The following is a 218,315-nucleotide window of genomic DNA, read 5'->3' on the forward strand; positions in this document are numbered from 1 at the left end:
ATTGTTGGCTCTGGTGCTTGTCTGATTACAAGATGATCCAATTCACTCACCCAAGCCAACAAAAGAGCAAGGACTCTTCCCCCATTAATTCTTCTGCTAGTTGAAGTTAACATCACTGTCTTATCAGGAGAGGTGGCTGACGGCATGCTTTCAGATGTGCCTCAGCAAGTGTGCAGGCATGTACTAACTCAGTAAATAGTTTGCTTGCTAAAAAAATCCCCCAGTCTTGAGGATCTTTACTTCGAAGTCAGTGCTTCCTCAGATACAGTATAGAATCATAGAATCATCAAGGTTCGAAGAGACCCTTAAGATCATCAAGTCCAACCATCCACCCAGCACTATCACTGTAACCCTAAACCACTAAACCTTATCATTCAGAACCAAATCCAGACAGCTTTGAACAACTCCATGGATGGTGATTCCACCACCCCAGGCAACCTATTCCAATGCCTGACAACACTAACAGTGAAAAAGAAATTCTGACATCTGACCCGAATCTCCCTGTCTCAGCTTTAGGCCATTTCCTCTGGTCCTCTCACTGCAGGCACAGCAGGAGAGACTGAACCCCTCCTCACTACAGCCTCCTTTCAGGGAGTTGAAGAGAGCAGTGAGGTCCTCCCTGAGCCTTCTCCAGGGTAAACAAACCCAGCTCCCTCAGCTGTTCCTCACAGGACACGTTTTCTAGACCCTTCATGAGCCTTGTTGCCCTCCACCGGACATGTGCCAGTATCTCCATGTCCTTTTTAAAAGCGAGGGGCCCAGAACTGGACACAGCCTTCAAGCTGCAGCCACACCAGTGCTTCCCCAGCCTTACTACTGCTTACACCATTGCTGATAGGCCAGGATGCCACTGGCCTTCTTGGCCACCTGGGCACAGCTGGCTCATGTCCAGCTGCTGTTGACCAGCACCCACAGGTCCTTTTCCACTGGCTAGCTTTCCAGCCATTCTGCCCCCAGCTTGTAGTGCTGCCTGAGGTTAGCATGGCCAAAATACAGGAGCCAGCACTTGGTCTTGCTGAACCTCATACCACTGGCCCTAGCCCATCAATCCAGCCTATCCAGATCCCTCTGCAGAGCCCTCCCTACCCTCCAGCAGATCAACATGCCAACCCAACTTGATGTTATTTGCAAATTTGCTGCTAGACTAAATGCCCTCATCCAGATCCTGCCACAAAGGAATTTCAGCTTCTTTGTTCTTCACTAATCCTCACAATTATTGATATTTCATTTAGAGATTCATTAGAAGCCCTAATTCTTAAGCCCTAGAGCTTAAGAGTTACAGTTCTTTTACTTTAGGGTAAGCTTTGACCAATTTTAAGCCCTTGCATCCAAGAGAACACTGCTTAGAGCTCTTCTATACAGATACACATAAGATGTGGTCAGTGCCTGTGAAGAAGGCCAGCAGCAGCATTTAATCCAGTTACACTACAAGGTAAGCCTGACCTACCACACCATCACAGAGGAGTACTTCAGGAACAAAGCAACACTCCTGAGACAATCAAGTAGCAGAGTATCTTTCAGAAGACTGTCACCTAATTTTCACCAGGTTTTAGTGCATAAGCTTATTACAAGATTATTACCTAATTTGAGGTCCTGAAGATACATACCACAGCTGTTAGCTACTTTTGAGTGTACTTAATAAATCTCCATGAAGCAGATTTGCATTCAATAGTTTATTTATAATTGTAAAAGCATAGGTGTTACATATTTTGAGTAATTGCATATTTGTTAGAATCTTACCTACTCAGGAGACTGGTGTGTGCAAAGACAAAGTCATGCTTAGATTTCCCCCCAGTGGTTTGTTGCTTTATTATTTGTTCCCCTGTTCAGTTCAGTAAAATTTCCACAGAAACAGAGTGAGGAAATACAGACATAGAATAGCTACAGTTATTGAAGTGTATGAAGACAGTCCAACATCACCACACAGGCCCTATAGGACTACTGAAGGTAGATCTGCCTAGTGTTTAAAAGGACAAAGCCTGGACTAGGCAAGAGTTAGAGCAAACAGGCAACAAGCCAAGTTACAGGCCACTCAAGCCATTTGTATTTATAGCTTGTTATGAACAAGCAAATTGGTGTCAATTTCATCACATCATTCCCAAAGATATCAATGGGGTAAATATACACACACATTTTTTAAAAAGATACGTGTATGTATATACATTTTTTAAAATAAGGCATGTATTTATTTCAGGCTCTTTAAACATTTTTCCACACTCTTTTCCTATTAATACAGCATATGTTGCCATTTTATTGCTAAAGAAAGCATGCCATCATTGCAAGCAGGAACAGCATCAACACTGGCTTTAGGCAGCAGTCCAGTTCAGTTAATAAGGTTCAAGACATACAATAATACTATGGGAGAATGTTACTGTTACAGAAATGCAGAAGACTAGTTGAATTCTATTTAGATCACACCAAATCATTCTCTTGACATAGTAGTTAACAGGATAGACTAAAAGCAGAACAGCACCATTCTGGAGCAACAGAAAGACATACCTAAAATACTACTTCCCCATCTCTATTTAGTTCTTATATTAAAAAAATACACAAGGGAAGGATGACTACACAACAGACTTCCTCTTCTGCTCTAACAATGCTTTCTTCTGCAAGAAATGATGCAGGACTTTTTGAGCTCATCCAAGGGTAAATCCTAATATGAATGAATACGCACACGCCATTATCACTGCGTAACTAATAATAGTTACTTGTTAGTGTGACTTACAAGGAGCATTCTCTAAGTTTTTTGTCAGCCTGCTTCAAGGAGATCCAGGTGTTCAACAGATTTGATCGCAGTTTGGCCCACACTAAATGGTTGTTTAACCCAAATATCTGGGCCGCAAACTGGGCAGCTGCTTCAGGTGACAGAGTAGTAGGACAGCTAAGACCTGCAGAGAAGAGAATGCCACTTACTAAAGCATAGTTTATAGTCAAACAAAACATTTTCTCTGAAGAATAATTTAAGACAAGGCTTGTTTTAACCTCCAGGAGCTACATGATCCAGTTTTAAAGCCACTAAAGCATCACATTTTCCATTACTTCTAATATGACTGCTCTGTGGCACTTTAAACCAAAAGCCATGGTTTATCATCATGCAAATGACTCCCTTATACAGAGGGAACAGACTTCTGGGCCTCTACTCAAGTTACTAACAAAATTAAAAATCATACAGGTAAAAATGTCCTGAATTAATAGTTAAGAGTTGAGGTCTTACCTACACTGATTGTTGAGAAAGATACTATTTGATCTTTGATCATAAGGAAAATGCATCAAAATTAAATCATCTAAATTCCCATTAATATTATTTTTAATTTCAAAATGAAACATTTAGCAAGGATAAGCCAAGGTTTACTTTTTTTAAAGATTGCTCCCACTTATTCTTTGCACTATTGGGCTTTCTGCCATTAAGAAATCAAAGACTGTATGTGACTTAATTCCACAGACTTTGCTTGGTACTGATCCAGCTGCTTTTCCAATGCTTTGCCCCGTGTGTGTACACTAGAACAACAACAACAAAACAGAACTAGATCAGAACAAGAGCATAAGGTGAAGATCATCTTACCACTGGGTAGTCTGAGGGAGGACCACACATCCTGAGTACCCCAGTCAGCTGAGAGTGGAGGGCAGTTGACAACTGGGTAAGCAGTGTTACCAGACATTACTGGCCCCAAACCATTGCTTCTGCCAGCTACTGCAACAAACACTGTTGGGATTCCATCTCCTGGTGGGAAGGAAGACATTCAGAGATAAGCAATCCACCTTGTTCTCTACAACTTGCTTTCATGGGAACTTTGAGTTCACAACTATGTTTGCAGTTACCTCTTCAAATTCATTACACTGCACTAAAATTTTGTATCCAACTTCCTCCTTTACAGAAATATCATCTAAGAAATCTTACATCCTTAAATCCCAGTTTAGCATAGCTGAAATTTGGATTTCTTACTCTGAAGGGAAGTCTCAACATCAGAGGAAGAGGTGCTGCTTAGCTTTGTAGAGAACATAGCCATTAAACCTCTGGCATCTTTAAGTGTTGCTCTCCTTAAATCTGAAGCAGTTCACCTCAAGGTGAATGTTTTAACTATGGTTACCACATTCGTAGTTTCACCAGGTAGAATGGTATGTGTAGAATGTGTATACTCCCACAAAAATAAATAATTCCTATATCTCCTCTGCTAGGCTATAAACAATTTTGAAGAGATGTTAAGCTTTCTTGGCAAAGAGTAATTTAAAGCAAGTATCTTCTTCTCGTGGCATCTAAAGTAATAAGCAAGAACATTTTCATCAAACAGAAGAACACAGTGGGAGCAACATCTGCCTAATATAACACATAAGAATATTGAGTCAGCTAGAGAAACTGTTGTTCTAGTTTCAGAAAGGCTGGCATCACCAGCAAGATGCTACAATAAATCTATTAACATGATCAAGGCTTGGGCAAAGCAGTTCTAGTACTGGGATAAAAGCAGAGGTTAGACTTCCAAGTAATGGAAGTTGTGGCTGGGCAGTAGGACAATACACTGCTCCAAAATTACTTAGAGCAGTCATGCTACTAGCAAGCATGAAACAAAATTTTAACAGCTTGGTGTTCTGTTTAACAAAGAATGGAAAAATCCCACATAAATCTTTTAAGTTGCCAAGTCATTCTGAAACATGATGCTGTGTCAATCCAAATCAGTATTTCTTGGCATTTACCTTCATATTCTGCTTTGATCCTCAGGGTTTCATCTGGCCCTTTGTGAGCAGAGGTCACTCTTAATTCACAAGGAATTCCAAAGGTTGCACATGCCTTTTTTATTTTTTCACAGTGACTGAGGTCAGAAGAAGATCCCATTAACACCACAACTCTACCTTGGCTCTTTGTTTTTAGAAGCAACTAGGGAAAAGAGTGGAGAGGGAGGAGGGAAATAAAAGCAGTCAACAGGACTGAAGGCATTCAGTTATCAAAGTCTAGATGTGTTGTTCATAAAAACAGGTACCTCCACTCTTTCTGAAACCCATTCAAAGTTTCTCTTAACCATTTGCAGTGCTTCAGGAGTCACTTCTTTCAGGTCCCGATAGGACTGAAAAGAGGAAAATAAAAGCAGTGAAGTGTTGTGGTTTAACCCCAGCCAGCAGCCAAGCCCCACACAGCCTCTCACTCACTCCCCCACCAGAGATCAGGGAGAGAATCTGAAAGGTGAAAGTGAGAAAACTCAGGGGTTGCAACAAAAGAGAGTTTACTAGGCAAAGCAAAAGCTGCACACACAAGCAGAACAAAACAAGGCATTCATTCACTGCCTCCCACAGGCAGGCAGGTGTTCAGCCATCTCCCGGACAGCAGGGCCCCATCACACGTAATGGTGACTTGGGAAGACAACCACCATCAGCTCTAAATGTCTCCCATCTCCCCACCACTGCTTCCTCCTCCCCCCCCACGTTATAAACTGAGCATGATATCACAAGGTCTGGAGTACACCTTTGGTCAGCTGGGGTCACCTGTCCCAGCTGTGTCTCCTCCCAGTCTCCCATGCATCCCCCCCCAACTTCCTCACCAGTGTAGCAGTACCAAAAGCAGAAAAGGCCTTAGCTCTATGTAAGCCCTGCTCAGCAATAACAGAAACATCTTTTTATTATCAACCTTGTGTTCAGCACAAATCCAAAACACAGCCCTACACTGGCCATTGTCAGGAAAAATAACCCTACCCCAGCCAAAACCAGCAGATGAAGTTAATGTGGTATGGGTACACAAAAGACTAATTTTGCTACCATAATTAATAAGAATTATTATTATACCCTAAATGAAATATTTACACAGTTTCTAGAAATTCCAGGAATAAACAACCTTCTACATTGCAATTTATGGCCATTTACAACACAAAAGACTTTCAGCCACAAGGGTATTAAGGTTTTGGAAGCTTTCCATAGGGAAAATTTAAGAAAAAACATACAACTTCTTTAAAATTGGATTTATAATGACATGATTGCCTGCAGTAGCACTGTACTAGCCAACCTAGGTTCTACATGATGTTACCATGTACCTTATTTTAGGGGACTGTCAAGAGGAATTCACTCAAGCATGCTACTGCATAATTCAGGTCAAGTAAACAACAGAGCAATTCTGCTTCCCAATTTAAAATTAATACTCTTCCTCCCACAAACACCTTGAAATCTTCCCCTGTGGCTTACAACGCTTTCTCTCACAGGGTCTCTGACTAGTCTTAACAACCATGACAAACTCCTGGCAGCAGCATTCCCAAAACCAGCTCTTTCATAACTACTCATCTGGTAATTCAGAGATATTTGAGAAATATAAATGCTGTAAGTTTAAATATCGGACAAGTTCTGTTTCAGCCTTGTTTGCAGGCCTCATATGTGAGCCCAGTCTATTAGTAACACTTTTGGAGGCAACATTATTGAATTCATGGTTAAATAAATAAATAAATAAATAACAAAGAACAGCATCCTCACTGCAGTTGCCTCCCAAGTATCACCAGATCTCTACTAGTAGAGGATACCCCTCTGAATAAACTGAGAAACTTGGAGGCAGACCTGGGAATCAAAGCTTCTATTCTTGTCACTGATCTGTTATCCAACTATTTTATTATTATCTGCACAAGTCAGAAATCCCAGCCATTCCTGGAAACCCCACACTTCATTATGATGGCTCCAGTCAATAGTGCTGTTGGGTATTCCAGCTGAAGATAGACACAGGATTTTTTTTCTACCATAAACCAGATAAACTATTTAATGAGAACAGGCTTGGACATGAGGTACCATACAAACTACTCTGTAACAAGATAAGACTATCTAGAAAAGCCACTCTGAAAGCAGATGTAAAACTGTAGGGTTTATTTTTTTCATTCTTCTCCCCTGCTCACTTAGAAGGTAAAGATTAAAGCACCACCTGTTTGTCCTTCTGCTGGCTTCTGTCTCCTCCTGGCCACAGTCTCCATGAATCATTGTCAATGACATCAGCAAGAACAATTTCTTTTGTCAGCACATTAACACCAAATTCAATCTAAAAAGACAGTAAGAATCCTATTTTAGTAATTACACAGTGGTATTTTTCCTGTCAAAACCAGATCATGAGAAATTAATGCTTATACCTTCAGGTCTACAAGAGTACAGTTTTGGGGCTGCCATGCTTTTTCCAGGATCTCAAAAATGGCTTGAGTAGAACGAGACATAATATCCACTTCAGTCTGGCCAATAGTAAGTCCAGCAAAACAGAATTTTGCTTCAATTATTTGCTCCTCAGACCACTGTGGATCATTATTAGCATCATCCTGTTAAGAAAACCAGAACAAATACATCATGTAATTTAAGCTTGCTATAAGAGGAAAATAACCATTAAATGATACAAGGTTTTGTGTGGGTTTTTTTTTTTTTCAAGTAACAAATACAGGCTTCAAACTAGTATTTTATGATTAGCATTAAAAAAATGACAGTAACATTGAAAACACTTGCTGTAACACCTGACCATCTTTAAGAGTGACAGGGTATACCACAAACAACACTTTTTTTTTTTTTAGATTACAATTCACCAGATATATCTTTCAGCACACATTCCCAAAGGAGTTCCGAATCCTAAATGACTAGCTAGCTACTTACCCTCACCATGCAAGTAGTTTATTTTAATTTCTTCAACTATATAAACACATCTGTTTCAATTGATGCATTAAGCTTATGCCAAAAAAGCCCTTATACCTACATTTTTCTATTTTCAAGTACAGCTGTGCTTATAATTCTTTGATTGTGCTGTAAGCCAGTATTGTATGCACTTTGGACAAAACAGCTGCTGGACAAGAATGCAAGAAAACATTAGGGTGGCCAACTAGTAATACTGAAAGGATTGCTCAGCCACTAGCATACTTGCTTTGTCTGTCAGCATTTTAAAGGAGATAATACAGAGTTCTAGCTCTGCTTAAGTTTGATTAACATCACAGGAAAGGAAACTTACCTTGTAAAACATCTCAATTTTGGGTGGGTAAAACTTATATCCTTCTTTGACACCAGGGTTTCTCTTGAGGAAGGAGCCAGTAGCAATTCTTCTGCACACCCATTCAATTGGGATCATTTCACAGTGAGCTGCTATGAATGCTGTGTCACTCTGTTTCCTGACAAAAGCAGTTTTGATTCCTAAATATAAAGATGGGCAACTTAGTTCCACTAGTAGGCACACTCTACAGTTAAAACAGTAGTCACAAACATCTTTTGTAAAGCACACCTAAATCTTGTTCTTCCCTGGACTTATGGGACACACTGAATCTCTTCAGGGTGTTTTAAGCCCACTCCAGCCTTGCAAAAGACAGTTATCTTCCACAAGTCATTAGTTTTGCCAGTTTTATCATACAACTCTCACTTGTAACTCAGAAATCCTAATTTTGTTCACAGGGCCGTAATCTATCCTTCACAACGTTTTTGTTTGTTTAAAAAAAATAAATAGCAGCAACCAAGTACCTAACCATACTCTCTGGTGAAAGATTCATTATAGATCAAACAGTAATTGGAGCCTTTCAAAGGAGTAACAGAGCACAGCAGTCTTCATTACTTTGCTTCATAAAAGCAGATGGGGCAGAGAGAATGGCTTTGCTGTCCCTTTCATCACAAAGTTATTTAGGACACTAGATCTTGGTGATTTTTTAGGCAAAAGACAATAAGATTCAGAAGCATGTGCACTCAAACCTGCTGCAACAAGTCAACGTTCCTACAAAATTGTAGATGACTGACCCCATATTAAACAGGGACAGCCAACATGCAGATCAGCACTCCAAGTGCAAAATGGCTCTTTCTTCAATTTCACTCTTGAGGAAAGTCCCACCTTTCTCCCCAGCCAGGGCAAAACAACTGCCAAGCCCAATTGGCATCTGCCAGGACAGGAAGGCAAAGGAGCTACACTCAGTCAAACCAAGCAGTTCTATTCCATTCCACTTCCAGAACCATAAAGGAAGAAACAAGAAGTCTTAAAATGTAGTATGAACACTGACTCTTCAAAAGTTTGGTGCATTTCCTTCAAAGGCAGAAGGATTTAAATAGTCAGCTGCACATTAAGGCCCCTGTCTGGTTCACTACGACATTTTTCATCAGTGCAGATGTGCGCTTTTGCTGGGCTGACATTAGCTCTATTATAACAGAGAGAGAAACTTTAACAGAACTTCGTAAATCATCACATCTGAAAGAGGAGGTAAAGAAGAGTTGCGCAAGGCAAACAAACTACCTCTACAATCAGGCATTCCCACTATCTGCATTTACACCACTCAAATAAGGAAACTGGAGAAGAACCCCGAAAGTTCTTTAGTTGCTTTAAAATGCAGCTGCAGTTTACTCTGCGTGTTTTTCCATGGCACCATTGGAAGTTATGAGTACAAGCCACTCATGGATTTTTGAGAGGTCAACAGAATGGCTTCTTCATGTTAAAAGTGCACGGTCTGTATGGTATGAAGTATTTTGATCGCTATCTTAAATACTGCCATTCAAGAATTAGGCAAAACATCTCACTAATTGTTCCTAAATGAAAACTAGAAGTTTTAATCAACTGCAAATATAGTCAAATACCTAGGAGGCTTCTTAGTACTGTATGCACAGCAGGCTTCCCAAGAAAGCCAGTGACTCAGGATTACACTGAATTACTTGATACATATTTCTGTGTAAGTAATTGTTAAAATACGGGCTGAGACAAATACATAACTCTAGAGAAACCATCTTTCTCTTCCCCACATATTAAACATGCTAGGACTCCACAGTTTGAGAGCTATCACCACACCTTATAACAGATAATACAAATTCTAGAATAACTCAGCTGGTACTTGAAGCAGTCTGTGTGAATGTTTCAAAGCATACTGAGCACACAGCTGTAAGTAGTCTTAACTAAGCTTACTAGTGCCTTGTATTCTAGTACTGTTAGCAGACTCACCACCAGCACAAATTCCTCTTTGCAACTTGCAAACTACTCAGTCAAAGACACTTCAAAATGCTTTCTCAAAGCAAAGCTACTGGCTCCATTTTTGGAAGTGGAGTGCAAAACTTACTTTAGTGACTCAAGTTAGTTATATGCCCCGTGAAAGATCACTTCTAGCATCAGAAATACTTTGAATCTTTTAAAGTAAGGATTAAGCTCCCGATACATTCAATACAGACTGATAAATGTATTTTGCAATGTGGTCCTTTGCAAGTGTTAGGGGCAAATCTTACAGGAAGTTTATGCTGCTACAACACACAACTGGGGCGGGGGGGGGGGGGGGGGGAACACTCTAATTTTATGTTTCAGCTTACGTACACAGATTTCACACAGCCTAGACAAAGTCTGGTAGTGCCACTAGCTAGCCGTGCGTTCTATGCATGCAGATGTAGTAAAGCAAGGCAGATGCATCCAGCCCGGAGTTACAGGCAAGGAGGTGTAGGATATGGAAGAACTAACAAAAGCAGAGGGGAGGGGATTAGGGGCATGCCCAAACAAGCAGGAGAAACATTGCAGTTATCTGCAACACTAGATTACTGCAGATACTCTCATGTTCCAAATGGACAAGTCACTCACGCAGCTCTAAAGTACCAGAGAGAAAAACATACTTAAAAACTAACAGAGAAGAGACTAAAAAACCACCAGAGCCTCAAGGCAGGATAAAGTCTTTTATAATAGTCTTACTGTTTTGTAATAGTGTCTGTAACATATAAACATATACACTCTACCTTTAAAATACTTACCAGCTTCCTGAAGCAGCTGAAACACACAGCTAGTTGTTGTGTTGGAAATGGCAGCCTTCCCTTCCATTCGGTCCTTCCTGGCTGCATTTCCCGCCGTTATTTGGTCTTTTGACTGCATGAGAACACATCCCGGGATATCTGGCAGCTCGTACACTTCTTTCGTTTTACCTTCATTAACTTTTTTGCCAAGTTTCAGGTCTAGAGGAATTAAAAAAAAAACCAAACAAACAAACAACAAAAAAGAAGGTCAGTTTTGCCTCGCAAAGGCTTGTTTACTTCCGCAGGCAAAGCCACCCCCGTCGAGTCCATGGGGATACAGCAGGAGCCCGCGCTGCGGTCCCTGACCGCGAGGAGCTCGCTGAGCCCCGACCCGCGGGCCGATCTGGCCACGTTCCCCCAAGCAGCGAGGCCGAAAGCCCCGCTCAAGGCTTCTGCCCGGCGCTCCGGTGCCCCGGCCCCCCACCGCCGGGAGCTGCCGCCTGAGAGCGGCGGCCAAGAGCCCTGCCACTTCTTTTTTTTTTCTTTTCTTCAAACTTCGGGGCAATCCCGGAGCTCTGCAATACGAGCGGCGGCTGCCGCCCCCAGCATCCTACTCCTGAAGCTGCCCCTCGCCGCCTCTCCTGCAGCCGTGCCCACCCTCGCGCATGAGCGACTACCCACGGGGTGGGGGGGGAATTAAAACTATACGGGGAAGAAGTTGGTTCCCAAGCACGTACACCCCAAGCCGCCGAGCGGGCACCGGACCCCCAAGAGCGGCGAGCGGCACCTCCGACCGACCGACCGACCCACCCACCCCCGACGGCCGCCCGGTTACCTGATGCTGCGGGGGCCATGGCTGCGGCGGGAGCGGGCGCGGGCACCTAGAGCACAGGAGAGAGCCTGAGCGCACGCGGCGGGCTCAGCCGCCGGGGTAAGAAGGGGCCGGCGGAAGGGGCGGGCAGCCCGGGCAGCGGGCAGCGACACCGCCCGCCAATCGCCGCCCTACGCCGCGGGGCGGCCCCGCCGAGCCCCCCGGGCGAACCCCGGACGGCAGCATCACCCCCCCCCCCCCCCCCGTCCCGTGCAAACACGGCCCCGGCCCTCTGCCCGGCCAATGCGGGCGCCACGCCGCGCCCGGCCCCCGGCCCTCCGCAACCTCACCCCGCGGGCAAACATCCCCCCGGCCTGGCGCGCCCCGCGGGGTCGCGGGGCAGAGTGGAAGCTGAGGAGGCGGGGCCGGGCGAGGCGGTAGAGCGGGCCGGGGGTGCGGTGTCGCCCCCCCGCATGTAAATGAGGGCGGGAGGCGCCCGGCGGGCCACCGGGAGCCCCGGGCGGAGCGGCGTTGTTGGCTGAGCGCGCCGCCGCCAGCAGCGCGCGGGAGCCGCTGGAGTGCGGCCGGGACTGGGACTGGGACTGGGAGCGGGGCCGCCGCGCCGCCACGTGCTGCCCGCGCCATGGAGCTGGAGGAGCTGGGCATCCGGGAGGAGTGCGGCGTGTTCGGCTGCATCGCCTCCGGCGCGTGGCCCACGGAGCTGGACGTGCCCCATGTGATCACGCTGGGGCTGGTGGGGCTGCAGCACAGGTAAGAGGGGCGCGGGGGCCGAGGTGCCCAGACGGGGCCGGCCGGACGCGGCTCGGTGTTGGGCCGGGCCGCGGCGGCTGCTCGGGGCCCTGCGGCGGCACGTGCAGCCTAGAGGGCCCCGGGTCTCCGGCGGCGGGAGCGCGCTGGGAGGGGAGGAGAGCGTCCCGAACAGTCCCTTCCGCTCCGCCTCGGCGGGGAGCCCTGGCAGCATCCCGGAGGTGAAGCACAAGGAACAGCCCTCCGCCTCCTGCCTCCCGAGCCAGTCCCGCCGAAGGAGCAGCTGTGGAACGCCTTTGGACCTCGGCTGCATCTCGCTTGAGTCGCATCCGCTCTCGCTGCCGGGGCTGTGCCACCGGCCCGGGCGTTCGCACGTCCCTGCGCGGAGCCCGCGGCGTGGCCGTATCCGGGGCGGCGGGGATGCGCCCCGGGCGGCGGGATGAGCCCCGGGCGGCAGAGGGTACGCCCCGCGCAGCGGGATGCGCCCGCCGCCCCGTCCCAGCCACGCCGAGCGGCGACCTCCTGCCGGAGTCGCGGCGAGGCCCGGCCGTCCTTCTCGAGATGCTCACCTTAAAGTGTAAATCACACAGTCCGACACTACCGAAACGGAGCAGTTCTTAAGCGTTTTTAGGCTCCTACTAGCGGTAGTGGTTTAGATTTATCACCATGGTACAATAAAACTTCTACCTGACATGTCTATGGCAATGTGCAACAGACCTGACTGACTGTCATCCATGTGGATGCAGAGCTACAGAATGAAGTTTGGGTTCAGCTTCCACTTGGTTAGTATTCAAAATAATAATGTTATGGACTGACATATATCAATCATTTTTTCAGTCGTGCCAGAAAGGGATATCCTCCTTGTGGGAACACACGCACAGTCAGACACGCACAACCTCGTTTAGTAGTACACACTGAGCCTTTTTACTGTGCTTGACTTCACAGCTGCAAAAAATGTGCTAAATAAACACATTCCTGACAGTCTAGGTAGGTGGGCTTCTCCAAGTGCACATGCTCTAAATAGATAAAATATATTCTTTGTATTTTTGAGCTCACAGACCTGTAAATGTTGCTCTGAAATTGGTTTTGGATCAACAATAGGAAATCGTTTACATGGAGATTTTCTGTTTATTACAGTAGAGTTTCATATACTTTTACTGGTAGAATGCTGCATCCCTACATGACTCTCATATGCTAATAATTCTCTTTGGGCTGCAAGTATATATATTTGCCAGTGTCCACCAAAAATGGTTTTATTAGGAGAGATACAGCGCAAAATACCAGGAACAAAGCCATGTAATCTATAATCTCATTTTAGGTTGCATCGTTTTTCTGTGAAGAGGCTGGAAAAGATCTTACCTTGTTTGTGCTTACAGTTACACTGGTGGACCTGAAGTTTCTTAGGTGGAAAAAAGATGATTGATGTATTTTCATTACTTTGCATCTTATTATCTCAATTTTCATTGCAACCTTACTTCGTAACTTTTCAATATGCTTTTCTTTTTTCTTTGATGGGCACTTGACAAGTATATTTAATTTGCTTGAGCTTTTTAGTATCAGATATCCCCTGTGGAGGACATAACTGTACATAGCAATATTTACACTATGATTGAAACTAAGCAATTCACAAATTCTACAGGAAGCTACAAGTAGAGGCATATATGCACTACCAGTGATTCTGATCTAATTCAGTAATGGTAAAAAAATTTTAAGGGATGCTTTCCTAAAGGCATAAACATTGCATCTGTAAAGTGAATCAGTCTGTTCCATTAGGTATACCTGTGCAAGCACTCAATAAAATTCTGTTAAATAGCTGAGATACTAATGTTCCACTTTTCTTCATTAATGTCCTACTGTGATGTGTAAAAGGGCTGGCATCCCGATCAGGAAGTAATAGGATTACAGCTGTTTTTCTTTCTACTTTTTGGAATGCCACTTGAAAACCAGAGTTAAAATTTAGGATTAACTGTATCAGTAAACTGTATTAGGCCCATGGTTTTAAAGTTAAAAACTAAGACATGTCTCTTAACCATAGGCCTTTAAAAATAAGTAAATATGAAAGAAAATTATAGTAAATATTAATGAGCCATCCAAGTCAGGCCTGAGTGACTAACAGAAATTTGACTGGCCACTGGAAAATACAGACCTTAGACATCACCTTCAAATTAGTAAGGATATTTATGTAATGATTACTGGCCTTTGATATAAGCATATTCTTCTATATGCAAATGAGTCCTGTGCAATAAATCAAATTACAGAATTTGGCCCCTAATTGGTCTTAGATTTTAAAATTCAGAATATTAAGGGATGGCATTGTATCAAGCTGCATTTTGGAGATGACTGGGCCACAAAGAGGAGAACAGGTTATAATTTCTAATCTTTGAAATCTTACCTGTATGTGTAAAAATCCAGAGTATTTGTTAGATGCCACAAAAACATGCAGCATAAATTCTTTATGCTTTATGTTCTGATATAGGTGGTTGCAGCAAGGTGAAGGACTTTGCTGTTTCTCATAAATGGCCAAGAATGAGTTGATAGTTTGTATTACTGTGGCACTGAAGGGATTTTCTTCAGTGGGGTAATGTTTGCAGCTGAAAACTTAAAACTCTGTAAGCTGGAACAAGCCACCAAAATATTTAAGCATATGTGCAGCAGTGTGTATGAGTGGTGCTTGCTGCTTCACTCACTGAAACTGTTCTGCATGAAAAATTGATGTGTATATGTAAGCAAACTTCTGGAGCCCACAAGTAGGCACATCATGAAAGACAAAAGATATACTTGAAATTTCACTATTGTGACATAAGCAGAAACAACTTTAAAAGTTGTTTGGGGTTGCATTTCTTTTAATAATTAAAAAGCAGCTGCTAGTTGTTGAGGCTTAAATTCCCACTCCTTTGTAGCAGAAGTAAAACACAGCTTTTTATTGGCTTTATAATGGTGAATTAAAATGAAAACCAGTATGTTCCTACTCACAATCTAATCAAGGCCTTCCACACACTAAGAACATTTTATCAATTTAACTTGACACCATGGTAACATTTTACAGCTATGTTAGCAGTGAATGCTCACTACGTTTGAACCTTTTAATTCTGCTAAAGCAAATCATGTTACTCTGGCATCAACATTAACAAGGCTTAAAAGTGGATGTTCTAAATCATCTCTGCATTTCGTAAGCCAGGGAACAAAGTCACTGCAAAATCCACTGACAGCATACCAAAATAAAATCAGAGGGTATTGGTAAGGAGAGGACTTTCTTGGGGGCGGTGAGGGAGGGAGGAGTTACTCTGAATTACAAATCTATTAAACGTCATCTGAGTCCTTGACCAGGACAAGTTTGCAAAGTTTATCTTTGAACAAGTGTGATTTCTGCTAACTTTTTGCAAAATTCTCTGGAAAATATTTTTTGGCAATAATACTGTGTACTGAAACCTAAGTGTACTAGCTTTATACTCATTTTTAGAAAAGGTCTTTCAAAGCCCTTTTTTATGAAGGTGAAGCCCCATAAAGTCAGGGAGTACTCCTTGTCTCAGCTGGGCCTGTGTATGGAACTTGTTAGGAGTGCAGGCTTGGCCAGTGTGCTTTTTGATACCTTTCCTGTAACTGTCCATTATTAAAACCCATATAACAGAACCCAGATATCAACAACATAAGTTAAGAAACTTAACTTGTCTTTCAATCTAGTAAAGTTGCTTCCCATTAGCCATCCTTCCAAACACCTGCATTCAATATAGCATAAAGCGTTTATCTACATTTCATATACAACATCTTGGCTACAAGGTAGGGTTTTTTTAAAGGCTATTTAGCAAGCCATTGGTATCATGACACCCTGTGAATCTTTCAATCAAAAAGCTTCAAATTGCAACAATATTTGGATGGGAATTTTCTGAGGAACTCAGATATACTACAGGTAATGATCCTGATAATTTGGTATATAAGGTATTATTTTTTTATTTCATCTCAAGAACACATGAGTTCTGCAGATCCCTCATTCCCAGGTGCAAGAACTGCAGAGTCAACTGTCTTAATTGTCTAAATACCAAATTTTGTAATTAATCATATTTCTATGTAAATTCCCTATGGAATATACAGGATAAGATGTTTGCCTAGCTAGTTATTGAGTCTGTATGCTATTTTACAAGAACATTCATGGTGTATGTGCTGGTAAAACATTCCTGAGTACTTTCAGACACTGAATGTGGACGTAAAAACACTTCTGTCTTTTAGTTCTATCTTGGTTTAAGTTTTAGGCCATTCTGTGCTGCAGGTGATGACAGCCTGGTTTAATTACATTCCACAGGGCTTGCTCCTGCAAGAAGAGAGGAGGAGCAAGGCCTTTTTGCTGTGGTGAGCTCTTATATCTGGTTGTTTTACATAACATCGTGCAGGGCTCAGGTTCCTGCACACTCATTTGGGAAAGTGAAGAGAAGCTAGATATCATTCTAACCAAGTTGAGGTCTCTTCGATGTACATGTCACAAAATGTAGTTCAGTCTAAGCTCTTATCTCTGGATGTGCAGCTGGAATGAGATCATGTAAGAAGGAGTGGAAAAATCAGGAGGAAAGTGGTGCCAAACAAGTGATACAAGAGGACATTTCAGAGGCAGCCGTTATGGCGTTTATTTTGGCCAACAGACTCCCATTACATTAACCTAGATAAAGAACTGGGGTGAGACTGTTCATTTTTCTTCACTTTAACTGGAGATACATCATCCATGTAGGCATTATACAGCTATCCAGTAATTTTCACAGGACTGCTCAGTTGGCTTGTCTGCCCATACCTTAAATTTGAGCCTCATGCATGGAGAGAGGGTTGTATGCAGCAAACTGTGTTCACACTGGGTAGTTCAGTTCAAATAAACTATTCTGGCTTAACTATCTGCCATGTCTTACATTCCCATTTAAAAAAAAAAAATAGCAGGGTTATTTGGAGGGGCTTTTTGTTAGGTTAGTTTTAATTTAAATCAGTTCTGTCAGCTGGGTAGCCACTCGGCCATATGGATGCTTGTGCCAACACAAAAGAGGCCTAGTTGCATAAGAAACAAAGGATGGCTGAAGGCAGAGTCATTAAAGCCTATGATGCAGACAGTGCTTGTGGATCCACCATCACTGCAAGCATTTCTGCTTCCTGAAGCTTACTCTCAAAGCCTTTGGCCCAAACAGTTTGTCGAGTAATCTAAAAGGGCATTCAGAGGACTTTCCAGAGTAACAGCCCTATCAAAGATGTGTAAAGTGACCCATTTATCTTAGTGAATAAGTGTGCTTCAGAGAAGAATGAAGCTTTTTGATGTAGGTCAGAATGGTAACAGTTCATTTATCTGCTGCAACTCAAAAATTTCACTATTGCCATTTGCAAACTGGGGAGGAGACAGATTTGCCCTCACGATGGCAATAATGCAGATATTTCAGGAGGGAGAAGAGCAAAAACCTATTATTTATAGGATTGATGCTCTTGCCATCATTACTTGGTTTTGATTATTAAGCTGGAACATTTTCATGATGTAATTTATATTAAGATTCCCAGGATCAGTTACATGGACATGACTTGGTCTGGCCTTTCTTTTGAGGATCTATGTCTAAGAAGGGATATCCTCCCAAACCACTGCAGTCCTGTGGTAGTTCCCTACACATAACCATTTAGCATGTGTCAGGTGGTGTCTCACGTTCCATTTCACTGGCCCATAAATGTGCCTGGACTAAATACTGTGTGACTGTAATATATGTAAAGCTGTGATCATAGACAGTAGAGCCACAACAAAAGCTCAAGTGGATATAAAAGCACACTGGAAGGATGAGCTGGATTAACTAATACTATTTCTGAAGTGACTGTTTTGAGAAATCCTTCGGCCTGGCAACATTCTATTTAGCCCACTGTCAGTACGCCAGGAGATGCTGTCCAAAGGAGACAGATCATAGTTCTAGACAACCAGAATTCTAAACGTGCAACATTCCTGGTAATTTTGTCTAAGGAAAAAGCTATGTGGAATCGTAACTACAGCGGCAGTGAAGAAAGGTTGTCTTGATGTCACTTTATCTGTCTCGAGTAAATTAATTGTTATCTGTATAAATGGGAGTAGCACATAAATACCAGATGATGCCAAATCCCCATCTTGATCCTGAATTCTGTTACCATCTTTGATCAACAACAAATGCACAGCAGGACAGAAGACAGCTTTCTGACCAAACATTTACAAAAAGCAAGCTATGCTTTGCAGTCACAAAGCAGAATAGAAGAGGAATCCCACGCAAAGGGAAGTCCACCTTCTTTGGACATTTGTTTGTCAGATAAATCCTGCTCTCTGGAAAGTTTTCTGAGGAAAAACCCTTTACTTGGAAAGTAAACCCACTTGTGATCTTTTTTTCTGTCAGTTCTTGCCTTATGTCTGCCACCTGGTGTTGATATGAACAATTTCCAAGTAAAGACTGCAAGTGTGCTCTGCAGTTCTCTGCTCTGACCTGCTAAGAAATCAGTGAGTCCTTTGCCTCAGTGCTTTTGTGTTGTTCTCAACTGAATATCAGCATTTAAAAACAGATACATATTCTTGAAAGGTCTGCTGATTTTAATGAACTTAAAATCTTTATTTTTTATTTTCTGGAAGGAGAGAAAGGGGTTTTTTTGGGCCGTTGTACTGGATGACAACAAGGTTTAGGAAGGTTTGGATCCTTGGGCATCATGCAGAATTTAAAGTGCAGTTTGTCACCTCTGCAGGGCTAACTGCTTCCCTCAGGTTAGTATTTCTTCTGGAAGGACAGGCACACTGCAACAAAAACAACCTTTCAGCTGTTTAGAGTTAGACCTGGCACATCTGGGAACTTGCTGAGCTACTTCAACTCACACAGAAAACCATTTAGAGTTTTTTCTTACTAGATGGGTTAGTCTTGTGTGAGGTTAGTGAGATGAACTGGTTTATAGGGCATCCAGCATGAACTGGATTACTCAAGGTAGCATGGAGAAAAGGGGAATCTTCATGTTGAAATGAGTTACCAAGTCAATTTCAGCCCTGCACTCATGAAACAGAGAAGGTAGAGCAAAACATGTAAGTTACCCATATTATTTTCAGTATTTTCAAGCAATAATTTAAATCTAAATTGAACTAAAGTGTTTAAATGTACTGGAGCAAATTAGGGTTGGAGCACACATTTTTCTGGTTCACATGTGGAAGGAGTAACCCGTGATCTTAATAGTGTTGGGAATGGTGGGGTCTTCAGCACACGTTCCATGGAGATACCTGACTGCTGTAGTGGCAGAGGCAGACTTTGTCCTCCTTCCAAAGACAACAGTTCTGTATGCAAGTAATACAATGCAAGTTCAAGGATGTATCTTTGAACCAGCTCATTGTAAAGAGAGAGAGAAGAAAGATTTTTAAACCAATGGTAATACTAGTATTGCTGGAAATGATAGTTTCAGTGACAGTATTACAAGCCAAAAAAGGTTTATACTGAGAAATCAGTATAAAATGTGAAAAGTGGTAGATCAGCATACACTGAAAAAACTGTATCCCTGTCACTGTATAAATTAATGTGATCAAAAAACTATTATTTTCTAGGGCTCTCTCTCAGAATTGTTTTAAGAAGGCTAGTCAAATGGCAGATTAAATCCACCTTGGTGGAAAGTACTTGCCTTCTTAATGTCTCATAAAAGAACAGACAAGGAAATAATTAAGCATAAAGCAGGAAATAACACATTACAGCCAGTAATATTTTTATGTGAAGTTTTATGAAAAGGGACTTGGATGGAATTTAGGCTTCTGTGTATAAATAAACCTGGTGGCTGTTGCTGCTGCAGTAAGGACTTGACTGACTAAAGTTGTGTGTTTGTATTTGCCTAGAACTGACCTGGCTTTGGCCAGGCTGTGTAGGTCTGTGCCCAAACATGACTGAGATCCAGAAAGTTGTTTTACTTGAATACACCGAAAAGAAAACCCTGCAGATGCAGAGGAAAACTCTGCAAATGTAATACAGACCATGGACTACTTACACAATCACAAAAGGAAGTAGTGGCTAGTAGGATTTTGCAGAATAACAGTTATGGCATGGCATTTGTCTCCTACCATGTCATTGTTCCCTGCACTGTTTCTGTGTTTTCTGTGGGTTACTGGACATAACAGACCCCTTGCCCAGTACAGAATAGGGAGCAGAACTCATGCCTGCCCCTTCTACATGGGCATCAATTCTGTGTACGTTCTCTCTGGCTCACTCATTTCTCCAGTGCAGTGCTGCACATTGCTGCAAGCCTTCAGCAGGCAGAGGGGGACATTCTCCCACGCCAGCATAAGCAGGGGGAGAGGCCAGGGGAAGGGTAAATGCTGGTTAAGGAGTTAAGAGTTGTGTTTTCCCCACCAGCCCTGCCTAAGCAAAAAGTTCTCCTACAGCTTCCACTGTTTGGTTAATTGCAGAGGACTAACTTGTTCGGAAGACCATGGAGACAGTAACTGGAAATTATGGGATGAAATTTTAACTGTACATGTTTTCTTTGATCAGTTAAAGTATTATTTTCTTTCAATTAAGGCTGTTACTTGTAGCATGTAGGTGAGCCAACCCATGTAGGCATAGGTTGTATGTTTTATTAGACTAACTGACATCACTGCTGAGAGCTCATAGTTAAGGATTATGATAGGAACTCATATCTTGTTTTAGTTTAAATGACTGATGGTGATTGTATTAAAGGGAAGCAAGCAGGTACTCATGTGGGTAACCCACACTCTTAAGTATTTCATTTCTTACTACCTGACAGAACCTATCTGCATGTTAATTTCATAGAAAGTTCATTAAACCAACCTGTTGTATAGCTGATGGATCAGCATACAGCTGTGTTCTGTTGAGGTCTTGCATTTCTTCCTGCTTACAAAGTCTTTCAAACAGAAACTTTTTGCCTTCTGTTACCGTGTGCACTCTCTCTGTTAGCAGTTTTTGGAAGTGGAGTATGGTGTTTTCAGAAGCACTTTTCTTAAGTGGAACAGGTGACACCTCTGTGGACAAAATCAAAGTACGTAGTTAGAGTGCACAAGTCAATGAACTGCTGACACTGAAGTTTAGCACATGCTGGATTTTCCTAAAGCTGTTCTTCTGTTCTGCTCTTTTGGCAGGCATTGCCTGATGTTGTGTAAGGGATCATTGTATAATGGAGAGTAGGAATGCAGCAGACCCTGTAAAAACCACTTATATCTCAAACGTTCAGTTTTGCCTAGCTTTAGCCCTCTCCAAGAGGTACTTATATAATAGGCAATAAATGAAAGTCTATTTAATCACAGAGAGTGATTAAATACAGTGTTAGTACAGTTTGTGATGGTGAACTAAAGGGGTTGAATTCAAAAATGTCATATTCAGATAATATCTCTTCATCTGTCTGTAGATATCATTTCAGTATTAAAAATAGGGGTGAGCACCTTAAAACTAAGTTTTTTTGTTCCTCATTGTTTGATTTTATTTAGGGCCTGACAATTCTGCAGGAAGAAAAATAAGCTGCTGACCTTCCCCATATCAGATCACATGCCACATATTTCTATCCTTCCCATCATTTTTCTCTCTCCATGATTCTCTATCCTATCCTGTCTTTGACACAACTGTCTTAACCTGCTTATGTGTTTACAGACACAGTAGTGCAATATGAGGAAATCACATCCATGACTGTGCCTGTCCCTACTTCCCCGTAAGCAACACAGGCAATTGAGACATCTTGGTTTTTAAATACTATCTTTTCTTTGCATATGATTCTTACAAATCAAGTAAGTTTTTCTTTATGTTTACCTCATTTATACCAGGGATGAGGATTGAAATAAATAAATTGCAATTTTCCTTAGCCCTACATTTTTATCACAACTCTTCTTTTGCCAACTGTTGTGGGTGAAAGAAGAATATTGGTTTGGAGCTCGGTGTTAAATTCCAGGATTATTTTTTGTAACTGTCTGAATACTGGGTGTAAGAATCTGGCATCCAATTCAACAGCAGTGTATAGGTGCTTTTAAAAGTCAGGGGCTCTTACCATCATTCCATGTTTTCCTCTTGATACTCAAAGATCCTGTGTTTGATGTAGCATCTCCCACTGAAACTTAGAAGAGGAAAACAAGGTGACTAAGTGTTTTGTTGAGATTCTCAAGGCACAGTCAGTCACGTACCAGAAAGTTTTATACTACAAAAGCAAATACCCTAGGACAAGACACATTTATTTGGCAGATGCCTCAAACAGATTAGTAACTGAAGCTTCTTTTCTGAGAGGTTATTGCTTTACTGGCTGCTGCATCAGCATTCACAGCCCAGATTACATACTCCTTTTCTAGCATGCTAAAATGTAAAACAGCCAAGTTGGTTGTTGGTGTTGACAGCATACTTGGTGCTGACAAATCCTATTCATGGAGAGTAGAAACGAGCAGTAATATATTCAGTTCTTGTATTTGGAAGAAAATACATGTCTCGAGAATGTGATCGAGCACAAGACTGAGGCAGGGGAGAAGAACAGTCACCCCACAGCTCTATGGATGTCATTCCAGCCACTACTAATGCACTACTGTATGGTGCCCTTGGGCACCACATTAGGGCTCTGATTTATGACGGAGGACCAGCTGGCTTAAGGATGGTTCCAGTAGTTTCTGCTCAAGCTGTCCATCTGGCCTTTGCTGCAGAAATGGTGCAGGTCCTCAACTAAGATTTGTGATGTTGCAAACTATTAACTAACACATTGAGAACAATCACAGTTAGTTCTGCTTTACCTTAAGTCACTGAACCCTAAGTGGCAGAGGTTCAGTTATTTCTACAAGAGCACCTGATCTGCCTGGAGTGGGGGCAGGTGTCCCTGAGGTCTGGAGCAGTTGGGCAGTCACGAGAACCTTTACAGCAGACACAAGATTAGCTGTGTGGTTCCTAGATCAGTGGGTTTTTGATACTAAAATAGAAGCAAACTCTATTTCAAAAACTGAATCTGCTTTAGCAAAATTAATACAATTATTAGAAGTGCTCAAATAAACATCACTGCCCTGGATTTTTCTCTGTCTTGACTGCAGTGTGTATTGAATTAATATAGTTGAGGTTTTTTGGAGCCCTTGCACTTGGCTTGATTGCTACTGATTTGTGTAATTCTAAATGGTATGAGCTTGCAGCTCTCTATCCATCAGACTTTACATGCCTGCTGTATGACCTCTAAAACCTGCCATGTGTTCTAGCACCATTTCACTGTCTGTCACTTAGGCTTTCAAAAGCAAAGATCCTCCAATCGCATTGAATGCTTCAGTGCTTTCACTTTTTGCTAATATTCTCACTTCTACATGTCTCCATAGGCCACTTGTGTTCCCTGAGTATTCGCTATGTGGCCATGCAGATATAGCTTCCCCAGTTATTTTCCCTCCCCATTTCTGGCCACACATTTCACACCTACAGCATGGCTCAAACAGGCAACTTTCTAAAGTTCCACTTCAAGCACTTTCTCTCATCACTGAAGTTTTTAGTACCTGATAGGAGACTTGAGCTTTCACATCCCCAGCCTGAGGTTCCCAAAGTCTGTCTTCTTAAGATACAGTCAACTTCATCATAAAATCTCATTTTTCTCCTGGGATTTCCAAGATGCTCATTTTCTTTCTGCAGTGCACGGTATTCATATTTTAAGTTCTTGTACTTTGTGCGACATTGTTTCCAGTCTCTGTCTATACCACGTTTCATTAACCTTCTGGCAATTTCCTCAAATATTTCTTTATTTCTTGTGGCCCCTTCAAGCATTTGTTGTATCTTTTCATCTGACCATATGTTTATCAGAGCCCTAACTTCATTATCACTCCAATGTTTTCCTGCTCCAGTATCATTAACTGTAATAACTTTAAAGTGATTTTGTGCTTCTTCCAAGGGAATGGGATTGTCTGAAAATATAAATAAAAAACCAACTAACTGTAAATGCTATAAATACATGCTAAATATACATATATGAAAGCATAATTGCAACTAATGACTAATCTTGTAACTTTATAATATTAGTATATATACACAATTGTTTTCTCTTAAGTATGCAAAATACGTAGCAAGTGGAATCTCTGACTTCTCCAAGGAATCTAAAATTCAACATTTTGTCACTATAATTTTGCCACTGTTGTGAAATTAAAGACAGATGTATCCAAGTGTTACATGTAGGAAAGCAATAATCCTTAAGCTTTAAAGATGACAGCATTGGTGAGAAGTGTGATTTCAAATTAAAATGGCAACATGCAAATGAAAAGGCTACTGGGGATTCAACAGAAGAAAAAAAATCTTCAGACTCAAAAATAGTCAGAAGTACGCAGATGCTGGTCATTGGATATGTATAGAAGGCAAAGTTGAACTACATATTAATACAAGTTTTGCTCATGACAAGGAGAAGAGCTATGAAACTAATTTTTGAGTTTACTGACAAAGCTAGACTGGAGTCAGGAGTAGAAAAGTAGAGCTGTGTTTACAGTAGAGATCTTATTGCTCCAGCTTTGGTACTGAAATTACAATGTGACTTATCTCATAATAAATGCATGGAAATTAATACTCACCTGTCCCCACCATCTGTTTTGCTACTGGCGTACAAGATCTGTCTTCTGAGGTAGTGCTTATAGAATCATCATCTACAGAAACACACAGTTTTAAATAGACTTGGATTTAGACAAATAGATTGCTAATATTATTGTCATCCTCTGTAGGAAACACCTATTTCCACCTAAAAGTGTCCTAAGCCCTTAGTCTAACCCATTAGTTATAGACTTGAAGAATCACAGTCACAGAATCATTTAGGATGGAAGCAGTAATCATTTAGGATGGACTTAGCATTGCCAAGTCCTCTTGTAAGCCACGTCCCTAAGTGCCACATCTACGTGTCATTTAAATCCCTCCAAGGACAGTGACTCCACCACTGGCCAAGTCCAAGGTGACAGTTCTGCATACCTCCCTCCTTACTTCACCAAGAACTGGAAAAGCTGCCATTTTGTGACTGCTGTGGCCAAGAGGCTCCAACCACCAGCAGTCCTCTATTCACAAACACCAGGTCCAGTGGGTACCTCCCCTAGCTGGCTCCTTCACAGCTGTGTCCGGCAGTTGTCTGCCAAACACTGCAAGAACCTCCAAGGCTGTGGAGGTTCCTTTGCTGTGCTGTATTTCCAGCAGACATCTGGTAAGAGACCTCTGCTGGAGTCTCCCCCAAGGCCCAGCAACTTTGAGACTTCTCCCAGCTTATAAAATATTTCAGCTGCCTCTTCGCCCTGGCTGGGTGGTTGGTAACAGACTCCTACCAGGATACCTGCCTTGTTGCCTTCTCCTGATTCTTACCCATACATCCTCAACCCTACTGCCACCATCATGAGCTCTAGACAATCAAAACACCATCTAACATGCAGAGTACCCCACAGTCTCTCCTTCCTTGCCTGTCCCCTCTGAAGTTTATAGCCATGCATTGCAGCACTCCAGTTGTGCAAGTCATCCCTCTGTCTTCAGGATGGAAACTATGATATAGTTTTCCTGTTATGGAATGGCTTCCAGCTCGTCCTGTTTGTTGCTGTTGTGCACTGGTATAGATGCACCACAGCTGGGCTTTTGATCCCACCATCTTTTGGAGGTGAGAAGTTCTAATTTTTACATCGTTATTCTTAAGTGCTTCTGTGGTTTCTAACACATCAATAACCCCCGTGTCTTTGCTGAAGTCCATCTCCTGACTCTACTGAAACAGCAGATTGAAGAACCTCTCTAGAACACATCCCTCAAACGTTGGCATATTGCCCCCAGGCTCTCTAGTAAGTCTGGTTTTATCTCTTTCCACCTGCAAATTTAGCTTAAAGATCTTTCAATGAGCCCTGCTAACTCCTGAGCTAAGATCCTTATCCCCCCTTTGAGACAGGTATTAGCAAGTCTGGTGTCATGGAACCATGACTAAAAAGCCCCGCATCTTCCCAGTGTCACCAAGCTTGGAGCCAGATAGTGACCTACTGGCTCTTCCTGTTTCTTGCAACTGGAAGAAGAGAACACTACTTGTGCTATTGATCCCTTAACCAGTTCCAAGGCCCTGAAGTCTCTCTTGATTGCCCTCAGGCTTTTATTTGCAACTTCATCACTGCCTACTGAGAAATTCTTGACATCATGTATGAACATCAAAACCCAGCTTTGCTGGTTCTGGGTTCATTTGCTCATGCTCGGACTACTCTGAGGCTGAAAGTTCACTTTTGTGTGGACTTACTTTTTGGGTTGGGAGGAAGAGAAAGATGAGTTCTCATTGTTTGCTAGGGGATGTTATAGACTAATTATGTTCAATACTGGTTTTAGTAACAGGCAGAAGTAAATATTCCTTTTATGTTTGGAAAAACTGAGTGCTTACTGTCAGAAATAGAGATTCTTTGTAAATAAGCAGGTTCGTTTGATGTGCTTTCTATAATGGTACTTGCCAATATGTGCACAAACTAGTACTTGGAATTTGTACTTGCTCTATAACTTGTTTTCCCTTAAATCATTTGGCAAATACTTGTTTTTCATAAGCCATGTGCAGGAATATATTTTGTACCTGTGGAAAATCTGGAAATCATACAGTCATCAGCATGTGTGTGTGCTTTACATGGGGTACTAGAAAAAAAGTGTTTTATCTCATAAATAGGCACCCTATAACTCTTGAGAAAATTCTTGCATCTTCCTTAACACTTGCAGCTATTGGAAATGGGCCAAAACGGAGCTATAGGTCTACTCCTAGGCTTCTAATAGATGCCTTTTTTTTTAACTATTACCAACCTCCCCATGGTGTTTTCATTTCTGTGCTCCTTCTCTCAACCATACTGGCTCTCTGATCTCTTCCTGTCTTTGGCAGTGGCACTTGTGTAGTGCTGACCTTCATGATTACTGTGCTCAATTGGATATGGCATGACAGGGAGTTTGTGTGTATGAGGCAGTCAGTTGAGCTGCATGACATTTTATCCTCCACTTTGCATTCATGTGACCTCACTATGTCTCAACTTCCAGGGTCACAGATGTACTTTATCCTCAGCGTCACTTGTGTTTCTGTGTGTCATTGTTGTGATGGCACTGCTCTGATGTTGTCCTCAGTGTCACAGTCACCACAGTTGTCTTGATCAAGAGGAGCCAATGCAAACAGTTGTAAAGGGTGTGTTGCATAGGGTGTCTCAACATCCAAACTACAGATAACATAATTGCTGAAAAGGAAGCTCTTGGCTGGCATATTCCTGATGCATACAATAGAAATATTCTTATGGTAGAAACTTTCAGTGTCAAAGGCCAAAGAATTGCTGTTCACAGATTCACTATAATTGATTTTTTTTTTCTATTAACTTCTGTGTACAAACAGCAGTACTGTAAAGAATATTTTGATCCAGGGTGTCAGATCACTATATTTCAATGTCATCATTATTTCCTCTGATGTCTTTTTTTCCATGGTCTTCTATAGTTTTTATGCTCATTTATTCCAGAATAAATATTAATATCCCTACTGCGCTCTAACGTTAAATTTTAATATTTTAAATAAAACAGATCTTCTCCTGATCACTTGTCATTGAATATATGACTTCTTCATATTGCTGAGGTGCTGATTTCAGTTTTATATTTCAAATAGTTCAGAATATATGTGGAAATTGCTTGATAGTAAATAATCTGATATTAAATGCAGCCATTAAGTAGTCTGAAAATACAGACTAGATATAAAATGTTCTGAGTTTTTGAGACAGCTATTTACCTTTCCATTTTATTCTCTCTAGCAACTGTAAGAAAACTGTAAGAAAAACAGTCGTTGTGTCACAATCAAATGCAGACTAATCATATTCATCAAAAAAAGGAGCATGTTGTCTGGGAAGATAAGATTTTTTTTGTAATTATGGGAAGGAGAAATCAGTGTTCATACATTTCTGCACTATGAAATCAAGCAAAACCCATAATTTTTCATAACCTAGAAGTAGAACAAGTATAATTTGCTGGAATAACAAATGAACCTTTAGAATCTGCAATGCCCAGTAAAGTAGAATGTCCTGTTAGAACTATCACGACAAAGTCATGACCTACCTATATCAATCGTCTCCTTCTTTATTTGTGTAGCTTCCAGAGCTGCTGGGGTGGAGTTGGCAAAGTCCCCCTCATCTTCAAGGATTTCTGTAAAAAAATAATCATTTACGGAGCTCTTAAACTAAACAGGTCTTCAGTGATGTCTTAAGAATCACCCACTTCAGAATGCCACTGATGATAACTATTGTTAAAGATTTCCTCTCTTAACACATTAAAGCTGCCATTTCTCTGCAGTAATAGGCATAAGAGCAGAGTGTACTCATTTACATATTAAAGTAAATCCAGAACACCACATAACAGCTACAGCATACAAGTTTATGGGTTAAATGTGCAAACTCTTAAGTTATTTTAACCTGGATCAGAATTTGTAGCATGGTTCACTGATGGTGGGTGTAAGATATCTAGGTACTGGCAAATGTTTGTGCAGCAGAACAGGCAAGACAGTGACTTGCATAAAGGGTGCAGTACATACTGAAATTATTGAAAGACTCCAAAGTGACTGATGCCAAGAGTGTCTGAATAAGCCCCAAAAGGAGCAAGGGTCCTGACATTGCATCAGGGTGCTGTGCCTAGACATTTCATCTGCCTGATGGAAACAATGTACTAAATACTAAAGCCTGTCCTCAGAGCATCTCCTCTGCTGCAGCTTGCAGGGGTTTACATCACACAGCTGGGTTACAGAGGTGTCCCTGGGCTCCCCTCCATGGGGAGGAGATCTCCACTCCTCTGCCATTGGCCTACTGTTGTTTAAGGGAGAATTCCACCCCTCTGCCCTGGGACAGAGGGGTGGGCAGGTGGATGATGCAAGTGGTCTTGCTGATCCTCACTTCCCAGTGAGGACACTGCTCTGCAGAGATTAAATGGTGAAGGCCACATCATGGATCAGTGACAGCAGTTTTCTGGCTCCCTGCCTGTTCTCAGTCCATTTAAGAATATTGCCCCTAAACATTGAGCAATAAAGTTTAATCTAGGGCCATTTTATTAAAAATTACCCCCAGATCAATCCAGCTTTGTTTGTGTCAGATGTTCTTTATGATGTGACCAGCATCATGTGCCTTTTTCTTTTTTTTTTTTTTTTTTTTTTTGGTGAGCCAAGTATGTGGGTAGGGAGCCTGGCTTTTTTTCTAAGGCACCTTTCAGAGTTTGGGAGGGAGGGCACAAGAAGAGGAGGACTGAGCCAAACAGAACAAGCCATCAACAGTTTCTGGCATGGATAAAACACAGTGGCTCCATCTGCATTGTTCAGTGAAGCTATAGACAGTTGCCAGCAAATATGCTTAATCTCTACTTTGAAGCACTGTTCACAAGGCCACCCGAGCAATGCTGTCACAGTCTTTCCTTTCACCCGCTCAGACTGATACAAGCTCTGTTCTCTTTTGGCACACTGTCACTATCACTAATTATCTTGTTTTCTGGCTCATGAGGCAAGATTAGTAATTTGTCTCCTAATCCTTACTCTCATGTGTGTCTTGTATAGTATAAAAGGGAAGTGTGATATATTAAAGCTAGGGAAAATTTTCAGTGTGTGGCTTATGTTTACTCTCCAACAACTTGCAAAGTTGCTGCCATCTCTGTCATGCAGACCTGTGAGAGTGCATACAGAAAACTGTGGATGCACAGTTAAGAGTTTGTGTCTGCAGCCCAAAGATGCCTAGGCTAAGGCAGTGAATAATCAACAACTTTGGGTTTGCACTTCTCTGAAACACTGCTTAAAACTAGCCTGGGGCATATGTATGAAAACATTATCTTTTGACTTTATATCTGTACATTTTAAAATTCTGGGCACACAGCAGCAAGTGTTCAAGCCAATGTTAAATGCCTGAGTATGTACCGACTTAAGATCTTAACTTTAAACAACAGATTTTAAAAAAGCCCTTGCTTAGGAGTGTATCTTGGAAGTGTCATGACTTACTCCAAATTTGTTTTGAGAGGGACATAGAGTAAAGTGTACGGGGTACCAAAAATCCTAAGAAAACAATGACAAGGAAAGGAATTTGTTTGAAGTAAAATACTTGCTGTAGGTATTTTTAAGAACATCAGGGTACTGGTATTTGTTAGAAACCTGTTTTCATCTCCACCGTTGTTCCTGGCACTTCAGATTTAATCAGACACTGTGGTCGTACTGCTGAGTCTGACACATGTGGAATGTACATGGAGTTCAGATTGACAGATTGTATAGACTGAAGTAGTCGGCTCTTCTGAAAAGATTTCTGTAACTAACTAAAAGTGATCCCACGAAATTGAAGACATCAGTAAAAATGACCAAGTAAGGTTTTATTTGCAGATCGATTCAATGTGGGTTATGTTTCGCCAGAAGAGAAAGCAACCCGCAGTGTCCGCAGCCTATCGCAGGACGCTTTAGCTGAAAACCCCCGGGCTGGGGACTCTTGTGGTCCTTCTGCTCCCCCAGCTGGGCAGTGCTGACAGCGACGTGTGAGCAGCTAGGACAGGCTGTGCAGCGAACTGTGAGGATTTATTTACCTCTGTCTTCTTCTCAGGTGGACATTTGCTGCTCTTAGAGTAGCAAATTCATGTGGGCAGAGGAGAAAAACAGTATCATGGCACATCAAATAACTAGGTGTTTTCCTGAAGCTAGTGTGCCTGTCTTTTGACTAACACCATCTTTGTATTTTCCTTACTAGAATATGGCAAACCCAAATGGGCTGTTTATAAAGACTGGCAGTGGTGGCAGCGTTCCTATGGCTCGTAACTCAGATTCACATGTAAGATCATGAGAAGCACGTGTACTCTGTGGCAGCTCGTGCATCTTCTGTGCATTTATGCAGCTGCAGTTGTCAGAAGGCAATGTCTGCCCAGGCTAACTCGTGTGTGTGTGTGTGTGTGTGTGTGTGTGTGTGTGTGTGTGTGTGTGTATATATATATGTATATTCAGTGCATATACAGCTCTGGCTGCAGAGTACATTAACTGCATATAATGATAAGGAAGATAGCTAGATATGAGTTTAACAGAGTTTCTAAATTCTCATTTATTAGGGTTAGGTTATCAAATTAGTGTTTTCTACAAATTTTTTTTCAAGGCACACAAATACCTATAAATTTAATAATTCCATGCCTGTTGAGAAACACTTTTCTACAAAATTTCTGTTGAATATGCAGGAGCTTTATAAAAAGTCACATCCTAAATGCTAGTGATCATGAGACATTACTGATATCAAACAACCAATATAATATATCACTGCTTGTTTGCCTTTTTCACTGTTTATCAGTGAGCATATTTATGAGTACAGAGGTACATACAATCTCTTTACTTACCAGTTTCTCACTTCAAAATTAATTGGACTGTCTAGGAAAACATGTACCACAACTAGAGAACAAAGGGTCTCCATGATATTGTAATGTAAAAAGTGTGCATCTTTTCTCTGGTTTATGCAATACCTAATCATGTTCCCATTAGTAAAATTAAAGACTAGGTGTCTTTTACCACCTGCAATAAAATTATTTGAGTGTGTATTGTTTGTTTGGGAATGAGGGAAAGAATTTTGCAAACTGAAGTTGTTCATGATGGAGTGTGGTTTTGCCTTTTTCCCCCACAGAAGTTTAAAAAATAGTCTTATGAGTGGATAGGCTGAGCCACAGACACTTTTGAAGCACTTGCTATTTTAATTTTTCCCCACAAAATCATATTGCATTTACAATTACCCAGAAATAAACAAAGTATGCAGTTAAAATACATATATTTGAAAAGGGAGATGGTAAACTACAGATATTTTTACACCTACACTTATCTTAAAGGACAGAAATGTGTATTCAGAACTTTACTAGAAATATTCATTTAACTTCATCTTAAATAGCTTGTTTGGAAGAGTGCAGCCCAAGAAGTTACAATAGTATGTAGCACCAGGCGGTTGAAAACTGTCAGATGACACTTAAGGGGCACTGCTGAATCTTTGTATTATTACAGTGTCTTACTACTGTCCATGTGTAAGTAGTAATTTTACTTATTGATGGGGAGAAAAGGAATTTAATACATTCTTTAAGCAGTCTTAACTAGATCCCACAAGGTGCTGTTTATGACTCCTTTCATATTTGTCTCTCTCAAAATGAGGTCCCATAGGCAATGCACTTGTCGTGACAACCTGTTTTTCTCCACTGCATGCTTCAAGTGCCCATGGTGAGCTGGTAAAAGGTTGCTATGTTGGTTTGGGGTTTTTTTGTTTGTTTTTTTGTTGTTAGTAAATTTAAATTTATGAATGTAATTGCTATTGAATGAAAAAACAAAAATGCTACTGTCTGGTATACCTCAGATTACCTCTCATGATCAACCATCTCTTTACTTGCCATAGCTATTTCTTTCATTATATGCAGAGCTGCCCCATTCCTGGAGTAGTATTTACAATAACATCATCTGTCAGAAGATTTTTAATTTGATACTAAAATCTTTCAAGTTCACATTAGACCATTTTAAATTCTGTAAGACTACTCCTTAATGCTTAATTTAGACCATATTCTGCCTCACACTACTGAAACAGAACATGAGGTGCTCTGTTGTAGGCAATAAAACTTGTCAGCCTGAGAGACTTTCATGTGTCTCTAATTGAATGTTAAACTTCTGCTTCCCCTGAAATTTATGTTTTCAGATGTAAACCATAATCTTTCTTTGTAAAGAGCAGAGCATATGACCTTCATATTCAGTGAGACTACTAAATGAAGTCTTCATCCCCTGACATGAGCATTTACACAATTATATCCTGATCACGTATTGTGAAAAAGAGATGCTGTATTCGTTCATGCACAGGAGACTGAACAATACTAATCTTTGGGAACAGATAGTTTAGGTAAATGTAAGTGCAGTAGTACATTGCACTCAACTTGCTTAAACCAGTAGTTTCTTCTCTACATTCTGCATCACAAGTCTTTGAAATGAGTGCTTACTAGACTGATTTTATCAAATTTAGCAGGACATTGTAAATGTCATACATAAGTACATGACACTTATCTCTGTGACATTATCTCTTGTTTTAAAATTTTCTAGGTCTCTGCATTTTCTACCCATACTTACAGTTTGGACTTATTTTAGAAATTAAATTTACTAAATTTAGGTATTTACATAAAATAGAAGAGTTTTCAGATTACCTGAAGCAGAAACTTTCTTTACATCTGCAACCTGTAGGTCTTCTGACATATTACTTACAGAGTCCTCTTCACCTGTGTCTCCAGGCATCTCTGTGTAAATAATGCTAAATTAATTAGGGCACCAAATTTTTATACTTCATAAAAACAGCTGTCGTGTATCAAATCAAAAAATCCATCCAGCCTCAGATTCTCTTTATGCCAGCAGGCAAAGTAGATGCATAAGAAAAATGTCTGCAAAATGTCTACAAAATGCAGCTGAAGAGTGAATCTTCCCCCAAAATGTTCTCACAGTTTTTCAGCTGGTCTTTGTGTAACATTTTTCTTGACTTCTTCCATTACTTTAGTAACTTCTAAAGTAATTAGATTCTAAAGACTTCTAAAGTCTTACATTTGGCCAACATAATATCATCCCCTCATCTAAAAGTTTAATGTTTAATTCTGTTCTTAAACAACAAGCATGTTTCTGGTTGTACATACCAATAAAAGTATTTTAACTCTTGGGTCATGTAGGTTCATCGGTCTACTCTAATTCTGCATTGATCATCCATTACCATTCATTGTCAATAACCACCCAAAACCAAAGGCAAGCTCTGCCAGCATTCTTGGTGCTGTTCCTTTTGCTATTTTCACAGTTGTCTCACCAGTTTGGGAGTCTTGCTCCAAAGGCCAGTAAAACTGAGCTATTTCGGACCATAAGAGAAAGACAGTTTGTATGTCAATTTTTTTAACTTGTGTCTATAACTACAGATTTCTTTTGCTCAATGTCTTAATTTTTCCAGTAACATAGTCTGACTATCTCTCTGATCCATTTATTTTATCTAAACTGGAAACAGTCTCCTCTGACATGATTTTGACTGGAATTGCCTCTCTGTATCATTTTATCCTATGTCTTTGTCTTTTTTTCCTCCTTTCGTTTCTCAATTCTATTCAAAAAAGTACAGGGCAATCACCCAATCCAAAATATTACCTTATAACATAATACAAAACTACTAGACAAATAGTAAATTTCCATTCAGCGTTTTTCCCCCAGAGCCAATCAGTTAATCTCTCTGTTTGCACTTTTTGAGTTTTTTAAGGTCTCTCTGGTGCTGGAAAACTTAAAATTTTAAGTGATATGTGGGTAGTTGAAGTACTTACCTATGGAATCCTTTTCTGATTTTGCTTCTGTCCATTCTGGAGGCCTCTCACTTTCATCATTATCTGATTTACTTGCTTGTTCCATGGTGCAGTGCCCCAGAATAGCATCCAGTTCATTAAAAAATTTCATACTTTTACTTGTACTCCCTGAGTCTTGGGCACTTTTTACACTCTTGTATTCATGTTTCAGATTTTTGTATTTTGTCCTGCACTGCTTCCAGTCCCTGTCAATTCCAAACTTCTGAAGTCTAGCAGCAACTTGTTCAAATATTCTTTTATTTCTCACTGTCCCTTCCAGTTGTTGCTGGATATTTTTGTCTGACCATATGCGTATCAAAGCTCTGACTTCATTAACAGTCCAGTGTTTTCCTCCTTCATTTGCTACTGTAGGAATAAAAGCCGGTGGTTTGGAAGCCTCTACTGCTGATGCTGGATTACCTGCATTGTGTGGGGTAGGGGAGAGACACAGATATGGGTTACCTGCACTGGGTGGCTGGGGTGGGGAAGGGACAGAGGGAGTGGGAATGAAGGATGCTGTTTCTCCAGAGAAAGACAGAGCAGAGGTGACATTAAAATCAAGCTCTTGGTTATTAATTTGTCAGCATTTTTGTTAATTCTGATACAATTTTTGCCTTCACTTGAAGATAGATATTAAGATAACACATGTACATTTAATTAATCTAAGAGGAGCATTTCTTTCTTCTGTTCCCTAATACACTAAATTTTTACCTGTGACACCTTTGGGAATAACTGATGAGCTGCTTTGTCCTTCAGACATCAGAGAGGAGAAGAGTACTGTTGGGAAGACGGGACGTGCTGCATGAGCACAATAATAAATCGGCCCCGAGTCACCAGCACTAGCATTAAGACGTAACTTTCTGCATTCATGCCATACTTTAGTTTTTACACACATGGAGAGATTTAACCTGGGTAAGGATCTGAAGAATCTGATCCTCCTTTCTTAACAAAGCACCCCAGCTGTGGGGAGCAGAGGAATGGAGACTTTTGCTTAAGTGAAACTTTTGTGTGATAGAACCCATTTCTCATGGCACAGAACCTCCATCTTTTTCAGGACAGATCAATCAAAAATATTTGGGTTTTTTTAGTAAAAATTAGAGTTTGAGTTGTCTTACTCTGCAAAACTAAGATATCTTTTCATTTTCTCCAATCTACAACTTTATTTTTTAACATTATGAGGTAAAGGTTGCCACCCATGCAATAACTTAAAACAGTGAAATATGACAGATTTAAATTTTTTAATGTTTCCCTGTTTCTATTTATGAAATTGCTTTAAGACTTGTTTTGATTATCAAATTAGTTTGGAAAGTGATCTTTCATGCATTTTCTAAATCTTTGCAAAAATAACTAAAAAGCACAAAGAAACCCAAAACCAATTCCAGGACATCATCAAATAAAGCAGCATGAAAATGCACAGTAACTGACAGGTTTTTGCAGTCATACTGAAGTGATAAATGCCTTTGTCTGTATCTTTTTCTGGAAGGGCAAACCAGATTATGGGGATTCGATACTTTATAGCCACTGAGATGTATGTGATGGCAATAATATCTAACCCTTGATTGTGCACAGTGCTTCAGTGAGCATACTTAAAATAACCTGTCTGGGGACAAACTTGTCCTAGATAAAGCCACTCTTTGCTAGTCTCCATAATTCATTCTAGTTGTCAGTAAGTTGTTCTAACAGATACCATTTTTTTTCCCCTTACAGTCCTGGGTTAATCAGGACTCTGCAGCAGCCAGCTCATAGGCAATGTAGTTGAGAAGGGTAATTTTCAGGTGGCACATCAAAATTTCTCCATTTCTTCCTGAGGGAGTGAAAGAAAATGCTGATTTACAGGTGAATCAAACCATAGGAACTGCCACAGTTGACAACTGCCAACATCAGACAGGCCAGAAAGGAAAGGCCTAGGGAGGATGAGAAGAAGAAGAGAGGACGAAGAATGCAAGAAGGTGCTCCCTACACTTCCCAGTCAAAGCCATAGAGCATGGGGGCATCTGGGAGGAATAAAGTTTCTTTACTCTTTGTATAGACCAGTATTTCTCACTAGTCAGTTCATTTCCAACGGAGCTCACTTTTGGTTGTGGATATTACTTCAGATGAGTTCTGGTGACTTGGTATATTGCTCATTTATTCTGCTGTGTGCAGAGTGGAAAATGGTGGGTGGGTTTGTTCCTCATTCCCTTTAAAAAACATGCTGATTCATGCTGATTTAAAAAACATGCTGATTCAAGTACGGCTTTGAAACAGTTATGGTCCAAGTTATGGTCAGTGCAAAAATTTTCCTTGTGTCTTAAAAGCATTTTAGTTCTAATGTGTTTTAAAAAAATGTTTAAGCGGGATATAAATTACTTTTTTATGCTGTATTTAATTTTTTTCTAAGCTTCCTCAAACCGGAGAAATCTGCTGAAATAAAACCAAAATATTAGGCATTATAGATACAAAAGGCCCCACATTTTTCTTTCAGTGGTTTCTGAAATAGTGCTTGAAACTTACAGACTAGAAGAGGTACTAGGGGAGAGCATTTTAGTACTAATACATAATTGAAAGCCTGTGCAACTGAAGTTTTTGCTGACTTTGTGGAAAGCTTCCTCAGAATTGAAGACTTTTCTGCTTGGCAGTACGTTGAGCACTGAGAAATACAGACATATTCCTGTAAAATTTGATTTAGATATTTTCTGCATGTTTTGTTTATGTGCATAAAGTATTTTATATGTGCATAAATTCCATGTGACATTCTGGTCTCTTCCTTAATTTCTCTCTATGCCAGGCAAGAGGGATGTAATGTGTAACATAAAAGCCATAGGCTTAGCCTGTGCCTTGTTTTCTTCCTGAATATGGCACTTTGCAGATTCTCTAATGAAAGTTGTTGTAACTGGACTGGAATGTATACTAAGGCATAGAGGGAATATAAAAAATAGAAAGAGCATGTAGGAAATTCAGGACAGGGCTGCTGTTCATCCAGACAAGGAATCAGTACATCAGTTGCTTAAATATGCCCTAAAATGCGTTCAGGTTTCTCCATTTCCTTTAGCAGTCCCTTGAAGGGGCTCACACCTACGATCCTCTTCCTCTTTCTGGCTTGCCAGATTTATGCCTTTGCTTTTTAACTTTCCTGAGCAAAACTACTAGAGTAGGACGTTTTCCAAATGAGTTGTTCTGTGGTTGGTTGGACTAAAGCATTGCTGACCACTCCTTGCTTGGAGAGGTGACTTTGAAGTTGTGCTGGAGACCACTGCAAGTCTGGATTGCTCTGCATCTCTCTCCTGGCTCAGGCCATTCACTCATGCTGCTTTAAGCATCCATGATTTAAGGAAATGAGCTAGGGAAAAGCCACAAGCTGACATGGGTATCTACGCTAGCATTTGGCGTACTTTCCAGTAGCATTTAACAAAATGACCATGGTTAATGCAGTTAACATGATTAAGCTAACATAATTAAGATAACATGGGATGTGTTTTGCATGTGAACGGTGGTCATGCAGGTGTTACATCATATAAAGTGGTCGGTGTCTAGTGAGGCACGACACCGCTGAGGGCTAGTGCTGGGAAGGAGGCGGTGCAAGAGTGCGGCTGTATTAAAGCTATGCTGGTCAGAAACAGAATGACAGTGTACTCAAGCTGTCAGGAAGCTCTGACACCCATGCTGCTTTTTAGTTTTTGATTTCTCTGTACCATCATACTATACCTAGTTGCACTGGTCTGGCATGAGATATAAAAAGTAGTGGATCTCCTGGAGCCTCCTCATCATCTTCTAAAGAAACTGATACTTCACCTGGGAAGGAAAGAGTTTTTAGATGAAAAATAGGTGTGGACTAAATAAGCTTAAATTAGTTTAAATTAAAGTGTCCATACACCATGAGAAGATCTTTAACTTGGTAATTTCAACACTTAATTTGTAGTGAAATTAAATTTTAAATTAATTTAGCCTGTCCCCATAAGGGGGACATGAGTTATAAGAGGCAAATTATTTTATGTCTTGCGTATGAACTCTGTTTGAAATGCTTTTTAGAATTCTGGTTGAAACTGACTTGATTCTAGTGACTTGTTTGCTCTTCTGACTCAGTATTACACATTGCAAGTATAGTTTGAAAGTAGATAATGTAGAGACATACAAGTAAAGGCAGACTTTGCACAGAGATTCATAAAATCACAAATCTATTGATGTAACAAAAATAAATTCCTAGAAGAATATGAAGAAAACAAGAATGTTCTACAGAGAGCTCTGGAAATCGGTGGAATTCATTAATGGTATGGAACCAAATTCATTAATGGAGGGAACCAAAATACTCACTGTGACTTGACAACAGACGTATTTGTAGCTGACGGGATTAAGTCTAGCTTTTTCCAGCATAGCTTTTCTACATTTGTTTAAAAAGGAACATTACAGCAATTGCTATGTAAGTTTAGAAAGCAGCATATGTAAGTCAGGTTCAGAACCAGATTGATTTTCACAGAGGACAGACTTGTAAGTTGTCCTATGGTAGTGTGCTGTATTCAATATACCATGTTGACAGGAGGCCTGAAATGTTGATTGCCTGTACAGGGAGCTGAGCTTCTGTGAGCTCCAGGCAGGCAGGGCAGACAGATGAAAGCTCCCAGCTCCGCGGTGGTTCATCAGGGGAGCAGTAATGAGGCACAGTTAGGATGCAACCTGCTATCCCTGATGTCGGTGAAACTGAAAACTGCGTTTGAACACATTACCCTCAATCCTCCGGACTTTCAGCAAGGCTCACAATGACTCATGGATGCAGTGGCCTGATCTCTGACTGCTCCCAGCTGTCCACCTGGCTTCCCTGGCAGGAGCTGCTGCTCCTGCCTCCAGTGACAGGACTGGCGTTTTAGCTGCTTAAGAGCAGCAAAGCACACCAGGGAGAGGGGAATACCAGGGAAGAAAGGCTTCTGAGTGTGCCATCAGCATTAGTATGAGCAAGATTAATTACATTGTTATATTAAAAGAGAAACATCTTTTATTTTTAGTAAGAATGGTTACCACAAAAGGATATTATTACTATCTTTGATGGGGAAAAATTTTTTAAAAAGCATTTGAAAAGCAGAAAAAACGATATAAAAACATTTGTCAATGACATGTTGAAAGTCCCGACATGGAAAACCATATGTAAGTGGAACTTCTAAGTCAGCATTTCTGAAGGATCTTTCTGCATTTTAGTAGCTGAGTTTTCTGCCAGTCATTGCTGATGCATTTCTGCTAAGCTATAATCTTTCTGCATTTGCTGAGGTAAAGTGAAGGTCAAGCAAGGTGACCAATGCCTTAATATTTAAACATGAAGAAATATAAAAAGTGTAAATAACTTGAATTACTAAGCAAATATTTTGTAAATAATGTATTTAATTTATTAATACTTTTTTTAACTTGAAACAATCCAAACTGGTTAACAAAATGGGAAGGTCATTCATTTGAACTCTAATGAAAAATACCATTTTCCACAGCACACCATCGCTTTACATAGATTTTCTTGGTTGTTGATTAGTGGGATAATACACAAACTGTACTTGAAGAGAAGCGAACATGTTGACTTGTATCTTTTTTTGATGATTATTTAAACTGCAACTCTGCCCCTTAAACATGTTTTGAGAGGACAGCATGAGCATCTCTGCTTACATTTCTGCGTCTGCTTATGCATAGTGTTACCTTTTCATGAACAAGCTGGGAACTGGTAGGTGTTGCTACCCGGTTTGTCCTGAGACACCCCTCTCAGATTTGATTGAGATTTTCAGTAATAATTTCTTCAAACGCACTTTCAAAAGAAAACTGGTTCTACCAGGTATGAAAAATCCTCAGGGAAACACTACTGAAATACCATTCAGTCCTATAAAAAAAAATAGTCTATTTTCCTCCCTTCCTCTTGCTCCCCCTCCGCAGCAATCTCCCAGTAGCTGAGATAACGTAAAGACATGCTTTGTATCTTTACATTAAGGATGTGTATGAATATTGACACTGAGGCTAAGCAGAATGGTAAATATACGGTGAATTATTTGGGAACATGCCCTGTCCCATGTCATGCTTTTTAAGAAGACAAACTAGTATAGCTACCAATTTCTTCAAATAAAGTAAGATGTTCATGGTGGGCACATATTATTTGTCACAGGTCTTAGTTTGTTCTTGCTACCCAAGCCACAAGCCTAGACATCCTTGATTCCTCCAGCCCCCTCAAAATGAGACATCTCTGCCTCTTTTAAAAGAGGCGAGGGACCATTCTTCTCTCCTGTAACACTCTGTGGTTGAAAGGGAGAAGCCCAGGAGGGGGCCTGCAGTCACTGCTGGAGCCAGGGGTAGGGGGCTGTCTTTGCCTGTGCAAGGAATCACCTTTCCCTCAGTGGGAGTGACACCAGCAGCTCTGTCCTCACAAAAGAGAGCATCAGCTGCAGAGCCACTGATGCCAGTTTTGCCTTACAAGTGCTTATCAAAGTACTGGGCTGGGCAGGCAGCATACTCTGACTGCAGGTGGAATAGGACTGGGCCTCTAGTACAGTGTTAGTTGCTTGACTTGCATTCTTAAGTGAGAAAGTTGATGATCTCACAGCTGTTCCCTGAGCCCCTTGTTATGGATGTATGCATGCATTTTGCATAGCTGCAGGACACATTTCTGTCTTAGTGTGCTTTCATTGCAGCTCAATTGTGGTTGTTGTGAAAATCTTTGCATTTCAGTTTTTGCATTAGTGTTGCATTATTACGGTTAGATGCATTTAGTTTTTGTTATAAAACTTGTTTGCTTTTATTTTTTTGGGGGGAGTAACAGAAATGCTTGTACAATTAAAAGAGATATATTTAATTATACCACATTTAAAACCAGACTGTCCTAGTGCTTCAAAACAAGGCATGTTTCACCCAGGGGCAATTATTTTTATAGATACTATAGTTTGGGATTCACAACTGAAATTAACTTTTGCTGATTTAAATTTGCTAGAGGTCTAAAGCAGATGAGAATTAGGATTACCAGGTGCAAACTACATCAAAACACAGAGAATAATCTAATGGCAGATCCCCAGATGTAGGACACTATCTTAATTTCATGTAGTCCTCAAAGTGTATCAGCCTGTATTAGCCTCAGTTCTGCAAGTTTAAAATTAAAAATGGATTGCAATTCACAGTGCAGAGAGCACATTACAGCATTATAAAATGGCCATTTTAATTTGAAGTGACTTTGACAGATTAGAGGCTTTCTGTTAGTGATGACAAATAAAGGTCAAGCTTTATGTTAAGGTAAACAATGACAATGAAAAATGGCAATTTCTTTTCCTCAGACCTGTAAAACATCATTGTAGAGGGAGATGTGCACAAGGACAAGCTCGATGTCCAGCTCCTTTCTATACCTTTGACAATATCCCCTAACAATAATGTTGAGTTTTTTGTTTTCTTAAAAAAGCTTCGCAGTCTTAATAATGTAAATTGCTACATACCATAGGAACAAATTAAGTTTTTAATTTCTCTTTTTAGTCATCTTATTTTGGTACTTATAACTATCATTGGGGCTTATGTTTCAGTGACATTTAGAATGTGACAAGGAGATTTGAGTGATGTCAAACAGAAGATTGACCCTAATGAAATGCTAAGCAGAGCTTAAATGCATATGTAGAGCAGGTTGAATAAAACAAGAGATGCAAATAATTTAGTAAAACCCACTTCAGAATAAAGGCAGCTGTATTCATTTGGTCTGCCACAAAATAGTCTGATAAAAACAATAATTTTTACTTTCACTGCTAAATTAAGAGTTTTTAAAGAGAGGTTATTAAGTATGTTTCTTGATTATTTAAGTAAAACTGCTTATAAAATAATTTACCTTAAGTCATCACACCTAATTATCAAGTTGATGTATATATATATGCAAAATAAGAACAAAAATCCTAAATTTCACTTGTATCACAAATAACGATCTTTACAACACCCTGACAATTCCAACATTTTCTTTTCTTTTTCTGTACGTTTGCATCTGAATCGGAGCTCTACAAAACCTGCTTCCAAAGTACTGCAAATGAATGGCAAAGAAAGCAGCTTATTTTAATTTAGTATTTCCACCCAATGCAGGAGCCTGGACACTAGCAAGTACTCACCGAGGCTGCTATACAGGCAGTTAGCATAATTTTGCTGGAATTACGCTGTATTTACAGACTTCGACACTGGTGGGTGCTAACATTTTATTCCCTGCGCGAGGCTTGCATCCAGTCACTTCTAACAGCGCTGCCGGAGCTGAGCAGCCTCCGCTCCAGCGGCAGCCAAGTCGGGCTTCGGGTTTGTTCCCTTTGGGTTTTAAGCAAAGAGAGAAAAATAGAAGCAAAAACATATTTTTTACCTTGCATGCTGTCTGTTGTGGGGCTTGTGTTCAGCTGCGTCTCAGTCGCAGAACACCTGCCGTTTTCTTCTGCTGCTAATTGTGTGACAGGCTCATATCGCAATATGGCATCCAGGTCATGGAAAAACTTCATGCTTTTAGTGACATCCCCAGAGTTGTGGGCATATTTAACCGTTCTGTATTCGTACTTCAGGTTTTTGTACTTTGCACGGCACTGTTTCCAGTCCCTGCACACTCCCAACTCCTGCAACCTTTTAGCAATGTAGATAAATATTCCTTTATTCCTCAGGGTGCCGTGCAGTTGCTTTCTGATATTTTTTTCTGACCAGACGCTTAACAAGGCTTTAACCTCCTCCTCAGTCCAATGCTTCCCTGCTCCACTCTCCATGTTGAAAGTGACCTGGAAATGATTCACTATTTCTAGCCAAGATTTTGTTTCCTAGGAAACCAGACGGCTGGTTGTCAGTAAGCTGCGCCGAGATGAAAGGATCTAGTTTTACTGGCTCAAGCTGCCTGAGGGGAGTAACTTGAGACACTGCCAAACAAGCAGGCTCGGCACTGGAGCACGGCGAGGGAAGCGGCTCCGCCAGCGGGGAGGGGAGACCTGGGCCAAGCCGGGCTGGGCCGGGCTCGGCCGGGCTGGGCCGGGCTGGGCCGGGCTGCTCTGACTCTTTCTGGGGAGTAAGTGCGGGCACCAAGGTGTGAGAAGAGAGGCAAAAAGAGTCTGTTTTGTTCCTTTTAAAAAAACCCAAACCCCATGTGAGAAACGAAGCTCACTCCTCTTTTTTTGGGTTTTATAAATTTAATAAGGGACAATAGGGGACAAAGGTCACTTAAAGCAAAATCACAGCGCTAGGTGCGTGGCTCATAGCCAGAGGCACACACACTTACACAAACTTCCCGTTTATATGCGTTAACTTTATGCATATTAATAAACCACAATGCATATGCATATTTTTTCTGAGAATAATTTGCTTTTTTTTTAGAAGGGATTAACATAGTTTGTCCCCTGATCCGCCTGTTTAGCGCATGCATATTATGATCGTGAAGGTCTTTAGGGGTCTTCTTCGGTGAGGACTCGGGTCTTCCTCACATCCTGAACTTTTCAACTTTGTCTTCAGAGCATGCGCAGTTATGGTGTTCCTAGGTCTTTCTGGATCCAACTAGTTTAAATTCTTTACTTTGTGGCTAATTGGCTTCACTTTTGCCAGCTTCTCATTAGTACATCCTGCTGCATATATAGCTATACTTGTCTATTTTTGAGATTAGTCACCTGGCGAGTTTCTATTTATTTAAGCGTTAAGCGATTAGTTAACCATACACTAGCAATTACATTGTATAGAAAGTTATGATTCAGATTATATAGGTACAGAAAGTTATGATTCAGGTTATATTGGTATCTTATAACTCAAGCTATATAAGCATCTTGTAACTTTGACCCCAGTTCCAATGTTAACTAGTTAATATCTGCATAGCAAAGTTATTCTTAACATATTTGCACATAATATTTCCCAACATATTATGATACATAATATTTCTTACATTTCCCTACCTGCGAAAGCCAATGCTATAATAGCTGTTTGTCACACCCAGCAAAACAAAGCAACACGACACCCACACACACCCCCTCACCCCTTGTGGCCGGGCCTCTGTCGGGAGGCTGCCAGGCAGCCCCTGCTCTGGAAGGGGCACGGCTGCGGGACCTGCTCCACAAGGAGCACATTTAGGATCATCCTGCCCTACATCTTCACATCTCTGTGCACTGCTTGCCTTTGAACTGCGGGCCATATAGATACGTTTTATATATTAGTGATATTTTAATAAAAAGCTGGCATACTTAAAGTCTGGCTCAGCTGGTAAAGTGGTGTAAGCATTGCGGTAATGACACTGAGCTCCCATGTCTTTTGTCAGTGCTAAGTGAAAGATGTAACCCAATGCCTTGACCAGGGCCTTCCTTGGGGTATCTGCTTCCCTCTTCCTACTGATTTAGTTAATATTTAAAGGGACCATGACAGTATTAAAATGGAAATTGCCTGTAATATTAACATTTCAATTACAAGTTGCTGAATGCAGTGTATCAACCTTTAAGTTTTACTACCCATCTTCATCTTTATAGATGGAACATCTTCCCGAGTTAAAGTAAATGGCTTTAAGAATGTCCTCATCTCTGATTATTTTCTTTGAAGAACTGTGTCAATAACAGGCTAAATTTGTTCAGATATGTGGGAAGTTCGGTTTGTTTTGCTTTCTGTAAGCAAGTGTTTTGCTTTACATCCAACTGGGACTAGTAACAAATAAAGGGATTTTAGGAACTGGAGAAAATTGGTAATGAGCATGGTCAATTGTAGATTAGCATCCATTCTGTAGATTTTTGTGCCCAATTTTATTGTTGCTTATACTAATTCATTCCAGTGACTTCATTGAATTGAGTTAAACCAGTCCAATGCACAAATAGGACATTAGTTGCAAGTCTTTCTAGAAAAGCATCTTTCCTATTCAGACATTACTATATATGAGAGTGGACAGGAGCTCACTAGTCTACCAAAGTCCTGATGAGTATTACAGGCACAGCAGGCACATAGCAGCAGTTTTGTTATAGGCAACACTGCCTTATTTCAGAGAGCATTTTGAAGTGAGATGGAGCAGCCTGCACTGTTACTCATAAAAAAAAAATCCAGTCTGCAAAGCAAACCTTTTCAGTGGATAAGGACTGAATTACAAACCATGGGCAGGTGCACAGTGTTCCGCCTGCCTTGGGCAGAGCAGCATCAGGGGATCTGGGGTACACCCAGGGGACCCAGCGAGGAGAAGGGCTGGGGAGGACAGGCAGCAGGACAGGGAAAACTCCCGTATTTCAGCTGAATCAGCTCTTATGCTCAACAAAGCACAACTGCTAGCCTGAGGTTGATCTGCTGTAAGAGAAGTATTTCCATTTGCAGTGACACTTGTACATCATACTTGCTTTGCCTGAGTTGAGAAGCTGAGATGCCCAACATGAGGTTTATGCACTCAGATGCTTTTATCAGAGAGTCTGTGTAGCTTTTAGAGGTGTAAATGCTAGTTTGTCTGCCTAAGTGCAAAAATGCAAAAGCTTCAGTGTAGGTAATCATTGGAAAAGATGATGCATTCCCCTAAGCAAAACCATCAGTTTTATTAACATCTCCCAATCCAAAGCAGAACTGGAATAGCACTATAGAGCCTACTACTATCACCTAGACCATTATGCCTCTAAAAATGGCTTTTCCAATTGAGCACCTGTTTTTATGTTATGCCCATACTGAAATTGGATTCCAGTAAGAGCCTGAGCCAGTGCTTATTAGTGGAAAGATTGCCACTGAGTTCAGTGAACTTAGGCACAAACCTTATTGTGACTGTTTTGAAATAAAGCATAACACAGGCAAGAAACCTGCAATTAACATAGCAATTTTAAGTCTGTAAAGTAAAACAACAAATAAGCCTACATTAAAATTCATTTAGAAAACACCTATCCATTGTATGTAAAAGTGTTTCATATTCATTTCAGTGCTTTATGTTGATTTTATTTTGTCCGTAGGGGCCAGGAGAGCGCTGGAATTGTGACGAGTGATGGCGAATCATCCCAGGCATTCAAAGTGCACAAGGTAAAATGCAAATGAATGTTTTGTATTCTTAAGTGAGTTGTATGTAAGTTTGTTTCTGCTAAGAAACCATGTAATTAGAGAAAAAGTAACATGTTTTGATGGGCTCTTTTGATTTTGTCAGTGAGAGTATCTCATTTTGTTACCTGTCTTGGGTGTGTGCTTAAAACAAACATGCCAGCACTGTAGTGCTAGGTCTATCTGTGCATACAGTGACAGACACACAGAAGTTACCCAGAGCATGCTAATGATGCCACAAAAAACTTCTTACCAAAGTCACCCTGCACCTCGGGTGTTAACTCTGCAGATTTGGAAGAGCATTGATGCAAATCGATCTCAAGAGAAAAATACAGTTAGAGACTATGCACAAGGAAATGGATGACTAAATCTTACGTTAATGAGACTCAAGGAAGTGGCAACTACTTTACCCATAGGTAGCAATAAACAGAATCTAAGACTGAATGGAGGCCTGAGAAGGTCAAACAGACTTTCTCAAGGTGATAGAATCACAGAGGATGTTACAAGACACATAATGACCACAGCCTTAAAAGTATTATGCCAAGAGAATACCTGCCTGCTTTGAGGATATTTCTGTTCAATCTGAATAGTGATCAGGAAAAAAAATAATCACCAGCCTATTCCATCCTGACAAAGGAGAGGATTGGAAATAAAAAATACACCAGCAAAAAAACCATGGGGCAATTCTCTGTGTATGTTCTCTGACCACAGTCAGAAAGCAGTTTGTCTTCCCATTCAGGGGTCTCAGAGGAAGATAATTAAGCTGTACAAATCAGTCCAAGAGTAAGAAGTGCTCTGCTGCAGCAGCATGTGTATCTGTGCATGACTGCTCAATACCTCATGCAAACTGTTATCCCTCAAGCATCGTTTGTTGCCTCTTCAGGCACTTTCCCCCTCTTACCTGTTACAGCCCAATTCACAGACACATACACATACACATGCTTTTAAATGCACCTTCTCTCAGCTTTAGCACGGTGTTATCTGTTCTTCATTCCTGCACCTGCTTGGGTTTCAGCTTTCCTTAATGTTTATAGGAATTCCAGCTTCCTTTAAAGTGGGCTGCTCTATAAATCCCATAGTAAGAACTGCTTCTCAGAATGAACTTCCAGTAGGTGATATAATAATTTGCAGTATCTCTATGTTAATGAGCTACAATACTTAGCTGTCATGCTAAGAATTTAATTGACTATCTCATCAATTTGGATATTTGAAGAGTTGGAGAGCATGTGATGGTTTCTTTTATCCTTGAAGTATGTTTCTCAACTACAGCACTTTTAAAAATTGTAATAACCACAGTGTAAAAGAGAGCTTGTGGAGTAAATTTATCTGACCTGATTGATCCCAGAAGTGGTGCTAATATAACAACATTTGGGTCTGTTACACTGGTGAAAGCATATTTAGGACTCTGAGTTGTAACCTAGTCCATAAAAATGTCAGCAGCTATGATGCTACTGTACCTGTTTGTTGTCCTTCCTGTCCCATCTCACTCTCTTGTTGTTGTATCTGCAGCACAGGTTATGAGCCATTGAGACCTGTCCTGTATATCTTTGAAAGTCCTAGAGGAGCGTTACCCATCATGTATACCACAGTTACCACAGTGTGATAGGCAGACCAGGCATAGAAGGATGTAACTATTTTCCACAGGCAGTGGCAGAACCAGGAGTTCATAGGACAACCTGGTCTTAATTTCTACTCTCTGTGCAGTTTTTTTGGACTATTGTTGCTGCTAAATTGTCTCTGCATAGTGCTTGTTGCCAAAAGAAGCTCCTGTCCTGGTGGCTGACTAAAAAGTTTTGATGCATTTCTGCTTTAAATAGAAGATAACTTGGCTATATGAAAAGTTTAAGTAAACATGCCTCTTCAAAAAAATCTTTACTTCAGACACTGGCAAGAATGACAGTGGAATATAATAAACATTATCATGGATCCACTTTAAAAGTGAATCCAATATACCTACCACTAACTTGTAAAAGGTATTCTCTACCTAGAACTTCCTTCTTGCAACTGTTTTTCTTCTTTGCCTGTCTTCTGGCAGCCTTTTTTTTACGTGTTTTTAAACGACACAACACTTTGTTAGTGCTTTTCAGAAGATGTATTTTTAGCCAGGGAATAGATTGTTCCATGAAAATCCTCAGCACAAAAATGTATATTGCTTTATTTAAAAACAGGACTACTGGGATCTGATATACCACTGTGACACCTACTCAGCTTTTTTCTTTCCCATGTATTTCAGGTTACTTGCCTTTCTCTTAAAGTTCCATTAATACTGTATCACCACTAAGCAGAAGAAGAACTTAGAAAGTTACCAGGAAAGTAAAACACCAAACAGAACCCTTTTTTCTTTTTCTCCCAAAGGGAATGGGTCTTATAAATCACGTCTTCAATGCAGACAGCCTGAAGAAGCTGTACCCTTCAAATCTTGGTATTGGGCACACAAGGTACTCCACCTCAGGAATTTCTGAGCTGCAGAACTGCCAGCCTTTTGTTGTAGAGACTCTTCATGGAAAGATTGCTGTGGCACACAATGGGGAGCTAACAAATGCTGCACAACTCAGGCGGAAGGTTAGTACCTCCTTGGGGGGCTCAGGCATTGTTTCTTTCTGAGTGCGAGGCAGAAATGAGCAATACGGTTGCTGTGACTTTTCCTTAATACCAAACTGTTGGGGTAATGAAAGAGCACCCTAATCAAAATAGATCAGTTTTGGGGGGAGAAAAGTCCTGTGAAGGGGATTCTGCCTTGATATCTCTTTCTAGATCTGTTATAGGCAATTTCATATTTTTCTCTTGTTTATTTTACCTCTCTTCCCAGAGCATGCACAAAGATAATTAAATGGCCCAAACATGAATTTATGCCCTGAATATTGGTGGCATTAATTTTGGTTGCATGCAGAGCAAAAGAATGAGATGAAAAAGGAAAAATGTAGTACTAGTGTAGAAGATTGTACCACCTCATTTTACATAGTTGGTTTGTCGGAAGAAACTTGGCATTATTATGCTGTGATCACCTGAAGCACTGATAAGTTTTAAAACATTTAAATGTTTTCATTGCACCAAGGTGTTGTTAGATTCAAATCTAAGCAGTGAGATGTGAGATTGTTTTTTTAATGCTGGTAACACTTTTGGTTTGTGTCTTAAAAGCTTATGAGGCATGGTGTGGGACTGTCGACCAGTTCTGACAGTGAACTGATCACCCAGCTGCTGGCTTTCACACCTCCACTGGAAAACGATGATACGGCCGACTGGGTGGCAAGGTGAGGAGCATGGGCTTCACAATCAACAGCAGCCATTTAATCCCAGCAGGATATGCAGCTGCAAATGCACACAGCTGTTCATGTGACACACAGTTATGTTCACCTATGTCTCGTTCCAGAATAAAAAACTTAATGAAGGAAACTCCAACTTCATATTCATTGCTAATTATGCATAAAGACATAATCTATGCAGTACGTGATCCATATGGGAATCGCCCGCTCTGCATTGGTCGCCTTATTCCAGTAGGGGACATGAATGGAAAAGGTAAACTATATATATATATATATATATGTATGCATAGTTTGTGCATGAAATCACTGATACAAGTAATTAAAGCTACACTTACTGAGGTGTAAGTAGGAATGTGATGCAAAAATCAGTTTTGAAAAATCAAAACACAAACCAAAGAGTTGGGAAGGAAAAAATAATCTATAGGGAGTGTGCAAAATTCCAGTCCCAAGTAAAGGGAATCTTAGTGGCCTAATGATAGCCACAATTAGGCAGCCCAACTGTAATACAATTTAAATAATTCTCATTGCTTAAACAGGAAAGCAGGGATGAACAGAATCACAGAAGGGTTGAGGTTGGAAGGGAGCTCTGAAGGTCATTGGTCCAAATCCCCTGCTCAAGAAGGGCCACCTAAAAGCAGTTGCTCAGGACAATGTCTAGAAACAAGTCTGGTTTCTTCCTTTCTTTCTCCTATAATAAGGTGGGCAAAAAGTGCTGGATTATCCACAATGTATTTCTTAATTCCAACCAACCCAGTCACAAGTAGTGACTGGACCATTACACAGTCAGTTTATGGAAAAAATTCTTTGTGTTCCTGTTCAGCCTGCAAATCCACATTTTCCATTAAGTAAGATTAAAATATCTTCACTTGTTTAAAATAATTCAAAGGCAAAGCACTAAATGCTTCCATATCTTCAGAAAACTGAGTAATTTTAACCACAAAAATTTTTAAAGCATACAGACATTCCTACCCTATGTGACACAATTCAATCTTTCCTGTGCTTGACTTTCAAAACTCTCATTGGAATTCAATCCAGCATCCATTGTAATCAAAAGCATCTTATCAACCTATTTAGCATAGGAAAAGTAAGGAGTTTCCTGTGTGAACAAAAGTAATTATGTCTATCTAAAATCACTGAACTAGAATTTGAAAAGTTTGAAATAGTGCAGGGATAGCAAAGGTAGTTACCTGAACTGTGTCTCTTCATGAGCTGTGAATACAATGCTGTTACTTCCACTTCTGCCTAGAACAGGTTTATGATGTTTATTTTGTGGATTTGTTTGGGATTTTTTTTAATAATAGAAAAATGGAAACAGTGGAATGCTATACCTTTTAATTAGAAATTACAATAGTCTTTAATTGCACACTTGGCAGCCATAGCAAGACAGATACTGCAGCAAAAATGCAATTGTGGGGGGTCATGGTAGCAGAAATTGGGGACTCTAACTCAAATCTTTTATTTCAGGAAAAGATAACACTGAAACAGAAGGATGGGTTGTCTCTTCTGAATCCTGTAGCTTTTTGTCTATTGGTGCAGAGTAAGTGCCCTGCTTCCCACTTTATCTGAAAGCTCTTTCTTAGGCAGTGATTAAACATTAAATCCCAAGTTGCCAAATATCATACAGTGTGAAAGACACCAAGGATTAGTTTTCTGTGAAGGATATTTTTGCTAGTCCCGGTTTTTACCAGTTTATTTTCTTGAACAGATGATTGTAAAAAAAGAATTATGTGTGCAGAAAGTAACAGTAAAGACAACTACTATCACAAAGTAAATGCCTCTTATTTGTTACATCATACCTGACTACCCATATAACTTATTCATTTTGCCCTCATTTGCAGCAGCATAGTTGTATTACAAAATAATTCTTCAACTACAGGAAAGTGACATTGGTAGCTCACAGGCTGAAATAACCTGAGTTGTAGCATATGCTGTCTGGTAAGCTTGCCTCCTCATTAGAAAGAAATTAACTGTTTTCTGAAACTTCTTTGAAACCTCTGTTAAGAGAAGCTCACTATGTAGGACCATCAGCTGAATCCTGTGTGTTTTTAAAAAAGCAATTTTGTCTTAACTTTTGCTGTAGCTAGTGCTGCTGCCTGCTACTGCTACTATCTGACCAGTGAATAAACACAGATTTGCTCACCTCTGATTTGTATCTCCAGAATATTTCAGTATTTTAGGATAGATTTAGATTGACTTTGTTAGAATAGCCGCCTGAGGACTCACTAAAGGATCTAGAAAAATGGTTAATAAGGTTAAACACTTTAACATAATAAACCTAAACTGTTCCATATTTAAACCTAACTATTCCGTATTTCTACAGATTTGAGAAATAAAATGTACATTTCTAGTCAGCTTTATGTCTTTTGGGGGTAGCTATCTGTCCTCTCTAGACAGATATTTCTCTAGATTTGTCTTGTGAGGCAGGATTATTTTGGCTACCACCTCTATTCTTGATTATATTTCTTACATTGCACTGTAAGGTTTATTAGCTTTCATTGAAAAGTTCTCTAGCATTGATACAGGACTATATTATTAAAATATATTCAATCTCAATTAAGCCTATACAGTATGTCTCACACATAGGACAAATACCATCATTCTCTGGTACTAAGTATTAGTTTATTGCTTTTGGATATTAATTCAGACTGTTTGAGTAAGGGTCACTTGCCTTAGCATGTTGGTCTTAAAATGCTTCAGGTCAAATCCTAAGATGGAAGCAAGTTGTCATGTTACGATGTTCAAAAACATTTTTTCCTGTCAGTTGACTCTTGTTTGTACTTAAAAATTATCATCCAGCTTCAAGACATTTCTAGCTTCTCTGTATTTCTTTTCCAAGGTACTATCGGGAGGTCCTTCCTGGAGAGATTGTGAAAATATCCAGACATGATGTCCAGACACTGGATGTTGTACGAAGACCTGAAGGAGATCCATCAGCATTCTGCATCTTTGAATATGTTTATTTTGCAAGACCAGACAGTATTTTTGAAGGTACAAAAATGTAACTTACAGAGCACTTCCCTAAATAGTGAAAGATGTTATCCTGGAGCACAATGGCTCTGGGATCATAGTAGAGTACCACTGAACATAAGCTTGCAGCACACAGCAGGGACAGAATAGGCTGGCAAAGCTTTTGAGATAACACTCATCAGGAGGAGCATGTAACATCACCTTCCTGTTTCTGGATGTGGATACAGCCTGAGACAGGCTGCCTGCATACTCCTATGGGAGGGATGAAAAGGGCCATGAACATGATTAAGGTAGATGAAATATCTTTTAAAAGTGAGAGACTGAAGAAAGGAACTTTATTGGTTCTTGGGAAACATTTTAAAAATTAGACTTATGAAATAGGATTTACAAAATTATTTTGATATTTTCTTTGCAGTAAGTGTCATTTCAGGAAGATGCTTTTAATCTAACTTGCAAATCTATGCACTATCTAAGTACTTGGCATTGTCAGTGTAATGCCTTCATTATTATTTCAGTAGAAGCCCTCAAAAATTGTCTCAGTGACAAGATACTAGCCAGGACTCTCATGTCTGGCAAACAACCTCTTCATTGCTTTCTAGGGACATGCTATCCATTGATCCAATACAGTTCCCCACCCTTACAAAGCCAGTTTCATTCCCACATTCCTTTGCTTTCATGATCACTTACCCTTCAGTATCCTCACTTCTTACATTCCTTAGTACTGCTGCTGTAGCCTTTGCTGTGCCTCATCTCATCACAATACTTCCAGTTCTTTCCCGTGTTGCAAATTTTTTAGGACCTTAAAAGCTTCTGAGTCCTCTTACCCCTTACTAAATTCCAGGTGAATTTTGCCATCTGATTCAAAGTCAATAAGCAGACAGAAGCAGACAGCAGGATTGCATAAATTTTCTCTGTTGGAAAAAGCAGTCTAAAAATAGAATATGCATGTTATGAACAGGCAGGCATAATTTCTATTTCTTTCCTCTTGCAAATAGATTTTGTAACATCCACAGGACCTTTAGTTAGTTACCCAGTTAGGGCAAACTGGATTTTCATTCTCTGTGTAGTCATAAGAATGTGCATGTTAGAATGTGACATTATAGGAGGAAATAAAAAATGACCTTATGCAAGTGACTGCTTATTAGTTCTGGAACTTTTCCCACTGACTTCTGTGTCTACAACTTGACACAGAAATTTGTACAGAAAACTGAGACGAAATCTGAGCCAAGAAAAACACTGCTTTCTGTTCTTAGGTCAGATGGTGTATTCAGTCCGCAGAAGATGTGGGCAGCAGCTTGCTATTGAAGCACCTGTGGAAGCAGACCTGGTCAGCACTGTTCCAGAGTCTGCAACCCCAGCAGCTCTTGGTTATGCTCAAAAGGTATTATGTTACCTTGCTCTTTTTTTTTTCCCCAAGCATATTTACACATATCTCTTTTTGTAATGGACTGTAATGATGTGGGCTGTTAGAGTTGCATATTGATTAGGCTTTATATCTTCAGTACGCAGGCTACTGCTATTGAGTACTCTGCCTTGTTTTTTCTGCCATTATTCCTCTATATTAAGGTATTTAAACATTTTTTTGTTACTGTGAAGCCATACTAAGTCCTAAGCTCACTTTAAAAAACAGTAACTGAGAATAACAAATCCTCTATATTAATTCTGTTTAACTGTCTCCTGTTTGCAGTGTGGACTACCATATGTTGAAGTACTTTGTAAAAATCGATATGTAGGGAGAACATTTATCCAGCCAAATATGAGGTTACGGCAGCTTGGTGTTGCAAAGAAGTTTGGTGTTTTGTCCGATAATTTTAAAGGCAAACGAGTTGTTATCATTGATGACTCAATTGTGAGAGGCAATACCATTTCACCCATAATAAAACTACTGAGAGAATCAGGAGCCAAAGAGGTAAGTTAAATTTAAGTCAGTACAATAAAGATGTGAATAGAAGTTGATGGGAGGTTAAAGCACAGGGGCTTGTCTTCATTTGTACTATACATTGTTTCCTTATTTAAAAGGGCAAATGTGGAAAAAAAAGATGGCTAGTGTGTGTTTATTGTGAAGATAGGTTAAGAAGGTTCTTTTGTATGAGTGTGACTTTTGGGTGATTGAGATAAGAGGAACGTCTCCACTTAAAAAGCACTGTCTGGCAAATAAAAAGAGAATGGAATACAAATTAGTTAAGATCAAAAAACCAAGTATTCCTGATGGGTGACTTGTGGAAGTGCATAAAGTATAACCATAGACTGCTGTAAATACCACATGCCTTAAGTCACCAGAGCACCATTTTTTTAACTGATAAAGATTTTTAAGCAAAACAGTGCTCAAGTCAGTCACTGGAGCAAAAATGTGCTGTATAATGTTTGGTTTTGTAAGCTGAAACTTGTTTATCAAGAACTGAACACCACAGAAGATAAGTAAAATCAGGATGGAACCTTCTAAGAACATTAGGAAATACATAAAAAATAAATTCTAAAACTGTCTTACCTTCTCCTGCTGTGTTGACATCTGAAAAAAACCTTATCTTACTTTTAACCCTGCAATGATTTCTGTGCAGTGCTGTGTTCTGTTCATTATCACTGTGCAGAATTGAGACTTTGCTATTATATTATGATCTGCTGACCATCAACTTAAAACTGTTTTTATGCAGGTGCACATTCGTGTAGCTTCCCCTCCCATAAGATTTCCCTGTTACATGGGAATAAACATTCCAACGAAAGAAGAACTCATTGCCAACAGACCTGAATTTCATGATCTTGCAAACTATATAGGTAAATGCTACTTTCTTTTTTTTTTTTTCTTGAGAGAGTTTTCAACTGTCTTTTATGGTCTACTTCAAAAGAAAGCAGAACATATCAAGGCACCAGTGGCAAAACTGACTAAAGAATTGTAAGGTTGGTAAACTAGGTGTCTGCATTGTGAGTACTCCATGGATCAAACCACTTTAGCTACACACTTTTTTTTTAACACAGTTAGGGAACTGTATTTGCAAAACAATAGAAAGTATTAGAATAATTGCATAAGTTGCAAATAAAGTATGACAACAAAGCTTTCCAATACTTAAAGCTCCTTCTGAGAAACTTGACAAAAAGGAGCTGCAGTCAAAATACCAGGAAGAAAGTAAGTGGTGAAAATCTGTCCTATAATGAAAAGCGGATGTAGTTTCACTTTCATGAGACACTCATAAAAATGTATTCAGAATTTGTAAACACCCACTGAATTTTCTACAAATTGGCATTTATGTAAGTAATTTTAATTATTATATATTATATATAATACATATATATATTATATATATATATGTATTATATATTTCACTTTGAAAGAAATAAATTTGAAATCAATCAAAGAATGTTAAAAACCTGAAATTTCAAGTCATGTTCGCAGCAAAACAAAAGAAGGATCGACAGTTTGTGTTCCACTGTAAGCTCCGATATCCTGTGTTAAATACTGACTTTCACCATCTAATACTGCAATGAATTCTTTTTCCCAAAATTATTGTGAAGGTGGTGGAAATATTTCAAGTTTGTAGGATCTCATTTTTAAGTATTATTCACCATATGAGTGCAAAGGATAGAAAACTAATGATACGAAAATGCTGTCAAACATTCCTACTGCTAGAAAATTTGTATGAACCCATAATGATTTTTTTTTAACATTATGGTCTTCCACTCCTCCAAGTCCCAGAGAAGCTTGGTAGTCCTTGGTGCTCAGATTTGGGAAGCACTAATCACACACACATCTACTTCCATACCTGAACTAAGGTTAACTCTGGGAGACTACAGGGAGCTTAGGGAGTCTTAGTACACAGTCTGGACTTTGCTTCTGTTTTTGCAGTTATGTGTCACATATTTTTTCCCAACAGACCATTCTGTCTAGATTTCAGTGAGTCTGCTCCCTGCACAAAGCATTTGAGAAGGGCAAGACATACTATGATCTTAAAAATTTTTCAGTCATTCTCTTTTGTTAAGGTGATCCACCTGGCATCATAATCCAGATGATATTGCGACCGCATTTCCAAAGAGCACTGCATTTGGTACAATGTTGCAGCTTTAACTGATGAGTCTTTTATTTCCTCTAGGAGCAGACAGTGTTGTCTATCTTTCTGTGGAAGGGTTGGTATCGTCTGTGCAAGAAAGCATCAAAGCAAGACAGGACAACAATCCTAAAACCCAAAAGTCATTTATTGGAAAGCTTGGTCATTGCACAGCGTGTCTCACTGGAGACTATCCTGTTGAGCTAGAATGGTGAACTTTTAATGAATGGACATCAGTTCATATGTTGTTCAATGTACCTTTTTCAGTGATGCCTTCTTGCTAAATAGCCTTCTTGCATGTAGGTAAAACAGAAGCCTTATGACAGCTAACTTAATTACTGTTACTAAAACACATTTGTAAGTAAAGACTTACAGAAAGTCTGATGTGATGAAAACAATGTAAGCAGATTAAAATACAAAATCATATAGTTTTGATGCACAGTTGTGCCTTCTATTTTCTCACAAAAAGCTATAAAAACCAAAGTTTTTTTTAATTATGTAGAAGTCCCGGAGTTTGTTGTTTCAGTCTTTCCCCGAAAGCTCCCCATTACACTTGTTCACAAAGCACAAATTGTGTGATGATGTAATTTCAAATTATCCAATGCAAAAATATTTGAAGTTTGCTTTTCTTCTTAGGAAAAAAACAGATTTTGAAGAGTGAAATTGCTTCCTCAGCAGTTCTTGCTTAGGTTTTTAAAGAATAGAAGTATCTAACGTTTGCATACAAACAGCCTTTATTAATTGAGGCCTCTGTAACAGATTCTATGCACATGATGTCTAACATGATTTTTAAAAATGAAGACTCAGGGAAATGCTCAGCCAAAAGCTCTCTAGTTTTGTAACTTTAAAATTATGTTTTAGAAGTCGTGTAATTACATTATCTCTGTGTGCTTCTATCAGTTGCCAGTACAAGGTGGAAGGAGAAAAATATACTTGGCACTGCCATTCTTTTTTCTGTTTTACACCTTGTTTTCTCTGGAATAAGTCTGACAATTTCTGAAGTGTACTTTTCATGCGTCAACATCCAAAGTAAACTAAAAAAAACCAACTTTCCATTCTTAACAGTAAAAATGATATATCAAATGAAGATCATGAGTTGTTCTGGATATAGTGTTATTTTACTACATTACTGCTGTCAGAATAAATGTAATGTTTAAAAAAACTCAAGTGTTCTGAAGAACGATTAGCTGTTAAATGCATTGTGTTCAGTTGGTCACAATTACACAGTTACTGGTATACAGGAAGATCACTTGGTCAATGAACCACTAGCTGAAAATGGAAAAGCACCTTTTCAAAACTACTGCAAATTTACGCACAATTTAAAAAATATTTTGTATACCTCAGTCTTTCTCACTGAATACCAGCAACTTAATTTTAGATTTTCTATTTAATATTGTGTATTTTGGCCTTATAATTGTTTGTGACGCTGTTAAAAAAATAAATAGAAAAGTTTAAGAGCTTCTTCCTTCCCCTTCATCTTCCATATAGTTGAGAATTACAGGACTGCTAATTAAATTCAAAAGGGAGTTTTCTTATGTGGGATTTGTAGCAATTGTGCCTGATTGACAATCACAACACAAGGTCTAGTTCAAGAAAGCATGTAAATACACGTGCTTTAATGAAGTCAAGACTGTGACTTGTGCAGTGGAATCAGAACCTACTTGCAGCCAAACCTATGGGAGAACCAAGATTTGGTGAGCACTGGGCTCTTACTGTGCTTCTTCACCATTGCCCAGATCTGCATATTGGGGATGTATGTGGATCTCTTCTAATTAGCAAGTTGGGTTTTTTAACAGAACCATAACCGTTTGTCTGGACAGTAAATTGAACAAAACCAGAACAGGGTGGACACTGACCACCCCCTCTTCCAGGTTAACCAGGAAGGAGTATGAAGAAACAGAAAAACTGCTGTGAACATTTTTCACTGTTCTTCTTTCCCACCCTCAAAAGAAAATCATTTTTAGAAGGGCTAAGTTGAGCTCTTATATTACAAATACGTGTAAGGAGCCCTTTATATGTGAGATAAACATTTAGATGCACAGTGTAACAAGTCTATCTGTCTATAGTCATCCACAAGACAGACTGGAAATGAAACTTGTGGAAATTCTATTTTAATATGCTTTTAACAAAATGTGCTTTTAACAAAATTTTTGAAGTCCAGTAATAATTACTTTAATGTGATTTGAGCATTTTGTGGCATAATTCTAATTTCAAAAAAAAATAGTCCCATTGCCTTTTCCCCTCTCCACATTATGCAAATGAATTGTCTGCTACTGTGAGCACTGTAATTTTTGGATGCACTGCAATACTGAATCTTTATTATGTACTTTTCAAAATCTTAAGTTAAGGAGGAGATACTTTTCAAGTGTCATTTTATTGAGACAGCTGGATTTATGCTCCAGGTTACTAGACCCCTTTTTATCACATACCGCCAACACACACATCACTAAGTGTGCTGAAGGAGAAAACTGGCTTTAGGTGTCGCTGTTTGCATTAATGTTCTACTGTGGAACCGTTTCTGCTGTATTACCCATGTGCAACTGTGCCAAACTATCACTTAGAGAATGTGATGAACAGTAAAGAGCTAATGTCTGACTTCTCCCATGCAAACATTAAAAATGGTTGTGAACTGGTCTTCTCTTTCTCTCCCTCTGCGGCATCACCGGCACCGTGCGCAGAGGCTTATTTAATAAGGACACCATGAATGTGCCACAGAGCCAAAGCAAATCATTTACTGTGAGGGTGGTGAGGCACTGACACAGGCTGCCCCGAGAAGCTGCGGATGCCCCATCCCTGGGAAGTGTTCAAAGTCAGACTGGATAGGCCATTGAGCAATTTGGTCTAGTGAAAGGTGTCCCTGCTCACAGCAGGGCGTTGGAACTAGAGGATTTTTAAGGTCCCTTCCAACCCTTAGCATTCCGTGATTCTATGACTTTGTGTCATTGAATCACGGACGCGGCCCCCAGGGCAGCACCGGTACCCCCCGCCCAGAACGGCTCCCGCTACCGTCACCCTCAATCCCCGCTGGCGGCCCTAAATTGTATCCGGGGGTGGAAGCCCACCCCGGCCGCTGCCGTTCGCCCCGCAGGGAGCCGGGCATGGGCTGGCTACAGAGGCCACTCCAGAGCACAGTTCAGGGGCTGCTGCAGGAGCCGCTCCGGGGGATGGTCCGACGATCTCCCAGCCCGAGCACAGTGGAAGGGCGGAGCGCCCGCTCCACAGCCCGGACGTGACATCCCCGCCCGCCCACGGCGGTACCCACCGGCAGGAGGGCCCGTACCACCTCCTGGGGCGGGGGGGGACGCGGACACGGGGACGGAGAGGAGTGAACTGTGAGCGTGGCGGGGGACCGTGCCCTTCGCCGCAGCCATCTCCATTTGTTTTCGCACCTTTCCCGTGCCTGCCGGGGACAGCGGGGAAGGCTCTGGCGCACTCGCTGTTCCTCTCTTCTCCCTCCTTCCCTCAGGCAGCAATGGTGGAGGGCTCTGGCGGAGCAGGCGCTGCTTGTTGATGCCCAAACGGCGCGACGGCCCCTGGCCAATGAGAGCGCGGTATTATCGCGCCCCGCCAATCGGAGGCGCCGCTGCTGCCGGACTGGGGCGGGGCCAGGAGGGCGCCGGGAAGTGCCGCGAGCGGGGATCCCGATGAGCGCCGGGAAGTGCCGCGGGCGGGGATCCCGAGGAGCGCCGGGAAGTGCCGCGGGCGGGGATCCCGAGGAGCGCCGGGAAGTGCCGCGGGCGGGGATCCCGAGGAGCGCCGGGAAGTGCCGGGCCGTGCCCGCCCCGTGCGGAAACGGGGGTTACCCCGTTTATCTACCTAAAAGAGGCGAGCGGGGGCTATAGCCTGGATCCGTCTGGGCACCGGTCCGGGCTTGGCGGGAGGGCTCGTGGGGCAGAAGCGGGCACCAGCACGAGCAGTGCCCTAAAAGTTCACGTGTTGCGAGTTTCTGCTTGTGAAGGAAGGATTCGTATTTCACATTTCCATTGAAAGAGTTATTAATTAATTAAGTTGTGTTAATGAAGTTATTAATTCAGTGATGCCCAGCTTTAAAAATAAGCGTGTACCGGTGAGGAGCAAACTACCTCTGTACAAGTCAAGAATACAGCTTTGCACCTTGTGCAGTCTAAGGTGTGGTAGAGCTGTGTGTTCTCTGCCATGGATCTCTTTTTTTTCCTTCCTGGTAGTGTTTTGTGTGCCTTTATAGTCCGACTGAAGTGTTGAAAGCGAGGAGGTGACAATGCAGTCTGCTCTGTGGTTCTTCCAGGGGGACTGAAGCGATGCAGCCGCGATGACGCTTCAGGAGCTGGTGGCTCGGGCAGCCAGCCTGCACTCGGACAGAGCAGCAGTTTGGTTTGATGAATGCACTGGGAAACCTCCAGCCTTCTACACCTACGCCACGGTGGTCGAGCTTGCCGTGGAACTGACAGCTTTCCTTCAGAAGCACTGTGACCACCAAGACAAATGTGAAATAGGCCTTTACTGCTATCCAGGAATAAACCTGCCATCTTGGATCTTAGGGTAATGGTTTGAATGCTTGCACTCTGTTGGTTTTCTAAGGGTCATCTCTGTTAAAGCAAAATTTACAGTTTGTTTAGATTTTTAATAACAACAAAAAATATAGTAATGGCATAGTAGTGCAGTCAAAGTGCTGGAGTCTTGCTGGAGTCATTTAGGGAAAAAGATGGCAATATTACAATTTTTTGAAAAGACATTGCTAAAATATTTCTGAATCTTAAGTTCTAAAGTTGTAAACTGTAACTGCATGCTTTCATTAAAAGTGACTTAGCATGTTTATAGAAATACAGAAAAATTAATGACTAGTATCTTTGTTCTGCTTGTTTAAAACTGGAAGTGATCTGACAGAAACATCTATTGAGAAAAGAACTGTGCAGGTTTTTTAATGTGTTGTCTTGCTGGCAAAAAAAAAAAGATGCTCTGAATGCCAATTCCATGTTTTAAGCTAAATAAATATACATTTAATGTTCCATTACAAATATTGCAGAAAGAAGTAATGACCAGTGTAACACTAAAGTGATATTGATTAACTAATGGCTAGGAAGTTGAAATGCTTGTTATCAACAACACTCATGTTAATCCAGCAATATTTAAAATCCTGCTCCTGTTGATGAGTTCTAATGTTTGGATCTTTTATATAGGTATCTTTTGTATTCCTGACATTTATGATGTATTAGACAACGATCACAAGCATATTTTTTTCAGGTGATGAATACAGCAGTAGTTGTGCTTCCTGGGGCATGGACTGTGTCGGGATTTTCCTATTGTCATGCCACATGTAAAATACACAGTGGCACAAGAAGAGGTGCCACAGTGGAGTGTGAGGATTTCAGTGGAGTGAGCAAGCACTGTAATCATAAACCTCCCACAAGCACTGAGGAACTTTCTCACTGGTCAGGAAATGCTTTTGCCCCCGTGCAGCAGTGGAGCAGGTTGCTCTGAGATGTTGTGCAGGCACCATCCCTGGAGGTGTTCAAAACCTGACTGGACAAAGACCTGGACAACCTGGTCTGGTGTCATAGCTGGCTCTGCCTGAGCAGGAGGTCGAACTCAGCATACTGAGGTCCCTTGCAGCCTGATTTGTCCTGTATCCCATTACATGCTTACTGACACAAGTGGCTCTAGGAGCACGCAGGATGCTGCTGTTCTCATGTCTCCATTCAGGACCTTGGCGCTACTGCAGTGGCAAACCACTTGCACAGAGAGGAAGTAAAGTAAATTGTACGTACAGTACAGGACACACGAACAGTACAGAACCCAAGAGCAGAGCAAATGTGAGGTTTTCTGGGGATCCTTCATACTTTAGTCGCCACTTACTCGCTTTGATTTTCGGGGCGGTAGCCAATTCCAGCGCCTGTGGTTATCCGGGAGCGCCGCTAGAGGGGGCAGGGAGCGGGAACGCGGGGCAGGGAGCCCCTCCGCCTGCCTTGTAGGAAAGATATCCCAGTGAGTGCTTAGATTTTCTTACCTGCATTCTTTAGACTCGTGGGAAAGTGTTTTCAGCGTGCAGGCCTTTGGTACTTTTTAGAATACGTTTGTACATGTTGTATGTGGGTAAATGGAAAGCTTATATGTTTCTGTTCTAGTCAATAGCAGGTTTTAAAATGTGACAGTGTTGATGTCAGTGATACCTTTTGCCATCACCGACTTGCTTGGCCAGAAATATTGAATGTTTTCATCTAGCTTTAATCTTTTCCCGTGTAGTAAAAAACCAAAAGGCAACACTGATTTTCATCCTACTTGGTTACCAATGAGATCTTTAAAAGTCATGATTACATTTTCTAGCTCAGGCCACTATAAAAGTCTAAAAGAAATTTTAGAAAAATCTAGGAGGATTTTCTTTTTTCTTTTTTCTAATTGTTTAAAACATTTGTGTTTTATTAGAATCCTTCAAGTCCCAGCTGCCTATTCACCTATTGATCCAGATGCACCACCAGCCATATCCACTTACTTCATGAAGAAAAGCAATCTTCAATATATTCTTGTTGAGAATGACAAAACAAATGTAAGTGTTCATGCTTCTACAGGAAGCATTAAAGAGCAATTTAAACATGTAGATATGCAGATTGAATTCTGTTTTAATAAGCTTGGATGGAGTGCTTTTGTTTTTTCATGGCAAAGGGTTGTCTTTCTTATTCAGAAAAGAACATCTTTAAAATCAGAAGTACAAAATGCTTGTTCCCTCTTCAAAAAGAAAGTGCCTTCTTTCCTGTTACACTGTTGTTCAGGCAGCCTTGTTGGTCACTGACATCGGAAAACTTTTCCAGACTTGTTTCTTTACATGTCAAGGTTGAGAGCTGGAAATCTGCAATAATTAAAATAAGCTCCTTCATTTAATACTTTGGTGTCCCTTTGTCTAACTCCTCCCAAATCTTATACCCTCACTCATTGCAAAGGGAGTAGACAAGTTATAATTCAGATTTCTTGGTCTTCTGCAGTGTTCTTTTGTATATTTCTTTCTTTTTTAATTTGCTCAGATAACTGTTTATTTCACATTCATGAAGTCTGTGTTCACTCAATTTATAGAAATACATGAGCTTATAACTGTCTGATGTGTGTCCTCCAAAAGTGGAGGTGTAAAAAATCACAGCTTGTTTGTATGAAATGCTGTTTCCTATTTCATTGCACACAGTAGAACAACAACAGTGCCTCCTGACTTCCACTGTCTGAATTGTCCATTTTCTCTTGCAGAAATTCCGGATGTCCCATCCTGGCTGTTTTTACTACAATTCCTCCACCATAGAACATATTGGTTTAACTCTCTTCCAAATGAGCTCAAGCAACACTGATTTAAGTTCACAAGCAGACAATATGAAAAGTAAATGTGAACCTTTCAAAGCTGTGGATAACTCACAGCCAGGATATACCATTTGCCCAGATCAAACCAAAGTAAAAACATCAGAAGGAGGATACATGGATGCTGGCCAGAAACACACTTTAGCGTATGTCCTGCATACATCAGGAACTACAGGGATCCCCAAAATAGTCAGAGTGCCTCATAAATGTATAGTGCCAAATATTCAGCATCTTAAGTAAGTGTGGTTTTCAGTTTTCCTTTCAAATGCTTTTACAAATTTGATGTTTTAAGGATTTTTTTTAATATTTCAGAGGAGTGTAGGTAGGGTTTTTGCTGACACAGCTAGGCTTCTTCCTCCTTACCTGCTTTTGTGTTTTTTTTCTTTTATTTCCAAGCAGAATCATGTAACTTTATTTTTCTCTATCAGTATTATATGGTGCTTTGCCTTCATTTTTGAGGGCTGTGCTTCAAATAGTACACTGTTGCTCTAAGTTTTGTATCGTCGTCTGGCTTGTGGCTTAAAAGAAATACACAACAAAATTATTCATTTGTTCACAGTTATATTTACTGTGTTCTGTAGTTTTTAAGTCCTAATTCCTTTTTAGGCTATGCAGGTTTCTTTCTGTTTCATTTCATATTAAAAAAAATCTATTATGGAAAATACAATCTTTTTTTTCCTTTTTTTTTTCTTTCCTTTTCCTTTGCTTTTCTTTTTCTTTATCTTTTTTTTTTAATGAGCATCTGTTAGTTGAAATATGCCTTTCAGTGAACTCTGTTGGTGTGTAGTATGGTGGGTATCTTCATAAAACACATCATTAGTGAAATCAACAATTACAGTCCAGGAGCTCTTGCTCAAATTATCTGTCTACATACTCAGAGCCCTTAAGATCTGAGCTTTGCTAATGCACATTTCCTTCATGCTTTCATTCTTCTAGTTTGGAAGGCTTTTTTGACCGCATGCATCAGATTTGTAATTCCTAGCTTTCTTATTTTAGATCCATATTTGAGATCACACAGGATGATGTGCTATTCCTGGCTTCTCCTCTCACATTTGACCCATCTGTGGTTGAACTGTTCATTGCTCTGACAAGTGGAGCCTCTATTCTTGTCGTACCAAACACTGTGAAAATGATGCCCATGGAGCTCTCTGCTGCTCTGTTTCACCACCACCATGTGACAGTGTTGCAGGTAGGCAAAACCTAAGTGTCTCCAGTGTCTTGCTTCTCACTTTTGCTAATGTGTACTGCTTTTTCATCAACCTAGATGTTAATGTTAATAGGACCAGGAGTGTTCTTGCTCAAAGGCAATAGCTCTCCTTTTTGTTGTAGAGTGTTAGCTGTCTAGAAAATTACCATTTGATCAAAACCTCAAACATTTTGTGATAGAAAACATTGAGCTAAATATTATTTTAAGAAACCTTTACTTATAAAGAATTAAATTAAGTATTTTATTAATTAAACTTTTTGTTGTGAAGAATCTGGTAATAGAGTAAACTGTTACAGACATTTAAAGCACTTTTTAATGGGCTTGATCTTGGAGTCTTTCCTCATAAATGACTTTTAATGGTAGTTTTTATGCTAAAAGTACAACTAAACCAGTGCTATATATATGGTGGTTAACTGTCATTTTTACAATAACAAGAACAAGGTAACAATTGATTTCAGGGCAATACTTACTGTTTTCATGTCACCTGGTGAAGCTTCATGCATCTCTTATGTCTTAAGTAGGTCATCTTCTGTATGATGTCAATTTTAATAGTTTTAAAGTTTGGAAAATTTACTTGACTTACTTATTCAGTGTGGCTGAATAAGCCTAGCCTGTGCCTGTAGTCCTGTCCTGTTCCTCTTGTCCTGTCAGTTGTTACCTGGGAGAAGAGACCGACCCCCACCTGGCTACACCCTCCTTTCAGGCAGTTGTAGAGACCAGTAAGATCACTCCTGAGCCCCTCCTTTTCTCCAGGCTAAACACCCCCAGCTCCCTCAGCTGCTCCTTGTAGGATTTGTTCCAGACCCTGTTCCATTTCCTTTTTTTTTTTGGTAAGAATGGTGGTAGTTGAGATTGTAGGGTATAAATTTAAGATTAGTGAGTAGCTGGCTGAAGATTCCACAGCAGAAAAAAATTCATTAGTTACAAATCTTTTGTAGCTATTCTCTGTTCTTATTTTGATTTTTAAAGATTGCTATAAATGGCATACATTATCCTATGACATACAAGTTTCATGATCAGTTTAGCTCAGTTGTTTTTAGAAAAAAAAGTCTCAGATATTTCTCTCTATTAGCAAGATTTTTTAAGTATGTGTTTTAAGACTTTTAGAGATACATTTGTTAAGCATGTTAAGCAGTAATAGAGAAGGGCAAAATTTTGTGAATGAAGGTTTTTAAGATGTCTTTCTAAGAAAAGTTTGATTTGGTTTGTTGGGTTTTTTTTTTGATCACTGCCCTAATCAGTGAAGGAAGGCTTCTTAGCCAAATAATTGACAAAAATGTTCTCCTTACAGCTTAACTGATGGATGAGTAATTTTATGATGTTTCTTAAATAATAGAAAGGCATTACCTCCCACCTTAACTTTTTGAGAAGACTTGAAAAATCTAAAAAGTAATTATGAGGGAGGGAAGAGTGTAAATGTTTCCCGTCTTTGTTGGTTGGTTGGTTTGTTTTTGTTGTTGTTGTTGCTGCTGTAACTCATTAAAATTATTAGTTGAAAGAAGATGGTCTTCATCTATTACTAGAGAAAAAGAGTCTGGTAAGAAATCATCCCATTAATTTTCCAGTCCTCTTACTAGAAAAGTAGGCAAGAATGAGAGTGAAATGTGTCTGGTAAAACTATTTATAGTTTTTTCCTTTCAGCGAAAGGACTCTACATCACCAATAGTTTTATATAAATAGTTGTTTAAGGAAGCTGATTTGGGTTTGGGGGATTTGAGTTTCATATCTTTTCCCCATGCTTATTTTAGTGTGATGTGAACGCTTTGAGAAATTCTAATTCTTGTAAACTGTTCTCTTTACACAAATCAAGGACAACCCAGAATCTGACATCCTAGGAATTTTTAGTGTTACGTAAGGTCTTTAAATGTTCTATATTCAGGTTAATCAGATGCGTAGGTTATATTTTTGCTGTAACATTTTGGAATTAAGGGAAAAAAGGCTCAAACAATAACATGAAGAGAATACTGTGTTGCTTTCTGTTTCCAAGTAATTAACATAAGAACTAATGTGCATACACTTGAGGTAATAGCTGAGACAAAAGGGAATCCATAACACATCTGAGTAAAGGAGCCGTACAGAAGAACATAGATTGGTGCTGATAGTACTCATTAAAGGCCTTACATAAGAAAAAAAATCTCACAAAACACCAGTGTGATGGTTGATGTCATCTATTATACATAGATTTTTATGAACCTAAAACTTTAGGTTTTAAAGTACATCCATAAGGCAGCTATGCAGAAGATATGATAAAGCAGGAAGAGAGGTACACATATAATGACAAAATGTAATGGGTCTTTCTCTTTTTTTTAAAAAATGTGTATCATTCAGGCAACACCAACACTTCTCAGAAGGTTTGGAGCTCACATTATTAAATCAAGAGTGTTGTCTGCAAATACGTCACTTCGTGTCTTAGCCCTTGGTGGTGAAGCATTTCCCGTACTGAGTCTTTTGAAAAGTTGGAAGCACGAGGAGAACAAAACAAGTATTTTTAATCTCTATGGTATTACTGAAGTGTCAAGCTGGGCCACTTGCTACAAGATTCCTGAGGAGGTTTTTAGTGCTGATTTTAGGTAGGAAAATTCACTGTTCTCAATGGCTTGGCGTGTGAATGATGAAAATCACCAGAAATAGAACCTCAGTCTCCTGTTACCAGGACTACTGAGTCCTCATGAGTGTTTACACTGGTAGAAGTTACCTTTGGGTTTTATGTAGAAATAGACTAATCCATTATCTCATGAACCAGTACAGCCACTCCTCCCCCCTATTTTAGTAGTGTGGATGACAGAAATGTGTCCAAGGTGGTTCACCCAAGGTTTCACAGTAATTTTACTTAAGCTTCAAGAAGGACTTCCTTTTCATCATTTATCACTCTGTCATTTTTCACTCAGTTTCTGACTTGTTCCTCTGTTTGGCCTTTTTTTTCCCATATTATTTTATAGAGTCATGAAAGGTACTTCCAGTTATCTCAATGTTTCGTTTGCTCTCTGAAATATGTAATTATTCCATGGCATAATAATTATACATGAAATTTGAGTTAAATGCGTCCTACAAAATGGGATGGTTTGCGCAAATGATGTGATATATTAACCTAATGCTTAAACCCTTGAAGACTAAAAATGGTGGATTGTCATGAAGTATTACTAAATTCTCATGTAAAACTAATTTTCTCTGAGTTCAAACATAAAGTGTAATACTTTAAAATAGAAATTGAACTGGAATCCATGCAAACATTATTTTAAATTGCTTTAAGTTTTAGGTTTTGCTTTACTGAGGAAAATACATTATTCTATACTCCCACTCAGAAGTAGCTTCTATATTCAATAAATGAGGTCCTGCAACTGCTTGAAGACGCTGGAGAATGAAGGGAAAGGAAGGAGTTGGTCAGTAGTTCAAGAGAAGTCTAATAAATAGATACATGACTTTGAAATGATAGTTTCTTGTATTTCAGTCTTTTCTGAACTGAACGTTTTCTAAATCTTTTTCTGAACTTTTCTTAACTGTACTTATTAAAATAGAGTAAAAGCTCAAATTAGGGAAAAACAAGTTAGAAAGCAGTTGCACATGTTTAAATTGGTTGACTTGATGGATATTTTAATTGGGGAGACTTAAAAGTTAACTGAAATGCTTGGGGTTCTCTCAGGGTGTTTCAGGGTCCATTCAAGCCTGATTTTCTATCATTCTGTGGGTTTTTGTGGTATATATTAATGACACCCATGCACACTGATAAGGTTTTTAATTTTTAAGAAATTGATACGTTTTTAAAGAAGAAGCATTTGTAGAAAGAAGTCCCAGGCATCTACTTTTGGTCTAACACCAGTCCTTTAAAAACTACAGGCTACCTGGTTTCTGGGACAGTTGTTTTGTGTTCAGAAGGGAAAGACTTCCAATTTTTCTCTCTAATATATTTAGAATGGATTTTCCTATACCTTTGGGATCACTGCTCCTTGGAACAAAACTTGAGGTCAGAGATGCCAACGGATCTGCAGTTCTTGAAGGCGAGGGACAAATATTTATAGGTTGTTTTATATTTCTAATTCTTCTAAGATACTGTTCTTAATTGTCTGAGTTTTAATAATATACTGATTATTTTACTTGGTATTTGCCTGTGATATACAGATTAATATAGCATTTTAAGTTCTGATTGGGCCAGGAACCTTCTGATGGTATTTTAGGTTGTTGGAATGATGAACAGGAAGTTACCATCATTTTATCTGTAGACTGTGCCTTCGTTATATTGACTTCTTTCTCCCTTCCTGCATTTTGACATCCTCAGCTGAAGTAATTTCTGTGTATTAACTGAATTAACTGCATAGCCAGAATTGTACATTGCAGAAGTTTGGGCATTGATGATAATAATCTTTCTATATTTCTTATAATGCTTGATAAAGTTTAAGAAAAGTTGATAAAACACTCTTTATAATTTTCATTTACGGATAGCCATTAAATATATATGACCACAATCTTTTTTTGTGTAGGTGGCGAAGAACGAATCTGCTTTCTTGATGATGAAATAATTGTGCCACTGGGTACCATGAGAGAAACAGGGGATTATGTTAGAGTGAAGAATGCACAGTTGTTCTTCTTGGGTCGAAAAGACAATCAGATTAAACGTCACGGCAAACGTTTTAATATTGAATGTCTGCAGCAGGTAAGTGCTCACATCACCAGAGTAGGCTATGCCACTACAAAAAGGCAGGTATAAGGAACACATTGTTATCATCAGAAATGGGTATTTGCTTGTTTTCAGATGACTTTTAGGTGTCTAAAGGAATTTGGGGGTGTATTATAAAGAATCTAGTCACGTAATTTAGGGAGGAGTTTTTTCTGAGTTCTTGGGAAACTGTTTTATTGTATGGTTTCTTCCAGGACAATTGAGAACTGTATAAACATCTGAAAAGTACTGAGTGTAGTGATTGTTCTACAAGATTGAGTGTGAGACTCCTGGATTGTATCTCATTCATGGCATTTTGGCAAATAATACATATATCTCTGAGTTCATTTTTATGTGAATCACAAGCTTCAGCTACAAGAGAGGATATTTCATAGGATGTTATGTAGGAATGTGAGAAACATACAATTTTTAAAAGCATGCACTTTAATCATTGTTTTTTGCTTCTTTTACTCTATTGATGAAGATTTGCATTTCAAAGCAAGACTAATTTTTTAATTACAGGCTGCTGAAGCTCTTTGCCAGGTAGAAGCTTGCGCAGTTACCTGGTATCAACAGGAAAAACTTATCCTGTTTGTTTTACCCAAAGATGATTTTGAAGAAAGAGAAGCACTTAAAGAACTCCAGAAACATCTACCAGCTTATGCAGTCCCTGATGAGATTGTAGTGATTAAAGCTTTGCCTTTAACATCACATGGTAAATGAAGCCATTAAGTACCCTTGCCACTTGTTTTAATGGTATCTCTTGCTTTTTAAAATTATTTTTTCTTACTGACCAAAATGCAGTATCTGAGTCATGCTTTTAGAACATGTACATTAGATAACTAATGCCTAGTAGGAAATAATGGCCATGTATTATGTTTTCTTCGTGATGTTTCATTTGAGAGTCAGAGTAGTGGAAAAATCAATTTAGTTTTAACACTGCAGATTTCTTTCCTCAGTTGTTCCTGTTGCAATCTGCAACAGAACCCTCACTTCAGCTGAGGAAAAAACAGGCCTTGAAGGTGGTATTATGTGGGAGGGTAAATTTTCAAAACCCTTACTGGGTTTCATGTAGTTGATCAACTGTGTAAAAAAATGCAGATGCAGTAGAGCATGAATAAGAAAGTACATACAAGAATATAGTGACTAGTTTTGAAACTGCAAGTTTTGAAAGTGTTACTACTAAAAGAGCAATGAAAAAAAATTGTCCTTTATTTTCTACAAAGGCAAAGTTGATACATCTGAACTGAACAAGATTTACCAGAACCATCTAAACTCCAGAAGGCGTGACAGTAAGCTGAGTGACGCAGAGGAATTGTGGGAAAGATTGCAGTATTTATGGAAGGTAGTATTTTGAGCTGCCTTTTTATCTTTGCAAGTGGATCATTATCCATGTCTCAGGAATTAAACAGTTTTAAGAAGTATGACTAATGCAACGAGAACATTCTAGCTGCCTATAGATCTAAGCAGCACAGCTCTTTTCTGTTCAGTTAATACTTAAATATAGTTGCTCTGCAGTGGCCGAGAGGGAGTCATTTATATTTCTCTATCAGATAAAACCAAAGGCTATGAGGTATAAGCAATTTGCATAGAAAGAACATAATCTGTCAGTAGCTTTTTGAATGCTGCTTCTCATGCCAAAAGAAGGTATCACTAAAGAAAACAAGGAACTAGGACATGGAAACTTTCTAAAAAAATAGCTGCTGTGTTAGTAGAGTTTCCTATTTCTCAAGGTAATTATAAACTGAAGATTCCTTTTTTTAAATAGATGGCACAGTTGCACAACTGTCTCTTGGACTGCCTGTTTATATTGTTTCTAAATTTCTGTGCTAGAGACTTGTTTTCCAAGGTATTGAAATATGATGCCAAACAGTATTACTTTGTTTTTCCAAGGTGGACTTAAAAGTTTCACCTGAAAGTGGGATTAGCTGTGGCTTAGGACTTGAGCAAGTAAATGTAGTAAATTTATTTGTCTGTGCCAACCGTTTTTGCATTGATGACTATGAAATGATAACCCAAGGGATTGGATATGACCTAGACCCTTTATGGACAACAGAAGGTGGCTTCCAAAACCAAAGGATTTGGACTTCGCACCCAGGCTTAATAAGCAGGGAGTGCAGTGAGAGGTGACACAGTTATTGCTGTTTGTTTAGTAACAATGCCAAATGCAAAATCTTTCATGAACTGAAGGGCTTATAACTTCAAAAGTAGGTCAGTAAGTAGATTGCTTAAATAATTTAGAAGTAAAAAAGAACAGTTTATATAAGTTTTATTAATAAAATAAAACACCTAAACTGATTTTATTAAAAGGCATCTATGTTTTATCTGCAAAGTTGTCCTTGATAAATGGTATTGAAAATGGCCAATCAATATATATCACAATTCCCGTTATTTCCTTAGGCTGCAGGATTGGAATTGAGCAAGACATTTTGTAGGACAGAACTAGTATCTCCCTGTTTCCTTGTTCCTCCTAATTCTTGATATATCAGTCCCTCTGTTGGCACTAACATGTTTCAGTGATTTTTTGTAGAGCAGTGAATTTTCTCAGTTGTTGATTTTTAGCAGGACTTCTCGTTGTTCAGGTGGATTCTACCCCGCTTGAGGTTTTATATGTGTGACATGGTATAACACCTGTGGTATCTCTCTCCTTTTTTTCTCTAGTCTGTCCTCGGTCTTCCAGGTGATTCCACTGGAATTTCTAAAGATGCAGTATTTCTGTACAGTGGTGGAGACTCCCTAAAGGCACTACGATTTTATGATGAAATTGAGATGTTAGTAGGCAAAGCTTTGCCTGGACTCCTTGAAGTTATTCTCAGCCACTCAATTGAAGAGGTTTACAGACATATTCTTAAAATGTTGTTTCCAGATGAAGAACAGTTAATGAATCCTGGCAATGTTGTGAAAAGAAAATTAAGAGGGAGCAGTGGAGAGGAATTCCATGGAAAATATATTAAACTGACATCTGCAAGAGGTCTTGAGATTGCTTCAGGATTAATGCCATTTATTGCACTGAACAGAGGAAATCATTTTTTCCCTATGAATTTCACCAAGTGTTCTGTGCAACCCAAAAATACAGTACAGGTAGGAGTGGAACCACTACAGCAGCCATGCTTTCTGCATTCCAAGACTCCAAGTATAATGAAAAGCCATGTGCAAGGGTCTGAACTGGAGAATGGAATTTTAACAGTTGAAAACAAGGCAAATAAAAATGATTGTTCCTCTGTTCAGCAAATCCATGCCGAATGTAGTCATTTGCCAGTGACAGAGTTGGCATTGTGCGTGAGGTGGAAGTCAAACACAAGAAAATGTGTTGATGCATCACCACTGGTTATAATACCAGCTAAAGAAAAAGTATCTGCATGTGTATATGTTGGCTCTCACTCCCATGCAATGCAGGCAATTGATCTGGATTTGGGAGAAATAAAATGGGAGAAGACCCTTGGAGATCGTATTGAATCTTCTGCCTGTGTATCCAAGTGTGGAAATTTCATTGTTGTTGGTATGTCTTTTGTTTCACCCTTCATTTTAAATTCTTTTTTCTGCTAAATACAAGATGAATGACAGAGAATCATATTTCTTATCTCTGGTTGTCCCCCATCCATCAACTTCCATATCTGCCTCAGAACTAATTTATTGTAAAATAGAAACAGAAGAAGAAGTAATTTAAGTTTCATGATAACGAGTGATGGAGCTTATCTAACATATACTCTTGCAGTTTATTATATCCCAACTTATTAATAAGGAATAATCAATGGCTACAGTTTCTTTTTTAGTGGTAGATTAAGGTGTGGCATTTAAACTGTTGTTTTTTGGTTTTTTTTAAAGTATGGAAAGGTGATACAATCTTAAAATGTCTTTGAAAATGGATAGTTAGAAATCAGTACATGGTACCTCATACTGTTTTTCAGAGTTTAATTATCTCATTTGACTCTTCTTTTTGGAAATGTGAAGAATATGTTGGGATAATTTTTTGGTTTTGTCGTATCCATTGTCAGTGGAGTTGCCATTGTTCGTCTTAGTGTCATCTTTTTAGCTAATACATCTAAATCACTGATTAGCACAGATGTCCAAGTTGTGAGGATTTTTAATGCAAGTCTAATGTTGCCATCTTTTTGTTTGTATTTTAATTGCTATTTACTCTTGATAATAAAGTTGAATATTTCATTAACATGAAGGAGTTTCTATGATGTCAGTTTGGTTTTCATTAGAAAACTTACAAACTTTATTCTTCTAACACCTTTGTTCTCAGAAACAAAAACTAGACAAAGAGGTAATTTAAAAAATTTGTATTCTCCCTTTTCAGCAACTTGCTATGTCTTCTAATATTGTTACTGAAAAATTTGATAGAAAGACAGTGAAATAAGTCTATTCTAAATGTAACCTAGAAAAAACACACAGAACAATCATTTTTGAATGTATCAGCAAAACCTTTGAGCTAAAAACACCAGAGGAGCTTTGGAAAATATTTTGAAACTCTACCTTATGAATAATCTTATTTCTTTCCAGCAGTGATGCAACTAACAGCATAAATCACACCATAAATGCAAATAATCATTATTCTTTTTTCCCCTGTTGTGTTTTATTCCACATAGGTTGTTATGATGGCTTAGTGTATGTGCTTCAAAGCAGTGATGGAGAAATACACTGGACTTTTGTCACAGGAGACACTGTGAAAAGCTCTGCAGTTGTAGACCCTGCCAGTGGACTGGTCTACGTTGGATCACATGACCAACATGTGTATGCTTTGGATATTTATGTAAGAAGACTGACTTTTACATATAGAACAATAAATATCCAGTTTAGACTCTGTTTGTAGTACACCAGAGGAAGTTCCACTGGTGTTAGTATTTTTAGGAGTCCACAATCACACTTCTGAAAGTTAGGCCTGCTGTAAGTAAGGTTAGGATTATGTGGCAGTAAATCGTTTCAGTGGTGTTCTCAGTTGTGGTTCTTGTCTTATTAGTCCTGGTTGAAACCAAATTTTAAGTTTCTTAGTTACTTAATTCTCCATGGGTGTTTCAGAATAGGGTGCCTAGCTAGAAATAGAACTGTGGTTTTCTGGTGGGGAAAGAATCTTACATTATAAATGAGAAGATGGAGGGAGATGAAAAATAAAAGGGGCAGATATTGCCTTTTGATTAGCTGAATTTAGTTTTTTTGTTGGAAGAGAAGGCCAATGGCACATGTTGCTGTCATAGCATGTAGATTGTCTTCACTTCTTAACTAGTATTTGCTGAGTAAACACAGTATTTGATAATGTTTGACATTCAAAGGGCTTTGTAAACATGATGAGCTCTAACTCCAATTGAAATATTGTTTATTATTTACAGAAAAGGGTGTGTATATGGAAGTTACATTGCGAAGGTGGAGCTGTGTTTTCATCTCCTTGTCTAAGTTATTTTCCTCATCACCTCTATGTTGCTACACTAGGAGGACTGTTCTTGGCTGTTAACCCAGTATGTACCTTTGCTTACGTGCCTTTCATCCTGATCTCAAGTTTAAATGAAACCAAATGTATTTCTGAAGTTAAGATCACTATTCTGATGAAAGGGAAGATGATCATATGTTACCATTAAATATTTTCTATGTGGGGGCATTATAATTATACACAAGGTTACCATAATAGTGCTCGTACTTCAGAAATCTATCTGTGATAGGGAGAACTGAAGTGACTTGCTTAAATTCACATGGCTGACTGTAGGCAAAGTTGCAATCAGTTTCTTGTCAGTCCCATATCAGTAAAACCAGTGAGCGAGAGCAAGTCTGTAGATTTATTTCCTGCCCGCTCCTCCTTTGACAGTAGGATTGGAAAAAAACATACAGAAATCAGAACAGAATGGAGAAAGAAGCCCCTTCATTCTTTCTACTGTTTCCCTCCCCATATTTAAGAGCTGTCCTTTTAATCTCTGAGTGCAGTTCTGTTCTTTGCACTGGGGAAATGGCATTCTTGATAGATGTGGAGCAATTTCATTGTTTTCTGAGGCATTGTTGGCTTACAGCTGGTCCTGCTTGATAAAAGGAACGGGGACTTGAAGAAGGTATTAATGTTTTTGTACTCACACAACACAGAGCATCCATCCTAATCACCTTTACCTTCCACCCACTACAAAGTCCTCAGTAACAGCCAATCTACCATTAGAAAACCAGGGTGTGTGGTTTTGCAGCTAGAGTGGGCTGTGCTTAAGAAAAGATATTTTTTTATTCTGTCATCCAGAGTAACAGGTAGTTGAGAAACCCACCTACAAGTGAGTCTGCACATTCCTATTTTTATTATTAATCCTAATTCCTGGGGAACGTGCAGGACGCACTAGGAATGCATTGAGACAGTCATAGTCCATGGACACATGTCCTAGAGTATCAATATAACTTGATTCCAAGGTATCTCTACTTGATTGGTCTTTGTCACATACTGAGGTGCTGGGAATGAAATAAAAAACTGAATCTGGCATTTATTAGAACTACTGCTACACTATTAATACACTATTAATTATCATTATTACTTTGCCTAGGGGGAGGAAGAAAGGGTGAAAAATGGGTATTGACTGTCCTGTGTAAAACACTATACAGCTGTTGGAATAAGATTTGAAGAGTACTTTTGCTTCTGGTATGCATTCTGGGTGGGAGAAAGCTACTTTTTGATTACATTTTTGTTTTGTGTGGGTTTTGTTGTTGTTGTTTTGGTTTGGGGGTTTGGGGTTTTTTTCCACACTACATAATGGCTGGGTCAGGCAGTGATGGAAGGGTTGTTTTGTGCTATTTCTTATAGTTGTGTTAAGCATCAGATATTCCATGCTGCCACTTACAGGTGACGGGGAGTAAGATTTGGAAAAGCAGCCTTGGAAAACCTCTCTTCTCCTCTCCTCACTGCAATGAGAACTACGTCTGTGTTGGGTGTGTGGATGGAAACTTATATTGTTACACTCACTCTGGAGAAAAGGTAAAAGTGTTGTTGGGTTTTTTATGTCCGTCACAAAACCCTGAATAAGACACTTTATTATGACTGTTTTCTGAGGCTTAATGATTGACATATACCTTTTTGTGAACCAAATAGAAATGTCTGTTGTTAGAGAGAGGAGAAAGTAGAAAAACTGTTTGCCTAGGTGTTGGGGTTTCAGTTTAGTCCTAGTTTTTTTTCTGTTAAAGGAATTTTTTCCCATAGCATGTTGCTAGGAGATAAATAGCCATACTTAAGAAAGACAAAAGGGCCCGGCCAGGCTTTTGTTCTCACCTGGCGGGCAGTTCAGTTCGCTCTCAGCGTCTGGAGAGAGAAGGTGCAGAGAAAGGAGCTGCTGGTTCCCGTTTTCGGCGTCTTTCCTTCTGCTGGGAACAACACCGGGGATCCCAAAGCTGCTTTTCCCTGCCCTGCTGGAGGCTGGGCTGTGGCCGCCCGCCCCGCTGCTGTTTTGAGCCTTCGCTACGCTGTAGCCGTGCTTACCCTGCCTGCCTGGAGCCCCGGGGGGTTCCCCTTTTGGATACATCTCGTCTGCCACCCGGGATTTGTGTTTGTGCCTACCGCTCCAGCCTACCAGTCCAGCCTGCTGTTTCCGAGACTCCGGGACCAGCTGCCCACCGGTTTGTGAAGCTCCTTTGTTCCATCCTTCCCCGGGATCCCAGGGCATCAGAGCAGCCGCGTGCTTCCCGAGCTCGCTCCGGAGCGCCCCCTGCAGCCGCGGGGGAACCATCGCACCTGCCCTGCTCACCAGGAGCCGCCAGCGATCCCTGCCGGCTGCGAGCGGAACTGCACCCGAGGGGAAATAGCCTGACAGCCAAGAAGGCTGGGACTGGGTTTGTGTTTGCTGTTACTGTCATAGTTGTTGTTGTTTTGTTTGACTAGTTATATATATATATATATATATATAGTAAAGAACTGTTATTCCTATTTTCCCACATCTCTGCCTAAAGACCCTTGATTTCAAAATTATAATAACTCAGAGGGAAAGGGGTTACATCTGCCACTCCAAGGGAGGCTTCTGCCTTCCTTAGCAGACACCTGTCTTTCAAACCGAGACAGATCTTGGCGCCCAACCGTGGGGCCTGAGGGCATTAAGAGAGAGAGGTGAAAAAGGAATAACAGTTCCTGGATAACTTAATTTGGTGTGTTGGATATAGGAACCTTGGTAGGCAGCACTATGTGGTCTACTTTGCCCTGGTTCGGGTGGCATGTGGCCGTGGCTATATTCTTCCCCTTTGCAGCTCCCTACTTGAATATGGGTCCTCTCACTAAGGCTACCATTGCTGTTATCCAGCTCGTGCTGTGGGTCGAGAAGGTGAGGAATTCATGGGTTTTTAACTTCCTCCGGAATGTGGGCACGTGGATAAATGGCTATCACACACTGAGCGCATGTTTTTGGGGTTATGTTAACAATGGTACCTTCTGTGAGGAAATGACACCAGGGGAAGTTTTCCCCCAACCCCTCAACCAGTTCTTTGGACCCACCCCATCAATTTTTGAAGGGTTTAGATTCCTTCTGAATACTAACCACCTGCTGCTGGTAGGCCTACTCTATTTAGCATTCAAGGATAAGTTGAGACTGGCTTGGATAACTACCCAGACACCAGCCCCAGAGACTAGAGATCCTGCCCCAGAGCCTGACCCTGCCCCAGAACCTGACATGGCCCCAGAGAGTAGAGTTCCTACCCCAGAGCCTGATCCTGCCCCGGAACCTGACACGGCCCCAGACACTAGAGATCCTACCCCAGAGCCTGATTCAGCCCCAGAGCCTGACACAGCCCCAGACACTAGAGACCCTGCCCCACAGCCTGATACCACCCAACAGCCCACCTCAGAAATGGACTACCCGAAATGGGTGGGGGTACTGGCGAAAGGGATGCAGGAGATGTGCCAGGAGATGGGCCAGGTGCGCAAGGAGATATGCCAGGAGATGGGCCAGGTGCGCAAGGAGATGTGCCAGGAGATGGGCCAGGTGCGCAAGGAGATGTGCCAGGAGATGGGTCAGGTGCGCCAGGAGATATGCCAATTGCTAAGGGAATACACCTCCTCAGCTAGTGAAAAAACCTCTCCCTGCCCCAAAGAGGGTGAGTCCGACGGTGCAGCAGCGGAACCCACGGATGTTACAACCGCCCAGGTTTCAGCTGAACCCCAAGGACAAGTACAGCCAGCAGCAGTCGCCCCTGTGCAAAGGAGGAAGTGTAAGACCAAATCAGTACGACCAGTTAATGATGATGGGGAACCAGGGCCCTCACAACCAGCAGGGGAGCCAGAGCCAGAAATCATCATTGAGTCCCTGTCGTACGACAGTCTCCGTGGTATGCGAGACGACATTGTGCGAAGGGGGCGTGAGCCTTATACCACCTGGCTGCTTCGGGTTTGGGACCTCATGGGCACAAGTGTGCAACTGGATAGTGGTGAGGCAAGGTATCTGGGATCGTTGACCCAGGACCCAGGTGTGAACCAGATATTTGTGAGGGAGCCAGGACCCCTTTCTCTCTGGGACCGGCTCTTAATGAGTGTGAGAGAAAGGTTCATTCACAAAGAGAGAATGCAGGAGTACCATCATAGAATGCAGTGGAAGACACTTGAGGAAGGGATCCAACAGCTAAGAGAGGTGGCAGTATTAGAGGTACTCTTTGGGAGGGATGGACAGCACGGTAATGACCCCGATAAGGTCAGGTGCACAGGACAGATGATGTGGAACCTGGCAAGACTAGGGCCATCGCAATACACCACCTTCATTGCAACCATTGATGCTGACAATAACCGAGAAACAGTGGGCTCTGTTGCCAACAAGCTCAGGAATTATGACAGCATGGTCAATGGTCCACTGAAAGCTCATGTCTCTGCTGTGGTCCAGGACCTCAAAGAGGAGATGAAGGAGATGAGGAAGGAAATGAGGGAGGAGATGGAGGAGATGAGGAAGGTCAGTGTGGCACCAGTGCGAGTCACAGGCCCCCAGGTCAGAGCCCGTCGTCCCCCTGCGAGAGAGAGAGGGTACACCCCACGAGCTGAGCTCTGGTTTTTCCTGTGTGAGCATGGGGAAGACATGAGAAGGTGGGATGGGAAACCCACTTCTGTCCTGGCAGCGCGGGTGCGTGAACTCAAGGAGGGAGGCACTAACCGAGGGGGTTCCGCTAAGGTGAAAGTAGCCTCAGCCTCCCGTGACCGAGCTGCCAGGTATTACAGACAGGAGGATGATATGTCAGATCCCCTCGAAGGTACCTCTAGTATGTATGCCCAGGGAAAGAATGATAACCAGGGCTAGAGGGGCCCTGCCTCTAGCCAGGAAGAGGCACGGGAGAACCGGGTTTTCTGGACAGTGTGGATCCGATGGCCTGGCACATCAGAGCCACAAAAATATGATGCATTGGTTGATACTGGGGCACAGTGTACTTTAATGCCATCGGGACATGTGGGGGCAGAACCTGTATCCATTGCTGGGGTGACTGGGGGATCACAGCAGTTGACCCTTTTGGAAGCTGAGGTGAGCCTGACTGGGAAGGAGTGGCAAAAGCATCCGATTGTGACCGGCCCAGAGGCCCCGTGTATTCTGGGCATAGACTTCCTCCGGAATGGCTATTACAAAGACCCAAAGGGACTCAGGTGGGCGTTTGGGATTGCTGCTGTGGAGGCAGAGGGCATTAGGCAGTTGAACACCCTGTCCGGACTGTCTGAGAATCCTTCTGCAGTTGGGCTCCTGAAAGTGGAAGAGCAACGAGTGCCAATTGCCACCTCGACAGTGCACCGCCGGCAGTATCGGACAAATCGAGATGCTGTGATTCCCATCCACAAGATGATTCGTGAGCTGGAGAGCCAAGGGGTGGTCAGCAAGACCCACTCACCCTTCAACAGCCCCATTTGGCCTGTGCGCAAGTCTGATGGGGAATGGAGATTGACTGTGGACTATCGTGGCTTGAATGAAGTGACTCCACCGCTGAGCGCTGCTGTGCCCGACATGTTGGAGCTCCAGTATGAGCTGGAGTCCAAAGCAGCAAAGTGGTATGCCACCATTGACATTGCCAATGCATTTTTCTCCATTCCTCTGGCAGCAGAGTGCAGGCCCCAGTTTGCTTTCACCTGGAGGGGTGTGCAGTACACCTGGAACCGACTGCCCCAGGGGTGGAAGCACAGTCCCACCATCTGCCATGGACTGATCCAGGCTGCACTGGAAAAGGGTGAGGCCCCAGAACATCTGCAGTACATTGATGACATCATTGTGTGGGGGAACACCGCAACAGAAGTGTTTGAGAAAGGAGAGAGAATAATCCAAATTCTCCTAAAAGCTGGTTTCGCCATCAAGAAGAGCAAAGTCAAGGGGCCTGCCCGAGAGATCCAGTTCCTGGGAGTGAAGTGGCAAGATGGACGGCGTCAGATTCCCACTGAGGTCATCAATAAGATCACTGCGATGTCTCCACCAACCAACAAGAAGGAAACACAAGCTTTCCTAGGCGCCATAGGTTTCTGGAGGATGCACATTCCTGAGTACAGCCAGATTGTGAGCCCTCTCTACCTGGTTACCCGAAAGAAGAACGATTTCCACTGGGGCCCTGAACAGCAGCAAGCCTTTGCCCAGATCAAGCAGGAAATCGCTCACGCCGTAGCCCTTGGCCCAGTCAGGACAGGACCAGAGGTGAAGAACGTGCTCTACTCTGCAGCCGGGAACAATGGTCTGTCCTGGAGCCTCTGGCAGAAGGTGCCTGGTGAGACTCGGGGCCGACCGCTGGGATTCTGGAGCCGAAGCTACAGAGGGTCCGAAGCCAACTACACTCCCACAGAGAAAGAAATCTTGGCAGCTTATGAAGGAGTCCAAGCTGCCTCAGAGGTAATTGGAACTGAGGCACAACTCCTCCTGGCACCCCGACTACCGGTGCTGGGGTGGATGTTCAAAGGAAAGGTTCCCTCCACGCATCACGCCACCGATGCTACTTGGAGCAAATGGATCGCCCTCATCACGCAGCGCGCCCGAATTGGAAACCCAAGTCGCCCTGGGATCTTGGAAATAATTACGAACTGGCCAGAAGGTGAGACTTTTGGGTTATCTTCTGAAGAAGAAGAGGAGCAGGTGACGCGTGCCGAAGAAGCCCCACCGTATAACGAGCTACCAGAGAGTGAAAAACAATATGCCCTCTTCACTGATGGTTCCTGCCGAATTGTAGGCGCTAGCCGGAAATGGAAAGCCGCTGTATGGAGCCCCACACGACAAGTTGCACAGGCTACGGAAGGAGAAGGTGGATCGAGCCAATTTGCTGAACTCAAAGCCGTTCAATTAGCTCTGGACATTGCTGAAAGAGAGAAGTGGCCAAAGCTCTACCTTTACACTGATTCATGGATGGTAGCCAATGCTCTGTGGGGTTGGCTGGAAAGGTGGAATAAGGCAAAATGGCAGCGCAGAGGAAAACCAATCTGGGCTGCTGAGGAGTGGAAAGACATTGCCGCTCGAGTAGAGAAGCTATCTGTGAAGGTCCGTCATGTAGATGCTCACATTCCCAAGAGCCGGGCTAATGAAGAACATCGTAATAACAAGCAGGTAGATCAGGCTGCGAAAATAGAGGTGTCCCAGATAGACCTGGATTGGCAACATAAAGGAGAGTTGTTCCTAGCTCGATGGGCCCATGATGCCTCAGGCCATCAGGGCAGAGATGCCACCTATAAGTGGGCACGAGACCGAGGGGTGGATCTGACCATGGACAGTATCTCCCAGGTCATCCATGACTGTGAGACATGCGCTGCGATCAAGCAGGCCAAGCGGGTGAAGCCCCTGTGGTATGGTGGGCGGTGGTCCAAATACAAGTATGGGGAGGCCTGGCAGGTTGATTACATCACACTGCCTCAAACCCGCCAAGGCAAGCGCCATGTGCTCACAATGGTAGAAGCCACCACAGGGTGGCTGGAGACCTACCCTGTGCCTCACGCTACTGCCCGGAACACCATCTTGGGCCTTGAAAAGCAAGTCCTTTGGAGGCATGGTACCCCTGAGAGGATTGAATCTGACAATGGGACTCACTTCAAGAACAGCCTTATAAACACCTGGGCTAGAGAACATGGCATTGAGTGGGTGTACCACATCCCTTACCATGCACCAGCAGCTGGGAAGGTTGAGCGGTGTAATGGACTGCTTAAAACCACCTTGAAGGCACTGGGTGGGGGGAGTTTCAAAAACTGGGAGGTGCATTTAGCAAAAGCCACCTGGTTAGTTAACACCCGAGGCTCCACCAGCCGAGCCGGCCCTGCCCAATCCGAACCCCTACAAACAACAGATGGGGATAAGGTTCCAGTGGTGCACATGAGAGGTATGCTTGGAAAAACTGTTTGGGTAAAGTCTGCCTTGAGCAAAGACAAACCCATCCGTGGGGTTGTTTTTGCTCAGGGACCAGGTTGTACCTGGTGGGTGATGCAAAGGGATGGAGAGACCCGATGCATACCGCAAGGGGACCTTGTTTTAGGGTGAACTACCCATGGCTCTGTACTTGTATCAGTATCAGCATGTACATATGTATATAATTTAGGTGATGCTTGTATTTATATGGTTAAAAAGTTAAGTTTCATGTAACATGTTAGTATGGAAAAAAATTCGGGGTGGATAATGTTGGGGTTTCAGTTTAGTCCTAGTTTTTTTTCTGTTAAAGGAATTTTTTCCCATAGCATGTTGCTAGGAGATAAATAGCCATACTTAAGAAAGACAAAAGGGCCCGGCCAGGCTTTTGTTCTCACCTGGCGGGCAGTTCAGTTCGCTCTCAGCGTCTGGAGAGAGAAGGTGCAGAGAAAGGAGCTGCTGGTTCCCGTTTTCGGCGTCTTTCCTTCTGCTGGGAACAACACCGGGGATCCCAAAGCTGCTTTTCCCTGCCCTGCTGGAGGCTGGGCTGTGGCCGCCCGCCCCGCTGCTGTTTTGAGCCTTCGCTACGCTGTAGCCGTGCTTACCCTGCCTGCCTGGAGCCCCGGGGGGTTCCCCTTTTGGATACATCTCGTCTGCCACCCGGGATTTGTGTTTGTGCCTACCGCTCCAGCCTACCAGTCCAGCCTGCTGTTTCCGAGACTCCGGGACCAGCTGCCCACCGGTTTGTGAAGCTCCTTTGTTCCATCCTTCCCCGGGATCCCAGGGCATCAGAGCAGCCGCGTGCTTCCCGAGCTCGCTCCGGAGCGCCCCCTGCAGCCGCGGGGGAACCATCGCACCTGCCCTGCTCACCAGGAGCCGCCAGCGATCCCTGCCGGCTGCGAGCGGAACTGCACCCGAGGGGAAATAGCCTGACAGCCAAGAAGGCTGGGACTGGGTTTGTGTTTGCTGTTACTGTCATAGTTGTTGTTGTTTTGTTTGACTAGTTATATATATATATATATATATAGTAAAGAACTGTTATTCCTATTTTCCCACATCTCTGCCTAAAGACCCTTGATTTCAAAATTATAATAACTCAGAGGGAAAGGGGTTACATCTGCCACTCCAAGGGAGGCTTCTGCCTTCCTTAGCAGACACCTGTCTTTCAAACCGAGACACTAGGGTAGTCCATGCAGTTCATGGCAAAATCACAGACTCGAGTTGCCTGATGCAGTAAGAGGATTTCTAGTTCAGACCTTATACCCAAAGTGAATTATCAAGTGTAGTGCCAGCAAATGACATGGTTTCATTTGGAGTTTTTCAAACAGGTTTAAGCTATCTCTTCTGTAAGATGGTTGTTATTCAAAATTAAAGGATTCTTAGAATGTTTATGCATTTATCAAAAAAACTGCCAAATCATAATTCTGGTAAAATATGTGTCAGCCTTCACATTGAATTAAATGAGAGTATTTTTTCAGTTCCTTGGAGATAAATGTAGTTTGTATCTGGTGTTAAAACAACTGACACTGTTTGTTGGCCTGAGATGCAGTATACATGGCAATTCCTAAGCCTTTTCTGATTATAAAATACATGTTAGCCCATGCCCTGCTCGCTGCTTGCAGCAGTGTTGCAGAACTGATACTCTCTTGAGGAGGGATCTGTGCATTGTTAGCATAAGCAGAGGAAATCTATATTACAAAAAGAATATCTGCCTTTCTGGCAAAGAATGGCATATTAACGGGATTATTGATGTTCATTGATAATTGTACAACAGCCCAAGAATATTCTTTTCCCAAATTGGCCATCTTTATATGGGCTTCACAGAAGGTAGTAACTCTTCCCTCTTCCACATCTATTTTATGAGACTTTTATTGCTTACTCTCTGTGTAAACCCTAACTTAGAATTTGACGAGGATTTACCAGCCCTCACTAGTACACAAAATTGAGTACATTTGAAATGAAATGCTCTCCTATCAACAACGAGTCTATTAAAAAATTATAGTTGTTGTAAAACTGATAATGTGAAAAACCTTTCATAATGAGTGATTATGTTCTTTCTGTAGGTTTGGCAGTTTTCCACTAATGGGCCAGTGTTTTCATCCCCGTGCCTCTCAAGTTTAACTAAGCAAGAAATATTTTTTGGCTCTCATGACTGCTTTATCTACTGCTGTAACATGGAGGGTAATTTACTGTGGAAATTTGAAGCCACTTCAAGTGTATATGGAACACCATTCATTTTCCAAAGTGATGACTTAAATAACAAAATTCTCTTGGCTGCAGTATCTACAGATGGCAAAGTGTGGATCCTGAATGCCAACAGCGGAACAGCAGAAGGAGTAGATAAGCTTCCAGGAGAGGTTTTCTCTTCACCTGTAGTATGGGGAACAAAGCTTGTTGTTGGCTGTAGAAATGATTATGTTTATTGTCTAGATCTGTATATAACAGGAAAAAATAACAGCTAAGATGTTAGGCTGCTTTATGTTTATTGTTTACGTTTGTAAACTAGGAGCTCACAGGTGCTCTCTACCCCTCTGCCTATTTTGCTGCAGGCATGAGATACTCCTTGCAGGCTTATCAGGCAGGATTTTGCATGAGGCAGTGTCCACAGTAGGCTGTAGTGATGGAGGGAGGATGGCTGCTCAGCACCTTGCCAGAGAGGGGACAAAGTGTGTAAGGTGCCATATTCCACAGCTTGGATTGCGGGCTTGCCTCCAAGGAAGGAGTGTTCTGCTTCCTCTGAGTCCATCTTCGCCTGTGCCTGGCTCTTCCTTGCATCACACTCGTGTTTGTGTGTCTGTCAAGATTTCTGTACCAAGGCAAGCTAACCCAAGTCCTTTTTTAAATCTAACTTTTTAACTTGATTTCAGGAGACATAGCCTGAATTTCATATACCTGGAAGAAGCAACCTGTTTACTATAGTTTGTACAAACAAAATATTCATCTTTCATGGACCTAGGCCCTCCAAGGCTTAATTCAATCTAGCATATACTTAGACTCCATTGAAGTCAGTAGGAGTTGCCTCTTGTATTCTAAAGTGGAAATAACACTATAAATATTTATTAAATTTCAATGACAGGTATGGTATGAGTTCCAAGATGAAGTGTGCACAGCTCAAATCAACCACTGTCAAATAATTTTTTAAGATACTTGAAGGAATGCTGTTTACATTGTCTTCACAAGAACTATTAATAAAAGGTTGTGTAAATTGGGTTTTGTGTTCTTTAGCACCTTAGAAGTAAGTACCAGGGGTCTTAGTAATGCAAATCAAGTACTTGCAGTGGCAAAAGTACACTTCACTGAGAGCATTCCCTGACTAAGAGTCTTGTAAAACAAATATAGTAGAAACTCTTATCTTACTTTCTCTCATGAACCATCTCCTTTGAATCCTATGGAGTACATAGTACATTTGTAGCACTGTGAAAATTCTGTTTGTAAGGCAAACCTGAACTACATGTTTAGCAAAATGAGACACAGAGAACATATATCAATGATTAGATAATTTTGACCAGGTTATAGTTTAATAAGAATTAAAATGACAGTATAATAAACAATTGCACTTTAAAACATTTGAAAAAATTAAAAAAGTACACAACAAATACCCCACAATTATACATCTTGTAGTTTTTATACATTACTATATGAACATAGAGGTTAATCATATATAACCTTGTCAAAAGAAATTGTATTTTGTGTTTGTATAAGTTACAAAAAATTGAGACAATATACTACATAGTGGTTTATTCAGTTCTTAAAACATTTTTGCTGTTTTAAACTGGGTAGTAATGTTTTAGATTTATTTTTACAGATTTCCAGTACTTTATCAGAAATGGTTGCAACAAAGCTAAAGCAAAGTAACACTTCACTTCATTGGTATTTAGTGCAAATCTTTGTTAATTTAACATGAAATGTCACTGTTGAACATGTACACTTTAGAAATGTTTCCATCAAGTACTGTACATAATACAGTTTCCATTGTTACACTAGATACCTTTATGGTTGAAAAAAAACTCTGCTTTGAAGCTTTAGCTTAGGACCATCCTTAATGAAAGCTCTATTCTATGTGCTATAAATGGATTGAATTGGAAAATTGCATCCTTATGTCATGCACAATAGCACCTAATTTTGCTATGCTTTTCAAAATACCAGTATCTTTCATCCTGATTTACTTCACCTTCTCTGTTTTTCTACCTGGCTCCCCCTCCCAAGAAATAATTGTAAAGATGGATTTCAGGCAGTTTAGTTATTACAAATCCATACTTCAGGCAAACAAACTTGGAAAAAATGTAAATTTGACTTTTAAGATGCACTAATTCCTGCTGCTAGCAGATTGAAAGTAATTACAGGGCCAATTCTATCTTCAGATATTGAAGGCATTAACTTGGGGGTTTTTCCCAAGCAGCATTGTCTTATTTCTGCTTAAAACATATTAACTAGTTATATTCATGGTAAAAAAAGTTACTTTAGAGATTCTGATCTTAAATACGAAACTGAGCAAAACTAATGGCTTAAGACACCCAAGAAAGTCCATCTTGCTGCTGCACATGTACTCCATCTAACATCCATTTTGTTTGTGCTATTGTAACCATGATACTGAGCCCGTTTTCTGTTTGATAGGAAAGGCTGTACTTGACAATGACTTTTGCTGAAACTCCTTTTGGTTCTGGGAACAGGGTATGCAACAGCTTTCATTCTGTTTCCTGTGTAGTTTAAAATGCTGTTTCTCGTGCTGCTTACAGCAGTTTGGCTAAAACACTTCCATGAAGCATATGTTGTATCATTCTAGAATGATGTAATTTCTTTTCATGAAAATGTCTCCCTTTATGATGTTGTAGGCTTAAAGGTCCCTTTGAGCCTTATGGTTGTAAGAAGTAGACTTTGAATTTTTTTTTAAAGTCTTCCTTGTAAAACAAACTCAGTTGATTAATAGGGTGACATTTTAAAATGCAGACCTAGTGATTTCTGTGGGATGTGGAGGATAGTGACGTTTTTATTACATTTATGGACTTTATCCTTTTTTTGTAAGAGGGAGGGGTTGGACATTTCTGTTTTAGTTATGCGAAGTACTAAAGTGTTCAATTGCCACAGCAGATACCTGAGATGGGTAAGTAAACTTCTTTATGAAGTGTTCTGGCTATACTGGTCAAAGTACAGGAAGTTATCTGAACTACCTGAAGTTGCATGTGGAGTAAAATCGGGAAGAATGCAGAGTTAAAACTCCTAAAACTCTCACTGACTTAGCTTTCAGTTCTCAGTTAACTTCAGTTCTGCCTGTCCTACTCCTGTGGGAACTTACTGAGACAAATTCTACAGCTGCATTCACACAGGTTTAATTCCAGTTTAATTCCAGTCAACTGATTTAAAGTTGCAATTCACAGTCACTGTCTCTATGCAGCATAAATATGGCCAAGCACAAACAGTGATGCACTTAGATGGCTAGAAGAAACAGTGAATCCCTGACTTCTTTCTGAGAACTTAATGATATTTGTTTAAAAAATTGTGGCTTTTTAAGTAGGATTAATTGTTTTCTTCCTAGAAGTGAGGGTATATAGATGTAGTGTATTAATCCTATGATGAAAGAAATTACCTCAGCATTTGGATGGTACCATCTATCTACTTATCATCTGCATGTGGAACGGTGTATCCTGAAGCTCTTCCTTAGGGAAGAAGCTTTCAAATAGCAGGCAGAACTGGCAGTTCATACAGTTTAACATGTTTAAATAAATTATGACTTAAGAGAAGGAAACATGCATCTTGCCTCAATTTCAACAATGAAGTTCTGAAAAAATTTCTGAGATCTCAGACACAGAGATCTAGAATTCCAGAACCGAATACCAACAGAATTTAAGAAGCTTCTGAACCCTTATTCTCTTCTGGCCCTTATTATGATACCTGCTAAAATTTACATCCAGTATCTGAGCACTCTTAAGTTTTTGAGAGAGTCTGGCTGTGGGATTCTTGCCATGACCTCCTTTAGCTATTTGTCAAAGCAATGGAATATATGACTTGAGTAGACTTTACAGTGAGCTAGAGCAAAATGGTAATCAGTTCCATTTTCAGTCCTTCCTATACATGCATTTTCAGTTTTGTCATGTGTAAAAAGCAGAATAAATAAAGCAATTTATAGTCAGCAATGGAGATGTAACTTTACAGTTTACTTTATGATCTGTGGACAGTCACTCCAGGCTTTTGCTTTCCTCTTGGCTAACGCAAGCCAGGCTGGTTCTGTTGACACTGGGTTAGCATCAGGCGTAGAGAATCTCTTGGCCACCTCCTTTGTCACTGGGGTTGATGGAACAGAATCTGAAATTTCCACTTTTTTTATGGGATAGGGAGAGGGAAAAAAAACCCCCAACATTAGTTGAATCCAGTGCTTTGTTGCAGGACTCTAGAGATTTCACTTTTATATGAAGATATTCTGATCTAACACTAGATATTTATTGCCAACACTTTCAGTTAAATCTTACTGTATTTGCAAAATAATCAAGTTAGGAGGAGCTGAGTTTCCTTTTTCAGAGGTGACTCCACGTGATCTAACTCACAAAAATAGGGATGAAATTTTCCGTCTCCGTGAGATCCAGAGAAAACATTTCCAGTTTGCCAGTCTTTCTCTTTAAATAAACTCTTTTAATTACATCTGCCCCATAGCAAACAATGGGAAATAAAGCTAGGGTTTTTTTTTCTCTTTGCTAATGCAGCTGCTGCACACATATAAACCAAATGTATTCAGTAGAATTTAGATTCCCTCTTCAGAGAAGAAGGTGGTCCTATAGCTTCCTGCCTCAGTTAACCCTGCCCAAGAGACTGTCCTTGAAAAGAAAGAAACCTGCTTTCACCACTAGCTGTTTGCCACATTTTCTTCAAAGTAGTATCTTGAAGACAAACAGCAATCTCCATAAGAAAATGTGTTTAATAAACAAATGATTTCTAAGAAGCAACTTCACAAAGCAGAACTATGGAAGTATTGTAGAAGTCAAATGGGAAAATAAATTCTGAGACAGTGAATGCCCTTGAAGGCAACCTGAGTAGAAATGAGTCCTGTCTGAAACATATGGAGTAACTCTAAAAATCTTAGTTACAAAACAACTCCTCACTCATCCCCCCCCCACTGGTATGTTTTCTTTTTTAGGAGCCAAAATTCTTTTCTTGTTAAATGTTCAGATTCCCAATTACTTTTAGTTGCATTTCATTTTCAGGTTTTGAATGTGTATAAAAGCTTTAAAATTACATGGATGCCAAGAACTGTTCTATTTTTCTTTTTAGTGCATCTTTAATCATTTATTTTTATCTGTAAGTAAATGAACAGTAGCAGCAGCAATTTCTGTAGATGGACACTTTGAAAAGCTAATTATTTCAAATGCTGTGGTAATTTATGCTATTTTAAAGGTCACACACTCTTATCAGTTCCTGTTGCACAAGACGCAAGTGCAAGTTTGAAATATGCCGCCTTCAAGTTGTGGGTGTTTTTTTAATGTCCTTAGAGGAGGACTCAGCAGACTTCCATTTTAAACATGTCCTAGGCTGGTCTTGTCTTAAACACTCTTCTAACTGTGGGAAGCCGAAATCAGTCTTATTACCCACAAATACTTGTGTATATGTGTAGTTCCTAATGGCTGCCTGGCTCCAAATGTAGTCAGTAATCACAGGGAAATACAGTCACTATTTTGTAAGGGCCAATAGAGTTCTATGCTTTAGGTAATTTGAATTTGGCAATTCTTCCTCAATTTCCTCCTGAACTGTCACTCTAGTGCAGACAGAATGACTTTGGATAATTGGGTTTTGGCCCTTTGATCTAATTTGGCATCATCTATTGTGATGAGGTTTGATTTCTGCTAGAATTTACTATGTACAGCATAACAACACTGTGCTGAGTCTTTGAGGGTAAGGCTGCCATAGAGTCCCTTTAGAGTTTGACAGGCATGCTGTAAAGCATGAAAGTTTTGGGCAATTTATGTAAGATCTTAGAATGGTTTGGGTTGGAAAGGATCTTTAAAGGTCATCTAGTCCAACCCAGGGTGTTCCAAGTGAAGTTCTCAGGGATGTCTGCTCTGGTGTGCAGCTGCAATGTGAAGATCCAGCTGTTGAAGCAACTGAATATAGGCATGGTTGGGGGTGGGGAGTTCAGCTTTAGACAGTCTGTAATGCAGGATTAGCACTGGTCTAGCCTTTAACAAATCAGTTGAGTCACCTCATTGCTTTCAACAGTTGCGTTTCATAGTCCTTGGCGTAGAGTGGTACTGAACAGATGCAGCTGATACTTGTATTTACTTTCAGAAATGCTATTTACTTGTGCAACTTTTTAAAAGGTTTCTTCAACATCTATCCACTCAAAAACCTTTTCCCAATGACTACTGTTAGCTAGAGAAATACAGGCAAGTCTGTATATCAAAAACCACCTTATACCACCCCAAATGTTATGCCCTTTGGGGAAGTATTTATTTTAATTTGCCTGCCTTTTGAATATGGAATAGTTTCGGCTTAACTGAAGTGACAGATAAAGCAGTAGGTTCTGGTTCCAACCTTCCATACCAAATATTTGACTGGGAGAGAGAAGTCCTACATTCAAAGTAACAGACTACCGTCAGCTGAATCGATTATTTTTTAAACATTTTTCAAATGAGAATGCTTATTTCCAATATTGGGGGGTGACTATTTCTCCTTGACAAACTGGGAGGTGTGAGAACACATTTCATTTCCTGCACAAATGCACTTTGTAGAAGTTAAATATCATTCCCCCTCTGTGCTAACCCCCAACCTAAAGGCAAAACAGTCCTGCAATTGCAATTTACAGTAAATCAGATCCCTCTAATGTGCATTAGTCATGTTCCAAAAATACTGTGGATATGGCTTGGGTAGACAGCCCAATTTTGCTAACTTGAACTGGGGCAATTCTAAGGAATTGCAGCAGTGCAACCTTAATAACCTAGGGAGCCTGGTAAAAATCTGTTAAAATTAGGTATTTCCATCATAAGGGGCAGCACATGAGATGGGAATAAGTTGTGTTATTCTGTGCAATGCATTTGTAATTCTAGCAGTAGTATATGAGGGGGGAAAAAAACTCTCATTCACTTTCTCAAAAACATGCAATACCATTTCTGAAGTGCATTATTCCTAGAGTGAATCTGAATCTCTCAACCGTACCTGTCACAGATGTTGGAAGGGTGTTCGACTTTTTTAGATGCTCCCTTCTTTCTAGTCTTGACACAGCTGTCTCAATTTTCTTCTCTCCTTCTTGAGCTGTAGATTTCTGCAGTGTGCTTGTTTTGCTGCTGTTACTTTTATTATCTGACTGATTACTTACAGCAGCCTAGAACAGAGAAGGGAAACTGCTAAATGAGAAACAGTCTGTCATGTAATGGCTACAGATTAGAGATGACACACTTGATGCTTTCATTCATCACCTGTCCTTTCCTTAACCTTCATTTTTGGCAAGGGATCACAACACTGATACTTCTAAACCCAACACTTATTAAAGACTGTAAAAAACCCACCACAAAGTTAAATTTGTCATATTGTCATTTCAGTCAAAATACTGACGAGTTTGAGCCAGCCCTCCCTGTTAAATACAGCACTGACACATAGTGTGCATCTGTGGGCAACTTCACACCCACTGCTGTTTTCTTCCATCAGTTGTCTATGGCTCCGGTTAGGCATATATCCATCAGAAATTTGGGTCTCATAACAAACACCAAAATATATTTAGTTATCCACATAATATCCCTTTTTACCATCTGTGATATCTATGTACAACATCCCTGTCTGTGCAGCATCGCTTTGGTGCTGGAAGTACAAGTCCTTTCCTTACTAATAGAAAGCCATGGAGAATAAATAGCTATTTGGAGAACAGGAAAGAAGTGGCTGAATTCGGTGCCTGCTTTAGGCATTTGGACATGATCATGACAATCATGATTGTTCATTTCTTCTGTTCATATGTGTTTTACCCAAATAGTATATGCTACAATAAAAATAAATTCAGACTTACTAATATTCACCTATAACTGCATATTTCAGCTGTTATTCCCCAAGCATTAAAGGTTAACATCTCACTTACTTAAGCTCTGAAAGAACCACATTGCACACAATTTTTCTGTTCCATCATCTGCACAGTAGTTGTGCTTATGACTGTCATTAACTACTACCTGATATCATCAGAGTTTACACTAAAATTGCCAAACTGTTGCACAGTATTTTCTCCCGGAGGTCTGAGTTTTGCAAGAGGGAACTCCAGACTTTCAGAATACTTTTTACTTGCTGTCATTTTAGCTTTTATGAAGTCTTACAAACCAAACATTAAAAAAATACATACTCCCACATAATGAAATTAGCTAACAGTTATAATTATGGTGTCAGTTTTTCTAATGGGCAGGTTTCTAAAGATTGCTTACATTTTCTTTAGCCAGTTTTTCAGCCTGCTTTGCCTCTCTGGCTTGTCTTCTCTCTTCCCTCGTAGCTTGCTGCTCACGAAATCCCTTTTGCTTTTGCAGTGCTAATGTAATCCAAAGTGGTTGTGAAGTTTCCACTTTTTCCATCAATTTAGAGCCATCTAAAGAGTGTCTGCTCTGAAGAACAGGCTTTTCTGAAAGAAAACATGACAAGAATTGATTGAATAATGCACATCTCTTGTCTTGAGAAAACCCCTACAACTTCTCTACCTTGTGAAAATGCTGGAGCTAAGCCCATTGAATGCCATGTCAGTCACAGACCTTTGTGGACTGCACAACAAATCCTGAAACAGATTTTATGCCTCAGGAATAAGACCTAATTCAACACACTCACTCAGATGTCCAAACGTATCTCTTTTTTTTGCTCTGTTTTTTGGTTTGGTTTGGTTTTGGGTTTTTGTTTTGGTGAAGGAAAAAAAAAAGGCAGCAGTTCCACTGAGATACTGTTTTACAAGTGTCCTGATGTTTGCAAAATTCAAGAATGAAAAAAAATTGGGATTTCCCAATGAAATGCTGAATTCCTGCCTCAGTCTTTTGAGTGTCCTTACTCTGAAAGGGTAATTTTCCCTCTTGTACAGAATACCACTTCAGGACACAGGGGCTTTCAACCCTCCTCTGAAGAGACATTATGGCTACTCTAAATGTTTTCATCACTGAAGACTGCCTCTGAAGCACAGACTGCTGGGCCTAGCTGTATTGCTTAAATAAAGAATTTGCCCAGGATAAGGGGATCTAGATCTTAGTATTTTTAAGCTAGATAACATTCCTTTAAAAAGAGAAGCAACGGAATGTAGATTTTTAAAATTACACCCTCTGCTCTGATGACACCATTATACATGGACCACAGAGTCCATCACCTGACTAACTAGAGACAGAGGTAACATCTCTGCCAAGGAAAACACACACACAAACACACACACTCCTGTTACCTCCTTGAAATTAACTTTCTTAAGTAGGTTGCACTGGTCACACTGAATTTGTGGGCTTCTGAATTAAATTGTGGGCATGGGAATTCACACTCATTCAGACAACCCTAAGTAAAGTAGCAGTCCTCCACAAATAACATGCCAGGTAAAAATCATAGCTTAAGACCAAATGTCTTCCTCTGGATCTCCAGTATCTCATTTTGGAAATGCAGATAATAGCTAAATTTGCTTTGAAAGATACATACCTTTCTTCAATGGCTCAGGCTTTTTGTCACTTTTTTCTCTCCATGGAATACTTAGAGATGGGAAAAATGACTTCTTTTCTTTGACTTCTTCCTCTTCATTTTTGTAGTCATTGGATGGTATGGGTTGGGCTGCATTTGCTCTGTCTTCTTTTCTCCAGCCACCATCTGATTCAGCTTTAACCACCCTTTGCCCCAGCACTTCAGATAGGTTTGATCTGTTCATTTTAGAGAGAGGAGACGATGGTGGGGTCTGGCTGGTGGGCTTTGGAGCTAAGGCAGGTTTCTGTGGGACCAGTGACTTGCATGCTGGTTTCTCATGAGCAGGTAGAGCACTCTGGCCGGTGGCTGGTGGGACCACTGGTGGTGAAAACTCCACCACAGTAACTGAAGAGTCTTTTAAATTACCAGAAATGTTTGCTCTCCCCGTGCCAGGAGAGGTATTTTCCTGTGAAGTGAAAACAGAAGATTCTTTCTCACCTTCTGTTGAGGTGAGTGGGTCAGGCACACCATCAAAACTGTCTCCTGCACTGTATCTTTTCTTTTTCTTTTGCTCTGCCTGTTGATCATAATGAAAACGTAAAGAGTAGTTTGTCCTTCGTAACTTTATTCCAAAAGGAGAAACATTTTCTTCTCCATTTAATGGTGGTTTATCTGCTTTTTTTGTGCTGTTATTTTGCTGATTTTCCAGGGCATTGGGAAGTTCTGGCTGGGGTAATTCCTTACCCATAGAATGTGGAAAACTTGGAACAAGGAAAGATGGAAGATCTTTTGCAAATTTACAGCCTTCAGTGTTGTCTGTCACTTCACTATGGGTTTCCATTTTCTCCTTGGGCTTTTCAGATAAGTTATCCTTAAAAGTGGAGACCACGTCCTCCTGTGAATCAGCAGATGACCCAGTGGTTCTCCCCACAGCCACTGTTTCATTGCCTTTTGCCACATTTACATTCTCAGCATCTGAACTGGTTTTTGAAACGTCTGAAAATTTCTGCCATGCTGGTGTAATCGAGAACTTTGCATTTGCGGAGAGGGTTTTCCTCAAGTTACCATGGGGAGCACCGCGTCCTCGGGCTGTCCAGTCATCACTGTGCCTGCAGACGCTTACCCGGTCTCTCTCATTGTATTTGTTGTTTTCTGCGTTCTTTAGGATTCTGGAGCGGATAGAGGCCCACTCAGCCAGTACAGCCTGGTTGTTCAGTGCCTCTTGTGCGTGTTTCATTTTACTGCTGCTGGGTTTGGGATCCTGTTTTTTTCTCTCGGACTTCTCTGGAGAGGGAACGTCCACATTTTTCCTCTCTTCTGTTAAGCCAAGTAATGATTTGCAAGCCGTGTCCTTAATCTGGTTCAGGTTCACTGCTGTGCCACACAGCTGTGCTCCAGTAACCAAAATAGCTGTGTGGGGTACACACACAGATGATGGGAGGGAATGAGAGCCCTTACTGGTAGTGTGCACCCTGCAGTCTTTGACAGATGGAGAAGAGAGTCCTGCTCCTTTGATGGGCATGACAGGACTCAGATTTACTTTCTGAAATATGATCTGTTTATCTCCAGAAGACACTTGAAATGTGAAGGGTCTGGATGCTGTCTGTCTTTCATCTACTTCCTGCCACCGAAGTTCTTCCCCTATGCGTTTTTGCTCCTGAGCCTCAACTTCTCTCTTCAGTTTCTGGGCTTGCAGTTCTTCTGATGTTTTATTCCCTTTTTCTGGCTGTTTGACTTTTTGGGAACTTAATCCTTCTTGGAGCTTCTCCTCTGCTGGATGCCTATCAGCCCCTCCAGCAGAACACAACTGATCTTTTTCCTGTGGCTGTTCCAAGGAGTTTTCTTGTTTTGGCGGAAGATTTTGTCCTTCTGTGTCTACCTTCTGCTCTTTCAGCCTGTTCCATTCATGTCCATTTTGTTCCTTTTGCTGCTTCATTTCATCTAGTAGTACATACTCTGAACTTTCCATGTGCATTTGTTTCGTGAGCTTGTGTTTCCGCTGCTCTTCCCGTTTCTTTTTCTTATCTGTCACTTGCTGGGGTTGTTCCTTCTCTGTCCTTTCTTTCTCCTTCAAATGCTGTCTTTGTTCCTCCTGTTTCTTCTCTTGTTTGACGCTCTCAGGTTCTTTCTCCTGTTTCAGTTTTATTTCAACTTCTTGAAGCTCATTCTCTTCTAGCTCTTGTTGCTGTATTTCTTCCTTATTTTGTTTCTTGAGTTCTTTTTGCTCCTCCAGCCAGTTTCTTTCTTCTTCCTTTTGACTGTCCTTTTCAGTCCTATCTTGCCTTAATTCTTCCAGTGCTAGCCTCTGCTGCTTCTCCAGCTCTTGTCTCTGTTTCTCCTCCAAATCCTTGTGCTTCTGCTCTTCCCATTCCTGATGCTTCTCCTCCTCCAATTCCTGACATCTCTGCTCTTCCTGTTCCTGGTGCTTCTCTTCCTGCTTTAGTCTCTGCTGTTCCTCCCATTCCTGGTGCTTCTCTTCCTCCTGCTTTAGTCTCTGCTGTTCCTCCCATTGCTGGCGCCGCTGCTCATCCAGCTCTCGTCTCTTTTGCTCTTCTTGTTCCTTGAGCTTTTGTACCTCCAGCTCTCGTCTCTGTTGCTCCTCCTGTTCCTTGAGCTTCTGCACCTCCTGCTCTCGTCTCTGTTGCTCCTCCTGTTCCTTGAGCTTCTGCTCCTCCAACTCCCATCTCTGTTGTTCCTCCTGTTCCTTGAGCTTCTGCACCTCCTGCTCTTGTCTCTGTTGCTCCTCCTGTTCCTTGAGCTTCTGTCCCTCCAGCTCTTGTCTCTGTTGTTCCTCCTGTTCCTTGAGCTTCTGTCCCTCCCGCTCTTGTCTCTGTTGCTCCTCCTGTTTCTTGAGCTTCTGCCCCTCCTGCTCTCGCCTCTGTTGCTCCTCCCCTTCCCACTGCCTCTTCTCCAGGTCTTGTCTTTGTTGTTCCTCCAACTCCTTCTGCTTCTCCAGCTCCTGGCACCTCTGCTCCTCCAGCTCTTGCCTTTTTTCAGCCTTCATGAGTCTTCTTTTCTCTTTATGGCATGTTTGCTCTTCTATTTTCAAAGATGTCTCTCCTTCAAGGAGGTACTGCCTCCTCTCTTCTTCACAACGTCTTTTTTCCTGTTCTTTCCGCATCTCCTCAAGTTCTTGGCACCTTTTTTCTTCCATTTCTCTTTGTTCTTCCATTTCTACAATCTGTCTTATCCTTTCGGCTTCAAGGATACCCCAGTGATCTTCAATTCTTCTTTCCTCTGCCAGCTGAAGCTGCTTCTGCTCATCTCTCTCCCGGATCAGCTTGTCTGCTGTGAAGCGTCCAATATAACCTGGGTATATGTCCTCATACAGCTGAGTTTCTAGGTCCTCTGGATCAAATTCTGTTATTGTTAAACTTTGTGATCCCTAAAATTGGAGACAAGTTTGCAGTTACTGAATATTGCCTCTTGGCTTCTTATCCTTTACAGTGAACAAAGAGTTGCAAATGCAAAAAAAAAAAATTTAAACAGTGATTTAGATGAGCTAGCACACCCACCCCAGTTTATGGATTACATCATCATAGATCCCATGTCTCTCATCTATTCGGATGATAGCCTTTAAAAGAAATCAAGCATCCCAAGAGTGATAGCATTATAATGCCAAATATTGAATCACCCTTTGGTGTACATTGAGACCTGACATTTCAAATTTGCAGAAGCCCAAGGAACAGAGCATAAGTTTCATATGCCCATTCTTCTTCTACTACTTACAGCTCCATCCTTTAAGCCTGAAATAATTAACACCTGCTTAGGGGCATTGTTTTGCCAGCTCTTTCATGGCAAATCTAACTGTTACTTGCAGAGACAGAGCTGTTGCCTGCAGAAAAAAGCTCTGCAATGCTAGCCAGGAAAGAAGACTGCTCAGGGAAACACACTGTTTTCTTTTCACAAATCCTGAGCCAGGATATATTCCTCATTATCTGTGCTGAGACTCCAGTGCTATTGTAGGAACCGTGGGAACATGCGTGGACAGCAAACCCAGAGCTTCCCAGGAGTACTACTCTGTTCTGTACCTGAAGAGTGCTTCCCTTGGGGAAAACAGCTCAGCTAATGTCCTGTCTAGCTATCATTTGTTGAGCCATCATTTGGCTCCAGTCAACCATTCTGTGTAAACAAGAGATTTAAATTAAATTTCTTCATTGCAAGAGTGATAAATGCAAGTACAGTGGTGCAGAAGAAAGGGCAGTGGCCTCTCCTGAGCCCTACGTAGTTGAATAGTCTTGTCCCATTTACAAGAACTAATAAGATGTCAGGATAAAAACCAAAAGAGATGTGCAGTAAGTGTACAAAGACAGAACTTTATGTTTCTCTCTATAGCTGCAAGAGCTACATTATTTAAGTCTTATTCCTTCTTATAAGGCAAAGATATTATCCCTGCCCAATTTAGAGAATCTGATTTTTTCCCAACCAAATTTTGCACCGATTGCCTATATCAGAGCAGCAGCACATATCTTCAGGCCTTTATGACCTAAAGTTTTTACTAGAAAAACTAGAATCAGAAAGCTCTCCCAATAGTAAAATCCCAGTGGAAGTACTTCAGTTTTAAGTAGTATTTGTCTCAACTGGCAATATTAATACTTATTTGCATCTTCTCTCCAGCTTGGGTTTCAGATAAATAACAGTGTTAATCACATCTTAAGTCCTCTGTCTACAGATCCTGGTACACCCAGTTATGGTTATTTTGTACCCCGTTTCAAAAGTAATCGTCCTCCTCTTGCTGTTTGGCCAGTGATTTAATACCTTTGTCAATCTCTTGTGCTGTCTTGACATCCTCTGCTTTTTTGGCTTCACTGACAGTTTGTGCTTAGCTGCACTGTTGTCTAGACGAGCAACAGCCTGGGGAACTGAATCCAAATTGATTGTTTCAATTGTGCCAGAACAGGAAAATTGTCTTTTTGGCCGAGATGATTTGACTGGAGTGACCTGTTTGTATCATAAACACAAGAAACCATTCTTAAGCTATTTGTTCCATTAAATAAATAAATAAATTACGCGCGCGCGCACACACACACACACACACACACACAATCTTTGCAGTTTTGAATTCAAAGGATTATTAGCAGAAAAGATTTGAAACCCTGGCTTTCCAGTATACAAAATCACAAATTTTGGACATGAAAGTTACAGCACTAGTATTTTCCCATTTTCTGCACTACACATTTTTATAGTTTTCACGTAAAAATTACTTAGACCATTCTATTGAAGATTTTTCACGTTTTAGCTTGTTGGGAATGGGAAAGACACAGGCAAGGTTTTAAGCAACTGAGACATTTTAAAGTTTGCTTAATGTGAAAAAGGATCTACATCTTTAAATAATTTAGATTATACACTTTAGGCAGAAGCAAATCAGATTGACTTATCTAAGCATCGTAAAAGAACAGCTACAGAGCTGTACTATCTGCATGGGAGATGACTGCAGCATTGGATCTCAGACTGGCACAGTGCCTGTGGACAACCTTCCCTCCAGAGTCATGTGGAGTTGTCCAAGACAGCGCCAAACAGCAAAACACTAAAGTAAGACAACACTGGCTTTGATGGGCGCTTTATTTCTCGTTCCCTTCAAATGCTTGGGTTCAGAAAGTGCAAATATAAGCAAAGTCATTCAGTGAGACTCCTTTTGTGAATCAATAGTGGAACTGTATGTCTAGGCATGTAAGAATGAGGCTATCCTCCCAAGACTTGCATTTGGCATAATACAAATGAAAAAAGAAGACAGGAAAAATAAAAAGGAGAAAACATCTTCTGTAAGGAAAGAAAATCACATACATTGTTTTCAAGACAGCTCTGTAATCTTCTAAGGTTAAACATATGCTAATCAGGGAACCAATTACTTAAAAGCTGAAGGAACACTTTGCATATGCTTATTGAATTACATGCAGACATAACAAAGTAGTAGAAGTGCTTATGAAAATTATGACTCTGTGATTAATACATCAAATAGAGGAATGCTGCAAGACTGGCAGAGACTGAGTCCTGCTGTTTCCTGCAATCAGCTCTTAAGATTTCTCAATCTTAGTTATTGCTTATTTACTATTTCCAAAACTGCACAGCATTCACAAAATATTGGATGATCAATCAAGCAATGTGTGAAAACAAAAACCGTCAGGCTTCTAAAATCTAAAATTAGAGTGTAACTCAGTACAAACCAAGTGTAAAAGTTTTTTTACCTTTTCTTCCATTTCATGTCCTGCTCCAAGAAAATTCATTTTTCTCAAGAAATCTGGAGTGTCAGTGGACTAGAAAAGATTACCACAGACAAGTGTTAAAATGTAAAGGATCTAATAAATATGATACAAAGGACTTGAGAAGTCATGTATGTCAGAGTAGGATTTTTCCCTCTTTCCTATCACTTCAGGACTGATGGATAAGCCATTCTTGTTTCTACATGCTCTGAGTTTCTCTTCACTGCTTCTTGAATCACTGCTGTCTGTACAGCACTACAAAAGGCAAAATATTCAGGCTTCCTTAACAAGATAATCAGGTTCCAAAACAAAAGAAAGAGCACAGCTTTGTAGGATTTTGATCAGGTCTTAATGATTTTATTTTCTCCTGACTTACACAGTAAGGAAAAAATATACTAACCGGTTCAGGCATTACTTCCACTGCAAGGAGTTTCAATTCCATGCTCTAGATGACTCTTTTTGCAGCACTAACAGTCCCCCTACAGCCATGGAAGCCTGGAGACCTAGGACTCTTTAGCTATGATCCCTCTCCAAGCCATCACAATGAGGAATTTTCAAGGCACAGAGGTTGAAGCAATATTCATCACACTCAGAAACACTGGTTTTAATCATTCTATCACAGTATTACTTCGTAACCTAATGTGTGTCGTGACCCCATTACACCACATGATTGTTACTATCAAGGCTAAAAACTCAGCTTCACAAACACAGGTTAAATGAAACCCAGAACTCTTGCCATTGATCCGAGTTACTCAGTCGGGAAAATCAGAAGTCACAAAGCAGCACAAGAAACCTGTTCTAAGTAGAGCAGCTCTATGTGGTCCTGGCCACCAATTTTTGACAGAAGCCACCCTCTCCCCCAAGACCTGTGCAGATAGACATGCCAAGGAGTTAAAAGGCCAGCAGATGAGACAAGCAGAAAACAAGCTGCACACTCTAATTTTGAAATTATTTTCATTTTTGGTACTTGATACTGTGAACAACTTTCCTTGCTGGGAAGTCCATATTTTAAAATATTTTCTGTATCAGAAAAATTTCATATCTTCCAGCAACGCTGGAATTGATGTGTGCATTGATGGAAGTTCAGAGCAAACACTTGGACTGGTAATTCTGTTGCGACCTGGCTCAGGATGCCAAGAGCATGCTTCCCACCAGGCCAAGAAGTACAAGCTGAGAGATCCCTCCCACATAAAACAGCCCACTGAGCTCTGCTACGCCTCACTGGAAACATCTGCTACACCTCAGTGAACTTTACTGCTTTAGTACTGCTCTAGTGCCACGGACATGTCAGTTTAAAGTGCTTACTTTATTACCACACTCTAAGATCACTGTGTCCTGCTGGGTCTCGATCTCCGTGGGGCTGCTGAGCAATGCATCATCTTCTGTACTGGTGTTTGCTTCCCCCATTGTCCTCGCAGAAATTGTCATTTGTGGAGGCTGCCCAAATTTTATGTTTTTGGCCAACTGTTGCTGAAAAACAAGAAAAATCAAACAAACAAAATAGGTATTTATATTATAAGCAAAACAAGCCAAGTCTAGCAAGTGCCCCTTCTCTGCCTGAAAGCTGCACAGAAATATTCTGGGAAACTTCTGACTCTGGACCAAAAAAAAAAAAAAAAAATACCACCCTGAGGCTCACATTGTTGCAACATGGTGGGCACCCTTTCTTCTTTCTCCCCAAAAGGTGACTAAAGTGAGGGATTTGCTACATGATTTCTGATTTTGGATGATCAATTCAAATTCTTGACAGTGTTGCCAACTTCTGAAAATTTACTGGGAGTTTCGAAACACTCAATCTTTTTTAATCTATGTTCTAGGTTAAGACTTTGTTTAGAAAAGCTAATTAAGAAGCCTTCTTGTTGTGAAGAAATAAGCTTATGAGCCAAGTGTACACTGAGAAACTAAAACTACCCCAAAAGGCAATCTTCTTCTTTTCTAGCCCCTAAAGCCTGCATGTCATGCATTTGCATTTCTAAAAGGTATCCTTATTGTAATGTATACTCATAAGTTTTAAATGTTGAGGGTTTGGCACAACCCTGCCTTAGAGAGGCAAATTCTCAAAGCAGGGGAAACCCAGCTCTTTTAGATGCTTGATCTCATAGGAAGAATACACAAACTCATGCTCACAAGCACTGCCACTCACTGCTGTTGCACAGAGAAGTTTAGGCAGGGGACATGCAGCAGGTGAATGGATAAAAAAGCTTTCCCACCATTTATTTTGCATGTTGAAGCAATCTTCTCTCAAAGGTTACAAGGAAGTACTCTTGAATTACATCTAGCATAAGATGATTAAAATTAGAAGCATGCACTGTGTGTCCTCAAGCAGGGTAAGTTAGAGAAACTGCAGCCCTGGCTACTGCAGAGACAGATACCATACAGACTTCAAACGTGAATTTTTTGAAAAGAGAGAGAAGAAATTCTCTAGAAGGAGCAAATGGAGCAAGGAACATTTATTAACATATTCTTTTACTGAAATATTTCAGGGAATCATTCTCAATTCAAAAGGAAGGGACTGTGGAGTTATTTTCCTGCTTTGCTGTTTTTCAAGGACAGAAAATTCTCCAAAGGAGATCTCCCATCTTTGTCTTGTGGTACTATGAACAAGTAATTCAACTGTGCAGCTTCTATTCAGTGAAGATGTGAGGTACTTTACACAGTCCCCTGACATGAGTTTGCTGCTGAGAACTGTAAAAGATTGGAGTAAATAGTAGGTAAAAAAAAGATTTTTTTTTTTTTCCTATAGCATAGAATCAGTAACATGGCACAGGTGAGGAGTTGTTAAGGAAAGATATCTTCTAAAAAAATTCAGGTCAGATTAGTCCTTCTTGCCATCTTTCCCAGTGGCCTAGACTCCGATATCAAGTTTATCCATACTATCCCAAAAACATTAACAGATTTCTGTATTGGACCATTAAAACAAAAATTACATGCAGAAACTCCTCATAATCAGGTTATCAAACTAGAATAGCTTTTCTCAGTCTCCTCATTGAGTCAGAACTAATTATTTATGCCCATTCGAATTTTGGCAGAAAGTAGTGAAATCCATATCATAAAGCGTTTTGGCATAGCGGGCAGTTCTGAATGGCAGACTTTTATCCCCACCTGGATTGCTGGCATAATCTAAAGGCAAGGGTTTCATCAAGTCCTTGCAGGCTTTTATGTTGGCAGTGCAACTCCCTGAATTGAAATCTCACGTGCTTCCATTGTGTACACTGAAGCTGGAGTGAGCAAAATGGTCTGGATGAGATAGTGTGAGGCCTTTAATTCTTCTCTATTCCTGCAGGCCTTCTGATGCCAGAAGAAAATTACTTCAGAAAAAATTCTTAATTTGATAATGTGTTTTCTAAGTTGAGATTACTCCTTTCTTCTTCCTGAAGTCTTATTCCTAGACAAATAATTCTCCTGGGCAGAAAACTGGAACTATCCACATTACTGAGCAACCACCCAGGAAGCTAAGGAGCTGTGCATCTGTTCCATGGTGAGAACATGCACACACTGACATATTGCTTGCAGTGTGTTTTGGAGGAAGGGATGGTGTGTTACCCTTTTGATCTTCTGACAAGTTCTTGATGTAAGTGTGTGTGCAATGAGAGGTGGGAGTTCGGTGACGGAGCTGTCGTGGAGAAAGTCTGTGCTTGAAAAAGAATGGCCTTTTTAATTATCATCAAGCGTGCTTGAGGGCTCCGCTGTAAAAATGTAGCTTTCTGTATTTAAAAGTTTAAAATGTTATTTTCCTGGTATTTCCAAGAAATATACTATCTCCAATATTTATGGACTGCACACAGTTCTGACTGTTTTTTGGTTTTGGGTTTTTTTTAATTGTTTCCAAACTTTAAAGTTTGCTTGCTCAGACTTGCATAAATTAGTTTGAAGATTGAGGAATAAACTCTAGTAACCCTCACCCTTCCAGGACAGAAGGCACTTCTCTGTATTATTTATTTATTGGCCTTTTTTGGAACAAATTTAGCTTAAAAACCAAAAAGCTCCACTAGCAGTTCTCCACTGGCCATTTTCTTTCAGTGCATTCTAATCTCTAAAACTGACACTAAATACCAAATGACCAAATGTCAAAATCTCAAATAGCTCATTGTAACTACTGAGCAAATTTATTCTTATTGCTTTTAAAGAGTGCTAAATCTGCTCCTTGGTCTTTTTTAGAATGTGCTTATAATGTAACTACAATGCAATTACTCTTTCAGAAAAATTTCACACTGACACATTTTCTGCCTGGTCAATCATAAAAATTCTAAAAATGCATCATCCATGAAAGAAAATAAAGCCTCTCAAATTTACTTGAGAACACTCAGATAGTCCAGCCCAGAGATGGAGTGATACATCAATTTAAGATGCAAGACCTCTGAGAAGAGACCATAATCCCTGAAAAGGAGAATTTGCTTTAAATTTCTCAAAAGTTTCACTGAGACATATATTTCTGAACACATAACTATAAATCCTCTGGAGTTAAGAATTCCCTGTGCTGACAGCATGTGGATGATAGTCGCCTAAGGAGAATGGTTTTTCAATGCCAGTCACTAGAAGTTGCAGGCATGGCATTTTGTTCTTCTGCCATTGCACAGTCATGTCTAAATACTCTTTTGAAAAATCTCTGCAGATGCATATTGGGCTCAGTCAAAGGACCTTGGTCTCTTTTGGTTTGTGCAAGACTTGTAATTTAGCAGCCAGAAACCACCATCTTGTTCTGAAATCTGTTGACTAGAAGCAGAAGGAAAGAAACGAACTTTTCATGCCTGCACCTCCCACTTCCAGCCTTATCAATTCCAGTGGGCATTCCCGGTCCCTCAGTTTGCAGCCAGTGGACAAACATTTCCACAGGACTTGCAAACCATTCTCAGCACCAAAACAGCACAGCTACCACACAATACCTATACCATGAAGCAGGGGCCCAAGACACCGCTCACAGGGGAGCTTTAGGACGAGATCCAGGCCAGGTTCACCTCATCCACTTCTTTTTTTTTTAAAGATCCATAAAGTTTCTGTAAGATTCCTGATATTTTTTCTATTTACACACAACCCGTATGGCTATCAGTGCTATAGTGAGGTAAGGGGCAGGGCTGCACATCTAATACAAGCAAATAAATAGTAGGAATTTAGGAAAAAAAATTAGAAGTTTGCACTCATCCAATGTTTAAAATCTTCCTTGGTAACTGGACCATGACACAGATCCACTTCTATTTCATGAAAAATAATTTGCTAAAATGTGATACTATTTAACTGACACCAGTCTCCCATTAATAACTTAAAGAATAAAGCTTCTAAGTAAAATTGTTCCATGTTGTCTAGCACCTGCAGCAAATAAAAAAAGTACTGACTTTCAAAGCACTCTTTGAATTTGCATAGGAAATGCCACAGAACAAGTTTTCCATATTAATTGGCAAAGAGCCCAGATCAGGCTGTACATCTCCTGTCTCACTCCCATTTGGCTCCTCCTCTGTGTACATGCCTACTTGCATGTGTGTTGGATTCAGGCCCCTGAAACCACACCATTCTTAGGGCTTCACGCCTGGAGTGAATCCAAAACTAGATCTGCTGAGCTGCTTACTCTGTTCAGTTAAAAATCATTAAAGCAGAGTGTACTATTTCAGCTGATTCCATTCACACAAGGCTTACAAGAAATGCTGGTCATGTTTTCCTTCAACTCAAACATCTACTCTTCATGTCTGTTTGCAATGCCTAAATATAATGAAACTTAAATGAAATTAAGTCTTTTAGTTATATATGAATGAAAAATAATGACTTAATTAATACTTGTCCTAAAAAGAGTCGCACTGTTGGAGTTCCACTTGGTCCTGTACAGTCTCTCAGAATGACCCAAAAATCAAATGCCTTCGGAATACATAAGAATAGGGTGAGCCCATACTGAGATGTTACTTGTAAATGCTCCAATGACTTGTGGCATCTGAGGAACGTTTATACCGTCCAACTTTGCTTAAAGAAACATTTGTTTTGGTTTGGAAGTGTTACTAGTTTCAACTGTGGCTCATATGCTCTCGTTGTGAAAGACTGAATAATTATCCCCTATTCATTTTATCAATTCCACTCATGATTTCAGACATCTATCATATTCTCTCTTATAATTTCTTTTCTAGGCTCAAAAGAGAGTTCACCTAATTAATGGTGAACTATGGAAGTGAGTCCACTTCTTAACCCAAACAGGAAAATCTGCAGCAAACTAAACAAATTAAATAACTCCACATAAGCTTTTTTTTTTTTTAATCAAAGCAAGAATAAACTGGAAAGCATCATGTGAAAAGTTGTACTGGTATAGCTGGAGGCTTTAGAAAATAATCCAGGTGTAAAATTAACATAGAAACATATAGAAACTTAGGAAAAGAACAAGTATTAGCACAGATGTTTTGGATCTAAGATGCAGGGAGGAAACTATTCCACTTTCCATTGCTGGAGCAGCATGTGGTTAGTGGCATTACACTTGAAGAAATTTTGATTAAGAAAAAAATTATAAACTCAGTTTATAAAGCAAAAAGAATTTTCCAATATGAGGAAAACAATTAGGCCGTAGTGGCACTAGGAAATATTGGCAACAAAGAAATTAATTGTAAGAAATAAAAAGCTAGGCAAAGATGCAGTGAAAATTCACTCCCAATTCTGAAAAAGTCAGAGCATCAGGGTAAAAGAATATAGTTTTGATGTTTGAAAAATGGCTTTGTAGCCTTGTTGAGATCTGGGCAATAACAAACAGAAGATACATTAGGAGTGGCTGGTAGAATACAGACATGCAATGCACAGTGAGGGAAGCACTGGCTTGGTCATTAGCTAAGGTATGTTAATGACTAAAAGAAATGCAATCCAAAACTGAACAGTCATAAGGTCTGACAAGAAGAAAATGATCAGGGTCATTCATCATTACAAAATCAGGGAAATGTGAATTTTAAAAGTGGTCCTTTTGTATCTGACAGAGAAGTTGGGATTTACAAAGAATGTTTTATCATAATTAATATCTCTATAATAAATAGGTGTTTTATACCTTTACAGAACAGAGGGTTTGTTTTAAACTGCATGGCCACATGAAATAAAAAGGATGTAACCCAGTAGTTCCTAAAGGCCATAAGCTATATGTCATAGTCAATCTTTAATATTTCTTGCAGCTGACTGCTGCAAGTGCATGGATGCCAGATGACCCAAGATAATTTCAGTGAAGGCAAGAAGTGGAGAACAAAGGCAGTAGCAGTTCCACACCATGGTATCATCACAGCAAATGGGAGAGAATAGTGTAGACACTTCAGGAAACTAATGTTTTAAACAAGCTTTCATTTTACTTGCTGCAGTTTTTATAAGTCTGAAATAAAAACTGCCTTCTGTTCATTTGATGACCATTCCTGGCAAATATCAGAGGTAGGAAGAAGAGTCACAGCTACAAAATGTCAGGAAATAGTTCTAAGATACTTTGATGGGAGGAGTAAAACCAACCCACTAACCTCTGAAGGGGAAGGATGTAAAAAGAAGCTCCAAGAGTTGGGTTGTGAGTTTTTTTCTGACACACTGTTAGCTTTACATTTTAAAGATTCCTTGTGTCTCATTCACAGCCCTATATGACAAGCAAAGCAACAGATCCCCAGAAACCAAAAGAATTCAATATTAAGAGTACCAGTGCCTGGGTACCACCTCTTGGTGGGAACAGGTTCAGGCTGGCTTTCTACACTGTATCTTAAAAACTAGGTAATGATAAATCTCAGCAGTTCCAAAGGACAAAGGACAAGGAAAAGACTGCTTTACAACACCAGATGGCTTGAGTGAACACAAAATAACTTCCAGTTACAAAAAGGCTATTGGAGGTTTATGAGAGGTAAATTTCTCAGCCTGACTTCTAGCACATAGTAAAACCTTTGAACACAACCAAATCCATTTTCAGAAAGCATATTGCCAATCTGAAAATCAATAAAACCAAATGAGAGCAATTCCAGGAAGAACTAATTAACCTTTCAGGCATAATTAGAAGGAGAGAATTCCCACAATAAGCAGCTGAACCAGTGCACACGCTGGCCAGCTGCCCAGACTACTATAGTAGTTTGCACCATTACGCAACATTTTTTGTGGGTTCATCAACAAAGTCGGCAAAAATGCAAGGCAAGAAGGAAGAAACACTGGTGGTCCCCAGAATGAGATCCAGCACCATCAGTATTAAATGTCTTGCATTGCTCTTCTGACTTCAAAACCCTTTTCACCATGCTGTCTCTTAGGTTTGTAAGCATGGGGACTTTTCCAAAAACAGATTTAAGTTTTCCAGGAACATTTACTGTACCACCTCAAAAAAAAAAAAATCCTGAAAAGGGTTAAAATCTGCAGAGCTTTTGATCTCCATTTGGAATGCAGCAAGTTTAGAATCAGCACAGGGCACAGAATCCTGGCAACAACTCTTTACTGAAGAGTACCTTGCCAGGTAAAAGGAAACAGGAAGTGATGTGCTACCACCCTGACATTCAAGCTTGGCAAAACCACAGTAATGCTGGTAGGATAGCAAAGACTTGGGACTGGGAGCTGGCCATGGAATTGCCTTTAAGGAGTAGAGTACTCTTCAGAAGAGAGGACTGTCTCCTCTTATTCCACCACTTTAAAAAATACAGATGTTCCCAGTTGGAGTTAGCTTGCAGAAGGATTTCAAAGTAGATACAAGCTTCTGGTATAAGGAGACGGAGTATCAACATTTTCTGTGACTGCACAATCACACAGAAAACACTGGCTCATAGAATACTACAGCAGGAAAAAAAGGATGGGGTATGGACTGCATAAAACTTTCAAACAGGAATGATAGTCTAAATAACTCATCAGACCTGGAACTCAACTCTAAGGTCAATCTAAAAATGTGCAATGGGATTTTGGCAAGATTTTGTCCTAAAACTCAGGGAACAGGTGCAGAAATCATGGGTAGGGAAATTGGAAAAGTTATATGGTGGGCAGCAATTTTTGAAGATACAAGAAGTGGCCCCTAGGCTTATTATAGGGAGGCTTTCCACGGGTTTACAAAAAAAAATCCGTGAACATTTAGATGAACATATAACTTCTGTGTAAACATGTAAATAATTAAAAGTGTCATTTGCAATCTATTATGCATTTCTTTTCTGAATGAATGAGTTGCTCTCACCATCATTAGCAGAGTTGGAAAAGGAATCTGGTATGTTACAGGCTGGGTTCCAGCTACACTAAAATGACAAAAATGAACTACCATCCTTCAATTTTAAATAAAAAGGCAAGCATATTTTTTACATCAAGCAGCTGAAACAATATTGTCTCTTAAAATACATGCAAGGAACCACACTAAAAAAAGGCTTATGCAAAGTTCATATGAGCAAGAGAGTATCACTGGCTATTTATTTTGTGACTTTCAAGGGTGATATTTTGCTCTAATTTTCTTGATTTAGCATTTGCTTAGTGAACATGGTTGTTACCATATGGCATTAACTATACTTTTTATCAGGTTTCTTAGTTTAGCAAAGGCAATAATTTCCTTTGGGAATTTCAAGCTGAGTTTTGAAATGAGAGAAGCCACACCTCAGGAAGTAAAAAGTTATTCAGAGAAAAGCGAGTATACGGAAGCCAAGAACACAAATCCAACAGATAGGGAGGGCACAGCTCCCTGAAGGAGTCGGTGGGCTTTGTAGGACACTGCAGGACAGGCCCACATACCTCATGTCTTTACCCAGAGTCAGCAGTCATTTTAAATGTAATAGTTTCCTGGGAAATAGCATGCACTGAATCTACCTGACCCAAGGAAATTTAAGCTGAAAAACAAGCACAGAGGAATTGGAGATGTCCTAGTGTGGTTCCTGCTTCGGAGTTCATCCACAGTCAGCACGGCCAGCACTGTGCAGGTGCTCTGTCTGCTGACAGCACCAGGCAGGAAGCAGGAACAATTCCATTCTGAAGGTCAGAGCTGTCTACTGTGCATGATCTGTCACTCACCAGAAAAGATGGATCGTGGGTAGACTTCAGAGGTAAAAGAAATCAATGATATTTTACTGGTCATCTTCAGGGTAACAGCACTTGCACAGCATTAAAAATTTATGAGCATTCTGACGGGACATGAAAGCATCCTGAACACTAAAGTGCAGCGTGTTTCTGAAGGACAGCTCTCTCAAGGTCTAGAAAGGTGTAAAGATGGGAATCTTACAGATATACAGGGTGATGCCTTTTCCTGGTCTTAAAATCAAGAGTCAAACACAGTTAGAAGGGAAAAAGGGGTTTTTCCTTGGTATTTATTTTAAGGATGCTTAGGTGCACTACATCCAGGTCAAATGCACCTAAATGCACACCACAGTGCACACTCCCAAAAGATCTGGTCTAACATTATAGGTCTTACTAATTAGCTGATCTATCAAAGATTCCCCAATGAGAGGCTCAAATGAGCCTCCCTTCCCCAAGGAGCCTTCCCCTGGATGGTTCTATCTTGGTTTACAGAATGTGTTCTGGAGAGGACCTTGGGGTCTGGGGCACACTAACCCCTACCTACAAAGCTTCTAAAATATTTAGTCTCTTAGCTGAACAAACAAGTCCAAGGATGTAGACAAAAAGCACTAAGAATACAGAAGTTGTAAAAAGGTATAACAGGGGTATAAAAGAAAAGGCAAAAAATTATCATGTCACCAAAGGAGTAGAGCAAAAAATTAGTTCGAGCACTAATGGGAGAGTGTTCTGGAAAAGAAGGGAAAGCAGATCATGTAAAGCTCTTTAGAAGCAAATACCCAAATGTGTTGTTTATGCTTTGGAGAGATAAAAAAGTCCACCTTCCATGAAAACCATTGAAAGTGCAGTGAGAAAAAGGAGAAAAAAAAATACTACTTATAAATGTATAATTAAATTGGCTTTGCCAAGAAGTCTCACTCTGCATGCCATTCCCTGCCCTCAACACAGCCTTCATTTTTTCTCTCATTACCACATTTGTAGGACTTAGGCATACACATCAGGACACGCCAAAACCATGAGTCCAATTCACATGAGTTCCACAGGTGCAGACGTTTCTGCAGATATGTTTACAGCATCAGTGCTGTACATTCCAAGACCAAAACCTGGAACTTCTGCAGATTATCTGAATGACTTACAATGGCTTTTGGCCAGAGAATTTAACATGGCTGAGAAACTGCCCCAAGGATATTGGAAAAGCAACCCACCTTTATGCACATTTAACATGTTCTGGAGATCATTTTCCAGCACATTTTAAATATTTTTCCCGCTTACAATTTCTTACCTGAAGAATTTTGACTTTTCCTAAAACGTTCTCCTGTGACATTGCTTGAATGGCCTGTTCACTCTCTGTTCTCCCATCAGGTATGAAAATACTGTCATGGGAAAAAGCTCGACTGCCCATAGAATAATGGGAGGATCTGTTAAAAAAAAACAGTTAACAAGTAAATAAGCACTGCAATTAATTTGTGAGAGTGACTCTTCATATCATAGTTGTCCTGCTGTGTGGATTTTCCCTCCCTCTTGTCTTCTACATAAAAGCTTCGTACATTCTCAGAATAGAGGTATCCAAACACGTCTGGTTTTCAAAAGTTTAATGGAGGTTCATGATTCCTTTATACACAGTCTTCCTCCTTGGAAGGACTTAGAGTTGTGTGTTTTTAATAGGCGTGTTGAGAGGCTCAATTGATTTTGCTTGTTAAATCTCAAATCTAAATGTTACTTTCAGGATACAGAGTAGATGATAATGATGTACACACTGCCAGACTGCATATCTAAGGAAGTGCATTCGTGCTTAGTCCCACTGCTTGGGACACAGTGTCACTCCTGGTCAAAGAAAACAGCAGGTGCCAAGCAAACGGAGCTCTGTAACACAGAAAGAGGTGTTGCAGTGCAGTAACCCCCTTCTAAAGAACTACCTTCTTTAGCAGATTGCTCAGCTCTTCCTATAGCCATGAGCATGATCACACTGACAATAAAAGGTTATCATCAAACCCCAGACTGCTAAGAAGCTTATTGCACCAAGCTGTGTGTCCTTGATTAGCCACAAAGAGCGAGAAATGCCCGTGTGTTGCTGCTAACCTGAACACTGAGGCCGAGGAGGAGGGTGTGTCACAAATGAACCAGTTATATGGCTCTGATTGAAGTCCACAGGTAAAGGGATGAAACAAAAAGAGGTTTAATTTACCAGGAATCATTCTAATGAATTTAGTTCCAAGAAAACTTAGAATTAAATAAAAAAAAAAAAAAAAAAAAAAAGGCTTGTGGTTGTTACTTTGGAGTTTTGGGGGCATGCTGAGGGAAAAATGTATGAGTTTGAAAGTCATGTTTTGTCTCACCTAGAATATTCCGTGGTAAGTGAAAAGCCGGTAATCTAAAGTCATGATAAAAGCCACAATAAAAAAATCTGAACAACTGAGAGGTCCTAAATCTCTCCTTTTAGTAACCTGTTGGCAATTCCATAGAACCCATTTATAGTTTCAGAAAACTATCTGGAGGGGGAAAAAAAATAGTTTTGATAGAGATCTATCCAACATAACCTTCTACATATGATAAAAGCATTATAAACAAATATATCAGCAAAAGCAAGGAAGATGATTCTTCCAGAGAGAGGTGTAAGTAAAACAACAAGAAAAGTTGAAGTTTCACATATTTAAGAAGATCAGTATATTACCTTTTCTGCCTTTTAAAATGTGCTAATTGTTCACTAAGTGTTCAAGATATTTCTATTCATACTTTGGAGACAAATAAGTTGGGAATGTATTTATTACATTTCCATCACCTTTTTCCCTGGGGTATTTTAAGTAAAAACAACAATCTTTTCTTACCGAGGGAGAGTGTTACATAGGGTTACATAACCCTGTTGTAAATGATTCGATGATAGACTATTCTTGACTTTTATAGCAGAATTTCTTAGAGGTAACCTGAAAATAACAGGATAGAAAGTCCCCCAAACCCTCTCTCTTTCTCTCATTTATATATAAAATACTTTTGCACTTACAAAATAATCCATCCAATTTTTTGGGGAGAACACACACAGTTCTCTGAATCATTTCATCTTCCATACAATCACAGACTGAAAAACTACTTTTCATCCAGATTAATATTTGAGCAACTTGCTCCATTTGAAACAAACCAACAAACAATCAGGCAAAGAGCTGGTCAATATTCTACAACATTTTTAGCCATGGCAGAAGAGGAACATTTAACTGGTGCTATATTCTATGTTAGACATTTTTTTATAAAACCCACAACTTGATTGCCTCTGGTTAAAGGTAATACACCTTCTTCTAGAAACCTTTCATTAGAAAAACCATAAAAGTAGGTATATTTTTAAACCCTCTTCTAAAAAAGGTTTCTATACTGAAGCACCGTGACTCAGCCTGTACACAGAGCTGTGGGAAAATTGCATGGCATTGAAATACCTCTACCTTGCTTGGCCAGCCAGGAATCAGCCAGTGAACCACAACTTGTCCCTTATGCAGAGACAAATTCCTAGCAGGTCTGGAAATGAATGGTTTGACATGAAACTGAGTGAAAGCTGGCTTTTCTCATATAATTGTGTAGATCTGTTTGAATGGAAAGCTCCATCATTGCATTCAACAAGGTGGGAAGGAAACATGCAAAATGTGACAAACTAGCCCATGGCAACTGCATTTGCACTGTTCAGTGTGTGAGCCTGCAGCAGGTGCAGAAGGCAAGGTCAGTGGGAACTGGTTCTTCACTATTTACCTTTGAGCTGAGACATCTGCTGAGGATCCATAGTCCAGGTCATATTGCTCTCCAGAGAGGATCCCTTCTCAAATACTTTCCCAGCAGTGCTGTGGCTCAGATACTTGTGGTTTTGTCTCACAGCTACTCACTGTGCATACAACACTATTCACCCCTTTTGCTGTCCAGTGGGTTGGACTTCTCATACTTTAAATCAGATACCTCATGTATATTTGTGTTGTTTGTTACAACTAATTAGTAGGCAAGGATTGCAATTCAGGCACCAAAGAGTTCAGTGACTTGTTTGGAAGTTGTTCTTGATCTTACTAATGAATTCTTTAAAACTGAAGTTGGGAGCAGCCAATATACAGCACTGAAACTGAACAGAATTTGCCAGCAGTTCAAACTCCAAAACTGCAGTTGACAATAGCAGGAATGCTCTGACTGTAGGAATTGCCTGGTAAAATCTAAATCTCTGAAATGGAAGAAAAGAGCAACTGCTGAGGTCAGTTCTGGTGGATTGCATAGGACATGGCTGTGAGTGAAAATCTTCCCCACTCTGCTGCAGAGTTGAGGACACTTTTAGGGATCTAGTCTCTCCTCCCGCCTGCAAACTTGCTAAAATTTCATTTAAAGCTTCCCTTGGGAACACCAGGTCACATGAAGCAGCTTGGGAGCTCTATGTGACCTGCAGCCATAAGTACATCATCAGTGAAAATCCAACCCTGTCTTTGACAAGTGCCCACAATGGTACCAGCAGCAGGTCAGGACCATGCTAAGCATTTACAGCATGCCCAGCATTCTCCCAGCTGCTCTATCTGTCTCTCTCTCTCTCCCCTCATGACAAGGCACCACACATTTTTGTTTCATAGAGCTGAGGACAAGCATATCTGAAAGGCTTTGTCCATTTTTGTTTTCTTATTGACTTGATAATGAAACAAACATACTCCAAATTGTCAGAACACATGAAACAGTCACAAGAAACCCCACAGTGAATTAATGGCAGACTACTCTCTACCCCTTCAAAATGCTCTGCAGATACACTGAATATTTCAGAAGTGGGTGAATGAGCAATTCTGCTAGCCACATGTCCAACAACTTGTAAAAATAGTTTAAGAATTTTGTTTAAATGTCTATGTAGGCTAAAGAACATCGGAAAAAAGATATTCACACATGGTAGTAACCTAGTTTCTTTTACAGGCAAGTTTAAATAGCAGTTAAGGTGATTTCCAAGCTACTTGTACTTTCTGAAAGGTCTCTTATTTTACTCCCTTGGAGCCCACAATCCTTTCATATTTTCCCAGTTGTGAATTTGACAGATTATATCACAAAGGTCCTTTTTCCACCTCTTTTTTTCACTTTGCTCATGTTCTACTTTTGGAAAGACTGAATTTCTTTTAAGTCATAATACAGTATGAATAATTGAGTTTCCTTTGCTGCTACCCATCCCTGAAGTTTTTCTCAGAAGTCTTTATACAATAACATCCTCACAATCCACATTTACAGACTGTTCTCCCTTTGATTAAAAGGCATGTCAATATCAGGAGTGGATTTCAATAAATTCACAGTATGACAGAGATATGGGCTACAGTCATAGCCATGGCTAAAGGTATTACAGTTTCAAGTTGCCATATCACTTCCAAGAGATGTGGGAAAACAGGGGCATCAGTTTATGAGCACTTCTGTTGATAATTCCAGTGATGACACTTCAGAGGCTGTTTGTGCTGAAAATAATTGAATCATCATCTGACTCACTTTCAGAAACCTGACTAAATTACATTAATTATGGATGTGCTATATCAAAATACAAAGCACTTTAAAATACAAAATCCTTAACGATGTTCTCTCTGAAGATTTGTTGCAACCCAAGTATCATGTTCCAGTTTCAATTACAATACACAAATTTTCAAAACTAATTTTTTCATACTGAGAGCAAAGTTAAATTTCATTTGCTCTTAGAGTTTTCTTTGCCCCACTTGCGTCCCTCTCCAGATTCCTGAGATAGATTGGAATACTTGGTTTCTCAGTGAAACTAAGAACATACTTTTCACCTTCTTTTATTAGGATGAAATTTTCAAGAACTACTACATTTTTGAGAGGGTATGAGGGGCTCTGTGGTGCATGCAGAATTTGCACAAAAAGAGTGCACCAGGATTTGTCTTTCTCTTGAGGGTACCCCAGGAGCATAAATGTATAGCAGAGCCAATCATTCCACAGGATTTTTACAAATAATGAAACCAGCAGTGTCAAGTGGGTGGGAAGTAGAGTGAGAGAGAGTATGAGGACCACACCACATCTTGACCATGGAGATAACTGGATTCCTAGCCCACGTATAACTGTATTTAGCTGTAAAAAGAGTTGCTTCAAATACACCTCATCCATACCTAGGTTTTTTTTGCGCAAAATTAATATGCTTCACAGATTCCTTGTTTAACTCAACGCTGATAAATTTCCCTGAAACAGGAGAACGCCTTCTGTTGTATTTCAGAGTTCTGGAAGAACCCCAAAAAACTGCAGGTAAACCACATTACATAGATACTGGAAATATCATAGCCTTAACACATATATATATGAATTTGGCTTGCAAAGCCCCTCTTTCCATCACTCATTCTTGCTGAGGTGTCTGAGTGTGCTGAGAAACTAGGAAATGTGAAACAAATCTCTCACAGTAGAATGGGACAATCCTGAGCTTACAGGAAAAGTCTTACTCCTCTCCCATGAAAAGCAGCAAAAAGAGACCCTCTTTGGACCCTCCCTCAACCATCCACTGCTATGGATCTATTTAGGATGCAATTTTCCATCAGTTCTAGGTACCTCAAGTCAGGACTGGGTGAGGTATCACACTTTCTCTCTGTATCTTCCTCTCCATGTGTTCCCATCACCTCTTTAGTGCCATTGGTCATTGCTCACATGAAACAATTCAGAGAGATGTTCTGGTAACTAGAATAACCAAGCACAAAAAAAAAAATACCCCCAAAAGATCAGAACTCAAAAATCCACACGAATTCCTTGTTCAGCTGAGCAAATCCTGACACAAGTTGCCATGCTAGCTGCATAACTAGAGAGCTGTTGGAAAGAGTCAGACATCAGTCAACATTTATTGCTGTGGGACTGCACCCTCTGCACCCTTAACTATATCAGAGCATGTGCAGGAACCATTTTGCACAGAATACAAGGTTATTGTATTGACACTGGTGGCTACAATGTTTTTAGACCCCATTTTTCTCCAGAGCAATTTCTCCTCTTAAAAGACAAATGTGTGATCCTTAAAAGAAGGGAAGCTTTTCCAGCAAGGAGCACTGAGATCTTGGCTCTTATATAATCCCATGCTGGTGCATTACTGAAGTACAGAAATCTCACACCACCAGTTGCCTCTTCGGTGTGTCATAAATGTTCCTCCCACTCTGATATTAAAGAGTTAGAAATAGAAACTGGAAAATAAAGGGAAAGAATGAGTTGTTCTGTTCTTTTATATTTGTAGAGACCGACTCCAAAAAACCCAGAGTCCCATGACTTTCACTCTTTTAGATTTCCATTAGAAACCAATTCTGTAATTGTTAAAGATCAAAGTCAACTTTTCAACAGAAAGCCATTTTTAAACAATAAAAAAATTTAAAAGCATGCAAAGCAAGAATGAATTTGGTTTAGCCAGGTATTGACCCTTCATATAATCTCTTCAAAGGAAACTGAGAGCCACTTCCCAGAATAGTGCCTGAGGGAAATGACAAGTGCAGTGATAGGTTGCCTCTACTTAATGTTTCATTTTAAAAAAGAAATCTGATTCAATGTTTTGCATCTCCCATGAATGTCTCCAGGGCAGCTAGAGATGAAAAACATAAATTGCATTTTCTAGTCATTCCAGGGATGCATTAATACTGTAATAGAGAAAAAATGGATTGTTGTTCTGAGCTATATTTTCAGTGTCCTCTTTTTATCTGCTGGAAGAGAGTTTTGGTTCTAACTCATGCCTGGATGAGGAATATTGTATGCTGCAACATAATTCTGAGTTACAGCTGTGCTTAGACAGCACATGGCTTCATTGAATTAACAAACCCATAAACATGGGCCTCACAATCTGAACAGACAAAAGAGAGATTATTAACAGGGAATTTATTTTGTAAAGTAAATTTAGAGATTATTTCTGCATTCATTCTTAATATATATTCACATCACCTTCAGGAACAGTTGAATTTCAGGGCACTAACTCTGGGAAAACTGCACAGTCCCCCTGTTATGACCCACCTGAGTCCCACTGATGCCAGTGATCAGTTGTGCAGCCTCACTGACAGCAGCCCTGCTCTTTTCAAAGATATCACACAATATTATCTTATACAAAGCTCCAGTCTGGTGTCATCAGGGGACCTGGAACCTACAAGCTTACCATAATTTTATTTTTCTTAGAAGTAGAGATCAAGGCTAACTTTAAGTAGCTGATGCATCATACTAATAATCTAACGAAAATTAGTATCATTAGGGGCATAAAAATTAAGCATGGGAAGTATCAAGGCCCTGAGCGTACTAATAAGCTGTAATGTCCCCAACCAGCCTCATCTGGAGCCTCCACCCACACACATGGGTTCAGGAGCTCTATTTAAGGTCACACTAGAGGCTTTGGTCCCTGCCTGAGCCATGCTGGAGAAGTGCTGGTCTCCAGCTCAGACACATCTGTGCCTGGCCATGAAGACCTTTGATCCAGACCTCAGTTTGCAGACCATTTTCCTGGCTTGCTCTTGGCCCTGCCTTCTCAGCTATGGACCTGCAGCATGATCATGGATCCCCTCCTGCTGTGGGGTCCCCTTGGTGTCCTGCTTGTCTTCCCTAAGGGAGTGGCCTTGCCCTTGCTGCTGTCTGACAAGAAGGTAATCAGGTGAGACTACATAGTTCTCAACACATGAATTTTATGTAATCATTCACTAAAGTGCCTAATCTCAGAAAGTCTCAGCATTCACAGTAAAGAAAAGCATCACCCTGGTTTCCAGTAATTCTGCAAGTGAATCCTAATGCAGCTTGAGGATGTGGATAATTCACCAGTTAGCACAAAAATATGCCGACTAGTGAAAGGAACAGGGCTCTAAATGGTCCAACTTCCACATTTGACCTGACAATCCACCACATGTGACACTAATCTGCCAAACAGCAGCATATGTTTACGCAAAATTTCCTCTGAAATTTGGCAATATGTACAGAAAAGGAAGTGAAAATTCTACATTAGCTTTGGCAGCAAAAAGTGTTACACAGAAACTGCATTTAGTTGATAAGGAAGGAAAGGAAGAGGAAATAAGAGAGTACATTATACTACAGGTGACAACTCTGTTTTGTTCAGGAGCCCAGCCCTCGACCTCACCAGCTGCTGAAAATTACAGCTGTCATACAGAATATGGAAATGAAGAAAATTAAGTACATGATGATTAGGAGAGGGAGCGCAACAAAAACATCCAAAAGGGAGGAAAAGGAGAGGACAAGTGGGCAGTAAAACAGCCAAACCTTCCAGGGAGAATACAGCAAGACAGCCTATGTGGTAGAAGTGAAGACCAGAGTGAAAACTCTTCTGGGATTACTGAGCTGAAAATGAAGCTGGTCATAGTCAGGGCTGAGGACAAAAGACAAGTTAAAAAGTAGAAACAGAGTGGCACCTGATATAAAATGTCAGTTCTGGCAGAGACACACTCTACTGAAGAACTCTCAGGATCATATATGAATTACAGGCATCTTTGCACTCAAGTAGCAGCTGGAAAAACAAAAGGCAAGCTAATGGCATTTACTGCAAATTTCTACTAAGTGATAAAATTGGAGCAAGTAGTAAAAAGTCCTAGACCACACACCTGAGAAGAAAGCTTCTGGAGCACAAAGACTTCAGCAAGCTCATAATAGAAGGGAGGAAGGCAAGAGCTGAGGTGTCAAGAAAAGCTAAGGTCAACAGAAATACTGAGTGTGATGTTAACCTTATGTTCAAGACACCAGGATCCACTTCAGGAAGGCTTTCCCCACTTTTGTGCTCTGGCCATGTGCTACTGAGTACACATCAGAAATGGTCACTCATAGGGTGGTTTTGGCTCCTATTTCTGTGCTACTCAGCTGCAATATAAATTACAAAAATGGGGAAACAACTTTAATTTTGCCAAAACCTGTAGTAAAATTTATTAAAGAAACCCATGCAAACATAAAACTGCAGCCATAACCTTTTCTGTCCTGGCCACAACACACCTCATAACCCAGAAATAAGAAACTTTTTCCAGGTGTATCCATGTCAGCTGACACAAGTAAGGAAAATCCAAGCTTGCTTTTTTTCTAAAATGAAATTTCTTACAATGTCCACATGTTGCTTTGCTCTGGATGGGCTTGAAGAGATACTTGGTTAAGTCAGAGTTCTGATAAGATGAAGTCTTCAGGAGAAGGTGGACACCAAGAACCACAGCAACAAGGCACTTGCACTGGAGTCACAAAGGCACTCAAAGTGAGGCACTTAGAAAGGAAATTAGGAGACTGACAAATGCCAATTGCAGAAATACAGCTAATAAGCAGAAAGAAAAATACCCAGTGTATGAAAACTGGATGTGACAGAGAGAAAGTCTCTTGGGAGCTCTTTGAAACTCCAAGGGGGCAGACAGGTCACTTTTTACCATTTGTCTAGATTGCTTCACACAGAACTGCCCAATGCGGCAAGTAAAGGGATCCCATTTTGTGGAGAGGCACTGTCAAGACACTGATGTTTGCTCAGAGACCCTTTCCTGGAAGATCAATGCTGTCACACTGGAATCCTAAACACCTGACAGGTCTAATTCCAGGTCCTTTGAAATACTGCATTCAGCCTAAGGAAAGGGACTCTACTGTACCCCCAATAAGGGAAAATTAATTCCCCACTGTGTCTGCACATCAAGCCAGAATGATGAACTTTTGTAGGGCACTGCACAGGTACCCTTTCAGGTATGTCCTCACAATGCTTGCTCAGAAGTTGAGTATTTGTCAACTGTGACAAAATACACAAATATAAAATCTTCTAAAGTGCCAAATCATAGCCTCAGAAAAGAAGCTTCTGGAGACTTCAGTGAAGTTCCACAAACTTGTGGAGCTTTCTTGTAGCTGGTACTTCTATCTCCTGGCCCTTATGGTTACCACAGAAAGTTAATGAACACAGTTTTAACTTTGTAAACTCAGGAAGGGCAATATAAAAATGGGAAAAGGAATTCCAGTCTTTCACAAGGCAGAGCAAGAGAAACTGCAGCAAGAAACCTCCCACCTCGGTATTGCAAAACAACATAGATGAATAAAGAGGTTGAAGTGTGCATACATCAGGATACCAAGCAAGTTATTTGCATCTGATGAATCCAGGATGTAAGAAAGGATGGATAGGCAGATCTCTCAGGCTGCTTCCAACTCAGCTAGTCAATCTACACCATATGCAGATCGCCTAAATTGCTCTGGGCACGTCTGCATCACCCAGTCAGCACAGTCTCCATTAGAGATTCAGGTGTTAGCTATGAGCAGGCTTGTAAGCCAATACAGCACTCAGTGAAATATTAGCTTAGGTCTTGGAAGAAATACAGATGTCTTCTTTAGCCTACACTCATTCATTTGCTTGTCTCTACCTTCCTGAAGCAGCTTCCTCCCTTAATATCTTTTCAAAACAACCACCTCCTCTCCCCAAAACAAAGCAAAACGTCCACAGGACACATCTGCAGATTACAAATTCATGTACATTGCAGGCTGAGGAAGAAATATAGCTTATTAAAGGAATGGGAACATCCCTGAGCTTTTATTGCAAAATTGGAACTTCCATTAGGTTTTTGTTAATATACAGTTGTTGTACATTCTTAAAGAATTTGAAGCAAATGGTTTTACAGAACTCCTCAGGATTTTGCTTATGTAAATGTACTACTTGTAATTTGTATTTGCGCTAGTCTATTTTTGTATGAATAGTGGAAAGTATGGCAATGCATTTACTGTTAGACATCTTGTAAACAGCTATGTGTATTATTTTAGTTAGACAGCCTATCTCTGCCTTCAATTCATAAAAGTTTGAAATTACAGTAAAGGCAAAAAAATGCAATGGATGGAAGACATGTTGAAAACAGACTGGGGTGGCAAAACTAAGCTCCCAAAACAATCTAATCCACTGCACTGAACATTTGTGATTGTTGTAAAATGAGTAACTTGGCAAACACTACCTGTAAACTGAAAATTATCATCAAATCCCACCTACATTTGCACCATGAAGCCTGACAGGAAAAACAGAGGTTTGACTGAGTATTTCTAGCAGGCTAAGAGCTTTCAGGAATCACATAAAGAAATGTTCCACTTGAGATGAGACTTGGAACCCTTCACATTTACTAATCCCCGCTGATTTAAATTGTACAGTCTGATTTTCCCACCGGAGGCTAACGTTTAATGCTTTCGTTACTTAGAAAAATGAAGAGGTTTAAAAATGCAAACACTTAACAGTCCCAAACAAGGTCTGTCACACCTTCATGTCACTGTTGAGGAGCAGGACAAGTTCCCATACCACTGTTTGTTTCTGGGTGCAGCACTGCACTTTCAGTTATGCCAAATGGGAAATCCCTGATAGTGGGATGACGCCCTTTAGTTTGCTCACGAGGGAAAAGGCGCTAAAATCTCCTACAGCTGCTTGGCAGGGTGCACTCAGGTAACGCATCGCAGCAGTAGTCAGTCACACCTCCAGCTACAGGGTGCCTATGCTAAGTACTAATTTTCTGAAAAAGGTGAGATGACCAAAAGAGGTGTGCAATATTACACTACAGAAACCAAAAGGAAACCTAATACTTAAGGAATTTCACAGAATGGAATAAAAAACCAGAAGCTAAAAAAATCTCCCAAATAAATAATTTTTTAAATCACATTTTCATAGGCACCATTAGAAATACTGTTCAGGGTGATGTTTCTGGTACATATTTCATTCTTGAGCAGAGGAATTTGGAATTTTTTTTTACCCTTTCAGATTTTTTATTACACTTTCAGATACACTCCCCAGTGCAAACAGTTCCTTTTCTTCCAAAACAGCAGGCTTTGATGAGGAGTCAGCTAACCCCTCTGAGATGAGCAGTTGGGAAGTGAAATAAGTATTACTGACTCTGGTAGTTTGTGTATCTGGTCTTGGGGCTTTGTTGCTGTTGGGGCAAGTGGTTGTTTGTTCTGATTTTGTTTGTTTGTTTGGGCTTGTTTGGTTTGGGGATTTTTTCTGCTGACTTGTTTACTCTTTACAGTTTCTTACTTCCACCATCCCCATAGAAAATTCTCACACTGTCTTTCTGTCATCCTCTGTTGTCACTGGAACATGGTCTGATTTTCAGGTGTCTCTCTCCCCTCTCTTCCTTCCTCTGCTCTACATTCAAATTGGTTGAAAATAAAAGCAGCCTGTTTGTTGACCCCAATTAAAATGCAAAAATTATTTGGGATAGAGTGAAAAAGGAAATGTCTGTCCCAACCCAAAGATACCACCTTGCAGGGAAATGCATGCAATAAACTATCTATAACAGCCAGTTCAAGTTTCTCTTTACCCAGTTTTAAAAACAGGGATGCCATTAATACCTCTGCTCAGGTGTTCACCTGTTAAATCACAGAGCTGGATTCGAATTCATTTCTGCTTCCCCCCGGGATTTCTTATTTGCAGAGCAGCACACGTGTCCCTTAAGTAGTGAGATTTTGAGGTCTAAAGCAGCAGGTGTCACATTCAGAGGAAAGAGAAAGGCACACGCTTCATAACAAGCAATGCACAAATTGCTGCCACTCAGCAGAGGGAGAATTTAAATTTACTGCCATTAGAGGCAGGGGGAACAAGGGCTGTGTGTGCGGGGGCTGGCAGCAGCCGCGGGTGCTCTTACCTCAGCGCGCTGCTCGGCTCGTCATCCGAGCAGAAGGTGCCATTGCAGATGTTGCCGAAGGAGTGGCTGGGCTTCAGTTTGGGTTCCTCGCAGTCTGAGGCGGGCTCTCTTTTCTTCCTCTTGCCGAAGAGCTTCTTGAAAGGCTGGAATTTGCCTGCCTTTTTCTTGTCTGCGGATGACAAGACAGAGCGGCGCGGGCTGAGGGACGCGGCGGGCGAGCGCACGCCGCCGCAGCAGGTTCAAAGGAGGAATGAGGTCAAAGAGCAAGGCTGCAGCCCCGAGCAGCTCCCGGTGGAAATGCCGGGCTGCAACTTGCTCTGGAAGCGTCACATTGACACAGCAAAGGCAGGAGCATTCAAACCTCTGCCCTTGGGCTTAAGGATCTGCATGGAGGTGCCAGTGCAGCCAAACATTTGGATGAACAGAAAAGATTCTTTTGCAAAGCCAGAGCGTAACACTGCAGTGTTTTTAGGTTTTATACCACAGTTTTGACCATTTTACCAAAACACAAACACTGCTTTGGTCACCCCACTTTGGAAGGTGCTGGGTCCTCTGCTTTTAATTGAAAGCAGCTGAATACAGACAGCTGTGTTTTAGTTACATGGCCTTATAACTAGACAAGTCAATTTACAAGTGAACAAAGAGAACAGGATCAATTTTTGTTGGTTTGCTACTGGGTTACTTCAATAAACATCCAGCTTTATATCAGCAAAGTCGATACATTTCCCTGACTTTTTTCCCCCCAGGTAACTGAGGACAGAATCTGACCAAGCATTTCCTCCTTGAGACACTGAAATTTTCAAAGCTATACCAAAAAACGCACAGCAAAACCACAAAACATACATGAAGACAGGAACACGAAATAAAAAAAGTTAACCAGGAAAAAAAGTAACCTTTTTTTCCACCAAAGACTGGAGAAAATAAAGGCAGCTTCAAACTACTATCTCCCCATCTATTAAAAAGAAGTACCATGACCTTCATGTTGACCACTGTCAAGAACAGGTTAATTTCTCAGGGCTGGGATGAATCAGAGTATACATAAAACATAATAACTGTTAAAGCACTTTATTCCTCTTAGGCTTTACTTTAATTTTGCATTAAATCTACTTAAACAAGCTAGTTGGGTTTTTCTTTGTTTGCTTTTTATAAAACCCCAGCATTTAGCCTCCTATCATAATCTATTTTGAGAAGCATCATGTTGTACTGGTGACAAATATTTTCATGAGCTAACTACATTCCTCTACATGCTTTTCTCACAGGCTGTGTGCATACACACTGCTTCAGCATGCTCTACTCTTCCTGTGGACTGGGACTCAGCAGAAAGAGCCAGTTTGGTTGCAAAGTACATTCAGGCCCCTGTAGGAACATTTGACCAGGAAACCTGGAAAATCTTCTTTAGTGCAATAGCATTCTTTAATTCCACCTTAGGTTTTACACCCTACTCTGCTATACCTCAGCAGGGTAAAGCCACATCTGGGTAACACGCCTTTGTAGTCACTGGAGGAATAGCTGCAGGGTTTTCAGAGGGAGAAAATGTGCCCAACCATATTTTGATCTGTCTGCTTCTGGTGGTAAGTGGCTTCCAAACTAGCATAGTGCCAGAGAGCCTGAGTTGAACCCAGCACTCAAACTTACACACAGTTAATCTGTCTGTTTCTGATGATGGATGAAGTAGAAAATCTACATTGAATTTACAAAGTCAAAGACACAAGAGACAGTAAATCTGCACTTCCTTTATAGATCCATAAGAACCTCACACAAATGTAATTCTTCTCCTTGGTCAGTCAAGATACACAGCATTTGTGCGACATCATTAAAACAACAGGGCATCCGTGCAGCAGCACAAAGATAAATAGCTGAATTATGCACCTCAAATTCAGGCCCAGCATCAGAATTTTCCAGTCCAGAATCACTGACTCACAGTAAGCAGATGAGAAAAACAACAACTGGAACAGCAGTTTTACCAGTGCGGAAGAAAACGGGATATGGAAGATTACCTGTCTCCCAGCTCTGCTTTCCATAAGCTGACCAACTCGCATCTCCAGCCAGACCAATTGCTTGCTGCTCAATTCTGACTTTAGATATATATATAGAACGTATTTATAAATAATAGAATATATCCTTATATGAAACCACTAACAGACAGGCAGGCGATCATGCAGAGAAAGAGAGAAATTATTGCTCTTGGACACAGCGCTCTGATGCTTTACGCACTTCAGAAACTGACTGCAAAACCCCATAGATCATATGATAGAGCATACAGGACAGAAAGCATCGGTATCAGACACAAGACTGGGTGAAAGAGCTATTTGTCCACAGTTCCCACCTTGCCTGCTTCCTCAGCTTTCTTCGAAAGGAAAAGCTGCATGATACCAATTTTGCTGGTTAATGTAATTTACTGCATAAATCAAAAATACTACAACCTTTTTTTAAAAAAGGTTCTCACTGTGTCATTCATCCACATTACTCTTGTCCTCTCCTCTTTTGGAGCTCTTCAGATATAACCGTGAATTGCCTCATTGACTCTAAATCTACTGTACTGATTCACCAACTATGAATCTAGTGCTGAACAAATGTAACAGGTCAACACAGCTTTCATTTCATCAAAATGGGTGAAAACCAACACACTTATCTGCAGCCAAGATCTGCTTTTCTCCACATGATTTAACATGTCCCTTAGCTGTTTCTTTGCTCCACACCCATCATCACAGTTGTCACATTACTAAGCATGAATTCTTTAAATCAGGCTTTGTGACTCATTCCCAAGCGAAAGAACACCATGCCCTGCACAGGCAGCACATGCGTTCCCCATCCTGCCAGGTTCCTAAGGAGGGAATGCCTGACCACTAAAACAAAGTCTGTTTATGTAAATTTTTCACAAGATGTTATGGAAGAAGATGTGGGATGATATTACAGGGTAAAATGCTTCCTGTAACAGTAAAACAAGTACAAAAAGTATTCCAAACATCAGCAATGCCGCAGACAATTCTCTGCACAAAAGCCTTTTGAGTCTATAATTCTCAAACACAACTCATCCCTTCTGTCCATCTCTACTGCTGAGAGAAAAAAAAAGGGATAGGAAAGGAGGAGAGTTGGGACATTCAATGGTGTCAACTTGCAACAAGGACAATTGCTGGGAGAACCAGGAAACAAGTCAGCTTACGTGTGCCATTTTCTTCTCTCCTTAATCACTTTAATGGAATCCTACTGATCCAGCCCCAGCAGACCAGGGGAAATAAGCAATTAAACCTTTTTTTTTTTTTTCCTGTCTGTGTGACAAGTGTATCTTGTTCAAATCACTGTAAACAGTTAACAGTAAATCAGTTTTGAATCACAGAATAACATAAGGTGTGAAGGCGACAGATAAACAAGGTTGGATACACTAGCTAGGATAACACAGCACATATGGTTGGCGCTCCCTTCTCAGCTACCAGAAGAGTAGCAGAGCAGATGAGAATAATCTTTAACCTGTCATATAATTTGTCATCTGCACAAAGACATGCAGTGCCTAACATAGAACCAGTTAAAGCAGAGAGCATTGGCATCGTGTAGGCAGCACATGGTGCCTCTGCTCCCGATGACAGAGGGGAGCAGCTTCTCCTCTCGCAGTCTCTCTTTTGTGCTCTCCAAGAAAGAAGAAGGCGGGTGCAATGGGATTTATTGCCAGTAAATCAGGCGCAGCCTTTGGACTCCAGCTGGCAAAGTCTTATCGACACGCCAGCTGAAAATTCCCTGTAAGATAGCTTGCAGTTAAACTGCTCAAATATTACCCAATTCCATTGGGATTCCTAGGCTGTGACACCTTTCAAAAATGGCACAGAATCCTCAACACAAGCACAGGCCAAACAAAGACTTAACTACCATGTTATGGAAGGAAGAGATTTAAATAGTGGAAAGAGAGTGAGCAGTGTATCCCAGTCAACAGGCAGGGGTGAAGTTATGCCACTGGATGGGACAGAGGAGATGTCAATGCCTCTAGAAATATCTGAAAAACAATTTTCAAGCAAAGCAAACTTAACATGAGAAACAGAAAGACGCACATAATCATAGAAGAGACACCTAAATATTTAACAAGGTGTTGGTTCCTTGCAGCTTTTCCTATTTGCTGCAGTGCTGGGGGCACTCACAGCAGTGTGGGTGAGGAAACCTGAAGGGCAAGTCCTCTCTGAGCAGAGCTGACCAAGCATATGCATCAGCTGGTGAGTAGAAAGATGATCATTGAGGGGAAAAATAAATAGAAACAGGATTCATAGTGTTGATTCGAATTTTAAGTTATTGTGACCAAGATTTTTCAAGCACCAGTTTTGAAATGGGATTTCCAAAGATTTCACAGAAATTTTTTGCTCATTATTTGAAATCACTACCTGTCTATAACACTTCTCATAATATGAGATATTGCACAGGAGCTGTCTTCCAAATAATATGTTCTTTGTTAGTGAATTTAATGGCTATAAAATATTGTGTAATAAGCTAGATTAATGAGAATATGAATTATTAAATTGAATAGACATTTCGCTAATGAATTTAGGGGCTGAAAATCCATATGGATGTAGCATTAGGAACTGTGTGGCAGAGAGAGGACAAGTGGGTTACGGGGCTGCAGGCACAGTACAGCAGCCGAGGTGAAAAAGGGGACTAAAAGATGTTGTTAAGAGGGTAAGTTGACTGACATAATTGTATCTCTACAACAGAAAAAGGCTGTTATGATATGCATTGCCAATATCACTGTTTTAAAATCCACCTTGATTTCAGGCTAATGGTATGCTTATTGATGCTCTTTTTAAAATAACTCAGGATGTATCCACTACAATAAGCACTGCCCTGTTGAGCCCTGGGTTGGCTGTGCACCTGCACAAATTTCTTTGCGTTGCAGGTCCCCACCAAAAAAGCTGCCCTCCTTCCCCCTTGCCCAGTCTGTTCTAACAGGGCATAGAGCTTCTCTGGGCAAACTGGGATTGGCAGTTTCTTCCAGCTTTCCCACCCACTCCACATCTCAGTACATCCATTTCTGTGTCTCCCCAGAGATGCTCATTTTTGCTGATAAATTTTCAGCACTCCCTGGAGAGGTGTTTCCACTCCTCCAGGAAAGGGAAATAAATTGTTTGGGATCAAGGAGAAAAGAACAGATTTAGCTCTGCTTAACCATATTCCCATGTTTTAAAATGGGTGTGAGTTCCCATACCTGTAGTGGCTCATCTGATTTCACAGGGAAAATTGGTTTTTGGACATTATCTGCCTTCATGACCTGCCCTCAATCCATTGCCTTCTCTTCCATAGGTAGCTGATAGATGGACACTGTCCAGATATACAAAGAGGCACAAACACCAAAGACTCCAAGGAAACATATAAGAGAATACACAGGGAATAAAGATTGGCATGGAAAAAAAGACTGATGCTCAGATTCAATAATGTAACTTCCCAGAAATTACATTTCCAGGGTTCAACTCTGTGAGGCATTTAGTGATAGCATATAACAGCCATAAAGCTGACAGTATGCAATAGTCTCATGCTGACAGAGATAGTATCAGTTGACATAACATCAATACCTGAGAAACATTAAATGAAAACAAGATTGAGAGGTATCGAAGGTATCAAATTGGTGTAGCCATAATGGTCTAATGAACCACCCAGGCACAGCAAAGGAAATATAGTGGGCCATTGCTTGCCTGTTTTTCCAAGAGTATCAAGTAATCCTACAAGAGATACTATTTCTTGCAAACCTTGTCCCAGAGAGGATGAGGTATTCTTGGATTACCTGATATAAACTAGTAATACTACCTAAAGTATCTATAACACAGCAAGAAGGAATCTTACTTTCCAGAAACATCTATTTTCCCTTGCCACCTGCAGAAGCAGAAACATTTCCACAAATGACAGCCCATTTTGTGATTTTCTTCCTCCCAAAGACTGTATCTTCCACAGAAACCATATGTAGCTGAGACAGTCAGCTGTTAGGAGACATGAATTAATCATCATAATAGAGTCTATTAATGTTCAAACACCATCTAATATGCTTTATCATCCAGAGCAAGGAAAGAGCTATTTCAACACTTCTCTTGATACGACAAGGAAATACTCTCTTGAAGGCAAAAGGACTTAACCTCCACTGCATGAGGTTTGGCACAGTGGTCTTTACAAGCAACAAAGAAATATGAATGGAGAGGAGGAGTAAGGAAAATTTTAAAAATGTTTAGATGACATTAAGCAGAAGAACTAGAACTATGTAAAGATCCACTTCTTCAGTCTTATTTACTATGGCAAAAGTCTCACTTTCCTTCATTTCTGAGCTCCTGTTTCCTTCTTTTCCCCATCTTTTATAGTCTTCCCAGCCAGTCTTTGTATTTCTGTGCCATCTATTTTCATCAAGCATCACAATGAGTGGTCCTAGAGGTCAGAAAGCCTCATTCACCCAATCTTTTGTTTTAATACCAACGTTCTGGCTTCTTAATCCATCCCACTGCTATCGTCGGGCAGCACCTCTGGGACAGAGAAGACACTGCCCTCCAAAAAAACACAACCAAACTTGGAGCAGTTTGGTCACTTCAGGAATGTGTGAGGTCATCTGGGGATAGCAGAGACTCCCAGCAGGAAGTATGAGAAACTTCAGGAGCAAACCCTACTGGAGTGAAGGAGTTTCCTTCTTCCATGGGAAAGCCCCAGTTACAGGCTACACAGGGAGTAGCCAGGAGGTGTAAAAAGAAGTGGGATGCACATCCTGGGGACAGTAAGAATGAGTGATGGAGTTCATACATGTGAGCACATTTGAGAAAGGGTTAAGTAAATGCAATATATGGTATCGAGGTGCTGGGCTGCATTGCAGAACACACCCGGTAAGATAAAACCTGCTTATTATAGCTCTGGGTGCAGTGATGCATGTGAGACTTTTAGAAAGAAAGAGACCGCAATAGCTTCTGATTCACCAACAAAATATTATGTAACAGAAGGGAGAAAGCTTTGTTTTGCTAGGGCAAGACTTACTAACTCAAATTATTAATGATGGGAGACCCTTTTGGCATGCTGGGTTTTATCTGAGGTTTCCAGAGCTGCATTAAACACTTGATATCAATGCAATAAGGAGATGTTCAAACCATTATTTCCTTCTCAGAGAAAAAAATTGTAAAACATGGGAGTCCCTCAGCAGGTTAATTTCTTCCATGGGAAAATTCCTGATTGAAAGCATTTAAAACCTGAAGTCTTGGCCACAGTGCATGTGAAAAGATAAACCTCCCCAAGGCAAAACTATTTCCCTGAGGCCCCATGGCAGAGTAGTCCAAAGTCCAAGGACCACGTGCTCTGGACAAACAGCTCCCACTGCCCCTCCCCAGCTGCCAGAGGTCATTTAGACCTCCTCAAGTCTGGCACAGGCTGCTGACAGACCAGGATCCTACACTCAAATCACAGTTTCTAAGATAATTCTTGCAAGGGGTTGTGTTACAAGAACAGTTCTTCACACCCCTCCAGCTCTAGAATAAGTCCTATATTGCACTGGTGTACGTTTTTAGATCCATACCACTTCCAGTTTTTTCACTGGTGAGAGAAGGAGCATTTCATCCTCACAGAAACTACTGCCTTACCATAAAAAGTGTTAATTTTAATGAAGAGAGCATGAAACTCATAGACCAAACCTCTTCAGTGACAAGGCAGAAGTGCTGCCAGCATGCTGCTGAGTTCTATTGATACAAAACAGTCAAGAAGTATCCCAGCCTCAAAGGACAGCCAGAGTGCTATGCCAGAAAGTCTGGATGGCTGGAGGACTGGGATAATAGAAATGAGCTGAAGATTATGTACCTACTCATTCCTTTAGAGCCTGTTGCTGTGATGTCTCAGATCAGCTAGAAATGGATGAGAAGACAGGTGTGACCACTCCAGCTGATCATAAGATAATTATAAGGCAGCACAGTGGTACTGCTGCAAAAGTTAGATGTCCTCCTATGGAAAGGGCTTTGGGGAGTGGCAGGGGTTACTACCCGAGCAAGGGGCTGGAGAGCCAACTGACTAATAAACCAAGGCTGTAAAAAAGCAGGTACAATTTTTTTCTTTTTTTTTTTTTAAGGGAAACAACAATCTTATACATTACTGAGTCTCTTCAGTGTCACAAAAAGGCAGTATTATTGGATAAAAATTTCATGTCATGGTGCAAAACCAAATGCATTAATTCTGCTTTTAATGTTTAACAAAAACTGAAACCAGTACAGACACAGATATTATGAGTGATTTTTTTCATTTTTGCACAGTTTTAGTTTAACATATTTTGTAATGACAAACACATATTAATTTTAAATTTGCAATTCAGATGAACTTCTAGAATATTTTAGATAGGTCAGATTAAATGAAGAGAGTCAAATTTTCATTTTATGAATTTACCTAGTGCCGAGTCATAAGAGATGTTAGCAGGTTTTCTTGAAATTATCAATATACCTTTAGAATTAGAGCAGTTCCATAATGAAGAAAAAATACATTTAAAAAAGTCCCATCATAGTTCTACATATAACTCTCAGTGGAGGGGGAGGGAGGTTAGGAGAAGGGGAAACCCCAACAATTACTTTATGCCTGTGTGTTGTCTTCCAAAGTTCTGAGAATTATAAAGTGATACAGAACACACAAGAGTAAAAGGGGTTTTATTCTAAGCAAATTATTAACTACTCCAGCAGACATATTAATTTAATAAGTTCTTCAATAAATTTTATAAGGGTAAAGCTGAACAGAAGGCAGTAAATCCACCTCCCCTCCCCAGATGTAGGGAATTAAATTGTCAGGACCATCTCTAATTTTTGCAATGAATCACAAGACCCTCTTATTTGAGCAACCTGAAAGCCAAACTAAATCTGACCTCAGGCTGAATGTGTCTAAAAGAACTAAAACACTTGTGCTGATCTCTGATTTCACAGAATTAAATCATGCTGTTGTGGTTTACAGCTGGGTAGCAAAATACAGAAAATAAACTATATCTTAAGAAAAGAGGTGCACAAACCATAGCAATCACAAATTCTCCAGCAAGCTTTGGTAAAAAGCAAAGATCAAAATCAGTGCTTGCATGGCAAAAACAACAGTGAAGAGGAGCAGGGAGCTGGGAATAATTCTTTTTTGTTAAGTGTTTGGGGTCTCTTTACTTCTGGAGAGAGCCAAACCTCAACTTCCTTCTTCTGTTGGGCAAGGTAGCCAGAAGGAATCATGGCACTCATTCCTCATGCTGGCATATCCCCAAAATATTATAGGGAATAGCTTCAGTCAGCAGCACAGGGGCTGGAGAACCTGCTCTGTGTTCCTCTCCAAAGCCTGGAAGTGCTGTGCTCCCACATGGAGCCACCACTGCTCCTGGAGCTGTGCAAAGCTGTGGCAGAAGGACACCTTTACCTCCTCACTACTCCCCCCGTGCCTTCCTGCTGCATGCTTCCCTTTCCCAAGCACCCTGACAAGCTCACTTGCTCCTTCTGACAAACAAATCCTCTGATAGTGACATCAATTGTGGGCAGATTAAGATTTGGGGCATTCGTCTTGAGGCTGGGAAATTGACTATTTAGCAAACATCTGGATTTTCATTGTCTGAGCAGCTTTCATTGCATGCACAGGCACAGATTATCATGCTCCTCAGGAAGAGCAGGCACTACACTGAGATGTTCTCCATGTTGTTCAGGGACAAGATTTGCCCCCTGGGCATGTTAGCAGGAGGGGATAGTCAGCTACTCACATGGAGCCTGCAACTCCTCGTGTCCCTCTTGCATCTCCAGCATCACAGCCACCCGTGGCGCTGCACAGAGAACAGCACTGTGCTGCACTTCCATCTCTCCTGCTGGCACTCTGTTATTCCAGTCTGCACTGGATCACCCTTTTGAGCACCAGGGTTAGATGGCCATTTCCAATTTTTTCCAAAATTGCCAGCTTTTGTAATGTAGACCGCTATCGGCTGAAGGAAGAAATTGGTGCCTTAGTATTGCCTGGAATGCTATCAAAATGAAAGCTCCACCTGAGCCAGCACTTAACCAACACTTAACCACAGCAATTTCAGATACAAGATTTTGCACAGTTAAACAGACCAGGAGATAAAACTGATCACCAGTATGAATCACTAATTATACTAGCACTGTACACACCTAACCTAGTTGCTCCTTATCCATCACCTGTTCCCATACAGTGAGCAGGCAACAGGCTGAGGCAAAAAGGCAAATCTCAAACAACTTTTCCACGGAAAGAGCAGATTAAAAACAGGACCAGGAACATGTAGCTGCTTTCCCACATCCACACCAGAGCCCTCAGCCTGGGTTGTCTTTCCCACACAGGCCAAGCACAAACAAAAGATGTGCGTGAGACATTTTTGTGATAGGAAGAGGACTGTAAATCTTCATGTTGAAGTTCTGGCAATTTTCTCAAGCACTAGATCTGCTTTAGAAAAGGAGCTTAGAATTGACTCAATTCCTCATCTTGTCATCAATGTAACAAAATATACAGAATAATAAGGTCTTTCCCCATTGTTATTTATTAAGCAAAAAAAAAGAAGTCAGAACACACTCCCCTAAACAATACATATATTCATATGTTCATATATTTTCAGTTTCATATTTACTCTTTGGAGGCAACTGAAAACTGAAGTGATTGGTCTGCCTTTGTTTTCCAGAATTAAAACTAAAGGAATGAGACATCACTTGAAGCACTTACTGACTGGAAAACTCAGAGAAATCTGATGACAGTTTAGACCTACCTATAAATGTCTGAAAGATAAAAAGTCTTGAATAGTTTTCTTCTGATATTTGCAAAACTTACAATATCCATTTCATAGAATACTCAGATGTATTTTGCCATCACAGTTATTTGGCTAACACTGAGTATATTAACATATAACACTAATAAGTAAAAGCAGTGTTATTTTAAATGCCAGCCAAGATTTCTACTCCAAATAGAAATATCAAGAAAGGGTTCTTTATAAATTCTGTAATGTCAAAATAGAAAAAAATCCAATCTACTACTGTGATGTTAAATGAAATCTTCCCCTATATGTTCTATTTTATGAGGCTAGAATAAAATCAATTAGTCATGAAGAAGCAAAATTAAAGAGGAGAAGTAGCCCTAAAGAGATGATATTCAAGCATTTATAAACCTAAATATTTAAAAAACATCTAAAATAATTCAAATCCAAAATGGCCTTTGCACAAAAGCACAAATCTCTCTATTCCTGAACTAAGGCAACCAGATATTTCCTAACAAAACATCTTGCCTTTAGGTAGCGAGAGCAAAGAGAAAAAAACTATTTCCTATTTTCACGCTGTTTCAGTTCCAGGCGAGGATGTGCCAGGCCAGGAGGTGACTGATCACACTAATCACACATCTTCTCACTGTGCTGAGAATACAAAGCATTATCATCAGTGTACTGGTGAAATACATCAAATTTAGCCACACAAGGTGGACATGATTAAACTTCACTGAGAAAGGAGACAGTGCTTTCTCTCCAACATCACTTACCCACATTGGAATTTATTTACCATTTACTGTGTGCCAGAACAAAGAATGGAGGGGACTCAGGTGGCCAGGCAAATCACAATATCCCATGTGCTAGAGAGAATGGTTGAATATAACTACAGCCAAGAGAATTTAATGCATTGTAGATTGCAGGATATGACATCAAGATGGGCCCTTGAGTGAAAACTATTCAAGTATGCAGTTTGTAAGCCTTGGAAAGAGACTGGGAGTGGAGGTCGTGTCTGTCATACTCTGAGGGGCTGCAGCAGCTGTGACAGCCCCAGGGACCAGACAAGTGCTATGTCTCATGATGCAACATCATTCCAGAAAATGTCACTTGCACAGGGTGTCTTGTGGCAGATCAGGTACCCTCCAGCTGCTCCAGTCCAATGGCAAGACCAAGGAACAGAAATCCTGTCCTGGGTCTGACTAGTGCCAGGGTCTGTCTGTCTAGCATGGATGGAAACTGGGGTCCATTTCAGCAGCTCTGAATTCTTGTTTCCTAGCTGCTGAAGCAAATTTTGGATCCCTGCAAGCAGTTTGGCACAGGACTGGGTGCCCTGACTGTCTAGTTAAGGGAAGTTCACAATGAGAGACAGAGGAAGCCCATGTTGACCAAACTGCATTTATCTCCCTTCCTTAACTGCTTCTCTGACATCACACACTTCTTAACCCCCTGCATAAACACCCTTCCACATGATACCCCTGCTCTGCTTGTAAAACCCAACGTCCAAGAGCACTCACTGTAAAAAATATCAGAGAGCAGATCTGGGAAAGGGGTCAGAGGAGAGTGGTGAGCACTTACTGAGTTTTCACCCTTTTTACTTGCTTTGTATCTATTCTTAACTTAATAGGCTACAAGCACTCAGTAGTTGAATCAGTGTTTTTCCATCTCTCTAAGGAATTACCTAGGGTTACAGTAGCACTTGCAAGTTTGGAAAGAATTCTAACAGTACAAATATAATAAACAAGATGAAAGAAAAGTATATATATATAATCAGTTTCCATTATGTGACCAACTATCCTCAAGAGATGCTCACATCTCTCTCTGTGACATGTTTTGACACTGAGATAATGCAAAGCATCTCAAAGTAAATCCAAGTTCTACTTCTTGAAACCTCGCTCACATGAACGTTTCTGAAAGATTTGTCGAATATGAGTATGGAAACAACCATAGCTGTTGCTTTGTCCTGTGGGCGTAGAGAAGAGGAAAAGTAACACTTATATCTAAAAGTCCTAGGTGAAGAGAACAATCAACACAGTGCTCTGTGCTGGCCCCCTGTTAGATCCCCACATCCTCATACCACGTTTTCTAATGCATTTTTAGAAAAACCCTGATGCACTAAATGACTGTGCTAATCTTGATCATTCTTTTAAAGAGCAGAGCTAAAGCCCAAAAGCCATATGTGCAGTAACACCCACCCAGGACAGTCAGAGGAAAGAACCATTTAATTTAGATGTATGAAATGACAGCACTGTCAATGACACAAGGGTTACTTTACACAGTGTACAAGTTAAGCTCAGGCTTCTCCCACCCCTTCACCCCTCTTCTTGACTTTTTAAGACTAAGTCTTACATATTATATGGAAGAAATAAAAACACAAGTTGTGGGGCAGGAATACATTGCAATGCCAATGCAGAATATCATCTCCTCCAGGATTTTTCCACCAGAGGATATGTCTCAACTGCAAGAAAAAACACATTCCGTCCTTTTATTTTTCCTACTCTTACACTGTAGATTGTTTGAAGACAAACCATAAAATGAACAACCACACCACATCAGAACAAAATAGGACACTCTCCAAATATTCTGGGTTTTAGCTGGGCTTTATTTATCAGGTATGTCTCTACCTGATGGTAGAAAGATGACACATATCACAGGATATGGGTTGTTCATAATGTGTTTGCAGAAGACATTACTCTGAACAAATGCAATTTGTTCTGGTTTAGTCACAGTTAATACTACACATATCTGCTCTCTGGCTGATGAACTCGCACAGACAGGTTTAAGTGTTTCAGACTGTAAACTGAAAATTAGCTAATGACAACTAATCTGCTGCATCACCTGAGAAATCACTGGTTTATTGATGTTCCAACGAATGCTGAATTAAAATGGGTGCAGACATTCACATGTACATGAAACTTACCATGTACTTGCATACTGCAGATCACTGATGAATCTGGAAAAAAAACTTCTGGAAGAATGCATACCTGGTGTTATATATATATATCAATATTCATTAACAGGAGGGCAGCTGCTACGTACTTGTAAGATGCCACTTTGGAAATCACAGTCAAACATGTGCCAAAAAATGTTAAAGTATCTGTACTTGGGTTTGGTAAACAGATTCCTGTAAGGGCATCACCCACATTGTGTCCTAAAGCTTCACTAATGGTAAGGCAATCCGGATGGTATCTGGACAGCCACTTAATCAAACAAGAAAAAATAAGAGAGCAGCAAGAACCATTTAGGTTGGAAAGGAGCTTTGAGACCATCAAGTCCAGCTTATGACCTAACACCACCTTGTCAACTAGACCATGGCACTAAGTGACAAATTCAGTCTTTTCCTTAACACCTACAGGGATGGTGATTCCACCATCTCCCTGGGCAGCCCATTCCAGTGCCCAATCAACCCTTCTGTGAAGAACTTCTTCCTAATGTCCAGCTTAAGCCTCCCCTGGTGCAGCTTAAGACTGTGTCCTCTTGTCCTGTCACTGGTTGCCCAGGAGAAGAGACCCACCCCCACCCAGCTACAGCCCCCACTACTTTGTAGTAAACAGCTACCTGAATGGCTTTTACAAACACTCTAATATTTTTACTGAGTTCTTCTAAAAGCAGAGGGAAGTGTTTTCACCAGTTTTCTTCAAATAAAACATTCAGAACAAAGTGGAAGGGATAGAAGCTTAAACAGGCTACCTACCTGTATCTGCTCCTCTTCAAGGTGCCCTGGGGATGTGTACATCCATGCAACTGATAGCCAGCTGCAAGCCAACTGATAGCAAGCTGGCCAGTGTTTCAGCCTGGCAGCACTTAAGGCAGTCCACCGCTGCATGGACACCACATGCACTGCACATCATTGTAAAGGAGGCCAAAAGCCCCTTAACCAAAGGATTTGAAATTAGTCAGGACCAAGAAAGAAAGAAGAAAGGAGGACTGTTAAAATATCTGCAAGGTCCCAGGAAGGATCAGAAGGTTTAGCATCCTGTGTTGCTTCCTTGTAATAGCAAATTTTTACTTAAGCTCTCTGCCACAAAACTGCCCTTGGAAAAGTCCTCAGAGCCCCCAGGAAACAAACTCTGAAAGACATCACCCTTTGCAGCCATGTTGGAAACACAGTGCTTATGGCACAGCAGGATCCCAACTAGCAGCTCTGAAGACCTCTGTCCTGGGGAATACATGCAGAGACATCACCAACATTACTTGGCCTCTACCCAAATCAGCCCAAACTGAAGGAGGAAGGGGGCTTACTTTGCTTTGTTTTCCTTTTAATGAAAATAGGTTTTGTTCCAAGATCCACAGCAGGGAAAAACAAGATGGCTGTAAGTCCCTCAAGGTGTTGATGGGCAAGGGCACAGCCTCCAAGGCAGCCTTGCCAAACCAGGACTTTGGTCTCCTCTGCTGGAGTGGGCTCTGTGCCACAGCCTGTAAGTGTTGAGGACCTGACCTCACTGTGAACAGCTGTGTCTCCCTGCCCTGCCCTCCTGGACCATGCCATCAGACTGGTAAGGTTTGTTTGTACCTGTTCTTCAGGATACCCCAAGCACCCTCTGCAGTGTCAGCCTCTTATTATGCTCCAGCACCTGAGTCATCAGCTGGGAGAAGTGTAGCCCCAGAGCAGCTGGTCATCCCTGCTTTAGGCTGTGTTGTGAAATGGGACAGGCACTCTGCTCTACAGGCTAAAGAGGACACCACATTTAGGGAAAAAGCATTCCAGAATAAGAATTAAATGTAGTCTGTCATGGGAGAAGAACATGAAGAGATTGCATCTTTGGAGTAAGTCAACAAGATTTTAACCTCACTATCTAGTAAGAAACCAGTAAACAGGAGTACAAAAGTCATCTGGGTTGAGATGTCTAATTAGTTGATGAAGCATTTTACTGGGAGTATAATTTTATAGGTATAGCAAAGCAAGAGGCACTAATTAGTTGCAACTCATTAAGTGTAAGTTGTTTAGTAATTTAGGAAAAATGAATGCAGACATGGCAAGGTTGGTACAGACAAGAATTCCACGTAGCTGAGTGTCACATTTCCAACAGCAGCCAGTCTGCTCAAGCAGCAGAGGAGTAATTTGCAATTCAGTCCTGACCCATGGGGACAGGCAGGCAGGCCATGCATTCCAACTCTTCTAAAAGAAATCTTAAAAATAATGAATGCCTTCACTGCAAATGACCAGGCAAGACAATTAGCATCTGTCTCCACCCATGAGCTATTAAACTTCATGTTCCATGTATAGAAAGCATTAATATTCTAAGTAGAGAGCTTGTGGATATATAAATCAGCTGTGTGCACCTTCTCATCTTTTAGATTTCTGCTAATACCTATGCAGAAGCAAGGTAAGTCATACTTACCTCTTTGTAAAATGTATCCTTCTTAGGGAAACAGAAACAAAAAAACATCCCAAGTAAGATATTATCAACAAGATTTGAATTGCATAATATTTTCAGAATTTTCTCTTTACCCAGGGTAAGTTTGTTGAGGGGGATTGAGTTCAGAAACTATTGCACATACTAGGATAGAAAAGGTACTTAGAGCAAAGACAAAATAAAGCCCTAGCATGGAAGCAAGTTCTGTGAACAAGACCACCAAAGCATGCAGAATTGTCATCACTCACTTCAGCTGGAAGACTGGAAAACCGTAGATATTCTTTACCTTTCTGCTTTTAATCTCATCCATGAAACACAAGTACCCCCAGAGAAACCATACGTAATTTAGCTAATTCTTTTTCAATTACGCAAGGCAGTGGTTATAGGCAAAGGTTTCCCAGAACAGCAACTTTCAGAGAAATGTCACAGTGACACTGAATCAGACTCATCCCCTACAACTGCCTGCCAGGGCTTTTGAAGCCTTCATGGCAGTACTATACAGAGATCCACCACAAACCCAATATAAGGCAAGACAGCAATGAACCATTTTAAATGGTGGCAATTGTAGAGCAAATGGTTCCCAAAGAAAGCAGGCACCAAATTCTGGGAAAGTCTGGGCCTGGAATTTGCAGCTCAGTTACAGCTTAATTAATAATAACTAACACAAGTGTAAAAGCCTCATGAAAAACAGAACTTCCTTCCCACAGTCCACTGGTGAAGCTGCCTACAAAAAGAAAACTAAAAAAGTCTGAAAACTTCACAAAAGTAAGTTCTTTTCTTTGCACTGAATGGACATGCTGTACTCCCACTCCTTTACAAAGGAAGTTAAGAGCTTCTTTGTGTCAAGCCTACTCTCCTTTTCTCAACAAAATACAAATGAAAGAGCCATGTGAATTATTAACAGATGACAACAGAAAGCTAGCCAGGTATTTCAAACACTTGTGTCTCTTCTTCCTACATGAATTCCTCAATAGTACATGCAAAGTAAGTCTTCTTACTAATTCCATCGTTTAAATCCATAATTAGAGCTGATTAAATAACTTGTTGAGAAATAAAGGCTTTTTTTCCATTCCTTTCTTTCTCCTTTCTTTCCCTGGGAAAGCATTTGACCTGACTGTCAGTGACAGGAGGGCTTCATGCCTTGCTCTGTAGGGCACTTGGTGAATCAAGTGAGAATTTTTCCCCTCTTAATATCTTTTCAGTACCGCAAGCTCATGCAGAACATCATGCAATCCAGTGGAAACAGAGACACCATTTGCTTCTGAACTGGAATAGACATGTAATGGGGAAATCTGAAAACAGACTAAAGCTTTAGTCACATTACAATGTTAACCATCATCTCCTGGTGAAAGCAAGTCTTGTTTGTTATAAACACTTTGGCTGGCCCTCGTCCCCAAACTCCCCCTCCCCAGCTCTCCCCCCGCCCAACAAAGAGGTGAACAGGACACCACCACATGAATCCAACACCATTGCTTGACAGCATGCTTGCTATTTACACATAAGTACAAACTTAACACTGCTTCAGTCCATTCACATTTAACTGAAATAAATTCTGAATTTGTCAAAGAATCCCTGTAGATCCAATGCAAGAAATAAAAATGAAATTATGTTAAGTTAGTATCAGTGCAACTGAAAGATATTTGAGAACTGACATAGGAAAACCGATCAAAATTAAAACTACAATAGTAAGATTTAAAATAACAAACTTTTTGACAACTTTGAAAAATAATCCTGATGACCCTAAAAAAGCATGTATTTTTCTATTTACTTCAAAATTTAAATCATAAATTCTAAACTTTCATCAGTTAAAAGGAGCATTTCAAAAGGTATGGCAAAGCACAGCATCAGATATAGCACAAATGGAGGCATAAAGTTTCCCACAGTGGAGAAGAAACCCCCAAGTGATGCCTCAGGGAATTACCTGCAAAACCATTAACCAGAATAACCTCTTTGGTTTGAATTTGACTGTGCTTCACACATACGCTGTTTGTTCTAACTGCCATAAAAATGGACAAAAGCAGCACATACATTAGCAGCAGCTCCTACGTAAAAACAAGAAGCACAGCACATTCCCCCCTCAGCCAGCTCCCCGCTGAAAGTGTTCCAGACTAAGCCACAAAAACTTAACAGTGAGCTTTTGAATGACAGGACATCATGTGCTCCATCAGTCAAGTACTTACAAGGTTTCTTAAACAAATTGATCATGCCTACAATTTCAGACGAAGTCAGAGAAACTTCAGACTTGATCTTCTCTGAGGAAGAAACAGAAGCCATGAAATCACCAAAGAGAAGGACTTTTTTGGCTTTTTTTGTTGTGATTTTAGAGAACTCTGAAGGACATATTGTAATGTGATAGGAAGCTTGTAGGAACAGCCTTACAAATTAAGCTGGGAATGTATTTCAGCACTTTGTTCTTATTTAGCACTTTCCCTGTGGAAAATGCTAAGGGAGGTTTTAACTAGGAACAGCCAAGCTGATTTCAGATTGATAGATAAGACCTCCCAGCTGATCTTTCATTTGTTACATTAGTTTATACAACTGCTTTTTTCTCAGTCTTCCCCAACCACAAAGCCAAAAATAGCCTTACCTTTCCCACAAGGACAATAAGGGATACCGGGAATACTAGGCAACCCTTTATAGGTGCTATGAATAACAGCAGTGGTTTTTTAAAAAGTAAGAAAAATCCTGGCATCATATTGTCCATGGTTTTATCTTTACAAGAACAGTTTAATGGCAATAACTACCATGATACATGGAGGCTGCATTTTCCAAGAAAATTTATGCTAGACACTAGTATTTCCTGAAGCATCCTATAGTATCATGAAAGGGAGACAAGTATTAAACAGTCTACATTATTCATCATGAAAGAAGCAACAATGATGCAAATTCCTCTTAGAAAGCAATAAAGTTTTGAATATAAATATATTAAATATTTGAATATAAAAGGGCTTCATTATGCAGTTCTCAGTCAACACTGGCTGAGCCAAATCCTACTACAGTACTTCTCTGTGCTCTGGATAAAATTTCCCATGGCCGCAGTAGCTCCTATCGCAGACGTGCCAGTCTTCCACAAAGAGATCTTAGCAACCAGGATTTAAGGGAAAATATACCCAGTAAAGCTAGGCTCCCAGGTCTGCAGTTCAGCAGAGAAATGGGAGATCTAATTTTCAAATCTCCTGGGAACCAGGCAGCTTATCAGGCAGTAAAATCCTCTACAGGAAATGGATGTTTTAGTGATGCCTTTTCAGTTCTTCCCTGGTGTTTCTTCAAAATCACGTCTTACAAGTTTTACCCAAAGACCAGCAACAAGTTGCTAAGCTTAGGCCTTCACGTTCCAAAGGTGTTTAGGCCAAAAAAACTAAAGGTGTTTCACACAAAATGTAAGATCTAGACAAAGATTGTGCTTTCTTAATGTGAAACCAAAGGTTATGGTTATCTTCTAATTTCAACAGAGGTCCTTGGCATTTTCATATAAATTGCAGAGACTCTTGAAGTAAGATAAAGCCTTTAACAGAGAAGAATTTTAATTAATCTATTGCACACAGTGCATTTAATAGTATCCAATTTCCCAAATCTCCCTCTGTGTCAATTAAAAACAGTGTATGTGGAGAAACATTGAAGAATCCCAGGCTTCTTAGCAGTCCCGTTTTTTCTAAGCACTGGAAATACAGACATACAGAATAATTCCCATAAATACAGACAAATGGGATCAAACTGGAAATGAGAGAAGATAAAATAAAGAGCTTGAGAGTAATATCCCTCCATTGCTTTCTCCTCTGAGGTATCTAATACAGATTTGTTTTGGTAGCTATATCAAGATTTATGTGTAATAATGACTTTAGCAACTTCTTTCTTTAAGGACACATTTTATTTCACTAAAGAAACATTCTTGGGAACCAAGAGAGTGACTTTCACCCAATTTAATTTTTAATTAAAAGAGCTTTACAAAAGAAAAAAAGAAAAATCGAAAGATGAAATAGCTCTGGTCTGACAAAATGCATGGCTTTTTGACCCATCCATAAGGGCTACTTTCTTCACTCCAACAGCTGACAGGCCAATATTCTCTGCAGCAAATAAATCACTTCACCCAGCCCCCTCAAGACTTCTTCCCACAGCACAACACTGGATCTAGCATCTCTACAAATACTCAGCAAGCCAGGATTAATTAAGACCATGAGAACTTACAACAGGGCTCGGGACCATCAGAAAGGCTACACAGGTACCTGAGCAAACACTCACTGGACTCAGGTGTGGTCACCACCCTGAGCACATTCTGTAGCTATTCAAGTCCTCTGCACTTCAAACCCCATGACTAAGGTTTACCTTGGAGACCAACAGATGAATATTACAATACTGAAAAGCATAAGTGTTGAGAGGTACCTCTCTTAGAGGAACTACTTAATCTAGCATCAAAATTGGAGGTGCATGGGCAAAACAGCCTCCTGGTTGAGGACAATTAGTAGCGTTTAATCGTCACACCAGGTTATCAAAGGACTTTTTGTAACAGCAGCAGAGGAGCAGCATCACTCAGACAACAGGCATGAAGATAAGTGGTGGACAATCCGGTACAGAAGAGGCAGAAACCACTCTCCCTATAACTTCCTAGTATCAGCTTTATCTCAGTCACACCCAAACTGCCTGCTACCAGTGTCACAGCCTTTCCCTGTTTAAGCAGGGATGAAAATTGAAACATAAGCTTTTGTTACACATCAAAACATTAAATGAAAGAGGATCAAAAGGTGAAGTGACAAAAACTTAATGCAAAGTTTAAAGAGAAAAAGTGTTTTCCTTCAATTTTCCTACATGAATATATGTTTTAATAGCTTAAAAGTGTAATGCAATAGACATTTAAAAGGTCTTCATTTTTCCCCTAACAATTGCTTCCAGTTCATGTAAATCCCCCCCAAATTTTAGGTACACAGTCTGTTTTGCTTTTACATCATCTTATGCAGACTGCAATTAAATAATTTACATCACTGAATTGGTAGCAATGCCATGCACAATGCCAAACTGAAATTTTTGCCTCCTCTTGCCAGCTTAGTTTACTTCAAATCTCATTTTGACTTATTTTTGATGCAACAGGAAATGGAGGCAGTGGGACTTCTAAAAGCTTGTTATATATAATTGTGGATAAGGAGGTTATTAATGCAAGTGTAGACTCAGCATAGGCACTTAACCTTTAACTCAGGAAGCACACTTGGTCAGAAAACTTACCTGCTTATTAAAAACCCCACAGATCATCAACTCACTCAAGTGCTCCAAAGCTACATGCAGCCAGCAGAGAATATTGAAGCTAGTAAAAGAAACCAAGAGAGAGTGGCAGAGAATGAAACCAGGCAAAAACCACTGCAGCCAGGATGAGTGGTTAATGATACAAATGATGGAATGCATTATTTAGAGAAACACGTCCCACAGGAACTACTCAGGAGGTGACAGAGAGTTCTCAAACAACGTAGTTGGAATCTGGTTTCTCATGTGTCCCTTAAATGCTGGAGGTCCAAATGGCAAAACTTTCAAGTTAGCATAAAAAAACCTGTCAATATATGGCATTTGCAATGTAGTCATCTAATCTGCTTCTTCAAACAAGCTCTACTAAGTATGACCAGCAACGCTGCCTAAAGCCCAGTTAGTGAGCTTTGAGAAATACTTTTTTTGTTTCCTTAAAAGTGGACAGGTGCCCCACTTCCAGATGAACAGTCCCAACAGCACAGGTCTCAGCAAAAGTGAAAACATAAAGGGTTGAAGGGAGCAGCATCTCCCTGGAGACGTGCATCTCTGCCCTGGAGCAAGCACAGATTGCAGAGTGCATACTACTGCTCCCCATGACACGCTCTTCTGAAGGCAGACAAGGAATACCATTTGCCAGGGTTTTCAACACAACTCTTCTCTGAAGTGCTGACTTTGTGCAAGCAAAGGCAAAATGATAATTTTTTAAATGTCTTTACCAGAAGTCTCAGTTGGAATGAAGCATGTCTTGCATTAATCAACATCCTTCCATCAAAGTAAAACCAGGTAAGTATTGCTTCTTATCTTATTAAGCCACAAACGCTGTTTAATATTGCTCTATTATTGTCTTATCCATGAGCAGCTAGATTTCCGCCAGGTTGGTTCAACTAACTGACTCATGTTGCCATGATTCTGACATTTCAAAAAAAATCTGTTACACAACCAGAGCAGAAATAAAAACACTTGAGCAGCTGAAAGACCAGAGCTGAATAAGGAGTGCTACAAAACATTGAGGAACAGATTTAGGAATAATGAGGTCACCTCACACCTCAACACACATGAAGTTATTTCGTTCACTCAAATAACTTCACGTTTGGTAGTAGTCACAGCACAAAACACCACACCATTTTAAAGAGACAGAAGCATTTTCAGTGCTTTGGCTGATTACAAAATAATTAAAACAATACCATCATGCGTTCCCCTTCCAGGTTTCTCCTGGCTTGACAGATGAAGAGAGAATTAAGAAGGATGAAAAATGTTCCCTCCCTCCCCACCTCCTCCAAGTGAGACACTCCTAATCTGGGCACATGTGGTTGCAGCTCCAGAGCATCAAGCAATCATGGCATTTAGGGTGCTTCAGAAGCATCTTGTGCCTTCTCAAGCACCCAGGTGTTGCTGTGGTGGCAGCACGACAGATCTCCTCATCAGGTGTTTTGGCTTTTCAGCCTTTCTTATTCCAGATATCTGCAGTTTGTTCTTTATTTAGCAAGGGAGAGACATACTATTAGCTTCCCTCTGAACTGTCAAGTCACACAAGGTAAAATTCAGAGCCACAAGGTCTGGCAGTGCTGGTGTTAAGGGTTTCCTGGCTGTGCAGAGGAGGTGAGGACCAGTGGAAGGTAGGAAGGCATGGAGCCCCATGTTAAAGTGACCAAAGATGAATGAACAACCAAGAAAGTGAGGGATCCACTCGAGATTAAAGCAGTTTGACTATTCATTGGATTGGTGATATTTGTGCAGCCAAGAGCTGGGTTGTTTGTGTTTTGGAATTTTTTAAAAAGCAAACCCAGAGACTATGGAGTTTTTTAATATAGAGAGGACTGCAGCAGTCTACATCTAATAAAAGAAAGTTCTAGATGTCAAAATTTTTCAACAAGCATGACTACCTACTGAGATGAAGCATGATAGTGATATCCCTAAAAGGGAGTTGGTATCTGAGCAGATACAGATTGGAATCACTGACTCATCCATCCTGGGCCTTTAAGGCAAATGGATGAAGGGCTGACAGAAGGAAGAGAGGGGGGAGGAAAATAAGGAGGCATCAGGAATTTAAACAGTATTAGCTGCATGTGAATCCTAAATAAAGATTAAAATCACTGCCTAGTGGGTTTTGGGATTTCTGAAGTCACGGTCATGAAATTAGCAGAAAACTGGCAGTTTAAGATGTATGATGACTTTTATGAGGACAACTTTCTGCAGTATTTTAACTTTTAAGAGCTACCATTGCTTAGTTCTTCCAAGCTTCTTAAAACATAAGGAGAAATTGGCATAGTTCTTCCAAGCTTCCTAAAAACATAAGGAGAAACTGGCATTTAGTGGAAGCATCTAAAAATCACCAGCCCTATTTCATAATTAACTATCTATTTTAGTAGAAACAAAAAGTCTTTACCAAATTTCTACTGTTTATACATCCTGCTGACTCCAACACAGTCAAGCACTCCTAAGGAAGGCGAGTAGCCCAGGTCTTTTCTGTTGCACTCATGTGATAAGCATCTTTGGTAGAATGACCTGGGATGATCGTGTTCATCTAGCTTTTAGTTAGTTGATACAGATTACAAATCTTTAAAGCCAAAGAAAGCACTGTTAACTTCTGCTTCTGTAACTAGTTCTCAACACAGGTCAGATTTCTTTACAGATTAAGAGGCATTTCAGTCTTAGGAAATGTTTCATGCTTTTTAGAATTACGGTTTCTGTAAGAAAGTTCAGTATCTCTTCAGTCATACATATTCTTACAGTCCCTCAGCAGACTGAACTGTAGGCTTTTCCCTTTACAACTTCATATAGACATCACAAAGGCTATATAAATTTCCCTTATGCACTTAATATGAATTACAAGTAATTAAGCTATGGAGGATGAGGATTACCTGTCATTTTCATGTAAAAATTCTTTCAAAATCGTATTATCAGGCCTGTTAACTCTTAAGTTGCTGGGCCAGTTCCAATGGAAAAGTCCAAGTATCCATGAGGGCAGCCTATTTAATCATTCCAGCAGAAGTAAAATATATAGTTGGCATTATTTTCACTAATAATGTCTGAAACTAAGACACCAACTGAAGGATTCATGCAATTTCCTGAACTGAAATCCAAAAGAGTTGTTTTGTTCATGATCTAGTTTTCCATAATTCCTTCCTTTCTTTCTATCAGTGGGGATCTCCTTATTGCAGCTTTCTTTTTTATACTTTAGCAGAGGAATTCCAGTAAGTTTGGGAATAGAAAAGATTACATATTAAATCCTTAAAGATAGTTTTGTCTTTCAGTACTAAACTTTAATTCTTGAAGTGAGGCTACAGAAGAAAGAAATGAGTAGGGTTTGGGAATAGAAAACATTGCATATTAAATCCTTAAAGGTAGTTTTGTCTTTCAGTACTGAACATTAATTTTTGAAGAGAGGCTGCAGAAGAACGAAATGAGTAGGGTTGTCTAGGAGTCTCTGAGTGTTTTCTACGACAAAATGTGTCCAGACAAAGTTTAGATTCAGTATCAGGAAAAGTTTCTAAACAGAGTATATTGAACAACTGGACACATACATGAAGTGCAGATACATTCACCCTAACAAGGTACTCAGGAATATAATGAAATTAACAGTTCTACACTTAAAAGAGGAAGACAAGATAAACTCAATACCATATTGCTTCTTGGAAACAGTTTCTAGGACTCTCTCGTTCAAATACCAGAATTAAGCTGATCGTTGGTACAGCTTGAAATAATGGGAAAGAAAAGAAAAGAAGAAAGGGAAGTAAGGAAGAAAACACTAAATCAATCCCTGCTGTAAATGCCCATAACTTACAATTCCTGCAAAAACACTTGGGTCTTGCTATCCCAAGTGTTCAGATATGCTCCAGATTGTATAAGACACTGGCTGACCCACTTGCAGTGAGAAGGAACTGCACGACCAGTCTGTCAGATCTACATTTTTCAGATGTAAGCAGATTCATACATAAGCAGATCCCTTGCAGTAATTTATGAGGAAGGAAGAGGTTTCCTCTGTAAATAAACTAAAAATGTGCTCTGTCTCTTTATTTTACAAGTAAAAACCCAGTTTATTTTAACAGTACCTGAATCATCAGTACCCAGTAGCTCAGGCTGAACAATTTGGTTAGCATCGCTTTCAGCTGCAGCCATGTTTTTTTGTGGGTGTTATTGGTTTGGGTTTGTTTTTTGGGTTTTTCAAACGTTACTGGAACAAGAAATATAGCACAACACATTTATATAACCATTGAGATTTTGAAATCAAACACAAGGTAAATTCTCCCTCATCTTTAAATCATGCACTAAAGTGTCTTACATTTTAGGCTATTTTGGAACCATGCAGTAGAAACATTGTAAGGATACAATAGTCATTACATTTCTTTAGAGGTCTAAATACTTAATATGTGAAATATTACTTTTACTTAATATGTGAAAATTATAGCTGTGCTTCATAAAAAGTACCAGTAAATCAAACCTCCAAGGAATCACAGAATTCTGTAATAAGAAAGTCACATTGCACAGGACATGTTTTTCTTCTTACTGTCTGCATTCCTTCCTCTGATCACTAATGGCAACTAATAACATTATATATTTATTTAACAAATATTTTAAATTATAAATAGTATTCCTATTTAACACAATAGACAAATAGTACCATACATGAAGACTATATTAGATAGCTTAATAGTATTAAACAGTATTATAGTATAAGCACTGTATTAGCTACCTGAATGCTGCAGAAGCACAAGGATTTACAAGAGATTTTTTTTTCAGATTACATTACCATGTTTTTCATACTCTAAATTTCACTGAAGAATAAACAACTACACTAGTAGGCTCAATAAAATATACTTTTACTACCTGTGTTACGTAGGAGCATTATAATGTCACATTGTATCATTTGGATCTGAAAATACTGCAGCCATTAATAATTACAGCATTTGTCCTTCTGTACAATATAGTCAGATTAAAATAACAGTTTAAAAGTCCTTGGAAAGCTTTTCTAGGGAAATTTGCCTATGAGTTATAGATCTTTTATACTCTTGCTTCATCTGCAGAACCATTCTTTGCTTTTGGGAAGAAATCTCACTATTAGACAACAATATATGCAATACAGAAACTAAGTAAGACACAAACTAGCACTACATGACATTGTTTTAGCTTGAGTTTTATCAACAAAAATTAGTCACCTCAGCAGGATCCTGCGGTGGGATAAATTATCCAGTAGTGACAGGAGAGTTTGGCTGCCCTTCTGACCTAATGATAAAGATGATGGAGCTGAAGAAGAACTTTGAAGACACCTCTGTCTGCTCTCAGTTCACAACATTACAGATCTCCAAGAAGCTTTTTAAAAGCTGCCTAAGTCTCTGAGCTGCATTGCAGCTGAGAGATTCATTTGGATGTAGTGGAGGAAGGTCACAGGGAATTTTAAGTCTTTGAATACAGACCAGATAGTCAGACCACTGCCATAACAGCATTTAATGTGACATTTCATAATTAGCTCTCATAAATACTTGGGTTTCTTTTCTGTTTAGAATTTCCTGAAGAACTTTACTTCTCTCCATCCTAGTCAGCTGCTAAAGTCCAGGGTTATAGTGAGTTTTCAGCTCAAGAAAGCACTAAATCATATTAAAATTAAGCATGTGAGTGTCTTTTCCTGACTTTTCTAAGATTATTTAGCCACTGTCAGATGCCTAAGGCAGGACATCATAAACACATATATCACATTAGCAAAGTCAAATCAGGATTTGTGTCAATTTTTCCTGTCCTAATCCTACAAACCTGAATTCCTAAGTACTCTTAAGATGCAAATTTGAACTTTGAAACTATAATGTGGGAGCAGCAATGAAAAAAATATAACCACAGGGAATCCTTTAATTGACCCAGTTCTAAAAGTAGTAGAGGAAGCATAAATCACCTTTTGCCCTCAGATAATATCTCATTGATATTCTCTCAGTATTCAGCACAGAAGAAATTAAAACAATGTAGTCTACAGAATTACTAAACCTGAATCAATTCTTGTCAGCAAGATTACAGAAATAACAACCAAAACAGAAACTAATCCTAATTTTGCAAAGATGGTTCCTGGCCTTGTGAACATATTGGCTTGTCCAAAGAAATTCAGAACACGTTGAAAAAACTCAAGAATCATCAAGTTTCACAGTTTGGACCCCATTTTAAGATATAAGCTGCTCCAAAATACTTCTGGTGAGCATGGAAATCTTGTATAAAATTGGTCAATCTAATTAGGATAAAGTAATTTCAATTCCAATTATAACTTGGTGACTAAAAGAAAGAAACAGATTTAATTAGAATCAAGCTATACTATTGCAATCAAACTACTTCACAAGAATTAGCTCTGCCTTAGAACATATTATACTCATTTTCCTAAAGCTCTTATTCTGTATTAAGCACAAAATGTTCAAAAACATACAGGCATTTAGAGGCTGAATATAAATACTGCTCTGATTTTAACATAAATATGCCATCCATCTTTATCCAAAGGAAGTAAAAGCAGAAAAACCTATTGCAAAATTATCAAGACAAGTTCTTGCATACTGGGCAGCTTCCTTGAGGAGCAGGATCAGTTGTATTATATTTTGGGAGGATAAAGCAACATGAAAAATGTGACATGACAGCTTTTTTTGTTCATTATTGTTTTATTTAGAGTTGTCATACCATTATTTCAAAAGGAGTTGATCAGCTATAACCCTGCTCTTCAGCATGACAGTATTACCTTTCAGAGGAAATTTCTGTAGAAGGAGCTTGAGCCTTTTCCTTCACTCTCTCCAGGCTCTCTGGAAGATCCCAAAATTGTCAGGTGTAGCTTCCATATTATAACAGATCTACTTACTGCCCTTCCACTTTCCTACCAGTAATAGTTTAAAAAAGCCAAATCTCAGAACCTCCAAAACTTTACTGGTTGCCAGCTGGGTAAATATTAGGCATGGATCTCACAACTTATCAAGAGAAGGACTAGGTGCCTAGACTCAGAAGCTGGTAACCTCCAATTCCCCATGTGATGGCCACAGAGAGAAATACCCCAAACAGAAGATTTCCCAAGTGGTATATGAAACAAGTACTGGATATTTACAGTATAGGTTTCAAATCATCAAAATCTTGAATATTTTCACTGTAATTATTCCCCATGAAAATCAGCAGATGGATGTAACCACCCCAGTTTTCAACTCCTGCTGCAACGTTCTGCAGACAGTGTGATATGCTGAACTTACTAATTAATTGCATATGAGAAAATACTTCCCATGGTGTTCACTTTCCATGTGAACATCATTTCAGACTGCTGTGACTCACAGGCCATCTTCTTGGTTGTTCTTCTCAGGTCATGGAGGCAACAAAGGCATTGATTCTTTCAAAGTACAACACTGGGGAGGGCCACAAGGCAGACAGGTGTGGCTATGGTAAGCACAGGTGAGTTTTTTAGAGGAGTTTTCCATGTAGTGTAAGGATGCGGCTATCTAGCTGATCCCCAATACCCCAGGCCCCAGTCCTGCACGGCCAGAGGCACCAGATGAACAAACCATGGACTGAATAAGCAACTTTCTCTGGTGTGTGGGGTCACTCTCTTACTGGGCTAGAATGAAGATGTGACATTGTTCTTCACAAAAACAAGTGAAGGCTGAATTGCAGAAGAGCATGAAGTCAGAGTCCATTTACAGTGAAAGACTTCCTGGCTGGTTTTGTGATTTTAAATTTGAGGAGACAACCAATTTGTTCACATTAATATGTAGAGGGTTCACAAATCAAGGGACTTTTCATGTCAAGGCTTATCACTAAAATTCATTGCAAGAATAACACAAGAGAAGTATAAAAATCTAGAAAATTAGTGATGAACAAATGCTACAACCTAATATTGACTAAACCAAGGTCTCTGTCTTCTTGGCAGGACCTCTTCTTCATTAAAATAGGAAATAGATTATTTGCATAGCTAGTTACTGAGCAGCGACTCATTTCAGAGAATCTTTGTTGTTTGTACTTCATCTGAAGTGACTGAAAGGACACAATCAATTGTATCAATAGTCATCAGGTGTTGTAAGAAAGAATTCCGAATGGGGCAAATATAAAGACCAGGAGGAGCAAAATCAGGAGAACAAGAAATTGCAGAATAAAGGGGGGAGAACTTTGGATGATACAAATGAAATAAAAAAACTTTAATAGAATATAGAAGAACATGGATTACCTGTTCTCCCACTTTTTTGAAGAATGAAAAAGAAAAAAAGCTTTAAAGGAAAATGACTTGAAAACTGAAGTCTCTGGAGAAGCTGGGTAGGATCACCAGTAAATGTGAGTCTGAAGCTATAAGCATTTTAGCTTAGAAAATATGAAATGATAGAATGAACTAGAAAAAAAAATTGTCTGCACTAGAAAAAAATCAAAATATTAGACTTCAATAAACTTGTTCAAAAATTGACTAACACTACATTCACAAATGATTTAAAGAGAACATGGATTAAGCAAAATCTGTACTAACAGTGCAAATTATTCCTAAAAAGGTTTGGATTTTTTCTGCAGTAAAAAGCATAATACTCTAACAACAGGATATGTGGGTGGGTTATGAAAGAACAGTGGGTACACTGTCAGAAAAACAACCTAGCTTTAATTCCCTTGGAAGAAATATTATATGCAAATTCTATACAGAAATATAGATCTTGCATATTTTATTTAAGAAATTTGTATTAGTCAATCTGGAGATGATATTGTACCTGACCACCCTCACAAACTGTTCTTTGAACATCTGTATTTTAAGCCAATGGGTACTGTATCTTTCTTGGCAAAATATAAAATGTGCTATTTGAAAAATAGCTTGCAAAAATTAAGTCTATTCAAAGGAAACAGAAGATATTTCAGAATCTGTTATCTTTACATACAAATGGCACGGACATCTGAGGTTAGAGAGAGCGGGCAGGAAGCATCCTGCACTCACAGAGCATTTTCCATCGGTGGCGGCACACTTCTTACTTTTCTGATTTGAAGAAATAAGAACATGTCCTGCCCATAATACATTAACAGACACCATCTCACAAAGAGGCATTTCACAAACATGTTTGTACCTTCAGGTGAGGTGTAGTAGGTTTTTATGGTAGAAAAATGTCAAAATTACTATGACTATCTCAAGAAAACAGAACCTTTGTTTCTTAGCAGCAAGCCAGTGTATTTCAGATGATCATTTCAGAAGAGTTGTCAAAGATATCTGCTTGTCATTTATTCTCTTGCCCCGTAACACACCAGCCAAACATACATTTTGGCAAGACAGTCACAAGTCAGGACTTTTAGGCAACCAATAGTCTTTTCAATTTACCAGGTGATTGGTAAATGGGTTAGACAGTACAGATTCTCTAAAACCACAAAAATAACTTCAAACAGCAGAATCACATTGCTTTGTGCAAAAGCAAAGACAGCATTTCTACATTAGATAGACTCCAAACCAAAATTTATAGATATGTGGTGTAGAGTAGAGTGTTCACAAATGTGATGAACACATCTGTCCTGAAAACACATGACAGAATGGTTGCTATAGAAAAGAATTATTAGCTATCATTCAGAATTTCAACATTCTCCCCAGAACAAAGGAAGAAAAAGGGGGGGGGAAAGAAAATCTGAATGGAAAAAATCCTCCGCTGCTGTCACTCCACTTTCAGAGGAAACATGCAGAGAACAGTATGTTTTAACTGTTTTCAGCTTCTTCCAATACTTTTTAGAACTGAAGAATCTAAGGAAGTAGAGCTGTAAATATTTTACAAATAACCCGTCAATCCAAAACCCAGCAGATAGGGGAAATAGTGCAGATCTGTTCTGATAAAAGCAAAAGTGGCAGAACTACTCCTTAGCACTAATTCCCAGCAGCAGCATTCTACAAACACTCTGTGTATGTCTTGGCAAAATGAGAATTGCATGGTAGACTGGAGACTACATAAAACTTTGCATGGCTAAGAATAACTTCAGTGTGTGGCATGAAAGATAATATTTTCTGGGTTTTGCACTATTTTTTTTCCAAAATACACAAAAAAGCTACAAAACAAATAGTTTTAAGCTCAGGAACACATGCATTACATTCTTTCTTTTATAAAAAAAGAATCCTTTTTTCTAAATTAGAATATGTAGGTTAAATAAATATTTTAGTGTTCAATTATTAACTAAATTTTCACTCTTCCCTTCATCAGAATGAACTGTTAAATGAAGACACCACTTCCAGTGTTAAAGGATCAGCAAAAAAACCCTTTCTTACCTTTTGTTTAGGGTGGGGTGTGGTATTTTCTACTTTCACGCAGTCTTTGTACTCTCTCTGAAATGGGTGGTTTTCTTCAGTGTAAGTGATCAGAAGTCAGGATACACTGCTAGGGACCAGTGGTTAACATTCTCCTCCCAGACTGCCTAGGTATAAGTGGAAAAGAAAGAACTTTAGTTCAACTTTTCTAGGCTAATCTAAGAGTGTAGGTTTTTTGTTTTCACTCTTTTGAAGGGTGCTTATAAGCTGAGTAACTCCTGCCTGCCACATCTCTTGTAGATGGTTTGGGATGCTTATTGTGTAAAGAAATAAAAAAAAAAAAAAAGAAAGAAAGAAAAGGTATTGCAACCTGAGAAACTTTTCATTTGCTTTGGATTTCCCTCTGAGACTTTCATACAAAATGGTCTTTCTTTCCTCTTTCTAACTAGTGAAATGGCAACAATTTTTTATTTTTCCTTCCAGTCACATCCTGCAGTTCTAAATCAATTATATTTCAAGAAAAATATGTGACTGGTTTTACTGTAGTTTGGCTGAAATAAAAATGCTGTATACAACTCTAGTTTCTCAAAATGAAAAACTGGTAAGTTCTAAAAGCTAAAATGTGAGCTTATCATTTCTTTGGTTTTCCTTCTACTAGAGTATGGAGAAATAAGTTTTAACTATTTTTATGGCAAAAATAACTAAATACCTTTTTAAAATTAAAAATAGATCTACTGCAAAAAACTTAAATTAAAGTAATATATTTGAATACACTGCAAAAACAGAAAAAATTTAAACAGGTGAAAGCAACCTGCAAAATTGAACAAAGCAGCTACTTTTTTAACAGAGTTTTTTTCTTCTGGTTTCACTAGTTTCAAGTTTTACTTTGAAAGATTTAACTGTAATTTTGTGATTTTGACCTTGTATGATTCAAAATTTTCCTCAAAAGTTTTTGCCTCTTTTCAGGGGATTGTCACGCTTCTTTTATATACAACTAGCAGGATCAGACAGGAATTTTGTAGCAACTATCCTTTTCCTAGATTCTATCGGTTATTAAATAGTATTTGCTGTATTAATTCATCCTTATATCCTTAGGCAGCCACAAATAAGAGTATTTTGTTTTACCAGTGTAATTAGTGTATAGGCTAAATCATGACCTATTTGACAAGACAAGGATAAGTGTATATTTGGTTCTTGGTAATCAAATTTCACTGTCTGCAAGCATTAAATTATTACTTCTGCTGAAGTTCAAGGACTAAATGTTGGTGGGTGGTCTCAGGCTGCCAGGGCAGATGATCTAGAAGCATACTTTTGCTAGCAAAAGCACCAGAACAAAGCAGTCTGTTTAAGCTGAGAAATGGGAAATTAGCCCTCAGTTGACTCTGCACGACTCATAATATTCAGAATGCCTTGAAGGTGTGAATGAGAGATGAAAAGGCAATACGAAAACATCCTGAGTTTGTCAGGCCAATTCTGAAATAAAAAGGTACTCCTAATGCATATGAGAAAATCAGGTCTCAAACTGGTGCTTATGTGTAATTGGGAACTCCAGATGTTAGAAATCTCATATACGCACACCAACCTCTAATCTAATTTTCACATGCAGACTCAGTACTACTCTCTTGTTTCTAGGCACAAGATGCAGCACTGACAGTGGCATGTGCAATGGTCTGAGCATGGAAAGTTTGTGGCCTGCATCAGGTAAATGCATCTGGCAAAACAGGTAGGAGTGTATTTCCTTTGTCAGCAGAAAGCTCCCCCCAGTAATCAATTGCCAGTAGATCTCTGTTAGTTCGTAGCTTTAAATCCTGCATAAATCCAAAAATCCTGTCACAGCCTCTCTGACAGCCCTGCCCTGCAGACATCATGCTGTTAACTGGCAGAGCAGAGAACATCTCTCAGTGTTTCACGTTACCCTGCCCTTTCTGCACCTGAGTGACTTATGGCAATGGCTATGGCATTGCAGAAACCAGGAGCTCAGTACGCCTGCAATAAGGAGGCTGCTGTAACTGAGAGACTTCAGGCCTGTCACCTTGCCTGTGCCCCAAGGGAACCAGCAAATCTACCAGCCCACTATGGAGAGTCAGTTTTCATTCTTCTGGGTAAGGTAAGCATGGGAGCAATGAGACAACTTCTGAACTAGTTTACTGTTCTCAAAAACTGGAATTCAAAGCACTTTGAACTCCTGGGTGTAAAACAGACCTTCATTGTTCAAGGTGCAAGAAAAAGAAATTTAAAGCACAGTCAGTGTAAACTGCTAAGCTCAAGATGTGTACAAGGAGATGCCCTGGCAGTAATAAACAAAGAGAAAAGGTCTTCCTTCTATTTACTAACACTATTTTTATTGTCAGGGGAGGACGTGAAGACAGATGGATAGGGAAACATTTCAATGAAGAGGAAATTCCTGCAGACAGGCCAGCATGGAATATTTGGATCCTGAAAGATTATTTCAGGAAACTATTCTATACTGTCCTTTTCCAATGCAACCATAAAATTCAATGCAGAATTAGAAATATGTATTTCCAGCATAGGAAGCTAAGCAGATGCACTTTCTGCGTACACTTAGGGAAAATTACTATATCCCACAGTAATAAATAGCTGACAGAAGCAATGATGGCAGACCCATGCAATTCTGACCAGAATAGAAATCAGGAAAAAAAAAGTAGCCTCAGATTCTGTTTGAGAACACAGACCTCTCCATTGTGCATTTTATCTTCACAATCTATCCTTTACCTCAACACGTAATAATAGTACAAAACTTTAGAACAGAGAAAGGCCGTTATGAAGCAGGTCCCTGAAAATACCTACTGTAATGCTAGAGTTACAAGTGGTAAATTGATCAAGTGGTCTATTTTCAGCATCTCAGACAATACTTGTTCTTGTACATGGTCCACATGGTTCTTATTTTGCCACAGAACACAAGACTAGTAGGCAATTAAGCATGGCAAACCATCAAGTATTTGTACACTAAAGGACCCCACTGTATCTTTCCCCCCTGTTTGTTAGGTCCCCATTCTTCTAAAAACGTTTCAACTTCTCAGGATAACTGAGTAACACTCCAAAAGGAAATATAATCAGCATATCACAGGTAAATATAACCAACATTACTCACAGAATATTTTTTTTTAATGCAAAGAAAACTTTTGATTTAAAGAAAAAATTATTATCAGACAGAGAAAACCAACACTGACACTCCTGAAAAAAGCAGAAGAGTGTAGAGATGCCTGCCTGTTAAAATACTGAAAACTGTGACTCAGTGTTTCATATCATGAGTAAGAAGAAGAGCCCTCTATGATTTAAATGGTTTCTTTAGAACCTGGTGGATCCCTCTGCACTAGAAACAGGATTAGTACATTTTAAAATTTGATCCTCAAATTAATTTTAATAACAGCTATAATTTAATGCATTCAGTACCCATATAAAAATATGTGGAATATCAGTTAAAATCTACATCTTTTCAGACTACTTGCTGGTAAAAACTTACAGTGAGTAGTTAGCTATGAATCCTAAAACCATATGGTTTATGGTTTGGATCGGAAGGGAACTAAAGATCATCTAGTTCCAACCCCCTGCCATGGACTGGGACACCTTCCACTAGACCAGGTTGCTCCAAGCCGCATCCAACCTGGATGTGAACACTCCCAGGGATGGGGCATCCACAACTTCTCTGGGCAACCTGTTCCTGTACCTCACCACCTTCACAGTGAAGACTTTCTTTCTGATATCCAATCTAAACTTACCCTCCCCATTCCCCCTTGTCCTGTCACTACATATCCTTGAAAAAAGTGCCTCTCTGTCTCTCCTGTAGGCCCCTTAAGTACTGGAAGGTGCTCTGAAGTCTCCCTGGAGCCTTCCCTTTTCCAGGCTTAACAGCCCCAACTCCCTCAGCCTGTCCTCATAGAAGAGGTGCTCCTATTAAGCAGGAAAAGTAGTACAATTCAGTAAAACACTTTCAGCATTGTCAGGCTTAGGAAACAAGTTAGTGCTACAAGCTGTTTTACAGCAAATTGTAATATCCTATGATATCAAGATTTAGTTTTAAATTAAACCCAAAACCAGAAGAACATTCATGCACTTCTTTGGTGGCCACTAAAACCCTAATTTCCCTGTACCAGATAGCGAGCTTTTTCTGTGTTACACATGGTAAAAATTCATTACTTTGGATTGTTGTCTTCGATAATGCATCATTAGTATCCACAGCTGCCCAAAGCTGAGAAAATAAACAAACTCCAGAGTTCATATTAGATTGGATTTTATCATGGTGCCAAACTCGGGTTTGACTCTCCAGTCCCTTCAGTAGCACAGTTCCCAAACACACATGTGTACACACACACACACACACAGAGAGAACTTTAAAATGGCAGAGTATGTTTACCTAACATTATTACTTCCTTCCCAAAATCAGAGTTTTGGACTGTTCAAGGGGAATGAATCCCCTCACTGCAAACACCAAGACTCATTAAGAGTAAAAAATATGCCAGCAGTTATGATCTGGTCTGCCCTTTCCTAGGTTTCTGCAAGTTACACATTTCTTAACCAAAACATATATAGGAGTCAAAAGAGGCTACCAGGACGCCATCAGGTGTACCTCTCCTATCCATCCCTCCAAATACAGCGAACAAATTTTATTTTTACTCTACATGCAGAAAAAAGTTCCCAAACATGGTGGGCAAAATGTGTGCTCACTTCTCAGCCAAAATAAACCCTTATATGCTTTCATGAGAGATAAGTAAGAAGCTAAACATTCAGAACTAGTAATTAAAAGAACTGCAAATAACAGAAGGTATAAAAATCATGTTTAATAAAAAATATCTCAAAAAGGAGCACAGGAATTTTGGGATAAAAGAATATTTGGTAACTTAGCTTACCTATTAACAGTGACATGTATTGTGTCCTGGAACTCCAGCGTATCAAAAAATGTCATTTAATTCATACAGCTGCATGATGGAAAAACAAGCAATAAAAATGTTCTGCTCCAAATTTTCAATAGAGGTGGGAGTGGTAGAGGTGGGAGTGGAGAATTCTCCCAGATCTCCTTACACTCTTATTTTCAGCCATGCACTGCAAGGAATCCTCTTCTGAGGTGCAAACCCAAGAAAGAAAATTAAGAAGAAAAAAAAATGACCAAAAACCTCTTATGCCTTTTTGCTTGCTTGCTTTTAGCCATGCAGATTTACCAGTTAACCAACCTAAAGCTAATGTTTGGGTGACTTTAGCTAATGCATCAGCTTTAGATACCATATGTCTGGCCAACACAACCCCTGAGAAACCATTTTCCACCTGCTTGGTTGGTGTGCCAGTGGAGGCTTGGCCAATTCCGATAGAAATTGATGAAGCTGCTCTTGAAGCTATCTGAGCTGACTATCAGCATTATTCTGCAAGCCTGTGTGTCTGAACAATACATGCAAGGGCAACAAGGTAGAGAGCTGTAAAGGATGCAAAGAAGACCTCACTCTTCCCAGTAATATCCAGTGACAGCACAAAGGGCAATGGGCAGAAAATGAGACATGGGAGGTCCCTCTGAACATCAGGAAACACTTTTCAACTGTCAGAGTGACCAAGCACTGACACAGGGTGCCCAGAGAAGTTGTGCAATCTCCATCCTTTGGAGATATTCAAAAGCCAAAGGGACAGAGTCCTGGACAACAAGCTCTAGGTGACCCTGCTTGAGCACATGGGTTGGACCAGGTGGCCTCCAGAGGTGTCTCCCAAACTCAGACAAATCTGTGATTTTGTGAAAATGGAAGGGAAGAAACCAGGAAGGTAATTCCCACGATTAGGAAACAAATAATTGAAAATGTTCCTATTTTTTTTTCAAAGTACAACCCTATTTATCACAAGCCAAAAAACAACATGAGTAAATGGGATAAAACAGGATTAACAGACCTGCAGAACAATTGCTGTTGACATCGTAATTTCCCTGGATCATGATGACACCATTAAAAAGTCATCCTCCAGTCAAGGTTAGAGAGATAAAATCCAAATTCTAGCAAAAAACTGAATAAAAAAGAAGTTTTGATCTCCCAAACTACAGGGTAGGAATAGTCTTATGAGAAAAACCTGTCAGATCTTAATATGAAAAATGTAGATTTTGTGGGGCTGAACATCCCCTGTGTGCCCTGTTCACCTCTGCTCTCCCTCTCTTCTCTCCAGCACAGCCAGGGGCAGGGAAGGTTAATTACATTTGCACAGGTCAGCCTCCAAGCTGCATCAAAAGACACTGGGAGACATCCAGGTGGGTAAATGAGACTGTTTGACCTGCATGATATTACTGCTGATAAGGCATGGAAAAGGAAAACTGTCTTGGGCTTAGGGGAGCTTCACAGCACTGCAGCAGGAAGACGGGTGCATCTTTGCAATGACTAATGCACCGCAGTCCTGCAGCATGGCCAGGGCACACTGTAGTTTTACCTTCACTGATGCTGAAAAACAGCTAAATCAAATTAAAACTGGAGCTTTCCCTGTGTTGTAGGGTGTTAGAGAGAACTTCTCTATCAGACCATCCCATGCTTGGCTAACCTCAACTTGTCCCTAGCCATGGGGAGCTTGCACAAGTGTGAATCGAAGTACGCTTTATTGCAGTGTTAGTCATACTTACACTGGCAGAATTTAAGTGTAAACTGACAAGGAATAAATGGAAACCCAGCCTCTCCCTGTGCCTTGGTTTCTTTTCCACACGCGTTATATGCAACACTGCTTTAAGAAGATGTAGGTTTTCATATTTAAAAACAATAAACACAATATATCATGTTCTTTTTTAAGTATCACAAACATCTTCAATTAGAAAGGCTCCTAAGACACTCTGAAAGACAAAAACATCAAATATTACCATGTCTTTATTTCACTGACAATATCTATGATTTCCCTCTCTGTTTATTTTGCCAAGTATAATATGTAATGCTTATGAAAAAAAACTTGCCTCTTTCCTTTCAGTACCTTAAATGATAATACAGGTCACCAACCATGGCAAGGTTAATTTATGATGGCAAAATCCTCCAGTTATTTTCTGTCCACTAAATGTGCAATTCAAGACACTGTTCTATGGTTATGTGTTGTTCCTGACTATAAAACCACACTATTTCCAAACATGGCTAGAAAAATTATTTGCAATATTATGTGACCAGTTTCCACTCCCTTTACTTGATCTAAATTGAATTCTGTGCTACAGACTGACTTAAATGAGGCTCTAAACTTGTTTGTGGAATAGGATCCTGCTCTACCATAGTAAAAGTTTAAAAAAACCCCAAAAAAACTCCAAAAAACCTCAGTCAAATGAACTTGAAAGAAAAAGAAAAAGGGAAAGAAAAAGCCTAAGAAACTCCTGTTTGAGGAATGTCATATCACAAAGCGCACAGGCAGCACACACCTCGTGGTGTAATGATGCCTAACCCTAGTGTGTATCCAAGAACAGAGAGAAAAGGTCCTAGTACCAGGTCCTCAGTCTATGGAGAAATCACTAACAGCTTGTTTCAGCCACTCGCTTATGCAGATATAAATTTGCCAGCTGCCTTAGAAGCTCTCTGAAGAAAGGCACTATATAATCATAAATCATTAATGAACTGAGTGACCTCATCTTTGGGTAACTAGAGAAGTTTAAACCCAGCATGCTGTATAGGTAGAAAGTCTTCTAGTCAGCAGTGCCACGCACCAGTGGGCAGTAAACACAAGAGCATCCATCCCGATGTCATTGCAGATTCCTTTTGACAGGCTTTGTGTTTTTATCTCAACCACTACAGGTCATGGGTGGCAAAAGCAGAAGCTCCTGAAGACAAATGAGGTCACAGTTCAATAATTAAGAGCGGAAACCCTGCCTGATCTCTTTGTTTCATCCAAGGCTTGCCTGAAGTGAAGCATTTAACAGATGTAAAATCCATCTTGCTAACTTTAAGAACACAAAAACAGTCACTGTGTACAAGCTCATAAATGCTGCAAAGCTGTTAATACAGACCACCAAGGTCCAACCTGTGCCATGCAGCACCATCCTGGGGAAGATGGGGACCAAACATACAAACAGGAACTCTGCTTAAGTAACACCCAGCTCTCCCAGCCTCACCAGGTGACGGACACTACCCCCCACACGATGCTGTAGGAGGAGTCCAGATTGTTGGGGTTCTGTCTTTTCAGCCCAGCTCCTTCACCTTTCAACACCTATGACTGCAGCAGCTCCAGCCAAACGCTCCCTGGCCCATTCACATGGTAGTAGCATGGAAGACATTCACAGGAGGCAAAAGGCTGCCAGCAAAAGCCAAGATAAAGGACATCTGCTGGCATGAAGTCAGACAAGGAAAATGCCTCTTGCACAGGGGTAAAGCTGCTGCTACACGAAATATGGATCACAGATCCAAAGCACCAGATCCAAGTCCTGTGAGATCAAGGTTACGGCATTTGACAGAGACTTTTGCAATGCCTAGAAAAAAAATTCAGTTATTCTAAATCTTGCCAATAACTACAGGTATCTTAATGGCATCATGAGGACAGCAGTTCTTTAAAGAGAATTTAAGTGAGACAGGATGGTGACGGCAAGATCTCCCAATGAGGTTGTTCAACATATAAACATCACCACTGAGGGGAAAAAAACCAAAGGCAAAGATTTCTGGGGGGGAAAAAAGTGAGGTTTGTCCTCTGGCAGAGCAGCAGAGATGTGTCTGTTACAGATAGCCAAATGAACCCATGCTGGACAATTCTTTGGGGCCAGCAGCTCTGTGATTGATATGCTACACTTTTTCCTCTCTGTAGAGAGAAGTTACAGAGGGAGCATTTCACTGGTGCCTTCATCATGCTAACAAGGCAAGAGAACTCAACTGTCATTCCAGCTGCATGCAAAGATTTCACCTGACAAAAAGCTGCCTTTACTGTACACGTAATAACTTGTTTTCCAGCTAGCTATACAAGCAACTGAAGTATCATATTTTTCCAGCTTGTTCCAGCTAGTTTTTCAGTCTGTCCTAATATGACAATTTGCCTCTGAAATTGTGGTTGATGGCTACTGGCAGCCCAGTATCTCATCCCAACAGATGTTTCAGTTGTTGTCATGTAAAGTTCACATCTACCTCTCACATACTGATGTATCATTGGTCAGGTTGCAGCAAATGGCAGAGAAAGGTCTGTGCTTCTCTCCTCTCTTGTACTCCTGTTATCTGGAAATCAAGAAGTGAGATTGCACAGACACTTGGCACTCTTTCTATGCAAGAAATCTATATGCAAAAAGCTATGTTGTCTCGATGAGATTAATATCACTAAGTGGTAAATCAATAGTTCCATTCCTGAAGAGCTTGTAACCTTCTATATTTTCTCCCTCATGCATAAAAGAGAGAAGGTAGAAAATGAAGTGCTGAGGACCAATAGTTTCCCTAATTGTTTCTGGTTATCCTAAGGATATAAAATATGAGGTGTACTACTTTCAAAAGATGGGAAAGGATAAGGAAAGGAAATAATTTGCTGTAATGAAGCTTGACCGTCTTCTATGAAATATAAGGATATATCATTTTTTGCTTAGGACTTTCAGTGTTTGTTGTGTTCATTTAATAAAGCACTGCATGTAGTGAAAGACAGAAATTGCATGGGTGTTTGTAAAAAAACAGTTCTGTAAAACTATAATAAAATCAAAAGGCTCAAAGGAAGTAAAAAAAAATCACTTAAATCATGACTCTCTAGTTTACCCTCTTCTTGAAATGGCCCACACCAAATACCATAGAAAAATACTTCTTTCAATTCCATGACACTTACATTAATAAAATATATAACTTTTCCAGAAAGCACATTAATATCTCTCCACTTGACAATGAGAACTGCCCCTTATCAGCAGCAAAGTTCCTAAACCTTTTACTAGTGGTGATAAGTAATACCCACCATAAAATATATATGCATGAAAAATACATATATTCACCCACTCAGGCATATACACACAAGCAGTCTAAAACAACAGGTTTTTACAAAACATTAAAGAAAGCTTCAAACATCAAAGAATTTTTTACTTGCATTTCACAATGTGATCGTACCAGAAAATAAATAAGAAGTCTCCAGCTTTAGTCAGCAGAAATAAATAAAACAGTTAATAGTGCAAGAGACCTTTTACACAGCTTGAAACTAATTAATATCTATTTAAATATTAAATATTGACTTGAAAAAAATGACATCTCTGCTAGAAATTCTGTCTTTTTTCCCACATCATCTATTCAGGGGCTTATCTTGGAACACATTTGAAAAATGCCAGTTTGACATTTGTGGTTTTGTTGAATTAAACAACAGAATAAATAAGAAGTAATTTCAAAAGCTTCTTCCTTGTCCCCAGACTGTAAGGCCTTCCTGCTACATTTTTTTAATCTCAAAAAAATGCTTGTAGAATTTTATATAGTTATTCAAAAAGTCATCTTTTGGTAATTGTAGTGGGCTACACCTTCAGTTCCTAGAAAAGATGAATGTGTGCTGCTTATTATTCAGCGTCGTGCTGTTCCTTCACTTAAACAGTTCTGTCTCCCAGCAAAGTGAAGCAAGAGATTAATATCTTTACTCTGTTTATTTTCAAATTGGAAAATGCATTTTTTGCAGAAGCTATTCTTACAAAAAGAAACCGGTATTAGATGTAAAAGCCCTTTTAAAAAGCAACCAATTGTAAAATGAGTTCTTTATTTTAATAGGAATTTATTAATAGGGTCTTTATCACAGCATTTAAAGGATTCTTACTGGATGCTTTTTCTAATCATAAATTATCACAAAAATCTCCTGGATTAAGTTTGCTGTGAACACCACACATTGTATCGAATCAGTGACATTTTAAAGCAGTTCAGATTTCCCTTTCCAGGGATGACTGGTTGTGCCATCAGCACCTCCAGTGTGGCAGATAGAAAATGTATGAAGTGAAAGAAAGGTAGCTGTGAAAGTACAGCATAACAACAGCAGTGTGCCTTTGTCTTTCGCATTTTTGGGACACTGAATAAGTGTTCGCTCCTGCAGATGTTTTCCCTCACCTTGAAACCTTCTCTCTCCATGTGAAAAGATGCATGGATTAAGTAGCTTTTCTATGCTTTTAATTTCCTAGGCTATTGTTACTCTAATGATATGGTTTGCATACTCTTCTGGATAAGCATTAAGTCTTCTTCTAAGTTTGAGAAGCATCCAGTGTGTTTCTGGAACCGCTGCTATCCGAGCAGTAAGAAGTTGTGACAAGCCTGTGGATCAGTGCTATGTTTCTCACAATTTCATGAATATCCTTGAAGGGGCACCTCTACCAATGAGATGGTAGAAGGTAAATATGTCACCTGCCAGTAGCAGAGACACTTGAATCTGCTCACTTTCTCTCCGTGAGAAAGTGTTGAGAGTAGGAAAATGGGCAGAAATTTGAAAGAAAACCCATTCAAGTAGCATGCCCTGAAGGGAGAGGAAAGGAGATGGGAACAAAGACTGCTGTGGTATTTCCATGGGCACATGTGCTCTACCTGGCATTTCCAACAACACAACAAACCAAGACCACAGCTTCTGGAGGAGGCTGGAGGGGCAGGTTCTCCTGGTAGAGCTCAGAGAACCTGGAAACACCCAGCATCAGCTCAGTTGCAGGCTCCACTGTTACATAGTTGGGCCACATTCTGCAGAGCACGCTGTGCAACAAATGCTTATCTAGTTGTTACATCAGGATGATTTTTGTGTAATTAGGTACCAAGACAAAAAAACTCGAGTTTTGAAATGTATATTTGATGTCTGTGTATGAGATAAGCCTGGGAAGAAGGGGTTGGGTTGGGAAAGTGATATTTTCTCCCTCTGTCCAGTTGAGAGAGAGGGAGAGAGCAGCTGGGTGGGCAGCTGGCCAAGCTCAACCCAGCACAGATTGTTATTGATAGGCAAAAGGCTCCTCACCACCAAGAAATTATTCCAAGTGTAGATTCACTTTTAGTTGTGTCCTTTTAAACCCAGAGATCCCAACTCTCGTAAGACTTTGAGTGCACTGACCTTGTGGTTTTTTTCCTCTTCATTTCTCCCCTTTTCTGAGAGCTAGGTAAATATGGCCAAATGAAAGTGATATTGAGTACTAAAAAAGACCCGATTACAAACCATTTTTCCAGATGTTTGGTATTTGTGATAGTGGTATATTGTGACATAAGAAAATAAAAACTGTGTCAATTACTTCCTGCATTCTTTCACTTCAGATATTTCCCAGTAATAAATGAACAATTCCTCAGTGGTGCTGGAATGACCATGACACTCACTCGGAATTAAGAAATCCAGCTGATGTGAGTATTTAGATTGGAGAGAACTCTAGAGGAAGTACAAACAAATGATCAGGGAGGCAAAACTAAAGTGACCTGAGTGCCAGCTACAGAAGCTCCATGTATATACCAAGAACAGGGAACATGGGGATCTGCTGTGGCAACAAAAGCAGGTTAACAGATAGAATACCAGTGCTGATACCCCAGTGCCAGCAGATGAATCATTTGGCTATAACTGGGAATGCTCTTTTCAACATCTATTTTTAAATAAAATGTCTAAGAAGCTTTCACAAGATTTTGCATGCTCTATTTTAGTTTCCAAGAAGTACCAAAATACTACCAGAAATTTTGGTCCCAGAATACTGCTGCCAGGATCTCAGAATAGAATGAAAATTTACATAAAAGCATGGAGTGAGTGTTTCCAGCTTGTTCCATCTTTGGTTTAAGTTCAATGTGCCAAAATAACCAGCCTAGCATGCATGCCTAAGGCAAATACAACTTCAAGTCTTTGATAAGTCCATCTGCCCTTGATATTAAAAAAATTACTCCCTGTGCTAGAAGGAGTGAATGTTGGAAAATACTCAAAATATTACCAAAATATAGCTTGAGAGGGACAAAAGTTCATTTGTTCAAAACAAACAAACAAAAAATCTGAAAAATTCTAAGTTTCAATAGCAACAGAAGTAGTTTAAACAAAAGATTTGATCACAATTAACAAAAATATCTTTTTCCCCATCTGTCAGTCTGTCTATTTTCCACTTAGAAGTAAAAGCCTAAGAATTGGTCCACAGCTTACACTAAACCAGATAGCGCTGTTTGAAAAAGGAAAAGCTGGGAAAAAAGAAAGGAAATAAAGCAGGAAAAAAGGTCAAATTCTTAGGTTTTTATAAAGAGCTTTATACATTCCTATTGAAAAATGCTGCAGCCTGTGTCACATCAAAACTAAAGATTGCAGAATTGTATTCACCCAACATATTGTACTGCATTAATTTTCTTTGGAGTCAAAACACTTCACATTAAATTAAATACTGAATTGAATTAAATTGAATGTGAATACTTCACATTCTTCAAAATTGTAATAATATTTCCCTGGCTTGGTTTGAGTGGAACCAGTGGGTTTGCTTTAGTGTGCTAGTCATGGGCAGGAAAGGCACACCTGGCTTGATCAATCGAAGCAAAATCATCACAATTCCCTCCACCCAACTTGATGGTACTAACCTTCCCCATATTATAAAAAAAGACACATCTAGAAGGCTTGAAAGTTCTTTTTTTTTCACAAAATGAACATGACATAGATAATGGCAGCAGGATCTGCCCTATGCTGAAGACATCTGGCACTTCTCCATTTATTACATCAACTCGTTTCACAAGTCTTATGTGACCTTCCTTCTGGACACCCTTGTGAGTACTCCAAAAGCTATGATATGTCAACACTTGTCTTCCAAGACCTGAACATAACCAACAAATTGTGTCACAGTGACTGAATACATTATTTTATTAAAAATGCTGGGATGGAACTCATCCAGGTCAGTGCCAGTGTATTCCCTGTAGACCTTTTAGGCTTTTCTCCTGCACTTTAATAGGTAAATATCTAGAACATAAGGAGCTGGAAGAGGGTGCCAGACTTAAATTTAACAGCTCTTAGAATAACTGGTACAGAAGCTTAACACATTTCGATAGAGATCAGGTTTAAATTAATAGATTTTTTCCTAGAAAAGGAAGACACTCCACTGAATTACATTTGGATCAGGAAAACAACAGATTTTTCAATTGTATTAAAAAGACAAAACTTTTTTGCCAGGTAATCAGTTGCACGTGGTCTAGTTTAAGGCCTGTCATGAGTGGTGTCCCCCAAGTTATCCATCAATGACTTGGATGAAGGGGCAGATGCCTCCTCAGCAAGTTTGCTGATGACACAAAGCTGGGAGGAGCAGTCCATACCCCAGAGTGCTGTGCAGCCCTTCAGAAGGGCCTCGACAGGCTGGAGAGATGGGCAGAAAGGAAATTCAGTGAAGGCAAGTGCAGGGTCCTGCACCCGGGGAGGAGTAACCCTGTGCACCAGCACAGGCTGGGGATTGACCTGCTGGGAAGCAACTCTGTGGAAAGGGACCTAGGGGTCCTGGTGGACAACAAGCTGTCCATGAGCCAGCAATGTGCCCATGGGGATGAGAAGGCCGATGGTATCCTAGGCTGCGTTAGGAAGGGCACTGCCAGCAGGTCAAGGGAGATGATCCTGCCCCTCTACTCAGCCCTGGTGAGGCACATCAGGAGTGCTGTGTCCAGCTCTGGGCTCCTCAGGACAAGAGAGACATGGAGCTCCTGGAGCAGGTCCAGTGGAGGGCAACAAAGATGATTAAGGGATTGAAGCATCTCTCTTATGAGGAAAGGCTGAGGGAGCTGGGGCTGTTCAGCCTCAAGAAGAGACAGCTGAGAAGGGACCTCATCAATGTCTATAAGTGTCTGAACGGAAGGTGTCAGAGGATGGATCCAGGTTCTCATCAGTGGTGCCCAGCAACAGCACAAGAGGCAATGAGCAGAAACTGATGCACAGGAAGTTCCACCTGAAGAGGAAGAACTTCTCTACTGTGTGGGTGACTGAGCACATTTCCCAGAGAAGCTGTGGACTCTCCCTCACTGGAGATACTCGGGAACTGTCCAGACTTAATCCTGTGCCCTGTGCTTTAGGATGACCCTGCTTGAGCAGGGGGGTTGGACCACATGACCCACTGTGGTGGTCCCTTCCAACCTGACCCATTCTGTGATTTTATGAATTGTCTTCCTACAGAGGTGAAGTGTTTCATTTCTGTCAATCATCACTGAATGACCACATTGCTCTAAATTCATCTTCAGTACTTGATAAAGGTTTTTAATTCCTCACAGGGAGAGAGCTTGCCATGGTTTAAGTATACCTGTGAAAAGAGGGATTTATTGATAGCATACAAAGGTAAAACGTCACAAACATATGGTGAACCTGGAGCATATTAAGATTTCTGATTTGGAGAAAAATGGTGAAATACTTCTAGGGACAGACACATCCTAAGGTGACAAACCCTACCCTCCAGCCTGCAGCCCTGAGAGCTAGACCTTGTTAATTATAACAGCACAAAAAAAATCCCTCTCTGATATGCTCAGGGTCTGTACACGAATTACAAGATTTTTCCACTAGTAACTCAACCTGTATCAAAACAGAAGAGGAAGAAATGCAAAGAAGAAATGCAAAGATGCATGCACAGGTGTTGATGAACTCACAGAATCCAGGTAGGGGCTGGGTTGAGCAAGTCCGTTGCAGTAGTTAATATGTGAGATCTATATTTATGCCTTAATAGCATGAGTGATTACTTTTAGCCTTTTGTTGGTTAAAAAAGCTAAAAAAAATCCCTCATGTGCTTCCAGAAATTGTTACAAAAGAGAAATCAATCAAAATGTTCACATAAGCAAGGTTCATGGCTGTAGCTTTTAACTGAATGAGAAACTATTCCCTTAGGTGTCTTTAATTTATAAATTGCACCCTCCTGGTTGTATGGAATATCTTCTTTAGGCATGAAGTTATTAATGGAGACAGAACTTTGAAGAAGTGCCTCCTGGAGGCTTGTCCCAAGGGATTACACCAAACAAATGCATTAAGGAAGCAGTCAAGTACTCTCTAAATGCAACCTGCATATTTTCAAAGAATTCAGCTGCAGCCAGATTACTTTAGCTCAAGTTTCTTGTGCCAGAAAAGCTTTGTCTCCTTGCCAGAATTAGCCACCTAATTTTGTAAAGTTCACCACAAAAACAAAGGGAATTTATGAAACTGCAAAGGAGGTGTTATCACCTCTATTCAACAATAACAGGCTGTGAAAGATCCTCTCTCACCAAATTACAGTAGCTTTGCAGAGAATTTTAATTTGGAAGCAGCTACTTGGATCCTATGGGCAAGCAGGATATAGAACTGTAAATTAATGAAACCCTGAACAAATCTCAGATGTCGGCAAGCAACTAGGAAATGGTTTCTCTTGTCTAAGACTGGTCTCGATAGACATTTTTTATTGTTTTACCTTGCTAAAATGCAAATTATAGATGTCTTCTGAAGTGCAATGAAATGACTCTGACCAAGGGTAGTAACACACAAGCAAATAGTTGCGACTCCTAAACGTAAGTCATTGTAATGTAAGCCAATTATTGCCTATTTTGACAAATGGTGATTTTTCAATCTTCTTTCCCTCACTGACTGAGTCCATTCTCTTCTTCCTCACCAGCTGCTCACTTCAAACCTGGCAGACTCGATGCCGCCCATTCACTGGAGTATGATCCAAAGGGTAGGCAACCTTCAGCACAGAGAGGGCAACAAGCTGTGGGACAAGAAGGGTGGAGCCCAGAGAGGAAACCAAGAACATTCTACTTTTTTAAATGTTTACCTTCTTTGCCTCTGAACCAGAAACCACAGAGCACACAAGGCAAATAAAAACACCCTTATTTAATTATACTTGTGCTGCTGTTTCTTAGCAGAAATGAGCTGTTTTATGGTGTGGTGGGTTTGGTTTGTTCCCGGGCGGAAACACCAATTTAGTGTAGTGGTTTAGTCCAAAATACTCATTACTGTTTATCTTCTGTGAGACAAGAATTAGGAGAAATGCAAAGCAGGCACCAAACTTGAAAGAATATAAAGAAGTTTATTAAGAGACCTAAAAGAGGAGGAAAAAAATTATACCACCTTCAGAACTCTTCTCCGCCCCCCACCTTTCTCCCTTCTCCCACTGACAGTGTAGAAAGACAACCCTTGAAATGTTCAGTCTGTTTACCACTTCCTTAATAACCTTGTTCAATGCATTTAGGAAGAGGAGTCTCTCTTGCCCCTGCTATTATCACGAGCCAGCCGCCCGGGTTGGTTCTCTGCTTGCATGCAAGTCCCTTCCCCCGACTTGCAGCTTTTCCCGCAACTGCTTTCGAGGGTCCGCTCTTGAAGTTTCTTGGGATACAATTTTAAGGTTGAGCCGTTCAGAAAGAAAAGTTCTCTTTACCCATCTCTGGGAACATTTCATCTCTAAGAACAGAGGCCCTTTTCCTTCCCTGGGAGCAAAGGGTCTTCTTCATCTTCATCTTTAGGACTATCTCTGGGAGCATCTCTAGGAACAGAGGTTTCTCCTTTCCCATTTGGACCCCAAGTCCTCATCACTTCCATCTCTCCTTGTCCAAACTTCTCATGAAATTACAGCTGCATCAGCATCTGCCTATCTCAGCTCAGGGGCTTTTGCTCACAAGTACAAGTTGAACGCTCCACCCCCCATGCCTTCATGAAATTACAGTGGGTACTCTCATATATCATAGCTTCTCAACAGAATTTTAGCTTTAAGCATCTCCTCTTTCTCTTCCCTCAGGTTTTCAGCTCTTCACAGCACTAAAAGGGTTAATCTCACCTAGGTCTTGCAGCTGGAATGTCACTTGTCGCTGTCGGTCACATGATCTCTGCTGGACAGCGGTGCAGCTTCAGCTGAATCTTGGCCACAGTGGAGAGGGGGGGGAGCCAAGCTGCTCCAGCTGCCCACAGCAGGGCTGTGGGGGGGGTTCCACGGGTGGAACAGGGCCCATCGGCTCCAGGATGGCCGTGGCCCAGCCCGAGCAGGGCCTGGGCCGGGCCCGCTGGCCCCTGCACGGACCCCGCAGCCACCTGTGCCAGCACCGGAAACAAGACAGAGCTGGGGGGGGGTCTATTAAGTGTGGATCACAGAGGCGGTCACAACTTTAAGTGGCTTAAAGAATTGTCCAGAATTGTCCATATTCAAACTGGCCATCTGATAGGTTCTGTCAGGTCAGGTCACAGAGGAAGCTGTAAGCACCCCTTAGCAAGGACATCCCTTCCAGGACTATGCTTGCTAACCTATGACATATGGACTCAGTGAAAGGAACACAACAGGGATGTGCAGGTCAGGAGTTGGGTTTGATGAATGAAAAGAACAGAACGGAGCCTTACATTTAGGCAGTGAAAATATCTGTGGAGGAACAGGACTGTCCAGAGCTACATCACACAAATCCCTAGTGACCGGAGTAAAGTAGGGCTCTAAAATCAAGAGTACTTGTTTTAAAAGTGTTCATTTTTCCCTCATTATTCAGCATGCTACTCGTGTATCACTCACTACACAGAATCCACTCTGGAAAGAATTATTACATTTTCCAGATGTGTTTGTTCTGAATGTGTGCTTGCCTGCAGAGCTGTCCTCACAAAAATCATTATTCTTGAACAGTTAAATGAGAACCACATTTTAACTATGGCCTTGGTAGCAAAACACCGTTAAAATATTTTGTATATTAACTACAGTCTGAAAAAGGTCTAGAAGGTTGTAGGAAGCACATCTGAATGCCAGAACATAAAGCAATATTGGGAGAAAGCTCTGCTGAGGTCTCGCTGTTCCAGTGTAGCCCGTGCACAGATCCACTTACATATTATGAGAGGTTTGAGGAGGCAACTGTTGATGTTCTCTTTGGAGAATAGCACAAGCACTGTCTAGTAAATCCTAAATGAATGTTCACAAACTGTGATCTCCAGATACGGAAAGGGAATGAGGCTTTAGCTATTTTTTTAATAAAGGCAGTAGAAAGAGCCATGGTATCATGTCACGCCTCTTACAACATTTGAAATCTGAACTCTAGAGTAAGTAGACTTTCCATTTTACCAGCATTTATAAAAAGGAGAAAGATCCCTTCTGTTGCCCAGATTTAATTCCCCACGAGTGAGAACTCAGTTTCTTCTGAAACAGCTCAAAATAATCCTCAGGACAGAACAGGCTGAATGAAAAGGTCAACCAGGACAAGCAAAGTTGCACAAAACTGTCTTGTCAAGACAGTTTGTGCAAAATTAACACAGACCTATCAGGACAGAAACAGCCAGACTTCCAGGAGGAAACAAAACCTGTTTGAGATTTGCACCCAGTTTTCAGACACAGTTCAGTTACAATAATGACATTCTGCACTGGCCTTTCTTTATTCTGAGATTAAGAAGAGCTAATGTTAGGATAGGTTTTTATTTTGTATGTGGGGGTTTTTGTTGTTTGTTTGTTTGTTTGCTTGTTTTTAAACACTCCAACTTAGATCTCTATTTCATTCTGTCAGACTCCTGAAAACTGGTGGGAAGGGAATGTCAAGGGCAAGAAACAAGATATTAGAGGTAAAAGTTTCTGTATCTGCCCACAGTAGATGAACCCTTCTCTGCTTTCTGAGCCAAATCTTTCCCAAAGCACTGTTGCTAAAATATCTACCATTCAACTTTTTTCACAAGTGTTTTGACTTATTTTCAGTTTTAAGAAAGAGTAATTAAATTTTTCATACAAAACCTTTCCCAAGAGTTTTTTTTTGCCTTCATCTCCAGAGGTTACAAGCTCATCTTGGCAGGCAGGAGATATTATCAATGTTCCTTATTTAGGCCAGTAGCAAGATACTTCTGTCACCTCATCTTGTATTAATTTTAGCTGTCATTACAGGGGTACCTGGAAACATCTCTTCAGGCAGAAATCCCCAAATGTATTCACAATGGGAAGGATTTAGCACAAGCACGTTCATCTCCTTTACTGGAAACAAAACAGGAATAGCAGCACTTAAAGACAATATGTAAGGGTATTTAAACAAGAATAGCTCCTGAGTGCAATAAATACTTCATGCTCACATGAGCTACAAATCAGCTGCAGCCCACTGAACCATCTGCTCTCACAACAAGTTCCAGCCTGCCTTTCTCACTGCAGTGCAGTGTGGGTTGCGCTGCTCTCAGAAAGGGTTTGGATTGAGCTAGATCAGACAGGGAGAGTCCTTAGTGGCTGGTACATTTAAAACTGTTTTAAATTGCATGTCATATACTTGTCAAATTACTGTGTCCTGTAATTGGAATTATCAAAGTGGAAAAGATAGCAGGTAAACAGCTGGGAGAATATTTGTACATTCCTCTAAACCTTACTTATGATAAAGCCAATTCTGCCTGCAACTGAAATAAACTGTCCTACTGTCTTAATTCCTGACGTGATCTTGCACAGCTTGGACAATAACAGGGTTTTTGCTCCTTCACATCTGAGATAACACTGCAGGAAGTGTAACACAAAAACATCTTTGTGCCAAGCTGACTTGTGTGCTGTGCCAGATGTAGGGAGGATCCAGCTGTTTTCAGCTTCCACGGAGCCTAGAAGAGGGCTAACCAAACTTTTTGACACTACAAGGCACTGGCATGCTTTTCCTTGCATGTTTTTCCTAAGAAGGTAGTGGCCAAGAATTCTCCCCAGATCCTGAGATGTGACATTGGCAACTGCTGCAAAACACTGTTTGATAGGTGAAAAGATCACCAGGAAAGCTGCCTGTGAGATCAGGGACTAACCTTATGCACCTCTGTATGGCTCCTGTGGATGAGATGTTCAGCCCTGTGGCATAACACTGCTCGTGTGAGACACTGAATGGTAAGGGCAGGACATGGCAGGAACTGGGGGGATCAGGACATGTAATGTGACAGAAGCAGGAAGGCAGGACAGCAGTCAAGGCAGCACAAAAAGCAAAGCATGTGGATAAAATTCTTGTAGTTCTCAATAACCAGCTAAGTATTTATTACAGGAACTTAGGTACTGTCCCAAAACTTCCCTGAGGTCAGAAAAGTTCAGGAAATTTGTTTCAGGTGAGCTTGTCTAAACAACCAAAACATCTAAACAATATCTAAAACATCACAAATAATTGTTCAAATGTAATTACAACTTAGATATAATTACAAGATAGATATTGGCCTCCACTAGATGCTGAGCTGCCTCATAGTGAAGTTGCTAGACTTCTGATGGGCATAGACTTCAGCCTGTTATTTCTTCTCTATACTTCAGATACCCTCTGACCCTCTGGTGTCTGAAGGATCATTGTCAAGAGAGAATTAGACCAACAAACTTGACCCTTTAACATTAAATATTAAAAGGGTATTAGAATGCCACCTTAGATGCCTGCGAGGCTATAAATAGATTATTTTGCACAAGAAAGCCTGGACATTTCAACAATAAACCATTCCTAGGGGCATCTATATTTTCTTCTGCCATATTAACTATCACTGAAGACTCAGGACTTCCTCCTAGGTTAAATCAAATATTTCATATGCATCAGCAAGCTGCAATTCTACCAGAGCATCATGCAAACAAAACCAGAACAGGTATCATTAATGGCTCCATTTCAGTGCATTAGAGAGAAAATAGTATTTTTCATCAAGATGCTGAATTTTTGATTATCTCTATGCTATAAAGTGTTCCAGTTCTAAGAAAAAAGAATAACATCTATTCTCTAGGCTGTAAAACCATACTGATAAAGCCTTGTCTCATGACAGTATTAATTTTGGAGGGAGAATGGGACAAAAACTGTATTTCCCAAGAGTTCCACCCAATATTTTCAACCATCTACACATAGTTTGATATTAGGAAAATAAATGCATCTATCTGTTTCTAAAAGAGGACTTTTAAGTATGCTGATGACTAACACCAGAAAACCAACAATTTGAAGATCAAGAAAATAAGATTTCAAAACAGCAAGGTCTTTTAGGAATATTGAACAGGTTCTTAACTGCTTGACCAGAAGATACCAAAGAAACTTTACACACAGACCTTCACACCTTAGAATGATAAGGACTTTTGCTTTTTGGTAAACTACTAATTTGGCTGACTCATTAAAATCAAAAACTAGTACACCACTTTCTGACGACAGTAAGGAGAACAATATGTTTTAGGTGTCATTTTTTTTAATATACATTATTCTGTTTCTAAACCAACATCTAGCAAATGTCAATACACACAAATCTATCTTCATCTTGAGTCACTTACTTAATATCTCCCTTTTTAAGATAGAACAGTGTTCCCAAATAGTGGTCCCTGAGCAATAGCCTTCTGATGGCCAAAGAACATTGATGACAGCAAGTAAAGGAATGTAAAGCATGTTTAGCAGTACTGAGCTGCTTTGCTCACGAGCCAGTGAACCACAGCATTTTTTTATGTCTGTGTCAGCACTTCAGACTTTTCAATGAAACAGTTGTTGTTTCACAATATTACCAATTTTCCCCTGCACAATTTGAAAAATGAATGCCCATTACTGTCCTGATTACATGCCTCATCATAACCTGCTGGACACAAGGACATATTATTTAGCATTCAATAACAGGACCTTAAAATACTCTATTGCAGCTCTGTCACTTTCTAAAATTATTTAAAAAATATTTCCATAGTAAGTCCTCACATGACAGCATGTAACTCTGATGTGACAGGTTTGTGTTTTTCTACGTGAAGCAATCTACTGTGCTGCAGAGAAAAAACAAGTCAGACTTTTTGGGGCTACTCAAGCCTCTTGAGGTCTGGGAGGTTGCTATACCACAGCTGGGAAAATAGCAGTAAGGGAACTCTACATTAAAATTCAGATAAAAACCTGTGCAATTTTTCAAGCAGTGAGATGGTTATGCAGGTCTATTTGTTTTTCATGCATCCAATTCCATTCTCATTTGCACTCTCGAGCAAGTACACTTTTCACATTACCTGTGGTTTGTCTAGCCTCTGAGCAAACCAAGCTGAGCCCATGTCTGGTACAATGAATAACCCTTTAAAAGAATAATACATTTTCATTTAATCTCAGGATTTTAAATACAGTGAGCTTAGCATTTTGATGTATTTCTGCTGTCCCTATGAATGAACTACAGGAAATTTTCAGCTATTCAGCTATGTTTTCTATGGACAGAGGCTGAACACCCCAAGGAGAGGGGGGGAAATTGAAAAACTGGGATCCAGAAATTGGGGATGAACCAAAACCATGGATCAAACTTCAACTCTCCTTTAAGCAGGTCCTTTCAGTTGAGAGAGTTTTCTTTGTTAATCTGTGTTGAAACAGCCATTGGAAGGACACCTTCCCAAGTGACAGACACTATATTTTAAAAGAGAAAGAAATAAAAACCAAATGCCAGAGGAACAGATTCCTTGTTGAGTGGGTGGCAGCACACAAGCGGCACAAGCCACTGCTTTGGAAGGGAACAGAGTGATCTTGTGACAGCTAAAGATGTTCTGCTTACATATGTTGTCATGAGCAGCGAGAACATACAGGATTTATGTTCAGATTCTGGTGGCACTTCAGCTGCCATGTTCTCCTAGCTCTAAACACATCTGCTTAGCACATCATCCAGGTTAGTGGCAGTCCAGAGTCAGTTATGAAACTCCAACCTGGGCACACCACTAATCCTTAAATTGCAGGAAAGGATTACTAGCCATGATGTGCCTAAGCATTCAAAAGGTGAGGCAGCAAGAAAGGAAGCAAATCACATTAGCAGCCTAATTATTTTTAGGAGAACAGATCCTTACACCGCTGCTGTGGCTCCTACATGGAGACACCCTCTCCCATCCTACAAGGACATACATTAGTATGACCATATGTTTTGAGGAAGGCTTGTCAGCTGAGGCACAGAGCTGCTGCTTTGGTTTCTGGAACAGGATACCTCCGTGCCAGCCAAAATCTTTGTGTATGTGTCTGTTCTGCACCACACAGTGGGACAACAGCACAGAAACCCCAGATTCTGTAAAGTGGTAAAACTAAAGCAAACAGGGAGTGGCAGGGAGGTTCCAGAAACACATCAGAGAGGTAGAAGCTGTAACGGAAGAGTTAATTTAAGATAATGGGTAGCTGAATGAGAACTAGTATGCATCCACTGGTCGTGGGGGAAAAGTCAAATCCACAAAATATCCTTCCCTCCACCCACACCCCCCCCCAAAGACACAAAACCATAAGAATATGGGGTAAAAAAGCACAATATATGGAAGCAAAATATTTGTGACCAGTTTCAAAGCTGGAGCGAGATGTGTTCGTGAAAGAAATGCATGTCATAATTGCCCATCACAGGAGTGGTATGCAACTCAAAGGCTAAGGAAGGAAAAATGCCAAATTGCTTCTACATAGCCCCCCCAAAGTTGTGTATTGAAAACATATGAAAATTGAAAAAAATCCCCAATGAAATCAGAAGATACAAGTATAAACATTCTTTAGCAAAGCTGGAATTTGAGCAGTACTCTAAATCAACTACTGGTAGCCACAACTACATTGAATAAACACGTGTTATTTTCTTGGCAAACACTCCAAGAGGGGCAAAGCAGTGGCTCATGATGACAGTATTGTCATAAGGCAAAAGGCCCAAACCTCTCTGTATGTGGCAGCCAAACACCTTTCTGAGCAGAAAGAGAAACTATTCTACAGTTGACCTCTCTGTCTTTATTCTTTTACCATTTACTGCTCAACACTAAAACAATTCATATTCTGCACGTACTTACTGCACTGTAGAACATTTAAGGCTTAGTCTTGCTCTGACACTTACTTTGTGCCTTGAAGTAATTTATTCAGACAGTTTTTCTGGTCTTCCATTACCATCTAGGCTAAGCAACAGGATTTGTAACTCCTCCTGCAGAACTGGCTCAGGCAAAAGCAGGCTCTTCCCATCTCCTGGACCTCTATATCAAGCCAGTATATAATTCCCTGTAACACTCTGTTATTTGCTGTAATAACATGAAAGAGAGCAAATGCAGGCAGGGGAAAGAATTTCACAGGGTACAGTCATCACATGCAAATTCTATATTCTTCTCTATTTGTTTGAAGCCTAGAAAGGCAAGCTATTTTAAAGTGATAATTGACTTCTATTTCAGCCCTGTAAAGAAAAGAAATGTCATCCACTCTGGGTAATTAATTGTGTTACATATTCCCATACACCCACATATGTTTGGAGCAGGAAAATATGACTCTCTGACAGCTACACTAGCCTAAAAAATAAAAACCAGACAGAAAAATTTAGACATTTCAGATCATCCAAATGAGACCAGACCCTAATTTTGCTGACTAGTACTGGGGGCAATAACCTTTAACCAATAGTTTTCTTTCTAGAAATTTGTTGATGAGCACAAACCAGTTTTTGCATCCTCACTTCACTGAGCTCAGTCCTTTGACGTCATTGAAGTCCCTACACTTCAGACAAGAAGAGTATCGGCTGTTCTCTGTTTTGGGAGATTGCTGTCTCCAGTTAACTTGAAAGTACTTCTCAGGAGCAAATAAAACAGAGCTTTTCACATCCACAGTGAAGTAGCTCTGAACATTTCTTGTGGTTAGAAAACACGGATTGGAAATAGAAATATCTGTTTAAACATAAGCAAATAAACTACTATGTCAGCTGCTGTTACACAGCTAAACTGTCATCCCATGTCCTTTTCATCTTCCTTAATTTTTTGGTTTGTTTGATATGCAAATTTCAAGAGAGCAGAAGTGTTGATATATCTACAGCTTAGATTTCTCACAAGACTTTCTGTATTACTGTATCAGACTCTCAGACTCCTGGCATTAACACTAATATTAATCATGTTTTTCCCCTTTCCCCACAGCAGCTACCACAACAGAGAATTAACTACAGCTGCAGATGAAGAGCAAAGGCCCTGCCTGGTGGGTCTCATGAGGTGCCATCTCTGCAGACGTGGGTAACTTTCCACAGGGTCCCCAACACGCTGACCTGCCATCCTGCACTGCGGATACCTGTGTCTGTGCAGGCAACACGCTGAACAGAGCCTCACCAGAGCAGGGGCAAGGAGTTTGAATACTAGTAATTTATCATTAAAAATAAGGCAAAACAAAATGACACCAAGTCCCACCTTTAAATGACATGGGCAATTGCTTATTTTTAAAATTCTCGGCCTTGGTCAGTTCTCTGCTGTTTGCAGACACTACTGCATAAAGGCCAACCCTTGCTCCTGCTTAGGAGTAGATGTTGACACCATTTTCATTTTCTCTGGGTGAAGGGTCAGAGCATCTTTTCTCAGATCCTAGTTTACTAAGTCCAACTACTTCCTTTTGAACCATGACACATTTAGAAGCTCTGGCTAAATATAATTTTAAAAGACAGTTAATCTATCACATTGAAATATAAGTAAAAAATGTGGTTCTCGAAACAGTCCATGGAAAATACATGATCCTGCACAGCTCTTTCTATCTGCCTTCACACAGTCATTATATCCAGTGGAGACAGATCCAAAGGAGAGGACTTAGAAAGGCCACAGCCCTAGAAACACTCATACATGGCAGTATCTGTCGTTCTACTCATTGCTTCCCACTCCCTCCAAGAGCCTTAGGTTCCTGCAAGTGCAAGAAGCAGCTCATCTGGCTGCTGAATAGCAGAAGAGCAAAAGGGCATTAGATCTTCCAGCCTGTTTCTTTCCACTTTAGGCACAGACCCAGTCCATGTGTTCTTTTCTTTCTATAGGGTCAGTGGCAAACAGCTGCAGGTTCTCCCTGGCCACAGTTGCAAGCACTCAAAACCTGCTGTAAGATTTATATGGACAAGTAGTAGCATCTAAACTTAGTTCTAACACTACTTCTTCATAATTCTTTCCCTCTATAAATCAAGAAGCTCTGGAGTTTGTTACTTGAATGAAAATATTAAAGCCAAAAAGCATAGTAAAATTTCATACAACAAATCAATCTTTCCTTCAAGGAAAGACATCTAGTCTCTAATCTCATCACTTTTGCAGCCAGATCTAAGAGGATATCATGGATACAGGTAGAATTCTTCAGTGTAGCAGAGCTGGACCACATTCTAGGCAGTACCAACTCACACATCAGCGCTTGCTGCCCAGCCTCTCTTTCACTGAACCTCTGTGCCATGTTTCCCAAGTCAGCTGTGGCACAGACCACAGCCTGCCTAAAGAAATCTCTCATGCCAGCTGACATATAGAGACAGCCCCTCCTCTAATTCTGGAAGTCCATAGTACATTTCACAAGAATGAAATCAAACATTAAGAATAAGAAAGACATCAAAATCCTGTCTCCCCATATGAGGATGAGGCCCACAGAATTACATTCCTAAATAAGAGATGCAGATAGATGTTGCTGCTCAGAGACATCAGTGCTTTGGGGAGAATCGTAACACACAAAAGAGGCTCAGTGTTCAACACAGAGGATACAACACTGTTTAAAACAAGTACCCCAAGAAGCAGGAAAGGAACCTGTCACCAAGACAGATGCATTTATAAGATGCATTTAGAAAATACCTCTAAGGAGACAGATTTATGTAGATTGGAAGTATCCAGTTTGAATCAAAAGTGTCAGATCTGAACAAAAGCCCAACACAAGACTTGAAGTGACACTTTTTCACTGATCTATGCATTGTTTTATATTTTTTGCAACTGAAGCAAATTGCTAAGCCTCCACCAGAGCAGAACTGGATGAAACTCTAAGGCATTCTAAGACATAATAACAAGGATCAAAGCATCACATTTAGAGATGAAATGATTGTCACTTGTCTAAAATCATCTATGGATGTAGCCTTGTGAGCAAGTGAATGCAGGCCAGGAAAGCAAAACAGAAAGAGGGAATGTTTAGGATTCATTTAGTTGCTGGCCATGATTGGTTTATGATGCCTTTTATATAATCCCACAAATTGTAAGGGCAGACCTACAGGAAAGCATAATCTTTATTTGTCTATTTCTGTTTAAGAAAAAGACACCTATATTTCATATCTATTTAAGTACCCAGTTAATTACTGCTATATAATATTCCTAGCCAAATACACCCTCATTTAGATGAGATTTTTGTTGTTGTTCATAATGTTCCTTTTAAGCAGCAGTCATTTCCATTAGGTCTCAGCCTGAACAGCTTCTCTGGAAGATAGCCCAATTAAGCAGATTTTCTTATTAAGCATGCCCCAGTTAAGTGATGTACATCACTATCAGCTCAGTTCCTTTATGATTTTTACATACTGAGCAGAACACAGGGCACATTTTACATTGTTTTCAACCTAGTCTGTCCTTGCACAAAGAAAGTACACTTAGGTTCATTTTAACAAAACAACATCAAAGGTATGAAATCTAACATAAATAGGAAGACTTCTACATATTCCTGTGTTTTTTGATGAAACTACCCAATTTTGCTTTTAAGAATTTTACTGAAGCAACTCTCTGAAGAGAAACTGACTTCTGGCACCCCAGCACTCTCAGCAGCCCATCTCTATCGAGGTGGGAAGGGGCTCTCTTTCCCTGGGCATCTGGAAATCACCTTTATAACTCACTCTGTGCTCCAGCACTACATAAAACTTTTTAATGTTTAAATTTAATTAAGTTTAATTGCATTAAATTAATTACTTTTCTTTTTTTTCCTGTGGGAAAGAGCAATTCAATGACGGCCTCACAGTCATTTCCTAAGGTTATATTTGTGGGTCTTGGCAAGGAATCTAAAACAAGTGTTGGACATGTATCTTGTTTTCACAAGAAAATTATAGTTAAAATCAACAACCTTTGTACATTTTATTAGATTAGAATACCAGTCCTTCTGCAGCAATGAAATTAAAAATAAATGCTGAAAAGGTAATCTAATTAAAAGCTGTCACATGCTTTGAAGAGTGTTCAGGTGTGTGCTGAGCATTCCTCAATACTGACCTGAAGTCTTTGTGTGTTGTTTTAGTACCAAATGTGATTTTCTAAATCCACTGCAGTCAAACAACTGGGATCGTTTCACAATCCACATATATATATATATATATATCTCTTTTTTCTTTTTTAATGGGCATTGGAAATGCTAAATAAGTTACGCCATAAAACAATTTTCTGATTTGATTTTTCCATCAATTGCAAATAACATGGTATTAGGGAAGAAAACTTGACTGTCACTATGAATTGTTGTTGTTTTCTGAGGCATGTAATAATTTCCAATTTAACATCATTATGTTGCTATATTAGTCCAGTTTTCTCATTTTATCATAATAGTTCAAGTTCTAGTTCCAAACATTATTTTTGAGTTTGAGAAGATGCAGCCCTTGTGCCAAAAAGTTAAATGAATTACTTTTGTACCATCAGAGGTTGAAACACAACCATCTGGTCCACCAAAATTGGTCCGAATTTTTCAGTATTCTTTAAATGGTACATGCTGAGAAAAAGCCTGCTCCAACTGCAGTAAGTGGCACAACGCCCACTAATTTATATAAAGCCAGGATTTCTTCCAACGTGTCCTAGTGAGAACATTTTGCTTTTCTGGACTATGCACAGATTTTGTACTGGTTACAACTATGTTAGTTGGGTGAGGTTTTTTTCCCTCTCCACAGAAACAATAAAATCAATTTGTGAAGAAACATTCAAGGTGGACAGAAACAAACATTGGCAAGCAGCAGGTTTTCTTGCTGGTGTTTGAATAGCAGGAGATGGAGGATTATTCCCCTGAAGGGACAGGGAAAGGAACACACATTTCTTGGGTTTTGTGAAGCCCAAAATATTGACAAAATACTGAGAAATATATTTTCCTGGTGTAATACAGTGTGTCATTGACTGTCAGCAATGTGTGGATTCCAGATCTCCTGAACTGGACAACTGCTGTACCACACTTCTGGTAATAGACTCCTTTAAAACGTACACACAGAAACCCACGTCTCACCAAAAGATCACTGTTTATGAAAGAAAATTATATATTCTGGAGTAAGGCAGTGATATTTTCACAAGAAATACTCAGCTGAGGAGTAATGCATGCAGTTGTTTCAGGTAATTTAATTTTGGCTTTACTTTATTTGCAGAGAAAATGCTGCAGACTAGATAGCAAAAAGGTTAAGTGAGCCGCAGTTTCACGTGCAGTGGCACCATTTCCAGAGACTTTATCCCATGCTTCACAGCCATGGGACAAAGGCAGCCATGCTGGCACAAAAATTTTTTTGTGGAATCACAATAAATGGCCAAAACAGTAACCTGTGATTTCCATGTTCAGTTGTGGTTCATTAGCCAAATATGTAAACTATTTAAAGGTTATTTATTTCACTGCTTATACTAGAAATAAGGTAGCTGCTGCTTAGATGTATATAAGCAGGCACACACACACATTTAGAAGTACATCTACCAAGTTGGATTGCTTTGTAAATAAGGTTACTCTGAATATTTTTAGATGCAAATCAATTCTATTTTCCACTCTACCAGTAGGATTAAATTTCTGACATTGATGAAATCCAAAGACACTAATTTTAACTTGGTGATTCGAGAATGATTCATAATGAAACCCTTCTTTTTCATAGCAGTGGGATGCCACCTATTTTATTCTGTTTTGTTCTGGAGATAGACATTAGAGCGTTCCCCTGATGAGTGGTAATAACAGTCAGAATTTAGTAAGCCTACCAGCCTACTTCAGCCATGTTCTGGGGGCAGTGGAGAGGCTAAAACTTTTAGCCAGAGGATTCCATATCTATTGCAGAGGTGCAGTGCAAAAGAGTTTATTTATAAAAAGGTACTTATTTGTGCTTTTTTGACATTGATAATTTGTAAAAAAACAGGCCTGGGAGTTTTTTGGAAAAGAGAAAAATAAATATCAGGTCTTCATGCTTTAAAGAACTACTGAATTTTCCTCAAGGATTAAAAAGAAAAAAAAAAAAAAAACAACAAATGAAAGCTGAGCCTTGAGGAGTAATCTGACCTTTCTTTACAATACTTTTTTTAAAAAAATAAATATTTCTATTCCCTGTTCAGGTCAAAAATTCCAAAGATGTATATACCACAGTGTCATGAGTCTGTGGGCATTGGTGAAGCATCTCATAATGAATATGCCTACTGTTGCCTAGCAAGTACATATGTGGAACATCTGTATGTCATCAACAAACACATTAATTTTATTAGTTTTCTGTTATCACATTTTATATATTTGAATTCAGGGCTTTTATGCACTAGGATTAAACATTTATTGCAATTCTTACTTTATTTCTAAAGATTAAAACCAAGTGAATTATCCTCAACAAGACAGAAAGTATGACTAAAGCTGTTTTCCTCGAGGGAAAAAGTTGAAACAGTTAAACAGAGATACTTCCGTGAACTTTTTTTTAATTAAAATAGCCAACAGTTATTTTTCCTAGTTTTACATTTGAACAGCATCATATTTCTCTGCAGACAGTTGTCATACAGAATCAGAGAATATGCTGAGTTGGAAGGGATTGTCAAGTCCAGCTCCTGGCCCTGTTCACATAGCTTAGCTGATGTTTATGATACTAGAAAATTCAGCCTGTAACCAGTCATGAAAACTAATGTTTCCAGTCCCCCCTCAATAATTACATCATATAAATAAAATTTATATTAATTTATAACCTATATAAATGTGTGTATATATATATATATAAAATCATGTATATATATACACCACATTCCTTTCTTAGGATCTGGAGTTCTACAAATGAAGGCATACTGTATTAGACCAGTTTCCTATGCTTAATCTAGATATACAAGAATATCTTCTCATGTAAAATATATGGCAGTCCTGAATAATTTAAAAAGGCTCAAATGCTTCACTCTCTTTGATATCTAAATATTGCCTGTCAGAGGAAAATACAAAGAATAACTCTCCAGTCTTTGAAATTAAAAAAATATCTTTAGTGGAACCTGAATTTTATTTAGACCATGTACAAGCAATTTGAGGGAGAGAGGAGAGGGGGAGCTGCTCAGGCATGTTATGATTATTCCCAGAACAACATTATGCTCCCAGAATCTTAAAGTAAAAGAGACCTTTAGTATTGGTCCAGTCATGTTGATACAAAGATACTGATAACTCTACCCTGAAATGACAGCGTAGCAGGAAAATTAAGACATATTTAAATTAGTGTTTTGCTTTTAACAGTATTAGACACTATCCCGTCCACTCATGTTTTTCACTGAAATCTCAATTTCTAGGTTTTCTTCCATCTATTGCCACAATTTTTCATAACTGAATATCATTAGTATGTTAACTGTTAATCATTTGGGCTTGTATTACACTTGTAAAAGTAATTTGTGAAATAATTTACCTCTAACAAAGTCAATAACCCATCATCCTCCCACCCAAAAAATCTTCAGACCCTAAAGAGACAAGAGTGATTTTAAAAGAAGGAATTCAAGCAATTTTGAAATGCTGTTACCTTCAAACCCATTTTCCTCTTGGGCAACGACACCTTCCACAAGACCATGTTGCTCAAAGCCTCGTCCAACCTGGCCTTGAACAGGGATGAGACATCCACAAGTTCTCTGGCAGCCTGTTCCACTGCCTCACCACACTCACAGTAAAGAATTTCTCCCTCATACCCAATCTAAATCTACTCTCACTTCAAAGCCATTCCCCCTTGTTCTAACACCACATGCAGAATCATCACTACAAAAAGAACGATTTATATTATTTTTCTATTAAGGATTTTTGTTAAATAATTCACTGTTTTTATCCCTGTCTCACCCTTCATAGGCTGATATATACCATTCAGAAATATTAGATAGGCTAGAATAATCACGAATAAATGGCTGTTAAGTGAAACATTTAATTACATCTTAAAAAGGCAAAAGAAAAAATGTTGTCACTGGCTTTAAAAAAAAAAAAGCCAAATTTATTCCCAGAAGTTCTGACAGAGTACTGTGAATTATGAGCAGTTTGTTTTGAAACAGAAACTCTTAGAAGAGTGAGAATCTGACATCGAAGGAACATTGACGTTCAACTTAAGGATGAGAAACTGGGCAAGCGTTGTGACAAGGCAAGGTTCAGACAACCTTCAGAACAAACTTCATTGTAATCTGCATAAGCCTTTGCATCACTGAATCATCCCATTTCTTGTAGGAAAAAGGCAACAAACTCCTTCGTACACATCTGTTGACAGTCAATGGAGACATCTTAAGGAAACACACAGAAAAGTACAGAAAGGGAAAATGACACATGCCCCATAGGTCTGAATCTTCCTGCAGCACATTCTAGTGTTCTCTATATCCATTACACTTTTAGGACTGCAGGGTACCCAAAAACCGGAACTATGTTTCTGGTTCATTACTCCTACCAGGGCACTTGGTGCAATGCAAGTTCAGAACAGTACCCTGCATCAACAGCATCTGCACCTAATGGTAACTCAACAGCAAAGGGACACAACACATCTTTTCTGTTCAGGCACTCACAGACCTGTTCCAAAAGCAGTTCCAGAACTATGAGAAAAATCCCATGTACAAGCAGAAGCGAAGGCCACTTCTAAGTATTTTCAGATTAAATATTTTTAAGCATTTCAGCTTAAAACACGCATTCCCAAACACACATAGCCTGGACTGCCACCCCACTTAAATCCTGTCTCTGAGGGGCAGTCCTAAACTCCCTGCTAGTCTCACAAGCTCCCATCCCACCTCCCTCCTGGCAGACAGCTGCTGGGGTGCAGGCAGTCAGCTGGGTCATATCACAGGGGTGCTCCTATGCTTCCAGCTCCGCAAGCACTGATTCCATCAACCTCAAGGCAAAAAAAAGTCAGTGTTTCCCAAGAACAGGCTCTTGTGTCAACTGCTGGGATAACTATCCAAGGGGAGCCATAAGAGGCGGTATCTCCTAAGCTAGTCTGCTCCAGATGGGTTGGCTCTCAACACATTCCCACAGGCTTTTGGAAAATTGTCCTTTCTCACAGAAGAAAACATGAGTGTGCTAGTTCTTAAAAACGTGACAGGATGCTGCCCCACCTAGTGGGAGCACCACTGTGTTCCCCTCTGTGTGCCAGGCAGACCAGGAGAACTTTGTATAAAGACACATCGTGCATTTCTAATGGTTTGTAAAATTGTTAAAAATATCCTGAGAAACAAATGTGGGAAAGATTTAACAAGTGGTTTACATTAAAACATACTGAGATACTAAAAGCTTAGAGAAACCTTTAATGGAGGAGAAAGTATTAAATAAAAGCTCCCTACATCTTAAACGTTTTCATATGTAAATACTAACTCATTGTCTATTAAATTATGTTAAACAAATGTAATTGGAGAAGGAAAACCTGCAGCATAAAAAGATAAACCTTCCATCTTTAATGCAGTAATTACTTCATATTTATTGGCTAGAAACCAGATGCATTCTCATGTTTGCTACAAATTACAGGTAAAAGTATCTTTTTTAGCTATTTGAGTTGGTACCATTTGCTTGTTCCAAGCTTTCATAAATTTTATTATTGCTGCTGAAAATACAACACCAAAACTTTCTCAGTTCTATGCAAGTAATAGAGAATTGACTCCAGTCTTTCATTTTCACCTCCCTGTTGTATCTAATGCCAAATCTATTATCTGCATGGCTGCCTTCTCAGAGAGGGTAAACAGGGTATTTTTTTTCCCCACATTTAATCTGACTTTTTCTTTCCAAAAAACAGAAAACATCCACATTTTGTGTCTCAAAGAAAAAATAAATGTCTTTTTCTAAGTCAAAATTTTACTAAACATTTTACCTGGCACAGCAGAGCAGGTACCTCATTGTCTTCAAGTGCTAATGTCCTAGTACACTTCGCACAGAGCCTAAACAGAAATCGATTCCATGCCCAGGTGTGTCTTTTTTGGCACTTAAAATTTAACTGCTGTATTCTTCAAAACCTACACTGGCTTTTATTTATAGAGTCAGTCTTACGAACACCCTAAAAACTAGTACATTTTGGAACTTGGCAAAACAAGTCCTTCATGGACTTCTGTCTTACCCTCACAGAATGACAGTATGGAAGATAGACAGGGACACCCTCCCCTAAGATGCTAAAAGGTAAAACGGGTCTTGAGTGCAATCCTCCAACATAAGAAGTTTTCCCCAAGTGGAAGAGAATCCAGCCTTTTGACTCCAGCCTTTCAGCTCTAAAAGTCCCCCAATCAAAAAGCTACATTAAAGAATACTAAGCTTACTAAAGTTTACCTGAACAGCCAAATGCAATTTAATTACATAACTCCCAGGACTGCCTGACAGCTTAACTAAAGCAATATAATTAATAGCAACAACTTTTAGAATAAGACGCTTTGAAAGTTCAAGCATTTCCTATCCAGACTAACAGAAGTAGCACTTCTCAAGAGGAGATTGTTCTCTGCCGAGTGTTTTGGTCAGCTCAGTGCCTATCTATTCCCAGCAATGACTTCTCCAGCAAACGGCTGGCACGGCATGTGTGATCCGTGGGTGGGATCTCTCCTGGACTCCCCAGCCATGGCGGTACACAGCTGACCTGAACTGACTCAGGGACATTCCATACCAAATGACATCTGCTCAGGTGTAAAAACTAAGGGGTTGGAGGCATTTGTTATTCACAAAAAAGTCTGTATTTTGGAGCAACCACTGCACATACTGAAGCCCTGCTTCCTTGGGAAGTAGCTGAACGTCTCCTGTCAATGGGAAGTAAGGAATAAATCTCTTCCTTTGCTTCCACACATGGCTTTTGCTTTATTAAACTGCCCATGAGATTTTTTCCATCTGACTTTCTCCTTTCTTTTGTTCTGCTGAGGAGGGGACTGATAGAGCCATTTGGTGAGCACATGACATCCAGCCAAGGTCAACATACCACAGTCCTTTTTGGCACCTGGTGTGGGGCATGAGGAATTTGAGATAAGGAGTGTGTCGAGTCCTATTCCTGAAGACAAAGGAGTGGCAGAGGCAACAAGTGATGAGCTGACCTGAGCCCCCATTCCGTGTCCCCATGTGCCTCTGGAGGGAAAGAGGCAGAAAATTCAGAAGAGGGAAATTAAGCCCCAGAAGAATGGAGGGGTGAGGGGAAGGTGTTTTAACATTTAGTTTTTATTTTCTCACTATCCTACTAAGATTTGATTGGAAATAAATTAAATTAATTTTCACAAAGTCGAGGTCTGTTTTGCCAATGACAGTCATTGGTGAGTGATCTCTCCCTGCCCTTATCTTGACCCACAAGCCTTTTGTTATATTTTCTCTCCCTTGTCCATATGAGGAGGGGAGTGATAGAATGGCTTTGGTGGGCACCAAGTGTCCAGTGTCCAGCCAGGATCAACAGACCATGAGAGAAGCAATGGAGGCACCTGAACACAGAATATCCTCTTGCACTTGAATGGAAAAATCTGTTTCAATTTATAGGACAAGCTTGGATGATCCTCATAGTTTTTTGTGAGGAGCTGTACTCTCAGCATGCTGCTCCCAACATAGTGTCCCAGAACACAAGGCAGTGCACCAAGCTGAGAAACTGTGAACAAGAACAGCACGGTGTGCCCTGGAAATACAGAGATTGGGAAAGGGCACCTGCAGATATTTGTGGTACATTTTGTGGGCTGCCTCTTAGCAATGTCCAGCTGTGGGTCAAAATCAACAAGGATGAACATTTGACAGCTCACTTCATCCAGAGCCAAGGGCAAATGCAGAGTGGATCTATCATTTTTGCCTGCATTCCAGTAGCTGAATGGCTGACAAGAAAGAGGAGGCCTTCACATATTAAGTGTGACAGATAGCCACCAGCAAAAGACAGTCACATTAAGCCTGACATTATGATCCCAAGCTGTGGGATACTGTCAGTGACAGAACCCCCCACCAGGCACAGCTTTCTCATGGCAAAGCATGTAAAGACCTTGTGCTGCTTCCAACAGGAAGATGTTTTCTAGAAGTGACAGCTATTCAAGCTATAATATATAAGCTATTGCATGGTTTTTTTAAAAAAAGGCTAGTCCAGTAGATGGGAAGGAAGGCATTGAAAATAAAATTTGATCAAAAAACCAAAATTTGAACCCAAAAAGAGCCAGAAAAACTCATTGAAGCATCTGCATGGAATGTCAGATCTTAAGAAAAGTTCAGAGTGGATTTACTGGCCCCTGACATCCAAGTAAGCGCAACCACATCAGGTCATTCTGTTCCACAAAGGATTTCCCTTTCCTTGTCACAGAAACCACTAAGGCAAGCATTGCTTTTTCCTGTGTGTTTTCAAGTTACTGAGGTCTTAAGACTTTTTTCTTCCACAAAGCATTCCTAATAGACAGACAAATTTCTAAAACCAGAGCCTGTTCACCTGACCTACAAAGACCACATACTACAGAAATCTTAAGATCTGTGAGATCTTACCATCACCAGAGCACAGACTTTTCCAAGACTGGGCTGTCAGTAGGTGCTGGAACCACCAACTCCAAATAAAATCCACAGAAGCTCTCCCATCTCCAAAGACCACCCCATCAACTGGCTGGCAGTAAGGATCTCAGTCCCCCAGAGCTGTGTCTGCAGATTTGTGAAGGACTTTGTGGGTTACAGCTGCTGTGTCTGCCTGGTCCTTCCTAGTGGGAGAGATGGAAGGCTGGACCTGTCCCTCTCTACTATCAGTGAGAGCCAGCAGCAGGTGGGGTTTCCTACTGCTCTGGGATGCAAAAGGAAATGAGAGGAAGATAGGAAGAATGGCATCCCAAGCATGACTTTCCAGAGAAGTGCATAACTTGGATCCTGCAAGCAGATTATGATACCATCCAAAGACTGGTACCAAGCAGGATTTTCAGATGAGCTTTTTCAGGATCTTCAGTCAGTTTCCCAAAACCTTATCATAATTAGATTAGAAAAGACATTTGGATAGCCTGACTGCACAACTTGGTTGGCTGCACAAATTTCATGTCCCTTTTCAGTCCTCATTCTTTAACCAAAGGCAGACATTTGGGGGAAAGAAAAAGCAGTGTTAACTGTTTGTGAGCATGCAAACAACTTTTAAATCAGAACCTGGTATTATGGTCCAATAGGTTGTTTTCTTTGTCTTCTGCATTTTCTACAAATAAAACATAATCTCTTTAAGTTGAATATATTTCTGGACAATTAACTGGCCTTCACATAATCATTACTGTTCCAAGTTTCTTCTTTCAGGAAAGCCAAACAGCACTGCAACTCTGAAGCATTTCAAAGTGTAAACAGATTCCTGTGCATCCAGTCTAAGAGCACTTCTGTATCACTTAACCTGTGAGATTCCAGATCTGTTCTGTGTCCTACGCAGTGTAGACAGAAATAATGACTGCTTTTCCAGTTGCTCTTGTTAATTGAAACTAACAGCCTAATAACACCATGTAGCATGACATCCTGTATATATTTATTATTTTGGTGTGGAACCATCACTCTAGTAAAGACATTTCACATCTGGGTAAAAAATCAGATATGATTTTGTATGAGATGATAATGACTTCATCATTCTTACAAAGACAAGTTTCCCTAATGAACAGAAAATAATCTTATTTTTCTAATCCAAAAGACAAAACTACAACACAGCATTTGTTTAAATAAAGGATTTCTTTAAACAAATGGGACTCTTTGTGTGTGCAAGAACACAGTGCAATAATCAAAGGCAAAGGAGAGTCAAGAAGAATTATTAGCACAGAATAAGATCAAATATGCAGCAGAAGTATTGTTTTTCTTTAAGCAGGCTTTAAAGATTTAGTAAATTTTCAGTGGCTTACTATGCTGGAAGAGCATCATTCTGACACTTTGATTTACAGGATAAAACAACCCCAAAATACTCCTTTAAGCATTTGTTGAGGTTGTTCTATCATGCATTCAAAAATCTTCTATATGCACAGATGGTGTTATCCAGAGTTAGTACATCCTAGCATCCTGCAAGCATTACAAAAAGCAAGAAGTTGTTTCAAGAACAGTTCCAGATTTGGAAACATACATAATCTAAGTGCAGACATTGCCTCTTAATAATTAAACTTACTGAGCACTTTATCGAAAATTCTTCTGCAGCAGAGATGTGAACTCTGATAAAAACATCACTGCTTATGGAAAGGAAGGCACAGCAATATGCAGCAGTATTTAACAAGGGGATCTGAAAGTACATGAAACCTGTGGTCTGGAACAGGACCCTCACAGCCTGATTGAACCACTGGCTGCCTAATGACATTGTGTGAGTCTTACTTTTTTGATATTCCCCCTCATTTTCACTGATAGTTATGCAGATAAAAGCATTCGTGATGAAACCTTCCCACCCACGATAATATATTAAGGACACATTACTTATCACTTATATAACACCAGGATTATTTTTTTTAAAAGAGGATTGTGTAATACAAAGGATTACCATTCTTCAAAATGGAAAGTATGTGCAGAGCAACAGCAGTGAGAGGCAGACTGATCAAATGCTTCTTCTGCGTAAAGTGCCATTATATCAATTTAACACAGCAATGAGTAAGCTGGGACTAAAGGAAAGTACACAAAGTAACTGCTATGAAAGGCTGAAAATCTACTTGTTCTGCTAATAAATGTTTAAATAATAACAATAATAATAATAAATCAGTGAAACATATAAACTGTTAGGGTTTTTGAACTGCCATTGATGTCAGTAAATATTCTGCTGTGGAAATGGAGTTCGGTGAATAAAACAATATAAATTTACCTGTCCCATCAGGTTGTGGGTGCTTATTTCAACATCCTTCCTCTCTGCTGGGGCAGTGGCAGCTCCATGCCCGTGGCTTGCTGGAATTTCAGCAATCTCAGCTGACAGAGAGCGTTACAGCGAACAAAGCTTTATAACCTCTCTGAATTCTTCCACTTTCTAGCAAAAGCTTTGCACTCACCCACCTTTATTTTTGTCACAGTTGCTAGGATGCCTTGGCGACAGACACCCAAAATATCTATGATTTGGAGACAAAGCTGGAGGCAGGTGTAATCCATACCAGACCAAAAGGAGGGCAGGAGGCTCCTGCCAACAATCACTGCACCAGCGGAGATTTCTTGCAGCAGCAAAAGTGCTACCTGGGATAGAGCAAATCCACTTGCTGCCATCTCAGCCTCTTTGTATCTCACCTGGCCCCCTGTTGGGACACAAGGAACAGATCCAGCCTCCCACCACTGGGGAGGAAGGAAAAGCGCCTCTCAATTTGGACACCCACCTCAGCCAATAGCACTGGAAATACCCCTCCTTGCTGTTGGTCATCCTGCTGAAGGAGTAAAAATATATCCTGGACCTTACTGCCCAGGGCTGCATTAACTTTGACTTGAAAATTTGCCTCCTGCATGGGGTGTTAAAACCAGACACCACAAATCTTTACAGAGGATCAGAGCTGGCCGGAATAGCTTCCAAAGACCGCAGTGATGCTTCCTTGGTGCAGCTCACACAGATCCTGGCAGAGACTGTGCTAGAAACAAAGAACAAACGATGTATGCACTTGTTTAAAAAGCTCATACAAAGAGGGCTTTTTCTTTTAAATGTTGCTCATGGACTTCTGCATTTTAAAAGTCAATCACAGTCAGGCAATTATTTAGAATAAAATATCATTTTTCTGGGTGATAAATGAAAATAGTTTCATTAAGGATTAAACATCTGTTCTGAAGGAACTGCCTCTTATTTACACAAAATCTGTGTGTCATTCTACAAAATGAATGCTTTCTCTGCTAACAGTGTTGTGGAGGAAGAGGTTTGTTGCATTGGATTCATGCAAACAATCTTACTTTCTACACTTTCTCATTGAAAAAACTTATTGCCAGACTGACTGTAGTAGGAAAACTACAATGTAATGTTACACCATAGTTAAAAATCTTTTTGGCCTCTAGTGTTAGATGGAAAAATTGTTCTGAGAATAAAAGAACAGATGCTGACAGCCATAGCAATTCTCACTGCTTATGCCAGAGAGCCATATTTGCTTGAAAAGGCTATTCATAATGTGAATAGTGCTTCATGTGAAGAGAACTCTATTATACAAGACAGCATATATTTGCAGCTAAAGGGACCCCCTCCCCAAACACACCCATTGATTTTTTTTTTTCCTTTATCCATATTTACTTGTTCTATAACCTCTTTTTGTTACATTAGCAGCTTCAGTGCTCTGAACACTTCTTGTTTATACATGTTGCCTTAAACAACAAGCACTAAGCAATTGTTAACATAAATGGGGAAATGCATTAGCAGACTGGTATAAGAATCCCCAAAATGTACACTTTTAGAAGACAAAATTCAAATAAATCTGATCTATATATTCTTTTATGAACTAGTTTTCCCCCTAAAGGCATCCACAGCTGCTGACCCCCACCATGCCCTGAAAAAGAAGCATCAGTTGTAGCACTAGTGTAGACAACTGAAGCCTTGACACAGTTTTCAATCACAATGTCCAGACTAGACAGCAATGACAAAAATATCAGATTTTCCCAATCTACAAAGAAAATAAACCTTAGATATCTTCTCATTAGAAGGAGTACCCTGCACTCTGTGCAAAGTAGGACCTTACTCTATTACAAAGCTATGCCAGCTCTAGCTCAGACACAGAAAGCATTCCTCCTGCTCATGTCTGTGCTGTCTATGCTCCTGGCAGCAGAAGCAACCTTTCCAACTTCTGGCACCATCCAGACCTTGACAACAGGCTGGTGCAGGTCAGAGAGCACAGAGGTGGCAGCCCAACGAAGTTCCCCACCCAGACAGCAGAAGGAGGTTCATCATCTTGGCGAAAAGGAGAGGGAACATCCTTGTTAAACTAACTGAAGATGCCCTGCAACCCTACAAGGCCATCAGCTGTAAATCTGCGTAGGCAGACATGGAGCAAACCAGCTGGGCTTGGCCATCACTGCCATGCACACACTGCTTTTTAAAAGTTTCAGCAGTTTAGGAGGGTAGCTCCAAATTTTGCTGCTCCAGCCTCCCTTCCCCAGTCAAAGCCGGAGATGAACCTCCCTGTTTCCCACGGTCAAACACCAGAGAAAAAGGTTCTTTTTTCCTGCCCAGCCCTTGCAGCTGCATCTGCAAGATTCCACTCTTGAGAGTGCTGCAGGAGACTCATAGCTAAAATAATCACTGAAAGAGTTTTGGTGTATAAAGAACTAAAAACTTCATAAGGGCTGCCTAATGGCAACTGAGACAGGATTAAAATACATATTTAAAAGAAAGCAGTGTCATGTTAAGGTGACATTTTCAAAAAGACTCACATATAGGAACTGAACTGAACAGTATATGATATTAAAAATTCACACACAAAGTCTTTCTCTCTTTCATCTTCTTCAGTAACCCTACATTTCCTTCTTTACTTTCACACATCACTTCTCTTTAGCTGTTAGTACAAACTTTTTGACGTGTATAATGCAAATTATAGAATTAGATTTTACATCATAGTATGCAGAAAAGAAAAACCTCATCTTTAAAATTAAAGTTTACACCTTATGTTCTAAATAATTGTCAGTGAACAGGATCCTGATTTAGCCAAAAGTGTATCCACACACTGGGTTTGTATCTTCTGCTTTCTGAGTTTAAAACTCACTAGAAAATCTGAAATTAATAACCTAACCAAATCTTTGTTCCTTTGAACCTGCTGAAGATTTCTATCCTACTCCTTTAAATACACAGAAAGACTTATTAAAAGGATTTTCCCTGAAAGAAGCAAAGTTGTCTTCATAAACATTTACCATGCTGAAATCAAGCCTGCAAAAAGCCCAGAAACATATATCTGATTCATGATAAATGACTTCTGTTTCATACAAGGTGACAATTATGCAAGTAGGGCATGAGGACATTCCCTGTTCTCTGTCACATAAGCATGCATTTTCTACTGAATTTTGAGATGCCATGTTCACTGCAAAACAGAGAGCATGCTTTCTTTTTCAAAAGTTCTTTTGTGTAAAAGCAGCCTATTAATCTGCACTTGAAATGCAGCATTTTAGAAAAAACTGTCAAAAATCATCTCTCATTTATCTGACAATGTTGGTAGATTGTTGAGTAAGGCTGATAACCTTTTAGAAAGCTCAGGCAAACACAAGGTTTGAACAACCTAACTGCCCACCAAGAACAAAAAAATCATTTTTATCTGGCACGTGTTTGATGCCTGTACTGATATCCTACCCAAGCCTGCAGTCCATACAAGCAGCATTGTGACTTTGTCCTTGGGGTGACAGAATGCATTTATTTAGATTCTAGCTTGTCATACAGCACAGTCTCGTGCCCCAGAATGGCTTGATTTAGTCTGTTTTCTAGCACTGCACAATAGCTGCTTTCAACAACAAAACTGTTTTCTGACATTATATTTTGTTAACTCCATTTGCAAAGAGCCAACTTGAAATGATAGCTGTGCATGGAAAGCACGCAGAGCAAACTGGGGCTGCTTGACAGCAAGCCTTCCTTTGAGAGGCTTGATGCACTCCAAATTCTGTAGTGTGTCACATTTAATCTGTAATGTGCATAGCAAATCACAAAAGCACAAAAAATGGCATATAAAACCAGTAATGGCTTATGATGCAAGTTACAGTGTCTCCTGGTTCTCCCCACAGTTTTGAAAGCTCTTCATTTGCAGTGGGCAGTTCCTGTGACTCATTTGTTACCTTGCACCATTTTCTTTTCATACTGTTGTCTTATCCATTACATACATTAGATGGTTGTCTCAGGCATTAAAAAGTAGAATGGGGTGTTTCAGTAGTTCAGCAACTCTGGATACATAGTACCTGTAAAACATACTCAATACTAGGTGGCATCACTAATCCACTGAAGCCCATTCCAAACATTTTCAGAGCAGAAAGAGATCTTTAGAAATCAAGTTAAAGCACAGATGTTTGAAAGAATCTCTCAATACCAGGAAATCTTTGAGTGAAAAATAAATAAATCACTGCTATTACCAATAAGAATACAATGCAAAGACTCACTTACCCTTAACATGTGCCAGAATACTGTATTGGCAGGAAAATATACCAGGCTTATTACGAAGATAGGAAGAGGGGATGCCTTTTTCTGCACAGAAATTACTAAGAGAGCTAGGGATTAATTTTCAAAAATTCTGATGCTCTTCTGAGTTTAAGGCTTAAAGCTGATGCTCCAAGTTTTCTGCCTAATCTAGATTTGCTTAGTCGACTCATGAATCCTTCAGCAAGACAAGAATACAGTTTCTAGGAAGTTGGCTTCTTTTTTGCTTCCTCTTCATAGAGACAAAGTCAGCTTGAGGTCAGCATAATTCAGATGACTTCATGCTCCCAGGCATATCACTGAGACCTCTTTCTTTGTTTTAGACAGTAAATTTAACATCTGGCTTGGACTGTCATAACTAAGTCATCACTTCTTGTAAGTCCTAGCAAGGAGTAGATCCCCCTTCATCTACAAACCCAGAATTCTTGTCTGAGTCAAGCCTTGTTATCTCCCATACTGACCAGAGAATGCTGTTGTTTTACTGGTCTGGCCCAATGCAGTTCCAGCCTCACTGCTATCAGTGGCCATGCTGGCAGACTGGACACTGCCAGAACAAGTATGTCATGCATATTAAACATGTGCATGCACAGACACTTACAAACGTATAACCTAAGATGCAAGAACATCTCCAGGATCCTCACTGCTTTTATGTATGTCTTCAAAAGAAATTTAACTCCAGTTATACACCACCAACAGACCACTTTGAGAGGCTGAGAAGCACAAAGGCATTGAACAATGTAATCAAATTGTTGAGTTACCAGACAAAGCAGTACAGAGGTTGCTGCATATACTTTCACAGATAATCAAGCAGAAAAACAATTTTTAACTGCTTGGTCTAAAATTATACGTGCATAAAAGCCAAAACTACAAAAAAGGCATTCGACTCTGACCTGGTTCTGTATTTGTCAGTGCTTGGTCATGACCTGCCTGGTATTCCTCATCTGTTGACTTAATGTCATGAGTCATTTGCCATCCCCCACTGGGGATTTAAGTCACTTGTATTGCTTTCCTTGAATGTACACATAGATAAGCTTTGTCTGCAAGAAAAGGAAAAAAATGTGATAAACAGTGTACGTACTTTAAATTTTATGCAACCTAGATCAGTTACAAAACAACTTCAATCATAAAAGAAAACAGAAATAAAAAATATTCATGATACCTTTCAATTTAATCAGCTTTAAAATATCTTCTCAGATCAAATCTGTCACCCACTTTTCTGAAAGCTTTTTTCTAAAGCAGGAGAAGATAGATCTGGGTGAGCATTATTCTTCAGCAATTAGTAGGTGCAGAAAAAAAATGCACCACTTGCCTGAAAGAGCAGACCTATTTCCTGTGATAACCATTTCACTTTTCCCTTTTTTGATAAGAATTTAGCTTTTTCAAGAGGCCCACTGCTGTCCCACTAGTGAAAAAGAAATTGAAATAGTCTTCCTGGTTACATAAATAATGAGGAAAAAAAGGGTATGGTTTAGAAAACAGCTCTATATGCACACACACACAGAGGAGACTCCAGCTCTTCTGTATATGGTACATCATAGAGTTCTATACCATTCTGTATTTTCGAATGCACTGGAAACCACCTTTCTCAATACCAAATGTCATCAACCTCCGAAATTACACTTCCTTACTTCAGTACCTTAAACCCAGGCTCTTGACAGTGGGACATCTACCAGCTGAGAGAAAGCAGAGTACTGCGTTACAAAAGCAAGCAAAAAGAGGAGCATGCTTTCCAGTAACTGGGCACACAGTATGACCAGATCCCACTGCCAATGAGATGCCCATTGCTTTCAGTCCAGAAGAGGAAAAAGGACATACACAGTTATGCTCCTACAAGTAAATGGCTGTTCCTGGCTTAAACTTTCTGCACAAGAGGAAAGGCTGCCATACTGCAATGAATATGAGCCTGCATACAAACATCAAAGACAGCTCCAATAACTCAGAGAGGACCAGCAAATGCGACAAGATTGAGATCAGGAAGTTGAACAGTCTGGCTACAAAGCAACCCCCACACTGCCTCAGCTTCCCTGTCCATGCATCAGACAAGGAGAGAAAGGTTCTCTTTTTCAGATAGATCAGGACAGCCCATTGTGTTTGCTGTATTTATTCTGTAGAATAAAGGTCTTCAATCAGAAGTGTTTTAATTGGACAGTGTGAATGACAGGGCTAAATACCTTCACCAGTCATTTTTCAATGAATGCAGCACTTCTGATGATTAGCAGAGTGCTACCCTAAAAATGTCTGCACAGCCTTTGAGATCAGTCACTCATAACTGGGAACACCACAATGCCAGCCAGCTGGGAACCCAAAAGTGCATGTCCCCTCCTTAGCACAGTGCCCACAGCCTGAAGCTGTAAAAATAACAGAATGATTAAGATAACAAAAGACCTCTGAGATTATCAGATCTGACCTTGGACTGATCACCACCTTGTCAACTAGACCATGGCACTGAGTGCCACATCCAGTTGTTTCTTGAACACATTCAAGGATGGTGACTCCATCACCTCCCGGTGCGCAGTCTGTTCCAGTGCTTAAGAATCCTTTCTGTAAAGAAAGTCTTCCTGATGTCCAACCTGAACCTCCCCTAGTGAAGCTCAAAACCGTTTCCTCTCGTCCTATTGGACTCATCCTCTAGTCACCTGGGAGAAGAGGCCAACCCCCACCTGGCTCCACGCTCCTTTCAGGCACTTGTAGAGAGAAAAAAGGTCTCCTCTGACCCTCCTTTACTCCAAGATGAACAACCCCAGCTCCCTCAGTTGCTCCCTGCCAACTTGGAGACCAGTTAGAGTTCACATTTAATTACCAGAAACTGCAAATAACCTGAAAGTTTTAATTATCATATTCCCTTTGCTAGCAATGAAAACATAGTTTATATTGCGGGGGAAAATATTTCTATATTGTTTCTTATTTTTTATTATGACAATAACTGGCATAACATTATTGCTATATTCAACTGTTCATAATTATAAACAGACACAGATGTAGGAAGAAGATGCACAGAGCAAAAAACCATCTGTTACCTTTGGGAAAAAGGGGGTAAAATCTGATTAGGTACAGATTACTTGATTTTGAATGAAGTTTATGAACCTTGTCAGAAAAGATTTTCATCTATTACAGAAGAAAAAGAGCTTTGAGCAACAGATGCACCTAAACAGATGTGTATATATATTTACATATACACACACCCATGTCTTTTACAAGACAGTGTAGGTGATCAGGAAAGTATTTGCAGAAAGCAATGCTGACTAGTGCCTTTGGTAGACAGGTCTATTATACGTTATCTTGACAATCATCCTAGACTACTAAAGCCAGGCCTGTGTCCTAAATAGCTATGTGACCAACGAAAGACCTTTATGTCCTCCAGATATGAAAACAATGTGTAAAGAACTCATTGTAAATGGCTTTATTAATAGATCTGTAGCAGTATGGGAAATGTTAAGATGTGAATTTAGTAGTTCTTTAACATACATCAGTATTTGCAAAGAAAAAATATTATTCTCCATATTCTGTAGTATTTTCTACATATATTCTACACGTAGAATTTCCCCTATTCTAAAGTCTCCCTAGCAGACATGAGAATTTATAGAGAAAAATTCTTTTTCCTAAAGCAAAATATTCTTCCCTACTAATCTGTTATCTGGTAAAATAATGTCTCATAATCAAGGCCAGGTTGGACAGGACTACGAGCAACCTGCTCTAGTGGAAGGTGTCCCTGCCCATGGCAGGGCAGCTGGAACTGGATGATCCCTAAGGTCCCTTTCAACCCAAACCATTCTATGATTCTGTGATCACAGTGTGCTAGAGTTAGAAATGTCAAATCATTGTAGCATATATTAACCTATAATTTGTTAGAATATTAAAAAGCCAGTGTATTAAGTATGGTATTAATGCATTAAGCGATAGTTGAGCAAAAACAGAGACAGTAGAGAGATAATCAATGAGTTAGGTTTGCCTTAGGCACTACTTTATTACACCCTCTTTCAAAGTGTTTTCACGTGAAGCAAAAGAACAAATAACTTACATAGTGAAAACATTTCATTTCATACCATGAACCAGTTTTGGATTCCTCCTCTAGATGTGTTGCACACAAAACAAAGAGAAAATATCCCCTTTGTAAGCAGATGTGTATTTCTATTGGCCTTGCTATTTACTGTGAAGTCTGCTGTGAGGCATAGTGTTTATTTACACTCCAAAGCACTGGGAAGAACCTGAGTTTCACTGTCAGTCCCAAGGTTTCCTCCATTAGAAAAAAATTTGGGTTTAGACCAACCCATCTCCCCAGGCATAGAACAGATGTACACATTGAAAATAGAAGATACTAATAAATTAGTTTGTATTGCAGAATTAATGACTGTTGATGAACATTAGTTCTTTAAACATTTAGAAAATAATGAGCATTTTGCAAGGCAAATGAGGGATTGTTACTTGTCTCTTCCTAAATTAAAAAAAAAAAAAAAAAGTTGAATGTTATGACACTGGAATCCCAGGGGAGATGAAAAATACTTGTGCAGCTTGGAGGAGATAAAAGAAAAACAAGAATACCAATTATTTTTTGAGAGAAGTCCATGTCAAATGAGACTAAATTGTATGAAAACTTAAAGAATGAGGCAGTATATATAGCACATTGGCAAGATCTTAGGCATTCCCTCATCAGAAAAAGGGAAAAGAATAAATTAGGCACAAGTTACAAGAAAAAGAGCAAAAGTACCATGGTCGGTCAGGTGGAGACAACACATTTGGCTGACAAGAAAGCAAATCAATGTGCAGCACAGTGCTGCCTTCTCCTTTTCATCTTTTATAAACTTAACAGAGCATTTTGCAGGGAGGATAAAAGCTGCTGACCGGTGGAGCCATCCCAGCAGAGGTATTCCCTCATTCTTGGCAGTGCTTTACTGCCTTTTTTTCAGCTGGGTACCAGGGCACAGGGCCAGCAGCTGCCTGGGCCAGGACTGGGGGGTCTGTGCAAGGACAGAAAGGTGTCCCATACTCTATGTTTAAATCAGAGTTGTTGCCATTTAAGTGAGAAAGCTGTTGTGTTATTTATTGTTCACTTATGCATTTTCCCCACATGTAAAATAAATATACCATTTATCAAGGGGATCCAGATTCAGTAGCACAGACCAGGAGATTACCTCAAGAATTACCTGAAGTGGCAAACTGCTGTTTTAAAGCCCAGCCTCTGTGCTTTCACACTGCTTTCTCCCCAGTCTGACCACACACATCAAATTACACGGCTATCAACTGAACAATAAGCTGGCATACTTCTTTATCCATTGGAAGGATGAAGGACCAGACAGACCATGCACATTTGCAGCCTCTTTCTTGTACATAACCTTGTGCAAGTGAGGTTGCCCTCCCTGTTTTTCAAACCTACTAAGCAGTTGCAAGTTAATTTATTTACTTCTGACATTATTTTAATATCACTGATCAAACAACCTTCCAGATCCTGGCAAAGGTTAGAAAAGCCCAGCGTAGAATACCTAGGAGCCAGACCTCTGTCCAAGCACAAAATGCCTCTCTAACCAGTTCATGAGGCTCTTGAGAAGGAGTAAAATGAAAGGACAAAGTTGCTGCCATGTCACCCATGTCTAGGATCTGCACATGGAAGCTGTTGTACTTCACACCACTATCAGCTCTGAAAGCAGATTTATGCAAAAGTAACAAAGAATAAAACACTATGCTTTCCTGAAGCTCAAAGTTGCCATAAGATATTAATTCTTCTACTAAATCCAAAAACTCACTAAATGCAGTCACTTAAACCCGTGGATTCACCACAGAGGCATTTCAGCATATTGGTGACATTTCATTCCTGTCCTAAAAACCTTCATCAGAAGTCAAGTGCTGACTACCGGACACCTGCAGTTGTTTGCAGCCATCTGTATCTGCTTCCCACTTCACAGGGGATCTCTGGTAGTGTTTAACTGAAATATCAAAGGTAAACATCACTGGAATGTTTTCGAGGGCAATCTTTGAACAGTAAAAGAAGAAAAGAACTCACTTTCTTCAGTTACCAGTTCCAGCGATTACAAGGTGCCAGCACATGGTATAATCAGTCTGTATTTTCCTGATTTAAATCACCCAATAAAAAGCCTGAAAACAGCCACTGAGCTTTTAATTCCTCTCTTTTTTTACTGAAACAGAAGACTGCCTCACATCCCCATATACCAAGAGGTTAAAAAAAATATTGATAGAGGTTTCTCAAAGAAATTAATGCCTTCAACTTCTTAGCTCTCTAGGAAAAGTCTGACATCAGTTATCTGCTTACCCATATCATGGTAACCACTACATGATTGTAATCAATGTAGCTTACTACTTACCATGCAGCACCACTAAGTATTTTTGTTTTATTTTTAATATTATAAATTATTCCAAGTTTGGAGCTTACTTGCTGACATTTTATAGGTTGCTCATTGAAATTTGATGCTCATTCTAACAAAGAGTTTTTCCTGCAGCTTTCTAAGATAGTTTAGAAACAAAGACCAAGCTGCCTTTTTTTTGCTGACTGAGACCAACAATGCAAGGTCCTACAAATGAGACTGATGGGGCTTTAAAAAAACCACAGTTGCACTCAGGAAAGGGCATAAAACAGGTATCCAAATGTCCTCTTTGTTTGCAGACTGGTAGGTTAGCACAAACTTCTGAGCTTAAAATCACAGGAGAGAACTGAAACTTGTAAGCAACAAGAGAGCAATGAGTAATTGCAATTAATTGTGAGAAGAGCAAAGCAGGCACTGCAGTCCCTGCAGGCATTGGGAATGGAGGCAGAATTCAGCATGAGCTCCAGCCATGGAGCACAGAGACCAAAGCAAACACACACAAAGCAGCACACGTGAAGGTCACCAGATAACAGTCTGAATGACTAAATACTGCTAGAGCCCTTCCCAGCACCACCCCCAAGCAGCCTTGTCGTGCCACCATTTGTAGGTTTACTTGTGATGGTACAGCTGTCTATTTCTTTAAATTTTGACACCAGCTACCTTCCCCACTGGATCAAGTCTCTCAGATGTGAGACCACTGATGCTCTTCAAGACACAGCAATAAACATGTACATAGAAGAGTAACTCATGTTCCCCAGGGGCCGAGCTGACTCCACCACCTCCTCACACACCTCACTTTTGAAGTGTGTAATAGAAACACACACTCCTTTTGCCTCTTTCCTCAAGCAAACCTGGCACCACTCCAACGAGCATGTAGTGAAACCTTGCATGCACTGCCTCTGCTCCCATGCTGGCATGTATTTCTCCCTGCTGAAATCACTTCTCCCAGCACTGGCACTTTAGGATGGCAGTGCAGTGATCTTGCTCTTTGTGCAGCTGCTATAAGGCTGGTATTTACACAAGGACTGCAGAACTGAGATTAGGCAGTCTAGTGCTGGTCTATGAAATTATGATGCATGAAGTGATTTCCCTAATTCGTTATTTGGGATAATAATTAGTTCTATTATGTATTACATTATATTTAACAACAACATACTTGTGAATTTATATACACACACCTTTACTGTGTTATAATATTTTAATAAATACTTTATTCTGTAATTCAATAGCTCCTAATAATTAGAACCACAGATGTAGAATCTGCATTTACAAAAATACTGTTAATGTTAGAATTCTTTCCACACTTGTATCATTTTTGAAGGAAAAAAAAAGGCAGGATTCTTTGGGGAGTGGGACTTACTTGTTCATTTGGAAGGTAGGATTGAAGGGAATCAAATTGATTCACAAAACGACAAAATATAAAACCAAGCCAAAGCATTTGCTGAGGTGTTTCTCCTATTATCCCCACTGTTTTTCTGTTTCCTTGTGAATGAAGCAACTTCATAGTCTGAAAATGCTGAATTTACAATATTCTAAAGATTTAAATTATGAACTCAGTATTTTATCCCAAACCATACTGCACTGCGAAGGTGAAATGAATATTAAAAAAAAAGCCTTGTCAATAATTTTCGGTTTGATTTTCTTCTTTCCCTCCTAGAAATCAAGGTTAAGATTTCAGGGTTGCTTTGAGAAATATTTTTTTTCTTTAGCAATCCAGTTCAATTTCCTTCAAATTCATTTAGAGTTATCAAAACTTTTTAAAAATTCTTATTTTAACATTTCATTTTAAGAAAAATCCTAAATGTCTAGTTTAGGTATTTAGAACATCAACTGCCTTTCAGAAATAAGAATACTCATAATTTGGGTAACTCATTCTGACGTTTGAAGCCTTTAAACAGGACAAGAGAACACAGCCTCAAGCCACACCAGGTTGGACATCAGGAAGAATTTTTTCTCTCAAAGAGGCTGCCCAGGGAGGTAGTGGAGTCACTATCCCTGGAAGTGTTCAAGAAATGACTGGATGTGACACTCAGTGGTACGATCTAGTTGACAAGCCAGTCAACTAGTGTTCAGTCAGAGGCTGGACTCAAGGTCTTTTCCAACTTTAATAATTCTATGATTCTGTGACCCAAATAAAGCAAATACATTAGAGGAAGAGTGAAGTGAATTATAGGCAGCCATAAGACATCTTCTTGGCATGCTCTACCCAGAAAAAGCAAAACACTGCACAAATGTGTCCAATGGCATACAAATATACACAATATTGCACTCAAAACATTACTTAAAGTATTATTACTATTCATGAGATAAGAATTAACAGGTTAGAGAACTGAAAAACTGAAGCTGACTTAATGGGCAGCTAGGCAACATTTTTTCTTCTTGTTTAGAAACAAAGGCTTGACTTACGACACAGCAGTCATGCTTTGCTCTGCAGACCAAATGATTCATTTCCTCACAAACCTTTTTAGTGCAGTCAGTATTGTATCACCAGTGTGCCACATGTAGGCTCTAGCCATGCAGATCTAGTCACAGCTCTACAGTACAAAAATACTTAGAATTTATGGAACATATCTTTCTCTATATAGAAAACAAATATTAAATTATGCTAATTATTATAGCTCTCCAACTAAAGCAGGGTCAAACTTAAGGATAACACCTTCTAAAAGCTACGTAACATGAAAAGACAACAGTGATACTACTGTGGGGAACTTGCATTAGTAGTTTACATGTGGTAAAAGTAATGAATGAAAATTTGTAAAAGCTACATGATAATCATAATCAGCAGCAGGGTCCATAGTACCATCTGGAAAGAACTGATTGCATATACATAACAGAGAGTCATTGCTTGGGCTTTTGTGGATTTACTGCTGGACACCTGGGACTCTGTCGCACATTACAGAGTATTGCTCTTCAAAATAAAGCTTTGCATAAACAAATGCACACAACAAATTTGACATGCAGTTTAGTTGTGTGCCTGGGCAAAACTGAGTGAGTCTGGTCCCTGGGAGAAATGGGATCAGACACCTGTGGTCAGCTGTGCCCACGCCCCAGATGGGTAGCAATACAAAAGAGTATAAATCTCAGAGAGTCAAAGGTTCCCAAAGTTCAAAAGAGGTCAGTGAGACAGACTGGACATGGGGCCAAAAGCCTTGAAGGGAAGGGTTAATACTACAGAGCACACTGGAGGCAAGGAGGATGTTTCTGCTTGAGATTCCCATGGGCCCTGTACTCGAGCATGTCCAGGTCCCCCTGGATGGCATCCCATCCTTCAGGTGTGCCAATGGCACCATTCAGCTTGGTGTCGTCTGCAAATTTGCTGAGACTGCATTCAATTCTATTGTCAATCCTATCATTAATGAACATAATAAATAGCAGTGGTTCCAATATGGACCACTGAGGGTCACCACTGGTCACCGATATCCATCAGGACTCTGGATGCAATGGTCCAACACGTTCCTTATTCATCTAGCACTCCCCCCATCAAACCCATCTCTTCCCAGTCTAAATGTTGAGGGATCATGTCAAAGGCTTTACAGAAGTCCAGATATGTAAACAAACCCTTCAAAAAAAAAAAAAACAACAAACTTTTGACTCCAGTAGTGAAGGTAGTAGGAGACCAGAGGAACAATTGACTGGCTCAAAACAGCCAGGTGGGAAGTGTTGGGGGGACAGGGTGAGTTCTGCGTACGTGGAACGATGCGCTGCTCCACACCCCGACCCCACTGAGCCTTAGTCAGCCTCTGGTCTGGCCAAAAATGGCAGCCTGACCTCATGGCCTGTGGTGAGCCCTAAAATGGTGCCAGCCTGGCCCAGGAAACACTAAAGCACAGTCCTGGGAGAGGAGGGTCCAGCAGACCAGAGCAGGAAAAAGGACAGCAACACATGTGCTGAGTTGGCACACTCCATTGGATCCTAGGGTGGTGATATACTTTTCTCTCTCTCTCTTCTCAAAATATATTGTAAATCAGACTAAAAAATTCCAGTCAATACCTTAGTAAGTACCTTGTGTCTGGATAAGTTATAGTTCACCAAGTTAAAGTTTGCTAAGTGTGTGAAGTGCCTTACTTTGTCTGGATGTTGTTTTAAATTTTGCCAAGTACTTTATTCTACCTGAAAGTTCTAAAATTTGCAAGTAAAAATTTGTTGTCAAACTCCCTGAGAATTTTGTTCTTTCTGCCATGTATTGCCCAGAGTGAATCAAACTACCTTCTGCTAAACCTGCCGAGTGGGCCAGGGCATTACAAAGGTGATTTCTCAAAGCAGACAAGCCGCAATTTCTAAATAAGCACACTGCAAATAGAATGAGGAAAATGCAGTCTAGCAGCTAATGCCACTGTCACAGTTCTGTTTGACAAACAGAAGCATTTGGCATCTTGTGAGAGTCACAAATGGGACTTCAGCTTCTCTTTCACTCTGACAATGTAGAACAGTCTCACAAAAACACCTGGGCTGAGAAAGAATTACTTCAGTGACCCTTCTGGCTTACAGCCAGCCCATCTGCCTCTTACTGATGCAGCCTCTGTCTGGAAAGGCTCCTGAAGAGTGCCAGAAATGGGGAACTTTAGGCATTGGGAATGTATCCTTTAACTGCTGGAAAGGGTGTTCCAGCAGGCAGGTGCATGAGGAGTTGTAACCTTGGGCCAAATGGAGCCTTCACTTCACATCTGAAGTAACCATTGTGTGCTCCAAAGCTTACCTACATTGGTGTTTTCCTGGCCTCCTGTCTGAGGAAACACAATAACCCGAAGCACAGTTTGTCAGATATCAGGTGTTGGTATCAGGCTACCAGATCCCAGTAGCTCGTGACAGTGTTCAGCAGGCTGTGTGGGTGCCTGAAAGATTAATCTACTTGCCAGAAAAAACACAGCAGGGCTCTTCAGTACAACCCACCCTTGCGCTGTCAACAGGGGATGTTGGAACAGGGTGGCTGGGAAGAGCATCAAAACCCACATATATGAGCTGAGGGTGTCTGTCCTTCCTCCAAACATGAGCAGCAGATGAAGCAATGACTGCCAAAGCTTCAAGGCTGAGAGCAGTATGGCACTGTTCATCATCATAGCCCCCAGATGGGCCAGCGTAGGCTACTGCAAAATACCTACCAAGCTTGTAACAGGATCCGGAAAGGACAAAAAAATCAGCTTACTTTTATTTTTTTTATCAACTTACAACCCTGACAGCTCTGTGAAGTCCTGGCACTTCCTTTCTTTCACTTGCAAACTTGTCAATCTCCAAAACAACAGCAAACAAAGAACCCCCAAAAACCAAAATAAATTGAAAAATGCTTCTTTTACATCTTTTATTTTGCTCACCCACCTAAGACCAGTATGGTACAGAATAGTCTCTACATCCCCAGCATGGATCTCTGTTACCTGATTGGAGTAACGGGTGGTCATTCCCCACTTGAAAAGACCAAGAAATCATTTATGATGGGTCTCCTAAAGCATGAATGCTAAGATCGAATTGTGGGCTCTCAGCTAAGATTTAGAAGACAGTATAATCTTGAGAGGAAAGACGGTGTCATTTTCTTCCAGCTTTTAATTACTTCTGTCCCACAGTCTCCAACATAACTTTCCCAGTCATTGATTTCACCTCCCTCGGCTCTTTGTTGACTTCTTACTTCGTCAATCCCAGTTTGAAGCTGTCAAGGCTTCTGGTATACTGGTATATCTCTGCCAGCAACCCAACTTCCCAGCCACCAGCTCACTCTGTATCCTAGTCTTCACAAGTCCCAGTCATCTACCCTTCACATTCATCATGTCCCATGTTCAAGTACTATCCTACCAGCCCAGAGCATGTACCCATGCTCTCCAAACCTGCTCTTCCCTATGTCAGCTGGATCTCAGGCTCTTCCAAGGATCCCATGGTGCTTTCCTCCCTCACACTTTCTGCCCAAGCACCAGCAGAGGAATCGCTATGAAAGGAGAGAGGAGTGGATGTCAGAGTTGATCCAAATCAAGAGATCACAGTGAAAGCTCTGAACTGCTCTGCTCACATGCCCTGCTCACTTTGGAGACATCACATACAGGCTGCCACACACAGCACTGGTAACGGAACAAGGTACAATCTGATCAGCACCAAGTGCATAGATGTTGAAGATTCAGGAGACTAGAAGAGACCTTGAAAAGTAATCCATTCCACCACAGTGCTCCAGAAAGAATTCAACTATATTTATGCTGTTCCTGATTAATATTCAAACAACATTTGGTGATGCTAAAATCATGAAAATCCAAATTCAGTAATCTATTCCATTGCTTCAACCTTATTAGTGCTGAACCCACAACATGTCATCTGGTTGGGCACAGGCATGAAGAATGTTGCTTCACAAGAGCTTTGTGACATTAGAAAGGTATCATGTCTTGTTCACCATGACACTCTTCATTCTATGAGCTGAAACAACTCCAGACATTTCAACATTCATTCATAAGCCATTATTTTCATTCCTCTCCTCTGGATACTCTCCAGTTCATACACATTTTTGTTGAAGTGTGCAGCCTACCCGTACATGGTGTCACAGTTGAGGAGGACTTCTCATGTCTTTCATGCTGTTGTCCTATCTTATGTATCAACATAAAATATTTGTTTTTACTGCAGCAGCAACTCGAGTAATCTACCATGAAAGAATTACTGCCCCATCCCTTCCTTATACAGTTGATAACTACAACACCTTTGTCTAGTTGAAAACCTTAATTTTAATTCTGTTTCCAGCATACTCACAGTCCCGCTCCAATTGCTACTGCAGATGTACCAAGTACCACTGAGGTCACTGTTAAAAATACTCTGTAGCACTGGGTGTTGAATAAACATGTAATCTCTCATCTTATTTGCTAAAATTTTCACACGTGAGTGTATGAAAACGACAATATTCTGTAGACTTAAGACAGAAAATTTGGGCAGATTTTCATGAAGACAGTTAAAATGAAGATCAGGCAAAGGACACCGCCTTAGCAGGATCGGGAGCCTAACTGAAAAAACAGAACAGTACCATGTTTCTGAACTATCTTGGGATTTTTTAACAAGGCAAAACAACTAGTCTAATTCTCAACTAATTAATTACTTAAAATTTAACATGAGTCATAAATACATGCGATGAACTACAGACCACATGGCTAAAATTTGCCAAAGTTATAAGCAACAGAAAAGAGGTTCTACAACATGGGAGGCAGTTTGATTTTGTTGGCAGATGAATCTGCTCAACCCAACTATCTCAAGTATGTGCCAGCAGATACCCAAAGATAAACAGATTCGCAGGGCTTTCTGTCATTATTTTTCCCATCTAGCCCAAACTGTTCCACAGATCACTGTAATTGTACCTTTTTCTTTTTTTTTTCTGTGCTGAAGAGTTTCAAATGCGGCTTTCTTAAAAGCCACAGAGAAAGACAGCATGTTACTTTGAAGAAAATCAACTTTCTTTGAAGAGCAACATAAAAGTCAGAATTTTGTATGGTTCGTTTCACTTCAGTTCTTTTCATCACACTCCCTCCACATTTCAGCTTAACAGTAAACATAATCTTTAACGTGCAGCATCCTCCTACAGAAGCCTCACCACAAATCACAGACCGAGCTGCTTTATGAAGCTGCCCAAGTCTGACAGCTGACTTTCAAAACATGCTGAGTAATGAAAGAGATGGTCAAGCATGCCAGCAAAATGGACAGTAGATAGCACTCCCAAACACTAAAGTGAGGAAAGTTTTTACTTATTTGGGTCATTTTCATAGTGGTTTTTTTGAATGCAATAATGGAGAAGAAAATAAGCCTTTCACATGTGTTATCATTAAAACGATAAGCCATTTCAAAACACTGTTGGGATGTGAATTAATTGAACTAAAATCATCTGCATATGAAAGTATTTTCTTAAATGGCCTTGTTAGAGGCATTAAACTGTTACTCCTATGATTTGGTACACAGCATACATATACAAAGAAGAAACTGAACTGTGTTTAAAAATGTATTAATGTACTTTACACATTTGTAGTGGCATGTGAATCAGCTTCACTCAATGTGTGGCAAAACAGCACCATAAGCCACTACCCAGGATAACATGCAGCAAGATCTCTATGTTTTTCTTCCCATCAAACTTAATTACCAAATCACTGTGATTTGGCCCATGTGATGCACTGGTCTTGAACAGCATTAATTAAAATTTGTTACAAGTCAATTTTATTTCTTTGTAAGGCTTCACCAGTATAAGTGAAAATGCTGAATGTGAAGAAAGGATAAATGCTGCATGGCTCTGACAAAACATATTTTAGCTCTTAAAGAGAGAAGTTGTGTAATATGCCGTGCAGAGAATCAAAAGGAGTGAAAATCCCTTCAGGAAATGATGGGAAACAATAAGTGTAAGATCTACACAGCAACTGATTGTTTCCTAAAGGCAGAACTCATGGAGTCTCCATGGAAACAAACATACCTTTTATCCATCACTAACTGATTTAAATAACAGATAAAAAATAAAATTTGGCCCCTCCAGTGGAAGCACTAATGTGATTAAAATTAACCCCATAACTTTAGGTTGCCTTCTATCATACTACTCAACATCAATTAATTCTATTTTAAAGTGCACTTTATACAACTTTATTACATCTTGTTCAAATACATTGGCTCAATGACAACGTGCAGGTGTTTAGAGCATCTCAACATTTAGAGCATCTCAACATTTACATCATGCTGATGGCAGCTATTATGCAACAACATTGCCCTGAGTCTTTTGATTCCAAAGAAATTGACTGTACTTTTCTAACATGCCAATAGTAGGCTTATCCATTTTTGCCATGGTACTCTTATTTGGGCCTTTATGGAATAAAGATTGCATTGATTTTGTGGGAAGGAAAAAAAAATCCCTCTAAACTATCAGAGTCAGCAATTTTAAAATATGAATAATTCAGATTATTAAAAAAAAGTCTTGGCTTGTGAGGACAAAAAGTCAAAACACAGTCATTCAAGCTTACACTGTCTATTTAAAAATTCTGTTTATGTTAGATTTCATTCTAAAACAACCAAATATATTCATATTCATAAATTCATCATCACATTTCATTCAACACTTATTATGCCATGTGTTTTTCATTTAAAAAGAGCTTATATGATACATCTATAGTAGAAATATTGAAATAACTCTAAACTACATTACTCCCAGACAAATCCATTTTCAGTGACTGAGATACCTGGCAAAACACTATTCAGAGTGACTAAGAGCCAAAGCAGAAGAAACTGCTTAACTTATTTTTATTGCTTTACTCAGAAGTGTGAAAGCAAAATGGCTGCCTTTTAGTATCTGTATTTAAAGTGAAATATTATTGCCAAAAAATATTTTTTAATAGTTAATAAATTTCATTAGGGTTTTAAGGACCTGTATGTTAAAAAAAACCAAAAACATTTTACCCAGCGCCTTTCCAGTTCACAAATGCTTACTACCTGTGCAACCTCACAAAAAACAGACCAAAATAAGACCTATAAGGAACAAACTTGGGGGGGGAAGAAAGAAAAAAGTCAATGTCTTAGCACAGGACCCAGCAAGTCATTCATACTTCAGACCGTGTTTGCTACCAGTGCACTTCTAAAAATTCTGTTATGCAGTATATAGGAAAAAAATAATATTCGCTCCTAAGTGTGAAGCAATTCTCTCTAAAATGCAGGGTTGCCCAAGTGTATATTTGAAAACAGCCCTTAATTTTAGAACAGGATATGCTAAGATAAATTTTCCTATTGGAGAAAAATAGACCCAACACCAACCAGCAGCAACCTCTTTGCTATGTGCCATATTTACCAATAAATATTTCCAAGGTAATTCTTGTCATTATCCAACTGGAATACAAATAAATATACAAATCACTTTCACATAAAATTTCGAAACGCTTCATAGTGTTCAATTCAAGCTAATTGTTGGAATGAAATCTTCAAACACAACCTCTAATCTGATAAACTGATAGCAGCCAAGGAAGAGTTGAATTTGTCTATTTGATGAATTCCTGACCTGGATTCAAACCACCCAAAGTAAGGAATACACAGAACTGCTAACTACTGCAGTATCAATGGCTTTGTTAAAGAAACTCATGATAACATTTACACCCATTGATTAATGTTTTGGTATAGTTACAAGACTTAATTGTCTATGCAAGGTGCAATTAGATTTATTTCAGTGATGGGAATTTCTTGAGCATGCATTACTAAATACCAAATAAAATTCAGTTCTGGCTCTAATTTATCATCTTTAATCTGTTAAAACATGTTACTGCTATCAGCTATCTTAAATAACCCGGAGTCTAAGAAGAGAGCTCTTTTCACACAATACCGTTTAAGGTGTGTACAGAAAATCTGTTTGGGAGTGTAACAAACTATATTATCTATGTATCTATTATCGACAGAATACCTATTATTAGGCCTGTGGTTGCAAATTACTCTTCCCTTTCTCCGTGGTCCCATCCCCCCAACAGCAGATCATTTTCAGTGCCATTATTGTCAGGCATATTAAATTTTCAGGATGCACAGTTGTGGTTTCTAGGTCTCTATTTACCCCTTGAACTGTGCTTTTAATTGGGCATTTTTACATTTAAAATGACAGAGTAGAGGCATGATAACGTTTTACTTACTACAGCTACGGAGAACCGATTTGTAACTGACTAGTGGCAATACCAGCACCATTAATTAAAAATCCCCAAACCGTCATTCATTAAAAATCACTCCATGACATAGAAAAGATGCTCGTTACAACCATTTCTGTCGCTGAAAGAGCCGCTTTCTAAGTGAGGAGATGGCGCAAGACAAGGGTTTCCCAGGTGAATGGTATTACCTCTGGCTTACCTGCTCCAGCTGTTGGCGAAGGGTAAGGAGCCGGGACGCGGCCGCGCTGCCCGCCCGGCGCCGAGCGCAGCCGGCTCGGTACGGTAGCGCGGCGGCACTTGTGTGACAAATGCCTTACGGGAGCTCGAACAAAGCGATGCTGCTCTAGAGAAGCATCGCAGGGAACAAAGTCATCTCTTTGACAGCTCCTGCTTTTTTTTCAGCGAAGCTGAAACAATACAGGACTCCCCGGGAAAACGCTAACAAAGGGGAAGCAGAAGGAATCGGAGAGAACCAGCCCAGCCATTGAATTCCGCGGCAGCAGTGAAGTGACACCTTCTGAAAATCACCCGCACGCCCCCTTACACCTTCCACCGAACAAAGGCAGCCCAACACGGCAGGGAACTACTTACGGGGGGGTTTTCTGGCCGTCCTCCCGGCGCAGCCTCCTGCCCCTGGGCTGCTCGCCGCTGGCGTTGCCGAGCCAAAGGGCACATGTAGCACAGACCGGGCAGCACAAAGCGGCAGGGACAGCCCCGCACGACCCCGCACGGCGACCGCTCCCGGAGCGGCGAGGCCGGGATGCAGAGCCCGGCGGGCGGCTGCGGAGCTCCGGTCTGCGGCGAGGCTCCCTCCCGCCACCGGCACCGCAGCGCGGGGAGAAGGGGTGGGGCGCAGGGTCCTACCTGTGCTCCCTCTCCCTGCTGCCAGAAGGAAGCGCCGGTGGCTGCTGCGGGAGCGGTGCCGCCCAGCCCGTCGGATGCCGCCCCCGCGGCGGCCGCCCCATGGCAGCGCGGCCGCCGCCGCTCACGGGCGCCCCGCAGCGCCGCGCCCCGGCCGCGCCCGCATCCCTGCCCGCATCCCTGCCCGCATCCCTGCCCTCGCCCCGCAGCGAGCAGCGCTCGGCTCGTGGTGTCGGCAAGGAAGGGGTAAAGCTGGGTTTATCCGCATTCACCGGCACCCAGCACTGCTGCACTGCCCGACGAGGAGAGGTCCGCAGCTCCAGATGCACCGCGCTCTGAACCCCCTTTTGTCCTCACAGAAAGACCGAAGTCTGAACCCAGCGCCTGGCCCGTGCTGTAGGTAGGCAAATACTTACCCCTAATTTACTAAAAAATAGGAGGAACTACAAGAAACAAAAAATAAATCAACTGTCCGCCAACACAGAAGCACAGAAATCAGCCTCCCTTCTTTCTCATAGCCTTAAATCCGGTATTTGTATCAGATGCCTCGGCGGCCCCACTCTTCCAGTTCAGCTATCTACTGCAAGATTTTACCAGTGCTGGACACCTGTTCCCTGAGTTTCCCAGGGACAACACGGTAAAAGCAGATGCTGCACCTAGTCTCATCCAGACTCTTCCATTTTTGGAACTAAAGTTGATCACACAATTCATGATCCTCCACCACTGACAAGGATGTGCTCTGTCAGCCAGCTCTCCAGATTCAGACAGACCGTGGAGAAAAAGGTCTTGCAGCTTTAGATTTTGTCTGCTCCTTAATTTTTTGGCCCAGTCAGAAGTGGTCCTTCTGATATTCTTAAGAGGAAATGAGTCTGTAATACCCATGCTGGGTTGGCCCAAATTGCTATCTCAAATACCTGGTTTTTTTTGGTCTCTGACTGTGCCTGATACCAGAGGTTTTAAAAGAAGAATGTAAGTTTAGGTGGGCATTTACTGATATTCTCCCACTCTTTAGTGAGCCGTAGCTCGGTGATTCCTGCATCAAAGTGATATTTGTGTAAAAAACTAGTGTATGACTTTGAAATAAACACTCATTGCTAGAAATCACTTTTTCACTTTCAATCTTCTGGAGATGACTAGTCAAACAAGCCCTGGGAGGCGCAGTCCATTCCCAGT

The 218,315-nt window shown here is 40.2% G+C and overlaps 4 protein-coding genes across 9 annotated transcripts; 2 read left to right on the forward strand and 2 right to left on the reverse strand.

Moving 5' to 3' along the window:
* Positions 1 to 1,658: 1,658 nt before the first annotated feature.
* On the reverse strand, positions 1,659 to 43,178 carry PAICS (phosphoribosylaminoimidazole carboxylase and phosphoribosylaminoimidazolesuccinocarboxamide synthase). Of its 2 annotated transcripts, XM_069014051.1 has the most exons (18): positions 42,776 to 43,178; positions 38,152 to 38,238; positions 34,450 to 34,887; positions 33,313 to 33,402; positions 28,219 to 28,305; positions 24,729 to 24,800; positions 23,673 to 24,074; positions 22,214 to 22,279; positions 21,010 to 21,200; positions 11,492 to 11,537; positions 10,678 to 10,875; positions 7,937 to 8,115; positions 7,083 to 7,262; positions 6,881 to 6,994; positions 4,974 to 5,057; positions 4,690 to 4,870; positions 3,563 to 3,721; positions 1,659 to 2,888 (listed from the first exon to the last, which is right to left on the reverse strand). In XM_069014051.1, exons 1-18 carry the CDS (start codon positions 43,161 to 43,163, stop codon positions 2,722 to 2,724), a joined length of 3,129 nt encoding a protein of 1,042 aa, XP_068870152.1. In that variant the 5' UTR covers positions 43,164 to 43,178; the 3' UTR covers positions 1,659 to 2,721. The 2 variants fall into 2 exon arrangements, with proteins under 2 accessions (XP_068870152.1, XP_068870153.1); XM_069014052.1 differs by lacking the exons at positions 21,010 to 21,200; positions 22,214 to 22,279; positions 23,673 to 24,074; ... (4 more) ...; positions 38,152 to 38,238; positions 42,776 to 43,178 and adding an exon at positions 11,818 to 11,836.
* On the forward strand, positions 11,885 to 59,311 carry PPAT (phosphoribosyl pyrophosphate amidotransferase). The gene is made up of 11 exons (XM_069014053.1): positions 11,885 to 12,238; positions 46,329 to 46,395; positions 48,766 to 48,972; positions 49,549 to 49,661; positions 49,781 to 49,926; positions 51,138 to 51,210; positions 52,510 to 52,661; positions 53,894 to 54,021; positions 54,328 to 54,549; positions 55,292 to 55,412; positions 56,723 to 59,311. Exons 1-11 carry the CDS (start codon positions 12,111 to 12,113, stop codon positions 56,890 to 56,892), a joined length of 1,527 nt encoding a protein of 508 aa, XP_068870154.1. The 5' UTR covers positions 11,885 to 12,110; the 3' UTR covers positions 56,893 to 59,311.
* Positions 59,312 to 60,196: 885 nt separating this feature from the next.
* On the forward strand, positions 60,197 to 86,324 carry AASDH (aminoadipate-semialdehyde dehydrogenase). Of its 2 annotated transcripts, XM_069014059.1 has the most exons (15): positions 60,197 to 60,502; positions 60,942 to 61,195; positions 63,077 to 63,197; positions 63,884 to 64,224; positions 64,985 to 65,177; positions 67,524 to 67,765; positions 69,105 to 69,211; positions 69,671 to 69,843; positions 70,369 to 70,561; positions 71,073 to 71,191; positions 72,508 to 73,345; positions 74,439 to 74,602; positions 75,177 to 75,302; positions 76,652 to 76,783; positions 85,178 to 86,324. In XM_069014059.1, the coding sequence occupies exons 2-15, from the start codon at positions 60,966 to 60,968 to the stop codon at positions 85,574 to 85,576; spliced, it is 3,378 nt and encodes a 1,125-aa protein (XP_068870160.1). In that variant the 5' UTR covers positions 60,197 to 60,502; positions 60,942 to 60,965; the 3' UTR covers positions 85,577 to 86,324. The 2 variants fall into 2 exon arrangements, with proteins under 2 accessions (XP_068870160.1, XP_068870161.1); XM_069014060.1 differs by lacking the exons at positions 60,197 to 60,502; positions 60,942 to 61,195; positions 63,077 to 63,197; ... (1 more) ...; positions 64,985 to 65,177; positions 69,105 to 69,211 and having other exon boundaries at positions 67,598 to 67,765.
* A 103-nt stretch (positions 86,325 to 86,427) lies between these two features.
* CRACD (capping protein inhibiting regulator of actin dynamics) lies at positions 86,428 to 146,965 on the reverse strand. Of its 4 annotated transcripts, XM_069014055.1 has the most exons (11): positions 146,919 to 146,965; positions 142,599 to 142,670; positions 124,384 to 124,552; positions 112,122 to 112,257; positions 102,209 to 102,373; positions 100,889 to 100,957; positions 99,462 to 99,644; positions 94,725 to 98,088; positions 93,497 to 93,687; positions 92,253 to 92,418; positions 86,428 to 89,426 (listed from the first exon to the last, which is right to left on the reverse strand). In XM_069014055.1, the coding sequence occupies exons 2-11, from the start codon at positions 142,621 to 142,623 to the stop codon at positions 89,266 to 89,268; spliced, it is 4,629 nt and encodes a 1,542-aa protein (XP_068870156.1). In that variant the 5' UTR covers positions 142,624 to 142,670; positions 146,919 to 146,965; the 3' UTR covers positions 86,428 to 89,265. The 4 variants fall into 4 exon arrangements, with proteins under 4 accessions (XP_068870156.1, XP_068870158.1, XP_068870155.1 ...); XM_069014057.1 differs by lacking the exons at positions 142,599 to 142,670; positions 146,919 to 146,965 and adding an exon at positions 146,832 to 146,854; XM_069014054.1 differs by lacking the exon at positions 146,919 to 146,965 and having other exon boundaries at positions 142,599 to 142,825.
* Between the last annotated feature and the right edge of the window lie 71,350 nt (positions 146,966 to 218,315).

The sequence above is a fragment of the Aphelocoma coerulescens genome, chromosome 4 (assembly GCF_041296385.1).
Source record: "Aphelocoma coerulescens isolate FSJ_1873_10779 chromosome 4, UR_Acoe_1.0, whole genome shotgun sequence".
Lineage (NCBI taxonomy): Eukaryota > Metazoa > Chordata > Aves > Passeriformes > Corvidae > Aphelocoma > Aphelocoma coerulescens.

Coding starts and splice junctions, on each gene's coding strand:
- PAICS (XM_069014051.1), bottom strand. CDS start 43,163: ATGGAGAGTGGAGCAGGGAAGCATTGGACTGAGGAGGAGGTTAAAGCC. Junction 5,058..6,880: donor GCCAGCAGAAGGACAAACAG/GTGGTGCTTTAA, acceptor TCCTCTTTTCAG/TCCTATCGGGACCTGAAAGA. Junction 2,889..3,562: donor CTCCCTCAGACTACCCAGTG/GTAAGATGATCT, acceptor TCTTCTCTGCAG/GTCTTAGCTGTCCTACTACT.
- CRACD (XM_069014054.1), bottom strand. CDS start 142,692: ATGGCTTCTGTTTCTTCCTCAGAGAAGATCAAGTCTGAAGTTTCTCTG. Junction 93,688..94,724: donor GCCTGAGCCATTGAAGAAAG/GTATGTATCTTT, acceptor GTTTTCTTTCAG/AAAAGCCTGTTCTTCAGAGC. Junction 92,419..93,496: donor AAAAACTGGCTAAAGAAAAT/GTAAGCAATCTT, acceptor TCTCTGTTCTAG/GCTGCTGTAAGTAATCAGTC.
- AASDH (XM_069014059.1), top strand. CDS start 60,966: ATGACGCTTCAGGAGCTGGTGGCTCGGGCAGCCAGCCTGCACTCGGAC. Junction 61,196..63,076: donor CTGCCATCTTGGATCTTAGG/GTAATGGTTTGA, acceptor GTGTTTTATTAG/AATCCTTCAAGTCCCAGCTG. Junction 65,178..67,523: donor ACCATGTGACAGTGTTGCAG/GTAGGCAAAACC, acceptor TGTATCATTCAG/GCAACACCAACACTTCTCAG.
- PPAT (XM_069014053.1), top strand. CDS start 12,111: ATGGAGCTGGAGGAGCTGGGCATCCGGGAGGAGTGCGGCGTGTTCGGC. Junction 48,973..49,548: donor CTGCACAACTCAGGCGGAAG/GTTAGTACCTCC, acceptor GTGTCTTAAAAG/CTTATGAGGCATGGTGTGGG. Junction 52,662..53,893: donor ACCAGACAGTATTTTTGAAG/GTACAAAAATGT, acceptor TTCTGTTCTTAG/GTCAGATGGTGTATTCAGTC.